Source organism: Strigops habroptila, chromosome 3 (assembly GCF_004027225.2).
Source record: "Strigops habroptila isolate Jane chromosome 3, bStrHab1.2.pri, whole genome shotgun sequence".
Classification (NCBI taxonomy): Eukaryota; Metazoa; Chordata; class Aves; order Psittaciformes; family Psittacidae; genus Strigops; species Strigops habroptila.
The window spans coordinates 74892990-75109087 of NC_044279.2; the positions used below are offsets into that span (position 1 = coordinate 74892990).

General features: G+C 46.3%; 2 protein-coding genes across 16 annotated transcripts in view; both read right to left on the minus strand.

Annotated features, from left to right (window-relative positions):
- MB (myoglobin) overlaps window positions 1-1079 on the minus strand; it is a 1855-nt gene extending 776 nt beyond the window's left edge. Inside the window, exons 1-2 of the mRNA XM_030478025.1 lie at window positions 784-1079; window positions 1-92 (exon numbers count right to left, since the gene is read on the minus strand). The exon at window positions 1-92 is cut by the window's left edge and continues 776 nt beyond it. Of these exons, the coding sequence (XP_030333885.1) occupies window positions 1-92; window positions 784-936 (245 nt within the window). The 5' untranslated portion in view covers window positions 937-1079. The remainder of the gene's footprint in view (window positions 93-783) is intronic.
- A 25248-nt stretch (window positions 1080-26327) lies between these two features.
- On the minus strand, window positions 26328-199673 carry RBFOX2 (RNA binding fox-1 homolog 2). 15 transcript variants are annotated; one of them, XM_030478005.1, is made up of 15 exons: window positions 199218-199673; window positions 162216-162266; window positions 86807-87031; window positions 77064-77210; window positions 63458-63511; window positions 54111-54203; window positions 51289-51349; window positions 48975-49028; window positions 48706-48798; window positions 47457-47589; window positions 42064-42103; window positions 36979-37055; window positions 34620-34708; window positions 33585-33657; window positions 26328-32457 (listed from the first exon to the last, which is right to left on the minus strand). In XM_030478005.1, the coding sequence occupies exons 1-15, from the start codon at window positions 199410-199412 to the stop codon at window positions 32403-32405; spliced, it is 1440 nt and encodes a 479-aa protein (XP_030333865.1). In that variant the 5' UTR covers window positions 199413-199673; the 3' UTR covers window positions 26328-32402. The 15 variants fall into 15 exon arrangements, 14 of the variants coding, with proteins under 14 accessions (XP_030333865.1, XP_030333875.1, XP_030333869.1 ...); XM_030478015.1 differs by lacking the exons at window positions 162216-162266; window positions 199218-199673 and adding exons at window positions 122512-122638; window positions 152314-152338; XR_003990376.1 differs by lacking the exon at window positions 36979-37055 and adding an exon at window positions 39394-39436 and having other exon boundaries at window positions 32282-32457.
- Between the last annotated feature and the right edge of the window lie 16425 nt (window positions 199674-216098).

The window sequence follows — 216098 nt, forward strand, 5'->3', positions numbered from 1 at the left end:
TCCAGGGCCTTCTTCATTGCAGCCTGGGAATCAGCCCCAAAGTCTGCAGCATGTTTTTCGCCAAGGACCTTGATAATGACTTCAGAAATGAACTGTGAGGAAGGAAAGAGAGAGAGAGAAAAGCTGAAGGGACACTCAGGGTCTATTTTCAGAAAAGCCAGACTAAGAAATAGGTTGCAGAGCCTGGAAATACCTCCAAGCTAATTCAGTAGCCCTTCCCACAGTCTCTGGAGAGACAGTGAGGTCTAGCATGCAAGCAGCCTGGGCTGGGCAGAAGAACTGGGCTCTATTCCTAGCTCTGACACTGATCTGCTACATGACCTTGAGTAGACCATGGACCTTCCCACTCTTTGTCTGCCTAATCAATTCAGGCTGAAAATTCATGCCCTGTGTTTGTACACTTGGTTTTGTGGGTCTTGATCTCCAGTGGATCCTCCAGGGCTTACCCTAAAATTGTATGTCCCTGGTATCCAGTCACTGACAGTTCTTACATAATGTAGTTTCTACATGCAGAGCTGCATAGGCTGGTTTATTATTGTCAAGGCTTGGCCAGACCGTGTGTGGTGTTTGGCATGGGAAATCTAAACTTGGATAGTCACATACCATTCACATACCATGAGCCCTTTCCATGTCTCGTCCTGCCTGTACACGGAGACATTGGACTTGAGGGAGGGGTCACTGAAGTCCAACTAGCCATCAGTAAATAAAGGGCAACTCTCACATAGCTATCTTGCACACATTCACTAAACATCAGACAACAAGATTCCCTGCCCTTTGCCATACCTCCAGATATTTGACAGGGATTTTGTGCTTGGTCGCATGGGTTTGAGCCAGGGGCTTCAACTCTGCCTCATGATTACCCTTCTGCTTCAGGATTTTGCCCAGTTGGGTAAGGACAGTAGCTCCATGCTTCTTCAGATCTTCAGAGCCCTTCATCTGATCAGGAGTCTTCAGGCCTTTGAACTTTTCAAAGCGATCCAGGGTCTCAGGGTGGTCCTTAAAGAGTCTGTGAACAAAAGTAGAGGGACTTGTGAGACTTGAGAGACCTTGAGAGAGCTGACATCCAGACCAGAGCAGAGGTCCAGCTGCTCCAGGTTGTTTCAGACAAAGGTGTGATAACCCTCTTCCCTCCCCAAAGAAAGCTCTTACCTAGTCCCTGCTAGTAGAGGTTACTTTAACCTGATAACTGTGACACTTTAGATCCTTTCAAAATTACCACCATTCATAATCACTCCTTTTAGCATGTGTATAAGCCAGGGAAGCATCTGACCCTACTCTGAATTTGGTTTAAGCGTTTTTCATCCTTCCCCTGGTAGGTTGTTCCATAACCTCATGACACTCTGTGCAGAAATTTCCTTTCTATTTTGAACAGACTGCTTTTTATCATTTGCTAATGATATCTTAGGGAGCAGAAGCTCCTGACATACCTCCCTTTGAGTATTTTTCTACTTTAATCCCATCCTCTTACATGTCCTAAACATTATCACCACTGTCTTTTTCCATTCTCTCTGGCTGTGACAGAGACACTGCACTAAACATGTCCAACTAGAGCGACAGAGCATTTTTCTATATATATAGCTCTGCTAACTCTTTGGCACCAGTCCCCTAGGTTATGTCAGCTGTATTAAGATAGAGAGAAGAGCCAAGGTTGGTTGTGGTACTGAGAGGTGAGTTCTTGCATTCGTCTGAAGGAGAAACAAAACCACCTGTCTTCATTGATTTACTGTCGCTGAGCAGCCAATCTCTAGACCCCTGGCTCTCACCAGAACACTCTTCCCAGCCCATCTCTGCAGGAAAAGAGACTTCTAGAGGCTTCTTGTACACACACACACAAAAAAAAAAAAAGGGGAGCAGTCCCCAGCTTCATCTCCCTCACCTGAGCTCATCTGGAGCTCAGGTATTCTTGAACATCAGCTGGATGGGACAGCTTCCTGTGTTCCCACCCTATGACTGCAGACATAGGGAAGTTTGGTTCCTTTCCCATTTTCCCAGCCCCCAGCTCATCCCAGTTGCAAGCAGTGTAGTTTGTCCATCGGGAACTGCAGCACCTCAGAGAGTCCTTGGGAGTAAGTGTGTAATAAGAGCGCAGGGCCTTCAGGCATGTTGGTACCATGCCATGCAGTGTTATACATAGGCACTCTGATCCAAAAGTGGAAATTAAATGAAGAAGGTGGAAGATTGGCTAAAAGACAAGTTAATGTTGTTCCTGATGCTTCCTCCCTGTTGCATTTCCTAGGAGACAGGATGCAGACACCACTGGCAACCAAAATAGTAGGAAATTTCACTCTTCCCTGCCAGAGTTGAGGTGAAAAGGGGATACTGCATGTCCTGATTATTAGGAGCAGTCTAATAATTTGGTGCTAGGAGACATCAGCTCCCTTGCACAAGTTTATTTTCAGGTATTACACCTTCTGATGGGCATAATACAACCAGTTGAAGCACCAGAAAAAGCAGTGTATGTCCTTACAGCCAGAGCCCTACAGCTTACATCTGTGAAGTGGCTCACCCAAGTTACCTGCAGCAGTGTCTGGAGCTCCAGCCCAGGACCTCAGCCATGAAACCAACTTCCCTCTCACAGTACAGTGATTGCACGCTTGCTCTGCGCTTGAGAGGGTGCTGGGACTTGCATCCCATCTAGAACTGGACATTCTTCTTAAGTACGTTGCCATGAGGGCAAGACTCTCCACTGTATGATGCGAGTATAGGTAAAATTACACTAATAAATACCTCAAGGTATTTCTTTATGGAAACACAAGGTGTTCTGTGGCAAAAAGATTGTGTAGAGGAGTGACCAGTCTTTGCTGGTGTTTCATTTCAAAGGATTTCTGTACTCTACCAGGTGCTGAGCACACCACCATCAGCCTTTCCTTTTCTCCTGTATCTTTCCATAACACAGGTTGTGTCCCACCCAGAGAGGTTAAAAAACCTTGCACTTTGGAATGGGATGCAGTTATTTCTAAAAATCTCCCTCTACCATGCCTGGCTATGGCTGAATTGTGTCTGCCAAAGATGATATACTTCCAAGACTCATGAAAATTCTTCCAAGGAGTATTCTTTTGTTTCCTTTAGGAAACATCTAGTTGAATCGTCATTTTCTAAGCATATTCCCAGAATGTGACATCTACCTAAGAAGCTTTTAACAATTCACGTGCAGACACATTCCTAAACTAAGAGCTACTGGGCCTCCCCTGTCTCTCTCCTCCCTCACAAACTCCTTGAAGGAACAAGAAATGATCTGGGTTGGTTTGGTTGGGGAGCACAAAGTCACAGGGAAAGAGGGTGTCATCTATTTATTTAATGCCAAGCTCTTTCCTGCAATACCTGTAAGAAAAATGATACTACCTTTTCAGCTAGAAACTGTGTGGCACTTCCAGAGCCAAAGTAGCCACCTCACAGAGATGAACTGGTGGGAAGGGCTCAGGTTCCTACTACCTCTCCAGCATGCCTGCTCTGGACCGCATGAGGGGAGAGCCATCACACTGCCACCCGGCTGCCCCAGACTCTCCATCCCTTCAAGCTAAACTGGGCCATGATAAAGGAAGTAAATAAAACAGCTCACTGCTTTGGCTCATCTTTGAAAAAGCTTTTCAAAGCTTTTCAGTGGATTCACCTGGTGGTGTGGGCTCCATTAGTCGTGCTTAGGCTAGGAAACCTCCCAAGTGGGTGCTATATCCCCACTGCTCTCCTCAGCACCTGTACCCTTCCAGCACATCATACTGTGCACAGGCTGAGGGGGAGATCTGGAGAGAGTATCCTTTAAGTCTCCATTCCTGCTGGTCTTTAAGGACAGGCTCCAATGCCCACTCAGTGGTGTTTCTCACTGCAGCCCTGAGATCCCTTCCAGATCGCATTTCTGTGACTCACTGTTGGCACCTTGAGTGTTCCCCTCACAGGGAGCCAGGACTGCAGGGACAACATGGGTGCAGGGGTCCTCATGAGCACTCCTGCTCTGACACCAGAATCATGGAGGAGGGAAGCAGGGGAAGGATGTGCCTTGTTTGACACCCAGACCTCAAATTCATCCTCAGGAAGTGGGCAAGTGTTACCACCCAGATTTCTGGCCAAAAAGCAGGATGGGCAGGGCTCTGCCAGGTGAGACTAAGGTGGGGAGAGGGAAACATTCATGTTCTTCACAGTTAATTTTACTGAAATCATAGATGCTGAGAAAATCGACAGAGGTGATTTTCCTTTCCTTCCCTGCCTCCCCATATCCTTGCTGCAGGGCATCTGAAGGCCCAGGACACACAATTTGCTCCAGCATTTCTTGCCATGGTGGTTGGGCAATGACGATCCAAAGCAGAGCTTTGCCAGCAGAGGCAGAGGGAGTTAACAAAGTTTTGAAAGCAGCACTGGTCTGCTCCTGCACCCACAGACGGAGAGACAGAAGCACAGCCACTTAGTACAGTGAGTAATTTTTAGCCAAAAACCATAGCAATGGAAAAAAACACCACCCTACAACAAAGAAAACAAAGCTGGTTGAAACAAACACTGCCAAACATAAGCCTCCATACTGAACATACCCCTTTCTTGGTCTCTCATCAGAAGCTCTCAGCTCTACTCTTAGGACCGAAGCTTCTTGCCTACCTCATTAAGATCTCATGCCCATGGCCAGCAACATCGGACTCCACCTTTCCCCAGATGGCTAGCACCTGCTGCCATTCCTGGTCACTGAGCCCCATGGTTCACTGAAGGCAGGTCCCGAGTGCTCCCCGCAGCCGTTTGCCTTTCCCCACAGCGTGTCTGGAGAGCTCACCCGTGGGATTTATAGCCCCTGCTCACAGACCTACACCTGTCAGTCGTCAGCTGGACGTCTTGCTCTCTTTCAGGCTTGTCTAACCTAATCAGCCTCCCTATTTTTTTCTAGGAAACTATTTTGGGTCAGGTGCTATTGTGGGTGCCACTGATGGCATAATTTCTGCTTTTCGTATTGGACTGGCACATGTCCCACTCTAGACAGAAAGGGCACTGCCGAAACACAGTGCCAGGAGCCTGTCCCAGGTTCACAAGGACCCAGAGACAGTGTCAAGCTGTATGGCAGGAGATTCCTGTAGAGCACTGTCATCTGCAAGGCCACCCTACCCCCTCTCCACTAGCCTGCCAAGGGCAAGCAGGAGAAAAGGCCAGGACAGCTGGTAGCATCAGCTCTGTTGCTCCAAGGCCTTTCCTTTTCCCATGCTCATCTCACTCTCCTTTTCCCCTGGGGTAACACATACCATTTACTTACAGAGAAGAGCACAGAGTTAGAAGAGACATGTCCTTAAGAGCTAACCATATTCAAAGCGGCCCTGTCATCTCCCCAGCCTCTGCAGGAGGGAGGAAGTGCATAAAAGCTATATGGGAGCCAGTTACCCACACATGCCAGCTGGGGTCCTTCTGCCTGTTTCTTTGGGGAACACCCCAAAGGATTAGCCGATGGCTAAGCCTGGACATTGGAACCAACAGACATATTGCTGAGCCAGGAGGGTTTGTGGAAGGCCAAAGACACAAGGCCACAGCAGGGCTTCACTCAACACACGCTCAGCCAGCAGTTAAGGTCTCTGGCTACCTCTGTCAACTCAAATATCACTGCTGGGAAGAAAAGCCACCGGCCTGGCAAACAATGTGGGTATGCTTCAGAACATGTCCCAGCCTTTCTCCTCTAGCCCCATCAGAACTGATAATGGCCTGGCACATCAGCAGGGTGATTAGTCCCTTCCAGGGGATGACTGCAGTCAGAGCACAGCCCGATAACAAAGCCCAGCTAGTGCTGCTGTCCTAAAGCACGTACCTACCTCTGGATGTGTCCAAAGGGCACATGCTGCAGGCTTTGGCAGGTGGGAAATGTCAACTGAGCGCTGAAGACACTTGGTCTTGGGGCCCAGGAGAAGAACATGCGACCCCACTGTCCCTAACAGTGCTGCAGGACCTGAGGTGCATCACTACCTCTGCACCCATCCACTCTTCAATGTTGGAACAGTCTCCCTGCCCCAGCCCTGCAAGGGGAAAGAAGTGCCATATACAAAGGGAAACGGGCAGCGAGGAGGATGGAGGCACACAGCCACCATCCCCTCAGAAACACACAAGTTTAAAGGGAATAGTCTGAGTAAGAAGTGTGGCATTAGCCAAATGGAGGTGTCAGCTGGTATCCAAGCCTAGAGGTAAGGAACTTCGGCCATTACATGTTGCAAGACTCTGTCAGAGCCAACCTGCAAACCTCCCCTTCTCTTTTCTCTACGCAGTAGTTTGCTTAAATCCAAAAAGCCACATCCTAAACATTTCAATGCCAAGATTTCATTCTGATTTACCTGCGCAAACTCAAGGTCACACCAATTACCCAAACTAAGCTAAACAGATGGAAGAGAGCTCATTCCTCATGTTGTTCTCCTCAGCACAGGGCTGAGATGGGAGAGATCACATACCTGCAGCCTCCCTCTTCAAGTACTTACAGCAGTAGACAAGCATTAGCACCATCCCAGGCTCGGCCTTGGGTAGGATCCTGAATACTGACCTTACTGTTTTACACGCGTTTCAGACTTGACAGAAATGTGCTCCTGGTACACAAGAGGCTGCTGCTTATGCACCGAGCTCTGTCATATTCCCCAAGCTGAAACTACTCAGTTGCCATAATAACTTCATTTGAAGTTGGGTGAGCCTCTGCTCCCTGTAGATTTAACCAGGGTTGGTGAAGCCAACGGTCCTGGTATGGGCATTAGTGTTAAACTGCCAGAAGGTTTAAAAAGAGTATGGGATTCCATATTGCTTTTTTTTTTTCTTGAAGTGAAGTAATAATAAAATGAAATCATAAGCTCTTCTCCCTACAGCTTAAGTAAATAGTCTACAGAAATACTAAAACCTTTATGGCACACCAAACTGAGCCTCAACCCTGCAGCGGCGAAAAGGACGTAACATTTTAGTATCTACAGGCCTCTCCTCTCTCCCTCGGGGCAAAATCTATCACTTGCACAATCCTCTCAACAAATGCAAACTGCAGAGAGCCAAGAGATCAGATGCCCCCTTTAAAAAGTGCTGGGTGATTGAATAACCTGTTTCAAACAACCCTGGCCACACCAGTGCCATGCTGGCTCCCATGTGTCTGCACCCACTGCGGAGGCACTCTCGCTAAACGAGCATAAAAGGTACCGTTCATATTTTTGGCCACGTTTTGGGGTGTATCGCAGCGTGATGCGGGCGCTGTCTTTGCCTGGTTGCAAAGCCCCCGGGTGGGCCGGGACCAGCCGGCGCAGGTACCAGCCTAGGGCTCCCCCTGCCCGGGCAGGAGGCGCCGGAGCAGCCCGGCTCCATCGGCCAGGGCTTGCTACCATCTAGTGGCCACGGGCGACAAAGCCACGGGGACTGGAGGGCACGTCCAAGCCCCTACCCGGGATTTGGAGGCTCGGGGAGGTGGCCAACATGTCGCCCTGAAATTTGGGAAGCAGGGAATGACCCTAGGACACGCAAGACTGCAGCGTTCCAGTGCCACAGGGCTCACGCTGCGGTTGGGTGGCAGATGGCAGAACTCTTTGTAAGGGGCTCATTCTCAGTGCGGGGCATAGAGACAGTCTGTTTTCCTCGGCAGCGGGGCCCTGGGGTGGCTGGGCAGCTTTGCTCGCAGCCTTGCAGCAGGTTGGTGGCATGGGGAGGATGCTGCACCTAAACCCCCAGCCTTGAGCACTGGTGGTGGGATTGGGGCAGAGGAAGATCTCGTGGGACAGCAGCACAGCCATAGCAGAGCCTCGGGGTACTCCCAAGAGGAAGGCTGTCCTAGGGGCTTTGTGGTTCTACCCAAAAATGTTACCAAAAGGTGTTTAGGAAAGGACCACCCATCTAATGGGTGCAGCAGGCAGTGGAAGAGCCATTTCTGGCAAACCAGTGGGTACAGTCTCACTTCAGCCTTGCTCCTCCCTCAACAGGCAACAAACCTTTCTACAGGCATTAGTGGATTTAGTCCATGCCACAATCCCACAAATGGAAAAGATGCTTGTTTTCCCCATTTATGAAGGATCAAAGAAGTTCTAAGACTTGCTTGAGCCCACAGACACATCAGTGAAAGAGCAAGGACTGGCTCTTGGGTCTGATTTTAGAAACACCAGCTGTTTGGTGGTTATTAATACGTGGCACAGACACCCAAGCGGAGCAGAGATGCACAATAGGAATCACACACTAGCCGCAGGGACGGACCAGCTCAAAGTCTGTTTGGCCACAGAGAAGAGATAAGTCCAACCAGCCTGTAAAGTGAACATCAGAAAGCACAGCAGTCCCCCGCATTGCCTTGGCAGTTAATTTAGCAAGTCACCAATGATTTCTAGCCCTGTCTACCCTGCAGCCAGACCTGCTGCAAGCAGGGAGATGTATACACAATAGAAAGGCACTAGCAGAAATAATAGGTATTTTTCTTTTCATTTCAAGTAAGTTCATGAAATAAACTTTCCAGCAAGGAGAAGAGAGATGCTCCGAAAAACAGTCAATTTTCCTCAAGAAACAACCCAAACCATCTTATGTACTTACACAACAGAACAGCTCAGAGGGACAGACAGGGGTTCTTTGGCCAAATAACTTCTTTTCTTTTCAGTGAGCCTTTTACCCCACAATACAAGAATTCTGACGGCAGCCAAGGGTCCTGCGGCTGGGAGCGGTGGTGGCGATGGCCCTGGCTCTGCCGTGACCCGGGGTTGTATAAAGCGTGACATGACGTGACGTGACATGACGTGACGTGACATGACGTAAGCGTGGTACATGCCACTCTGCCAGGGGAGTGGTTGGGGGAGGCCGGCGCTCCGAAAAAAGCTGGGAATGTTATTATATAATGGGAACTTACATAATTACCTATTGCATAATGCCAGGGAAAGGGCCCTCCGTAACGCAGCTGTGGTTTCTATGGCATTTAGCTGATAACACAACTGCTTGTCAGAGGTTCATTTGCACTCTGCTTCAGGAGCCTGCAGCTCAGTCCGTGCAGGTGAGACCCTGTGCTCCCAGAAGTGATAGCAGGAGAGGTAAGGGCAATAGTAACAGGATCTTATAGCCATAGCAGGGCAAGAACATTGAGTTTTGTGCAGCTTTGCCGCTGATTTCAGTATTCAGACGATCAGAGGACCGTCACATAAGAGCACTATATGAAGCCGCATGCATTGCACAGCCTCCACTGCTTGTAGGAAACAAGGTGGAGTTGAACTGGTGATAGCAGTGGCCAAATCCACTCCAGGCTCAACTCTTCCCTTCCCCTGGCACTTAAACACTATTCTTAGCAGTGCCTCCAGGCAGGGCTCCCACACACTGATGGATTTCAGCAGCTGAGAGGTGACCCGAGGCAACTGCTTAAAAGGAAGAGGAAGGATTAGGAGGAGATTTCAGCATCAGGACAAGATTTGGGCTGTGAGTTTGCAGTGCTGTGCTATGTACTTATTAGTATCTTGGCATGGATTTCTTCATGGCTCATGCCCTGTGCCATAAAGTCAGAGGTGGCATTACCTTCACTTCAGTGCTCACAGGATCCAGCTTTCAGTGACTATCAGGCAGGCAACTGTATGACTCACTCATTTTCTTTTTCCAGAAGATGGATAGCATAATGCAGGCATAACCCACAGCTCCTGTGCAGTCATCCAGGCATCTTGTGGTGTATGGGACACTGCACAGCACCTGGACAAAATATTTATCTGGGCTAAGCAGGACACTTATTACAGGCCAGTACTTGGCTTCAGTGAGAGAACAAGCAGGAAAGCAGCAGGGCAGTCCAGGACCAGAATATTTAGTCTCTAGTATAGAAGCAGGCTGTTTCTGAGGCTGCATGAGCTCTCTCTGGGGATGCAAACCTCCTCTTAAGGGCTAGGAAATGAGAGTACAAAGGAACTGAAGATTTCTGAGGGAAACTGCGAGTGCAGTTAAAGGAAGGAGGAGTATGATGATTAGAAAACAACAGGCAGATTTTAAAGGCTTGCCCATCCCAGGGGCAAAGGGAGGAGATTCTTTTTTTGGAGGCAAGAACATAGATTATACCCCTGAGACCCTGGATTTTTCTAGGAGTCAGTGGCAAGATATGAAGGAACTGTGGCATACAGCAGTCCCTTCAGGTGGATTAAACTTCATAACACCATAATGGCACACAGGGATTTGTGCACTACTTACTGAAATAATAAAGCAAGAGGGGAATTCCTCCCTCATCCCTCACCACCAACAAAACACTGTAACTAGAGCCTGCCAGGGGACAATGGGAAAAGGGAAGGGCCTTAAAAACACATATGGGCAAAAAAGCCAAGCAATCAGCATCCATTCAGTATGGTGTGCCTGCCTGACACCCTGAACTCTGCAGCTCAGAGCAACACATAGGAAGCTGTAACAGAGATGCTTGCAGTGTGGCTGGGGCTGGGATTTCATGATCAGGTTAGACTGAAATCCAGGCAGCTAGAAGGGGTGTTTATTCCCACACCATGGCTTATGCCAGAGAGGGTCCTCATCACCCTCCTCACGGTGCCTTGGGAGTATGGGTGCAAGGGGCACCTTACAAGGTGCTTTGCCCTGTGAGAGAATGCGGTGTGCTTTGGGCATGGCTGAGTGCTGCTGGAAAGGCATACACGTGCCTGCAAAGGCAGCAACTGCAGCATGTCCAAGACCAGAGCAAGAGCAGCATCAGAGGTGAGAACACTGAGCCACTGTGCAAGTAATCATCTTTTCAGCAGCTCACCCTTCCTTGGGACTCACATGCCCTGAGCTGCTCCTCGAGGAAAGGGAATTAACCTGGTTAATTAGCTGAGGCACAGTGCTCAGCTCAGCTCACGTGTGGGCTCTCAGGCTCCCAAAAAGGGGTGGGAGAGCACATTGCTGCATGGTAAAATTGGGTGATACAGCTGCAAATTGCCTTGCCCAGCCCTGGTGGGCAGGCAAGTAGCCCTCAAGGTGCCAGCACTGGAGACTGTGCATGTTTTTAAGTTGGATTTGGAGGCAATGCCAGCAAGGCCTCCCCCAGCCCATGGTGCTTGTGCAGCTCTTTATGAGGGCTTGAAATGAACTAGATCAAGGAACTGATGTGAGTTTAACGTAACTATATCTATCTTTTGGTGAACTTATTTCGAAGCCAGCTCAGTTCTGCTCTCTGGTTTGTCACACAGTCAGATTCACAGACACTGGCAGAGGGGGAAGGGGAGGCAGAGCTACTTACGTAGGCATTGCTTGTGAAAGAAACACGCATCAAGCCATCCTCCAAAACTCCAGGCAGCACTGTGTAAGCAGTGGCAGAGCACAAACAAATCAGTGTTTCCCTTTGCCTGAGTTTTGTGGGGTGAAAGGCTAGAAACAGGCACACTGTTTTACTCTCCTTGCTTGCAAAGCAGCCCCTCATCCACAGAGCTGCTGCAAGATAAGAGCCCGTGGGGAAGCCAAGATCTACCCCTTGTTTGTACTGCTGTTTACACTTGCCTTTTAATGAGCTCCAGCAGGTTCTTGCTTCCAGCTGCAGTTGGCCCTTTTCAAAGTTCACACTCTCGTTTTGCATTATTGTTCCAATACCAAGCGCTCCCTTAGAGAGGAGAGGGACAACCAGGTCTTTTTCTCTTCTGAGAAGCAGAACCAGTTTAAGCAGTCCTTAATCCAGTAGTGCTTTCTCAGCTCTGCTGGTATTATGCGGAATGGCTGCAGGGAAACTGATCCCTCTGCAAAAAACATGTGGCAAAAAAAAGAGATATTTTCTTCAAGCAGATTAACACTGGATGGCAGTGAGCACCCTCAACACAGTGATGGCGGCCTGGCCCTCTGACCAGGGAGTTTACCACTGAATTTGGGATGGGGTCTCTTTTCTGCATCTTTTCCCCATTATTGTCGTTCTTGCCATTTCATCTCATTTTCACTGCTGTGCTTGCAATCAGGTCTTTTGATTGGTCCACTTTAGCGTCCTGCTGGCAAAGGAATCATAGGCTTGATAATGTCTGCAAGATACAGGCCCCAAAAAACAAATCCTGTAAGATCTTACTTATGTTGAGTCCTGTGGTTGCTTTGGGACTGGTACTAGTACAGCATCCCTGCTAGGTGATCAGCCTGGCTGCCCCTCTCAGCTGAGTTGCATATATGGGTGTCCCAGGCTGAGCACCTTTGGAAAGCTCACCCAAAAGAATCTTGCATACACAGGATCCATGGACAGCTAGAAGCTCATCTAGCCTCTTCCCCCAGTAGCACTAGAGGCAGATGTCCAGGGGATGTGGAAGAAGCAGTCGTACTCCATCACAGCAGCTTGAGGCTAAAGGTCTTCCCAAGGTTATATTTGCATGCTTGTGTTTAACAGCCCAAGGCAGAACTCCCCATGAGTTTATAATTTTTTTACCCTCTTATACATGCTCCCCAAAACATATTTCAGACATGGCTGCAGCCTTACGAGGTCAAACTGTTAAAAACAACCTGCTGACTTGGTGACTCTGCAGCAGATTAACCAACGTGCAAAGACAACAATTTGCTTTCTATCTGCTCACAAATGGCTTCAAGGCATACCCCCCTAAAACCTCAATAAAAAGAAAGCTCTGTTACCCTCAGAGATCTCTGTTCCATGCAGGGCTCCCACCCCTGGCACCTTTTTAACTGTGAGTTCCCCAGACATCATGGCTTTATTTTCTGATCTTCCTCCTTCCGCCAAGTGCTCCAGTGCTGGTGGCTCAGCTGGTTGGATCCAGCTGGTCTGTGGCAGCATCTGCCTGGAAATTGCTTATCTTAGCCTGAGGTCCTTTATTTCCTTCCCTGTCAGCTGCAGCAGAGATCTCACCGCACGTGGTAGCTCTCTGCTCTAAATGAATCCATGCTCCTTCTCAGGGTTTCGTTGTTAATTTTCTGTCATCTGTGAGTTCACAGCAAGGTCCAAATCACACTGGGTTTATTATCCTGCCGAGCAAAAGGCCAGTGTTTATCTGCTGCTCTTGCAGACGTGCAGCTCGTAGAGCTGAGAGGTGCATTGGGCCCCGCAGCAGGACAGACCCGGCCTCATCTATTTATTGGGGCAGAGAGGGTCCAAATCATTGAAAAAAAAAAAAGGCAAGAAAGGGATAACACTGGGACCAGAGATCAAAAAGTCAGGAGACGAAATGGGGCTGCACATAGACCAGAAAAAGCAGGTAGACCTTTTGTGGGAAAAACAAGGTATTACACACGTCCCACCCACTGTGCATAACCTGGGGCTAGAGGGAGTCTTTGGGGTCAGGGGGAAAGTTCAGGTGGAAATTCAGGTGAGAACATGGGCAAGCTTTGGGTTTTTTTGGTTTTTTGAGCACCGTGAGAGGAAAGGAAGCAGGAAAGTGAAGTCCTGGCCAGGCTGTCCTGACAGGAGTGAACATGGGAAGTATTCGATTCAGTATCTCTTCCCTGTTCAGGACTACGCGTCCTGCTTTTGGGTGTTTTGCTTTACTGACAGAGACGTCCAGGTTGGACGGGGCTTGGAGCAACCTGCTCTAGTGGAAGGTGTCCCTGCCCATGGCAGGGGGTTGGAACTGGATGAGCTTTAAGGTCCCTTCCAACCTGAACCATTCTGCTACTCTCATCTGCTGAGTGATGAGCCTCATGCCAGGGGCACTTCAGGTATGAGCTCTGCAGATCAACCCACTCTCTTAACCTAATTCACATGGATATTTAATACAGGAGTTATTATGAACCATCACGTCCAACATCTGATTACAGCGTACAATAAAACCACCAGAGGTTCAAGGCTGCTAGCGGCAGCTACCCGGCACTACACAAAATATAGGGGATTGTCCACAAGAGGGAGAGTTGGTGCCAGTCTCGACAGTGATTTTGTGCAAAAGGCAGTTAGCTGCCTGGCGACTGTAAGAAAGCCGTTCCCCTTGCTTCACTTCCTCCTGCAGAAATGCTTCCTTCTCCTGGAGATTCCCCTTTCCACACTATTTTCCTCCTCCTCTTTTTCCAGATGTCCACTATTTCATCTTTCTGTGGGGTATGCCAAAAGGCCACACCGTACAGGCACTGGATGGGGTGCTATGGGAAAAGGACTGTGATTAAGATGGTTTCTCTGCTCTTGCTGCTGCTCTGCTCCCTTTTTCTCCTCCTTTTGTTGTGCCGTGCTTCAAGAACACCTCCTCCAGTTCCAGCACAAGGACCCCTCCTCTTGCCCAACCCATCACTTGGAGGTGGCATCCCGCACTGGCTCCTCTGGGGAGCCCTGTTAGCCTCCTTGGGCACACATACAAAATACCAACCATTCCTGCTGGGCTCTGTGCTCAGCTTCCACACCCCAGGCTTAAAACAGACTCCACTGGGACACAAGATTTTCAATCCATTTTCAATGGATTGATAGGTTGATAGGTACCAGCAACAAGAGCCTAGAGGTCTCTGAGCTTCTGCAGGACAAAGCTTACAGTGAGGAAGCACTGAAAGACACTGGTGATGTGGAAATTACACAGGATGGGATAAACAGGGAGAGGTGAAGCCAAGAGACCCAATGGCCTAAAGAAGTTCCTTCATACACCCCAATTTTTCTTTGTAGGTCAAGACCTGTGTATGCAGCCACATCCAAAGAGGGTGAGAGCAAGCCCCCAGATCCTGAGATAGCCAACATGAAGTTTCTTGCACCACAGATGATTTTCCAGGGAAAGAAAAGAAGACCAGCAGTAAGCTGATGTGGGAAATTGGGTGTTCTGGAAGTTACCTGTGAGGTTTAGGGTTGGTGGCATTTATCGGGTTCACATGTGGAAGGTGAACATAACATAAACACATATACAACTGACAAAGTGGTGTCAGCTGTATCCAAAGGGAAGCAGAGCAGCAAGTCTTTCTTTCCAAAGCTGTCCCTCCTCAGATGGAGCAGTATTTCCTGCAACTTCCTCTCCATCGGATTTTTTTCCAAATGCTATCATGCTGAAATGTCGATATTTGTCAACATTTTGGGGTCTCAGTTCTTGCAGAATTAGTAGGACAAGTAATCTTTTATCTCACCTCATAGTTCCTTTACATTTGTTTTCCTCCTATTTTCCTTGCCTTTTGATCTTTTCCCTCCATGTGTCTGGTCATGTCTGGAGCTCTGAGTAAATGAGAGTCAGAAAACAAGGCAAAGCACCAGCCCCTCAAACCAATGACCTTCCTCCAGGCCATCCCACCCCAGAGACATGTCCAGCTTCAGCTCATGCCCACAAGCCTGGACAGGTTGGGGACACCACAAGCTGCTCTGGCAGCAGCTGATCTCTTCCCTACATCCCTCCAGTTGTCCTCACATTCACACGGGGAGGAGGCACAGACCAGTGGTCAACCATGTGCAATAGCGGGGAGCACCTGCCAGCTGCAGGTCCACATGCCATTCCCTTGCCATGGTTCATACACCCTGCACTATGCAGCGTTTCCCAGGGGATTAACCTCCGCTGATCTTGCTCTTCCCTTTTCTTCCCTGCTTTTCCCCAGCAGGGTTTTGGTGAGACCTTCTCCACTCTGCAGCCTCTGTGGCTGGAGGTGCTCCTTCATGCTGCTGCAGCTTGAGCACCGGCGGCATTTTCCCTGTGGGATCATCCCAGTAGCTTCACAAACAGCATACCTAAGCCACCGGGTCCAAAAGTTTCCAAGATACATTTTGATGATATTGGCTAAGTGATTTAGCAGAAACTGTAATGAAGCTCATAGCATTCCTGGGGGAGTTTCCTAACCTGAGAGCTTAGAGAAATGTATCCAGAGGAGATCCATACAAACCGCATCACCAGGATCACCACAAAGACCCCAAGCATTGCTCCCAGCACCTTGGCCACCCTCTGGCCACTGTTAGTCTCCAGCTGCCAGAGCTTGTGCCAAGCTGGCTGTGGTGTGGTGGCAGCAGCAGCAACCAGTGATGTTTCTGCAAGCATGGAGGAGAAAATCAGCTCTCCCAGGGAAACAAAGCAGGGGAGCTGCTGGCTCCCTTTGGGGAGAGGGATTTCCAGCATGAGATCAAAGCTGTGGATGCTTCCCCCAAAGCACATTGCGCATGCTGGTATTAATGTTTCAGGCGTTGCATAGAAAACTGCCCCAGAAACAAGCATTGACATGCAAGTGTATGAGCTCCTAAGTCTGAGCCCTGGCCAAGCAGCTCACCACAGTGGTGCCAGCTGGGGCACTGGGCAAGCAGGGCAAGGAGAGCTCTACTGTGTCCAAAGCGAGATGATTTATCAGTGTGCCCACAGGACCTGGCTTGCAGGACACCCGCGCCATTGTGAGAGATGCTGCACATGATGGGGGATGCAAATCTACAGAGAACACTGAGGGAGGAGAGAGAGGTGCCAGCTTTATTGTAAGCCAAAGCCTTAATTGCTCTGCTCCAAATTATAACTCTGGGACTGGGTGAGCTCATGCACCCAGCAAGCCTTTCAGAGCAGCTTATTACCATCCAGTGGGTGCAGAAAAGCACAGCGTGAGGAACCAGCACCTAATCCCAGCTCCTGCAGTCAGTCGGAGCGTCTCGTTCAGCATTACCTACTCCTTTAGGGTAACCCAAGCAGATACAATAAGACAACAGTGTAAACAGCAGCTTAGCAAATAGGACTAACTAACTACTGTAGGCAGCATGTTTTAACTTGGCTTTAGGCATGCTGACAGGAAATAACATAACCAAAAGCCATCAGACATGAAAAGGTGAAGAAGGAAGAGAAGGGCCACCCCCTTGGCAGGGCTGAGACAACAAGGTTATTTACAAAACAGCCAGTAGATATACGTCTTGTTTATACAGGATAAGAAAAATAAAAGCCTCTACTGCTAATACAAAGTTCTCTTTGTATTATGAGCAGGATTATTTAATAATATACAGTTACTTCATGCAGATTAAGATAGAATTAATTAAAGGAAAGGTTGTGCTCTGAGGCGGAGTTCCCCTGGCACTGAATTCAAGTCCACAGGGAAGCTCTCACTTGCAGGCACCCCCAAAATCAAATCCCCAGACTTCAGACCATTTCCCCCAGCAGCTTAGCTGTTGTGTCCTTTGAAGTAAGGCTTTAGGCTTAAATTCAAATCTTTACCCTCCTTTCTTACCTTTAATTTCTCTAGTTTATTATCCATACAGCCACGAATTTCAGAATGCCTTGCCCTTGTTAACATTCAAACCCTCCTCTGATGTGTCTTTGTCACACTGTTCTTCACTGGGCAGCATCTGAAATCCAGAGGCAACTTGCTATTTATACTGAAGTGGTAAAACACTGGCAGAGGTTGCCCAGAGAGGTGGTGGATGCACCATCCCTGGAGACGCTCAAGGCCAGACTGGATGTGGTTCTGGACAACCTGATCTAGATGAAGATGTCCCTGCTCATTGCAGGGAGGTTGGACTAGATGAGCTTTGAAGGTCCCTTCCAAACCAAACTATTCTATGATTCTATGTGCATTGCCAAGAGCCCAGGTTCATGGGGCAGGTACCCACGCTCCTGCCAGGCAGGGCAAGGGAGCCCCCGGTTCTGCAGCGTCAAGCTGGTCGCTTGCTCCCTGCCCTCATGAAAAACCTGGAGGTCAGAGTTAGGAGGATATTAAGGGTTAGAAGGAGACCTGTCTTGGGACCGGAGCCGGGAACAAGGTCTCCTATGAAATGTTTTCATCTGAAAGCAAAATGAAACCATGTAGACCCCTGATACAACACACTGCCAGGATGTCAGGAGGTCTTTAGCTTGCCAGGAACCTAAAAGAAATAATTTCAGCCTGAGTGAGGTTGACATCAAGATTTTTTCTTTCCGCTCCTCTATGAGCTCACCGGTGAAACAGAAGCCATGGTTTTGGCCATCTTGAGAGTGAAATTACAACAGCAGCAAATGCTTTTCAGGTGCCTCAGTGAAGTATGAAACTTGCTCCTTCCTTTCTGTCTTTGCCCATGTGCATGTGCATTTTGAGCCTCTCTCCACCTCTGCGAGAGCCTGAATTTCAGTCCTCTTGCAGCAGGAAAACATCAAGCCATATTTGCCCCAGATCTCCATCATTTTTCTTACCTGCACAGCACACACAGGCCATGCCATGGACCAGGGCACTGTGCCACAGAGATGCCTCCAGCACTGCCACAGCACAGAGGGGCTGCATTGCACCCACACTGGGGGGACCCAGACAGCATCCTTGGGCAGGGCATTGATGGCTCCACAGGTACAAGGAAGGGGAAAAAAGAAACCAATAAACACAAGTGATGCACAATACAACTGCTCACCATCCACCGACCGATACCCAGCCCGACCCAAGCAGCGATCGGTCCCTTCCGGGTAACTCCCCCCAGTTTATATGCTGGGCATGACGTGCTGTGCTATGGAATACCCCTTTGGCTAGTTTGGGTCAGGTGCCCTGGCTGTGCTCCCTCCCAGCTTCTCGTTCCCCTTCTCACTGGCAGAGCATGAGATTGAAAAGTCCTTGATCAGGGTAAGTGCTACTGAGCAACGACTAAAACATCGGTATGTTATCAGCACTGTTCTCAGGCTAAAGCCGAAACACAGCACTGCACCAGCTACTAGGAAGGAGAAAACTTTTATAGCTGAACCCAGGCCAGGAACCAAGAGAGCAGACTTTCACAGTGATAAACCCAAGGGAAAAAAGCAGCAGAGGGATATTTTGTGAAGGCCAAACACATACACACCAGCTTTGCAGAAGTGTTTAGCCTCATATTCCCATCCCGCTGAGGCAGCCTAATGCTGACTTCTCGTTCGTACTTTTTATAAAAATACCCACATTTGAAACAAAACAATCTAATTAAAGAGTAAATATTTAGCTTGAAATGAGCAGGCAGATATTCAAACCCATTTTCTGACATGACAGATGAGCTGAAAGGAGCTGCGCCGTGGGCATTGTGTGCCGTTCAAACCCAATTTAAAAATACATGGCGTGGTAGCAAAAATAGACATGACCCTCAGCACAAACATCACCACACACACACACAGCTCCTGTAAAATGCCACCGGTGATTTGCATGGCAGCTGAACCCGGCGGCAGCGGAATAGCATCACCCACCTTCGTAAGTGCTGCTGTGATAAGCCCATGCAAACACCATTGCAGCACATTCCCGTGGCAGGGCTTGCACAGCTGCCTCAGTTTTGGGACCCCAAAATGGGTCCCAGCCTTTCCTGAAACCCTAAAGGAAATTCCTGTCCCCTTATGCATGTGACCTGACGTCCCACTCTTGGCATGCTGGGAAAACCTGAAATGACTCTGCTGCCTCTGCCACATCTAAATTACTGTGACATGTAAGTGACAGGCAAGAGCCAGAAAATAACATTTTCACCCTTAAACACTGAGGAGCTCATGTCCAAGCGTTCACACCCCAGAGATGCTGAGGAGCATCTGCAGAGACACAGGATGCAGAGATGCAGGAGCAGCAGCAGCAGCACCCCCTCAGCAGCCCCAGCTCCAAGCCCACATGGCATGCCTGGAGATCAATCCAGTCCAAAAGCTTTGGCTCGAACCCCGAAGCAGCCCTCAGTTGCAGCAGAAGGGGTCGGAGGCACAACCCCAGCTTTGGTGAGAGGGGTTGGGAAACAGGAGCTGTAGGGCCACATGCAGGGAAAACCACCTCTGAGTGGCCAGAGCCTGTGCTGGGTACAGGAGCAAAGGGGTATGACCTGGCACGTGTGTGGCTCCACATGGAAACACAGCTACCCGCAAAACCTGATGCAGTCTAGAGATAGATAAGACACATATGAGAGACCTTTTCAAATCCACCTTAGTACCCACATTCCACATGTGGGAAACCAGCAGGGCATTTATGTGGTTGGATACAGAAGGAAAACCCCAAAGGAAGTAGCTCTTGGATGGGAAAGCATAAGCGAGTAAATGACACAATACCACTGAGTTGATACACCCACATCCCAGGGAAGACATTAACTAAGCAACGCAGTGTCAAATCCGCCTTTCTGGTTTTGCTGCCTTGGATCGTCCTGTCTGCTCCAGCCCTGTCGTTCCCGTGGGTCATTCCTTTGGGCGCATTCATGGCACATGGTTTCTCTGACATAGATGGTGAAATGGCAGTGTCTAAAAGCACTCCTGTTTCCCCCAAAGCCTGGAGTGAAATTGAAGCCAGAACCATTTCTGAGCATGAGACTTGGCTCCAGGCATGCTAGGACTTTGTCCCGTGGGGAATGCCTGGCTGCCAGAGGGCAGAAGCGAAGGGTTTGGACAAGATAACTCCTGCTCTGCAACACTCAACACTTGGGACCTGATTATTTGCAAAGCAGAAGAGATTCACCCATTGCTGGTTTTTTCCTCCTGGCAACTCTCACTGTATTTTGGGCACAGATGTTCAGACTCAGTGCTGGTAACTGATCTAGAAACACGTGGCCTCAGGAGACCTATGAAGCTGCAGTAGCAGGGAGGGAATGGAGCAGATGCATGTGGTGAGCAACATCTCCAGGGTTCACCTCAGGGCCCGGCTGTTTTCCAAGACATGCTTTCTGCACACCTCGGCTTGCCGGGATCTCAGCCTTGGCACTGCCCATAGGATGCTCTTCTGTGCCTCTGCGGCCTCTCAGCTATGAAGATCCCCAGTAAGGGGACAGGATCCGACACCAGAGCATCAAGTACCTCACATCTTCCCAAGAGACCCAAGTATAAACCCATCGTGCATCTGCCTGGCTCAAGCTGCTGCCTCGCAGGAACAACCTGGCTCTTGGCTCTGCACCACAGCCACAGCAGACATGCCCCCAGTGCCATCAGCCGCTGGGGGAAGAGGGGTGCTCAGCCAAGGTGTTTCTCACAGCACCACGTCATTTTTGTCAAGGTGTTTCATTTCTAGTGGAGAAGCTTGAGGAAAAGCAGCTGCCAAGGACTTGCAAAGCAGGATGAGAGCACAGCATGGGCAAGGCTCCAGAGCACTCATTTAGTTTTCTTCAAGTGGGTTTATTTCCCACCTGCTAGGGAAGGGGGTTGGTTGCCTTCTCCCAATATGAGAAGCCAGGGGAGGCTGGGAGATAACTCACCCCCAGCCACAACTCACACGCTCCACGTGCTTTTTCTTCCTCCAGATGGGAAACATTTAAACACAAAGAAAAATGGTGAACAAAGCTCCCTGCACACTGAGCAGGGATTCATCACTACCAAGAGAAAATCCCCCTGGTTCCCTGCCATGGGACCTGGTCATGGCCTGCAAGTCACAGTGGGTTTTCTGAGACACCTCCCTGCTGTGGCTGTGAGCACCCCAAGGCTGGGGGCCCTGGATGGTCACCGCTCTCACAAGTGGGGGTTTTGCCCAGTTTTAGCAAGAAGACACTGACTGATGATGAGGAAATGTTTCACCATAGCCCACAGCTCACTGATAGTGGTGGGGACTGTTGACTCACCAGCATTCATGCTGCTCAGCAGGAAGACCCCTGGTACTTACTCATGCTGGTGTTGACAGGCCCTGACTGCATGTTGCAGGTAGTATTTAATAACACTAGCAAGCCTGTGGGAATGGCATGTTTCACCCAACCCTGTGGTTAGTCCAGGTATTTGCTCCTTTCAAGTCAAAGCTATTTGAGAGCCTAGGGCTGAATAGCTGCTTTGCACTCAGTGACCCCAATTGCAGATCTGGGCTCTGCCTGGCCTCCCTGCCACAGCCAGCAGCCCTCTCAACCACAGCAGGACGTGGATCTCAACCAGGGATGAGTTGGCTTCACCATTAGCTGTCATCTCTTTGTCTGCAGGGCTGAGTCTCACCCAGTTAGACCCTGAGCAGTGTGTTAGACTCATCTCTCTGGACCTCTGGCTCAGATGCAGTCATGCCAACAGCACTAGTGGCAAGGGTGGGTCAGTTGTATTCCTACACCATGAGCCCCATTGCTGGTCTGTGGAGGAGAAATCAGCATGTTATCCCCAGGTCACAGCCCTGCAGCAGCTCATTCCTCACCCTCCAAGGCAAGCTCAGCGGTCACCAGCTTTTCCCCAACCCTGCACATTCCATTTTCCTTTCCAAACTTTCTGCTTAGCCCACCATGATGCAGGTATGAAACTTCCTACCACCATTACACGGGATTGTGCCTATTTTCCCTTTTCCTTTCTCTTCCTTTCTCCATAGCCGAGCGGGACATGGGAGCAGGCAGCAAACCCCTGGTGCCTGCCCATGATCACACTGGGGTGCACAGAAAGCCCTCCCAAGCCTCCCATGCTCAGGGCACCAGCATCTGCATCTGCCCTTCACTGGGAGGAGACCTGCCTCCATCCTCAGCGGAAGCACGGGGACAGCAGCAGCATCTCACCAATGTGAGCCACGCAGGGCCAAAAGCAGGAGCTATTTCTGGGGAGCAGCATCTCTTGGAGCAGAGGTGGCAGAAGCGGGGTGCACTGACCAAAGAAGAAAAGCCCCAGTGCGACAAAGGCAAAGGAAGGTTTCCCAGCCTCCCACTGGGGAGAACGGGCAACAACCTCTCAAGAACAGTAGAGAGCTGCAGTGCTCTGAGGCTCCAGATGAGCACAGAGGCTGCTTCAATAGAAGTGTAAACACGCTGGATCTGCTGTTGTTACAGAGCTCCCTGAAATCGGTGATTTCTGAGCGGAGTTCAGCTGGAGAGCGCCGGCGCTATAAAACACAAAGTGACTTTGGGCTTTGATGCTTCCTCCTGACACACAAAAAGGTGATTTGTGATTCAAAGGACAAGGAATTTATCATCAAAAGGAGCTGGGACAGAGCTCAGTGTTTACACATGGAAGAACAAGGGAGGCACTGGGAGCAGATATATTTATACCCATCCATTAATAAAAGAAGCCAAGTCAACCATACCTTAGTGCTAAAGTTAGAGCACAGCGCTCGGCATGTCCTTAAAAAGGCAAGAAAGTTTCCACAAACTGGGACAGCTGCTCCCGGTGCCGGCTCCGTGCATCCCATCCTCGCATGCACAGGGGCTCCCGGCACCGGGAACTGTGGTGGGAAAGGAGCCACATGTGGAGAGGCTTCTCCATGCAAGAAGGCTGACTCCAAGGGTCTGGTCATGGGGTGGTGGCCACTGCACATCAGGAGCCAGACGGCCCCTGCTCCACCTTCAGAGACCTGCAGAAGACAACCACCTCTTCCCATAAGCATAAATCCTCTGGTTTTGATTCCAGCACTCTCCCTGCTTCCCTAGTCACAGGGCTCAGACAAGCCTACAGCTCTGCATGGGAGAAGACATGAGGGCATGCTGGTCACATGGGTGAGGACTTGGTTGGTGGGGCTGTCTCCAACAGCCAGCAGAGGGAAGAGGAGCAGCACCCAAGGGTTGCAGGTTTGGGTTAGGGAAGGGTCAGTGCGAGGCCAGGGGGAACAGAGAGCACCCAGGACAGTCAGTGGCTCATCCCCAGTGAGGTTAGCAATAGGGCTGCCCAGCATGGCTCACTGGAAGCTCCTGGATTAGGATTGGACATTTAGAAAGGCTTCAGAAACAACTGATTGCAGCAAGTCCCTTAGCTCACAGGTCAGGCTGGAGCTGGCTGGCCTTGCCTCCCAAGCACCAGGGCGTGTGGCAACACTGACTGGTAGGAAAGGCCTAGGAAAGTCAGATCTTTGTTCCTTGCTTCTAGAAAGCAATTAGTTGTCCTTCTTGCCAATAAACACACGAGCTCTTGCAGTCATTTCCCTGTTTCCCCTCCCTCTCCCCTCCAGCCCCTGAACCATACTGGGAGCTCTTCGCTGAATTGGTCCCAGCTCACCTGGAGCCGCAGGAGCCAGCACCGGACATGCTATGCTAGAAATGACCACACTTCAGGCAAACTGAGAACAACCACAAAACACAAATCAATTGTGTTTGAATCAATGCTGAATAAGTGCATCACGGTTTTTCTTCTCCACACCCCAGTGAAAACCACCACATGTGACAACCAATCCCAGCTTGTGCAGGGAAGGAAATGGGGATGAGGACAAGCACAGGAGGCTATGGGTCACCTCTCACCTTCCAGGACGTGTTGAAGTTGTTGGCATTCCAGCATGGATTTCACCTCCAAGCTCGTGCTGAAGATGCTACAGTTACATGAACTTAACTGACCTTTGAGCAAGACCTATGCCTCGGGCCTCCAAGGGTCTCTTCCAACCAACATTATTCTATGACTTTGTGATTTCCTGTATAAAAACATAAAGCAAGCATGCAGGTAACTCTCCCTCCCTCTCTTGTCATCCAGAGGGATGCTCAGGCTGCCATCCCCAAGCCCCTATAGTCAGTAACAGACCAGCAGCAAAGTCTGGAGAACAGGTCAGCTTCCCACTGGTGCAGAGCTGCTTCCTGGGCTTCCGGGCTCAAATCTCCTGGAGCAGCTTGTCAGTGCCTGTCTAAGACACAGCCTTAGCAGTCACACTAACCTCACCCTGGAGCTCTTCTGCAAATTGTTTGGATTTATCAATCATTTCAACATGATCCAAATGCTCCCCAGCAAACGTTATCCTTTATTGACTAAGTCCTCACCAAGCCACTGCCAAACACAGCCACGCGGCACAAGGATTCTGGCTCAGCAACCATGTTGGTGGACCTTGGGCTGGCACTGAGCCCTGCGGCCTGGAGCGCACTGCCAGGTTGTTACCAAACCCTCTTCCAAGCTACTTCCCAATGTGACAGTAGGACCCTCACTTGGTATGCACACTGAAATAGGCACTGTGGCTTGCGAGGGGCAATGGGCAGCTCTGACTCATGGGATTTGCCTTATTCATTATAATTACTTACAATTTATAGAAAGGGAATTTATGAAATGAGCAGTGTTAATTTCCTTAGCCAGTTTGCAGTGCATCCAAGGAACCTGCATCCGCTTCCTTTGACCAGCTCTACTTTTGATAAACCCACGTGGAGCAATGCAATGGTCATAGATTCACAGAATGGTCTGGGTTGGAAGGGACCCTAAAGCTCATCCAGCTCCAACCCCCTGCCACAGGCAGGGACACCTTCCACTAGAGCAGGTTGCTCCAAGCCCCTGTGTCCAACCGGGCCTTGAACACTGTCAGGGATGGGGCAGCCACAGCTGCTCTGGGCACCCTGTGCCAGTGTCTCAGCACCCTCACAGGGAAGAACTTCTGCCTAATGTCTCATCTAAATCTACCCCCTTTTAGCTTAAAGCCATTGATCAAAATGCCACAATATTACAACATTTTGAATGACTTTTACTAGTGAATTCGAGGATCAGCCATCTTATGGCTTTGCCTTGAAATGAAGGTAAGCAGGAAGACCTGGAGCACCTATGCTTTGCTTTGGAAGCATGCCTCTGCACTACCCTTCTCCCAGCGCAGCAGAGCTTTGTTTCAAGGCCTCTCCCAGTCTCCTGGATGCAGAATCCCCATACCAGCTCTTCCACAACAATTATTCAGCCCTGATTTCCAGGCATCTAATTTTAGCAGTCACTGCTGAACATCCTCTTGAGTTATTGTTAGAATGAAATGAGGATCATCTGACAGGAACACATTGCAGCTCCTCGGCAAATACCGGGAAGGAATGCTTAAGGAGCTCATGCGCCTTCCTGCATCCTTACCAACAACCCCACTACCCAGGGACCCACCTTATGCCACCCCTTTTGTTCCTGGTACCTTGCATTTCCAAAAGCACCAAAATCCTGTGCTGGCCTCAACTGTACTGGGCATATTTTGCTGTATCATTTCGCTCAGTTACCAGTTTCCATAATTACTTGTAAATTGGCCACAGGGATTTATTATTTATCATTTTTAGGATCATTGCAGCTGAAAGGGCATCTGATTATACGGATATATATTTACATGACCTCTTTTACTTGAGGATCTCTAAGCACTTCGTAGAATATGAATGAATTTCTGCTTGTCTGCAGTGATACTCTTTTTACAGGCAGGACAACAGGGGCCGTCATTAGAAAACATGTCCAAACTCCCAGAGGAAATTTATGCCGAGCACAGGAACACCGGCTTCCAGTTGTGTGTGTTAACTATTAAACCTGCTCTAACACAAGACAGCGGGAGGTTGGCAACACAGGCATTAAAGAAAATGCTGATACCGTAATTTGAAGTGGTTGTCTCTCCTTCAACACCAACAGGTTCAAACACAGATTAGGCTTGGAGAGAGAGAAAAAACTCCAGGCTCCTTATCAGATAGATAGCAAACAAATGGCCCTTTTCTGCTAGTAAGCAGCTACGGGAAAGAACAGCAAGGAAATGTGCTGGTGTACAAACAGACAGGGCAGGGATTTTGCCCTTCATAGAATCACAGAATGGTTTGGGTTGGAAGGGACCTTCAAAGGTCATCTAGTCCAACCCCCTGCAATGAGCAATTTCAACTAGATCAGGTTGCCCAGCACCACATACAGCCTTGAATATCTCCAGGGATGGCGCATCCACCACCTCTCAGGGCAACCTGCTCCAAAGCTTTGCCCTTTATCACTGTTAAGAAGATGCTATCATTCTCATGCTTCACACCAGCTTCCCTTCGTTGCGTTTTACCTGCCAGGGGTGTAAATCAGCGAAGTTCATCCAGATGCATTGAAAAACAGACAACGCATGGGAGCCAGCAGACTGGTGTTTCTCTCTTTTATTTAAAAACAGTGCTTCATTACCATTTGCAAAGGGTTAGGAAGGGTTTCCCCCCTTGCTTAGAGTTTATAAAAGCCAGCAACATGATCAATAATTTATACACATGGATAGTAATACAAAAAAAAGGAATAAAAGCTAAAGATCTAACTACTCCGACCTTCACAATTCCAGCTACTTGATAATAATAGGAATAACCCAATGAATACTGTATGGTCTGAAAGCTACTATACAATATGATACTTAACGAGGGAGGGCGGGAAGTTAGAGGCTGTCACAAAGCCCTGGGATGCAGATACTGCTTCTCCAGAGTCAGCAGGGAAATGGGACCCTGGGCAAGCGGCTCGGGCGTCCTAGGAAATGATCCAGGGGAAGGGAACGCATCCCACTGGGGACACGTCCTGTTCCCCGGCGGTACCTGGCAATGGGAGGTGCTGGGGAGACCGCGTGAAGGGGCAAGTCCGTCGCTGCCATTGGAGGTGCTGCGGCATCTCAGCCTCGCACTGAACGTCTCCAAGTCTCAAGTAGATCAGCCTGTGAGGTCAGTAAAATACTCCACCAGCTCCATATCGCTCTACAGCCCTGGTTCTCATCTGCTATCAGCCCCAGGTTTTAGCTCCAGCTATTTACAAGCGGGATTTATCATATAAAAAAAAAAAAGGAAAAACAAAAAAGGAAAAAAAGAAGAAAAGGAAAAATCCCAAAACCAAATCACATCCCCTGGGGTAAAAGAGGATTATCTCGTCACTTGGTAACGCAGCCAAATCGAGCAGCCGAAACTACAACACGCGCACACACAAAATACTGTGACCAGGAAAAAAAATTAATAGAAAAACATGACCAAAACTGAGACTACTAATGTGGGAGAGGCCCAAATTCTGTAAGGAACTCACTCCTTGGGGAAGCAACAAACCCCTCCAGCAGCAGAGAGCCGGGAAGCTGGCAAGAGATTTACTGACCCACTTCAGAACAAACAAACAAACAAACAAACAAAAAGAAGAGTAAAAAAGAAAATCCATTCCTAAGATGAACCGGCACTTTGCTGACTGCCAGCCAAGTGAATGTGCGGGTGGACGGCTTCAGACACCAGCGATCTCCTGGTGAAATCAGGCAAGGGTTTTGGCTGATGTGTTCTTGCTCTACCACAAGTCAAGAGGCAGCGTGGGAAGCCCCAGAGCCTACTTGCCAAGGGCCCCATTTCACGCTCTGGCTATCAGACTCCTGCTTGCCTTGTTGGCTGGAGTTTTTACTGTAGAAGAGAAGTTTAACCAGGGTTGGAGGGCGGAGAGGGCAATCAGTAAGGTGAGTGTGGAGGGAAGGGGCTTTTCAGACATTAACATCACCAAAAATAGTGTTTTATGCAACAAAGAATCAAGTCTCACTGGTGTATACTACAAAATGCTTGACATTTCCCAAGAGCATGTCAAAATAAAAACACGAAGTTTACATTGGATGTTCATCTTGTTCACTAGGTTGGGGTTTTTTATTCCCCCCCTCCCCCCCCTCCTATTTCAAAACAGTGCAAACAGGTAACACACTTGAAAAATCACCCTTTTGCAGCAAGGACAGCATTGCCCTGACCCTGCCAGGCTGGAGGGCCGCAGGCAGCAGGTTATCTGTGCCCGCTGCTTTCCCTTTGGAGCTAGACTCAGCAAAGGCGCTCCCCAGAGCTGGTGCCTGGGTTTCCCTTTATTGAATTCCTAAGCGCTCCCCAAACCCGTTCTCCACTTGCCTCCTCCTCTGGGGCCGGGATGGGAAGGTACACATAGGGATGGGTGGGAGCTGGGAGGCTTAGCTTTGTATTCCCTGCTGCTGAAGCTCTGGGTGCTGGAACTGAAACCCCAGCAGCCAGCTCTCTTTTGGGGCAAGGAAACAGTTTCATTAACCGTTTCACAACTAGAACTCGAGCCAGCTATTCAGGTAACCCTCCTCAGCTCTTGCTGTGCACTTCACATCCACAAGGTCTCAAAATGGGCGAGAACAGGGGATATACTTTCACTTCACTTCAGGGACGGGGAAGCGAGCTCTAGAGTAGCGACATGACTGCTCCATGATGACCCTTGAGGATGACTGACACAGCCCAGCCCAAAACAAAGGTCTTGGACTCCTGAGCTAGCGCTCCTCTCACTGAGCAAGTCTGCTCTCTCTCGGGCACTGAAACAGTTGAGCCACAGCTATTTTGAAACATGGCTTTGTCTATCTGAACTCATGACACAGGATCCACATAACTGCTTAACCTGGGAAAAGCTGGCTCTAGCAGGCTCATACTGAGCTCCCCGTTGTCTCCAGGTCCCGTCATGGCTTTACTTAGAAAAGCTAACCCACCTACAGCAGTGCAGCCTCCCTAGCATGGGGACAGTGACAACGGTTTGTTAACATGCTGGGCATCAATATAACCTATTCCCAGTAGAGAATATGCTATACGAGTAGAAGTCAACTTTGTACCAGCACAACTGTACCCACAAGGAAAGACAGACCAGCACATTAAATAAATCAACTCTTCAATCCAAAATTTTATCAGTATAATATCATGTGCTGGCCAGACCTATTGCAAGACAGTACAAACAGCAACACTTAAAGAAACATCTTTTCCTCTACGTCAAGAGGAATCCCAGATGCCACCAGACTAGAAGGTGACACACAGCAAGCTATTTGCCAGGCTGCCTGTGCGGTTTCCCTCGGAAAGCCAAGCCCTGCTCTGCGAGGGACCTGTGGCTGCAGACCCATCTCAGGGCAAGCACTAGCTGCCATTGGTCAAATAAGCCAGGGCCCAGTTTAATTCATTAAGTTTAATTCATTAAGTGTAATTAATTTTGCATAGGGAGATATAGGCTTTGTCCTCACTTCTTCAGAAGATGGATATAGCCACGGCTTGGTTACTCTGAATGCATATCAAACCAGTTCATAACACATCTGAGTGAAACCAGAGCTGTTGTTTGCCAAGAGGGAAGAAAGGCTGAAGAGCTCTCCCACCATGGCCCAACACTCACTCAAAATTCCAGCTGACATGCAAGTTTTTGGGAGGTCTGGTGCTCCGGACACCTGGAACCAGTGAGCTCCCTCCAGCCCCCAGCCATGCAAGCATCCTGGCATCCCCTCTGCAGCTCACTGCTGCGAGCAGGAAGCTGGGATATCAGCGAGCTGCCTCAGCAGGCACCTTGCAGCATTAACTATGGAGTCAAGGAGACACGGGCTGGCTAATGCACTGGAGGAGCCTGGCAGGGAGCGACTGGAGCAGGCCGGGCTCGGATACAGGAGGAATCAGGCTGGATGGTCTAGAGCAGGTATTTCTTGGAGATTATACAGCAAGGGACCATGGCCCCGCAAAGGTTGGGCGCTTCTGCACTAAACCCCTCACTCTCCTAATGTACTCAGGTGGGCTGAAGCTGCCATGCATAGACTGCTCAGAGGCAGAAACGGGGCTGGCCTCCCTATGCCCAGAGAGGCCAAGGGGCAGGGAGGGGATTGCAGGCAGCACTGCCAGGGCAGGGGAGGGCACTGGGGCAGTCAGAACCAGCTGAACTGAAAGGTAGGAAAGGGGCAGAGGGATGAGCAACCGCCGGGCTCCGCAAGCTGCAGCCCTCCTGCTCACAGCCTGCTGCACCAGAACTGCCTGCGGGCGAGGGAAGGGACGGCCTCACACAGCCCCTCTGCTCACAGGTAGGTAGAACAAGTCCAGTAGAGACTTCTGCTGCAGAAGTCCCCTGGCTGCCCTGCGGTGGAAACGGCTCCCCTTGAATATGACTACTTCTACCACCAGTCCTCGCTCCCCACTACCCCAACTCAGGCAGTAAAAGCCCCCAGACACCCTGAGTCCCCCTCATTTCCTAGATTTTGTGAAAGCCCCAACACGCTGTTCCCCCCTCCCCATTTTCAAGCTAACTAAAATATTTATATACAAACAACAACAAAATTGTCATAACAGCAACAAACCAAACTTTGGCTTGGGAAAAAAAAAAAAAGTTTAAAAACCAACAATAAAACCAGAAAGAAAACAAACAAACCCAAAAGGTGGCCAACAGGCTGGCAGTTTGGTGTCCCCTTTATCTAGCTATTCCTCCAGAGAATCAATAGCTTCAGGGTCTCTAGCTTAACTAATGGCTTCCCCATTCTTCCCATTTGAGGTGCCTCCTCTCTGCCACACACAGGGAGGACACGTGTATCGCTGGGGAAGAGCAAAGAAACTCATGGTTGTGCGTGGCCGGGCCAGGACACCTCCCTGGGAGCTCTGCCTGTCGACATCGCTTAGTGTTAAATGCAGGAGGTTTCCTATGCTGGTATCAGCGGCGGATGGAGCAGCCGGTGTACAACAGGAGTTGGAAGAGGCTCCACCAACAAACCCACACTCCAGGCAGCCCTTCTGCGGGCAGTGAGCTCACCCCAGCACCCATCGAGGCAGCCTAATCAAACCATGCTTCTGCATTCCTCTGCCATGTGGTTAGAGACCCTGCCTCCGAGCACGGGGTTACCGGGAGCACTCTAGGAGCCAGCAGCTGAGTAGGGAGGTCTGGAGTGAAACAACTCCCCATCACAGCACAGCTCACATGGTCATCCAAAAATGCTGACTTTGAAACACAGCGAAATCACTGTCCATGAGAGCAGAAGGGAGATGGTCTTGGGAGTCGTGGAGCCTTCCGCTCAATAGTCTCTCTGCTTCCAAATCTTCTAATATGTAGTGTCTATACGGACTCAGCAGACCAGGTACACAACTTTCTATGAGAGGCTGGGCAAAACAGGCTCAGGGGCTCCAACGCAACTATGTAAGGGCCTGAAATAGCTCATGGTGGGAAATTCCTATGAATTCAGAGCTTGCACAAACTGCTTCTGCCTCCTCTTAAAACTCCTGACAGAAACAAAACTACTTCAGGATCAAGTTTAGATGTAAAAGACCCTCTTCCCCCACACAAACCCACATGCCTGTCCCTCACCTCAAGCAGCTTATACATTACTTGTGTTTCCTCACTTGTTATTTGAAACAGATTACTTGCAGAGGCGCCTAAGCAGCTCAAGATGAACAGGAGGAGAGACCTTGTACGCTGGACCTCGGTGCATCGGAGCATGGTTCTTCTGCTAGCTTTCTTCCTCTGCAAGGCTGCATGCGCTTCACCTCTGCAAGTTTAACCACTTGCTGTCCACAGCAGAGGTTCTCTGTGTGATGCTGCACTGCATCTGCCACTCCTCGAGGAATGAAGGGGAGGAAAGGGACAGCAAGGGAGAAAGATCTTGAAAAGGAGGAAGGAAAACTAAGGTAATTACAGCCACCAGCAACGGACAACAATCAGCTAGAATATGTGGGGTGTGTGTGGGAAAGATCATCCTCGTCAAAAACTCCTTTCAAAGTCTTGTCCCCTATACAGCAGGTAACAGCCAAAGTCCTTGGGCAGGTTGAGGAAATCTTCTCTTGCCATGTCTAGAATCCTGACACTGCTGAAACTGTCCCAAACCTGTGCGCGTCAGATGGTGATAAAAACAAGGAAAGTCTCTGCATTTCCCCCATTTCCAAATGTAAATGACTATTTCCCACCAGCACTTAGGTCCCAGCCACAGCCATAGAGTGCTTCCTTCTGCAGACCAGAAACACGGCAGGTGGAGACTTCTCCCTCACGTCCTCCTGTCTCACAGGCACCAAGCACCAGACCCAGGGAAGTAACTCTGTCTGCGTGTTCCTGATTAATTGCATGATATCAGTTTCTAACAGCTTTCCTTATCGCTAATTGCCTTTTCCGTGATTGGTAGGATAAGCTATGCACCAACATACAGACACGGAAATGCATTATTTTTACCACAGTTAAAAAAAACCCCAAAAAACAAAAACAAAAACCAGAAAAAGAAAAAAAAAGCACAATCTTTGGAACAAAAGAATTAAAGGCAGAAATTTAAAGGAAAAAAAAAATACATATTCAAAGAACATAGTGAGGTATAAAAAAGTATTTTCTCCTTTGTTTTTTTTTGTTTTGTTTTTGTTTTTCCTCCTCGTCTTGCTATAGAGTTCCTCTACTAGTAAATATTGCAATAGCCAGGCCTCATGAACTGGGGGGGCTGTCCCACTTGCAGGGGGCTCACGTCACTTCAGTAGGGGGCAAATCGGCTGTAGCCACCTCGGTATAAACTCGCCTGTAGAAATTAAGTGAGAGAAGAAGAGGTTATTAGGAGGAGAACTGGGAAGAAATACTCAGGACAGCACCCAAAGGACTAATGGACGTGTCCTGGCACTGACCCGCCACCATCAGCACCTCTAAGAAGCAGGAGAGGAGAACCTTGCCTGCAAAACCAAAGACATGGCTCAGGAGGACGTGCTCATGGCCAGCCAGCTGGAGGTGAAGTTTGGCAAGTCGTGGTCAAAGGGAGTTCAGTACCAGAGAGAGGACTCATGAGTCCTTATCTCTGAGACAGTTGTCTGGGCTGTCTTTGTAGATAGCATGGACCAGGACTTCTAGGATGCTTCACCTCACCTTAAGGTAAAGGTCTAAAATAGACATGATGACTGGTATCCTAGAAGTACCTGCTTTTCTTTCACTGACCCTGAAGAGAATCTACATGATAAGCTGAGGCTCAAACGGAGGTGCTACACTGCAGATATCTATATTTAGATGTCTTTTTCTCTGAACACATTTGTATTCCAGCCTTTGCGACACCACAGATACTGTGCTGGCTAGCAGATGGGCAGGCATGTGTTTTCAGCAAGCTGTTCCACTCCCCTCCAATGCCAGCATACCTCGTTCCCGTTTGTGTGTAACTACTGCTGGCAGGCAGGACACCGCATCCCTCCACTAGTGCAAGAAGGAACCAAGTGGAGCAGCTTTGCTGCTAAACGTCATGAGAACAACTTATTCCCTTGCTTCCTAGAACTGGTATCTCAACATACAACACGAGCCTTTAATCAAAATGGCAAGAAAGGGTGTCTCGCATCTCTAACTATTGCTCATTTTTGCCCTGTATTATCACCTTGATCAATTTCTACTGATTCACCAACAATGTTCTGGCAGCTGGCATTTCTGGTCATTCTTCTACCATCTCCTTGGTAGTAGGTGACATGCAAGACCAAATCATAACTGGTCTCCTACAGCCTGGCTCCTTTCCTAGCGCATACACAGAAACATATGAATGCAGAACAACTGGGAACCCAGCACTGCAACTAAGGACCTCCTCCACCAACACAAAAGATTTCCTGCGTGAAGTGTCATTATCTGATACCCCAAGCTGGAAATGAGAAACTGCACAAGAAAGAAAATCCCACTTACCACAGCGCCAACTCCGTAGCTAGCGGCAGGGGCAAGGGCATGGTAAGGATCTGCTGTGTACACCCTGCCATAACTGAAGAGAGGGAGAAAAGATATATAAAAATAAAAAAAAAGAGAGAAAAAAAAAAAGTCACTTCAGAGGGGCAGAGAAACCAGCTGTCTGACCACAGGCAATGGAGGAAGCAGCATGCCCTTCTACACACATGTATGCATACATGCACACACATGCAGGCAGCCCCTCTTCGAAGAGATCCTATGGGCATGCTGCCATGCATCGTATGAGATGGGCCAGAGAACAGCCTGCAAGGAGGAATGTGGCAGAAGCCATGAGCTCTACCTGTAGGAAAGAGGTCAGCACCTTTGAAATGACAGCCAGTGCATCCCTTACCTCGCGTGATGCAATTTGGGAGAAGAGTGACTGCTGGTGCTAGCGCTACTGGCATGGAAACAGCTGCTAAATGGAAAGCAGTGAGGGGTTCTCCAGAATGAGAAGGGAGTATAAACTTTAATGGTCTCACATGTGCTAGGATTAAAACATGGCCTCACTGCACAGGAGATAAAAAAATCTTAAGGCAAGCACTCTGATGATAATCCTTTGTATCTACACAGAGCAGCACGTTACAGCATCCTAGAGTACTGTATCAGCTGAGTAAATTTTACTTCATGGATTGGGAGAGAAATGCACCCAGTGATTAAACAACCTGCCCAGAGTCACAGAGCAAGGAGCTGGCAAGGCAAGCCAGATCTTTTGACTCTGAGGCTGTAACCACACTGCCTCCTTTGTGCAGAGAATCACAAGGATAGGGAAGAGGCCAGGATTTGTGCCAGCTCACATACACCGGAGGGCAATACTACCCGGGAGCAGAGAGACAAACCGTGCATTCAAATCTTTCATGTTGGGTTGTGCATGCATGTGTGCGAGCGCAAGTAAGACAAAGAAACAGGGAAAGAAGTGGAAGTGCTGTAATGGATCAATGCTCCTTGAATCCCTGACCACAGCAAGCTATTCCCCATGGACACCTCCCCCTTACATACCCATCGCTGTAAGCTGCTGCAGCGGCTGCAGCGGCCGTGGCTGCTGTTGCAGTAGCAGGCTGTGCATATCTGTAGGCTGCGTATCCACCCTGCAGGAGAGAAGAGAACTGACTTTACAGATACCTGTCCACCCACACAGAGCATAAAAAATAAAATTAAAAAAAAAAGTCACACACATCACAAGGAGAGGAAGTGTTTCAAACTGCATCAGCTCCCATGTCATGCCTATCGCAAGCATCACCCATTAGCTCATGTATGCTCCTTTCCTCATAAAGACCAGGGAGACTCTTCCATTACCCCATGTAGCAGAAGGAATAAACTAAATAAAGCAAGCCTGAGCATGGTTATATCCCTGCAGGAAATTAAATTTGGCATGGAGGAGCTGAAAACCAGAAGAGAGCTGAAATCTTGCATGCAACGTCATTTTTATGTCCCCTTCCTCTTACACTGGGGAAATCAGAGGTGGGTACTTCCTGTGAAATGTGTATTTTGGAAAGGGGACCATTCAGAGAATTTCCTGCTCTTTTCCCCCTATCTCTTTTCTTAAGCCTGGGAAGCACAAAAGGCTAGAATTTCATTTGGTCCAGAGACAGGCAGAGAAGCGAAAAAGCAATCAGGAAAAGATGGTCAGAGACGACAGTCCCCGGTGGTCTCAGGGCTGGCAACAAGCAAACTGACAGTGATACCAGCCAGACCGTTCTGCCCTCCCTCCATGTAAGAAGGGAACAGGTCGGGGGAAATTATGCCAGGACAGTCTGTATTGCTACTGCATTTCTGCCCATGCTACACACCTGGAGTTAAGGTCTTCGAAATGCTTACACTGATGGGGCAAGGGCTGCATGGCAGGCAGCAAAGAGGGCTCTGAAGCCCAGGTTAGATTTTTCCTTATTGTACACTTCTAAACACATTCTTGTTAACTGAGGGGGGCATGGTAAATGAACCATGGCTTTGATTTGCTAGAAATACAATGAGCCATAAATAACAACAGAAAATTCCAGTTTGCTTCTGGCTTTTTTTTTTCCCCTCCAATTGACATTTCAGAGTCTGAAGAACCAGAAGGCAGACTTATGCTCTTCACCTTCAGAATCAGCTGAACGCGCCTTTACCACTTCTTCCCCATAGATCTTTTGCATATATTTAACTAAGAGTACAAGATCAGCTCTACTACAGGACGATGTGTTTGCTCAGCAGTGCTCAATTTTGAGCTAGAGAGCTTTGAAATTAGAAGTAATGATTTTAAACTAATTTTGGTTGCTTTTGTGGGGCCTGTGTTAGCCCCACGAAGGCTAACGTGCTATCCAAAATATTGCTGGGGACCCTTTCCTATGCCAGAGGAGAGTGACTTACAGCCTCTTCAATCTTGTAGTTAACAGAAGAAAAGAGTATTACAAATCTACACCTCTGAAACACCACCACGTTGCCTGAAAAAGATGTCATGTTGCCCTTTTAATCTCATCCAGCTGTTTCAATACCTGCATTTGGGGAAGTTTAGCTTGGTTTAGGTGTGCTATCACTGCACCACCATTACTCCCACCTCCTAAACATGACAGAGATGAGAGGAACGAGGTGCAGCCTTAATCCAAATCAAACCTTCATCAACCTCACCAAGTTAAGACACAACTTTGTACTGATGTCATTGTGGTATCCCTTGAAGTTTACCAGCTTCCTGAACTCCTGATGGGGTCTGCTGTCACTTGGGTATGGCATACCAGGCAGTTCTGCCTGGCGCTACCCTCCTGCAGGGTGCCTGGCTTCAGCACACACCCACATTCCCACCCTGCCCCACACTTGCCAGCCACATTTCGGATCAGAAGCCGTTTCAAATGTGCCTAGCCCATGCTCTGAACATGAGAGCAAGATGCAGCTTGAAACCAAAAAGGGTTATCATGTAATTCTCTTTTAACTCATGTCTCTCGTAAAGGAAAACGAAACCAAACCAAACCAAAATGAAAAGAAAAAAAGAAGAAGAAAAGAAAAGAAGGGTTGGAATCAGGTGTGGGAGGGGGAATGGCGTAACATTTATTAATCAAAATTAAAAACTAAGCATGCTGACATCTGGAGCTAGAACAACCAGCAAAGTCACCACGTTCAGACTCATATTGGCTAGTTCTATCCATCCCAGCATTCTCTTGGGACAGCAGTTCGCCCTAGGCTCTACCACAAGCTCAGTGAAGTACACAGCCTCAAGTACTAGAGCGTGCAGCCACAACAACCTGCTATTACGGAAACAGTCAGTCACCACTGGAGTTAACATTCCAACCTTAACGACTCCCGCAGCCTCCCACCCTCGCCCCCCAGAATGGCTCCCACCCTAGCCCTGTCCCACACCACAATGTTAATAATTATAACAAGCAATAACCCATCTGTTATATCAGAGAAGGGAACAGAGACTCCACTGAGAGATTTAGAGCGGGATGTTAACATTTCTTCAGTCAACTGCACAACAAACAAAAAAAACAGGAGAAATAATTCATTGGAGAAATGAAGTTAAGAAATAGCTGACATGTGTATTGCTTTTAAACCATGCACTGACGCAAAACTGAAGCTACTGTTAATTTAAAAAGAAAAAAAATTAAAATCACAGGATAGAGGTACACACGCATGGGCAGACCTGCTCCGTTCAAAGTGGTCTGCAAATTCTACTTGTGTGTACTTCAAATAAAACCAAAAATGGGGATTATAATGGCCATGGTACGTTCCTATCATAGGAGCAATGAGCGTGGACAGCTGGGGGATTTCTGGCACGGGGAGGTATTTAGCATGACCAGCAGGTCCAAATACACCAAAACAGGCTGAAGGAAGGAGGAGGAAAGTTGCGACTGTAACTCGTTATTTCATAAACCCTTCCACCAAACTCTAGGACCAGTACACAGCAAAGGAGCAACTGTGCAGGTTGCCTTACCCAGCTGATGCTCCTGTTCTCCATAACGCAGGACCCACCTATAGTTTCACCAATGTGTCTAAAGACTTGCCCAGCTTGCCCAATGCACCAGTTATTTTCTCTTGGTATTCCTGTCCACATACAACTTTAACTGGTATGCAGAGCTCAACCGTAATCTCACCTACACGGCCCTACCACCTCAAGTGGTTTCTGATGCCACTCACTTTGGGTACTCTAGTAAATATAAACTACAACAGAGTAGAGCATCTTCAGCAAACATGAACAATTTTATTTCCCAATAAAAGAAGAATAATAATGTTTTTAAAAGTTCCTTGCTAGCTGCACCACACTCTTCCAGTGCCACAGCCCAAGGGTAACAGAAGACACCACTGAGTGGCACGGTCCCTGAAAACCATGGCACAGCCATGCAAACTCCCACTCCATCTATTTAAATGAAGTGATTCCACAGGAACAGGTTTACCTATCTAGGTTCAGCTTTTGAAATCTTTAGCCTCATCTTAAAAGAAGTAAATGTGGCTGAGCTTCTCATGAAGATGTTAAGTCAGAGACGTTTCTACCAAAGGGACAGTTTAATCACTGCCTTGACAAGGAAATAGGGGAATTAAGGAAAAGGCTTTTGCATTTTTACCGGGCAGTAACAACCAAAAGGACTTTCTAAATCAAGATCAGTCCTTTCTGGTACAGTCTTTGGATTGCCTGGGGAGCACATGAGAAAGTCAAACACAACCATAAATGTTGCTTATCTTAATTCAGGTTCTCTTTCTCTGGATATCCTGCCTGCTAGACCCCTTTCCTCATGTCAATGTGTAGCACTTGTGCCCATAGGTCTCAAGTGTCAAACAACGGGACTTGCTCATGTATTCACAAAAGCCCAAATTTAAAATGACTCTTCTGTGATGGTATCGTCCTTGGCTCATCAACAAAGCGAGAAAATATATTTTTAAAATTCCTTCTTTAACATTAGATGATAGCTTTCTCAATATTGTCGTATAGTCTCCAGAATAACACAAACAATGGTAAAACAACATATACAGGAAGCTGCAATCACAACTAAAGCAGCATTCCAATTACTGAGCATGTTAATGGAGATAAATGAGCACTTTTAAGACTATACAGTTCGGCTCAAAATAAGTCCATCTTCTCTTCCACTCTTCAGGTCCATATTAGGTGATCAATCCAACGAGAACATGAGGAAACCCAAAACTACAGCTTACTATGTTGGTGTACCCTATGGTATAAGCTTCCCTTTTCTTTTTCCCTTGCTGCCTTAGATGGGTGCAGGAGGTGTATTGCTGGCCCTCTTTACTCCAAAGAGCCTTTATGCACTACGACACAAGCGTTCCCATACACCTGGAGAAATGTGTAACTCACGGTACCAGTTAGATACTCCTGACCACCTGCCAGGTTCAGGCAGTGAGCCCAATTTTAGGATCTTTTATATGTTGTATCTATCTCAAATGCCCTATAACAGAAGTTAAGAAGCAGAAAGGGCGAGAACCATTTCCAGGATTTCTGTATTAGAAGGGTGGCATACGTGCACCAGGAATGAGCATGAATGAATTAAAAGAGGTGACAGGACAATGGTGTCCATTGCAGCAGGTGCTTCTACATGGTAATGGGACAAGCATGACCTTGTTAACCCTTCCATTGAATTTACTTTTTTTGGTTTTTTGAATGAAATGCCACTTGGTGTGAAATCTGGACACACGCCGCCCTGCTACAGCGGGGGCTTGGCTCACGTGTGAGTCTGCGCTGCCCTAAAAAAGCCTCTGTTCCCATCTCTAATGTGGTGCTGGAATGGTTAGTATAATTCAGTTTTTTCCACTGCAATCCACAATCTGATCGGTTGGCAGGTCACACTGGCACTCCTACCTGAGGTATTTTAGCGCTAATGATTGGTTCCTGTAAGACTATTCTATAACAGAACACAGGAAGAGCAGTTCAAAAAAACACAGCTGTGGAAAGAAACAATCATACAAACAGCCCGCGGCGGGGCTCACCAGCCTTTTCTTTCCAGTGGATGCAAGCACGCTTTTCACAGGCAAGAGCAGTCGTCGCACAGGTGGGTTTGTTTGGGTTTCCCCCCCGCCACCCAGATTGACCCCATTGTAGAAGAAATAACTTTTCTTATGAGCCAAAATGAAGCCCTCTGCATCCTGGGGCAGGTTGTTTTATGAAATCAGGTGTCTTGCCAGAGTGGGATGCATCCAACAACAGATGGAATGCCTTCTTCAACAGAAGAAATGGCTAGCAGGATGGTTGCCCCAGGAAAGAAAAAGGAGTGAGGAAGAGGAGGAGGAGGAAAATGAGAAATTGGTGCATAACATGTATGCAGAAAAGCAGCCCAAACTTGGGACACTTGCCCTTCATCTTGCCTATCATTAAACACTCCCTGCCAGCTCAACTCCTTTCCACCCTTCCTTGACACAACCCTACAAAAGACCTGAGGGAACCTCCGTGTAAACTCCCCCTGCCAGTCCTAACTGAAGTACCCTCTGCCATCCCTTCCGCAGTCTGGACAAGCCTTTCACAGCAACCAAAAGGACAGAAGCACTGCAGTGAAAAGCATGACAAGTCAGTGGGGCACAGGGACACTGTAACCTTTCTACCTGTGCCAAGCAAATTGTATGGAAGGGTAACTTCATGTTTGGACTACAGCAACTTTTTCCTCAGCTCCATCAGAGGGTCTGGGCACCAATAACATAGGAAAAAGCACCACCATCTACCTTGATGAGTCCCCTCTTCTATCGTCCTGCTTTCTGACAGTGAGACCAGAGCCAATACAGCAAAGTTGTCAGAAGTCAACCTAATGGTTCTAATTGGACCCAGAGGCTTGGTTTTGTGTTACATGATGCTACTGCACTGCAGCACCAAGTCGTTACCAGGATTCTTCATTACTGAAGTCTCTGTCCTTAAAACATGTTAAATAAGCCTCTCCTCATCTGCCATGGAAGGTTTGAAGAAGCCTTCTCAAAAGAAATCGGGAGCAAGCCTGGCCGGTCCTCCCTTTCAGCGTGACAGCCTCTTATATGCCATACTCTGAAGGAAGAGGCACTAAGCATTGCTCATTTGCTTGCTCACTTGCTGTAGCAAAGTCAGTGGTCTGTAAAGCTGGTGTTTTAGGAGTGAGGTGGGAAAACCCAGAACCCTCTGTAGTCCTTGACACAGTTTTATAAAGGAACACTTGACTGGGCAGATCAATTTTTAAAGGAGTGCGCACATCATAGTATATGTAAGAACAAACAAATGCACCCAGTATCTCTATGCTCAGAGAGCACGTCTTCCAACTGCTGTAACTGTGTCGGGAAAAGGACCTTTACAAGACTTGACCCTCCATATAAGCCAACAAAATTCAAGAGCTAATTCCATCCATTATCTTGAGTCTAACCCCAGGGTTCTCTCTATAAATGTCAGGAGTAGCACCTTCAAAGGAGCAGGGATGTGAAATCCATGCTGACAACTGTGCCACTACCTGCTACACAATTGCCCCCAGCTCCAAAAAGCTATTTCGTAGGATACCACAAAAGGGAACTCTGCTAGAGCTAGGCAGTCCACAAGTTGCGATGGCAGTAGTGGACCTGAACACTTTGGCTTTGAAAGGCATATTCCTACCGTAACTGCTCTGCAACAGCTCCCCATTGGAGGGGAAACTGCTTTTCTCACTGGCCACTCAGAACCCCTCCATCCATGACCCGCCTATGTATATACAGATGCCCTGGAGATCTGCAATACAGACTGGCTGGGTAGAACAAAGACAATGACAGGACAAAGTCTCCCGTGGTATCAGAGCTAATTCCCAGACAGGAGGAGGCTGCTGACTCTTCTAACCGAACATCTCCACATATTTGTACTTTACAATTCCCCAAAGAGGCGAGAGAATCTAGCCTATTTAGGTACCATTTCTACCAGCAAAATGAGATGTCAGTTTTCACTCCAGCATCTCAGTCTCCATTTTTAATCAGTCCCCATGCCTTCCCCAAAGGGATAATCTCTACATCCCAGTGGCACACGAACATTTTTAAACACACAGCTCACTCAGTTTAGTGTGGGCTGCACAAATGAAACCTGAAAGGGCCCCAAGAGGGGAGAGAAAGGGGAGGGCGGAAGGGGGAGAAGGAAAGGGAAGGTCTGAGGCTAAACCAGTCCTGTTATTTTTATATCCGAATTATGTCAACAAAAGAAGTGTTGAGAGAAATTTTAATTTGCTAATCATCTCTCAGGTTGATTAGTACCAGTGTGCATGTGAGGGACAGGACACCCAGTAGACTGACCCTGGCAATGATCAGGAAACCCAAAGGCTTAGGTCTTGCACCCAGGGGCAAGCGCAGTGACAGAGAAGCATGCTTGCATTCCTAAATATATAAATATATATATCCACAAGGAAGAAGAAAATTAAAGTAAATGATATTTAAAAAAAAAAACCAAACCAAACCAAACAAACAAACCAAAAGAAAAGAAATAAAAAAAAGAAATTAAAAAAAAAAAAAAAAAGGCTGGCTTGTCAGGGGTTGGGGACAAGAAGGCTCCGGTGTGTGTACTTACATAGAGGTCAGCACCGTAAAATCCGTCCTGGTAAACCACACTGCAGAAAATCCACACAAAAACAAAAAAACAAAAAACAAAAAACAAAAGAACAGAAAACACATTCCGGTTATTGAGGACGGCAGCATGCACATGCGTTTTACACAGGCAGGTGATGTATGAATCCACAACCTAGGCTTTTGGCAGGAGCAAATCAGCGAGAGAATGTGTGTGCGCACGCACGTAGACGGCTCCAAGTCATCTTCCATGGCATGCAAAGGGGGAAGGGGCGGGCAGAGGGGGAGACAGTATGCGAAGGAGAGAGGGAGGGGAACCACCATCTTGTACAGTAAAAATAGACTCAAAAAGATCTGATGTCCTGAAGAAGAGAAACAAGGGTTTAGAAACCTCCACTCTGCTTATTCTCCTGGAATGATTTTAGTTACCCCCTAAATACATGGAAACATTGGCTTCATGAAGTGGGCTTGTGAAATCGAGGAGCCCCTCAGAAGGCTTCCCGCAGGGGCTGGAGTCACCTATGTCAGAAGCACGTTTCAGAAAGTTGTGTATGATTATGTATTTCGAGCTCCACAGGGCTGCACGACTTTTGTTTCTGACATCCATACATCACCTGCTTTTACCCTGCACATTAGACATGCGATAAGATTTGGCTGATCACACAAGCATGCAAAGTATTATTATTCAGCATCTTAAAGAACCGATGCAACACCTCAGGAAAACAAGTCAATCAATTCTGATCAAAGTAAACACAGAGAAATGTAATTAAAAAGAAAAAACCAAAAATACCCACAATGCATTGCTTTCACAAGCAGAGATAATGAGCTAAAAAGGTTAGGTGACTGGTCCAAGGTCCAAGAATTGAAAGGTGCAGTGGGAATCCCTGGTAGTAACGACCTATTCCATAGCAGAGAGGAGCGACTGGAAGGGTTTCCATGGGATAGTGCTTTTCTGCTTTAAGCCATAGTTTTCTTTCTCTCAGAACTTCAAGCAGGAAGACGGTTAAACCAGAGCCTGGGGTTCCCAAAGAGCCACTCTTACCAGAGCATTTGCTAGCGTAAGACTATGCAGCTCGCTTTGGGGACGGGGGTCGGGGAAGGATGAGGAAGGAAGAGAGGGATGCCCCCCACCCATGTGCTGTTCAGCGTGTGCTTCATACTGAGGAATTTCCTCCTGCTTTGTCCTCTGAATAGCTCCGCACAAACTCGCCCAAGGCATTAGAAAGCATTAGCCCCACCATCTGTGATGTTCATGGATCTGATGTGCATGACTTACCAGTAGCATTAAGGAAAAAGAAGGTATGGAAAACTACCTTTTCTTTTGATTATTATTTTTTACTCATCAGATGGAATGTGAAAAGCTGCCAAGAGCCTGCCACCCTCAGACACCCACCTATTGTAAGGCACGCACACACAAAAAAAGCCCAGCAGATCTTGCCAAAATTCTGCATGCTATTACTAAAAAATAAAATAAAATTAAAAGAAAATCTGTTGCAGTGTTAGCTACTGCTTGAATAATTTAGTCTTGCTGTCTTCCCCAGGAAAAGTACACTCCATTCCCAATGGACAAAGTTACTATGGTCTCCAAGAGCGTTGGGAGCAGGTGTGAAGATAGAGACCCTTGTTAGAGGAAGAGGGGAGCCACTTCAGCAGGGAGAAGCAGGCCATAAGATCATGTTTGTTGAAGCTAAGTTTTTACAACCACATAACAAAGAATTTGGCTCCTGGGGCAGTGACTTACATTGCTGGGTTCTCTATCTAGGACCAGGAGTGTTTTAGCAGTGATACTCCACCTGCTCCTGCAGGAAAGGCAAACGCATGACAGAGGAAGTGACTGTTGGTTTATGAACAGGTTAGCAGTTTGAACAGTTATTCTGAACACAATCAGTTGGATGAATATAAGCATTACCACATTGGATCAGGCCACTATTCCTGTAACTTAGAATACTGTCAGCAAGAGATGCTAGCATCAGTACTCCAGAGAAAACTGAGAGGAACACTAGTAACAGGTAAGACTTCCTGGGTGCAAACCACCAAGCAGACGTGCATCCTCCGTCTCTCCTTCAGTTAGGACTTGACTGCCACCGACTGCGAGGGCTGAAATTTAGCAAGGTTTATTTATATGCTAGAATATCCATATTTGTGATTCTTAATGCTAGCAAAAGCTGAGAGAATTCCTTAATTTGAGAACCACAGAGACCATTCTGGTTATGTAGACTGACCAGAAGCATGAAGCAGCCCAGCAGCTTATCAAATCTCAGTGGCATCTGCAAAAAGCCCACTGGCTGAGCTAAAATACATCCATGAGAAAAAGAAATATGCTGTTTGTAAAGCAGCCATATCATTTAGGTGTAACAACAATTGACTGTGTTGTAAAAGGAACCAAAACCACTCCAAACCCCCAAAGCTCCCTAGTGCCTTACAGCTAGTCTGATTTTTATCTACTTTTGACTTTGAGTTAGTGAATCCTCTACATATTTACACTCTTAGACTAAATTGCTCTTTACTATGGCAAGCCTACTCTTCATATAGGTACTTAATGACCATGAACAAGTCAACACCTAACCTACAGTTTGAGAAATAAAAATGATCAAGGTTATTTAATTTGAGAGTTTTATTGAAGGCAAGTTTTTTTTTCCAGACTGACTGAATTCTTACAGCTTTTGATCTCAAATGCAGTATGTCAGCATCCTTGTTTAGAAAGCATGGCTGCTACAAATCAGGGCAATATTCCAGTACAGGTTTTACTCATGGTAATATATCAGAGGTTATAATGTCTCCTTACTTCTACCGAATGCTGCCTCCGTAGTAAACTGAAGGCTGCATTTGTATTCTGAGGTCAGGCCCAGGTGACTATCTAACATCGTCTCCAACAGTCTGAGCAACTGCTTTCTAAGGCATGAATAGCCTCCCTGGATAAACATCCACGTCCATACATAAGTATGTACATTCCACATAGTCATTATTAAACCTTAGTTTGAGTTACTGAAATAAATGTTAAAACTATTAAGAACGGTATCATTTCTTGCACCTTCCTCTAGGGTATGTAGCACTAGACACTGTCAAAACTTACTCTAACCTGAATGGCCCTCAGGTCTGATCCAGTATGGCAATTCAACGAGCTTTTATTAATCTACATTCTGTATTTTTTTAATTCTGTTAAGCTCTCAAATGCACTGATACCATTAAGTTTTGTAACTTCAACACCGCTGAGGTTTGTGAAAACCAGTTCCTCCTACCGGGTTTGAGTTAACCTGCTGCTAACTTTACTGTCTTCTTCCAAATGACTCATTACATCTTGACCACTCATGTGTTGCTGACTGATTCTATGGGGTCATCTTTCCACTGACCAGGAAGAAAGCAACTGATGCAGGGTAAAGTGTCAGGAATGCGTGCCTGCCCCTGGCTCCATGGAGTCAACAGAACCCACATGGAGCAGTGGTTGTCCTGCAGGCTACCGCAGCATGGAACGGAAGAGCATGTTTTGTATAATTCCACGAGGAATCAAAGTCCTTCTACAAAATATCTGGTAGAGATTCAGACTATGATGACAATAAACACCAGAATTAGTTAATTGCATTCCAGTGCTTGGGACTAGGGACAGTTCTGGGCCATTTGTGCACTTGCCTTTTTTACTGCTGCCCTGCAAATGTTTACTGAATAGGATGCTGCCCACCAAGACGTGAAATCAGTCAGCAGAGTCAGACAAACTCAACATAACGTAAGTAAACGCAGTCATGAGACAGTATTTGGAAGGGATAATCGCTGGAGCCTGGCCCATATTCCAAATGGAAATAAACCTTTTACATGGGGCTCGGGCTGGACAGCCCAGAGCCCCTCCCAGTGCGCCACTCGTGACAGCCTCTTGCTAGGAATGCTCCAGCCATTACTCACAGGGATGAAGAGCACATCCTCCCTCCCCAGTGCAACTATTATACGTTCTGCTAGACGGCAGCACCTAGCTCAGCTTTGCATCTCTGTTTCACTGTGGAGCGCTTCCTAATAACAACGGACTGGGTGATTTTTATAGCAACAGACAAACCGCAGGTCACAGGCTATGGTTAGAGGATATAGAGCATGACCTACGAGCGGTGGCAAAGAGAGGTGGATCTGAAAACCCAGAAGAAACACTCTGTTTAGAAGGCAAATGTGTTCAGACAAGAGGTTTTATTTAAAGTCTTCTGACGAATTAAAACAAACATTGCCAGATTTGCTGGAGAGCAAAGCTAGACAGATCATGACCACTGCAGCTTGCCTCCATGAGCTCTACTTTAAATATGAGAGTGGACTCTGAAAAGAAAGGGCCACAGCAGCTCTCACTACTTAATCTCCTACAGAAGGTTCTGCAAGCTTCTATCCAGCATGTATGAGGCCAGCTCCTTGCACTGATCTGTGTGGCTTCCACCTTCCTTTTTAATAAGGGGTTTGCAATCTATTTTCTTCCCTTTTGGGGCTAGTCTAAAGGAAAAAAGGGCCAGTCCACTTCTCTGTGTTGGAGGATTCATTCCTACTCCTATTCTGTCTGAGAACGTTGCCTGGAAAACATGGCAAGTAAAATCCCAGAGATAGGCAATATGAATAAAGCATCCTCAAAATCAGAAACAAAAAAAGACAGTTCGGAAGGGATTTGCCGATTTATCTGTTGTTACATCACACTTAAACAAAAACCCAACCCAAAACTCATACACAAACCTAGTTCCCTGTACTTTTAAACAGCAGAATACTCTTTTGTAACAGCATCTATTCCACTGCATTACTAGTGAAAAGTCAGAGGGCAAAGAATCTAAGGCCACGCATCCACCATTGCTTCAAACAACAGTTAGAAGAACGCTGCACTTTCGTTCTCCCTATATCCCAAACACTCCCAGATTTAAATTAATGGACTTGATTAATCTTTGTTTTAAACCTTTTTAAACCGTCTCCAACAAAGAAAGCAAATCCATTGTGGGTAACTGGCTCTTCTGTGTCCTACTGCCAGATGGTGAGGCATGAAGGTAATGGATAATATTCCTCATTCCTGGATATGAAAATGCAAATGGAGTGCAAAGAGCAGAACCTTTTCAGAAATTTTAGACCTTCTCTCTTTGTGTCCTTCTCAGCAGCACTATAACATACTGGGTCAATGGATGACGAATACCACATAGAAAAATTGAGGAATTATGAGAAGGAATCCATCAGCACTTTAAGCTGTTGCAAGTATTGAAAATTGTTTCAGCCACGAACTTGACAGAGATAAATTTAGATTTGCCCCCAATGGACGCCATCATGTGCAGAATGCTCTGGCACTAGCAATATCCTGACTCTCACCATCCAGACAATTTTAGTTATTTTTTGGTTAACCGATTAGCTATTCGACACGGTTGTGCAGAGCACTCTGCTCTTGTGACCAGTGCTTACCCTGGGTAGGCAGGGATGGCTGTGGGAGGTACCGCCCGGACTGCCCCATACACTGTCCTTCCTCGGCCCCTCAGGTGGGCTCCCCGAAATGCGGCTGCTGTGGTGGCTGCAGTTGGATAGGGGAAGCCTGGAACTGTAAAGACAGACAAGGTGGAGGTGAAAAGGATCCGAGCTCCCTCCCTAGAGGACAACCGTCTGCTTCAAACAAAGTGACACAATAGCTCTACAGCGGTGGGACATTTTGCATCAATCCTGCAGAGGTGCATGCTTATAACCCAGCAAGCATCCGATACATACTTCCTGCTACACCATGGCCTTTGGGGAAAGAGGGGTTGCAGAGAGGTTTGGCATGCAAGAGGTTAATGCTTTGGCATGCCTCACCCACCACAAACAGGGTACCAATCCCCCCGCCTTTTGACACCGCCATGCAGTCTGGTTAGAGTCTGAGAAGCGCAGAGAGTTACTATCAATATAGCAGGCGGCTCTTCCAAAACTGCAGAGGCTCTTTTAAAGTAATTTGTCAAGAGGCCCTTAAAGTCAACCAACTTACATCAGTCTCTTCCCTCCTTTCCCCTCCCACTCTTTGCCACCCAATCCTCTGTATGTTCATTTTAAAGCCTGAAAGACAAGATAGCCCATATAACAGCAGCAGAAATTTCCCAAAAAGTGCCAGTTTACTGAGAGCCCACCTTCATTTAACAAGCATGACCAGTAACTGGCTCCATGTATAGTGGGGCCTGTTTCATTACGCTTTACACTGGAGTAAACTGGCTCGTGATGAAATGATGTAAAACCTCAGAGGCATCTGCAAACACGTAATAAACAGATACCAAGAGGGAAGGAGTCCCAGGACGCAAACCCAACCCAATGTGCGTCCAGGTGCATGCCACGAGGGGCCCTGCAGACTCGCGGTTTAGCAGCTTGTATAATATGTACTTTAGGGATTTTATCCGTTTGGTTTCTTTGAATTCAAAAAGGGGGAGGAGGGCAAGGGAATGGCCGATTCCTCATACATCCCTTCCCCTTGTTCTGCAGCCTCCTCATCGCTCAGAGACACCCATTCGCCAATAAAGAAACACACTGCAGATGAACAAGTTACAGCACAGTATACTCTGGCTCAAAGTAAACTCATTCCCAGCGTGACCCATCCTTTCAAGTATATATTATACAGACTGGAGAGAAGAAGGGATAACAGGTCATTGTTAACTCAAGCACAGTAACAATATAGGGGCCAATGGGGGCTACTTACTGATTAAAGGAATGTAAGTGTTAATACCCCCCCTTCCTGACAGGGGCACTGCGGCGTCATTGCCCAGCGAGACATCTGCTTGAAAGCTGGACGCTGATTTGATTTTAAAAAGAATTAAAATAAAAAAGAAAAAAAAAAAAGGAAAAAAAAAAGAAAAAAGAAACAACAACAAAATGTAAAAAAGGTTATAAAGAAACAGCAGATTGAGAACATAAACAAACACCACTGCAGTTAAATGGCAGAAGTGGAAGCGTCTACTTAAGCTCTACCTGCATATAACTCAGGGCCGTACACCGCTCCAACCACAGGACTCAACTTCCAACCTGAAACAACAAAGACTGCAGTGAATGCCAAAATCTACACCAAGAGAAGGAGCGGGCAGCGTGGGTAGGGGGAACGGTCTCTTGCATGCGCCCCAGCTTCACATGCACAGCTCTTTCCAATTTCTGCTTCGCCTCAATCCCCCTTGGTGTAGATGGAGGCCAACTGCCTTTTTCTAATGTCAAGTTCTAGGTACAGGTCGCTGTATGGGAGGGAACAGCAAAACATCAGCTGATCCGCAGCACAGCAGAGGCTCCGCTGAGGGAATGCCAACTACCTTATACGCATATTTGCCACGAGCACCATGCGACCCTGCGTTCCCTGCATGAACCTTGCTGCCAGCTCCTCCCTGCTTCCACCAGGAACACTGTACGCCCAAAACCTCTCTAAAGCCACAAGCCCAGACTGTCATCCTGGGCAAGTCAATTTACAGCCTGAAATACTCAAAACACCCTTCTGCCTTATTTGCTAGAGAGCTGCTTAAAATCAACACTGTCTGAATTTCCTCATTAACTGAATTACATGACTACAGTGCAGAAAAGCAATTCGGTCTATTCATCTCACATTTTCTCCTGTCTCTTATTTTAGCATTTCCTGTCTTCTTTATGCTGCTTTTTCAGGTGAAAGCCTTCCCAGAGAATTGATTTTAATATCATCTGGATAACTGGCAAGAATTGCAAGTCATCAACATAAAACCGACAAGAGAATAGTGCTTAAGGAAGTCATCACGGGGGCATAAGGAGGAATACATTTCCAATCAGATATAGAAAGCTATCTGTCCCCCTGCCACCACTTTCTGTAGGGAAGGAGAAGGGATATAAAGCTACCAACATGATCTGCTTCCACAAAGCATTCCTTTCAGGAAAGATCTCAGATGTTCGGCTACCAATCATACAGGTATTTTTATTTAAATAAATCCATACCCTTCCTCTGTCTCTGAGTCCTGATGCACTTACTGCACTTAAACACCTCTAACCAGCCTAGAAACCATACGAACAACTTTGTGAACTGAAGCCCATCAACACCACCCCTTGATCTGCTGGCTCGATGGCAAAATACTCAAATGAGCGGTGGCAATGAGAAGACTGGGATCCACCCTCATGTTTAATAACAGTCGTACAACCACTCGTCAGCATGCCTTAAGCCTGGTCTAATACTAAATACTAGCAACTTTAAAGCTGGCTTTAAACTGCTGACTGCAAAAGCAAAATATTCCTGCCCATTATTGGGGTTTCACAAGTAAGCCAAGTTACTTTACCAGTCATATGCATTTTCAGGACAACATAACATAGCTGAGCAGCCTTTTGCTACAAAATCTCCTGGTTCCTTTCAGACACTGAGACTCAGAATCCCAGACTTTCTGCCTGGCCCTGTTCCCCTGTTTCTGTAACCAAAATAAGATTTATCTGCCAAGAGCCACACAAGAAGTCAGTAGCAGAGCCACAAATAAAACTAATATCCTCTGACTTCAGAGTCTTATGTTGTAATCAGAACTGACTCTTACACTAGCAACTACCTATATATGCAGCTTGCTGCCTTGTTGAAGCCATTTGGGAACATTTTCAGACCAAAAAGAACTTTTCTGCCTGTTTCAGGACAAAGACTTAGATTCAAAATCTCTATCAAAGCTACATTCATGTTCTGTTGGGAGAATAACTTTTTATGCTATATATGCCTATGCAATAAAATTACTGCACAGACAGAACCTACCAAGATACACTTGGTCTTCCTCTATTCAGGTTCACTGGAAAATGGCTGAACACAGGCACAGTCTGTGACAAAAGGGAGCGAACCAGCAGCGCAATTGCCTCCTTTTCCCCGGCTGCTTGGGGATAGCTGCACTTTTACAGTTAGAACCTAAACCGAGATATACCTAATTATGTATCTTAGTTATGCTTCTGCATTCACATTTAGGTATCTACGTGATGGAAGGAGACTCAGGAGTACTGCACATCCCACTGTACAGTATCAGCTTGCAGCAGTGGCAGACAACCCATCGGTCCTTGGCTTCTTTACCCAGCTTGGTCACGTTGGGTGAGTCACTACTGCTCTGTGCCCCCACTTCTCCGTCTGTAAAATGATACTCCTCCATAAATACTTAAGGGTTATGCTGAAGAATAATGCTAGAAATTAGGATTTGTCGGGTTTTGTTGGTTTCTTTTGGGTTTGGGTTCTTTTAGTCCTGAGAAGAGGTCATGACTTTTCCCTTTTGTCTTTCTTCCAACCTTTCAGCTCATCATTAGCACAAACAGCCTCTCTTACCATTTGCGTATGGTGTGACCATCTTCTTATTGGTCATCACTCGTGCAGTGGCGTTGTTAACCTAAAAGTAAGAAACGGGAAGGGGGGAGAGGGAAGGAAGCATAGGGCATTAGGGAAAATGATGGAAAACTCTCAATATACCACACACACACACGCACACACTATATTTCTCTGAGCAAAAAAAAACCAACAACTAATTATTTTAGAAAAATGCAATCTTTAAATTACTTTTAACAGTTGCCATTTAATTATAAAAGTTAAGCTAAACATGGCACTTTAAAATTATGTATTAAACACTAGGCCAGTGAGAGTAAAGTGCAGATCCATCATCACCCTGCCACCCCTTGGCACATGCTTATTTTCAGCTCATTGATCAAAAGGGCAAAACTTTGGAGGTTTTGTCCAGGTTCTGTTCGAGAGGCAGCAGTAATTCCTGCAGCCCAAGGTAGGGGAACTGAACCAGGCGATGCCCTAGCTGAATTGTTTCTCAAGCTCACCATGTGGATTGAGGCCCAGCAGGTTGCTGGCCTGCATGCTTTTTAGATAGAAAAAGGTAGCCTGGAGTCCATCAGCTTTAGATTTGACCTCCCAAGGCTCGAGGAGATTTCTGGAATGCCAGCAAGTGTTTGGATGGTCACCGATTTCCTCCTCCTCGTTTTCAAATCTTTTTTTCCAGATTATTCTTTTCTTGTCACAAATCTCAGAACAAAAAGAAGAAATACATAGCAGCAGACCTGGGTCTTTGTTTTGTTTTGTTTTATTGTGCCCTCCACCCTCTTTACAGAGCTCTGCACAGTTTCAAGCGGTTTGATTGCTCAAGCAAGTGGGGTGTTACCACAGAGATGGTGCTGATAAAGAAAAGATGGACCAGTTTGGAAGCCAAGTTACTGCAGCCCCGTGTCAGACAGCCTCAAAGTTCTTGCAAGGAGGGTGAAGTCCTTCTACAACATCAATAATTTAACAAAACCCATGCCAAATGGGAATTGAGGCCAGTGTGAAGAAGGAATAAAAAGAAGGGATATAAAAACAAAAGCTGCCTCAGGCCCTTGAGACTTATGGATGGTGAGTGTATGCAGGGTGGGGAGTCTGGAGCTACATTTTACTCTCATTTCAGCCCCAAAACAATAGAAACATTACACATTTAAAAAGAAAGAATGGGAAACAACAATGATGAGACTGAGAGCATGCAGTTAAACACACACAGATAAAAGAAAGAAAAAAAAACAAACCACAATTGATTCAGAGGGTGGGGAGGGGAGGAGGGAGGAGATAGGGTCTCAGAGACAATCATTAAGATGGAGCGAGTGCCTGAAATCAGCTGCTACAGCAAAGTGCAACACAAGCACTTAAAGGAAAAAATGCCAGAACCGATCAGAAACCACCAGTCAGCAAAGAGACCAACAGCTGCATTTAACTGAGTAAAGAAATAAACTGGGGAGGGGGGGGGGAAGGAGAGAAAGAAAAAGAGAGAAACAAACAGTAACAGCTACAAACAGGTCTCAGAAAGAGAGAGCAGCAGGAAGAGGGGCAGGGGAGAGAAGAGGAAATGGGTGCATTAATAAAAACCAGCCAAACTGGAGTTCAGTAACTCTGAGTAAGATGTGCAAGGGGAAATCACCATGAAGTCAGTAATCAAACAGCTCAGACTGCTACAAAACAATATGTACATCCAAAGTCCAGGCGGCATTACTCAACAGCATTGAAAATAAAAGGGGGAGAAAGGGGAAGGAGGTGGGTGGGGACAACAAGTCAAATCACATTTCGTAGTGTTAATGTGAGATGGCAGATGGATTTTTTTCTTTCTTAATTTTGTTTTTTTATAATTTTAAGAAAAAATTAAAAAAAAAAAAAAAAGCTTCTTCTCTAGCGCTTTTGTTTCACTTACCGCCAACTCGTACCATCGCCAGCATTGTGTATAGTTACCATGGAAAGAGTGAGTCAAGTGAAGGGCCCTAAACGCTAAACCATCGAAAAGGGAAATAAAAAAAACAAAACAAAAAAAAGGCAAAATATGCAGACATCTTACTCAAAAACGGTGGCTTTTTTTGTTTGTTTTACTATTTCTATTTCTTGTTTTTATTTTATTTATTTTTTTTTTTTTAAAGAAAGAGGGAGAGAGGGAAGACGCCAGTTAGCCTTCAAAACAGTGGAACACCAAAGCGGTCAACACCAGGCATGCCCGATATGTGGTCATGTTGGCCAGCCAACATTAACCCTTCACTCCCCTGCGGTGAGAGCTACAAACTTTGAGGATTAGCTTTCACCGAGCCAACTCTTGATGGTGGGCAGGTCAAGGAACCAACTGTGTGTATATAGCATGGCCCACTTGGGGCTTCTGCCCCGTGTCTCCCCTTCCCTCCCACCATGGGCATCATCTCACACTTGTGTGGAGGAGAACTGGCCTCGGAGGAAAGAGAGGATACTGGCTGGCCCCCTGCTTTCTTTTTTGGACACAGAGTTAGAAGTCAGACAGTACTCTTTCAGTTAGTTTTGTTCAGGCCTGGTAACAGGAAATCGGAGCCTCGCAAACTGAAGCAAAGGAAAAATCAAGACAGCAGAAGGGCAAAAATTTGGAGTGGGTAGGAAAAAAAAAAAAACTTAATAAAAGAAGAAAAGAAAAAAAATACCCAAAAGAACAATAAAAATATTCCATAAGGGGTGTAAACTTTTATACATTTCAGTGCAGGGAGGTGAAGGACACGGACACAAACACACACGCACACACGAGACTGGGATCCAAATGTGAAATAAGTGAGGCAAGACACAAAAAGAAATCAAAAGAATAAATATAAAGAAGAAATTGAATTACTGAAGACATGCACCTCGATTTTACGGCCCTCTACCACGGTGCCGTGTAATTTCTCCCTGGCCCTGTCTGCATCAGCACTATTCTCGAAAGTTACGAACCCGAATCCCTGCATGCAGCGGGAGAAGGGGGGAAAACATGCACATCGTTATATATTGAAATACTGATCTCTAGGTAAATAGAGAAAAAATATCACAGTATGAAATCAACATCAGCACAACTCAGCAATAACCTCCTAGAGTCACATTGTTGGTTCATGCATGTTTCATAAATGAAAGAAATTAAATTCGATAAAATAAAGGAACTGTAATCATAATAAGAAGAGTAATTAAAAAAAAAAAAAAAAGAAAAAAAAGAAAACATAAAAGCAATTGAGGCCAGACCAAAAAGAAGTACAAAGTTACTCGAGACAACGTTTTGGTTTGTTTTGGTTGTTTAAAAACACTAAACCCTGCTCTGACACAGGCAAACTGGTCAAGCCCAAGCTGGGCTTCTCTTCCCTCTGCTAATTAACACACATGCTTTGGAGGACCCACCGCCCACCCCAGACACAGTACAGGACATCAACACTGAGCAGCACTTCGTTCTCTTGAGAAACTGCTACGAGAGCGAGCAGCGATCTGAGTTCACGCCTGGCACCAGGAATTCTGCGAAGCTTTGGGCAAACCAAACACTGAACCTTGCTTTTCCCACCTGTAAAATGGAGACAATAATAATTACCTACCTTAGAAAACTGCTGAGAGGAAGGGCTGTTTGTAAAGCATCCCTTGTAAGCTCTTCGGGGCACAGCTCCTGTCTACTCCTACTTGCCTAGTAACATATGGGGCCCTGGAAGTAAGCAGGGCTTCTAGGTGGCACCATCAAATAAACATTACTTAATGTGAGGATTCAGAGTATCACAATTGTAGTTTGAAAATTTTCCTATCTCTGCATACTGTGTTGGACTTGTGCAAATCCAAACACCTGAATATCAATTATTCAGTAAAGGAAGGTTTTGTCTGACACTGCTGACCCACTGCTACCTCCCTCCCGCCCTGCTACCCATCTTATTTGGCTTTGTTCTGAGATGGCAACCTCTGTGCCATGGGTAGCAGCCTAGTTAGATCATGAAACTGGAGGCAAATTGATGGTGATGTGCCCTGCCTGGAGCAAGCGCAAAGGCTCAAGGACCACTAAAACGTCCCTTTAGTTAGATGAATTTAGGTTTACCGTATCCATGAAGGCACATGCAACACGCCTGTCCTACATGCTCAGGCTGCTGCCAACTCATGCAGTCATGTAACAGAGCAGAGGAAGAGACCATGCTTCTTTCCATGGAGATGGGTGCACTGACATTAAAACAGAGGCAACATGACTGAGCGAATTAGGATTTTAACAAGTAACAAATGGTACGTTACTACAGGCAACTGTGATGAGATATTCTTCGTGCCATTACAGACAGCAGGGCCAAACAAAAGCCTTTGTTGCATTCTGCTTTTAAGGTATCTTAAGCACAGGAGTAACTGGCTCCTGCGGCTTGGTATAAAGCAAATATAGGTTTCATGTATGGAGAGTAATCTCTGCTGGCTACAAAGCCCTCAGGAGCAGGAAGAACAAAGCTTGCATTTGATGCAATGGAAACTCCTGATACTAACTGGAGAGGGAGGGGATGTAAGTGATCTACAGCTATGCCTTGTCAGGGCAATGGTATGCCAGCCTCATGGCCCCCTCCATGCAGCCTGGGGTCGATATGTATGGACTAGACCCCCCCATCTTGATTTCTAAGTACTGCTGGCAACAAGACACAAGCAAGCCATCATTCTTCAAGTGCTTTTTAAAGGTCTTTACAATACTGATCTTACAAAGCCTAAGCCATTTCCACATGCTGGCCTTATCATCCACAGCTAGGTTTCCAGCACAAAACTGTTAACACATTTGTAAAAATGCAAGGGTCTTTCTTTTTTTCCCCCCAAACAGCAATAATAAAAGAACTTAGCCAAGTACTGCAATGTTGAGGTCAACAAGAGCGCTCCTTTGGGCTCCAACCCAATAATATAAAGCTTCAGATAATTTCATTTCTCCAGCTATAAATAAAAAGCTATATAAATAACAAACTGATGCTTTTTTCAGAACAGCATAATTTTTTTTTTTTTCCCTGTTTAAATGATTAAAATTGGAGCTGCAAAAGATAGGAGCTAATAAAACAGCCTAACCGCATATAACTCTTCAAATATGCTGCAGGGAACCAGGGGAGGTGCCGGGGGGTGTAATAGCAAAGCTGATTATGAAGGGATAAGGTATCGTGTCTGCTTCAAAGAACCCCTACAGAGAAAGGCAAGACTGAGAAATAGAGCAACACCTTTCCCTCTGGTTCTATATAATGGGGAAAAAGCATCTTTAAAAGGCTAGGGGAGGAGGGGAGGCGAAGACTGCAACAGGAATCTCTATTTCCCTCTTCTCTTTTTACATTAAAATTTCTGTTTGTTCTAGACATGGCCTGTGGAGACCGGAATGAAAATTTATGTCTTTGGTGATGATGTGAACTGAAAGCTAGAGAGCAGAGGGAAGGTGATTTTTTAGACATCAATCTGTGCAGGCTAGAACCAAACTAAGACTATTTTAATTCATATTTGTTTGCAATTAGTGAAGTCTATACGGGATTTTAAAACCACATTATCATTACGTATCTTTAAATGGAAAGGAGCTTCCAATGTTTTTACTAAATTAACTCAAGTAGGATAAATCCACATGTGAAATAATTAACAATGTGAATTAGAACAGAATTAATCCAATTCTGAACATTGTAAACTGATTACCCCACAATTTTAGTTTTATTGACAGATCAGTCCTTAGCTTGTGCAACTCTCTGAGGGTTTTTTTGTTGAGAACCATTTAATGTCAATGCTGAATTAATGTTTTAAATAGTTGACTATGGCAGCCAGTATTTGTGCCCCCTTGGTTTGTCATCTTAATGCATCCCTTAAACATTCAAATATTCATCAGAAAAAAGGTGAACCATGCTTGACATTTTTGTTATTTCTAAGTTTAAAACCTAGCATTATATATATACACATTGTTTGATGTGGGAGAGAAAAATAGCATATACATATATTTTTAATTCCTTCTCATAGATGACCTGTAAAGAATAGGAATTAATTTGTACTAATACATTTGCAACAAACAATTCTCTGTTTCTCCTCCCAAGGTTGTCTTGCCCTTGAAATAAGAAAGAAAACAAAAAAGAGGTGGCAGATGTCCAGTATTTACTTGCTTAGCTTAGAGCAGGTACTGGTTTGCTCCATTATTAGTAGGTATGGAGCCAGAGGAAGGGAAGATACAATCCTGGGTAAAAAAAGACAAAACACTTAAGGTTTCTAAAATTTAGATTTACAAATAGCTTGGTTTAATAATGCTGTTATAATAACAAGGCTGAAATTTCAACAAATTCCTCTCCACCAGCAACTGCCAGGAACTTCTCCAAGCAGAAAATAAGTTTAAACCTCAGTGTACCCAGAGAACACTAATACCCCAGAAACATTTTAGGACTGGTGAGTAATTTGCAGTGCCAGACTAACCCTTTTTACCCAAAGGTTATTCAAAGGGCCTGAAGAGACCGAGTAACTTGCCACCCTTTTTAGTCTGGCCTCAGACTCTGCAATAAATAACAAGCAACATGATGAGCAGTGAAAATAAAATAATAAATGTATATATATTATATATAGTATTGAATGTTTCCATCTCTGAAGAATGAGAAAGAAAATTTACCATGTAACCGTAAAGGGAGAAAATCAAAAAGCAGACGGTTCTCCTGGTGTGGCCAGAACACAGAAATTAAACAGAAAAAAAAACAACAAAAAAAGAAAATAAAGTAAAATAAAATAAAAAAAGGAAATAAAACCCAAAGGAAAACTAAATAAGGCCCCTTGAAATCCATGCATTGTTAACCCTTCTTTTGTCACAGAGTTTAGACCAGTCACCTCAGCAGCAGCGTCTTTGCCTTGTACCACTGGAGCACGCAGCCAGCAACCGGCCTTGCCATCATCTGCTGCTGTGCTTGGTTTTAACCAGTTTTTTATTTTACTTCTTTTTTTGTTTGTTTGTTTACAATGGAAATAAGGAGGAAAAACACTTTAGGAGCCTGAAAAAATGGCCAAGGAGACAGCAGTTTAGGCTATCTGTTTCCAAGGCATGTGGAAAGAGTAGGAGGGTGTCAGCTACAATCCACCTGAGATGAGCAGGACTGAATGCACCGACAGAGAACACAGCACGAATTCAGACAACATTATTGAAGTTACACGCAATGAACATTTTAAATTGGGGAGGGAATTGGCGTACACCAACCCTGCCACTATTCAGCAGCTCTTCCCGCTCCTCCCTGCTCTGTGCCACACTTCCAGTGCATTCAGGTGCATATGCATAAAGCACCCACCTGAGTATCTGTGCAATCTGGTGAATCAGATGCAGGGATTAATCTGGCTAAACCGCCCAAACATGTACCTTCAAAAAACCCTGCAGGGCTACTTTTACACTGGATCATTTCCTTAGTTCGGCTTGTTGTGTTGCTCCACTGCCAATCCCTCCTGCAAAACCAAGATGGGGGCAGAGGCCAGGAGCAAACAATGGGAGTCTGACCAGCATAGCTGCACAGAGAGAGCTTGGAGCTTCAGAGCAACTCCAGCCAACTTGGGTTAGGGCTTCAACTCAGGCCAGGGGCTTTCACAGCCCCTGTTGTTGTTCCCAGCTGTGCGCTCCTCCTCTCCTCCATCAATCATGGATCTTACTGCGTGGGCTGTGAGTTCAACTAGCTAAACTGGCAGAAGACAAGCTCCTTTCTCTCTCTCTCTCATTGCTGCGCCAGTTTTGGCTAATTTAGCACCCTCAATTCAACTCCCTGCACAGTAAACAAGCACTATTGGGAAGGCACTCCCACGGAGCAGTAAACCAGTTCATACTATCAAGCCATCAACTTCAGCCTTGATTATTCAAGTTTCATAAAACAGTTCAGTGTATGGACTAGTTTAACTCATTTAGTATCACAGAGTTGAAGGCCATAAAACTGTATTTCACTGAGCTAAGATAAAGGGACACAGGTCATGTGTCTTTCATGCCACTGGCATTATAAGGGATTTGGTGACCTGAGAGGCAACACTGGTCGCTTGGTACTTAATTGCTTAAGCCTCTTTGTGTTAATAATGCTATTTGTACTTCTGGTTCAATTCATGACATCTGGACAAAAATTATAAAAATAGAATTAAAATTAAAACAAGACTTTTAATTGATTTTATGTAAACAAGGGGTGGTATCTATTTCACTCAGTGGAAACTTGTGGCTCAGCTCAAAGCACCTAATCCATTCAAAGAAGAAAATAAACAGACATGCAAGCACCAGAGTCTTTAAGGCACAGTTATCAAAACCTAAATTCATATTCTTATCTTAACCTACAGTTAACTGCAAATGTAAAAAAAAACCCCAAACCTTAAGTGTTTCCACACTGCTTTCTGCACAGATTTTAGTTAGTACCTCTTTACTTAGAGAACTCAGCTCACACCACAGATGCAATTTCTTTGTGAAGACACAATGTAAGTTTACTATACAACCTGTTTTCTTAATTAAATCTGAAGCGCTTTTATCATTCTATCACTTCAGTCCCCTGCAAGAACTTGGATATCTGGGTTTCCCAAGTAGAAGGCAGCAAGGGATATAAACTCACACTATCCTGAAACCATGAGCATGCACTCTGCACTGACAGAACCCTTACTGCTTCTATTCAGCCAAGGTTTTGCTGTGTGCTTACGCACTCTTGGTCTCTGATGTCATTGAGGGCACATCTTGGCATGCCACATGGTACACAGCTGATGAGCAAAGAGTGGATTCCCTTCCCCTGCAGCTTTATGAATGCCACAGGGTACTCGTTACACAGGCAGACTGCATTAATTCTGAAATTGTCACTTGTTCAGTTCAGCAACAAACAGTGCAAAACATTGCCATCTAGAGGATGCATCTCCAGTAACAAAAGGAGCAGGAATCCTCTCTCTCTACTTCCTCTGGAGGTGTTTTATTCACGGTTCAGTGAAGTGCCATGTAAGCTACAATCATGAGCAGAATGCTATTTAAAGCATTTTTATGGGTCAGACTAGAATGTAATGGTAAACAGGATAAAAGAAGCAAACAGCTAGTTTCCTGGAAGCAAGCACAAAACCTGAACACATCAAAGGAAGACTGATGTCATTCTATTAAATAAGAATAAACTAAAATGAAATTGAAGGGATGTTTAAAGTTCGTATCTTGTTTCTCATGTGTAGCAAACGACTATCAGTGTGATGTCTACCAGAGACCACATAACCCTACTAAAACAGATTGAATCTGGACAGAAATTAAGTTAAGAAACATGAATCCACATTGCTTTGAGAGGAGAATCAGCAAAACTAATTATTTAACTGCCTCCTACTCTGATGCAATACAGAAAGTCAACAAATAGCATTTCCTAAGCCAAATGCAAGAACCTGAGGTGCAAAGTGGCTGTGATGGACACACGCTGCTCTCTTTTTGGTCACCAAACTTCCGAAACACACATAAATCCCAAGGATGCAGCCAGTTTGATATAGTTCCCCCAGGCTGTCGAATAAAACTGCCTGCTCATCTCAGGTGGATTCAAAAGGAAGGATGCAACCCGCACGCTTCCTCCAGTCCCTCCTACCGACCAGCACTGGAGCGATCCCAGCAGAGTTCTCCTGCCATAGCTCAGCAGGGACAAAGCGCTGCTCAACCCCATTGTACACTGGCTGGGGGCGAACCCAGGGCAGTTTGGGATTTACCACTGTACCTTTTACACAGTTTACAAAACATAATACACAAAACTCTACAACCCTTAGGAACCCAGGGAAGGGAAGGGAGCATTGAGAACACAGCACAAGGCAGGCAGCAGGAGCATCTGCTTTCGGATTCCCAAGAGAGAGGAGGAGAAGAAGAGAGAGAGGTTTCATATCATTAGATTAGAATGGAAACCACAGGGCAGGAAAATGCATTCAGATTGTTTATTTTATTTCCCTAAGGTGGAGGAAGAACCCAAGAGTGAGTGAGTGGCCTCCAGAAAGATCCATTTCCTTTGCTTCACCATCAGATCAAACTATTGCTTTTCCATTATTATGTGAATACCAGGTGCTTCGTGCAGCTACACCCCACTCAAACACTGGGGCCTCCCATTTTCATGCTAAGCAGGAATAATCTTGCATTCTTTTTAAAACAGAAATTATTTTGGGTAGAGAAGGATGCAAAGACACCACAAAATTATTCTTTGGGTGTTTTCTCATTCTGTTCAGATTCTGCCCCATTCCTCTTAGTGGCTATCAGTTTTCCAACTGCTTTTTGCTGTAAGACAATAAAAAAGCAGTAGAAAACTACATGGTCAAGGACTGGAAGAACATCTCTTTGGATCACTTTCTTTTTTCATGTATTTATTAAGGGTTCAGGATAAAATTCATCAGGAATCTTCAGCAATAACTTTTGTTTTAGCTGAAAACCAGAAGCCTTGGGCTCTAACAGCTGCACAAGGTATTTTTCATAGTCATAAATCAAGTCTTCACAGAAAGCCTCCGACGTTAATGTTGCCCAGAAGGGAAAGGGCATCTGTGGGTGTTTTAATATACATGTATGGATGGAAGAGAGAGAGTGAAGTTCATGTGCAGAGAGGAAAGCACCACTCTGGAAAGCACAGAAAGTGGGGGACAAAGGACAGAGCTCACCACTTTGCCAGGCCAGTTACTTTTGTTCTTTCTTTTGCAATTACACCCGAACAAGCAGGGATTTGATAGAGGCCAGAGGCTATTCCCAAAGCCAAACAGAAATGACTAAAATCAAGACTAATTCACAGATAGCTCTGGCCTATAAATATCATAAGAACAGCCGAGAGCAGAATAAATATTTACAAACTCAGCATAGCTGATTGTTTGGGTAAAGCGTATAGATTTTTATCCACATAGGAAAGTAGAACTCTCTAACTAAACCATATAGACATTTACTTGTTCAGACTATCTTATTAAAAAAACCAAAAACTAAAACTAAAATCCACAAACAAAAACACCCACCCAAAAAACATGGTGTGAAGGCACAAACAAGGATGGAAAGGGCTAACCCTCATCCCTTCTGTGTACAAATCAACTGCTTCTGGTTTCAGCTAATACAGACACTGAAGAATTTCAGAATGCATCTTGGGCAACGTGGGTGGAAATTTGCAGAGGGCTCTGAACATGAACATACCCCAGGATATATGTTGAAGCAAAGAGGCCACCTTAAGACTGTGAACCTCAAATCCAAGCGAAAGACATAGACTCTAAACCAAAACTGCTTAGATGAATTGCAACTTCAAAACCTCTTGTGTGCATGCACACATGTGCACACACGTGTGTGGGGCAAGGAGGGAAATTTTGTTTTAATTGAAAATGGGAATCTTAGCATTGATTAAGTCAAGCAGAGTATAGACATGCACTGTGCAAGCTTCCCCCATAGAGCTTTGGCAATGCACCTCGCTCCTGACCTGCAAACTCCCTGCTATTCAGTGCTGAACTCCTGGCAGAGAGAGAATCACATCAATTTGTCATTGTGGTGATCTGGTTACAGTGATGAGAACCAATTGCCAATTAGGACAAAGATCACTGACTCTCTCTGCAGCTGACCTGAGCAACATTTGAAAATCTCATCTCCAGAGAAATAAATTATTACCATTAAGCCTCAACAAAGCCTCCTCTTAACATATCTGTAAGTTGAAAATAGGTGTGTGAATGCAAATTCAGTGGGGAGAGGTCCACACTGGCAGGGCAAGTGGAAATGAGAATGCTTGTATTAAAGCATCAATATCTCAAACATGAAAAGGTCAGTATATCAGAAAGCGCTGGACTAAGTCTGCAAAATAGAGTAAACAAAATCCTTTCACATATGAGATATGACTATTTTTCTACAGAAGTATTTTAATGCAAAAGAAATGTGGTTTGAAGGTTGGGGGGCTTAGGCTTTGTTCTTACAGTCTCCCATCACTCAAAGCTGTTTTACCTTATTCTGCCTTCCCCACAGGGCACCCCATTGCTAGTGCAATGGAATGGGTTGGTATGAAGGCTCAAGAGACTGACTCTCTGTTTGTTCAAAAGGCTGGGGAACCTGATCCCACATTATGGACAGGAGTGCCTAGGAGCATTTGTACATGCTGCCCAGAATGACCATGCTCAGAGTCTGGAGTCAGAGGGAAACAGGAGACAGTCCCCAGAATAGCATTTTCCCTTCCCCCCATCACACTAATTCCTGCTGATCTCTACAGAGTATATTCTCTAGGCAATGAACTGCCTTTTACTCTGCAATCAAAACAAGAGAAGCGAGTACAAAAAGAGGACTTACCTTCGAGCCACGCTCATTAAAGATTATCTCTACATCAAGGATTTTGCCAAATTGCTGCAAAGAGACAAGAGGGGAAAAAAAAGATTTATTTTTGGCAATCCATTTTTCCTACCTTTTGGGGGCTGGCTTAGCGCAAGAAGGGAGGTGAGAATATTTCCATTTCTATCATACAGGCAAAGGCATAAAAATCCCAGTGACATGACCCAGTTCTCTTGGGTTAGGACATGTGGATCCTCTTGGTCACAGACCCCAGGTTTTCTCACAGAAGTCTACAGGAAGAAAAACAATCTCCAGAAGAGTTTTAGGGATTTGAGGTGGCTTTTCTTTCCTCCCTTTTAATCTAAACAATTCTTTCTTCCTTCTTTCTTCTATTTCATCTAAGACATGGTTATAATATTTCATCTCAGACATCTAACAGCATTTTTCAAATGTAATTCAGCTTTTCATCTTCCTCCTGAAAGTGGCTATCACAAAGAGAAACTTGTTTCTCTGGAGGGGATAGTCACATAAGACACCCAAGCTCAGGGATTCCAAACTCTAAATCTTCTTTCCTCCCACCTTCCCTTCACTTCCCAAAACTCAAAGCTTTCAGGATGGCTGATGAGAGATTCAGAAACCATGAAAATGGCCATCTCCCAACAGTTCGCTTTTCAGAAAAAGATCATTCAATTTCAACTCGTGACATACAGCAACCTGATAATAACCTATGCAAATTTATCACGTATGATAGAATTTTGACCTCTGTCTCAGCCTGGAGACCCTGGGGAAAGCAGGACCCCACTACTCTGCTTCCACAACTGGTACCAAAGAGCTCCCTACACAGCACAGAGCAAAAGTGGGAAACGAGAGCTACAAGCTAGAAAGGAGATTTACCACACTCTGTGGAACCATACATGGATCAGATTTGTCCCCTTGGAACATATTTAAGTATTTTTATTGAACTGGCCACATTCAAAACAGTAGCTTATAGGTAAAAGTATCACCAATATTGTATTTCCAAACTGGAGGTCTTCTCTCCAGAAAGACAGGTCTAACGTCTCATTTTCAGTATAATACATACACAGAGCAGTCTTCACCCAAGAGATGCATATTGCACTCAGACAAATGCTGAATCTGAGCATCTTTCCTACCCCATTATTTATGAAAGCTTCCATCAACACGGGTTTGATCTTGCTGCTTGCAGAAGATTTAAAGGTAGTAGCAAATGAAGGAAGGGTCAACAAAAAAAGAAAGGAAAAATGAAGAACACAGACTCTGCGCACTGGGACACTATTTTTTGCCATGGTGCTCTTAGTATTGTATTTGCTTTTTTTTTTTAATTAACATTTCCATCTGGAGTCCAATGGGTATAATGCTCATCTTGTGGGTGCCCTGCTTGAAAGACTTGTGGCCAGATTTGCAAACGTGGGACATTTACAACAGTGAGCCATGAAGGCTGAGGAGAAGTTCTGAATATGTATAGCAATAAAAAGCTATTAAGTCCCTTGAACAAGTATTCCACAACTGCCTGTAAGCAAGCAAAATGCTTCCAACAATTTTAGCTATGGTTTGTCTGCTTCCATTCCCCATTCTTAAAAAGGAGATAGTTGTATTCTTTTACAAATGTTGGTTCACAGATGTTGTTTTTATTGTTCTATTGTTTAAGGACAATACTTGATCTTCTATTCATCCCAAAAACAATCGAATTCACAATATCCTACGTTACACAAAGTTTGAATAATGCTAATGTAAACACGCATCTTCCTTGAAACCTCAACTTCTCAACAGCTTAGGCTTGATCCATGCTGGATCCTCTTTTGACCACTGCTGTGCCAATCACAGCTAAAATACATTTTCTATTTCTATCCCGTGCTTGGTGTGGGCTTCTCTATGAAGGAGATTAGCTGTTGATTGCTTTTTGTTGTCTTTGTTGCATATGGCTTGGGCACTGCCATGAAAGAAATCAGTCATGATTGCTTTCTTGGTAGACTATTTCAGCGCTGTTACACGACAGGGGCTGAACCAATTTAACAGCTCCTGGCTGCTGCAGGGCTGTCCCTGCTCTCTTGTCCTTCCTTGTCTGGTCTCACCAGCTTCCTGAAGCTGGTCCCTGTTTTCATTCTCACCTGCAGGTAAACTGATAGAGCTCACCAATCCTGTGAAAAACTAGCTCAACAAAAGGAATAAATACAAAGTTTTTGATGATTTACTGCTCTGGAGTGGCTCAAAGGGTCAGGCAAGCATTAAGGCTCTGGGAAGCAAAAGGGGATGGAAAGCAGCACACTCTGCCCAAGAGCAGGATCTATCCCTGCCAGATCAGCTCAGCTGCCTAGCCTTGTCACACACACTGAAAAGCCGGGCTCTCAATAAATGCAAATGCCAAAAATATTTTCAGAATCTTCAAAGCCATAAGAAAAAAAATCACCATTTTCTACCTCATTAGAATCATCTTGAAAGAGAACAAACTGTGCAGCTTCTGGTGCACAATTATGCCGTGCCATCTTCCCCTTTCTCCACACCCAGCTGGGCCTGGATCCTCGGGTACTGCTGCCAGCGCTGCCTGCCAGCCCCGCTGGGCTCAGCTCACCGCACAGGGCTCCCACACCAACAGGAAATCCTTGTCTTGTGCGTTCCATGTCTTGTGGCTGACAAAAAGCTGGCAGTAACGCTGAACACAAGTGGTCTGACTTACCACCACGAGAGGTGGCAGGGCTGCCTCCCCGCCCCGCAGATGATGGAGGTACATCATCTCCTAGATGACAGAATTAAGATCACCAAATCCTGAGGCTGCAGCAAGCACAGGCTTGACGTCTACTGCAATGGGCTACATCCACCCATGCAAGCAGCCCCAATCTCTTTTCTACCTAGGAGTTGAGGGTGTTTGAGGAGGCAGGAGGGAAGGATCTGCTTGGGAGAGAAGAAGCAGAGACAACAGGAGCTAACTGCTGAACTGAGGTTTGCTGGGGAGGGGTTTCCTGCCCTACGAAATTCTCTGGAAGAAAGCAGCATGGCCATGAGGCAGGAGGACATGCTCTGGGCTCTTCAAGACTGCTGCAGCCATTGCTGCAGCTGCTCTGACAGCTCCTAACACCATGGCTCTTGTCCTTGCTGCTGCAATGGTTACAGCAGGTCCAGCACTGGAGGCACTTTTGTTCTGGTAGCATGCCAGACTTTTCCTGAAGAATGAAAGCAGGAAAAAAAAAAAGAACTAGTTCATTTTAACAGTTTATATCTCCTTCAAAGCTGAATCTAATTTAGTGGAACATAAAAAGGCACTTTGTTCTCTGATGGTGCTTCGCCTACCAAATGTCAACAACCTACTGCAAACAATGGAAGTTTTAAGAGCTCCTTAGTGAAAGGTCACAATTTTTGTATGGAAAATGCTAGGCCATTTAAATACAAGGGTCAAGGCCAAATGCCCCCATAGTATTTTTTTAAAATCATGTATACAGGCATGTTTGTATTTTCCAGCAGACGGAGGGGCTATCCAAATAAAACAAGACCCATGCTTAGCTCATCCATGAGGACTAATCCTCTAATCTCTAACCCTGAATATATGAATCACTTTGCTCACAGACTTGATTTGTTCACTCAATGATCACCAAGAACTTCTATTTACAACCCTGCACAGCAGCCAGGGAAAAAAATCCTCAGCAGAGTTCACAGCCTCTGAAGAAGGCAGTGCAGGACTACACATCTCAGATGCTCCCCTCCATGACTTAGGAAGGTTACTGTGTGATCAAGAAGCCAGCATCCCCCATCACACGTCAGGTCATGCAAGAAGCCTTCTCCATGAACTCCTCATGCACACGCCATATGATGGATACCCAGACAAACACACAGTTCCAGTCATGCCATGGCACAGCTATAGCATCTTATTTTATCTTAGAGCTCCATTCCCTGGACTGACCTTGTACAAGCTCCTAGTTATTTTTCTGTAAAGCAGGTAAATGAGAATCATCTCCTCTATAATAGTAGCAGGGGCTGTGGGAAATAAGAGTTTTAAGAGGCATAAAGATATTAACACACATCAGCTATGACCAGAACCCAATTTTCTTGCTTGAACATTATGTACCTTATCATAGATGCAAGGGTATTCTGCAAGGAAAGGTATATACATGCTGTGTGTTTCTCTCCACCCAGATGCCATGAAGGCAGCAGATTTTTCCAGCAGAGGCCATAACTACATTACATGTAATAAATTTGAGAGATCTGGCATCAGAGAGCTTTTGCCTTCCAAGACACTGACAGTTTGGTAGGGCCTCTCCTGTATGCTCTGTTCCAGCTGGCCCTGCCTCCTCTCCCTGTCTAGAGCTTTCAAAATCAGCTCCAAAACACGCTAGACAAATAACTTAACCCTAAAGATGCTAACAACAGGGAGTACAAAGCATATTCTTTAGAAATCACAGAACAACTAAAGGTAATGGTGAGATACCATGCAATGACCTCACATCCCTAAAAGAGAGCCCTGTATCTGCAGCGGCTTTGCACTGGCCCTACAAAATTCACTTAGAAATGAGTGAACTATCCAAACCTTGAAGGTGACAAACAGTCCATTCCTAAAGATGGTCAAAATCGCCTTTTCAGGTCCTCACACTTGAGCAAGAGCATTTCATATGCAGGATAGGTCCATGCTGCAGAGAGCATCCTTACCCTAGCTCCCAGCTCCACAGGATATACTTTCAGCTGGGAACATCTGGCATCCATAGTAGTGTGTATTAGCCAGTGCTTACTTATGGCAGCATGGGGTCTGCCAGAGCTATGCTGCTATCAGTATATGAACTTCCTCACCTAAAGCTGGGTCACATCTCTTCAAAATAGCAGGGCCAACCCTACTACAGCCAACCCTCTTCAGCCAAGCTACACCAGTATGCTTTGCTGACAGGAAGATGGAAGCACTGAGGATTTATAAACCAAAGCACTATCATAGTTTACCAACTGAATAGATTGTAAACAAGCACCACCAAGCCCTTATTAGGGTTGACCTGTTGCCCAACAAAACACATGTTTTCTATGAAACCAGACTTTAACAAGAAGCCACACAAAGAGCAAAGATTTCTAATAGGATTTACAGACCACAGCCATCCCAGCAAACAAAGTGACAAGGAACATAGTTTCTCAGTCATTTGTTATCCTCTGACTCACAAATAAAACATTTTCACATGGAACAGTGAGATGGGGGTGAACAGTACCACAGGGTACCGCCCAGAGAACTTCACCACCAGACCAGCTTCCAGGTCTACACTTCCGAGCTCCTTCTTCCTGCCTTATGCCATTCCCAGAGGTATGGCTGCACTGTAACCCAGTACTGCTGCCATGGAAAAGGTACTTGGACCCATGCTCACAAAAGCGACATACACTCAAAACTCAGTTTGAGAGGACTAAGACATGTAGACTAAATCCATAGAAAACCAGGTTATAAAAAGACAACTCCATGTAATTTTACCCAGTCCTTTTATGCAAATAAATCCATCTACAGCACAGCACTGCTTCCTAAACGACATTCAGCCCTGTCTCACTGCAGACTCATATGAAAACCTAAACAAATCTCTCATAAATGTATAATCCATTCACCACTGCCTTCCACCAGATGATCATTGCAGTTTCTATGTCCTGTGGCATAAGCACACAGATTTTTGCAGAGTAAGACAGACAGTATGGTAGCTGCAGCGGCACAAGCACCCCTGTGCAGAACTACTGTGGTCTCCAGCACAGCTGTGCAAAGCAGGATGCTCAAGCAGCACTGAACACACAAGTCCTTTGCAAAAGGTGATTACAGAAAGTGGCCTGATGAAAGACATCAGTATAAACAGCATTGCCTCTTCGAACTCTAACCAATTTCAGCAGCAACAAAATCCTGTCCTGTGACAGGGCTGGAGCATTCTCACTGCAGGAAGAGCTTGGAAACAAGCATCATCACAAAGAGGCCACCTTGTGTCAGAATGTTTGTTATCCAATACTGAAACATAGGACTTGTTACATGTGATGGGTGGGCCAGAACTATTTGGAGATAAAAAAACCTAAAATACATCTTGATATCCAGAAGACAGAATTTTCCTCCTTCGGGTGTCCAATCCACTCAGAAACCAGAGTCCCTTTCATCTACTTTCCTACTGCTGTACTTCAGGCCTCACTGCATCAACACCTGCAGGTCACAGCTTCTTGGTCTATCCTATTACTTACCTACTTACCTCAACACCTAACAAGTAGTTTTCTACCACTGCCAATGCTTGCATATGATGAATTACTTGTGCATTCAAATTTATTTACTGGCAAACACAGACTTAAAATTCTACCAAAATTTTGGTGAGAAAGAGCTGTAGTCTCGCTTGTCATTGCTCTAGCCTCAAACTGCAGGCTTATGGAGGTGTTTTGCACTCTTGACACCAAAATGAAGTTGGATGAGATACTATATCCACCGAGGTATTTTAGGAAGTGCAAAGTGCCAAAATGTTTCCCCAGAGGCCAAGACCTAAAGGCTACAAGAGCTTCCAAAAATATCTGAGCTCACAGAGCTGTCTTGCTTGGGTCATACAAAGCAGTGGTCTACCACAAGCAGACACCATAAAGAATCTTGCAGAAGAGATATGAATTATACTTAGAGAAGGAGAAGGATAACAACATCACCTGCTTTAAAATCCAGTGTTAAAAAAAGAAAAAAAAGCTACCATTATGTCACCTTTAATAAATTATTAATAACTTCATTAACTGAAAGTTATTAAATGTGACAGAATGGTCATCTTAATATAAAACAGCTAGACATTATTACAGCTGTAGCTGGTAACACACAAAACCATTTATCAACTTGGGCTGGTGACGTTCCCCACCAGAAGCAGTTACCAGCCTACAAATAGTAGCCATGGAGTGAACATGTTTTTAAAAAAGCAATGTCTCCATCTGAAGCCAGAGCCTGAGAGAATTCACACCCTGTATGATGCTATCCCACCTTCATCTGCAATTGTCATCAACATAGTCTTTTATTTTTATCTTACACTATCTCCTTCTTTTAAAAAAGTTGAAGATTCTTAAGCGAAAAGCATTTCACCATTTCCTATGAGGAAAGGCTGAGAGAGTTGGCATTGTTCAGCCTCGAGAAGAGAAGACTCTAGGGAAACCTTATTGCAGCCTTTCAGTTCTCAAAAGTGGCCTATAAGAAAGATGGCGAGAGACCGTTGCGATAGGATGAGGGGTGATGGTTTTAAACTACAAGAGGAGATTGAGGCTGGACGCGAGGAAGAAATTTTTACAATGAGGGTGGTGAAACACTGGCACAGGTTGCCCAGAGAGGTGGTGGATGCACCATCCCTGGAGATATGCAAGGCCAGGCTGGATGTGGTTCTTCTGAGCAACCTGATGTAGTTGAAGATGTTCCTGCTCATTGCAACGGGTTGGACCAGATGACCTTTGAAGGTCCTTTCCAATCCAAACTATTCTGTGATTCTAAATTCTGAGAAACATCTATTCTGACTCCTCATACCATTGGCTCTTACAACAGATAAGAAGGATTTAGTGCACAGAACTACCAAACAATCCACTTGGCTTGTCTTTGTGGAGATAATTGATGATTCAGCTTGAGAACAGATGGATTTTCTTCTTGCAGGCAGTCCAACCCAGCATGTGTCTTCCCCAGGAGACTCTGAAGTCCATCTGACTCTGAAGTCCTGAACTGACCAGAGCATCCTAGTGAATTTTATACTGGGAGGAAAACTGCTTTTTGAAGCCTAAGAGGGAAGGACTGAAGCTGTAAGCCATGAGGTACAACCAGAGACACTATCATAGCACAATGTTGAAAGGACCAGAAACATGTTGAGAGAAACATGAACTTATCTTTTGCATACATAGTCCAGTAAGGAAGGGGACAGCAGTTAAGAAGACTGCTACCATCATGCCAGAGTCCTTACACACACTAGCCAACGAACGTCCCTCAGAAACTGGATAACAAGATTTTGAGGAGAGCTGCTAACTTGTTTTTAACACTGATGGCAACTCTTCCACTCCCTGGTAAATTGTTCTATTGTTTAAATTAGCTTAAACGACTAAGATTTTTTCTCTTATTTCAAGGTTAATTGTGTTAAATCTCAGCATCCAACTGGAAAATCTTATTATGACTGTAAACAAGACCTAAACCCTCTATTAGTAGGTATCATCCATGCATAAGCACCTGTACAGAACAGACTTGTCATCTCCCAACCTCTCTTTAATAAGCTGAGTAAATCATGTACCCAACACCTTACACAGTTAAAAAGCCATTCATCTTCAAAGCCCAAGATTATTTTTTTGGTCCTAAACTAATCTCAGAACTGAACAAAATTATGCAGTCACAGTCTTTTTGACTTTGAACATGAGCAAGAACACATCCTTCCTTCAGCCTGATACCCCATCCCCCTTTGCACTGTTGAAGCATCTATCTTCAGTAATCACTAGTACTCTCCCACATCTGTGTTTCCAAAGCAAGCTACAAGTGCACCCCGGTTCCCACATACTCGGTTCTCTGCACTGAGCTGCATCAAACACATTTTTTTGTTGGATTTATCACGAGTTAATCGGCACTTCAAGCCATTCTCTAACAGGAACCTTATCTTTCTCTTTCCTCCTCCTCAAATAGTTTTTTAACTGCAAACCTTACTGGCAAGGTTTTAATAGTACTGTCTCCATGGTTGATACAGATACTGAACAGGACTGTGACTGACACAGACCCTTGGGGAAACCGACACTAGAAACAGTCTTGATCACTGATTTCTCCCCAGTAACTGCAACTTTTTAGTATCTATCATTAAACAGGTTTTTAATCCTTCTGACGTGTTTATTTGAGATATATACTCTTCTTGTTAAAAATTGACATCGGTCACCTGGATGAATTCAATTGGTTGGGCAATGTTCAACTCTATCAGCATCACTTTGTACAATCTTGCCAAAATAGGCAAGACAGTATTTGTCTTGCGAAGATGTAGATTACCTTATACAAAGTCACACTGGACAGATATTAAACAATTTCTTTAGATTCTAATGGTTTTAAAAACTCCCCCAAATTAGCTTTTATCTTGGACCAATATATGGTTAGATAGTTCGTAGGTCTTTGGGTCATCCATTTCAATTTTTACAATGATGAATCCTGGTGGGCAGTGCTCCAGCCTTCTGCAATTCCCCTAGCTTACAAGAATTAGCTAAAAATTAACATTAATGAATAAAAGAGCTCCTTGCTTTGGCTATTATCTTTGGATGTAGCTTATCCAGATCTGTTGGTCTGTAAATATTAGCAAGCGCTCTCATCGCCCTTTGTTATAAATTATATACAAAGCCAGATATGGTACAAATACCACTTTTAAACACAGCAAGATGGGGGATTTTGTTGTTCTTTTTTCTGTTTGGTTTTTGTTTGTTCATTTGTTTTGTTGTTATTTGGGGTGTTTTTTTCCAAGCCACATAACTATTTCCTTATTTTATATTGTACCTACACCTAGATCTTTTCTCTCTGCATATAAAAATTTGATGCCTTCTCCTCTGAACCTGTATCACCACTATCTCCATGATTAGCACATTTCCCTTCCCACCTGCTTCTTTAAGTTTGCAATTTTATTTGCTGCCATTTACATTCTCCTCATCTCCATCCTCCCTCCCTAAAGTGCAGGATACTTTGAGTTTTATTAACACAGTATCAGGGACTGTGGAATCATGTCTTTTTAGCCATCAGTATGATTTTGTTGAATACTTCATAGCTTCCATTAACGCCTCCCTTTTGAAGGTACCTTCCCGGGCAGTTATCCTGCCAATTGTTTAAACTTGAAGAAACAGACTCTTCTAAAGCTCCTTACATTACTGCCTGATGCCATATTCTGTTTGCACAAAGCAAATACAGACAAATAACAATCACTGGTACCTAGGCAACCGTGGGATTTCAGGTCAGCTATTAACTCTTCTTTATCTGCTAGAACAAGGTCAACTATTGATTTATTCCACAGTGGGTGCAGAACTGTGTGCATTAAAAAATGACCTATTCCTTCTAGAAGCTTTCTGGAAGTCGTTTTATTGGCATCATGAAATGTCAAGTAAATATTACCTGTTTTAAGCAGCCTATTTTATTTGCCTCCCTATAAGAAGCATATACATAAGGAAATGCTTGCTCCATTCCTGAGGATATCTCAGGGACCTGTTAGAAACACATAATAGGCGAGAGAGGTGGTTTGAAACACGAATAACTTGAATTTGTCAGGAAATCCTTAAATCTGCAGCTCTCACAAATGGTGAAGGCTTAGAAAGTGTTATGTAACATGCATTTAAGCACACATGGGACAACACGGCTGAAGTCCACCTCTACTCCAGTCTCCGCGAAAGCATTAGCTAGTGTTCTGCGCCCCAGGACTGGGCTGACCTCTTGCATGCTGTTCCATCCTCAGGGGACTTATTTACTCCCTCCCTCCCATCACATTTATTTCTTTCTCCACGGCTTTCCTGTCTACCCAATTCCTCTCTTTGTACAGTAGGTTGGGAAAATCTCTCCAGGCGAGGATTTTGAGTCTCTCAGATATGACGTTGAAGAGATGTGACCTGACACACAGAAGGGAGAGGGAGGAGATGGGGGGAGAGATGTTACAGGCTAGCCACAGCTGAAGACTAAGACAACCATGAGTCCCCTATAGGAGAAAGGGTAGGTTTCAGTGAGTCACCCAAGGGAAAGCATCCTGATCCTAAAAAAGAAATAGGAGCAAGAAGGATTCAGAGAGAAACTCTCTCCTGCTTGAGTTTCTGAGCATGCCGACAGAAGCAGCACTAAGTGAAAAAGGGAGATGTGCAAGAGCCATTGATTAGTTCCTTGGCAAAGTACCAAAGTTTTCTATTACGGGAAAATTGCACATGGGGTTTTTTTTTTGTGACCCAAAAGATGAATGCTCTTCTGGTAGGCACACCTCCCAGCAAACACAGGGCAAGGCGAACTAGCAAAAGGCTTTACAGGGAATATACCATTTACCCACTTAAAATCACATCACTGTGCTGGAACTTGAGATGATGTTTAGAGAAAATCTGAACAAGTAACTTGAGGAACACCAGAAACTAACTCATATACTGTATTCCCCCACCCCTTCTATGTACAACAAATGGCACCATATGGGCCCAAAAGAGAACAGGAAACCTTAATGCGAACAATTAGGCTGCATTTTCCACAAGCCTCTTCTCAAGACAACAGTTCATTCAAATTGCTTGGGTCTCCCCATCTGCAAAGCAGAGGTAAGAGTCACCGGGACAGGGATGTTTTTTCATTTCCATCCATGTCCCCAACACCAGGAGCCCAGGGAAGAACAGCATCAAGGTGAATGAGTGTGAAAGGGGCCAGTCGTCAAGCCAAGCACCAGTCCCAAGGGAAGGGGCAGCAACAACATGGAACAATGTATGTCAGCAATGCAGCTCTCAGGAGAGGGGAGGAGCAGTAGCACAGAGCAGGACGTGCTAAATGCAGATTGTAGCAGGTGGTCCAAGAACTGGCTGTGATTTCAGCAACCGGTTTATCCAAACCGGACGGAACTGCCTATCGCACCGCCCTGCAACAGCAAAAAGCAAGCTAAAAAACACAAAAGCAGAGCAAGAGACTGAAGATTCGGCAGCTGCAGATTGCCAGGAGATGAGTTTCACTCTGAAAACATTCCCAAAGATGTCAAGAGTGTAACAATCTAATCTATGAACAAGACGGAAGCAAACCCAGGCCTCTTGCAACAGAATCATAATTTTGTCTGGGACGTACTTACAGAAGTCATTTAGTGCAACCCCTGCTCAAAACAGGTCTAATGAGACCTGGTTGGCCAGGCTGTGTCCAGTCAAGTCAAATACCTTTAAGGATGGAGGTTCCACAACCTCTCCAGGCAACATATTGCAGTATTTAAACCCCATCACAGTTAAAAAAAAAAAAGAGAAAAATTCCTGGTATCTGATCAAAATTTCCCATGTTCCAACTTGTGTTTGTTGTCTCTCATCTCATCATTACACACAACCAAAAAGAATCTGGCTACATCTGGAGAACATGGCTTTGTCTGGAGAAGAGAAGGCTCAGGAGGGACCTTACTGCTCTCTACAGCTGCCTGAAAGGAGGATGTAGTGAAGTGCGGTCGGTCTCTTCTCCCAAGTAACAAGTGATAGGACAAGAGGAAACGGCCTCAAGCCGGGGGAGGTTTAGACTGGATATTAGGAGTAACTTCTTCACCGAGTGGGTGATCAGGCATTGGAACAGGCTGCCCAGGGCAGTGGTAGAATCACTGGTGGAAGTGTTCAGAAAACCTGTAGATGAGGCCCTCAGTGACATGGTTTAGTGGTCGCCTTGGCAGTCCTGGGGTAAGAGTTGGACTTGATGATCTTGAAAGTCTTTTCCAACCTAGTTGATTCTATAATTCTATCTTTGCTGTACCTTCTCATCAGGTAGTTGCTGAGAAGAAAAAAATCCCCCCTCTACCTTCTCTTCTCAAAGCCGAACAGGCCCAGGTCTCAGACTCCATTCACATGCCTTGTTCTCCAGCCTCCTGACCATCTCAGTGGTGCCCACTAGGCTTACTCTAGTATTTCACTTACATGAAGTGCACTTCTTGCACTGAGGAGCCCCAGCTGGACACAGTACTCCAGATGCAGTCCTAACAGAGCCCAGAGTATGGATGGCCACCTTTGCTGCAAGGGCATGCTGCTGCTTATGTTTGATTTGTTGTCCATCAGGACAACACAGATGGCTCAAGAGATGCAGCAACCGAAACAGGAATACTGCAAAATTTGGAGGAGCAGCTGGCTATGCAGTCAGGTACACACTCAAAGCCGAAGGTAGCAAGAGGAACCTTAGTTTTGGTCTACCCTGACTTGAGTGCTCTGCACTGCATCTTAAGCAGGCAGCAACTGTGAATTTTATAAATAACAAGATATATTTCTGAAGGCTTCAGAATGTGCCATCAACCAAGGATGCTACAATCATATCAACAAGTCAAATATTCCTGATGATGATATATAGATAGATAACTTCACCTGTAGGTTAGGTCATGAAGCATCTAGCTCATTTATCTCTGTTCACAGGGAATGAGTCACCACCTATACTCATGTGAACAAACTCTTCCCCAAAGAGCTTATAAATTGAGAATGATGAATAGCATACAAAGATTAGGGAAGGCAAACTATTTGGTCAGAAGAAATAGAATGTATATCATACACGATGTAAAATACCATCTGACTTGCACTAGCTTTTCCACATGCAATTGCTAGTTGGCCAATTCCTTGCAGCAATTTTTCATCACAGAAGTGGATCATGAGGAAAGACATAAATATTTCAACAAGTTTCTAAGCAACTGAAAAACAGTGCTTTGCAAGGGATATATTAAGTCAATGTTTAATCCTAGCCTTTACTGGGAAATAAGACGAAGTTTCATTTTGTGGTTTGTTTTTTCTTTCCAAACCAATTGTTAGGTTACACTGAACATCTTGATATGAACACCACAGTTACAGATTTATGTGCATTTACCACCTGAAGGAAATGCTAACAGTTGTCACAGTCCCGCAAGTATTTCACAGTGTGCTTCATTTTCCTTCACACAAATAGACCAGCACCACAAGTCCCACCTTTGGGGAAGGAGAATCTGCTATGCCTTAAAAGGTGCTGGTAACTTACCCCAAACATCTGCCGAAGGTCAGGATCTCGAAAGCGGAAGGGAATGTTAGACACATGAAGTCGCTTTGGAGTGGATTTGCTCTCGGTATTCTCACTGCTCTGTGTCTGTGGTTGCTGTCCATCTGTCTGTGCCCCTCCTTCTGTCTGCTGAAATCAGAAAGACAAAAGCGTGAGCATGAATAGAAACCACACAAATTCCTTTCACGTGCTTTGCCTGTCTTTTTTTAGGTATTAGTACTACACTTGCAATTGCGGTATCTTGCACTTGACAATTATTTTGATAAAGCCAGTAACACTTAACAATTGATCTGTTGTTCTTCCCCTCCCTTTCCATGAGTAAACAGTAATGAGATCTCAGCCTCCCTCCACTCGTATCACCTTTTAGCTCAGTAGATTTGCCTTTGGTTTTCTTAAATTGCTTCTCTCTTTTTGCCTGTTCTTCCTCACTTCAGCTGCCACCATATGAAAGCTCTAATGAAGAGGCGGATCTTTCATATCCTGAAGCTGGGAAGTAGTACCGCCACTCTAATCTCATGTGGCAGGATGTTCATGCAATCATCCAAATCCCACAGCTGAAGTGGCAGCTCTTCACTTGGCCAAAACCAGAAATGCATTCCCAGGCAAAATGGCATCTGCTCTGCCAAGCTCCCTTCAGAGAAACACTACCCCAAAAGAAGATCTATAATTAAATGGTAAAATCCACACATGAACACCTTATGGATGTCTTTGATTAACTTTTCTCATACATTTAAAAGTCAGCCCAGGGACAGGAAAGAGTTATTAACCCTGCAGGATTTATAAAAACTCCAAGTGCTACTTTCTGCTACCAATTCCACAGCTAAAACCAGGGAATTTGTTCCAGCATTCCCAAGCACTGACCGGTATGGCAAGGCCAGGTCAAGGGGTGGGACAAGAGGACTTGTGCTCAGGAAAAGTACAGAGGAATAAGGGAGACCAGTGTGCCAGAGCAGAGACCTGACACCCCCACAGAGATGACTGGCAGGGGAGAAGAAAGGAAGAGAGTGTCAGCCACTTGTGTTGGGCTTAGACTAAGTAGGGGTGAAAATTGAGCACAGCACTAAATGTAAAGGTAAGGTCCCTTTTGCAAAATGGCTTGATGAGAAAATGGTATTTTTCACACTTTAGTCAGAAAAAATGACCTCAAAAGGTCAGAGCTACAGAACAAAGTAGACTACAATTTGGTTGTTTTATTGCTCTGTCCCTTTCAGAGAGCACGCATTGACAGGCCAAGGTATTCAAAGAGCACTCACCCACTCACTCTATCTCCCGCTGCTTGCCTCAGCCTCCCAGGAGTCATGCTTTGACCACCTGTGTGATGCACTTTTAAGTGTCATTCATTTCTTTAGATGACAAGCTGACTTCTTTCTCAACCCATCAAGTAGAAAGAAGTTCTACAAGGCGGCGAGGACTGTGTAATTGCTAGAGCCAACGTTTTTTAGGCACCTTCCAGAACACACACAGGCCTTAAAAGTAAAGATTTAAGAGTAGGGGGTTTTTAGCTTGTTTGGGGCTTTTTTGCCCCTTCCCCCTCCCCTGGCTGTTTTAAATACACAATTTGCAAATCAAAGAGGAAAAAAGTCTCGCGGGAGTTGCTCACACTGACTCCCCAACCACTAACTGGGCTTGCTAGATTGCTCTGCACATCACTCAATATACAACACTTCATGAATGCTTCCAAAGAAACATCTCTCCACGGATAAATTAAACTGGCAACATCAGGAGAGCTTCTTCTGGTCAGAAATGCCTCTTACAGGCATGACCTTGAACTTGTATATTGGTTATAAAGCCCTGACAAGAGCAAGCAAACAGCAAGCACTGGGGTCCTGTCACGCTGAGCAAAGCAGTGGCAGCTTTCCATTTTATTTTCATAGGGCTGCACAGGCAGCACAAAACATGGTTGATCTGGTTAATATAAATTAAGCTGTGATAGGAAGGACAAAAATATCACCCTGCGAGTATCTCTACTTCCCAGAGCTGTGCAAGTCTCGGGAGAAGCCTATCAGCATGAAGCATTTTTATCTGGCTAAGACTCACCCATCACTCAAGCATCAAATTCTCAAGAACAACCTCAGAACTTCCATTTGATCATATCTAAAAAGCTGCCTCTCCCTCTTCAAGTTCCCCCTCTTCTCCTATCCTCACCCCTGAGACAAAAATGCATCTCTAAACATACAGAGAGTGCACCCTGGGGGAAGAATCGATGCAGCTGGCCTACGATTAAATCACACCGTGCTATTTGGTGGTTTTATTTTTATGACTCCATCACAGTCCTTTGCTCCTCAGGGCAAATCTGTCCAAGAAGGACAAAACACAGGAGTAGCCTATCCATCATCACAATACGCAACACCTGCAAGTGAGTGCTCCAAAGTAACTCCCCAAAATCATCACCGCTCCCGCTAAAGGGACCTCTACAGTCCATTTCGGAGCTCTGCTAGTGCAATTTGCCAAATCCCATGTTTTCTATGGCTTTGCATGAACTGGCAAAGCGGGCAAACACCCATGCACATAGGTGCATCTTCTGCAGTGTGAATGAGGAATGGCACAGATTCTGAATGGTTATGACAAAAATGGTTCAGTCTTTACATTCAAACATAGGTTGCACAGGACTGCATCCACCAGTTCTACAGGGGAGGGAGCCGGGAGGTCATCTGCACTCCTCTCCCATCCATTTGTTCACAGACAGAGGGCAGAACTCCCTTCTTACCAAGGGTGTGATGTTAGCATGTAGCCGTGGCCTGCTCAGAAACACTCACAGCTGTTCCTGCATATGGCAGAGTGCTGCTGCCGCACAGGAGTCATTTTGCAGCACGTGAGATGTGTACAGTAAGACAAAGGCTTCAAAGAGGAGACACAATAGAAGGAACAGAGGATCTCTGTCCATTCTTACTTTTTGGGGCACACTAAGAGTCCCCGAGTGCTTTTCAGTTTATTATTAAATACCTTCTCTCGCTGGATGCAGTAGCTCCCTCATTTCTATTGTCCATGGCCCTAAGGTAAGATTTGAACTTTCATCCACTATAACATTAGTTCAATGCATTTGTCTACTGCCACTCATTCAGCTACAATGTAAATGAAAGAAAGTCTCCTCAGATCTTGCTTCTTTTCTTCTTTTTCCCCCTATTATAGTTATTCCCTGTCTTAATTCATTAGGAAGGAGATGAAAGGAAGGGCCTGGAGCTTGTTCTCAGGCAGGACATAATGGAGACTGGCAACAGCGTTACCCTGACCAAGCCAGATGATAAAAGCCTGCATTTCAGAGTGCCCACTCCCCACCCTGACTCCTGCCCCACACCAAATTTCAGCTCTTTGCTTCTGGCCTCACATCAACACTTTATAGCAAAGAACCAGCCCTCACCCTTTGCTACAGATAGCAATTTGGCTTGGATGGAAGGGAGCTAATATATGTTCTCTGGGTCTCAATGCCTGTCATCAGGCAACACAGAGATATACTGCGGCTAAGATCCTGTGTTTAGAAGCAGTGTTGGATTCACCTCCTCAGCGCAGCCTGTGTAACATATACTTATGCAGGTGATAATGTCATTCATGCCTGCACACGCAAGCTTTGAGCTCTGCTCAAGGTCACCGAGAAATACATCAGAGCTCAGGACACGTGCAATATGTGCTTCACTTTTAACTGCTTGCTGCCTGTGCCCCTGTGCCAGCTTCTTCCTTACACCCACCAGCAGTAAGGAAACCCTAAGCAAGAAAAGGCAGCATAAAGAGAAGCACGTACGCATGAAAAGGTGAGAAGGACACCCAGCAACATGAAGGTATTCTGAAAGACTTGGGGGCAGCATACAACCACCTTCCCACCTCTCGACCACACTCTTCCATCCTAAAGCAGCTGGTGAACAAGCAATCGCTGAGGATTCCTCCTCGCCAGGAGGGAGGCAGGGGCTCCAGCCCCTCCTGAGCTTCGAGCAGATCTCCATCTGCATGGCCAGACAGGGCTACCTCCCTGACAAGCCAGACAAGCACCAGTGCGACAGGCCAGCACAGGGACTATTAATACCCAAGCACATTCTGTTTCCATCTCCCACTTGCATCCAGAACTGGAACCAATTCAGGTCCAAGTTATAGAAAAGGAAAAAACAACCCCCCGTCCTCTCCCCCAGGAAGCAGGTGGTCCAAAATGCTGTGAATCATAATGAGGAGGTTAAGAGCCATAAATCACTGCAAAGAAAATATTTACAAAACACAAACTGTAACTAATAACTATATTTAAAAGGGGACTTGGGTGGCTTACAAAATCTGGGAGACAGACTGTGCTCACTCCACTGCTTCTAGACCAGTCTTGGATCCAAAAAAACACAAACCCAAAGACCTTATTTGAATCAAGAGCTTCAGGAACTGTGTGGAGACAAGGACTGCAAGCTATGACTGGCAGAAGGCAATCTTCCCACCGCACACGAGAGCACAGACAACGTGGGAAGATCTCTGCAGCTTCTAGGGAAGAACCGGCGTCAAAACAACCCATCACCCACCAATGAACTGATATCTACTGAGCAGGTTTAGTGGAAAAACAAGTGAAGAATTATGCACCAGACACAAACCTCCTCCCCTGCCCCACTACACTCTACCAGAGTAGGAAGTGACACTGTCAATGGAGCAGTGACAGACTAAGATCCATCCAGCCCATTGTCTGCTTTCTGACAGTGGCCAAGTCTGTGGCATCTGCGGAAGAATACAAAACAGGGCAAACATGCAGTTACATCCAGATCAGCCTCCAGCCAACTGAGCCAGTTGATGTCTCAACTTCCAAAGCACCGTATGGACAGGAGTTCCAATGCTAAATTCTTCATTGTATGGAAAAAACAAGAAACAGAAAACTGGTTGGGTTTTTTTTCTTTCACATGTGGCACCTGATTATTTCCTATGTGCACCCTAGTAAGTGAAAACAGGAAAGTTTCCTATTTTATTCCTCATACCATACAATATTATGTGTACTTGTCATATGCCTTCACTCCTGTCAGCTCTTTTTGTAAGTGAAGATTTCATTTCTTCTCATAAAGAACCTGCTACATCCCTTTCATCACCACCACTATCCTTCCCTGTACTACTTCTAGATGTGCTATAACCTTTGAGAGATATGCAGAAGTACCACAGCTGTATACTCTAACATAATGATATTTACTGATTTATTTCCTATTTCTCTTTCAAAATCATTTTTAAATCTGCCTCACTAGACACAAGTCTACAAGTGCTGACAATAATCTGCCTCATACTCAAAATAATAAAATAATCTGCCTCATACTCAAAGCAAATACCTGATGCTAAATGTCAGTTTGCTACCTCAAAATAGCAATTTCCAAGCTGAGGTGGCCAAACAACCAGCAGCTAGCTACTTATTTGAAGCTAATTCTTCCCAGTGTCTACCTGCTCAGCAGTATTGAAAGACAAGAGAGGATATTCATTAAATATACTCTTCACCTGAAATACCTCACATGAGCAATTGCTTTAATTACTAAAGTGATGAAAAATAATTACAGAAGAAAATTCTGCAATCTCAAACTAGGCAAAAAATACCCAAGGGAAAGTAATCATTATAATATCATCCATGTGTTACAAAAGGCAGTTGAGGAGCCCTTGGCGCCATTGGCTCCCTTCTTTCCAAACCCTTGCCAGACGTATGGGGCAAAGCCAGATGACCAAGCAGCTTCCCTGTCTTGCTTCTGAGCATACTATGTAGGGGTCTCCCACCACAGATGTGTCTCCTATAAGGAGTCAGAAAGTCAATATCCCTTTATCATACAGCAGATGAGTTAAATATGTTTCAGTATGGCACATCGAGAAGCTGAGAGACACGATGCTCTGTAATTAAATAATGCTGGATGCTGGTTCATGACAACGTAACACCAAGGCGACAGCACCTGCCATTTTCATGCAAAGTAATTTACATAAACTTATTCCTCTACTTCTATACCTCCAGCTGCATTCCATAATTTATACAGACACACAAATTCTTCCCTCTGACATTAACAAGAGAAATGAGTTGAATAATCAGCTCACAGTATTAAGTGCACTGCATTTACTATCAAGCAAGCTTTTTTAGTTCAGCGGATGATTAATCTTCGCTCCGTGGGTAGAGTACCAGGAGATGCACAGAGCTGACAATTGCTCTCGGCTTCTGGCCATGCACTCCATACGCTCACCTTGCAACAGCAGCATTTGCTGGATCCCTCCAAGAGCTGCTCTAATTCATTAACCCAGCAAAAGAATTGGGCAGCTTTCTGCCAGGTCAGTGAATTAAAGTGGCTCACGTAAGGAATGCCAGAGCCAGTAAATAGGAGCGGGAGTTTGTGCTTAAAGCCAGATCTCTCCTTTCTGACAGCAGCAAATCTTTAGATCGGCTCAGCTGCCAGGGGTACTGCAGCCTCATTAGCATCTCCACTCACAGCTATCTGTGCTGGGTGCCTCCAGTAGGGATAAGCACACTAATGTAAACCAAGAAGGGGGAAGTAACCAGGGGACCCAGCACCATAAGAAGTGAAAACAGAGTGTGTCAACGGCTGAAGAGACAACAGGCTGCAACGGGCAGGCTGAGTAGGCCAAATATGGTCCGGTACCTCAGTCTATTTTTAATCAGGTCTTTCAGCTGTGCTCTGGGACAGTATCAAGAGAAAGGACAGATGCTTGGAGATGAAGACTGGGAGACCCACATGCCAGGCAGGAAACAAAGCCCCACGGATGAGGCTTGATCCTAAAATAAAAAAAGATTCCAAAATACTAAGCTGTTTGTATTACACCACCTACTGTGCCAATTTCTTTTCCATGCCCCTGCTCTGAAAGCTTTGCATGCTTTCCACTACACTCAGATCTCCAGAATCAAGCTCATCCTTAGCTGATGACACCAACCAGTCATTCCCCCTTTGCTCAGGGCTTTTAGACTGCGTAGGAAGGCATGGACTTTGACTCTCAAAGTTTATTTTACTGAAGTTCACTGCTGATGTTTGACCTCATGCTTCCAGACCGTTGTCTATTAACCCTGATACCACCAATCTCAATTCATTCAAACTGACTCCCTCACCAGAATCTGCCAAGTTTCTATGAGAAGGTGCTCCTACACAGTTAGGGACACCGTTACAGACCCCATTACATTGCTGCATGACATCTTGCCAAACAGATCAAGTTCCCTTTCCATGAGGGAACTTTAAGCCACTCCACATTCTCTGCTACTTTTGCATTTATCCTAAAGGCTACCAGCCTGAAAAGCAAGAAAGCCCTGCCCATCTGAGCACACCTTCTGCTATCTTTGCCAACTAGACCAAGCACAGGCCTTGTTCTTAACAGCAAAGAGAGACCTTATCTGTCTGGCTGAAGGAATTTCTGAATCATCCCATGGGAGCACAGGCTTTAACTCAGCAGCTAAAAAATGCACCGGCTGTTCGGTCTGGGGTATCGCCTTCGCACGACAGCAGCTGCGCTTGTCAGTCGCAGTAACGGGAGGGAACGATCATACATTACCCATGATGATTTTTTGCTCTACTGAAGTTAGCACTGTTGTTTGAGCAAGACAACAAAACAGTAAAAGGAAAAGATGCCTTAAAGCACAGCAGTCAAGTCCACATGGACTGAACATGTATGTCCAGTAAGAACAAACCAGCATACGTGATGGACAAAATGCTTGATGTTGACTATAGGTGTTCAAGGTGAAATAACCAAGTTGTTCTGTTGTATTTTAATAGCGCACTTTAGTTTCAGTAACTACTGAGCTTTCCTCCTTCCCCTAGTTCCTACATCACTAATCAATGTACTGAGAACAAGAAAAGTTACAAGCAATTACATCCCAAGGCAGCCCAGAGAACTGAAATTTCATATAGAGGGAGTCCTGGACAGAAAAATAAAGGGACTCGGAAGATCCAGGACCCTGTGCATGTGAAAGTCTGGCATGTGAAAGGCCCCTGCCTGAGGTGCCTTCTCCCTCCCTCTGGATTTCTTCATGTGCCACCATCTGGGATCCTCTGGGTTTGATCAGTCCCAGCCATAGCAGCAGCAACATGCTCATGTGCTCCCATACTCTTTCCCAGCTAGCTACGGCCTGTGAGCCCAACTCCACACGCTCAGCTCGCACATCTCTAACCACATCAAATGGTCAGACCAGACGTGCCCACCTGCTTCCAACAGCCAGTACAAGTGTTATGTGTTACTGAGCCTGTTTCTCGCATAACCCCTGCCAGCCAGGCTCCCTCCGCAGCCTCCTGGCAACACCGCTGCCTCCCAGCAGTCTCCCAGCAACGCTCCCTCCGGCACAGATGGGCTCCCAGTCCCTCCTCGCAGGCTAGCCAGCCTCCCCGAGCACCGCGGGCTCCTCGGAGCCAGCAGCAGCTGATGAAACACAGAGCTCGGCCCTGCAGTGCCACGGAGATGGCTCCTAATATGGAAGAGGAGCAGGAAGATTGGCAAGAACTTACATCCAAGGTCAAGGCTCGCATCATTTCCATTAAAAAGGAACACTCTTAAGCTCTGGGCGAGGATGGGAACAGAAAAAATACACGGGAAAGCCACTGCCCTGTTTCATTCCCTGTTTCCAGCTTTCCCATCCAACTGGCAGTGCTTGAGATAGCTGCTGGAGACAGCAGCCCAAATCTTTCGAATTGAAACTGCACTGGACAACCTGGTACTAAAGTGATGACTTGCATTTCTGCACACTGCACCAGCTCTAAGTTTTATTTCCAGCCTGATCTCTTCTCATCTACATTTGTGTTTGCTGAAGCTTCTTTTACGCACAACCAATGTACTTTACAGGGCTTGCACTCTTTTTCTTCTTCAAGATGCTGAAGTTGCTGCGTTCCCAAGATGAACTCAAAGATATCTTATCAAAGTCATAACCAGCAGTGCCAACCATGCTGCCACTGCCCACTGCAGAAGAGGCATAGATGCACACTGGGAACCATGCACACTTGAGCTGGCACTATCACTTCTTCCAATTGTTGGCACTGAATTCACTCAGTACTTAAAGGGGGGAAAAATAATCTCTATGAGCCAAACACCCAACTACAAGTAAAACTGCAAGCATTAACAGATTAAATCCGCTCCTGAGAACCGAAGGCTCTCGCCATAAGGTTCTTTATTAGGAAGTTAAGTCTTAACAAGTGGCTTAAGGGGTGGATAAAGCTTTTGCTGGGATAATCTGCCAGCATGTTGCCCAGTGCCAGTTCCAGGCCATGGGAAGAAGAAAGCAAAAAACCTAAGAAGGTGAAAATCTTTGTTTGGCAAATAGATGTCCAGTAGCTGAGAGGTCCTCTCCTATCTTTGCCCTCTGAAGCTCCTTGCCATCTTCAGAAAGTCAAAGAAAAGTATTTTTGTACTCTGCTAGCTTCCAGAAAACAAAGACACATTGGGATTACACCTAGATGCATGTGCTCATCCTAATCCTTTGTACCATCAACCTTTCAGAATTTGCCTCCATCACATTCATTTGAACTGTTTGCCAATTAACACAAGGTAATTAACACCTTCGTAAAGGACTGTCTTCAGACAATGCCTCCATGGTAAAAACACCATGATCCCAAGTACTACTGCTCTTTGAAAACACCAATTTACAAGAGAACATGCACAAGAGGAAGGTAGTAGAAGGTCAGAAGCTATGTTTTATTTATAATTCTCTCCTTTTCAAGCCTACCACTGATTTGCTGCGTACTTAAGAAGCAGTCAGCAGCCTAATCAATGGCTGCTTTTCCCCACAGCACTGCTCTCCTGGCTCCTCACCCTTCTGCACTTACTGCAAGAGATCCGTTCTGCGTGCTGGCTGTGTTCGTGCTCTGCTCTCCATGCGGCTGCGTGCTTCCGTAGAGTGTCAGATTGTGCTCGCTGGTCTGGCCTGCATAGTCCTGAGTGTGTGGCACCCCATACTCTGTGGGAATCCCGTTCTGTGGGGGTGGCGGAAATGGGATTGTGGTGAATGGCTGCACCATTGCATCAGGAGTTGCTGCTGGCTCCTGGTTACCCTGAGGAGAAGGGAAAAGGAGAAAGCAGCTTTATACTACAGAAGATAAATCAAACCATCGGCATGAGAAATTACACACGCACACAGGTGTTCATGTGAATATCCCACCCACTGCCACCATCATATTGCACAGTCTGCTATTATCTTCTCTATCAAGAAGAGCACGCCTTGCTCCTCTGAGCCACGACACTGTTTTCTTAATCTTTCTGGGCAACTTTCTCACTACTGGGTGGCACACAAAGAACAAATTACGGGGCTTGCAAATCGCATGCCCCTGTAATCTCACACAAGGCTTTATGCACAGTAAAGCGGTATTATGGAAAGGGAAAAAGGCACTGAAACGTGGGAACAGAGATGGAAACAGACAGAAGAACAGGGTTCTTTAATATCCCTGAAAGTATCATATCTGGGTCCAGCTCCTCCAGCCTGACCCTCATGGTTCTGCTCACAAGCAAGTGCATTGTGTGTTTCAGAGCACACTTCCCTGTTGTGTTACAGTAACAGAAAAGATGAATGCTTTTTAAAAGAGGAATGCTTTTTAAAACCCATCTGTGCAACAGCCCCCTCCTTTGCTCCAGCAGCACCAAATACAGAGCACGGGTGCTCAGAAATATCCCATTTGCTTCTTGCTGGCCATAGAGAAGACACCCAAAGAGCTGTGGGGAACCGAGTCGAGACTGCAAAGCTGGAGCACACTCCCTCCCTCCCAGTCCTGAGCATCACTACCGTCACACAAGGCATTAATTACCCACTCCTCCCCCAGCTTAGGCTATCCCACAGAGACCTCCACACTAGGACAGTGAACTTTTTAGCAGCTTTTAGCACTGCCTTAGATGTAGTTGACACCAACCAGATGACTCAGAAACAGACAACTGACTATGCAAAATATATTACTGAAAGACAATAAAAATGCTACCCCACCACGCCTGCAAACCACCCAAAGCAAACACAAAAGCATGCAGCCGCTGCAGGGATCTCACCAAGGCGGGAACAGGGAGCTGCATCATTCAGCCACCTGGGGCAAAGGAGAACAGCCTTGACATTGAAGCCCAGGCTGCTGCACCGCTCCTACTGCTTCCACTGCCGCAGCAGGGGAAGAGAAAATCCACAGAACAGATTTATGATAGGAGGGCTGTTTGATTTATGTGCGTGTCAACAGACTAATCCTGATTTTAAATTTTGGCTGCTGTTCCAGCCCTGGGTCCTCCGCCACAAAGGCCGGAGGTGCTCAGAGCCGATTCTGACACCAGCACGCTTAAATCAATGGAGAAAAGCGGAGCAGACCTTGTCGCACAGATCGGAAAGGCAGAGTGGGAATTACCAAGCAGCCTGTCAGCAGAGAGTGTGCAGGGGCTGATGGACCTCCAGAGAAGCCGGACAAACCTTTCAGTCCCTTTATCAGCCTACCTGCAGCTTTCCCTTCTGGGCGAAGGAAACAATGATAAATGCAGCACACCTCCAGCTAGCACCGGGTCATCCAGACACTGGCTGAATCCCAAATTTGCTCTGACACTAGTCTATCTGGTCTGCCTCCCTTGGGGGCCACGTGGCCACGTGCTCCCGCAGCTGGGGAGAAGGAGAGGGAAGGGCATTCAATACCACTTAGCAGAGCTGAGCTGCAGCCTTGGCCTGCACCCGAACGGACGGTCTCACTAACCGAAGTCCAGCCCTGCTGCCTGCAGGAACACAGAACTCTGCAGCTTTATCGAAGAAAGAAGAACTGAGGCAAGCACGCCAGCCACAGCCAGCGCTCGGGTCCTTGCACACACTTGCCCCAGGCAGCTGCAGCTCTGCATCGCCTGCTGGCAGCTCTGCAGAGGCTTTCCACACACCCAGCACGTCTCCCGAGAGCAGAACAGGGTGGAGGGGTTCCCCCCCCCGAAAAGGAGGGCAGCTCCGCTAGACCTCTGCGTCTGCTCACTCCTTTGCCATTCTCAGCTTCAAAGCAAGGAGCTTCTGACTCGACCTAAACCATCCCCAAGATCTGCAGGGAGAGGCTGACAAACGGGAGGGAGGAGAGGCTGAATGATGGTTATCCCAAACCAGACATCAGCTACCACATCACTCCCCCACTCAGACTATTTATCCCCTGTCATGTTAGTTCCACTCCGTCCGTGCACTCTTTTGCTTACAGTAGTTAATTATATCCAACTGCCTGTGTACTGCTTAGCATCACGGAATAGAATCATAGAATAGTCTGGGTTGGAAGGGACCCTCAAAGGTCCTCTAGTCCAACACCCCTGCAATGAGCAGAGACACCTTCGACTAGATCAGGTTGCTTCCATACAGTCTATCCTTTCCTTATGTTTAAAATACAAGCTAACTATGAAGCTGATTTTTTTCCAATTTAAATTTAGAAAATTGGTAGGGTAACTCCAGGAAAGATGCAGTAGCAGAAACTATTTCCAGTTTTCTTAGAACAAGTTAGATTTACAAGCGGTGGTACCCCAGATAGGAGGAAGAGAATGCTAATTAGCCACAAACAAAACCTATTCTGCTGTCCTCTCAGCGGTGCAGGGCTGCTCCCCAAAGGACACACTCCAGCGTTTTGTTTCATCTCACTCTTAGACTACTTAAAATGCCAGCCCATCCACCTTATATAATCTTATTTTCAACGTTTTTACCCCTCAGTTAATGCTGTTCCTTCCAGTTTAAATGCATTTCAACCTTTTAAATATTTTCTCTCCCTTCTTCAATTATCTCCAAATGTTTGAAGGATGAAAAATGCTCTCTCTCACTTCTGTTGCTTGTGGCATTTTGATAATACATATTTATTTTGAGCTTAATCACACCTTGCAAGCCAAAATATCTTGGCAACTTTATTACTTCTCTCTGACCTTCCTAAAATTTTCCAATAAGGGATTTCTGGTGCAGAATGAAATGTTTTTAATACCATTGTCACTCCCTCCCAATCACACTAACATGCAAAAATCGTATCTTTTATTACAAATGTAGCCTTAATTTAATGTCTCAGGTTATCTGTAGATCTATCACCATTACGCTTGTTCAGGTTTCATAATCCCATGGAGTATCTCTATCTTGAATTATTTTTCTCATGATATGATGATGTACACATTTCCCATCTGAATTTTTTTTTTTTAATTTTAATTTCCTTTGACGCTTTAGAATTACTTTTTTCTCCTGTTTCCAATAGTGTCTACAGAAAAGGACTCCCGATGAAATCTCTGCAGGTTTCACAGCATACCGATATCCTCCAAACCCAGCGGAGATTCTACCTCCTATGTTATTCTTCCAAATTTCAACATTTACACAACACTTCATATTTTCAAGAACTAACACAGAAAAGAAAAAAAAAATCTCATTTATCCTCAAATACAGAACCTGAACTCCTTTCCCTACTTCTAACCCACCAGGGAAAATCCTGCAGGCAGAGGCATTGCTTTTCCCACTTCTCAGGAGGTACAAAGAACATGGAGAAACACCCCAAACTTCCTGGTAAAGGTACATAGGTAGAAAGAGAGATTCAACTGAAGGTATTTAGCCTATCCAATCTTGACAGCATACCCACTGCACTGCCAGTCTTGCCTGGTTTAGCTCATGAAATTCTCTTAAACATTTACTCAAATGCAACAACAGACCAAGATGGGTATGTCCAAGAGTAGTCACCATCCCCAAACACACACGAGTATGCCACCACAGGACTAGGAAAGCCTGGCTGCAGCTCCCCACAAGAACTATTGCCATCTTCACCTTGTGTGATGGCACAAAACTAATGTTCAGGAGCAGCCAACCACAATGCAGGGTGGCTGGCATCTCCAGGAGGGGAGCTTGAGGGACATTTGGCTGCAGGAATAATTTCAGCACATCCAGGTTAACCAATTCTCTCTGTGAGTTTATGCTGCCATGCACAGACTGTGCTAGCTGCCATCCCATGCTCACCAAAATGGGAAAGCCTGTTCAGTGCAACTGGAACTCAGTGTGATTAACACACACTCCTTTTTTAATAAAAGAAAAAGGAAAATACTTCAGTACAATATATGGCAATCTTTGGTTCAAAAAAACCCAGCAATTCCTATGCTTTCTACTCATTCTGCTGCTCTGCTCCCAACAGAAATCGCTCATCCACATCATTGCTCATCCACATCAGGTAGGAACTCAAAGCAGCTCCCCTCTTGCAAAATGCTGACATCTGATTCATCAGCACCCAAGCCCTCAGGGCACAAAAGGGATACCCGTCTGGGCTTCCCTTTCACGCCAATAGTCTCAGCCCTACAAAGGCCCAGTCATGTCCTTTTCCTTCCTTAAGTCGGGGTTTTGCCTACACAGGTCAGTAAAAACCCATCCCACATTTTGTTTAAAAAGCCACATTAGTTAAACCAGTGAAGAATCCCTAATGGGGACACGCTAAGAGTTTACGCAGCTTTAACTTAATTAACAAGCTCTGTAGCTCCAAGCTAAGCAGAGGAACAGTAAGTAACTGCATGTAGCAGTACCTTGCAGAAGGGTGGAAGCTGGGGACCACATCTCAACAAGGAGCAACGTGGTTCATTCAGCAAACGCGACATAGGATGAATTCTTTCAGCAGACAGCAGGTGGTGATCCAAGATCACGGCAGCGGAGCACCAAGAGGGAACACCAGAAAGGCACACAAAGGTCTCCTACTTCCATAAAGCTGTCAAAGATCAGTCTATTTTGTGAAGGGCTGGTTTTGTTTTGATCATTAGAGAAATGGGTGTAATTACAGGGAGCCTTATAGCAGTGCAGCTCCAGATCCCTTCTGCCACAATATGCAAAAATATTAAAGCATGACCAACCACACAGAAATTAGAATCCTCGTGAAGCTGAACTGGTACAATTTCTGTACAGACATTTCCACGCAAACTGCCACAAGGTCTGTGCTGTTCATAACCCTCCTGCACGTCGTAAGCATCACAGAAAGGTGAAGAGAAATGCTACAGCATGTAAGCATCAAATAATCTCTTATATATGCCTTTCAACTCTGGTAACCCCTAAATGATGCGGACAGATGTGAGTATATGCCTGTTAGTGGAATGGGGTTTCTAATAGGTATGCCTTCACTGAACTCATTTGATGAAACTCGAAGCAACTGACTTTTAGCTAACAGAGGCAATTAACCTGTTTGTGAAGACCAGTGTGTTCCGGGCTACCACTGTTTGCTCTCTGCACTAACCTAATCCCTTTCGTAAACAGCAGAAACATTTGTAGCTCAGACCTGAAGAGCCTGGCATACCCGTTCAACCTGGAGCCACTGCCTGCCCCCAGCTCTGTGCATGAAAGGGATCCTTGTGAGCAAGGGGGATGCAGGGACCACGGCTGTCGCTCCTCTGACCCAGGTCACAGCATGACACACAGGCTTGGCAGAAGAGGCCAAGCACTGCTCCAGGCTATATGCAGACAAGAGAGAAAGGGCCTGCCATACCACACTGCTGCCCAGGAGCAAGAGAATAATAAGGAACATGGGCTGGGGTTTCCCATTCCCCCCCCTTCTCACAGCTGAACACAAATTAAGATTGCTGTTGCAGGCTCCCCTTCCCACCCCTTCCAACACAGCCTCCCCTTCCTTCCAGGGCTCCTCCAGTGGGACTCATGCTCTCAGCCATGGCTCCAGAGGTGCTCTCCATCCCACCTCCAGCTATGCACTCCCGCCTTCTCTCTCCTGCCAGCCACAGTGCTCCATCCACCCTGTACTGAGCCATTTCAGCACATATCCCAGGGAGAAAAACCGACTCGCTTTTTATTGTCAGGTTAGTTTGTTCTCAGTTAAGAGTGCTGAAATGGCTTGGCAAGGACTTGGAGGAGAACCAGAGCCAGAAAGGAGAGGGGGTGGAGAAGCTGGGGAGCGAAGTGCCATGTGCACCAGCACTTGGATGAGCTCAGGCAGTCTCTGATATCCATTAACCCTCTCCCCAGGCAAGCCCACAATTTGCCCTCTGACAATGAATGTATCGGCAAGTAGGTTCTTTGCAAAGGGGAATGGATACAAAGCACCGTGAGGGATGCTCCAAGACCCACCAGGAACCTGAGCATTATCCCTTCCAGAAAATCACAGGCTAGGGCCATTACACAGAGACGAACCCCAACCTACGCTAGTAGCTCTCACAGCAACATGGAATTTAAGCCTTAGTTTTAGAAATTGTGCTTTTGCTCTTTAAGATCATGAGGATACTCAAACACAAGGCAAAGCGATGCTAGGGTGATGAAGTGATGACTAGGGTGATGAAGTGTTAACAGCTTTCCAACTCCCCAGTCATGCCATGAATGATGCCCACGAACATCACACCAGCTCTTAATCCTCAAAAAGTATTAACATTTTCTCCATTATTACAGATTAGCTTCTGAATGTGAAAAGTGGATAAAGTGCCTACGGAAAGGAAGTTTGGAGGTGAAAAGGATATATACAAAGGATATAATCATCTTGCATTCTTCATCTTTGTACAAACCTGTTCTTGGATTCAGAGGGGTATGTGACCCTAACCTGACACCCACAGTCCACACTACAAAGGCATTTGTTCCTCCAGAGAGCAAGACTGGCATGTCTGTCTGTCTGGCGACCCAGACTGATGAAAATCAACGCTCTCTTTCTTGATGTGGGTTGATCATAAAAGCACCTTGAAGAGGATCACAGTAATAAGAGGTTTTGTATTTCTTCTGCACATCTGGCACTTGATCTTCATTTGATCTACGACACATGGCGGTAACAGGAAAGGATAGTGAATTTTGACTCTGCTACCATGGGCACAAGAGCAATTCCTCCCGAATCCTCCCAAAAGCAGTGCTCTGCTTAGAGGTAATTTTTCAAAAGTTTGGTGGAATTTTATGCTAGTTTTGTTAAAACAAAGGGAAGTTTGTATGTATGCATTCTTTTTTTGAAGTCAGATGTAATCAATTTAGGAAAAGCTTTTTGCGCTGCGTTAACTTAAGCCTAAAAAAGCTGACCAGAAAAAGATAAAAAGATGCCTGCACTCAAGTTTGCACCTAGCTAACCATTTAAAGGCATGTTTTCTTTAACTTCCTGGTGCAAGCTTGCACTAGACTATCTAATCTCTCCCTTCCTTCTCCTAGATATATAAAGCAAGGGAAGAACAAGTTATCTTCCAATATACATTCTATCACTCCAGGCTACCAAAAACTGTTCCGTAAAATAAAACAGCTGGCCTTGTTTTTTTTTCTTTTAAATGCATTTAAGAAGTTGGAGAAAAAGATCAAGTCCCTCTTTTGTAGGAAAGGATGAAAGAAAATTATAGTCTTATCTCACTCTGATACACAGGAAGCACTCACTCATCCCCATGCTGTCATTATTTCCAGTAATGGTCAACTTTTTGCTCTAGCCCAATGTACAAATGCAGGCTCTCAGTGCTGGATGGGTACATGCTTAATTAAGAAGCCCCTGGGCAACCTGCAAAGAGGCTTCCTGTTGGATACAGCCAAAGCTTTAGAGTTACGCAACATTAGTAAGGCCCAGAGCCACATCTACTTACCAGCCTGAAGCATACCTTTCAGATTGTACAAAAGCACTGATTTTCTGCTCCCAAAATCTACATTAATCCCCGTTAAAAAGAAAGAGGAGAAAAAACAAGGTTAAATGTTACTGGCACGAAGGCATCCCAACAAACGCTTTCAATCAATTCACGCTCTCTGGGGTTGATTAGAAAGAGAGAATTGTGCTTTAAGAGACGACATCAAGGTCTCAACATCTGTTTCCATTCCATATTAGGAATGAAACTACCTCCAAGAATTATTGGGGAGAAGGGGGTGGGGGTGCAGAACAAAGGAAAAAGTCACCAGGATGGAGACGTCCTCAGCGCCAAAGCCAGCAAGTAAGAGAAGGGCTCAGGCTCAATTTTTCGTTCCAGATCGGTCCTTTAGCACCTACCCTGGCTGTGTTCTTCCCACCTCTGCAGTATTCCAAGTGAATATTTTCCACTTCACATTCACAGTCAAATGTTCTCGGGGAAAAAAAGATTTCCATAAGACGACCAGCTTTCAACGAATCAGCATGAAAATAAAGTCTCAAAATATTACGGATCTAGTCAGGCGTTAATCCATCAGGCACCCAGAGTGGCAGCAGCATCTCCCACAGAAGTGAGATTACTGTTGGGCAAAGAGGGTTAAATTTCTTCTTTTGGACCAGGATTTGAGTGAATCATAGCTGAGAAAGTGTGCTGCAGATGTGGTGCGTGTGTTTAATCCAAGCTAACTACAATTAGCTTTTCAGCGGATTAGCAAACTAATCACACTCACAGTTGCATGATTGCAGATCCTCACACAGGGAGGCAGCAGGAACAGGAGGCCAGTGGTGGGGAAGGAGTGTGATAACTGCTCTTTCAGGAGCAGCCCGTGGTAGCACCAGAGCACTCATGGACATGACTCTAAGATGGCACAGGGGACCTGCCTGTGTTGGTTTTGTGCCTTCCTCCTGACTGCCAACCAGTGGTTCCTGGTGCTGCTCAGTAAAAGAGAGGGCTGCAGAACATGGAAATATAACAGGGAACAAAATCCCACCTCATCCCATGGTAACTCTTGAGCAGGCTGTCAGGATAGCACCACAGCTACTATCACCTCAGCTAATTCTGCAGATTGCTCACTTCACATGGCTTTGTTTCAAGAGAAGACCAGGTCTCCAAGTGACGTACTTCTAAAAACAGTATCTGCTTCTTCAACCCCAATCAGATACCTGAGCTGGGCTGATAAGCAATTTTTCATCCCATGTCCCTGCTCTGCAAATGGACTATCGCCCTGTATCTGCAAGTACATCACCAAATCTCAGTGAGCGTGGAGAGTTATTCCTGCAAGCTCAAGAATTCAAACTGCCTTCCTGAATGTTTAAATCCTCATGAAGCTCACTCAGCCCCTTAGAAGATTCTATCTATTTCAGTCATAGGAATTTTTCAAAGCCCTTACTATGTGACACAGCTATCTGTAATAGACTCTTCCAGATCTCTCTGTATATCCAGTGCTCTTCTAGGATGGATTTTGAAGATCACTTTTGGCAACAGGCTTCCCTGTCCCTCCTCTCCCCTGCTGTGAAGGGAATGAGCTGAAAGCCATAGTGAGCTGTGCAGAGGTGCTGCTCTGAGCTGACTTGGCTCCTGGAGGATGGATAAACCTCAAAGCCCCATCAGGCAGCTTCACTCACACTGGCCCCTTCAATTCCCCTGATTTCAGCGGCCAGCAGGAAAGTCCTCGTGGCTGCCTGCACTAATTCCAGCACCTCACAGGGAAAAAAGCAGCCCTGCCTCCCCTGCCAGCGCAGGAGGAGGAGGAGGAAGGGAGAAAGTGCCGGGAAGCGGAGAGCACATCTGGAATCAATTGGAGAGCGCTGAATGCCTCGGAAAGAACTGCAGAGCTGGCAGAAACCAGAGCGAGGAGCCGTGCGTTCAGACGTGACTATGAAGCAAAGGTGGGGGACGAGACGTATACAGCATACTTAAACACAAAACCAGAGCTCCTCCTGGGACTCTATTTTTTACTGCAAGCAGCTAAATGTCTCAGCCCTGTCACATTTTCACTGCCACTGGCCTGTCACGGGTACAGGCAGAATTCAGTAGGGAAGATTGGGGACGAGATGCACACAGCCCAGCCGAGGCACACGGGACTCATCTGTGACTTGAGTACCAGGACCCAGTGGCTCAGCAATATTATATCGAGCTGCTCTTGGGGCACAGGGCAGAAGTAATCTGACTAGGCACACTCTTGAAAACAGAAATTTGACAGTTTAAAAACTCGGATCTCTTCCCACAGTTATTTTCCGTTCCAGCAATGCATTCTCCTATCTCCCGCTACTCATTTGTTCCAAGAGGAGTTTTCCATTTTGAAGGAAGCCTCCACTATGTGTCCTGGAAAGCAGAGGTTCTGGAAAGGAGCAAAGGGTCATGGAGAAGCAGCTCACCAGTGCGGCAGCCTGGTACAGCGTGACTACAGTTGTTCAGGCATATGAACAACAAGTAGGATGCCAGAAGCATTGCTACTTTGGTACTTGGCCTCAGCCAGATAAAAAATAAGATACATGCTTCCACATATGAATTTTTTAAAGGGAATTAAGAAACTCAAAAGACAATACAAAAGAGCTGCAAAAAATACCACAAAACCGGAAAAAGCCACATGGCTGTACACTGGAAAATGTGAAAAGCCCAATCTATTTTGCTTATAATTAAAAAAAATAAGTTGCAACTGATTATTTTCTGGAAGAGGAAAAAAAAAGTAGGCACTAATGATATTTAATTTAATGAACAAAGGCATCAAGAAAACCAATAGCCAGAAGCTGAGTCTGATAAATTCAGCTCTGGTAAAAGACACCATTTTATTTTGTTTACTGATTTCTAAATGACAGTCATTAAGTCAGCTGCTGAGAAGAACTCGGTCCTTTCCACCTCTTCATGCCTTCATGCTGAAAACATTATGTCATTCAAAACAGAGGTACCTGAGTGAGACATAATGGCCTATAACGCACATGGCCAGAAGAGACGATCTAAAGCCAGATCTGTAGGAAACACCCTGGAAAGCTAAGAGCTGGTGGCAGTCGATGCACATAAATTAAAGCAGATTAAACTAAGCAGCAGACACATTTATAAGTAAAATGACTTCACCTTATGGAGAGGAACAAGCTATTGAGAAGTATAGGTGCAGTTTCATGTACCACCTAATATGATAAACTACCAACTGGCCTAGGAAGCAGTGGCTCTCCTTCCCTCCCCGGCTGTTGTGAGATCTAAGCATGCCACAGCCATAGCCAGAAAATTAATTCAAACAATAGTTCTCTGGTCATAAACTGAACTGTCTCACTTTATATCTGCCTAAGCACGATGCCCAAAGCGGTGAGGAGGCTGAACATATGGCCAGGGCAGAAACACGAGGGGGACTATTCTTCTCGCAGCAGCACATAGTTACGCTACATTAAGCGCAACTCGAAAACGTACCTGAAAGCCGCTTCATCCCAGAACAAGAGGTTACATGGACATTTAGCATATGTTATTGCCACTACCTGCTTCACTTGTGCTTAACTTTTAGGAGTGTCCCCGTGTAAGCCAATATAAAGCTGGTTTATACACAGTGAATTTGTCAAGTATCTCAGGAAAGATTTCCCCTTTGTAATAAAACCCCTTTAAAGCCTCTTACCCCCAGGCCTTCCAGCTAACGTATGTTTACCAAATTCCTGCTGTAACCACAAACCAGCACAGACTTCTCCCCTACACAGGCCACCTGTGGTAGACTTCTCCCCTACACAGCTCCAAGTCAGCAGAGCATTTGACCATCTTTCAGATGGCTCCTCCTGGTCTGGGGGGGCATTAATGCAGCTCCTCCAGCCCCCTCGCTCAGCAGCATCTTTGGGAGCATGCTGTTCTCCCTTGTCACCACCACATCAACGCCTTGGTCACATAAAACGTGCGTGGGTTTAACAGCAGCGATATACTGAATATTCACATTAAACTACTGCATATTACTGGCAGGCCCACTTTTAAACTGCTCTATTTTACTGAAGCTAGATCGATAAACCTTAAAAGCTAAATTGATATAAGAGCATCTCATTTCAGTGGCACGCCTGTCAGCATCTGCAGATCCATTAATACACTACTGCATGAGTTCCCGTGAAATTTACCCCTCCGTAACTCCCAGCAGACCTCCACCTTCCACAGCCAAGTGCATTAAAAGGTCCTTTTTTTAATTCTCCCCCTCCTCGCTCTGTTTGTCTGCTCACACCTACAGAAAGGCAAGAGAACAGGCTACACAAAACTTAAACCCTTTCATCCAGTCGGTCTCCCCTTCTGTACATCCCCTTTCACGCACACAGTGTCAGGCTAAACAAAGCCGCTCGCTCCAGGATACAGGCCTGGAAAAAAAAGCATTAGCATCTGGCAACCAAGAGCAGCACCCCGGCATACGAGCCTGAGAGCAAACACAAGTCTCTGGCACGAAGAGGAAACACCGAGACGTACGCCTCACTGCTCCTGTCAATCTTGCAGTGGGGGAATGCCCGGTTTTGGGGTTAGCTTTTTTTTTAATGTATTTTTATCATATTACCGAAAGGAAATGCCAGGGACTGCTGCAGCCCCTGTCCCTGGAGGCTCTGCTGCTGCCATCAGGCTGTGCTGCCTTTGCAGCGATGAATATTTAAACAGGGCAATAAATATTTCAGAGCACATTCATCCCGATGAGAAGTCTACTAGCGTAAGAGAGAGGAGGCGACCACGCAGGGCCGGGACCGCTCCCTGCTCTGCCCCTCCGGCTCCCACACCGCCTGCCTGCCCTCCTTCCCCCCAGCCCTCACAGGCACCCGAGGGCCTCAAATATTGATGAGCACAGCTCCGGTTACTTTCCAAACAAGCAAAAACACCTTGAAAAGGTAAAAAGGTGCTCTGCTTCCCAGAGAGGTGCAGAACACAGCTATCGCGTGCTGTGCTCCCGCCAGCCTCTGGTTGTTGGGTGTAGTGCTCACACTCGGAGAGAAAATAATTTGCTTTAAGACCCCACGAGGTCTTAAATCTTTTAATACTGCACCTTGGAAGAGCAAAACCCAAGACCAGCAAACCCAAAAGCTGTCCTAGCACCTGGTCAAGTGAGAAAGCTTGTCTCTTCCCCCCACAACTCCCTCCCTCCGTTTCAGCAATGCATTTACTTGGGCATTCCTTGGTTGCTAGCAGCTCTGCTGGGCTCTCTGTGGGATGCTAACAGATGTATGCAACTTGGCCATCACTGGCATAAATAAAATCTGCTACAAGACAGGTTTAGGGCATAACAGAAAATGCAGTCATTTACTCGGCTGTCATCTGCATGTCGTTCACATACTAAGGGCTATTTTGACTTTTATAGTGCTAAAAGCTTGGGGTTTTAAACTAGGACCTTAGCTATGTTCTCACCTATAAAGAAACTTTTCTTTTTAAAAAAGACAATTCCGGGGTAACTAAAATTTTGCACTAAGTTTCAAAGGAAATCAAAATCACGTATAAGACACTTGTTCTGTATCAAATTTACAGGGCCAAAAACCCCATGGCCATGCTCAAAAATGAACTTTCATACCAGCTTCTACTGCGTATCTCACCAGATTCAAAAGATGCAAGATATTTGCTGGTCACACAATAAATGGAGAAGCCTTCAGAAAAGAGTTAAGCCTACTCTGAGTGAAGGGAAGCCAAAAAGATAACCTCACGTACAGCAGCCAAAGGGTTATCCCTAAGTGACAGGCACAAGCGGCCTGTCCTGGCTAACTGAGCTGCACCAGGGCCGCTCCTTTCCAGGTAAAGGCTGTAATTAATAGTATATAAAAAGAGAGGCATCTCTGCCTTTCCTGGTGCCCACATTTTAAAGGATGATGGTAACTAAATCACAATCTCGAAGTGACACATGCTCTCAAAGGTGCCTCTCGGGCTGTACAAGGAGAAGACACTCCTTGTACCTGGATCCTGGCCCAGCTGAAGATACAAGCTGGGCACCAAATGGCTCAGCCCTGTCACAGCTTGGGCACGGCAGGGCGCGTGCAAGGGTATGCGACAACTCAGCAAGGTCTGCAGATGCACAATCTTGGATTAAACTGCTGAATTCCCCTGCAGTCTCATTTCAGCTGCTTTTAAACCTTTGAAGGGGAACAGCTGGGTCTTTGCTAGGCGCAGAAAGGGCCCTGCAGCACATCAAGAGCGAGCTTCCTACCGCAAGCCTCAACTCCTGCTATTTCATCCACGGTCCTCACGGTGAAGGGAAGAGACCAAGGCAGCATCTGAGTGCCGCACAGCCTGCTCGGGATGGCCAGCTTCCTGCTAATGAAATTTTCTCTCATCCCCTTGCTCTATGCCATGAATTGGCTCCAAAGTGAAGTATTGAACTGTCAAACAGCAAAACCACTCTCCAGATAGCATTTCAAGGAAGAGCAGCTGCCTCCTGAATAGGTGGATCAATCACCTGCCGCCTCCCTCTGTCCCTTCTGAGCGAAGGCTCCTGGGAAGAGCAGCAGCCTCTCTGCTTCAAGACTGGCCATCAGCCACACTGCCAAAAAGATGCTGTTTACGTTAAAAACATAAAATAGCAATCACAGCAGTGTAGTTCAGAGAGTGACAACAATCCCGCTGCTTTGCCAGCAGCAAGTCCCAGGATTTTACACCTCTGCTCCTAACCACAACCCAACTATCCTTCCTCTATCGCTAGGACTAAAGGATCCAGTCAGAAGTCAGACCCAACGTGGCCCAAGAAACACCTTGTGCTTTCCTATCCTATTAACACACCTCACATACAGACGAAGAAAAATATTCTGGAAGATGAGCAATTACCTCACCAAGTAATTTAGAGCAGGAGCCACCATTTTGCAGCAGACATCAAAATAATGAGTGCTCCTCTGCTGACTGTGCAGCTCCCTGTTATTCCCATGATGGGCCATGCTATACCCAGCAGCACACTAACATGCAAAAAAACCCAGGCAAGAATGAAAACATAACGTTTGCTACAGTACAAAAAGTGTTGGGAAGAAAAACAACATTTAATCCTGTGGCTCCCAAGGACCTCTCATGACTCAGAAAACAAATGCAAACAGACGAAAAAGTTAATTTGGATCATATCAGCCCCACTGGCACGCAAAGGGCAGAGCAGGCACCCTACAGAGAGGGAGGGAAAGATTTGCCATAGATCAGGTTACTATCACTGACAGCTGACCTAAACCACCACAAGATTTCAGCAGACTCTGCCAGTTCCTCTAATTTTCAAAGGTGCGACCGCCTCCTTAAAGAAATGGGATGTGTGAAGCACATAACACTGTAACTGAGGTCAGGGAGGAAGGAGATCCTGCAGCACAAGTATGTAAGTGGCCAAGATGTTAATCCGCACTGCTTTAGAACAAGCACAATTAACTGATAACAAGAAGAAAGCAGAAGTGAATTGTTCCTTTGAAGACGTAGAAGTTTCAATCTGAAGCAATGAGGACATAAGGGATCAGAGTCATTTCTCATGAGCCTGAAGCTACTGCATGGAACAGACAGAAGGACAATTGCTGTCCTACAAATGGGCTCCTCTGAAACAGATGTCCCTCTGCAACCCAACACACGCCCGGCTTGGGAAGCCAGAGATCCAGCTCGCTGGATGGACTCTACAGAATCATCCCCCAGATGGAACACCACAGCCCACAGACATACTTCATCACCATCAAATCTGAGAAATGTTCTTCAGCACAAGCCCTCAGCACGTGGTTTTAACTTCACCCCATTTGAAGGGATCTGAACTGCCTTGCTCCGCTGGAAGCAAAGGGTAGGCAACACTGAGAAGTTAGAGGACTAGCCAGGAGATGAACACAAAAAGAGACCAGTGGTCTGTAACCCGTTTTTCTGTTCTGGGTGATCCTTTCCAACTTCATCCACCCAGGCTGGTAAAGCTCATCCCGAACTAAGCATTGTGTCCTACTAAATTTTTTGGAAGAGTTAATGTTTGAAGTGTTAATGACAGCATGAGTAGCAGCCCACAGCAGACAATGTATTTATTGTTACATGAAGTCCCTTCGCTTTGTTAGGCCTTCAAAATGCAGTATAATATTCACAGGAAGACTGATACATGCGAAAAAAAATCCTTTAAATCAATCATTTGAGATGAAAATCGCTCTTATAGCTTCCCCTTGCATGTACAGGACAAGAAACCTTTCCAGAATCCCAGAATTCAGCACCACAGGGCACAAGGACCACCTGCGTTTTACATCTAGGGTCAATCTTAGTTGATCACAGAGGGAATGGTTTGAGCAACTGCCTCTATCTGCTTCTGGTGGGTACTGCTAACATCACACCTAATTAACAGGCTCTTCTCCATGTACTTCAGCAAGAGCAGGACCAACACACATGACCTCACATGGGAGCAGAGGAGCAGCTCACGCAGGCACAGTCCCCGCCGGCACAAAGCTGGGACCGACACAGTTGAGGGCAATTCCCAAACCACTTCCCAGCTGGATTGGCTGCAGGAGGCCTGGCCCCACCCTAACACTCTTCTGCTAGGATTGCCAGAATAGTAGCCAGGAGGCTCATCACAGCTCTGCGTTTAAACCGTGTCAATCAAACACGTTCTTTCCTGCCATCAGCTTCCTTTCTCCTAGATTTAGGCCAGAGAGTATCTCAGAGTAATTGTATGGTGACACACAGAGCCTCAGAGCTAACCTAGAGGCCTACTACACTTTTGAAAGCCACTACAATCCTCCATAAATCCCCTAGAAGAATGAAGTTTACCCTCCTTTATGCTCCTCCAAAACATTCAGAAATTCCTATTACTCAGCTCTAGCTATTCTTCTTCTCCGTGTTACAAATAACCCAGCTCAGAGTTTCCTACCCACCCACTAAAAAAAGCCACCGGCTTACTGAATACTTCTGCTTTAAAGCAGAAGTCTGGCCAGGAGATGTGTTCTTGGCCCCATGGCTGAGCTGCCAGGCAGGACCCTGGCCACCCATCAGTCAGGGAGGCTTGGAGCTGGCAGGCATGGGTCTGAACAGAGCAGTCTGCAGCCTCTGGTGCAGCTTTCTCCCAACTTCTGTGCCACACTTGCAGTAACTCCTGCAGCTCACTGTCAAAACCAATGAAAGAGTATTCCTAACAACAACAACAAAAAAGTCCTGAGAAACCACATGGAGATGAAAAAGACAGTAACATCACTGCCTCTCTTACCTCCTCGCAGCAGGGCTTGTTTCAGGGGAGGACCTTCATTTTGTCTATGACCAAAGTTGCCATCAGGCTGCTCAAAGCTACAGTTTCAGACTTGATGGTATACATGGCTCAGGGATCTTTAATCTGATTTAACCCGATTTACTCAGGTGCAACTCATTGAATAAGTCAAGGCATTTAAGAAGTCTTGTTTTCTGATGGAGCACAGAGATCTCCGCAGTACTTTTTCTGCCTTTCTGAATTCCATGTTACTAGGTAAATTAATTCTCACACCCTTGCAGCATTTTGACCAAAAAAAAGCTTTGAAGATCCAGAGTCCCTCGGAAAATTTTTCTTAGGATGAAGGTTTTCAACTTGCTTTGGATGACCTAAATTCTTTCTGCCACCAAGAGGGTCAGTCCCTCCTTGACTACACCTCTTCATCAGTCACACCGTATGCTCACTCGCAGTCTGTCACCCATGTCCCTGTGAAGGACACTTGGAGCAGGGAACTGTCCCAAGTTCTCACCACAGCCTCCAGTCACCACCTTCCCCAGTACTGTTTCTCACCTCGCTACACTCTTTACCACAGATTGGGCCCATCACGCAGCCTGAAGTGACCCAAAAATCCCACCTCCACCCCCAAACCCAAACCAAACTTATATAAGAAGGACACCCATAAGTACTTTTTCTCCCCGTCCCACTGCTTCGAGACAGGAGACAAGCCTCATCCTGGGAAGAAGGGGGAGGCAGACCAGAGAATGGTTTTGCAAAGCAAATGTAACAACAGTAAACAGCTTCATAACATACAAAGAAAAACAAGAGGAGAAGTTAAAGCAAACTAATCCGCATTAAATACCTGAACACCAAGCAAAGCTATCATACCACAATACCTCATAGTCCAACCAACAGTCAACAAATTAACTAATTCACTAATTTCACCAAATTATCACATTCTTCCTCCTCTCCCTCCAGATTCAGGCTGGAAGGATCCTTTCTAAATTAACACAGATTTAAAACTCCACCTGTTGAAACTCTGAAATCCTTCCCCCTGCTGCCCTTTTTATCTCAACCACATTTTACAAAGCAGGAAGGGACATATGCTGGAAAACAAAAGCCTTTCATGCTCCTGCTCCCTAATATTCCTAAGTACTTCGCATAATTGTTCAGTTTGGATAAGCTTTCATATGCTGCAATTGCAGTAAAATAAGAAAAGCTACAAAGAACAACAAATCAAATTAAGGGCTTCACTCTTCATGAAGAGTGAGACAAAGGAGGACTAGTACTATCCAAGAAATCCAAACTCCTCTCCAAGGCATTTTTAAATCAGTCTTTTTAAGTAATTTAAAGCAGGTTTTGCTATTAGGACTGGAGGGAGAGCGTAAGCTTCAGATAAGGAGCCTCTGTGAGACCCGATAGGTGAATGATGGTCTATGCACTGCATAGGTCAAAACTCTGATTATCTAAATCTTGGTTAATCAAAAGCAATTATCTGAAAGTCAAATATGCCCTCCAAGTCAGACAGCTCAGCGAGACCAGGGCTTATAAAGCACACTGAAATCCTAAACTCCACAGGACCACAACTGCAGAGACTATGAATTTTAAGCAGGATAACTGGGAGGACAGTTCAGAGGGTTTCAACCATACTCAAGACTCCCAGCCTGAGGGCAGTCTTCAGAAGCGGCTAGAAGATTACCCTCGCAATTACTCGGACATTTTTGGTGTCTCCATGCACCCTCAGATTACAGGCTACTTGCAGTGCAATTCCAGTTAGGTATTTAGACACTACTCCGAGTGAAAGTCTCCATTACAGGCACGGCTGGTGGAGCCAGGCTGGCTGATACTTCCCATTGTAAGACCCTGTTTTCAGATTATAATTCTGAGAAACTATCCAAACTGATTTATTTTTTCTATTACCTATAATTTATTTCAGACTTGGTAATTTTTTTTCTTTACTTCAGTCATACCAACCCAACCCGAGAAAGAAGCAGGGGGAGTATTTTGTTTATGATTAAGATTGGGGGGGGGGGAGGGGGGGAGAGAACACACACCACCCCACACACTTTGAAAAGCCTACAAGACTTCGTATTTACCAGAATTTGCATTTTGGGAAGCTATACTTAGCAATCATACTAAAAAGCTACCAAAATCTGACCAACATTATAACAAAACTATGGAAAACTACAGTGCCTGTCTTACATATCAACTAAATCTGCTAGTAAAGCCATATATGACGGTCCAAAAAGACCAGAAACAAGACAGAAAGAAAGAAACCTAGTATGCAAAACCTGCCAAAAAGCAAAGAATTAATCCATTTTTTGGATTTATCATGGAAAGAACAAATAGCGATAACAAGCTTTAAGTTAAATTTTATGGAAGACTTGGCAATGCTTAGAAAGGAAAGGACTTGGACTGTTAAGGCTGGCATTGGCATTGCAAATGCTTTTAAGGCAGGTTACTCGCCATCAGAAATAGGTTAGACATAGTTTATTCTAACAGGAAATAAGAGAGGGTGGCTGGCAGTGCCACTTGCACCCCACTTTCTGTGATTTCATGCTCTTGTTTGGGGGACAAACACAGCTTCAGAGGAGACACCAGCCATGTCAGATCCAGGTCTGAAGATCAGTGACAGCAGGGAGGTGACCAATCTCCTGTACTTTGCACCATCCCCTTTGTAGGGATCTAGTAACGTGGAGTAGCAGTTACCCACCTCAAATTAAAAACAAACAAACAAACAAATCTGGAGGTGTAGTGGGAGCAAAGTAAATTGGGACAAGAAGCCTGAGCGCCAACAGGACAGAGTGATGGAGGGGGGAGTAAAGGGATAGATCAGACAAGTTTGACTGTAATAGGAGCAGAAAAGGCAAACTAAATGAGGAATGCAAGGAGTGGGTGGAGAATTAAAAAGGTACATGACAAGGAGACTGTAGTGAGGACAAGGAGGAGGAGGAGAAGCAGGGAAAGAATAAGCAGACCTAAAAATCAGCTGAGAAAGAACTGAAATGATCATGGTAAAGTAGTGTGCCAAAACACAATGCTGCATAACTGAAGAGGAACGGAGTCAGGGTTAGCATGGACATGGACTTGCATAAGAGAAGCTACTGACCAAAGATCATAAGGAGAAACTGAGAGAAAGAAGACCTGTCTATCCATGATGGACAGCAGAAGTGAGACAGGAAAGGTCATGCAGGAATGGAAGTGAGGGGTAAATGTGCCTTAATGTACACTCCCAAAGCCTAAACCAGAGCCTAATCTTATGAAACGTCACCATTCCTCTGCTGTCAGCAAATACACAAAACCAACTAGCAAACACAGATCGAGCTGGCCTGCACAGAAAATGACAGCTAATTACACATTCAGTGTTAAGTGGCAGAGGTCTGTGGGATGCATCTGGGACAGCCAACCCTGCTACTGATACTTGCAGAGGTCATCATGGTGCCACATATACTGGAGCTGATGGAGACGGGTGGAGGGTTGTCTGGTTTTGCTTTCCTTTCTTGTGGAAAAAAATAGCATGTAATCATGTGATTAAAGACCATCATAAACAGACACAGAAAGAAAGAGAACAATTGAAGGTTTCTTTCCCAACTTAAAATACGGAAATGCCCCAGAATTGAAGTGCCTTCCCACTACCATCTTGATAACTCTCAATTCAGTTTGTGAATAGTATTGCTCAATGGACAGTTTTGCAAAGAAAAATAAGAAGTCAGATATTTTAAACAAAGCACGCTGTTGAACAGGCCCAGCATTTGTCCTATTTTCTTTCATATAGGCAAAGCGCACTCTATTCTTGCAAAAAGCTTTCAGTTGAGCATTTATTGCTCTGTGTTCTGCAAACCCTACAGAACCAGCCTATACATCTCCAGCCCCCACTGGTCGCAGGACAACCTCCAAGAGCCCAGCAAAAAACCATCCTGCATAGCACATGATCATAAATAACTCCACAGGAGCACACCACAATACTTCTGGTAGGAAAGCTAACTGATTCCAAGGAACATGTCAGATAGGAAGACTATGTAACTACACGCTTTTAAACAATATTTGAGAGCAGATTGAGGCAAATTAAGCACCTCCTCCCTGGTACCGAGACCTCCAAGGGATGCCTGTTAGTGAATTCTGTGACTCTGCAGCTGGGAGACAAATAGGTTAAGGATCTCACTGCTAAGGGGCGGCTAACTGCACACATCATCTGCTGAAAATATATCTAAACCAGGAACATCCAGCATTTTACCTGAAGCAGTTAAGACCAGAATCCAGGTCTAAAACCCACCAGACTCCCCACTGCAGCCCCCTTTCGCACTGGTGTTAGAATTTCATAGCAGAAGGCTGGTCAATACTAATTAAGTGCAATGGAGCCATCATGAATTAATAACCTGCAGGGAAAAACATTGCTGGTTTTAAGGGCTTCCCAAGCTTCTCAACTTTCAGCATTTTTTGGTAGCTCACTACAACCTTTTCACCAGTCCAGATACTTCACAATAGTTCTTAAAATAACAATAAACCGGCATGTTAAATTTACACAGCCTTGTCACTCAAGTATCACAGCGTGTACCGTGGCAAACTTAGGCATCCTCATTTCTCAATTCCCAGGTACCCAGGGATAGTTACCTAGTCACCTGCAGAAGAAATGCATTAGGGAGCAGTGAGGTTATTTCTAGGACAGGGACTTAAGGAAATGGCACTGCTGTATCAAGTTCCCTTTGACAACACCATCCTGCCTAGGCAACACAGAATGCACAGCTTCTGCCATCCCAAGGCCGCTCCGCAAGCTCAGTTTGCTTCTATTCCAACTCATCCGAAAGCACTCAGCAAAGGTGGTAAAGAGAAAAGGACTTTAAAAGACACTCACCGGGTTCTGACAGGCCCCACTGATTTTTAAGCCCTTAAGAACAAGCCCTTCTCACCCAGCTGTTAAATCTCTAAGCATTACAACTGTTACAGACACAACCCATAGGCCCACCTTGAGCAACCATGTCCTTACACAAGGTAAAGTGAGCCGCAGATCTGCCCTTCAATTCCCAGGGGAGATTCTCCTGGAGAAGTGACTGGCCAGGATTCCTCTCACACAAACCTTTGCTGCTGATATGGTGTGTGCAGCACTAAAACAAAATCCTATGATAAACAGAAGGGAAGCAAAAACTAGGGGACAGGCGTAGGCTCAGAGCCAGGTACCAAAGCAACACAAGGTACCAACCAAGAAAGAGGAAGAGCACAAGTCCGTGGACAGAGAAGAGAGTGATCCTATTCAGACTGCTCACACAAGTTTGCAAGAGTAACACCAAACCGAGGAGCAAAAAGCAAGGACACTCAGCTTGAAAGGAAAAGGAGATGCAAGCCTCAAAGCAATGAAAAGGGACAGGGGAATAGTGGTAGTTCCTGAGAGAAGTCAGAGAGCAAAAAAGAAAGCCTACAACTATGCAGAGAAAATGCTCTTTTTTTAAAAAACTGATTATTTCTTTTAGGGCAGCAGGGGAATCCTGCAGCATCCAGCTTGCCTGGAGGGGAACAGATCCTAAAGCAGACATAAGGGGACGGGAGGCGGGAGGCTGTGCTGGGACTCAGTCTCCCTTGCAGACAGTTCAAACAAAGGAGGACGGTCTCCTATAATGGGATGCATTGTACAATTTTAGCTAGCACAAGGTGCCTGTAGTGACAGGGCTCCCCATCTCCTGTCTTCTACCCCCTCCTGCCCCCCCACAACATGCACCCCCTGCAAGATCCCAACATGGAGCGTAGACAAAGATCCGTTTTATCACACCATTACTGTAACAGGAGGTAGAGAAAGATAGGGAAAGGGAATGAGGCAGAGGAACGAAAAGGAGACAGAGAGGCCTTTAATGAGTCAGCCGCTGCTCTGATTTAAATAAGATCTCCATTTAAGGAGCTCTGCCTTTGGTTTTGTGGGGTTTTTTTCCAATTAAAAAAAATAATCAGTGACTGAGCGAGTAACTTTTGGCTGCACAAGGTTGTCTCACAGCTAGACACGGGGTCTGGGAGGGAAGGGGTTATAGAAGGGGGAAGGGAAAGGGAAGAAAATCTCTGGAAAAAATGAGGCTGCTTGCTGGTTCATTTTAACAAGGACATAAATTAGCCTCAAAGCCACAAACGCCATCACCTCCCCGAGCCTTGGGCAGAGCGTAGCAAGTCAAACACGTGCCAAGATAAACGGCGCTGGCTGGAGCCTCTGAGGGGTGCTGGAGGGGGACACGAGGGGGCATGCTGGCAGGCAGGGCAGCAAAGATGCTTCAGATGGTGCCACAAAATGGAGACTGGTGATCCTACAGCTGCACAAAAGGGGACCTTCAGATGTTCCTGCCTACACCCACATCAAAAGCTGGGAACTCAAGGCAGAAGAGAAGAGGGAAAACAGGGTGCTGCAGTTGGAAAATAGCAGCTCTCCCCAGTCCGACTTAATTACCACAAGCAATCCTTCGTCCTCCTCTTCCGATCTTGGAAGAAGGCCCGCCGGCAGGCAGCAGCCCAGGTGAAAGGCTCCATCGGCGGCAGCAGGGAGGGGAGCAGACAATGGCAGGGGGATTCATTACAAAGGCATACATACATACACACACACACATGCTTGCTTGGCACTGCCGGCTGCCACATGGGCTGGCGGGACTCCTTAAGGAGGCAGCAGCTCCCTTCCCGCTCTCCGAGATGCTCAACACCTTCCCCCTCTCCCAGCCCTGATGGGAAACAGATTCGGAGGAAAACGCCAGCAAGGCACTGGGCTGTCCAAGAAAGGGAGGGCTTTGTGCTCCACGCAAGCCAGCAACCTCACCATGCACCACACAGAGAAAAAGCCTTTTAGCGTATAATTCCCGTCCACCAAAGACTCTCTCTTTTATCTGCAATTAGCACATGATGTACCGGGCCTCGTTTAACACTCATTTTCACTGATTTAGGATTAAGGGGGATAAGACGAGGGTACTTTCTGTTAATGAATCCGAGCTCTTGCTCTCATTAGCAATTTCGCTTTCCTCCTTTTCAAGCATGTTTCTACCTTCCAGCATTTCCCATTTCTTCCCATCACTGTTTCAAGTCTTCCCACCCCACACACCCCCATTTATTTTGTTTTACCAGCCCCACATGCCTATACAGAAGCTGATATCCCCGATTTCCAAGGAAGATGCTCCCTAAAACCCAGCAGAGCACAGACCAGGCAGGCAACGTTCTCTAGAAACTGAACCAAACAGAGCAAAAGCCTGTAGCAATGTTGAATTCATTCAGTGGCAATTACCAGCTTAACATACCAACAGCATTTACTTCTCATAAATGAGACAGAGCCCCAGTGAAATAAGTTCACAGGTTGTGAGTAAGGCCACTCCACTGCTTCACACAGCACTGCGGAATGAGAGTAACACTGCTCTGGATACTGCCCTGGATGTGCCAGGCTCCTCCAGCCTCAAAATCAGCCAAACCAGCGGTGAAGTGCTGCTAAGGACCAGTCTACAAGCCAAATGCTCCCCCTGAAAGCAGCAGCACTATGCTACAGCTAAACTCACCTTCGCTCTCTTCCCCAACTCCACATGAAAGGGCCATCCATAGTTCATGCAGAGACCCCAACTGAGACACGGCCAGAGCTCTCCTCCCCTGCTGGTTACTTTAATATGCATCTTCTTCAGCATCAGCATACAAATAGGTAGCACAAATCCTAAAAAGCTATCCTCGACAGTACATACTTTTAAGACAATCATAACTCAAGGTCAACCAATACTAATGATGCATGGTCTCAGTGCCTCCTTTCCAACGTCAGTAAATTAACAATTTCTGTGGAAGACTAATTTCCCTGAAGTCTATTAGGATGTCCCGAACCTTTAAATGAGTTTATACACCCTCCCCTGTTTCAGCCAGTGCTCCAGCAGGGTCCCATCCTTCCCAGCTCCATACGTCTCCAAATCAATCAGCTTGTGCTTCAGGGTGCTCAGTCCTAGGCATGCACAAACTACACACACTTTTGTACCGGTGACCCAGGCATCTTTCTCACTGCACACATGGAGGTTATGTGGGTAACAGTTGTGGACGATAGCACATTGCAATACACAGCTGTGCAGAACAACTCTCTGGAACGTGCACGTGCCAGCCTGCAGCTTAGGGGCATACACCTCCATCTAACCAGGCACAGGAATACACAAATGGACCCTGACTGCAGAGACATGGCTTTTCAGCATCATTCACTCAACTAAATATAGGTACAGAAAGCCTCAGGAGATTTCTGCGGAGCTCCTCTGTCTCAAAACAGAAAGCCTTGGTCCAGATAAAAAAGGAATCAGCAACGGAATGGACTAAATAGCAGAAGGTGGGGCTTTGGAGCCTGGGAAGATACCTTAAGAGTGGACAGAGACCTATTTTTCAGCCGCTGACAATCAACACAAGATGAGAGACGGAAAGGGTCAAAGCGGGTGTCACTCCTTACAGCAGATTCACTCCGAGCCAGGGACCCACAAAAGCACTGCCCCTCGCAGTGGGACATGCAGGATCTTGGCAGCGGCTAACGGAGGGGGATTCAGCCAGGGCTAAAGAAAGCCAAGATGACAATATGCGCCTAGCCTAAAAACCTGCAAAGCTCTGAAAGAAAACAGGGCTTGTGAAACCCAGATCCGAGGAAAAGTTCCTTCCGAGAGTCCTTCCCTCCACCCCCTTTGGGAATATCCCCCAAAGGTTTCCAGCTCCGCAAGGCACTGCGGGGGCATTATATAATGCCTAACTCCCAAGGATTCCAGCTCTGTGATGCCACTCTCCTCCTCCTCCCCACTTTGCCCCCTCCCTCCGGTGGCAACTTGCAGATGCCAAGCCAAAAAAAAGAGAGAAATATTTAAGAATCCCAAACCTTACGGCAGCCTTAAAAGGCATAAATGTCCGATAAAACCCCGCTGCGAGGCAGGGGAAGCGCGATGGCCCCTGCAGCTGGGTGCGCTCCCAGGAAACGTCAGCCGCTTTCCCTCGGGAAGAGACGGGCAGCCCCACGCCTACAGCTACCTACAAGGGCTTCCCAGCCCTCCCGGTGACCGCAGCCGGATGGAGCAATGCCTAGGAAGACGGTTACCTTCGGGATCGCTTGTTCAAAGCCGGGTTCAACCCGACTCGGGAGCGGGGGCACCCGTACCCCTCACGCACCTCTTCTCCATAGAGGGCACTGCGAGGCTGCTGCGGGCAGGGGGACTGCGGGAACCCCTTCCCCAAAGTGCCCTGCCCGGGTCCCCGGCACGGCGGGGCTCCCTCCCGCCCTAGCACCGGGCTGGGGCGGCGCGGAGCCGCGGTCGCCCCGGGGGAGGCGGCGGGGCAGCCCCGCTGCCGGTCGCTCCGCTCCGCACCGCTCCTCACCGCACCGGACCGGACCCCCCGCTCCCCGCCAGACAAAGCCGGGCAGGCAGCCGCCGCGGCGCGGCACCGGCAGCCCGGCCCGCCCGCTTTACCTTACCTGAGTTACCATTTTCTTTTTCTCCATAAACCAAAATGGGGGAGCCCGGTCGCGGAGGGGAGAAAGAAATAAAGGGGGGGGGGAATAAAATAAAATACTAATAAAACCGTAAAAAGCAGCAGCCCCGTGGAGGCGGGCGGCGGCGGGTGCCTGCGCTGCGCTGCCTCGCCGGCGCGGTGCCCCCCGAGCCCTTTTTCCTCCCTTTCTTCTCCCGTGTTCCTCCCTCTCTTCCCCCTCCCTCCCGGGCGCCGCTCCCCCCGCCACCCCCCCGGCTCGGCCAGATGGCTGCGGGAAGCGCCGCCCCGAATGCCGAAGGTAATTAATGCGAGTCGGGACCGCCCCGCCCCGCCCGCAGCCCCGGCGAGGCGCTCCCCGCCTGCCCGCCGGGAGGGACACCCCGCAACGGGGAGCGAGGGGCTCGGCCGACGCTTCCAGACGCGAGCCGCAAACAAAAGCGAAGGTGGCCCCCGCGCCGCTGCCGGCCCGGCAGGACCGCAGGGCTCGGCCGCACCTACCATCGCCCGCGGCCCGGTGTGGCGGGCAGGCCCCGGCCGCCCGGCCCTCAGCAGGCGGCAGGGAGCATCTCCCGGCAGGAGGATGCTCGGGAGGGAGCTGTCAGTTTGGCACACACCTCCCTCCTGCCACAAAGGGGAGAGAGAACGCGTGGGTTACACGGTGCTGCGTCGGCTGAACCGGAAGCAGTCACAGTGCCAGGATCTGCATTTCTTTCATCATAAAAGCTGGACTCCTTCCCGGCTTTGCTTTTTTTTCCTCCCCCCTCTCCCATTTATCTTCAGTAAGCATCTGGCCCTTAACACCTGAGCACGCCACGGTTGGCCGCGTTTGTTCTCCCGGCGACCCCGCAGAACAGAATAGATACACTGCCACCCCACTTGGCAGGCGGGATCCAAGATGCGCTGAGTGATTTGTCCCAACATCGCACCCGCAGAAACCCACGGAGAGGGCCAAGCGCAGGGCTGGCAATGCCTCAGTTAGACAAGAGGGCTGTGCTGATGCTCCAGCGCTCATGACACAGAGAGAAAACCAGAGGGGCAACATGCCTGAGCTGATGCGTCGCTACTTGACACTTGGTACTCAAGAGACTCCCCACAGGCTTTATCAGCAGAAAAGCCAAATTACGGTGCAGGAACACTTTGCATATGCCTTGGGGTACATGGTCTAGTGTGAGGTGTCCCTGCCCATGGCAGGGCAGTTGGAACTACATGACCTTAAGGTCCTTTCCAACCCAAACCATTCTGTGATTCTATGATTCTGTGTTTCTGTGTGCTCTCCGTCCCATGAATATGCCCAGTTATAATTTACACTGGTTTTGCTTGATGGCTTTCTGCTACCGTGCTGCTCTCCAGGCAGCCTGTGCTGACCCACAGTGCTTTTCAGTTTCCCAATCTCACTCCCTGCCAACTGACCTCTGGCTCCCTCCCTCCCTTCCCCTTTCTCTCCTAATTCAGGAGGCGGTCAGCAGGAACACACAGTCCAGCCCAGCTGACACTCTCGTGGCGAGAAAGCCCAAGCCCAAGACACCAGCAAGCCCTTAACCTCCCACCAACTACAGGTTTACAGGCAGTACTGCAAAACCAGAGAAAGTACTGGATTGTCTGGATTAGTTTTTTTTTTCTCTCCTCCCCTATTACAAACCTGAGATTCTGGAGCACGATTCTGGGTCAAATGTAAATTCCATCTCAAAGCAGCAAAAAACACAGTGACCTCCTTATAGCTTTGCCATGACAAAACACCAGGTTTCAGCAATGTGCATCTCATTCACCAGACCTCTGCAAATCACAGAATGGTTTGGGTTGGAAAGGACCTTAAGATCATCTAGTTCCAGCCCCCCTGCCATGGGCAGGGAGCGACACCTCGCACTGGACCATGTCACCCAAGGCTCTATCCAACCTGGCCCTGAATGCCTGAATGCCCTGCCAGGGATGGAGCATTTACAACTCCCTTGGGCAGCGTGTTCCAGTGCCTCACCACCCTCACAGTAAAGAATTTCTTCCTTAGATCTAACCTGAACTTCGCCTGTTTCAGTTTGAACCCATCACCCCTTGTCTTATCGCTACAGTCCCTGATGAGTCCCTCTCCAGCATCCTTGTAGGCCTCCTTCAGATAAAAGTCACTCAGGACAATCTCCTGACTCTCTCCACTTAAACTAACTACTACGTTCACTCAGTCTCCTCTGTCCCACACGGTGGCACTTCTTGTCCCAGATCTAGGGCTGTAGCACTGACCTTCGAGGCAGAGAGGCAACATGCTACCATCATCTCACCACTGTTAACCAGGATAGCATCATTTCTAATCCATTTTGGCCTTCACCTTAGGAGCCTCTAGAAGTATTTGCCATCAAGAAGAATCTTCCAAGGAAAAAGAGGTGCCTAGCCACATGCTGAACCCTCACTTGCACCACCCAGTTGGTACAACTGCTTTGCTCATGTGCCAGCAGAGTGGGAATTCCCTTCAGTGTGATCTACTGCTGGTCTCTCTCTTTCATCTCCATTGTAGGCCAGAAAGCATCTCCTCCCCCATGCTTGGAATATATCCACCTTTTCTCCCATTTAGTGAAAGATAAGCCCCGATTTCCAATGAGGTGCTGAGGCAACAAGAAACGCAGGTCTGCAGGAGCTCTGATTGCCGCAAAACCAGCTGAAATTAACATCGCATAGAGAGTTTCCAAAGCTTCAAGAATACCATGGAAAACATGACCAGACTTGAGAACATTTAACGTCTTTGTTGTCTTGGGCTCTACTGGAGCCCACAAAGCAACACCTGATAATGAACACGAGTGATAAAATTAATTGGTGAATCTGTGCAACTCATCCTTCCTCGCTGAGGGTTTAGATGTTGTCTCATGGCCAAGAGATGTAAGTTTGGTGGGCCTCCACTTCTCCTACATGCAAATCATGGAACCATGGCCCAATTAAACCACCACCGTTTGCCACCCTCTATGAGGATAACCAAAGACTCAAACCGCAGAACATGCTGCTGAAAGCAACGGAGAAGCAGTAGAGCTGAAGGCTGGAAGCCTGAAGAAGGTACGGCTTAGAGCCATGAGATCATCCCTTCCTACTTACTGCATTTATTCAAACAGCAGCATATTCAGAAGGGCTCTATAGATGCCAATGCTTACGAGTTCTCATGACTTCTCGTGCATCACAGGCACATATGCTTTGAAAGCTCATTACCATGCTGTCGAAGTAGCCTTCTGAAATAACTGTGGGCACATTTAACTAGTCTGCCTCTGCAGTGCCAGGGCACTGCGTATCATCTCTATCATGCCAGGCAAAGCTCATTGCTCCCACCTGAGCACATCTGCGCCGCTTTTATATTCCCTTTTGTTTTCACCTGATGTACGTGATGGTTTTTGGTTAGCTCCTACCATTCAAATCCTAACTGAAAATAAGCTGGAGAAGGATGTTTATGCAGCAGGCGACAGGATGAGGCCACTGAAATCACACTGGTGAGAGCACAGATGAAGAACTAACCTCTAGTTTGACAAAGTGATCTTCATGTACCCAATGTACTAAGCTTTCAAATACTTGTGTTAGTTTAACACTCATAGGACCCATGGAAATGGAGATGAGGAGAGGAGGAGAGGAGAGGAGGACAGGAGGCCAGACCACAAGTACTCTGCTTTAGTGAGTTTCAGGATTTGTTTTCCTTTTTCTTTTGCTATGCCCCTTTGCTGCTAGGGTGGAAAGAAAGCACAGTCTTCGATTTTAACATCCCATTACCTGCATTTCTGTGCTGGCTCAAGTTTAGATGGAGCAAACCTGCCAGCTGGATCAAGGCCAAAGGGAGGGAGAAAAAAGTTTCAAGTGCAAAGAACCAATTTATCAGGAACAAATCTTAACAACCAAAAGACACACTTCTGTTGGTGGATTCTATTCATGTGCGTAATAAAACCCCTGGTACAAGGTAACCTAACAAAACACTCTTTAGTGGCTATCTGATGTATCTCGGGGTAGATAATCTTCAACCGCTAGTCTACGTTTCACGTTTTCTGGATAAATTTGGTGCCTGCGAGGACAAGGAATGCTGACACTGAATAGCCAAGGACTGTTCAGAGAACATCGTCTTTCACTTGGCTCCAAAAGTATTTGAGCCTGACCTATGGCCTCTGGCTTCTCCAGGACTCCACACGCCGGGCCAGCAAATCTCACGTGTGCTCCAAATATAGCCCCCTCCCCCAGCAGTGGCTGCAATACAGGCTTTGCCCTGCCCTGAGCACTGCTCTCAAACCCACCCATCCCTATCGCCCTACACATCCTTGCTGGCCCTCCAAAAGCAAAACGGTGACAAGAGAGACTTTGTCAGAGGTTTTGTGGGTGGTTTCAGAGCTAGGAGGAGGAAAATAGGTGAGGAGCTGCTCTGGGTGGCTCGCCATCCCCGCGGGACAGACTGCAGTCACACGTACAAGTCACATGCGACCGGACAACGCAGTAAGGCATGCAACAACACACTAGTTTGCAGAGCATGGCATTGCTGTCAGGTCAACCCCCTACAAACAAACAAACAAAATGAACAAAAAAGCCAAAAATGCAAACCAAAACACACAGGTCTCAAACGACACAGACTTTGGAGTTAACGTGTCAAATGGTACTGCTCACGTACAGGAGCCTCAAAGCCCTCTGAACCTCTGGGCTGCCTCCAAGCCTCTGGGCTGCCAAGGCCTGGGATGCACCAAGCCAAGGAGCCCAGCACGGAAGCAGTGTCCTTCTGGAGCTTATGTGCCCAAAGAATACACAGAGCAAACACCAAGACTCTGTATCACCACAGTCCTTTTGCTTACCTGGACGACTGGGTATTGGTAATCCATACAATACACACCATACATAGCCAAAGATCCTCCAGCTAAAGGCCAAATGGACACAGGACTGGAAGCTTCAAACCTGAGTCTCCGTCTTTCAGCCTTGTGGGAAGGACTCTGGCAGCCCTGCGCAGTGCTTGGCTCGGGCCTCTGGGGCCACTCAGGTTGACACTAGCTCAGCTGAAAATAAAAAGGAGCTGCCTGGCTCAGCTCAGCTCAGCTCAGCCCCTCTCTTCTGGGATCCAGCGAGGCAGCGCTCAACCATAGGCGGCAGAGGCTCCTAAAATTAGAAATCCCCTACTGAAAATGACCCTGCAAGCCTCGACTGAGGAGCGTCCTGCGACTCCTGGGCAGCAAACGGAGTGACTGCCGGGAAGAGGGGGACACGGGATCTTCGCAGCCACTGCCGCCGGGGATGGGAGGAAGCAGGCAGCATTTAGGATCTGAAAAGAGCATATGTTCTGGGCTCTAGGTGCGTCAGAGGGAACACTCCCAATCCAGGACAGGGAAAAACATATGGGACTCCACTCCTCCCCCACCCTCATACCCTTCTTGCTGTCCTCGGCAGGGACAGGTGCTGGGATTAGCATAGTAAAACCCTTTGGTGCTGGGGAGGGAGGGAGAGAGGAGAAGCCACATTGATATCTCGCGCTGAAGGGATCTCTTTCACGAGGGAGTATGCGCCCGGATCGCTTAACACTCGTTCCTCCCTCCCTCCCTCCACACGAGGCAGGCAGGGACAGCTGCCGGAACCGGCTGGCGGGGGGGAGCCGGGCCCCGGGATGGCCCCCAACACCCCAGCCTTGCACCGACGGGTTGCCCCCCTCAGCTGTTCCAGTCAAACTGGGGGTGGATGGGGGATTAACTCTGCCCCCGGGGACAGTGAGCAGTGGGGAGAAGGGGGCAAGGCTGGGCAGGGCCAGTTGTTGTACCCGTTTTAGGAAGCCTGGCCTCCCCATTCCCAGGCAGGAATCTGCTCCCTGAGCGACGGGGACAGATGGGGAGCTACTCGGGCAGAGGCCTGCAGGCTCACCCCGCCAGCCCTGCGTGCCAGGCGCGCTACCGGACACCCGAGAGCCCGCTGATGGTTCTTAGAAGACACACCATGGCCAGGGGGTGCCGGGGGGGCCCCACCTCCCATAGCAGAGCGCATGAGGTTTCACCCATCACTATACCGAACCACACCAGGCTCCCAAACAGTTAACCAGGTTGGACGGGGCTTGGAGCAACCTCGTCTAGTGGAAGGAGTCCCCGCCCATGGCAGGGGGTTGGAACTGGATGAGCTTTAAGGTCCCTTCCAACCCAAACCATTATATTGATTAACAGCCCAAAACCACAACAGATTCCCACCTTCCTCCAAAGGACAGCAGTGATAAACCCTTTCCCTCCAAGGTTTCAAAAATAAGGATGTTACAGTGATCAGGCCCAAGAAGGGCTATGCGAATTTCCCTTTATCCCCCATTTTAAATCCATACAGTTGAGGTTTCTTTTCATTTTCAGTCTTTAACTTTTTTGTAGTGCTGCTGTGCACCACTAAACAGCTACCTCAGCCTAGCACTGGGGTAGCTGCCTTTCCACCATTACTGATCATTTCCTCCCCCTCCAAAACAGTTAAAACTTAAGATTTATTTTTTCCTTCAAGAGATTAAATATGTGGATGATCTTTTAGTACAATTTGCATCTGCGGCAGTTTGTAATTAAGGTAAGGGGTGCCTAATCCACAGGCCTCTGACCCAGCCAGCCCGGCAGCACAGCCCGGCTCATCCTCTGCTCCCACTGCCCTTTCTTTCCGAGATGCCTGGGGAAAGGACAGCTACGAGCTGGGTGAGTGGTTACAGCAGCTGCCACCCACTCTCATCATCTTTCCTAGGGCCACAGGGCCGCTGCTTCCTTACAAAAGGAGCACGGCCAATTTGGGGACTATAAAGCATGACATTTCTGCATCCAAAAAAAGTTTCTATAGCCATTGTTTCTGTGTGAGGATTTGCAGAGAGAGAGAGAAATTAATTGCCCTTAAATGGGAAAGCAGCTATGCTTCTAGAGCCCTTCACTGCGGAAAAAGGATGAGGCTCCCACAAGGAACTTCCATCTCGTACTGCCTTTGGCCAGTTTATTTTGCCCCAGACCCAAACGGGCTTTCTGGAGCTCGCATTATGCCTCCTCCTCACCTTCAGAGAGCTGTTTGGCCACCTCTCAGCACTCCCCCTGCAAGCCTGGCTTTGGGGCACAGAGAGTATCTGGTTTCCTCTGAACGTCCAATACTTTTATTTTTCCCCTTTCTTTCTGTAACAACATGTTCAAATAGGTGCCTGCCCTTCATTCTTTTGCATAGCTCATTACTATGCACTCAGGCAATTTAGTATCTCCAATAACATCTTTTTATGAAAAGGTATTAATTTAGAAAAAAAAAAAAGTCTTTTCCACAGCCTGTTTTTGATACTCCATATTACTGCCCCAGGTCTTAAAACCAAATCCCTAACTAAGTTAAAAAACCTTACATTTATTTCACAACCCAATTCTTGTCATTTCCAACCGGGCCTCAGGGGAATAAACATTTCCAAATCCTACTGCAGATATCTTACCATCTATAAATAACCAACACACAAGCAAACCAAAACAAGGAGGGGGAGCCAGGAGCATCACCTAAGCTCCTCTGTGTTTTAACTACAGATCCAGATAGAACTGCCATGCTTTAAAGTTTCTGATGCAGATTTAAGTATCCTGTGTTAACCAGCACTAAGATACTTGGGTGACACTTCAGTAACAAAGCATCACAGCTACTGTGTGCAGGAAGTTAAAAAATTAAAATTAAACGACAAAAACTAGTTTTAAAGTTGTATGTGCCAGGATGGATACAGCAGGACTTTACTGACCAGTAATAAACTACTGAATTTTCTGCAAGGCTGGCCATTATGGCTGCTTTACTACTACACACTGACTTGCAACAAATATTAGTCAAATACAGGATGGCGCTGCACTCCATAATTTTATTTGGAGATAAAGGCCCAACTACATTACCATATAACCTGCTATGCACATGCATTTCCAGTAACACAAGTTAGGTAACTGTTATAAAATCATACCCTTGTTCCTGCAAATGCTTACTCATATGAATAAATTTAGAATTACAGAAATATTAAGACTGGAAAAGACCTCCTGACAGAATCAGATCAAATGCTATCATACGTCATCTAATCTTTTTATTATAAATTTATCACGCTACATCTTAGAACTGGGTTTTGCAGCTACACAACCCCAGCCAAAGGCTGCTCTAGAACCGCACTCCCCAGCAGCTGGGATCTGTACTCGCCTCCAGCTTAACGTTATTCCTGAGCGGTTTCTGCTTGTTCTTTTGCCAGTTCTGTCCTCTGGCTTAACCATATTTTCTCTATGTCTTATAATTAACCTTCCTCAAATATCCCCTCTCTACCCATCTAAACCAGCAGCTGTTCCAGTCTTTTGTCGTACAACAGGCTTTGTATTCCCCAACCTCTAGGAGGCCTTTTCCTGCACCTGATCTAGCCTGTGTTCACTTTTTTTTCCCCAAGACATTACTTAGAACAACACTGTTAGCTCCTAACTTGTTTCACAATTTCAGCACCAAACTGCATCCTCTCTGGCCTCATCAGTACTTTCCTCTAAAGCACCACATCAGATACTGTAGGACGCATCTACAGCAAGACACATCATCCTGTTAAGTAAAATGCATGTTAGCAAGTTAAGAAAATTGGTTATCTTAAAAACAGATAGGCTGATATGGCACAACCCTGTTTTGATGGATTTTTGTGGCCTTTTATTGTATTTTTTCATTTATATCCAAACCTTTAATTAATATTTTTGAGTCAGCATACCATTAAAATTGGACTAACAGGTCTATATATACCTAGATCATTTCCCACCACCCATAGGGCTATTATGCTTCCTATTCTCCAAACATATGCTAGCACTCCTGATTTGATAAGATTAAAACTTGTATCAGATGTGCAACTTTATGAACTGGTTCTTTTACTTTCAGGAATAGGTATCACCCTTCCCCAGGCAACCCTGCTCCGCAGCCAAGCGTGCATGAAACTAGGGTCTTTAAAGCATCCAGCGCGGTTGCTTCTATAGCAGGTTCATGCCTGTAACCCATCCTGCCCTTGCTCCCATGGTCAGTTCCACCTTCAACAACAAAGACTTGTTCAATTCTGTGATCACAACAAGAGTATCCTCCATTAACTACCCTACCCCCAACACTAAATGGCCCCACATCTTCTTCCCTTGTCTCTAACTGTATTTTGAGAAACTGTCACACATTTCCTTAGCAACATTTGCAAGGTTTAACTCAGCCTGATTTTTGGCAGTTCTCATTTTATCCCTACTGACTTTAAAGGCACAGCAATCTCTGCTGATAAATTCTCATTTCTAAGTTCTCTTTTGCACCTCTCTCCTTTTGCACCTAACAGCCTTTATAAGGTGATTACAAGGGTTGGAACTAGATGGTCTTTTAGGTCCCTTCCATCCCTAACTGTTCTGTGATTCTATGATCATGCCTATGATAATGAAGTTTCTTCTTACAAGTTTTTTCCCCTTCACGTATATCTTCAAGAATTTGTATCTAAAGTACCTCTAACAAAAAAAAACCAATACCACCAACAAAACCCCCTCCAAACCATACACACACTTCTACCTTCAAGTCTGAGTTTTCAATCCAGTTCACTGACTTCATCAAATATTTTGCTTCATGAATCAAAGCTTGTATCATGATCAACCCATCCAAAGGTGGGGACACGAAGGCTTCCAAGCATCTTGTGTTCCTGTAATAGTCATAGCACCAATAATTCACTCACTGTCTCAACAAAAGGTGGTGATGCTACAGTGACAACATCTTTTGACCCTATTATTATTAGCAGCATTTGTTCTCCAAGCTATACCTGAGAAATTAGTTTCTCATACTAATATTTATATCTCTAGTGGTACTGGGAATAATATCATTTCAGAGCATCAAGTTTGTATCCAAATGCAATCCTATGAGGGATTAGAGCAGACTCACAGTACTCCCTCTGGGACCTCTTTTACCATTCTTCCCCACAGCAATTTTGACCAGAAACAGATCCTGCGTTATCAGTATTGCTCTTCATTTTTCTTTACAGTCTACTGCATACAACACAGCCTATCACCTTTTACATCTACCCTATCTGAACAACACATAATCTTGAATGCATGATAAAGCCATGATTACTATTCTTGCCCATTGATATTATCCCTATAATACCCAGTTTCATGTTCTGCACCAGTAGCTCTGGTTCCTCTACTTGTTATTTGTAATGCCAGGAGCCTGAAAAAAACCCTGATACGTTTGTGCATTTATCGATCACACAGCTCCCAGCTCCCTCAACTAAGAGCATCGCCCATCTAATTACTACTGAATTTTCTTATTCTTTTTATAACACCCAACTTTATTGTTTTCCATCTCTACCTACCCATTGCTTTTTCTGGAGATACTGTTTTACATGCTACCGTAGCAGCATTTACCTAATTTACCTCTTTCTGTCTACTAAGCAAGGCATGGAGATTACACAAGTTTTTCCCAACGTTCTCAAACCCCAGAATTTCGCTTCACATGCACTGCTCTCTTTGATGTCTGTGGACTGAGGAGCTTTTTAGGAAAATGCAAGACCACAGCCCTGGGCTTTGCTTTGCCTGCTTTCCTCAGCCTACTTATAGCAAACATGCCAACTCACAATTACAAGTACAGCTATAAGAACATGATCTAGCCATAGTGTCCCTATGCTTGAAGCGCAGCCATGGTAGTTCTAGGCATTTTCCATGTATATATATATATACACACTTATTTTTATTTTTAATTGCTAAAAGCTGTGGTACTGTGGGGACACAGCAGTACAGCATGGAGTCTGAGATATTTCCATGCTGCACAGTCATTACACCACATTGATCTTTACTAAGGAAATTACACCAACAGTTTCATTTTATAAACTGAATTTATAAAATCTTTAGTATAATTCTCTGTTCTCTAGACAAATTAATCCAAGCCTTATCTAGTTACTCCCACTAAAGAGCTCTTACCTCCGCTGATTCTAACTCTTCATCGCTAGAAGCCTGGCTGATGCTCTTCCTCTCACCCACCAAAAATGGCATCTTTAACAATTAGCCAATCACTACATCTGCTAAACTGGGTCATCAGGGATCTGATGAGCAGCTTACAATATGTCTCTGCTTTTTAAAGACTGATGTAAATGTAGGAAACATGCCAGCAAGCAAGGATGCATTTTCTGGCTGGGTATGTACTGATTTCCATAGCAGCTAAATAGATCAAGCAGCTCAGCCAGCTCGTACCGGTGTTAGACAAACAGCACACGATACCAAGATTACATCTTTAGAGCTGAAAGAGATCCTCATTTTGCACCAAAGCACGTCCCATGTCCTGAGCATGAAGGCGGCTTTCACTCACTCCAGGTGAGAATTTATACTGGAAAGTCATCATTCCTCTACAGGGCTACATTTTCTGGGCTGTATTGCTCGATTGGATTGAATAGGTGTAACATTTTTCAAAGAGGAGCATGATTTTTTCCTTCCCAGTTTTAATATAACCATCGACTAGAAAAATTACATATGGTCTAGTTGTTATTTTGACCCTGAAATCATTAGAGATTCAAGTGGGGGAACATAAATGTAGGCAGAGCATGCACAGGAAAGCTCAATATTCTGAAAGAGCAAGCAGAAGCAAAGATGATGACGAATAGGTGATTGCTTAAATTGTTTTTCCTCACATTTCAGAAACCTGGCAGTTCTACACAGGTGTCCTGATCTCAAGAGCAAGAAGATCTGGTGGTGGATCAGCTGCTACACAGGAGAGCGAATAACTCAGCACTAAGCCAGCGCGTTCTTTGCGAGCGAAGCATGCAAAGCATGCAAATGTTGAAGATCAGGAACAAGATGCATTAAGCAGAAATGGAACCAGCAGTTCTGGGAGGTGTGGAGTAGCAGTAGAAGCAAATGAGAGCATGTTGGATTAGCATAATAAGAACATCACAGGAAAGAATTTGAATGTGTTGGTAAAGCCATAGGAGCCACTGCTTGCCCGAACCCGGTCTGATTAGTTAGTGCAACTGATTCCTCATGTTCATTAGGATTAATGTTACTAGAACACATTAGCACAAATGAAATTACCAAAAATACACTTGGAATCCAAGGAAACTAAACCTAAAATCCTCCTGGCAAAAGGCCTAAGAAGCCCAAAGCTAGAGAAAGCAGCAAATACCAGGTTATATGTAGCAGAGATGATAGCCCCAACACACTGCTTCTGCCAAGGAAATGCCTCAGGAATAAGCTCAGTCACTACACATTCCAGTTTTCATGGATGAAATTCACAATTTGAAGAAAACTTAAGAGAGAAAAATACCAAAGACAATATTTAACAAAATGGAAGCTCTGAAATAGCTCCTGCTCATGTCCTTTCCCCTCAGAGTGCTGGAGATCTCCCTTTTCAATCTTATGCAACACATTCTCCATTCACAAGGCAATTTACTTAAAGCAATGGAATTTGTTTGCATCTGCCCCTACCACTCTAAACACTCCCCAACCAAGCTCTGTAGTCCTGAAACCGATCTAAAGTGGCTTAACAGCTAGGCACCATGCACACTTTAAACTGCGGACATAAGATACCTGCATCCTGTTACCACCCTCAGCTCTTCGCTGCATCATCTACATGTAGCTATTAAATATTAATGGTTTGTCTAGACTGGAAAACTAGCACAGTTTTAAAACACAATTACAAATGCACAGCATAAAAGGACAGGTCAGAATTAAAAATAATTATTTCTTAAGTACCACTTACTTCCAAAGCCTCAACAAACTCTTCTTGCTTTAGGGAAGGACATGGAAAACAGAGGCAGAGCACAGATACCATCTTGATCTGCTAAAGCAGCATATTGCAAGACTTTGTTTTGCTGACAACTGACTTTTTTTGGTTTGTTGAACCTTCTTACAGCCATCGAGTAGAATGGTAGCATTAGCAAACCCCAGAAACCTACAGATCAAAATAGGAGTCATGAAATCACAAGCCTGCATCTTCTTCAACTAGAAACCAAGATTTCTGAGCACCTGATCTATGCATCCATGGCTGTCAAGAGAAACAAAGACTCTTCGTGAAATTGCAGGAGAGTAAAGACTCTTGATCCTGAAGTTAGACCTGTGTAGGCAGAGCCTTCCTGAAGTTGGAAGTACAGATCCTGCCCACACAACTTCAGCTGCTGGATAAGGACCTGAAGTCAGTTCAGGTAAAATTCAAGATTGCCCAGAGTCTGTCTCTGAAAAGGAAAGAAACGTAAGGCAGCAATGAACACTCATCCGAAGTTTGACAAATCCTCTGTCAAAGGACCGTGCTTCCAGAACCGAGGTTTTATGCACGATGCTAGCTAACGAGCTGGCTCCCAGGAAGGCAGCTTCAACAGAACAATAACTCACAAAAATGTAATAGCAATTAAGTTACAAAATAAAGCTGGCAACAGTCTGAAGATACCAGCAGCATATAGAAGACACAGCTTCAACTTCCATTTCTACTCCAACCCATCACTTTACATGCGTTACAAAACAGGTTTGATTATGCTGTCTTGAGGAAACTCCAGCACACCTGAGTATAACATGCGACAGGTCCAAAAGGAGCTTCTAAAAGCAGACAGGCTCCATCGCCTTAATTACCAGAGGCGCAGCATAAAGGGGGAAAGAAAGTATACATAGACTTTCCAGCAAAAAAAAATAAAAATCCATGTGTTGGGCCTGGGCCTCCTTTCAAGAAGAAGTCTAAGTGCTTGGCACAGCTTCAGGAAGAAAATAAGTGTACTTTTGGGCTAAGCCATTTGGCAAAGAAGGTGATCGCAGCACAGCTTTCTTTTGGGACCACTTGTACATGCACTGATCTTGGTAATGGTCCATGTCCGTCAAAGTGCTTTTTGCTGCTACATGAAAAACAAAGGTGTGCAGATGCAGAATTTTAACATCAAAGAAGACAAGGCATTTTCTCTTGGTACTTTAGACATTACATGACAGCCATGCTGCCTTTCTGTGTTACTTTGGGGGCAGTGGAGACAGCAGAAACAAAGAAGAGGTGGAGGCAGTTTTCCTTTGCTACTGAGGCTATTTGCTAGCTCCAGAACCTCAGCCAGAGAAAAGCTTTGCCCATTTTGCCTCTCATACTCCCACTTCGTTCTTCACTTAACAAGCAGCAGCAGTTCAATTAGCTGATCCTAAAGGGGACGACAGGGAGATCTGAGAAAGGAAGACTTGTCTCTTCTGCGAAATACGGCAGTTTAAGCCTAAGCATTTCTCCAGATCTATGCTAAGCCTACAAAAATTAAGGTTAATTCCTTAATTAAAGAACTATCTTCCTAAGAATAAGCATTATTAAAAGTCACCAGATGGTAGTATCAGAGATACTCTCACCAAGTATTTTTAATTGAATGAATCACAAACTAAGGCTGAAGCACATTGTCGATTTTCCCTGTGGTGTAAGTATAGTTACCTCAGCCCACCAGCAAGTCGCTGCGTGGCAGCCGTGGGGCCGACGGTGACGGCATTCCCAGTCTACCCCAGCAAACACTCCTGGCATAAACCACTTTCGCTGAGGGTGTGAGCTAACACGTTTTACCTCACCTCTGCCTGGGGCGAAGGGAGCACATGATCAACTATCGCAGAGCATTTCAGTACATGGCCATGTCTTACTCATCTGGCTGAGCACTTGCTCCCTAACGGAGACGGCTTTGGTATGGATTTTCCTCCCCACCTCGCCTCCCAGCTTATCAAATTGCTTCCACGTGACAAACTAAAATAGAAAAAGGCACTTGTTCCAAGTTAAAGGGTGTCCACACAATAAACTAGTATTGATTTAAATTATGCCTACCTTAGAGTGGTAGGACTTCCCACCTCCACAAACAAAACCAGAATTTGAAGGAAAGGGCTTTTTGGGGCAGCATCTTGTTCTTCTGACACAGGAGCAAAAGCATTCCCTGCCCAACTTGGTTCAACCAGAATAGCAGAGCAGCTACCCACACACTGTAACCATGCATGCAAGAGACAAAACATGTCAAAAATCTTAAACTAAACTCTTAATTGAATGCAAGTAAAAGTGAAATAAACAGGCAGCACAGTCTATGTGAGATAGCTGGGTCTGAGGCTGCATTACTGGCAGGAACTGAGGAATTTGAGATCATCATGCAGGCAGGACCTTTAGCTGCCGCAACAGCAGGTCACCAAATAAATCTCAGGAAATCATTTGGAAACAGATCCAGCACGGCAATATGCAGAATATGACACCTTCAGCATAAATCTGCAAAGACAATTTCATGATAGAAGAATTACATCTGCCCATTAATTTCTGTAGGCCTCAGTTCAAAATCCTGCTCGCCTGCTAAGCTTCAGATGATGAATCCTGCCTTTACCCCATTCCCATTAAAAAAGAAAAAAAATAAAATATATAATCCTAAACTCAGACAGCTCCAAAGAGATTCAAGAACAACATGCCAGAAGTGCTGCAGTTAAGAGTTTGGTGCATTTGCTGAGTGCACAGAAAGGAGCCAGAAATAGCACGCAAAGCCGAGGTTTGGCAAGAACGACACAGTGTGTACCCTGAAAGAGGAAAGTCAAGGCATGCTAAATGAATAGTGACAGCAGCAAGCCATGCTTTGATGTAGGGAGTGACCCCAGGGACTACTCTTGTTGGGGCAGAGGTGCTAGTTATTGCTGTGTCCCTCCTCTGGTGGTTTTAGTGGAGAAGCAGAAGGCTGTGGTAGAGAACAGAAGAGGTATGTTGAGGCTATGCCAGCTCTTGGGCAAGAGGCAGTGTTCACATCACTTTCTGCCTCAGACTAAGACGAAAGTAGTAGAAGGCAGCAAACACCTGGAGTTTGGTTGGTTGGGGGTTTTTGAGACCTGACCATTTCTGAGAAAGCAAGAGTGATCAAAATTCTGGACATCTTTTTATTCTCACATAGAGCCCCAAGATGTGGGCACAGAGGTCTGCTATGGGTATGTAAGCTAACTGCTACCCACTCTTCTCCCCAGGACCCAAGAGGACAGAATAAAGCCTGACATAGCTCAGCCCAAAGCCCTTTCCCCAGGCTTTTTCAATTCCCAACAAGTTCTAAAACAAGCCACAGCAGCTGAAATCCCTGGGCAACAAGAACCAAGCAAGGGCTTTCTCCTGTTGCACCATCTGCATGACCAAGATACCTGCTCGTCAGCAGCCTTCCGTGACCTCTAAAAAAAAATATTCATAGATGTCCATTTTGCCACTATCTGCATCCTCTGTCCCAAAACCAGGAAGCCATAAAGATGGTTTCCTGGCTCCCATGAAAAACCCTATCTCTGTTTTCTGTCATTATCAAGAAATCTCAATGAGAGACTTGGCTCATGTTCTCTGCACATCTCTCCGGTTACTCTGCAGTGGGGCTACTGTCACTTCATGGTAACAAGACTGCTAATGCAAAAATTAACTGCATAACCCCACTGCATTATCGGCTTGGACATCAGCAGCACTCAAACTTCAGCCTCTACGGCTTTAAGGGTTTCTTAGCACGAATTTAAAAGAACCACTTATCTCAGGCTAGAGATTCATGCGTAGGCCAGAGTTAAAGTAGGGCAATACTTTAGCTGCATCTCAAGCTCACATTGTAATGAAGCAAAAGCTGCAACTTCAAGCTCTGAAGGCGCACAGCAGGCACACCTCCTGCAACTGCTCTGAATTAGATAGCTTCTGAGCAACTTGTGTGAATCTTGAAAATCTAATACTGCTCGACAGCCTGCCACTGAACTGCTTTAGCAAGCAGGTTGAGCTGCAGCATTCTCTTTCACATACATTACTGGGTCTTCAGTACGATGCTGGGAATAAGACCCTTTTCTGCAGCACAGGAATGTGGTAGATGCTCAAACCCTGCAGGAAGCAAACTTCAGAATGGCAGATTTCCAAAGGCATCTCTGGGCAAAATGAAGCTAAACTGCCACTGCCAAACTGCCCCAGATTGTCTGCAATAGGACAGGAAAATACATAACTGCCATCAAGATGAAAATGAAGAAATTGACAGCCACATTAACAACAAAATCCTAACCGTGCTTTCTGCACATTCCGTTCCTGACTTACCTTCTTCACAATTATGGGGCATATCTAATAACAGCCCCTAGAAATCCAGCTGTCACATTTTGATAGTTCACTGATTGCCCACACAGATCTAATTACTCGGCCAGTCCACATGCCTAAAACCTCACGTGGACATGGCCATTCCTCAGCCTTGCCCTGCCAGGGGTCTGAAGAATGGAAGCAAGAGCAGCGCTAGGATGATCAGATGTTTTTTGGAGCCAGCAAGGTCGAAGTATAGGGACAAGAAGACAGGAAACAGCTGCTCTAGAGCTCGGAGACAACAGAATGCTTACAAACCTAGAAAAATAATTAAATGAACTAATGAGCCATAGTTGGCAAACGAACCACAGGTCAAGGAAGATACAATTCCTCAGTGTAGGGACAGGTGAAGAAGGGGGGAAGCTCTCCCACGTTGGGGAAGATTGGGACCGAGTTAGCAGCTCCGTCACAGAGCTGTGACAAGGAGGGTAGAGAAAGAGGGACATGTCAAGAGATGAGGCGATTTATTCTGGAGTTTCGGGGCTGGAATAAGCAGCAGCAGGTGAACAAAAGGCAATGTCTGTGGTAGATTCAAACAGGAGACAGAGGTGGGATGGCAATGCCACAGGGTTTGTTTTGTTCTCGGGTTTGTTTGTTTTAAAAGGAAGTTAATAGAAAAACACCAGCAGCTTAAAACGCTCTAAGCATACAGCCTGTCACTCCTCCTGGGTCGTGACAAAACCTCCCGCCCCATAATGAGAAGGGCTTCTTGGGATCCAGCAGCCCTCCGACTCTCCGTCCCCGGCTGGGGGGCGGAGGGGGTTCCCATATCAGCGGCTCAGCAGCACGGAGCTCCCCGCGCTGGCACCGGCCGCCTGCCCAATTCAGACCTGTAATCTCCCTCGACTTTGATTTAATGCAGCAATTACTGGTAATGTGGTTTGAAGGAGATAAATGCCCAGTACAGGGCTGGCTGGCACTGACGCTCATTCCGCTCATGATGCGAGAACAGTTTTAATTAAAATCCCCTTTATGATAAAGGAGCTGCTTGACTGGATGTTTCTGTGCAGCCCTGATACGGAGCCTCCTCCAAAGCGGATTAGAAATCAAAGTTTCCCCCTTCTCGCTACTGGCAACACACAAAAATAGGGAACACAGTCACCATGTCACCCTTCTGCAATTTCCTTAACCCTAGCACTGCTGGGAAAATGCCCACATTTGCTTAAAAGCAATTGCCACCTCTTGTCATAGCTCTGAGTGTTTTCCAAAAAGTAAACACAGGGACTGCTTTAATTAGAATAAACGCATCCAGAGAGCTCAGCCTCCATGATCCAAAACCATTTTCCTCTCTATCTGGTTTAAAAGGGAATCAGCTTGGCCTCTTCTATGACAGATCCATCCCTACAACCTGCATTCTGGCAAGAAGAAAAAATTGGACCCATGGTGCTCTGGCAAGATGGTAGGAAGTCGGGATCTGGCTGAAAGGCTGGAAAAGCAGAAGCTTCTGCTGGGTGAGGCAGAGTGGCACGGACAGGGAGGAGGGAAGGAACAGCACTGCAAGATAAAGGCATAAAATTTGGCAGAGCGGTCAGGATCCCAGCACAGACATGTTCCAGAAATGATCTGTCAGCTCTTGATCGAGTTACAGCAAATGTAGGTGCAATTTTGGGTTGGTTTTCTTCTTTACAGTATAGGAAATACCAGAGATGAATACATTAAGCACAGCTAGTTTCTATTATTGCAAGTGCCAGGAGCAGATTGTCACAGTGAGAAATTGGCCTTGTGCATTACACAGAAAAGGCAGCGCTGGGTTTGGAGGCCTGCAGACAGTGCAATGTGAAGATAAAGAGCCTCAAGTCTGAATGCACATTATTCCTCTCCTTAAGCCCCCGAACACACATAAACATAAAAAGGCTGATGTAAGCAGCTGAATTTCTCCATGACCTTCAGAATCTATCTGTGGACAATGGGACCACCCGAGCCTTGTCCCTGGGAACCTCCTCCCTTTTCAGAGCATTTGCCTCATCACCCTAGACGTGCTCCATATTCCCTGACATCGTCTTCTCCTCCAAAGCCCTCAATGCCAGAGTCAACGGGATTCTGTTCCAAAACCATTTTTCTTTAAAACAAGAAAGCACTTTGAAAGTGGCGGTCATGTTCCATGATTCCCCAACCCCCTCCATGCAGCCCAATACAGATGAAAAAGAAGAAAGATCCTGACAGAACCAGAACGGATTCGGCACAACAGCATGACTAGCTGACCCCATGGGAGCCTGAAGCATCTGGCACCAAAGGCTGATGCGGGTGAAATGGTGACACCAGCCTTCAGGAGCACCTTGCTCCTCAACAGGATGAACAAAGGGTAAAAACACCAGGTCAGAGACAGCAACGTGAAGATTTAATGCGGTTTTGCTGGTCCACAAGGGAGAAAAAAATGAAACCAAAAAAGGCCTGGTATAATTAACAAGATTAAAGGGGGATTTAGGATCAGGACAGAAAAGCAACGGGCCAGATTGATCCTTACAGGATTAAAGCTGGAATCCTACTAAGAGTCCAGTGGTTGAGAGATCAACGCAATGTAATGGGATTAAGTCAACATCAGCTTTTGTTTTTACACAACTGAAGCCCAGCGCCCGTGTTTTACTGCTTCAGATAAGCGTTGGAAAAGTTGACTGGTACCAACAGACGAGCATGCAGGTTGTCTTCCTACAGGGACTTCCCCCTTCAGCCCTCTCACAGAAGACCAATAGGTACTTTCAGAAACAAAGGACAAAAACCCACATGGTTTTGTAACAACTTGTCCAACCCGCCAAGAAAGCTGAGGATTTACCAAAGTCCATGTTCCAGCCAGCTCTACATTAACTGGTATCAAGCGTGATGGGATCACCCCAGGACTGATGGATGGGAAAGCCAGGAGCACAGTCCCAGCTGCATTCAGACATGCTGCCGACGGGCAATTGGATTTTGATATTGTCTCTTGCCGGCGTGGAACAAAGGACGCAGTATAGCGTGCAGAACATATCAGCAAACACATTTAAGACAAATTGTCGCATGTCCCCGTGGCGCAACAATATCCAAGAATTACAAAAGTGAGAAAAGCCTCTTTCGGCATGTTTCATTTGCATTACAGCTGGTGCAACACATGCGGGCCAGCTGCACCTCTATTCCCCTGCCCTGAAGTTTCCAAAGCTTCCCAGTAATTTGAGTTGGAACAGGGGGGAGGGAAAGAGGGAAACGGGACAAGGCATTTGGTTCTGTATAGATATGTGTACCATTTTTAAAGTTTTTATCCCTGTAGGAGAGAAAACCATGCATGTTTAAATGGGAGGGTGTCCATCACCACCCTGCTCGGCTGAAGAGGGAAGGGGTGTTTATTGCATACCCGTTCACAGCAGCTAAGCAGCTGCACTGGAGAGCAATACTCTCCGTGCAAGGAAAAAGCATTAAGACACCTCATATTCCTACTGTACTTGTGAGTCCTAAAGGTGTTTAAAAGCAGCAGTTATGCATACACTATATATACTCCAGCAAAGCTTTTGCTGCAGAAGAATTCTCCAACACTAAAATTCCAAATTGCAGATACCACCCATTTCTTAAAAGATGCCCCAATCAATAGCCTCACCTATGCTGAACATGCTTCTCCTTTTCAGCTGGCTGGATCAAAGTAATCGGCATTCACTGCTCCTCCTCACTGTGCAGAACAGTGAGGAAGCAGCCAAAAATCTCAGTGTAATAAATTGGGGTGAAGCTACTGATGGATCCAGCAGGCCTGCACAGCATTACTGAGATGGTCCTGATGGAGCTACAGACTCCATGTACACTGCCAAATAGGCACTGCCAGCTTCCTAAGAGATGCTTCATCTTTACTCAGGAGGCTTCTCCATTCAAAAAGGTACATACGTCATGGATGCTAGCAGACATCACTGTAGTGATTGAGGGTGGGCTGAAAAAGGAGGCCATTACAACAGAAATGAAGAAGTAAAAAATAGCAGCAGGCAGATCACACTGCACATTTTCTGTTTTCTACCCACATATAGATATTTGAATTTAAGCTTTTTTCTACATTTCAGCTTTGTTTCAATACTACATGCTTTATAAATTATAAAAAAGTACAGAGGAGTGTTCCAGTATTATCCTCTGCCAGCTCCTTAAAGCACGATGAATAATAATCCCCAAGAATATCTAAAAAAACCCTGTCATCTGGTCAAAATATTTTCACTTCATCGCTATCTTATGTCCAAGATTCAATTAGAGCATTGTGTGGGGGACAGCATGTTTCATTTGAAGCTTCACTTGAAGCAGGAGAAAAACTAACTGCCTTTGCCCTGGATTCAGCTACAAACCCAAGAACCATCTGGTAAAAAATCAGCCAGAGCATTGTGCAGGCAGTATATTAGTCATGAGACACAGGACTCTGAGAACAATGAAACCTAAATTTAAGGGACAGACAAGGGAAACTTAATTACTTGTTTAAACTTCTTCACAGCTTTGAGGAATCTTTAACACTTTCAGCAAAAGAATTTAGCCCTGCAGGGCACGGAGCACATCCTCAATTGATTTCTTAATTTTCTTTAAGCCTGTTTCCACTTCAGCATAGAACTATCTGCACTGGTCCATCAGCACAGCCTGCCTCACCAGTGCACGGCCGCAGGATGTGTCATGCAGTCTTTGGTATGGAATACCATCCAGAGCCACGGTACTGCGGATACAGACTGCAGATCCCCCTCCAAACTGAAACTCCCAAAAGAAAACATTCTGTCTGACCCTACAACCTGACTCAAACTCCTACTGTACCGAATAGCCTTCACTGAAGGACAAAGGGATCTCTTCCAGCTAACCACACAAGCCACCCAGTCACACCATGCACACATACACAGTTGATACCCTAGACTGCTTAGAGCTGTAGCAAAAAGGCCATCCAAATTCAGATCACTCAAAAGTCCTTTCCTATACCACTGCTGTAACCTTGGGGGTTAGGACAAGTATATGGTTATGGTGCTGCTGGAATTAAGATTTGCAAATAAGCACCACAGGAAGTGCAGGAAACACAGATGTTCAATCTCAAATTGCTATTATCTGCGCTCTTCCTCAAGCTTTCAGCTGGAAACCAGGAAGGCTGAGATTTATTCTCTCCTTATTCTCTTATGGTTTATCTTCTTCCTTCCAAGATAAACGGTCTGTTTTGGGAAAAACTAACTTAAACAGGACCTAGTCCTGTCAGTCTCCCAAGACTTGGACAGGCTTAGAGCAAACAGGGTCCCCCGCGCTCATTGCTGTTTGGACAGGTGGGAATAGAGCAGTCAGGCAGAAGAACTGCTTGAGAAACTCACGCCAACTCAGCCAGCCTAGACCCCTCTAATTCTCTTGTTTAGACTCACCAGGGAAGGTAATTCCTGAACGTGATGGCAACGTGCTGGGCATGATTTTACCTGGGTTTACATTAATCCAGTGTAGCCTACAGAATAGATCATCCTGATCCTCAATCTCCCTCCTCTGAAGCCGGGACCTTAATTTGAAATGCCTTCTCTTTCTTGAGCTGCTCCAGGCTTTTTGGTCTCAGTAGTGACCTTGACATCTTCCAGGATTACAGGCTTGCAGGAACATAGAACTGGAAAAGATCACCTGGATTATCAACTCATAGTGCTCTAGTAACATAGGCAGTCACATTATATAATCTCTTTTCATAAACCCTTCTTTCTCTGTTTCCCAAATCTCCAAAGCCTGTATAAAACCCTAGATGCAAATAGATGCAAGTCGCTTCGTCACACTAACCCCCCCAGGGAAACACAAATGCAGGCATTCCCAAACCAGCTGTGCAGGGAGCAGCTTGGGTGTGGAAGCAGCCCAGCCATGTTCACAAGGTGCAGCACCAAAGCTAATAACCCTTATCGAGCAGCAGAACTCATTATCTCAGTTGCACTGCTGGACAAACATAACTATATTACTCCTGGATTCAAGCTGCTACGTATGCAGGCCACAGTATGGCACCATGGGGACTTGCAGGGTGGGGAATCAGCTCATGCACTACCAGCTCAGGGATTTTTACATGAGCTCCATTTTATGATTCTCCAGGGCTCTGCTGCTCTGGAGCAAGAATCCAAAATCAGTGTTATATAACCTGAAGTGCCTTTTACCATATTCACAGAAATTCACACCCAGGCATGACCTCTAACATGCATTCAGGAAAACCTTCCTGCAGGCTTAGAGCCACCGTGTCCCACATCTTAACCTCTCTCGGCACTGACCGAGGCTGTGACTGCTGCTCTTCATCCCATCAGAGCTTCAGTTGATGCTTGACATGTTTATTTGCCATTCCTACAAAACAGGTTCCAGCCAAAGACCTACAGGCACAGCCAGAATTCCCCTGCAATAGGTGCCCCAGGCTTGGCACCGGAACAGAGCAGGGAGGCCATTTTCCTTGGACAGCCACTTGCTTTGCTGCTATCAGATGCATGCTTTGAAGGGCACGCCATAATGACCATACTATTCACTGCTGTAGTTACCTCTCATGAAAAAAAAAAACCCCACAACATCCAAACAAATAATAGGAAGACCTGGCGTGAGGGAGAGCACGTTGCTAAGACCCAAATTTGGCAGCAGAGTTGGATTTCCAATCCCTTGGTGGTAAAACTGATGAGCTCGGAGCCTAGGGGAAAAATTATTCCAGTGAATGCAAAGAGAGGCTTTTAAGTGACAAAAAGGCAAGTAAAAGGCAGGTCAGGAAGAAAACCAACAACATAAAAAATGCTTCAAAAAGAGCTTGGCAAGCTTACTGGCACTATTCTTGCTTGTATGGTAATTAGTAGGTCTAGGTAAGATCTTCACTTTCACAGGGCTCTAGAGAAAGAAATCATTTCTAGTTGCAATAGGCAGCCAGGCCTCTCACAAACACTCAGCATGTACTCTGTACATGGCTGCGAGAAATGAGGAAATTATCTATACCCACTATAATCTGAGATCAGAGCGATGAATCCAGTGCTTTCCTACCAGAAGCCTAGCAACAGCATGGACCTCCCCTGCCTTGGTCCCTCCTGCCTTTGATAGTTTCAGCTGTCTTTGAGCACAGGAGAGAAGGATGGTTGATAAATTGCTTGCTAGGGCTGCTGCCCCTTCCTTTCAACCTTTCTTGTAACAACAGACCTCCAACAAGGCAACATTCATACATGCAACTCTCAGAACACATCATGCTCTTTAGAAAATACTTGGAATGAAATGACTCTAGATTGTATCTTATGACTCACAGTACACAAAGATTCATCTGCTCATAAATGAAAAAAAATAGGCTTTCTTATCCAGAAAAGGGTTGAACACTTTTCCCACACTCAAACCACTTTGCTCCTGGCTGTCGCCAGCAGAATGCCTGCCCCTGTGTTGTCAGTACAGACCTCCTCCCGAGCAAAGACCCTCTCACCTTCATAGCCCAAATTACCCCATGGTAACTGCTGACTAGGAGCCCTCTTGAGCAATTCAGGAGTCCACACATCTGCAGGTAAACAGGGATGAGCGAGTGAAGAGACTGAAGTAGTTTTAGATGATCCCTTACGAACAAAAAAAGAACCCCTATACACACCTCCTATACGTTGAAACTCCTCGAGTTTCAACACTGATGATCAGATGTATGCACTCGGTTTTCAACATCAGAAAGACTATCACACCGTCTCTGCTTCAGAAAGACTTTATACAACTGCATCCTACACAATGAAAGTGTTAAGATAAATAGTCTCTCTTGCTATTTATTGGCACAGCTAGTCTGCCACCTTCCCTTCCCTCACAATGCCAAGCATTAGGTCACCACAACAGATACTTCAAGTTTCCCACTCCAGCTCTTCACAGCCCACAATCCCCTGCAGTCTACAAGGCCCTCATTTAAAAGTATCCTGCAACAAGTTTCACCCGAGGGAATACAGTTCAGCGAGCAGGAATGTCAGTCTGAACCAAGGCTACACCACCACTGCGTTTCAGAGACAGCACTATAATCAGGATGGGACTGTGATATTGCAGGTAGCTTGTCCTTTTGGGCTCAGTACTCACACCATACTACAGCTGCAGAGGAAGGTGCATTCTCATTTTATTATTTGTCTGATGTGACAGCATTCAGTATTGCACAATCTCCTCAAGGAAGATAATTCTGTAACATGCACCCTTGGGACACACACACACACATTATGGTTGCTGTGGGAACCTTAATTCTGGATTTCAGGACTTGCATATTTAAAACCTCAAATTTAACATTGCATTAATGGAGCTTCATGCATTGAATTAAGGAATGACTCAGTACAAATCACCATGCACCTACTGAAGTCCTGACGTTCCAAGGACAAGAGGTGCAGGACTGAAAAGACACAGCATGGGGAACAAGGAGGGAAGGGATGGGGGGGGAAGGAGAGGAACCTGTGAGCAGGGAAGCAAGAAACCAGCACAGCCGAGGCACAGCAAACCCCAGACCAAACCAGATCTGTCACTCAGGACTCCTTGTTCTCACTGCTAAAGGTTACGTAGCCCGTCAGGATAAAAAGAGCTTAAAGCAGAAACACAAATGAGCACAGAGGAAAAGGTTCCTGAAAGGACTGAAGAGGGAAAGATTCCCTGAAAGTAATAGGGGAACTTGTACTGAGAAAGGAAAGATTATATCTAGACAGCACAAATTCACTAATTTTTTCAAATTATCATGGCACGATGCCTGCATGATGCCCTTAAAACTCCTTCAGCTACTCAAGCATTTAGCACTTATTTTCCCCGCTCCTCTGAAGATGAACTGCAACGCAAGCACAGCAACAGCGCTGCCCAAAGTTTTGGGCACAGGCAGAAGCAGCAGCCCATGGAGGGATACTGGTGTTGGTGTGCCAGCAAGTGTCCCAAAACTCAACCCTCTCTCTTAAGAATCCAGGACAGCATTTCACCTTTTGGGCCAACGCTGCTCTTTACACACCCTCTGCTTTGTACTACCGTGCCTGTGCACCCCTTGCTGAGGCAACTCTCCCCAGCTCCCACACTCACAAGCCGGCATCCTCCATGCTTCAGCCGGGTAAGGAACATCTCCATTGTTTACTGCTTATCTAAAATCAGCAGCAGCACGGCTAAACTAACTTCTCCTCTTACTCCACCCACCAAACCAAGCACAAATCTTTGCTGAGCCACGGAGCCTGCCCAGCCTTTCTCCCTAAAAGCCGGCATCCCACTTTGGGGTCCCGCATGCCAGGCTGCGGCAAGGGGGAAGAGTGGGGAAGGTGGACGTGCCTGCCAGCGGGGCCAGCTGGAGGAAAGCAAGCAAGTGTGCATACCCCAGCACAGAATCAAGTTACCCTGCAACAAAGATAGTGTGTGTATGTGCAAAGGAGGGAAGTCAAATCCTTCTGCCTGGCTTCCAAAGCTCGCTTTGTTGCTAAAATAAACCAGTGTTTGTTCCTGGGAGTGATGGGAAGCCGGACTCCCAAAGCAGCAGCAGTGAGAGCCTCCACCTTCAGACTTACAGATTTTTTTCGAAGACGCAAAACAAACAAAAACTTGCGAACTGATTACTCTGCACCTCAAGTATCTAAGGTAAGGAACACAACAGCGAACCGCTGATCTCAAGGGTGCCCAGGAGCAGACAGAACTTCACGTAGATGACTAACTGAGCAGCCTAACAGCTGACTGCTCCAGAGGAAATTCCAGTTCTTGCTCAGAGGCTGAAAATATATTTATGCTTTTATGCATGCTTTTACTTTGCTTGCTGGATCTATATAATATTTCACACATGTTTTTCCTGACATTATTTTCCATATTCCACCAGAAACTTGAGTAGCTGCGCCACTTCTGGAAAAACAACCTTGCATCCAACTTCTGTCGAAAAAGCTTCTTCCCCAAAGCCCCAAACTGCAAAACTATCTATTCCCTCCCTGCTCCTCTCTTAAACTTCAGTGACTACAGATGCCTTTCGGCAGCACTCCTCCACTCCCTGGGCTGTCTCTCAGTAACACCAAAATCCCATAAAGCGGAGGCACATGGGAACAACCTTATGCATGGAAAAAAAATAATTAATAAATATAAACAGGTCTCTCAGATGGCAGACAGTGAGCAGCCTTATACCAAAAATTTTGTCTCCAAGGCACCTGCCCAAAACTTCTCTCTCCAGAGGAACTTAGAACCGCAGGAAAAGCCGGCTCAATACCCAGTTAATACTACTTGCTCTAAACATTACTTTTTTACAAGGGAAAACTACAGCCCACTGTGTGTAGAGGCTGCAGAGAGCTAAGCCCAACAGTGAAGGCCGCTCACATTAGTGCAGAGTCCTTCAGCTTTCCACTCCTTATATGTGCAAAGTGTGCAAGCCCTCACACACGCTTCTCTACTCACCCAGAGGTACATCATGTTAGCCTGGGTCCTTCAAACCCAGTGAGGTGATCCGGCAACACAAGAGGCACTTCAGTGAGACTGTCGAGGCCGAGGTTGGTTGAGGGTTTTTTGCGTTTGGTGTTTTGGTGTTTTTTTAAGGAAAAAGAAATATATAGATAATATCCGAATGGCTCAGTTTGAGGCTTAGAAAGCGTCCCGCCTCCTCCTCCACCCCCCTCCTCCAGCTCTGGCTGCTCTGTGCTCTTCTCTCGCACTTAATCTCTCCCTGGGAGTTCCCAGCCCCGTGTGTCTGTACTGGCGTGCACAGCACACACTCTGCATTCGCCTCCAGGGAATTTCTCTCTGTCATTCTGCTTCTAAAAACACAATCTCGGCCTCACAAGATTCTTGCAAGAGGCAGGGATGGGTGGGGTTAGTAATAAATGCAGCCCAGCTCCCCGCGCCCGAGTGTGCTTACTTTAGAAAAGGGATATTTAGATGTGAATGAGGCAAAGCACTGCCCTCCAAGGTCACTGGGGGTGAGGACCATTCCCCCCCCACCGGCTAATTGCTTCTCCCAGAATCATCCTTAGATGCAGGAGCCCTGCATGGTGCTATAGGCAAGTTCTGCACGTCTTCATCTGCCCCATTAGCCAACACCCAAAATTCGGTCACAACTCAGTAGCTGTATTTAATCATTAACCACTGACAGGCACCGAGGAACACAAGTACAGGGATCCTGAAGCTAAGGAGGAAACCTGTGGTGCGCCAGCCACCCCGGAACTCCCGCAGGAGCTCACTGTCAGCGTGAGCTGGGGAAGAGAAGCGCCTCACAGATAAAGGGGTTAATCTGCCTTCGCAGGTGGCTCTGCATGAGTATTTTACAGACTTGCATATATTGCTAAAGGGAAAGCAGCAGCTGGCTCCAGTTCCTCCGAGTGTATCGGGTTCCTGCTTGCCCGGCGGCAGCTTCCCCCCAAGTCTGACGGGGCCAGGCGCCTTCGCAGCCTTGTGCTCCTGTTTCAGGCAGCCCCAGCGTGGGTGCGCTGAGCACAAGACACTCTTGCCCCAGCGCCCTCGACAAGCTCCAGCAAGCCTTTCGCCATGCGAGAGGCTCCTGTCCCATCCCCCATGCCTGTGCCACGGGACAAGTGTCACCTCTCATCTCATTAATCAGTTAAACCGCTCTTCCAAACCAGGAAAACGGGTTCCTCGCCCCCTTCCCTTCCCACCTCAAGATGAAGAATCGACTTCCCTCGCTGGGCTCCAAACGCAACGTTAAAATTGGCCTCCTTTCAAATGGGGGGGGGGGAATATATATAAAATAAAGAAATAAATCATGTTTTCATTGAGGTACCAGTCTCCTTGGAAATGAGTTCTGAAGAAATATTTTTATCTCAGCTAAAGATACAGAAATGGTGCTTTTTCACAGATCAGCTCTACTCCCTTTACTGATAAGATTACACGAGAGCACAATCCAGCGGGCTCGGAGCAAAGCAAGCAGCCATGCGGCCTGCCATGCTCCACCCACAAGTCAAGCCCTATCTCCTCATGGAGCAACAAATGGATGGGCCTCCCGTTGCAGCCAGCGTGGATATTCCAGGCATGCTCCGCGCTCCCTGGGCTCCAGTCACCTTCAGCAAGCCACAACCACACCCCACGCCTCGCTTGTCCCAGGTACAAGCACGAGCACATGAGATGCTGACGGGCTCTAAGGAAATAAATACATGGCTGTCGCTGCAGTCCTGTATGGAAACATAGAGAAAGGACACAGCAGCCACAGGGAAGCGCTCATTAGAGACAGGCAGGATGCTGCTCAGCTTTCCAGCAGCCAGGAAAACCCAAGCCCTGCTGCTCAGGGGAAGGAGCAGGAGCCCTGATCCAGGAAACTCAAGGTTGTTCAACTACAGCATCTTTCAGGCCTCGCATCTGCTCCCACTTTTTGGCACCACGGGTCAGGTCAAGAAGGTAAAAAAGCGATGTTTCTAAAATTCACTTAGAATCACAGAATAGTTTGGGTTGGAAGGGACCTTAAAGATCTTCTAGTTCCAACCCCCTGCCACTTTCACTAGACCAGGTTGCTTAATGCACCAAAACCTATGTTCTACAGTCTCCAAACAGCAAAGCATGTGATCAATAGACCTCTTCTCCAGTGCTCCAAGAGGAGTGAAACAGCATCAGTGCTGACATTTGCACCAGAGTTGGACACTTCAGTTAACGTTTCAGCAGCAGCTATGAGTTCAGGCAGCCTGCAGACTCAGGCAGACACTTCTGCACCAAATAACCTTGAGAGCGTTTTCAGGATTTTCTTCTGATCCCAATAAAAAATTATTTTACTGTCATTTTAATGAAAGCTGAGATTCCTTGTGAGCAGAAGAGAAAGGGAGAAGACACATGAACCAGATTAGGAAACCCAAATAAATCCTACTTTTAGACTTGAAAAAGATGAATGCTTAAAACTAAGCTGAAGAATGACCCAGGCACTCTTTAGGCCACTCCCGCATGGGATTAAAAAGAAACACTTTCAGGCTAAATCTGTTCTCCTTAATTTCAACAACTGAGACTGGTTACAAATCATCCACCAACTCCACAGTTGGGACAGGTCACATTCAACCTCCACAGCAAAACATGACCTATTAACCCTCCTTGAATCATCCAAACACCAGCTCGAATCCATTTGCCACTGTTGGTACTAGGCCACCACCTCTCCGTGGAAGGTATATGGGAAGATTACTGAGAGCAGTAGACTTGTGGTGATGAAATCCCCTCGTCCTCGAGCACTTCTTGATGAACTGCAAGAGCAGGTTTCTCAACGCTCGGTATTCTCAAGCAGTGAGAGGAGTACCCGGACCCGTCAGCAAATGCTGCTGCTGCAGGATGCCTCTAGAGGCACCGCCATTGCAGACAGTACTGGTGGCAGTGGAGTAACCATGTTAGCCTTGGATTATAAGCAAGAAAATTACTTACTTGGCCAATATAATTACTTACTTGGTCAATATAGATGAGCTATCAGGCCTTCTTTAAGCTTTTATTGAGATTATATAGATCTTCAAACTACATTAGCTGGTGTGTAAATGAAGACATATTTTTCTGGAAGATTTATCTGAAGAGAACACAAAATATTCTGTAAGCAGCAAGAGGACAACAGTATGTTAATGAGTCTAATTCCAGGAAAACAAAGACAGACATGACTAAAATGGGCTTCTGAAACAGGTAGCTAGGCTCCTCTGAAAATGCTTTGTCTTAATCCTAACAGCGGTGCTTTACAGGATGTATGTCAGGGAACCTGGAAGGCTGCTGTGTGTGGAAATAAGCATGATCTCTCAGGGATCTTTCCTGTCTCAAAAAGGATTAGAAGCAGACAGAAAAAGATTTTGAAATTAATAATACCAAGCTAAAAGAAAATTGTTCAGAGAGCTGTAGCCTAGTGAAACATTGGTCCCTCTTCTCTGGTGGGAGGCTGTTGTGTAAATCAAAGTGAACGGGGAAGAAAGCGAAGACATTAATGTTTGTTAGAGAGGTAAGGAAGGTCTCAGCAAGTAAAAGAGGAAAGAGAAAAAAGGGAGCAAGTAACCACCTATTTAATATTGTATCAAGGTATTTGGCAAAATAAGAGGCACTGGTAAAACAGAGGGGAAAAAAAAAAAAAAAATCTACCTGCTTCTGTACCAGTATCAAAGGCCTTAATTCCATAAAAGAAGAATTATGTCTGCTTAGCTGTGTACATAAATTCAACCCCCAAAATACTGCTGGTATGGAAGTTTCAAATAAGCCAAATGCTTAAAAAATCACTTACAAAAGGTTCTAGCCTATTTAGGAAAGATCTGAGTGGGCAAACAGGGAATAGGTACAGCACAGTTTCAAACTGATGTTATTGGTTTCTAGCTGATTGTGTCTCAGAGGCGTATGATTTCAAATGCTCGTGGATTAACATTCTAGCAGATAAAGCTCAAGACAGGGTATGAGCTGGTGTGTCTGCCTCACACTGCTGAAATCACATTAGATAGCACGCAGGATGAGTGACTTGCTAAGCACCTCTTCATAACAGAGGAAAAAAACCTATCTGATCACCAGGAATTTCAAACGCAACGACACTCGCACGAGGCATCGGGGGGCTAATGCCAAAGAACACCCTTGAAATTTCCAAATTACAGAAAACAATTTCTTAGTTCAAGAAGTGTTACATTGAAAATGAGCAATTCCATATTAGATTCTATCTTGACATAAAAAAAGCAATCAATTGTAAAAATGGAAATTAGTGGTAGCTTAAGTAAAAATTATTGTGAGAATTGCATTTGGACATATGGAAAGAGAACAGAGATGAAACCAGTGTATCTACAGAAATACTCAGCACTTCAGTGGAACCAGAGGTACCCTGGTATGTTTATCCTGGACAGCCAGATTGCTTGTTGGGCTTCCCTGTCACATCCCACACCTGAACACTTGTATATATTCTAGCGAGTGAAAAAAAAAGAAAAGTTGAGAGAGGGAAATAGAAAGGAAATTAGGAAGGGGGAAAATAAAATTTACCAGGGAATCCTAAAGATAGGAGGCAAAATTCATACCCAGAGGTGGAAGATGATGAGTTTTTCAAAGCTTTTCAAGAATAGCAACCCCAGCAATTGCCTTGACCTGCTACTACAGGGAAAAGTTAGAAACATCCCCAATACTGAAGAAAGAACCAAAGCATTCAGTACGTATTTCTGTTCTATATTTGGAGAAAAGTGAACTGTTGCAGTCTGCGATAACAAAATGCTTTCCATTCCAGCAGTGACTAAGGAAGATGTTCCAACAGCCACCCAACAAACAGTACTGTGGTCCTCTTATCTAGCTTGAGCTTACAAACAGAAGGGATGTAACCAGATAACAAGTAGGTTTTAACCAAACTACAGCTGTGAACATATTCCAGTGAGGACACTCAGGAAAACCAGCAGTCTGCATCAAACTGCATGACCTGTACTTGCAGTTCTAATAAGCCCTACCTACAGCACTAACACTAAATCTGCTGTAAGGCCAAAAGTAAAACTGTGATGCAATGACATCCCCAAATGCAGGTGTTTGCTGGAGCCCATATTATTAAAGCCCTGCTGCTGTTGGCTAAGCTCGGCCAAACAATTATACCTCTGTCAACACTAGAAGGCTGCGTCAGGAAAGCAGTGTTACCAGTGAAGCCACCAATACCAATTTCCGCAGCATCTGAATTTTCCTAGAAGCATCCAGGTTGGAACTCTTCCACTAATGAGAGCTAAAATAACAACCCAATGCTGAGCAAAGCGAAAAGATGAAGTGGGGTCTGATAACAGGAGATTTGCAGAACAAAGATGCAGGTGGAAGGCCTCGGGTAGGGGAGCGCAAATTAAACAGTGCACCTGAATGCATCTGGGAGAGTGTTTGGATACCTGAATGAGAAATACTGACCATAAAAGTATCTACTCCTGATGTTTAATAAGGCTTCCTGGCAACCTCTCTTGTAAAACAAAAACCATAAAAGAGTTTTTAAAAACAGCCTGAACTCTAAGATGAAATTCTTTTATGATTAAGAAGTGCTGTTGAATCTCTGAGTTCCTCTTCACTGTGCAGTTTTCCTTGGCTGAAAAGCAGGAGGGGAGGCTGGGGCAGGCTGACGAGGGAAATCTCATTTCAAACCAAAGGAAAACAGTTGGTCTCACAGCCAAGAGCCAAACCGAGCTTCCACATTTTATGCAGAAGCTAGATTCAGACTGAGGATGAAGACTCAATTGTCCCACCACAATAAACACTTCAAGAACCATCTACAAAAGGTCTGACTGGAGATAGGAAGGGAGACATGGTCTGCGGTGCTCAGAGGAAAGTTTCCCCAACTCAGTGGCTGCTTTCCATGGCTTATCTTCCTCTGGCAGAACATCCCACCAAGAGAACAGGGGAATCAGACTCCTGCTAGCTGTGGGGTTTGGGCATGCCTTGTGTCTTGGCTTTTATTTGGTTTGGTTGGTTGATTTTTGTTTTTGTTTGGTTGGGGGGTTTTTTCCTAAAGAAGATTAGAGATGGGGCTGGGAGCTATCTGGGGAGAGGCACAGAAGGCAGCCCTGGGCACACATGCAGTTCCTATGGAGATAAGAGGATCTTCTTTGAGGTTGGTTTACCCCTTTGGGTGCTGCTGGAGACTACCCCGGTGGCAGGGTACTGCTCATTTGCGAAGCCTCCCTCCACTCAGGATCCTGGCATTATCTCTGATTATCAGAATTTCTGAACCACAAGATAGATTTCCTGTCAGCATCCAAAAGGACTCCAGGAAGCCTCTTTCTGCATTATCCTGTTTGTGAAAGGAAGCACGAATACAAAGTGCATATAATAAATCACCCAGAAAAATACCACAATCCCTTTTAGATGTTCTGCCAAGCAAATAAGCCAAATGTTGGCATATTATAAGGAAAAAAAAGACATTTTGTTATAGAGCAACCCATTTCATTACTGGAAAACTGGATTCCCTATTCTCTGTCCTGCAGGTATGGTTCAGCTACACAGCAAGAGGCTTCTGAGCAGAAATTACTTATTTAAAAGCAAAATATCAAGGGCTAGTTTATCTTCCACAAAAAGCAGAAAGCCTGAAACAATAAAACACCTTGACATGCAAACAAAACCAAGAGTTTTCAGGAACTGTCCTGCTACTGACTTCACACAGTAATTAAAGTCCTTAAATAAACTTCAGAAGGTCTCAATTCACAGGCTTATCTTTCAAGTACATAGGAAAGAAGGAAAAAAAAGAAGAGGGAAAAAAAAAAAGAAAAAGAAAACAACACACAAGGGGGGTACCAAGAAAAGCTTCTTACACTTTCTTTTGGATCTTCCTCTCGTCACAAGCACGGGCAAGAGCACTATTCTGGAAGTCACTGCCAATCCTTCAGGAGAACCCCAATAAGATCAGTAACTAGCAAAAGTACTTTGCTGAAAATGTGCTCCCAGACAAAAATACACTTTTAAATTAAAACTGAGGAACACCCACATCAACAAAACTAAAATGTGAAGCCAGAGAATTCAAAGTTAAACATTCAGGGGCATGCAAACGTTTAGATACAAGGAATTCTTACAACTGCAGTATACTGGTGTAGGCAGTCATCTGCAGAAATGAAATGGTGATGCAACTGCTCCCAGGATATTTTGGGAATGATTTTGGGATGTTCCATGAATTACTCCTGTCAGCTTTACTATGGTGGAACAGGAGTGCAGTTCACAATCCTCCAATATTCTGAAGAAAAGCTAGCAAGCTTAATGTCTGCAGAAGGCAAAGCACCTCTGCAGCTGTGCTGCCACTCCAGGCTTGATCTTCAAGCTGTATCTTCTCCATTCTAGCCACACACTGGATCTAGTCTGAAGTCCATACTGAACTGGCATATAGCAAATATATTTAGATACTTGTAAGAGGGGATCAGAATAACCTCTAACACTGGTATTTAATTATTTTTTTTCAGGTAACTAACAGCTGCCTTAATATCTTCACTAGTAATGTCCAAAGAACAAAATTTGATCTCCCTTCAATTTTTCCATTAAGTAGCACAAAGTATTACACAGCATCAAACTACAGCAAAAGTGTATTTTTAGTGTCAAATCAGGAGTACAATATCCAGTTGAACTGATAAAGGGCAGAAAGTTTTTCTATGCCCTAGACTACTTTGTCAGTCCTAAACAGGGTATTTATTTGGTTGTGGATTTTGAAGAGGAAGTAATAAATAAAAAAAAAATGCAACTCAGCTCCTACATCAACAGTTCATCTCTTTATGGTCCACCAGGGAAGCTATACCAAAGGATGAACTGATGGCATCCAAGTATTAGCCTATTCAAGATGTGAGACTTCAGGTGGAAAGGGAGACACTGCTTCAAATACCTCATCAATGGAGCTACAGCATCGTTACACCTTTTCTTGTCTCCGTGCTTACCATGTGAAGTGCATCAGTCATTCATCAGCACAGCAAATTAAGAAAGGATATGAAGATGAGAGTATTACAGCAGTGGGGACAGGAGAAGACAGGGTGTAGCTCTCTTCACTGGACCACACAGGGGTTTATTAATATGCTGAAACTTTGGCTTAGGCCTGCTGCTGATAAAGGGGAATACTGATAGAGAACAATAGCATTCTGCAGAAAGGGACTCCTCCTGGCTTGTTTGTGCAGAGGAAGGTTAACAATGTTAGCGAGTTATTCAGGAAGTAATGGATACCCTCTTGCCCTGAGCAAATTCCTTTTCAATAACAGTAGTCATTTCCTAGGCAATACAACTATATCAAGGTATAATGGCTACTATATTTACCTACAAGACTCTGTAATGCTGGGATCTAATTTACTACAGCGTAGAATGCAGTTTACAAATCCTGCAATAGTAAAGTTGCCATCAACAGGAATGAAATTCTGCCTACTTGGTCTGAAGGCTGGGTTTTAACATTCCTTTTTAAGAGTATAAAATGCATTCTCTCCAACTTAAAAAGGCTCAAAGACTAATAAAACCCAGAGGTAGACTCAAATACATGTATGAGAGGGAAGGAATCAGCTTAACAAACACTACATTGTGCACATTTTTTTATCCTTATTGTGACAGCTGCTTTATTTCTTTTTTTATTCAAGTAACATTTTTTCATTTGACCCTCTGAGAAGAAAAATACTACCTAGACATTAGCTAGAAGCCTTACGTACCTAATGAAGACAAAATACCTGATTGCCTGAAATATGGCTTCAGCATGAGAAATGGCACAAGTATATAATCAGCAGAGAAGAAAGGAAGGACTCCAGCTAATGAAGAGGTAACACCGATAAACACTGAATGACAGCTCCTGGGAAACAACAAAACTGAATTGCTAAAGACTTTACTGGAACGCAGCATCAACCTGTGATAAGTAACGGTGGGTGGAAAGAGACCAAACATACGTGTCAGGGGACTGCGGATACTGCCATTATGTAATGGTAGTAAGAAAATCCAGGCGAAACTGCCATTAACAGAACTAAAAGCAAAATATTTCAACAGGGCTATTGGCAGTTGTCAAACCACATAAAGGAACAGCAGACTGTTCAAATGTAGAAGTCATTAATAAAGCATAAGACAAGAGGCATAAATAGATATATAGAGGAAGATTTCTAGAGGACAGAAATGCTACTGGAAAAAATCAGTTATAGAATACAATATTCTCAACTTCAATTCACAGTGATCAGCAAAGGTCAGTTGTCAGAAAAGCAATTCTGCTTCTGATCTCATTCTGAGCAAAACAGCCCTTAACCATACCTGTGCCACCACCACCTAGCTGGATTATTCTCATGGCTGCACCAAACAGCTCCCTCCATCTGACTGGTTCCTCAGGGAATTACGAGCATAAGACAATTTAAGACAAGTGTGTGTATGTAAAGGCTAACTGCACTACTTGTATTTTGCTTCATAAGAAAAGATAGTCCATTCTTCAAAGTCTTTTTAGTGTATATATTTAATATGGGACTTGCAAGACGACGTGCAGATAGATACCTACCTGTATCTCTTAACAGGGCATTCTGCCATTCTGCAGATCTCACATGCACTGAGTACAGGAAACACCCTGAGTTTGTAACATGGGACGTCCCAACGAATTCAGATGTATTTCTCGGCACTTGTGTCAATTTATATACTGGAATCTGGAGGATTTTGGCTCTCATAGGAGCAGACCAGCTATATATCTGGTCCTCAACTGCAGTCTGTGGGCTACAAACATACTGTGACACTCCAACACCTTCAGGTGAGCTTGTATTAAGCCTGTTCCACCTTCCCTTCTTTTCCCCAATATCCTACCATGACAAAAATACCCAAACAAAAGAACAAACAAACAACAAAAAAAAAACCAGTACTGTAAATTCAATTTTTATGCCTTTTCTGGCACAATTAGGCTCTTCCTTTAGAGACTGATTGCACTTCCTTACTCTTCCAATCCCTACAACAAATTGAATGAGTAGCAGCTTCCCTCACATTCGGTTTAGATGAGATGAATGGTATGAAGTAACTATAGCCAGTCAACCTGCGCAGTTATTGTGCCCTAGGTCCTATGCAATAAATTCTCATCTGATCTTAATCCAGATTTAAGCTTTGAAGTGTAGCCATACTGTCTGACAACTACTGTACGCACTAGAGAAGCCGCTCACTTTGATAACAAAGCAACCGGCGACAACAACATATTAAATTCCTCCTTGTTCCCAAATTCCCAGAAAGCAACAGTGACCAGAACAATCTTTTTTCATCCTTGTGTGACCTGAAGAATGCATGTTTTCTTTCAGATAAAGGCCTTGCTATGGTTATCTAATGCTAATGTCACTACAAACTGGATTAGAGACGCCCAGAAACCTCAAAATATGTACATGGATAGTCAGCTGTATCCTAATTCTAAGTCTGAAGGAAATCAAATGCTCCAAATTGTGCCTAATGTAGTTAAGTTTGCCCTTTAGGTAGAATAGACCAGTAAGAACATATTACACAATGATTAGATTAATTCTTGAGTGGAATTCAGAGAGCTGTCTCTATCTGTCTATTGTGCCAGTATATTTCAAATTATTTCAGAGACTATCACTCTTCCCGTGCTCTGCTCCACAGCAGCAGCTGCTCATGAAATACAGCAGTTCTCTGTCTGGGGTGAAGTTGGCAGCAAGTGGGGACAACGCTGCTGTCAGAGTTCAGCTCCCAGTTCTGAAATGCCATTCTACTGGAAATACCAAAGAGCCTAAATCCGGCTACATATACCGCGGGATGTAAAATATCTCTATCTCAGCTTTCAGCAGAAAGCTCCGGAGTCTCATGACATTTACTCCTTTGGCCCCTGTCAGTCTTTCTTCAGACGCTGCAAAGGATTGGAGCTAGCTGCCATAAATGGTTGGAAAACAAGATGTTCTCCAAGCACTTGGAATTGAGGAGCACTGTTTTAGCTTAGGGAGACCATGGCAAGGAGCCAGGGTGACAGGTGCCCCAGGAACGAAGATGACTATCAAACTGTGGCCAGCGTTAGCCACCGCTTTCCTCCTGACCTGTAAGAGAGGGCAGCCCATGATCTCCAGGTGTATCAGGAATAACAGATCAGAAAAGGCAAGGATGTGTTTGCTGGCAGCACCTGAAGTCTCTCCTCAATAAGTGAAGGAATTTCATCGGGTTTCATCAGATACAGTTCTCCTGGAAAACCTTTATTAGGCCTGGCAGCAAGCACAGCTCAGTGCTGCTGTGACACCAGAGTGCAGCTCACTGCAATGCACAGGCACCAAAAGAGTTAAAAACGCAGATTCCTGCTAAAACTGCCAAAAGCTACAAACCTTCTCCTGTGTGGGAGGCAGCAGCAACTAAATTCACTCCCCAACAATTGGCTGGCGTGTGGAAAGAGAGGCAGGAAGAGACAGGTCACGGAGGACAGTTTCCCCCCTCCCCAAAGTAAATAGCAGCGCAGCATCTGCTCAGGTTTTCACTTAAAATCAGTGAGACAGTTCTCCTCATTTTATCACCAGCCTCTAGAGACAGCAGCCTCTGACCTTTATCAGGAAGAGCACCCTTGTCCTCTAATCACAGACTTCCTGGAATACGCAATCTAGCCGGCAATTAATACAGAATGGAGAGAAAAAAAACCACAGCTCCACAACATCAAATTACCACTGCAAGGTTTTTAAATACACCTCCCACCAAAATGGCAGAAGAATTCAAGCATGTTCTCACAAGTCGTCTCGCTCCCACTAGCATTATTTAACAGTACTTATTAAAAACATTTTCTCACCTCTTTCCCACCAAAAAACCCTGCCCCCCCCCCCCCCAAGTCTCGTTTTGCGGATGTTGCCTGCAGCAGCATAGCTTCTTGCTGTGAAAGCTTCAACACAGGTGTGCAGAGCGTGACCTGGGCAGAATTACATGTGCCATTTCCACTGGGAAATCTAAGAGACTTATTAAGCCAGGACAGTGACGATTAATCTACTAATGGAATGAATCAAAAGTGTGTTCCTGGCCCTTTCCCTTTCACATCCCAAAGCCTCGGGGGAGCTGAAACCATCTGGCAAATGCCTGCTCCAAGCAACATTTTGCTACTGCTGGAAATACCTCTCCCTTAATATTGAAAAGAATGAAACCATCTTCCATCCACCAGCTATTCTCGGGAGCATCTGCGTAGCTTGCTGAAGTCGTCTGCTTGCATGCAGCATCCTTCCCCAGCCAATGCAGAGCTGCTCACTCACCATGCAGGAGAAGTCAGCAGAACAGAACGCGATCCCATTCATTTACTCAGGGTCCTGCTGAAGCGGCCGGCACGAGCGGATACTCGGTGCAGTGCACACAGGCTGCCCTTCCACAGCAGATCCCAACCGCGAGCAGGCAGAAGCACGCTCCCTGCCCTGCCGAATGCTCTCAGTCCTTTCTTCATGCAAGGGGAGTTGCAGGTAGGGGAGCAAGGAGGTGTTTGTTTATGTTGGTTTAAAAATAAATATATAAATAGATCTCTCTCCTCTAAGCACGCTCGAAATGGAGATCTGGCCAGAGAGCTTAAAGGGAAATCAGGATAGCAAACAGCTCCGAGGTTCATACATGATACATATTATTACTGTGAGACAGAGGGGAAGGACTGACTCAGAGATGCTGAACACCCCGCACCCTTTGAGTAATAAGCAAGCTCAGGAAGAAACAGAGCTATGAGGCAGCTGTCACAAAGAAAGGATCTCTGGCACTTTTAAGAACAGACAGGAGCAGAGGAGCCTTCTATCTTACAATTTAGACCCACTAAAAAAAAAAAAAAAAAAAAGAGAGAAAGGCTCAAAACAACAGCAATCATATAGCTGCAGAATTATGCAGATGGCAACAACTGGCTTTTGACTGTCAGAGAAAAATACCAGTACAGGGCAGGGGAGACAAGGTCCTCCATGCTCAGAGGCAGCACAGAGCATGTTTAGACAAACATCCATCAGGAATTGCCTAACTTGTTATTACAGACTCCTAGAAACAGGAACTCCAGTCCCCTGAATTACCGTTCCAGTGCTTCACTACACTGAATCAGAAAAATGTTGTTTTGCCCCTAACATCCAATTTAAGCCTTCCTTGATGCAAGTTAAACTGCCTTCAATGGACACAGTTAATGATCAATCCCCACCCTCCATCCTTTTCTACTGTTTGTGTTTTTTTAAACGAGGGAACAAGTTCAATATTTTCCTCCTATATCAGGCTCTCTGAACCTCCTTTTCTTGTTCTTCCCTGGACTTTCTCCAGATTATGTCTTTATCTTTCCCAAAGCACCTAGAACTAGGTACAGTGCTCGCTGTGCTGAGCTCTGATGAATAACTGTCTTCTGCAGTTCCTCAACATACCTGGAAATGCATTCCAGGTTTTCAAGATCACAACAAACAGCACCAGCATACTCGGTTTGTTATCTGCTATTACCCCAGATCCTACCTTCAATATTGCTGCTTAGCCAACTGTTCTCCATTTTATATTGCATATACAGTTACTTTGTTAATTCAGCCTGGGTTTGCTTAATTTCAAGTTGTTGGATTTCAGGCCATTTCTGCAATGGACTGTGATCTTTGCCTGGAGAAGAGAAGGCTCAGGGGAGACCTTAAAACAGGCTTCCAATGTTTAAAGGGGGGCTAACAGGAAATGTGGAGAGGAATTTTTTACAAGGGCATGTAGTGATAGGACAAGGGGGAATGGCTTTGAACTGACAGAGTTAGGTCAGACATTAGGCAGAAGTTCTCCCCGTGAGGGTGGTGAGACACTGGCACAGGGTGCCCAGAGAAGCTGTGGCTGCCCCATCCCTGGCAGTGTTCAAGGCCAGGTTGGACGGGGCTTGGAGCAACCTGCTCTAGTGGAAGGTGTCCCTGCCCGTGGCAGGGGGTTGGAACTGGATGAGCTATAAGGTCTCTTCCAACCCAAACAGTTGTATGGTTCTATGATCTTTTTGACATCTAATCCTATTGTCCAAAGGCTGCCCCACCCCTCCACATACATGTATTCAGTGGCTATTTCATTACTGTGATGTCTGATGAATAGTACAGAAGAGCAGAGCAGCCAAGGCAGCCCGCATGAAGACCCCATATCACACACGCAGAGAAAAGCAGGACATAATTACTCCGATATATGGTTTTCTACTGAGATGCTCAGCCCCTTCTTCATTTCACTTTTCATTTGCCTAGTTTATGTAAAGGTCATGCAGGACTAGGTCCAAAGCCAGCAGCTTTCTCCATCTGCCAGGCCTGGTGCCATGTCAGAGGAGAAAATCAAATTGATCTGACGTGATTGCTTCTTAAAAATTAGCAATATATGTCTGTTGTCTTAATTTCCTTTAGTAAAGGATCTGATCATAGGCATCTGATCTTTTTCAGCATCTTGCCAGGTTCTGTAACCACACTGGCCAGTGAGTTATAGTTCTTGGGCTCTCTAGCCTCCTTTTTGGGAGTGAAGGAATAAAAAAACCAAAAGATGGAAGATATGTATTGACATGTTCCATTCACTTACAAGCTGCGATATTTCATGATCTGCAGAACACACACTGGAGACAACTGATCACTCTACAGGCCCGAGGGAGGCCGAATCCTCTTCCCCGTCCCTCCCTACAGCCACGGTCAGAGCCTTAAGGCAGAGGAGGGGACACCCTGGGAGAAGAGGCAGGAGCGGCGGCCGCCCCTCACCGCGCCCCGGGCCTGGCCCCAGCGCCGGCCGGGCGGGGCGGCGAGCGCTGGCCGTGCGCCGGCTGCCCTCTCCTGGCAGCCCGCCGCCAGAGCGGCACCCCGGCCCGGCCCGGGGCTGCCCCGCTCCTCCGCCGCCCTGCTCCGCTTGCTGGTGTTCTGGTTCTTTTTGCTTTGTTTTCCTTCCGTTAAGCAGAATACCCTCGCCTCCGCGATGCCGGAGAAGCAGAGGACCCCAAGCCCCCCTCACCTGAGAGCTTTAAAGCCACTTTGGTTTCGCGTTAGCTGTGCACAGAACAACTTTTTCCCCCCATAAAACAAACCTCATTGCCACAGGATGTTGTAGATGCCGAAGATTTAGATGGGCTCAAACACCATTTGGACAAATTAAGTAAAGAAAAATCTATCACAAGTGACTTTAAAAAAAAAAAAAAATAATCTATGGCCAGGAAATCCCAAAGCCACAGGATTGCTTCAAGAGTATGGAGGAGGGGAAGCATCGCCAAATCTTGGCACTGCTCCCTCTGCTTTAAGTACTTGCTCTTAGACACTAAGTCAGAACACTGGAAGGCAGAGACCTCCTGTCTGATCCAGAACAGCCACTTTCAGATTCTCAGCAGGACAGAACGCCCATCAACAGGCTGTGTGCTCAACACCGCCTGCTTTTGTCCTCCAACTGGTCATTTTACAGACTACTTCAAACACACGTGCCATGCTGTCTAGCACTCATCATCGTTCAGAAGGGGAAATCTAAAGAAGATGCTGTCCCTCTTGCCAAAATAACTGAGAGGCTTGGGAGTGTCCAAGGCTCTTGCAGACATCAGGTAACACTTCAACGGTCAAATAGTACATCACAGGGAGAAAAGTGGTCTCCTGGTCCTCTCGCAAGGATGACTCACATCTCCTCTCTTTAACCCCAAGCAGAGATGAGAAATTGCTTGAATTGGGAGAACTCAAACATGAAAGGAATTTGTATTATTACATCATCCAGCCCATTTCCTGCCAACGCCTTACAACCCCAGAGCTTTAGCAGCACTATTCATCAGCAAGGTAATCGCTACTTCCCTTGAGAAGCTGTTTACAGGACTGAAGGAGCTTATTGTCAGGAAGTCTTCCCACGTATCTCGAGCTAGATGCACTCCTCAACTTCTTCTCACACAACTTTTCTCCACGTGGTTATTTTTTCCTCTCGACACTGAGCAACCATGAGCAAGGCGTGCACTGGTATGGAGCTCGCTGGAGGTGCTTATGAAAGGTATTTACAGTTCTGTAAGGAAATGATTCCCTGCCTTGTATGCAGAGAGGCTAGAAAGGCAGCAGACACAAGGGATAACATAAATAAACATAGGGCCAGAGTGATCTGTTTGCAAGACCCGTGTCAACTGCAAGACACCGTGCTTCCTGTATTATTTAAGGGGTTTGATGGTAGGAAATAAGCTGAGCAGAAAGGAAAGGAGAGATTTGGGGAAACGTGGCCAATATAAGCACAGAGACTTGGTTCAGAATGAAATTTCAGAAAGCAGGTTTATAACAAGCTCAGTTATTTAGTGGTGTAAGAGTTACAGTTTTTTCTAATCACAATTCCTAAGTCTTTCCTGCAGTTTCTTAGAGATGTAGTCTGGCTTGAGAAAACAAGGAACCACTTCTTTGTGCTTCAGCGATCAACCAAATGTCTTACCAAGACAGCTCTGGATTCAGGGGAGAAGTATTGCTACATTAGTCTCCATGGATCTTATCTTTCGTCTTCCAACTCATCCTGATTGATTGAACTTCAGTCTGTAACCACCTCCTCCTTCAATTTTTAGCTAAACATTCTGCTATTTTCCTTCTCAGATATCATGATTTACATTGCTTTTAACTTAACCCTCTCCACTCTCTCAACTCTTTTTTTACCTTCTGAACGTGCTGAGTTATAATCAGTGTCAGATGCAATCCAGTAAAGGATTTCTCAAACTCCCCCCTCCTGCAGTGTTAAATATTTGCCTTTCCATAACACAACTACCCCACATCCTTCACAGCTTAGGTGCTAAATGGTAACCCCCCAGCAGTTATCCCACTGCACACCCTCTGCATGCAGCTGCCTCACAGATGCTTCCCATCTCCTGAGTACGTCGGACATGTTTGCCCAGACCCCATTCTCTACCATGAAGCTTGTTACTTTCTATAGGACATCGCAGTTAGGTCAGTAACAGAATATCCCTTCGGTTCTGTCTAGTATAGAGTGGAAACATTTCACTGCTTGCCTGAAGGGAGGCTGTGGAAGCCAAGAAGCAGTAGATTTGGCAGTCTTAACCCTAGTTCACCTCGTTTTAAACAGAAGGAAAATGTTTAGAAGTTTTCCTCTCATTAGCTTGGTCCCATTCCAAATTCAGGGTTGTTTGCCTTCAAGCAGAGAGGTGCTCCTCAGAAGCACTAGGAACACCAAACCTGGTCTTCTCCATTTTGTTTGGAGAATCTCAGCTGCTTCCTGATCTTTATCCTGGCTATTCACTCAAGAAGTAAGGTGTTAACTTTAAAGCCTTTATAGGCCCTCCCTCTGTCCCTCAGTTCAACCACGTGTATTAAATACACTCTAGTCAAACCAAAAGTGTAAGCAACAACCAAACCAAAAACCCACGAACAACCCTCCTTTCTAGCTCCTGAAAAACTTAACACTTCCACTGCCACTATCTCACAGGTTACCAAGACAGGTAGCACACATACCACAGGGTTTATTTCCATGGTCAGTTACAAAGCAGGAAAACAAATTAAAAACTAGGATGCTTTTCAGGAACAGTAATTACAGATTTAAACTCTTGAGACAGGGAGTCTTTGTTCCAAGACTGACAAAGTAGGGCACTGGAGAGGGAAAGTGTAGCTGGTGCTATCATGGTACAAATAAAAAATAAACAAGTGGCCAAATCATTTTCCTTAAGAAAGTGACTTTTTATTTGTTTTATGACAGGAGTATCTTGGTCTGTTAATACTAAGCCAAGAGAGTTTTGTGGATATCTTAATCCATGCTGCTAATAAAGCTCCCAATATCCCCAAATTCACACTTCATCCATGTGATGGAGAAGAGCAAGATAGGTGAAGGAGCCTCAGACCACACAGAGGAGAGGACAGAGGTTTGCCCCTCTGAACTCTCTGCCGAGATCCCCGCTGCTCACTGCAGAGAGACCACCAGCGGGAGCGGTGCCTCTGTGCAGGCAGCTTCAACAAGAAGGCCGGTGACCTGCGGTCCTGCCTCCCCACAGGAGCTCACACACCCCCTTCACATCTCAGGATGAAGGGCTTCCTTGCCCAGCTCCCCATGTCAGGGGGGACTAGGCAAAGAAAACAAACAGGGGAAAAAAAGCATCAGGGGAGGCTTCCTGTTCTCACAGACTGCCACGGCCGAAGTTCAGTTCACCCAGACCAGCTTGTGGCCCTGGGAGGGGAGTGCACACAGCCACGATGCCACAGCAGATATTCCACAGCAGCAAGAAAGGCCCAGGGGAAGAGGCTGACAATTGGAGAGGATTTAACAGCATTTCACCTTAAGCTTGAACTCGAACCACGGGGACAGTGATAAAGCTGTTCCTAGCAGTTGCCATGGGCACCCACGCTACCCTGGACTGCAGTCTCATCTACATACATGAGAACAACAGGTCAAGCCTGGTGAGTGCTCAGATGGAAAACCAGCCACCGAAATTAAGCTGTTGAAGGAAATGTCACTTGTGATGGGTAACGATGTTTCCACCACATTAGTACCAAGCCAATGGCCTAGTTTGATTTAAGAATTATACTCACACAAGTACAAGCTTTTAAAAGAGGCTTCAAACCAATATCCTAACCCGTTGTGATAGCTGAGGATCACTTTCCATAACAGAAGAGGTGTAATAGCTCTAATATCCTGACCGAGTTCTGGTGTGTGCAATTACCTCTCTCTCCTCCTCTCTTCCTTTCAGCAGCAGCTAAACAAGGTGTTCTTAACCATTTGGCTTCCTGTTGGGGCACAAAATTGCTCTGTGCAGCTGCCAAATTCTGCCATAGAAGTGCCAGTATTCAGCACTCGAACAAATTTCAAATATCATGTCAAATGCATTTGGACATGAAAAGCACTAGAGCAGTATGACATAGGCCTTGGCTTTATATAAAATGAGCTGGCAGAGCTAGCATAGAATAGCCTTCTGGTAGTAGAGTCTTTATTCTTGATGAGTTTGTCTGTATGTAAAAGTTTTATCAGTACAGCTGTACCAGTCATTTTCCATGCTGAGACCAACTCATAGTACCTCAGAGCTGTTTGTCACAGCTTGGGAAATGAAGCAAGGAAGTCTTGGTTCAGTGCATTTTAGGCAGGCGCTCGTGTTACTAAAAAAGAAACACCGTTTTGTTGGCAAGCCCAACAGAGGGATAAAGAACTGAACAGTCCCCAGAGAATAAGCTCTCCTCACCAAAAGACTTGGTTCTCATCTCGCCTAACAGCGCTCCACTAACACTTCCCTTATTTTCCCTTTACTGTTCCTGCCATCAGCCTACCTCTGGGGAAAAAGAGGGGCATGCTGCCATTCCTGCGTGTGCATTAGACGTCCACAGAGCAAACCTTGCATTCTTGAGAACAGTCCCAGAGAGCTCTCCAGCTCCTTACATGGCTGTAACGTAGACCCAGCAGCACACTTCGGCAACAGAAAACCTTCTCTTTTTAGGCAAACATGCAAAGTAATCATTTAGCACATGTGCTCCTCAGGCCCTATCACAAGAAGTCCACTAAGCCAGCACTCTGGCAGGGCAAGTGAGGAACAAGGGGGCTGCACAAAAACCTGAAGCTCTGGGTTATCATAAGGCAATCACACAACAGCAGAATTAAGAGGAAAACAGCCTCAGCACGAACCCCTCTCATTTGCCTCAGTGCTGCTGCCCATGTGTGATGATGACAGAATGCTTAAATATTTGGGAAAGGATACAAAATAAACTTCATACTGTAGACCCAAGCATTCCCAAATGGCCAAAGTGAGGACTGAAACCAATCACAATCACGTATTTTCACTAGCTGGAAGAAAAAAAACCTACGATAATCTGGAACATCTGGGCATGATTTAACCACTAGAGGGTGTAAAAACAGCATAGTGAAAGGTTGGCAGCCAGCAATTAACGGCATTTAGAGCTTGAAGGAGTGAATTAAAAGGATGTACAAAGAAGTGAAGGAGTAGGATGCTATGTAAGGTGAAAGAAAGGGCAAGTTATAGCCACAGAATTTCTAGCAGGACTACTGGGGCTACACAGCCCTAAAAATATAGCTCTGCTTTGCTATTTCTGCTAAGGAAAACATTGTGGTAAAAAGCCCAAGTATTTGCAATAAAGAGCTGCAATGGGAAAGAACAAGACACAGAGATTTACACTCACCAGATGAAATTCAGCTCCTAATCTGAGGAAATCTGACAGAATTGCTCCTACATGTCATAATTACTTTGTTATAAGCTCAAGATCATTACACATATTCCCACACCACTTCCTTCCTCCTTCCTCAGAGCAGAAAGGCAGGTGATGGATCAGCCATTGCTGTCTCTCCTGCACCAGCCCAAGCGTGTGGCAACAGACGACTTCTTTCCCTGCTGCTATCATGTTAGAGGCTCCCGATCAAATTAGCTAAAAGCCTTGAAACCTCATTAGTGAAAACCAGACCTGAATTTAAGCTGCTTCAAGGCCAAAAGCAAGACAGAAGGACAAACACCACAGATGAAGACATTAAGGAAACTGGGGGGGGGGGGGGGGGGGGGGGAGGAAGGGGAGGCCAAAAAAGATTTTTACAAGTATTTGCTAAAATGAAAACACCTAAATTAAATGGAAATCTCCCTAAAGCTACCTGCCATTTGAAATTCATACGCACACTTGCTAATATACATTGCTCCTGTGCTCACCCATACAGAGCCCTCCAAGGCTGCCCAGGCTGTAATTCTCATTTCACACTCTGGCTGTTGTACAGCTTCTCATGCCCATCTCCGCTGATCTGGTGACCTGCCAGCAACAGCAGTTCTGGGCTTTCAAATCAGAAGAGTTATTAAGGGAGGAGGAGGAGGAAACCTGTGAAGCAGGACATACTGGTAGTCACCAAAATGAAACACCTGAAAACACCCCTAAATAGGTAGGTACAGTGAAAGGCAAAAGCTGAAGGCAGATATGAACCGCTTTAACGATCTGGGACTGGCTCTGCCTCCCAGCCTAGCGTATCTTAGCCTGGATAGAGTAGAAACACAACTCTCACAGCATCCCAGTGTGTAATATTTATTCGTGCTAGTTAACAGTTTAATATATCCCAGCAGACATTCTGAATAATTTCCTCCTATGTGGAAACTCATAGACACATTACGAGCACCAAAGATTTGAGCTCTTCGATTGCTGAGGCTGCACTTCGCTGCACTTCCTTCATAAAAACATCTCCTATTAAGTTGTTTCTACATATACCCAGGCCTCATCAAGATATGATGAAAATCACTTTCTTTATATAGCAGTACCTGAGAGTATTGAAGAATTTGATTCTGGTTTTATCTGCTCATTACTGAAATGTGCTGCATTATTGATTTTCCGTGCATATTAATTTCCTGTTACACTGGTTCATACTCTGCTTTGCATTAGCACTGCAGAACACTAAAAAAACCCCTTCATTCTAAGAAGGGAATTTTAATGTGTGGCAGTTGTATCTTACAAGCCATTAAATTTCATTTGTTCCAAAGCATCTCCTCCTTCCGACACACAAATTCATCAACTGGGATTTCTTCTCTAGGAGGCAAGAGAATGCTTACAGATGCAACAAATGAACAGTGTGATTTTTACTGCTGTAGGAGAACATCCTGAATAAGAGCAAGGGGCAGGGGCCCTGCAGGACTTGAAAGGAAGGCAAGACAAATTCACAGATACTAGAAACAACCCAACGGGACGTGTCACTCCCTAACTCCACCAGCAAAGCAGACTCTCAAAAAAACTCAGTGTTGTTTTGCTCCCCAGATGCTGGAAATACAGCAGTAAGTATAAAACAGGGCCAAGCATGCACTGGCACTGAACAGCTACATTCACTAACACTGGGGAGATACAGCGGGAGCTTAGGACAGTGATTTTAAGTTATGACATTTTTAAGAATAAAGAATTTCCTGAGCTGTTGGTAATGTGGATCATGTTTAACCCCTTACCAGGCACATTGCCACATACTGCTGGAGGCCATAAAAAAGATTCAGCTTACCACATATATCTCTGCAAGCATTCCACAATAGAACAAAACAATTTCCACTCCATAACAAGACAGCCAGGAAGCTGTCGGACAAAACACCCATAAATGCACAGAGACGCACACAACATTTACTGCAATCAGACTCTTACTTGATTGTCTCTTGCTGGGTATCCATGATAACCTGAAGTCAGAGGCTCGTTCTGCAAGACAAGAAAACACAGAGTGAATGTAGGGGTTACAAGGAAGAGAAATCAAGGAATTATATGTCTGTCTTAACTCAGCCAAAAACAAGAACCTGCATGAAATGGGGGAAGGATGAGCTAAGATTAAAGCATTCTGCTAACTTCCTATTTCCCATGTAAGCCAATACACCTAAAATTAATTTTCAACTGCATGTGCCAAACTGTGCAGAAGAAAAAGAATAACAGAAAAAAGCCATAAAATAAGCATAAACTAATCCTACCTTACCCTCTGTAATTTCACTTGTGTATAATATTTGTAATTTTCCAAAGAATTCTTATATGCAAACTTCATTTATCATCATGAACATTGAACAAAACAGAACATAAAATTACAGAAACTACCGCCCACCTTGCCCAATCTTGAAGAAACGTTTCCCTAAACACTAGCCATAAAGTGTAATTTTCTCCTTTTCAAAACTATACTAATAGCTTAACATGAACTTAAAAAGCAGTCAGTAAGCCCAAGCAATACGTCGCACGCTCCCAGCAGGAGATCAATCCTCTAGACTTGCTTGTTTCACCTCAGAAGGGTCTCTGAGCCAACACATTTTGTGTTATTGGCAGCCCCATCACACTGTTCTGTGGGGATGTATGAACCTCCAACACTTCTGGAATCTCTCCATGAAATTCCCAGACTTGTCTCTATTTTAGCCGTGCAGTGGGGATTAAGATAACATACTTCACGATACTTCCCAAATGTTTATTTCTGTCTCTTAATTTATTTTCTGTTACTCTCCCTCCAACACTTCCCACTTGAAACAGGGAGAGGGCACTCACACGTGCCCCATGTGTGCATCTGTCTCTCTGGGTGGAGGATAAACTAAACTAGACCAAGGCTGTATCAATTTCACCCTGGTACCCATGCATTCATAAGCAACTCCTGGCAGAATGCTAGGAGGAGGAAAGGCAATAGCTACCCTCCACAATCAGTTAAGTCTGTCCCTATCTGTTGTTATGACTTGTGAGGAGGAACTCCGAAGCCAGCCCTTGCACTTTCTCCAGCAACTCTTGGGGAAGCGGGAGGAGAGAGGCAGGCCAAAGGGGAAGACCCTAACAAAACACAGCAAAACAATTCCGAATTGTCAAAATCAAAGATATTCGAGGCACGAAGCTTACAGAGATGTGTGATCGCTGTCAGCAAGAGTTTCTGTTGAGGTATTTTGGGTTTTGAGCTGGAATATTTGGGTTAAACAGACCAGCTCCTACCAGAGAGGAGTCTTCTGCGCTATACAGGGCCTGTGGTTGCTGGCACAACTTCACAGTTTACACAAGAACACTTCAAATACAACTTCTGCTAAAAAGTAAGGTGCTAATGTTCCAACACAGGCACTAGCAATGCTATTTTAAATTTGCATTCATCCTCCCTCTCTTCCTCTTTACCTCAAACCTGCCCAGGGGATTCTCCATGGAAACTTGCCAGGAAACATCCAGCCTCTCTGGCTCTCACACTAAAGCTGCGGTAGCGTGCACAGTATGAGAGCTTCAAGGACAACAAAACTTCTGGCAGCCAATTTTGGGGGATTAATGGTCATTAATTAGGTTGACCACCCTGTGAGTACATTCTTCCCAAACACTAATAGCCAGCAAGCAGGTAAAGCAGAAAAAATACAGAAAGAGAAGGAAAGACACAGAAGTTGGGAGAAGCAAGTGGAGACTGACAGCTACAGCACCATCCAAAGCTTTGGGGTTTTAACTATGAAATTAAGCACTAAGCAACATCATGATGAAAAGGCAGGCTAGCACTTTTCTCCCCCAATGTAAGTACACATTACAAGTACTGTGATTGTTTCTTCCACACGCTACAGTCTACCAACTTATATCTAAGTGCCATAAATGTTCACCTGGTATCAGGAGATAGTCTTCTTCTGAAAGACCATTCCAGGTACTCTTTTAACAGTACTTGTACATGGCACTTGCAAGGTCAGTAGCTCAGACATGCTCATGTGGCAGTCCGTCTCAACACCTTGGAAAACAAAGATGTCCACACAGAAAATAAGGAATAAATGGAGAAGTTGCCACTACAGAAAACAAGCTGGAACTTATCACGAAGAAAGGAAAAGAAATCGTTATTTTGAGGATGATGTTCTCTGCATCAGGGGCTGTTACCACAGGGCTGTGGCAGAAAAGAGACAAAACAGAACTTTATGGGATTTCCTAAAGTCAAAGAACCTAGATGCCCAAAAACCATGTCTAGAAACAGAATGGTTTCACTGTAGAAGCAAATTGCAAGAGTGAGAAAAGGAAGAGAAAGACAGTTATAGGTATCTGAGAGCAGACCGCTGTATGTGAGAGAAAGAAACAAGAAAGATGTGGAGGAAAAAAACCAAAAACACAAAACCCACAGCTAGCAATTTCCACTTTGTTTTTGGAAGACAAATCCCACAAATCACAGACTAAAAATGTTTGAGGGGTATGGTTGCATCAGAAGGCAAAAGAGGAGGTGAAAGAAGGATAGATGAGGAAAGCTAGAGTTTGGAGAAAGCAGAGGTTAGAAAGAGGGTAGCAGCTGGAGCATTAAGGTCACAAAAAGGCCAAAGATATCTCTGCCTTTCATACAGCAATGCCACCACCAAGTACTGAACTCTTTACAAAATCCCCGCTGTGCGTATCATTGCTCTAATTGAACTTAACTCTCCAAGAGAAGGCAGGAAGCGCCTAGGGAAACCGTCTCTCGCCAATAATCTCCAGTGCTGCCAATTTTACAGGTCACTAATGGTGAATCCAGGGCCTGCTGCATGATTATTCCATACAGAGTTTGCTTTTGTTGAAAACTAAACAGAGCAAGAAGTAAAAGCCTAAAACTCCTGCAACTGGAACAGGACAGTCCAGCAACGTCCAGAGAGAAAACCCCTGTTAGTCAGTGGGTGATCTAAGGCAGCAGAGGCTGGGGATAACAACTCAATCTCCTCCTCTACCTGCACACACACAAAACTAATCTTACAAAATGCAATGAAAAGAGAGAGAGGGTATGTTTGACACAAATACCCTGCCCACAAACATGGAGCGCCCCTGCCCTCAGGCAGCGGCCTGGTGGGAGAGGGAATCCCCAGATAACTCCATCTCTCTTGCAACTCCCTCCTGACAATTACATTTCTCTTTCAATACCAACATGTAACCAGACATTGGTAAAGAAATTGAGTTAGTCAGTGCTAGCCTGCAAAATCAAATCAAACTGACACTGGGATGTTTCATGACTTTGTTTACCACGGAAAGGCATTTCTCAGGTACTTGCAATTTGCTTTAGAGTGGGGAGAAAAAAACCCCTAGAAGCTAATACAGTACATCAGCTTTCTGCAACACATATTGTGATTTTATTCAAACCATACTGATGATCTCACACATGGGCTTCCACACCTCCATAGGATTTGTGAGCATTGTGGTTGCACCCCGGCAACAGTCTCTGTGCCAGCCAACTGGTTTTAACAGGACGAAAGTCACAACTCAGCCAAATCCATGAAGCCTATAACCCCCTCTCTTTCCTTCAAATTTTCCCCCTTTGATTTCCCAGCCTTGCTAACACAAGTTCTTTTTCATTGACATTTGCAATAGTAACGTTTGACACAACTGCAAGCCACGGGTACAAGGTAAACACAGTACAGGCATTTGCAGATGACTGAAGAGGAACAGAGATGCCCCTGCGCTAGCACAGCCAGGCTTTGGGGGTCATTGGGGTTTTTGACACCTCTCAACTTGATAAATTTTAAAAGTTGCTGAATTAGATGCATCTGGAAAACATGAGGAACTGTCAATAAACCAGCACACCACTAAGAAGTGATCAGTTCTGCGGGTGCTATTAACTTATGAAAGGCCACAGAGGACTGGAGTAGAGTCAGTCCTCTGTAGGAAATGTCACAGCTGTAACATAATGGAAGGTCTGAAAGTCCTTCTTAAAAGCAAATTTTGGCTTAAAGAGGCAGTCATTTTCCTTGACCTAACTTGACCCCAGAACAAATTAATTTTACATCACAGACTCGCCACTTTGCCAGACACAACAATTAGAGACGCCTGATTAGCAATTGTTTCTTGACAGCCAAACTAAAGCCCGGAGATTAAAACTCTGCTGGTAGGAACTGTTAGCTTAGTGAGTGCATCCATATTTCCCCAGCCAGAGAATTAATTCCTGCTGCATCCAAGCTTCAACTTTAAGTGTCAAGTCCTTTCAGTTGCAAAGATAACCTCAGAAACATGACCAAGCAATCTCTTTCCTGGATCTGCAGCATTCCCGCTTTCCAGACAATGCTAGAAAAGTGGGAGTGAAGTTAATGCAATTCTTTTGAGTTTCACAACTGCCTCCTAGGTTCTGAGCAACAGCAGCAAAACCGACACAGGAACAGCTCATCTGCCTCTGCTCTGACTGCCCCCAAGAGTTCCTGGCAGCACAGCAGCCCAGTGGCTTGGACAGAAGTGGCGAGGGAGACCCGCAGCTTCGGAAAGCCGGAAACCCCCACACTACACATAGCAGCGACATAAAGGCAACAAGAAATCACTTGTTCCTCCCGAAAGCAAAATGGGATTTTGAAGTGGTGAGATAGCACAAGCTACACATTTACGAGAGACTTGTGCTACACAAAGAGAAGCCACTTTTCCAGAACACAGAGAATAAGATGTTAAAAAACAAAACAACCAACAACGACAAAAAAAGCAAGCTGAACACTGGCAACTAAACTATTAATCTGAAAGTGACAGTCGCGAAAAAGCAAAGCTTGTGAGCCAGACAGAAATCCCAGCACTGTTCGCCACAGCCCAGCCATTTCACCATCTCTTCTGCTTTACTTCTTGCACAGGAGGAAAGGCAGAAAGCCTGTGCTGGCCGAGGGGGGGCTTGAAAAAGGCTTTTCAGTATTTTAACTGTGGCAGAGCACAAATAAAACTGCAAATGCCTTGACCTAACTATTAGTTAGAAAATTGGCAATTCTTCATTAGACCCTTACTTGCACAAATTATTGCATATAAGCAAAAAGGAAGTATCTGTTTCTTTGTCTAAGCGTAGCTGATGCATTCAGTCTGGATTCTCAATTGTGTGTGCCATCTCCCTACTCCAGATTGTCTGTGGATAAAATTAATGGGAAAAGCAGCATGTAAGGGTGAATTACCGATTATTAATGAAAAACTGAACTAAAGTAGTTTTTAAATGGATCTTAATGTCACCCTTCTCCCTCGATAGTTACCCTAATTTGATATATAGCTCTTGCTAATCACTCTGCAGTTCCAATAACTGCATCTATAGCGTGGGACAAATCCCTTCAGCTGTCTTTACTTTCAATTAAACTTGCTTCTCAGCTTTGGCCAGTTTCCAGACACGCAGACGTCATCTAGCAAAGGACTTCCATTTATTTGCTTCCTTGTCAGTGTCCTGAAATCAACAACCTGCACAGTTTTCTGGATGCGAGTAAAAGGAATTACATCTTACTTCTTACCCATCCTTTCATTTTTATTTAAGTTGTGTTTGGGGACTAAAGGCCTGAAATTTTGATAAAAGGCGCCACACCAAGTACGCTGCATGCCACTGCCCTTGATGGCTGGGAAGACTCATGCTGGCCAGCACTGCCCTGGCTTCCCACACCCGCCCAAATCACTAAGGACACTTCCTGAGGGAGGGAAAACCAGAGTTGCTGCTGCCAGCACAGTGCTCCAACCGCATGGGGCATGATGCCGGCAGCTTTCCCCAGGAGAGCAGAAGAGCACCCATGGGCTCCATGCTTCAGGGTGCCTGAAGCCTCCCTGGTGGAGGCTGGGATGCAGGCCCCTCGGGCCCCTCTTCCTTCCTGGAATTCTGGCCCAGTTGCTACAGTGACGGCAGTCTCTGGCCTGCCCTCCCCTCCCCGGGTTTCCCTTTCTCCTAAAAATACCATGTTTTCAGCAGGACCCAGGACAATGCTGGACACATGGGAGACGAGAGCTCCTGGCCAGGACCCCACTGCCTTGCAGGGCTCCCCTGATGGGGTTCCCCGCCTCCAGCCTCACAGCACAAAGGGGTCCCCGCACCAGCCTCAAGGCTTTGCAAGCCCACAGCTCTCCTGAGCTCCACCTCTGTAGCACCCTGCAGCCCCAGGCTGCCCATCACCTGCCTCTGGGCCTGCAGGCCCTTCTCTCCACCATCATTTAAGGGCAGGGACCCGGCCAAGAGGGAGGCCAGGCCTGCCAGAGGCTCCCCGGGCAGGAAGCCCAGTGACACAGTAAAGACAAGAAAGGAAGGTGATGTCAGATTAATAAAAATAGCCTTCTACCCTGACCACAGTTTGAATAGTTTGGGAGCAATTAGCTAGGCAAGCCCATGAGGTGGCCAGCAAGAGAGAACAGGACAACTCAGCGGGAGGCTGCATCCCTGTCGGATAGGGAGCACCCTGGTGAAGCTGTCCAAACGTGTCTGTGCAGTTTTCTGTATTTGAAATACATCTTAACTCTAACCTCCTGGCAACTTCTGTTCTGCAAAACCCTGCATATATTACAGGAATAATAACTGGTTGGTATAGCAGAAGCTGCAGAACAGAATACACACAAATATACATCTGATCAAACCACACAAAGATTTAAACTTTCAAGTCTGTTGTTTACAAATGCACACTCAGGGTTTAAGCTGACAACGTCCATATGAAGTTACAATATGGATGCCTGATTTTGCAGAAAGGGGGAGGACTTTCATACACAGAAATCACTTCCACGGCCAAAACAGAAGAGCTAAAATTGAACTATTTTACAGAGATTTGTTATAAGAAGTAGTAATGGAAGTAGCTTTCTGGAGGTCAGAAGCAGCTTTCCAACCAACAGGGTTTTTCATTTTCCAGACCAGCTAAGGGGTATTTTCAGCTTCTCAAAGACATAAGATTTCACTAATTTAGTGTAATTTAAATGTACAAAACAAAACCATACAGTTTTATTTTGGACTACATATGGCAGCATCCTCATACTGCTCTGGGCATAAAGGAAATACAGCCTGCTTTTGCTGGTCCATGACCTAGGTTGGCAATAATAGACCCAGTGTGAGTTAAAGCCCCTGGGAATACTGTGCGCAGTGTGACATCTATGATCGAGCAAATGCAAGGACACTCTGCATGCACAGAAGTCAACAGCACAGAATATCGATTTCCCTCCTCTTTTACTAGGCAGAAGCATTTTAAAATGGCAGCTCATCTTCACTTCCACTCTTACTCACCAGGACAGGGTTCATAACAAGGCTTTAAAATCCAGCACTGGGGGCATCTTTGGATGCCATAATTGTTATATGGGGCTGAGGAAGCATTTCACATGTTATTTATGCTAAGCCACTCATTACAGGGCAAAATGCTCATGGCGTGAAAAGCCGGCTTGCTCAAACATGACGACTACAAGCTTTCTCAAAGTGAACAGGACTACAGAGTTCTGCCTTAGCAGACGGCTTCATTGCTCCTTCCTTCTCAAAAAACCAGGATGGAGAACATGGAAGAGAACAAGGTGAGGGAGATGACAGACCACAGATCCAGAAGTGAAGTCGGTTTATCACAAGCTTCTTGGCTGATTTTACAGATATTCAGAGGCTGTTGCTCTAAGGCAAAAAAGCAAAGAAGAGTACCCCTAATTTTGAGAAGAAAATTATAGTTGTTATATTACCTGCAGAAGAAAAGGCTGAAACCAATTTGTTAGTTGGGTGTGAAGAGGCTGTGATATAAAATTAAACCTGCCTTGCTTTTAGGGAAATTGGCACACAAAAAAAAAAAGAAAAAAAAAAAAAAAAAAAAGAGATAAAGGCACAACAGCACACAATTCAGACAAAAATCTTCCTGTATACCAAGTGCTGCAGGCAAATAGGTGCGAGAGAAATCTTCTGTGCCCTGGACACGCTGGCCTGATTGCATAAGCTGCCCTAGATAGTCACAGAAATTATTTTCCCAGGTTCGCATTACAAACCAGCTTTCCTTTCCCCAGAGGCATAATTTCTTCAAGCAGTCTAGCCAAATGCAGTTCCGTCTCCAGGGCACTCTAAGTGCCCAAAGCCAGCCTGAGAAAGGATTGAAGCGAGGCGGGCAGCCTGATGGGACAGAGCTGTAATGGCAAGGGGTTAAAAAGCCCGGAGGAGGGAGAGATCACAGGGCTTGGGGCACAGGGTGAAGAAAAGGCAGGCTTCAGGAGTGCCTCGGCAGCCAGGGCTGTTTCCGATTAAGCCTGCAGGATTGTGGAGCTGCACAGGAAGTGCCGGGGGGGCTGGGGGTCTCGCTGCCGCCATCCCAAACACACTAGAAATCTTTGTGTTCCAGCAGCACCATCTGGAAACAGTTAGAGAGAAACAACTCCCAGGCCTTCCCTCCCAAAATAATGAAAAAAGAATAAATCCACTCCTAAGACCACTAAGCCTGGCCTCTTCGTCCCCCTCCTGGAAAGCTCCTCTCCCTGCAAGAGAGGGGAACAAAAGGGTATCTATAAAAGGGAATGAACCCCCCTTGAGCGCTGTGAGGGCGACCTGAACAGCGTGGCAGCTCCCTCTGCTCATGAGGGGCATCCCAAAGTGGCATCATGAGGGACAAAGAAAGACTGAACCCTCTGTCTCTTGGGCAGCACACAGCTTCAGAAGCAGCCCTCATGAAAGAGCACCCAGCGCACTAACTGCACACAGTAAGAACAAGGGGAAAACATGGACGGCCAGTCATTCTGAAGTCAGAATATCCCCAAACGAGAGCTGCACATGTTGAGGGCTCACCCTGAATTTTGGCCCCTTGAAAGCTCTCATTTCTGTGCCATATATCAACATGCGGATGCAAGAGAATCCTCTCCAGCAGAGACGAATATTCTAGACACAGGCAAGAAACTTAATTCCATTCTTAAGAGGACAGAAAGACCATGATACGAAACACATCTTAACGGTGATGCTGCCCTGCTGCCTCAAAGGTATCAAGAGTCAGAAGGGCAACAGAGTCCGATCCAGCCGTTTCCAGCCATCGAAGGGCTCCTTTCAGTAAGGCCTGGGACAGCCCGTTAGTCCCTCAGCGCATGTTCTGGAGACAAAGAGGGTGTCTGTTTCCAAAATGTCATTCACTAGTATTTTAAAAGGGAAAAGGAAAGGTCATGACTGTTGAATTCTACCAGAATAAATCCCTGTGTAACAGTTTATAAGAGAGGTACCCCCCTTGCAAGGGTTGTTATCTCCACAAGGAAGTAAAGCCTGCAGGGTTTTTACCCTTCCCCCCTTGTCTTTACCTTTATTCACCTCTCCCACACACATCAGTATTTTTCAGGGGTTTTCTTCTAATTAGACATCCAAGTGCCACACACTTGCCTACAAAAATGTAGAAACATATCAAAACAAAATCAAAGCTAACCTTTCAACATCCCAATTAAGCAATTACACATGGAAAATAACATGAGTGATTCCTGCTATAAGACAATGCCATTCCACTACAGAACACACACCTTTGCTCTTCTTCTTACACCCAGTCTGTAACTGAGTGCCATCTCTTTATGGGCCACAGACAGTCTGGATGGGCTGTGACCACGTGTTAAGGCAATTCATAAAAATAAGTCTTAAAATAACAGGCTTTCTCAGCCATTAACCAAGGACTCCTTGGAATCTACTTCTGTTACACAAACCTCCTCACTGCTCCTGCAAAGCTAACTATTGCTAAACATTACTGTCCCGAGATGCCAGCATGGTAGCTGTGGTCACACTTCTCTACTGAGTATATGAAAAGAGAGAACTCCTACCTAAGCTACCAGAAACACTCACCCTACACAAGCTGCCAGGTATGGCAGGCTATAGCTATGTCCCAACTAGCCAAATAATTTATGCTGGAGGAATGAAGAATCCCAGTGCAGGCAATGGTCACAGCTAGAAAGGGGTTAAAACAGGGAGGAAAGGAGCACTAATCAAAGAATCTCCTTCCCTCCCAATGCAGGAACATCTCTGTGGAATAGTTTTGAGAGGAGTTTCGGTATGTGCTTTGTTTTGAAATTTTAAGAGAAAGGAAGAAAGACCTGCCCTTCATTTGGAAGGCTGCATCCAAAAACTCAGGAGAGAGATAGGAAGATTCAAAACAAGCCACCACCCAACCCAGCTATGGGATCAAAAGCAGGCATTTACAGTAAGTTACTGTTTCCATTTCGTTGCACACAGAAGCGAGGCAAGCCACTCCAAAGGCACTTCCAAGAAAAACCATGTTACTGTGGAGAGCAAAATTACCCAGCTAAAGAGATATCTCTAAGTGGTCTGAACTCTTCAGTTTGGCCCAGATGTGAGTGCTAGCCCTGCTTTTAAGGGAAAAGTGGTTGCTGCTGCCTGTGTTCTACTCTTGAGGGCCAAGAACCTTATGTATTAATGGAAAAATCACGTGAGAGACTGCCAGCAGTCTCGGACATTGGATATTCTTACACTACTGTACATCCCATGTTTAAATATGGCCATTAACCACAAAAATAAGATTGCAATTAAACAGCAAGAAGTCATAAGAACAGATCATGCCTGTGAAAGGTCAAGACACGTGCCAGGGATCTTTGTGGTGCCTGCAGCATTAAAGCACCAGGCTGCTGCACACCAGGCACTTAGGAGGCTGTGAGACATGGGTATGTCAAACAGGCAGGAGACACAGTTCTCGCCTGCAGCATCCCACAAGCCTGCAATACATTTCTCTCTTTTTACCATTTCTCTCTTTTTACTCTTTTAGGTTTAGTTATAACCCAGAAGTCCTCAAAAAACGCAGACAAGCTCCTGACAGAGCCTCAGTTCCACCCTATTGTCTTTAGGGATAGTCTGAAGCCTCTGGAAAAAAGGACACACACATGATTTCCCCCCCAGGATATCTCCAAACCCCCGGATTGCACATTCCTGACAGCACCACACAAAAGCAAAGCCCCCTCCTTTCCCTGCCTGCAAGACAATGCAATAAACAAGCCACAATACCAGCGGTGGAACTGACCAAAACTAGTTCCTTGCAGATTTGTGCCCTCTGCCCCGCAGCTGCTTCCCGCCCCAGCCTCCCGCAGCTATAACCACAGCCCCCCTCACCATGTCCCCTGCCGTGGTCCCACAGGGCAGAAGGGAGCACACACCCCAGCACAGCCAGACAGTCCATCCGCCTGCCCCATATGGAGTGTGTAATCCACACGCTCTGACTGCCCTGCCCTCTGTGGGCACTTGTCTGCATCTCTTGCCCATCACCACCCCATCACCATTTTCCACAAAGCTTTTCAGAAGGCAATAACATTAAAATTCTAACCATTTTTAAAAGCATTCGAAATTACCACTCGGTTTGGAAGCGTGCATGCGTGGGAAGGGATTGTCACAGCACATTCACCTAAAGCCTGTTTCCTTCACAAGTCTAAAAACCTCCTCTGCATGCAATCCCTGGAGACTTCTTTGCATCCAGAAGTTACAATTCCCTCCCTGAGCCTACAGATGAAATGCAGAACAGAGGAGGCCTAAAAACACTCAGCTCCTGAAATTACAGCATCGTGTATCTTCTTATGTGGCACATTCAGATGAAGGAAACAAAAAAGGGAGCCACCCTCCCACTGAACATGCAAACATCTTAAATTAGGTACAGAGAAACTGGCAGTATAGCGAACTCCTGAAGTGGAGCAGACCAAAGGCACCGTGGCAAAGAGCAGATGAGAGAGCCAGTCAAAGCATCAAACCACGCCAAAGCATCACTTGCCTTTTTTGTTCCATTTCTCAAGGTTTCTTTGTAAATACAGCCAACATTCTTATTCAAAGGTCTAGACAGTTGCAGCCCTATAAATTCAGTTCTACTTGCTCCTTCCTTCTGCAAACAACTGCTGGGCCCAAGTATAAAGAGATTAAAACTGAATGTCCTTGAGCTACACAGTGATACAAACCTTGTAAGAGCATGGTTTTTACAGTCAGGTTAAGCCAACCTCAAAAATCCCACTACCAACAAAGGGAATCGCCCTGTTTTTCCCCTTTTGCTCCCAAGTGTGCATGCCTTCACCTCCTGCATGCGCTGTAGGGATCACAGAAGAACACGGCAAGCCAGATCAGCTTGCTCATCCTCCTGGAAACTAATCCATCAAAAAAAAGCAGGATTAGCTTCATGAATAAAGGTGGGCACTATAGGCCACATAATCCCAAACACCTGTACACAGGAGGGTGCAGGACCACATGGCTGGCATCAGGGAGAAGGCAGGGCTCCTCTTCCAATGAAGACATAGTTTTAGATCAGCTTAAACCAATGATGAAACTGCAACAATGTGAGCTTTGCTGACAAGCCTCCTTCTAGAAACTATCAATCCTCAACATCTATCCTTTCAGGCATCTTTCTTCATCAGGGACTGTAGCGATAGGACAAGGGGTGATGGGTTCAAACTGAAACAGGCGAAGTTCAGGTTAGACAGTTCTAAGTCTAAGTCTAAGGAAGAAGTTCTTTACTGTGAGGGTGGTGAGGCATTGGAACAGGTTGCCCGAAGAAGTTGTGAATGCTCCATCCCTGGCAGTGTTCAAGGCCAGGTTGGACAGAGCCTTGGGAGACATGGTCCAGTGTGAGGTGTCCCTGCCCATGGCAGGGGGTTGGAACTAGATGATCTTAAGGTCCTTTCCAAACCAAACCAGTCTGTGATTCTAATGATCTTTAACACTGCTTTAAGATTCAGAGTTTTTACTCCCTTGAAGAACTGATCATAACATCTCCAATCCTGTATAACCTAACTGGATATGGGTTATGTTTGCTCATAATTCTTTTTTCGTCCCTCAGAGCAGGGAGCAATTCAAGACCACTGCTGCTCTATGAAAAACTGGAGCTGATTGAGTTTTCATGACTGAAGGGATGCTTTAGAGGTAGTAGCCATGAGTATCCAAACCCAAGCTGTCATACTTGACCTGTTAATTATTTACAGAGTTGTGAGAATGCACAAGGGAAAAGGCACTTTTATCAATGAAATCTACCCACACTTGGTAGCTAGTTTTCAGATCAGTAATTGGGGAGGGCCTATAAACACAATGTTAATTTCCCCACCACCACCACTGAATTTGCAAAAACACACACGGACCCCTTCTGTTTTCAGTGCTTTGGATTTGTGACCTCCACAACTTCCAGAAAAAAGCACTCGTCTTCACTACAGGCCCATACACCATTATCACAAAGAGATGTCAAGGATTTGACAGGACCGACTGCAAAGGTACTAGCTGACACTGATTCTGGGGAGGATATGGATGGTAGGATGAGTCATGTAGAAGACTTCACTATTAAGCATGCAAAGAGCATGCAGGTTCTGTCATCAGAGCTATCTGTATTTTAGAAATGTTCCTGGTTCTCAGCTTGGTGCTATGCATTCAAGAGCTTTTCCTAAAGAGGACAGGAAAGAACAAACATCATTTCATTATATTAGTGATACCGCTTAATGCATTACAAGAAAGCACCCAAACTATGACCACAAGAAGACAACTTTGTGTATGTATACAAAATCTACATTTATGCACACATATTAAACATATATAGATATGAACCTGACGAAAACTGAAACATAACGGACCAATAATCAAGTCTTAAGGCACCAACACTACCACCTGCAGTGTATAAATGTCTGTCAAAATGAAGCTTGTAATCATCCCGGGTGAAAAAATGAACCTCCCAAATCCCATCCCATATGAAGACAGCACTGCATCAGTCAGAGTCTGTTGAAAGATAGCACTGGTGCCTGGAGGATTACTTGCAGCTTCAAAGGAGCAGCAGAAAGGAAACAAAAAATAAAAGATGCTGGAATTTCACACACATGCAGCTGCTGCATGGGAAAGCTGTTATCAGCCGCACAGAAAGGCACCGTACAGATTCAGGACAGGAGGGTTGAACACATGCAAATCACAGATTGAATGAGATTGCTTCTCTCCCCCACTGCTTTTCAATCAGATCAGGAGGATGAGGGAAAGAGCCGGAAATCTGCTCCCTTCTGGAAAGAGTCAAAAACCTCCTGGGGGAAGAAAAAAAGAGAGAGGGAAGAAGAACAAGTTTTCCCTGTCTCCCGCTGCCATTACCGAAGCCAAAATGGGCATAAATGAGAAGCTCGAAAACTTAAAATCTCTACTCCACAAAGATAATATGAAACCACACAGTCCCAAACTCTGGCAATGCCAATTCTAGCTCTCTCCTGCATCCCAGAAGCCATGTATTACAATAAGGTTTAGCTTCTCCACTGACTACATGTAGAGCTTGGCATTCATGAGTCCCAGCCCACCAGCTTTTGTGTTTATTTCTGTAGGGGCTGAATGCTTTTACCCACAGCAAAATCACATTTGCAAGCCCTGTGTGCTAATGGGGAAGCGCAGCCACAGACTGTCTCCCAGTTGCTGCATGAACACCACTGCAGGCTTCACACCTTTGCAACTTGTTGTCTCCCTTCCACTCATGCAACTTTAAAAGCAATAGGAGGAAGCTTGTTTCAGACATTTCCCTCTTCTCTGCTGACAGGGAGTACTACACCTCTCTCCATTCCAGCTTGTATGCAGGACAAAACAGACAACTGTACCCTGTTCCCTTCCTTCTAGCCTTTTTGATGCAATAACCAGTCAATGCTCACGGACATATGCAATGATCTAGGCTTTCCTAGGGTTTGTTTTCCTTCCCTCTCCGTTGAATCACTTCAACTCTGCTCTGCTGCTTGCTGCAGAAAAGCCACAGCAAGCAGCATTGCAGCCACCACTTCAGAGGTGACAGGATACACCATTGCTCCAGGTATGAGTCAAAGGAGGGGAAAAAAGGACAGCACATCCTTCCTTCGGGTTGTCCATCACAGTCACACAATGCAAACTGAGGCCTGGGAGATAAGCAGTGACTCTGAAACACTTTGTCTTTGGCTGGGGGGATGACGTTCAGCAGGAAAAGCTTTGCACTGGCCAGCAGAGAGGTGCGCCCCTCCAGCGTCCAGCATTTGCACTGGTGTGAAAGGACTGGGTTTCTCTCTGGAAGATGCTATTTTTTCCAGCATCTGCCAGGCCCTAGGGACCCCTCAGCACTTTATCAAACACTAAAATCCCAGAGGGCTGTAAAAGCACAGGATTTAAATAAAAAAACTAAAAGGCAGCCAGCCCCTGCCACTTTGTACTCCATCACTTACATATCACCTACAGAAATCAGTTTTTGAGGGAAATCAGTGATCACAATTCTGATTATTACTCCTATTTGCTCCTCAGATACAGTAGTTTTTAAATATCAACATGACTATTAAACAAAAATTCAACCCATTGTCAAGGCCGATTTATTCATCAAAAATCACCAGAAGGAGATTCTGGACAAAGAGCACAATACAAAGAAAGAGCTGATTTACATGATCCAATTAGAGGTGAAAAAACACTCACTCCTCTGTGCAGCCAGGAGGAGGACCTGAAACTCCATCCGATCCTGCCAGCCGGGACCACAGAGCACTCTGGTCAAAGGGAGCTTCCCCAGGGACCAGCCACCTGCTGTAATTGCTTAAAAAAGAAAATGTAGAGGAACAAAGCAGAGGATCAACACAATGACGGTGGTACCAAATGTACACCTAGAAGTTCTTGCAGGGAGAAGTAATCATCTCCAAAAGTATAAAATGCGTCTTATAGCTTTTATGAGTGGTGATGATGTGAACAGTAGAGATCTTTCAAACACTTAACAAAAAAATTATTTAGGTTAGCAAGACTAAGATAATAGGCAGATGGGGAATGATTTCCATTAGAACAACAAAGGAAACATTTCCTCTCAGAAAATGTGAAACGTGATGGCTTTTTAGCACAACCACCCCTGAAAACTCAGGATGCGGAAAAGAGAACCTCAAATTGTGTGTAAAAAAAATAAAAATAAGGATGTGGTTTGCAGAGAAATCCACGCCACGAAGATGAAATACAGATAGGGTACAATACCAGATACTGCACATGGAGAGAGAACAGAAAAAGATGAGGACCTGGGAGCCCAGGCAGTCTTCAGCACGGCTGCAAGGCAGAACCAGATATAGACACACAAACCTGCCAACAACCCTTCCAGCAGCAGCAAAAGGGCTGGTGCCCACATACACTGCGGATGGGAAGACTGCAGGGCAACCCAGCCTCACCGCCCTGCCGCTACACAGCTCCCCAGCTCTGAACACACGGGGTGCGGGGTGCCCCTGGGGCTGGTGCAGCAACGAATTCATCACCGGGTGCTGGCAGCGTGCCCAACACGGGAATTCAATAGGAACAGCAGGCCGAGGAGGAGTGAATAATTCAGGCACTCCGCTCGTTTACACGGCATTGAGGAAAGACGAAGCCAGCTCACATTGCCTTCAGCCACTCCATACGCTTACATGTGGGGTCCGAATGGGAAGCCAGTGAGCCGGCAGCACATGGGTGGGAAAGCCCCATGCTACCTGGGAATGCTGCTGGCTTGCCAAACTGTGCCATGTGGCAGGAGCCGGCAACCCCTGCCTGGCCTTGCCACCAGCAGGAGCGGAGAGCCGACCGGCTACACAGCACCGCTTGTTCCCCTCACACACAGCTCCCTGTGTCCTGCCGGGAAGGAAAAGCCACTGGGAGGGTCATGTGCTCTCCATCAGCCTGGCTCCCAAAGCTTAAAGCAGAAGAGGATGAAGGCTCTGCCCTAGGAAAGGCTAATGTTAGATTAGTCTATCAAAAATAGGAAAAGCTGCAGAGGGAGGGGGGAAAAAGGGATAAGGAAAGACAATAAAAAAGTGTTGGGGATATGAAAAATGTCAACCTTCAAAGCGACAGGCTTACTGACTCAACATTGCATCATGCAACAGAGGAAACAGCTTTTGGAAAAAACTGTCTGTGCCCATCAGTAATGTCTGCTGATGACCAGGAGCACACAGAAACACTGGGGAGAGTCTCTGCCCCCGCCATCCAGACTGGGAACAGACACTGATTACAACTCAACACACTCCAGAAACACGATTTATCTTGCCACCACTGGGAATGGGAACACCTCAAGAAAGTATCTCTGAATTTCTTTCCTCCCTTTTCCACAAAATCACATCTAATGCTGAAACTGCTCTGCCAGACCTCCAGTCTCGAGGCCAGAAGAGACTTGGCAGATCAACCTGATGTTCTGGGTGCTCCCATTTTTAAGGTATGCCTTCCCCAGCACATGCTGCAACATGGCAAAAATGCCTCCAGCACATAATGAGCGTGCTCCCTCCTCCTCCAGCCCAGCAGTCTGCTTTGCTCCAGAACCAGGTACCCCACATTATCCCACCAGCCAGAGCAAAAGCATGCTGCATCGGCCAGGGCATGAACAAACAGCAGCTACAGCAGCCGACGGCAAGGCGCAGAGCCTCACCGCATACCAGGCGGCTGCTCACAGCACTGAGTCAGTCAGTCTTCACCATGAGGAGTTCTCCCCATCATTTCTGCCCTCCAGGACTTTCCAACAGTCTGATGTGGGGCTGAGCACTTACAAGTGCCAGCACTGTCCAGCTCATGGACACGCTCAAGCAAACAGCGTGTACAATGGCACTGTACAAGGCAAAGCAGATGGAGGTAGATCAGGTCCACTGTGCTCAGTAGGAGCCCCAGGGGAAAAAAAAGAGGAAAAAAAGGAATGTCTCATTTGCTACCTACTCCTTTTCCTGCACAGGCAGACGGACAGGGCAAGGCATCTTCAGCACAGATGTCTGTCCCATTACAGATCTCCCTGGGGCCTGCCAAGACTTAAGACTGTGGTTCAGCAGACAAAGAATCCCAAACCGAACATGAAGCCCCAAGTAAATCCTCACAAGCCTGGACTCCAGCCGCAGCTTCTTTATCTTCACTGCATCTCTAATGCTTTTAAACATTTTTGTCACTCTGCTGACTGTCACAAAGGTAATTTTTGGAATGTACAAATCTGCACCAAAAAAAAAAAAACCAAAACAAAAAAACCACCCAAACCTGCAGAGAGAAAACCTTAACTATAGTTCAGCTGAACACAAACTTAGTACATGGCATATTTAGATCAAGCCTTTTGACACTTCAGATCATACTGTACCAACACCTGCAAACGAGCAGCTCTTCCCCTGTAAACAGAAGTGGGACGAGAGAGAGGGAGGAGGAGAGTATGAAGTCCCTCTCAGTCTTAAATCTCTCATTCCTTTTAACAAACAGGAATTACTGCACCATTAGATTTAGCAACAGTACTTAAAAACAAATCAGATTTGGCAAGAGGAAAATTAAGCTATTGACTCCTGACATTTGCAACTTCGAGTATATTAGACCAGCTACTCCATTTATATTTAGTACACCAGCAAAGAAAGCAGCAGTCTCCAATTAAACAGACACAGCGTAATCTTTACTGAGGGATCAAACGCACCAGAAACCTTCTCCTTCCTGGTGCCACGGCTCCCTGGGAAGCCAGGCTCGCACAGGCTGCGGAAACTATCCCAGCCGAGTGAGTCACTGCTGCTATCCCAACGGGGCACGATACGGAGGGCAGTTGCAAACAGCTGCTGGGACATCAACCAAAACAGGGAGAGAAATTCAGGCAAGGTCCAGATCTTGCCTGCTCCAAAAGGCAAATGCTTCTTCTCACTTCTCTCTTGGTCTGACCACAAGCATCCTCCCCCAGGCTCTCTGGGTCTGTCTCCCCATCAAAGGGGACTATCATTTTAGCTTCACTGACACGATGATGGACTCCAGAAGCTGGAAAAAACTCATGTGATGTGCCTCTTGCTGGCCAGGGAGGGCCTCCTGTAAGAGCTCCTGTGCAGCAAGGTCTCAGGCCATTTCCTAGCACACGGGAAAAGGAAAGCAGCACAAACTGGAGGGGACAGAGGGCTGTGATTTGGGGGTGCAGGGCTCTGTCAAAAAAGCAGGTTTTGATATCCCTGAATTTTTACAGAAGCAGCAGACTTGCAGCTCTCACGTACCTTCCCCAACTCAAACCTTTCAAGGAATTTGTTTATTTCCTACAGGCTCCTCACTATAAAGTGTTCCTTGTTTTCTCTCACTTTTGCACTGGGCACAAACAGTGCTGGCACTGCTTTGGCACACGCTGTCCAAATTCAGTGAAAAAACATGAAGGATGCAATTTCCCTTCAGCTTTAAACTATGAAAACCATGAAAACAAGATATCTGCCATATGACCAACACAACACCTGCAGATACACAGGCATCTAACACAGGGGTCCGTCATAAAAGGGACCACGTCAGCCTTCTACTGACACAGCAGCACCTGAGAACCAGTGAAGCATCTTGAAACATAACCGACCTCAGTTTTCATAACCAACCCTCCTCACTCCAAGAAAACTGGAGCTATTTCATATCATGACCTTCAACCTACAGGAAACAGCCAAAAGCCGAGAAGGAATATTCAGAGAGAGGAAGCAGCTGGAAAGGGGCCAGATGAGTATCTTCAACGTGTATAAAGTTTTCCATCTCCCCGTTTCGGTTCTTGGCCCAGCTGAGAGTCACTGCGTAGTGCTGCGCTGCACCCAGCTGCAAACAAGAACCTCAACCCCAAGGCTCCCCTTGACAATCAAAGGAAGGGTGGGAATCTCTCAATGAGCGTGCCCAGAAGGTGGAAACACAGCATATTTGGCCAAACCTTATTACAGGGCATCTCCGGCCTTCCTCTCCTCTGCCGCTTGCTCACCGTGACAGACCATCTATCAGTCACACAGCTCATCAGCACGCAGTCAGCCTCCTGTCCCCCCCCGCACACCCCCTCCCCGCACGCTCCCCAGCATGCAGCAGTAATTGCCTTTCCTATTAGCCCACAGCGACAAGAGCTGCCATGGCAACCAGCAATGATTTTAATAAGTTGGGTCTGGTTTCAAGGGCACTACGCGCGTGCCGGCACACGAGGGAAGGAGGGCCCGCCGCCAGCTACAGAGCCAGGGCTGAAAACGTGGTTAATGGGAGAAAACCCACACACCAACACACACGTTTATTCCCCTCCCCTGCAGGATGGGAGGGAAACTGCTCACCTCTCAAGCAGTGCGCATGGGAGAGAAGTCAACAGCTACGTGGTGGCACTAAACATGCAAAGGGCATTCCTTGAGAGAGCTACAGTCGCTGCCCAGGTGACAGAAGTGATGTGCAGCTGCACTCTGGGTACAGTGTGCCATGTCAGTGTACACACTGCTGTAGATCTCTCAGCATGGGAGAGACAGGCATAGCAAGCACTTAACCCCACCTCCCTTCCTGAAGGGTACAGCAGAGGCAACCCAGCTTCTTCAACAGCTTTTCTTTCTACACCACTACCAGAGCCTACTCTCAGGTCATTCCTTGAGTCTCCTGGGCTCCAGAAAGGCAACAGGCAGCTACTGGTTTAAGAAATAAAAAAGGTCAGTATTAAGGAGAAAAGTTTTGCCATTGTTGCTGTGCACACAAACACAGAAAAATCCTGCTGATCTAATGGTTTACTTCAGCCCCTCAGCATCTGGGGTCACCTGTCATGGTCTCAGCTACAAATATATGGAAAAGATATGGAAAGATATGGACCTCTTCAACAGGATCCAGAGGGCCACAAAAATGATCAGAAGGATGGAGCAGCTCTCCTGTGAGGAAAAGCTGACAGAGTTGGGGTTGTTCAGCCTGGAGAAGACTCCGAGGAGACCTTATTGCAGCCTTTCAGTTCTTAAAAGGGGCCTGTAAGAAAGAAGGAGAGAGACTTTATAGCAGGGCCTGTTGCAATGGGACAAAGGGTGATGGTTTTAAATTAAAAGAGGAGAGATTCAGGCTGGATGTGAGGAAAAAATTTTTTACACTGAGAGTGGTAAAACACAGGAGGAGGTTGCCCAGAGAGGTGGTGGATGTACGTGCCAGCCCTGGGGACATTCAAGGCCAGGCTGGATGTGGTTCTGGGCAACCTGATGTAGTTGAAGATGTCCCTGCTTATTGCAGGGGGGTTGGACTAGGTCCCTTCCAACCCAAACTATTCTGTGATCCTACACAAGCACCTCTCCTCCTCCCAAGCACACCCCCAGGCAGGACCTTCCTGGCACATACACCCTTCCAGCATACCACAGCCCCCTCTGACACTCCGACGCCCCAGGCAGCTGCTGGCGCCCTGTGTCCCTTGATCCCAGCACCACAGCACTGAGGCCAGGCCTGCGATACCTCAGGCTAATCCACACATCAGCATAAACTACCCTGGAAGAGGCAGTTGCTGCACACCAAGAGCAAAATTGTGCATTACGGATGAACTACTCCAAAAAGCAGGATCCAAAAGGCACAGTCCCACTCCCTTCTCCGAACAAACAGGGGGTTCGCAAGAGATACCCTCTTTTTAAACATGACCTAGCAGGCAGACAGGCACAACATCCACCGCAGTGGAGGCGGCTGAATTTAGCGATAAACTCCTTCTCTTTGGCATTACTCATTTTCTATGAGATCACAAGAAAAAACTCAAAACCAAAAGGAGAGCGGAGGGAAAGGATCACTTCTTTCCGCAGCTGCTTACCATCAGGTCAGCTTAGCCTCGAGGTAAGGTTTCACACCATGCACCCCAAAACAGTGGCTGTGTCTCCTGTAGACGCACCATGGACACAAGCTCTTGTAGCCCAGAGCAAAGGGGTGTTATCAAATCAGACCAACCTGCACCAGGTGGCCTAACACTGTTTAACCCAGTAGTACTGGTACAACATTTGCAAAGCATAAATTTAATGCTACTTTTTTCTTTTTCTTTTTTCTTTTTCCTCCCCAAAAGCCTTTTGAAGGTTTGGTTTAATCAGCTGCTTGTCATCCACTCATCAGCTGCTACAAATAGACACTTTCTGCTATGCAAACTGCACAAATGTCTGTAAACTCCATGTAAAAAACTTGAAGCAAACAGACAAGAGAAAAGCAAGCATGGCATGGTGAAGCCCAGGTTTCCAAATGGGCTGCAAGGCTAAACCCACGGTATCACCCCAGCCTCACAAGCTACACAGACTCACGGGAGAATTCTGTACAACCTCTTCCACCATACCACCTATTTTGCACAAGCCTAAAGAAAATAAGAAACATCTCTGACAACAGGATGCAGATCCATATATGTATTTAAGTGAATTTTGGTGCTATGGGAAGATGCTGTAGTTAAAATGCTGCAGAGCCTACCTTCTGTTAACACAGCAAGCTGATGCTGTACAAGATGGTAGTGGTATGCAGATCACCATGCATTCCCAACACCCTCCAAGAACCATCCTTAGATGGAATGGGCAGCAATTAAGTGAGGAGGCCACGCAGCTGAAACTAGGGGAAGAAGGATGGCCCACTGAACCCAGTGCTCCAAGAACTCTGCTCCTCCATTGGCAGCCTAGTAGAGCCATTTCATTCCTCCGTGCATTACCTTGCACCACACTTTTCTTCCTAACCTGAGTGCTATGCAACTACATGCATTAGGATTTAAGAAGGGCTCAAACCCATGGTAACGGAGGGTAGGCTAAAGAATACAGGGATATCTAACTGCTAAAAACAACAGATTAAATCTATGAACAGGAACCAAGAGATTTGTTTTGATGCCTGTAATGCTATCCGCCTTGAACAAACTCTGTGGGTACATTAGTCTCTGGCTAGCCCATACATGAAAAAACCCTCACGCTACCTAACTCACTAGAGTGACAGAGCCACACTGGAAGCGGTGGAGGAAAAACACTGCTGGGATCCTTCTCTATTCCCTTCATTCAACACCAGAGCTGTGACTGTGAATCTCTCCCCCAAGCAATAGCACTACTTTATTTTGCTGTACATCCTCCCTTTCCAAGCGGTACGTGAAAATGATGCTCCATCCTTGCCAGATTCATTGCTGCCCAGGGAGTTAAACACAGCAGCAATGAATTGACCAGCCTTGTTAATTTAATTCAGCTAGATGGGAAATCTGTAAACAGAAGCAGAAGCCTTGACAATACTATCAGAGGACTCTAAACACAGCACTGTGTAATTTGCTCTTGGTTATTACTGCTAACCATGCAAGGAAGAAGAAATTTTCCTACCAGACATTTTATATTTTTACTGTTTAAATTCTTCCAACTAAAAAGAAAGTTTCCTAAAGGCAAATTAGGGGTTTTTTTCTACCCTTCATGCATAACATGCTGAATTAGCTTTTGACAAGACACATTTCCAGCAACTCCAACCTGGGGCAAACTTAACATTAGATGGTGGTGAAAGTCTCCCTCAAGTCACCAGGGAAGGCAGCACCACATTGAAATGGAGCAGCCTTTGGGACACGAGTGGTACCATGTCCCATCCTCCTTTCCCACTGCAGTGTCCACAGTACACTTGTTCAAATGCAGCCCATACAAAATTCATTTCTAAATTCAATTTTTTCTAGCAACTTCATGGAAATAGTGGCCTCCATGACGAGCACTATGTGGTAACCATCTATAGATAAGCAGATTGTCCGGAGAATGAAGCTAACATCCAAGTGAAGTTAACCATCCAATAGCCTCAACACCCCAGGGAAATGCATACAAGACAGAAAAATACTTACCTTAGGAATTAAAATTGAGAAGTGACCTATTAAGAAGTTCTCCACTACTTCATGTGGCTGTATTCATCATCAAAATCCTGCCCGGGAAGTCAGAGGCAGAGAAAGCCTTACAATGGTAGGAATTCACCCATGGAAGGGGAACAATGCCACATGTTTACTCCTGCCCAAAGAGCCCAGAGGTTTAGGGACTGTCTTTAAAATCATATTCTGGAAACAAAGGTAAAAATTGCTAATCCCAGAACCAACCAGACAGACCTACAAACCTCTGAACCTTAACTGCAAACTGCCAAGAATTCAGGCATCAAGAAATTGGTGACCTGGAAGAAGAAAGGGCTCAGGAGAATGGACATAAAAATCATACTTCAAACTAACCCTGAGGATCAAGTAAACCATACAAGCCAAACAAAACTCTTGATACTACTGTGTCATCAACGTTTTGTCCACTGCACACCTTTTCCAGAGCATTTGCATCATTTCTTTATCAAGCACCAAATCCAAGAGAAGCAACCCCACATAATACCTTACAATAGATAATACCTTACAATAGATACGGCAGCCCAAGCTCTTTACGCTTAGAGACAAACATAGACCACAGAGTTCATAGAGGAGCTTGCTAATGCCTTGTCAGCAACAGTGATAAAATAGCCGAGACCAGGCATCTTGGAAAACTTTAGTGAACATGAGTCAAACCCCATCTCCTGCTACACCTTCCAAGGGTTGGTCAGGGACAGGCACTACTTCAGGAAGACTGTCACCACGTTCATGCTGTATCCAGCAGGTTCCTCATTCTGAGAGGACAGGACCACTCTCCCCAACTCACCTGCACTCCCCACACTAACAAACACTAAAACCCAACAGAAATATTTTTATCATAGGATGAACAAGACTTAGTGAAGCACTATCCATTCCACATCTATATGTTAAAATACACAGACTTGGCTAGTCTTTTCCCTATATATACAGATACCTCAGATTTTCAGATGCTAACGTGATATAGAAGGAGAACCAGATCACTAAAGGTGAAAAACAGAAACTGGTACAGAAAGGATGGAACAAATACAGAAAGAATAAATTCTGTATCAAATGCTGCACTGCATAGCAAGCCAATCTCCATATCGAACTCCAAAAGAGCTGCCAAACCCTGCCCCATGAAGCTACCAAGACTGTGAGCTACTTCTATGGTAAATGCCTGCAGTAATCATGAGTTCCAAAAATGAAACAAACGCCAAGCTCAAAAAAAAAATTAAAAAAAAAAAAAACCCCAATGCAAAAACTGTCTTCCTGTTTTCACTGGAAAGGTCATGCCTATTTAAGGAAACCTTCCCAAGCAACATGGACATGCTCCATCTACATCCATCAACTAACAGCCCAGAGTTAAGCGTAATCACTCATCAAAGAATTCCTAGTCCTTAAAGGAATCGTGGTCCAAGCTGTAAATCCAACCCGTGCTCCTCCTGGTATGCAAAGCAGTCAGGAATACCTGATACCACTCAGGATGAAAACATTAACTCACTGATCAGCAGAGGAGTAATCCTTATTCACCCCTTCCAGCACTGAATAATAGGAGGAGAACACACACACAAAAAGTCTCACAGCACCTCCATCTATTATAATCAACACCTTCTCCATGGGATACACCCATCCCCAGGAGAACCTATATAATGGTCACAGCTGAAAGGGACAGGCTCAGATATGTTCCCAATCCCATAGGCAAAGAAGTTTCAGGACAGAACATGAAGCATCAAGAATTCTTAATGGCGCTAATTTGTGATTTATCAACAGGGAAAAGTTATTTTTCCGAATCTGCAGTACATGGCACTGGCTGCATGATGCTCTTGTTGAAAGAAGACAGAAGAGATCAGGCAAGATGGTAAAACACAGCAATTCTTTTCTGGAAGAGGCACACAAAAAACACCTCAGACTCGATTACAAGCATCATTTCAATTTCCTGCCATAGACGCATGCAGACATATATACATACACACATATATATATACACACACACGCATACCAGATACTTGGTCAGACAACATATACTCAAATCCTAGTCTCAGTCTCATTCACCACATTCAAGTCCATCACAACAGCCCGGTTCTTGGCCAAGACTACCTCACAGGTCAGAAGTGGGCACAGGAAGAAGGGATGGACAGATGGTATGCTGGTTTTGTCTGCGATTGAGTTCATTTTCTTCATAGTAGCTGGTATGCGGCTATGTTTGAGATTTATGCTGCAAACAGTGTTGATAGCAGAGATATTTTAGCTACTGCTTAGCAGTGCTTACACAGAATCAAGGCCTTTTCTGCTCCTCACAACACCCCACCAGTGAGCAGGCTGGGGGTGCATGGCAAGTTGGGAGGGGACGCAGCAGGGACAGCTGACCCCAACTGATCCAAGGGGTATTCCATACCATATGGCATCATGCTCAGTGTATAAAACTGGGGGAAGAAGGAAAAAGGGACATTTGGAGTGATGGCATTTGTCTTCCCAAGTAACCGTTGTGGATGATGAAGCCCTGCTGTCCTGGAGATGGCTGAGCACCTGCCTGCCAATGGGCAATAGTGATTTAACTCCTTATTTTGCTTTTCTTGCATGCATGGCTTTCACTTTACCTATTAAACTGTCTCTATCTCAACCCAAAAGTCTTTCCACTTTTACTCTTCTGAATCTCTCCCCCACCCCACTGGGGGAAGAAGAGGGTGTCTGAGTGAGCGAGCAGCTCTGTGGTGCTTCATTGTTGGCTGGGGTAAACACAACAGATGGAAACACTAGAAAGAGGTAAGTCCCAGCGTAACCCTCTTTATTTGAAAATCAAAATCCACAGGTGGTCCATTTCCTTTTAATTCCCCTTCTGTGAAGCTTTCTCCAGCCCATAGGTGACATTCAGCCACCACACAGACAGCACTGCTCACAAATGCCACTGTCACCTTCTGCTGACTCATCCCACCCTGGCAAGCCATGGCCTTGCCTCCACTGTTTGCAACTGTGACCTCTCAGCCCAGGTCTCACAACACAAGGCCTTTGGCATGCAGACCACCACTCTTAGGGAAATCTGACCAGCCCAAGAAGCCAGAAGTTTCCAAGAAGCACTTAGGTATAAAGGTCATTTAGAGAAAAAGCTTTTAGATCCCGCTGGTGACACTAGCAGATGCCAGGTCTCCACTGGATTCATGTGAGCACTTGGGAGGCCTCCAGACTCGTCTCCTCCCCTTGTTTCAAGGCAACAAGAGTTCCTAGAACACACACAGAGGCACAAAGGTGGCACTGCCAGGTTGGTGTTTATCTCCTCCTGGGAAAAAGCAGTGGAATGGATTGTTTTATCCTTCCCTACAGCTTTATACTACTTCCAATGTTGTGGTCTGACACTCCTGGCAACAAGATAGCGCATCCAGTCCAACATCATTGTCTTCTTGTCCAGGACTCTGCAGATGGCAGAGCCCCAGCCGTACAGCACATTTCTGGTCCCCCCCCTCTTCTCAGTGCTGTACTCAGCTGAGAACAGAACCAAACCAAACACGCATGCAGCAGCAATAAAAAGCAGGCAGTGATGGGATGCATCAGGGACCCATTCTTCAAAAAAAGGAATGAGATACTAAGCCCATGATCACCCAAGTACTTTTCCCCAAGAATCCCAAGTAGCGGGAATGTTTTGCAGCCCAGATGTGTCACAAACCTTCCGCAGCAAAACATGCCTTAGCTTGCCTCCCTCTCCTCCCCACTATCCCCACAAGTGCCCATGCCCTGTGTCCCGAGGAAGGAGGAGAGTGGCCCATCCCCACATCGCCAGCACAGGGAGCAAGTTGTGAACCAGGTCCTGCCTTTCCTGTCTACACAGCAGTTTTCTGCTTGCTAGCAGACAGAAACATGCTTGTAACTCAAGAGACAAGGTAGCTACCTTCTCTCCTAAAATAGCATCTCAATTGCAAAAGTCAAGACTGTGGATTAAAGACACCAGTTACAGCCACCCATGCAACTTCCACCCTGTTTCCTCATGTGCAGGGATGAGGCTTACATGCTGTACCTTCCCTGGCTCCCACTTCCTTGAAGCCTAGGAAGCGCTGCATTATGAGCAGGAAAAACAGCTGCAGAAACCAAAAGGTACATGGTTTTCTCATTAAAGACAAGCAATATCGCCTATAGTTAAAAAGTCAGATTTCAAACTTCATCTTCCAAGTGAAGTTTTGCTATGATGGTGACCAAGTTACCTAATTCAAATTTTTTCCACTGTTTTTTAAGATGAAGACAACATCACTTTACATTCACCCAGCATCACATACTTAATGATCAGCCTGTGGAAGTGGTAGGTATTCATATATACAGTAAACGTTGTAGAGAGCTGCAGATCAAGGATTTAAACATCACCAAAATCCCAGCAGCTACAATACAAAATACAAATCAATCAGGTTGCAAGTGTCAATCAGATTTTTGCAAGACTAGTCTTATTACCAGCACCTCAATTCCCCATTTCTACAGTAAGAGACAATATACCTTTTCTACCTCTCAGGAAAACAGCAAAAATAAGATCATTATTATCTGTGAAGCACTCACACTACACTGGTAAGTACTGTAGAAACGACCATTAAAAATTAATAGTTTTGTATTCAGTGCAAGGTTTAGACTATCTGCAGTAAATTCAGTTTGGGGTGACACATGAGATAAAAAGGAAGAAATGAAATATTGAATAGCACTCAGCCCAAAGCCTGACCTCACACCCATTTTACCTGATAACCAAGCTCCTGAGAGATATAATAGCACCACAGTGAGCATTATCCATTTGATGCACTTATGGAGATGAAGTCATCTCTAAAAATGTAAAATGTACAACCACATTATTAAGACCTCATACGGTGCCTTCTTGTCACATCTTCCTGCTGGGCACTCGCTGGGTCTGAGCTCCGGCCACCACCACGCTGGACGTACCACGTATTAAATCTCCCTTGGCTGCAGCCTGCTGCTGCACTGGTTCTCACTCTGGCACGTTCTCCATCTCATCACCCCTGTGCATTGAGGAGACAGCACACAGCAGCTTCAGACCACCTAGGACAAACACCAACTCCCACAGCATCACCGTAGCATAATACACCCCTTCCTAAAACTGAGGCATTAAAGGCATTCTTCATCTTCACACACTTCAACTTCCACTCCTGGACAAATCAAGACGCAGGACAGACAGAAGCTTCAGAAGTCAACTGACTTCTCCTGCAGGCTGCCCAAGATCTCAGCAAACCAGCACAAGTGATGTGTATTCTTTACTGCTTCACGTTTCCTCCACGATCCAGATCATCCCTGAGGCCAACATCACACAAACCCTTGCTTCCTGCTCTTGTACATCCCACCAGCCCCAGGACATCTGCCCATACAACACTGACAGCTTCCACCTCCTTCAGTATTGCCCCACAGTTCAATCTGCTGTGGCAACACCACAGGAAGTCTGGGTTTCCTCCCCTGAACAAGCCCTTGAATCTCCCCATGCTGCGTGCCTGGTCCTGCTCATAGGACTAGATGCAGCATCACTTAAGAAGAGTGGTCTTTAATCCTAGGAACCACCCCACGTCACCCTAAATCTGAGTTTTGAGAGGAACTGGTGCCTACAGGCAAGGAGAAGCACCTACAAAACATACTCCATCCTGGTCCAGCTTTGCTCCAAGGCTACACAGGGCTTTTAACATGAAGGATAAGGATGGATAAGGATAAGAGGCCTCTGATGAACCTCTCCAGGACAAGAGAGTACAAAGGGTAATGTAGAAGCTTTTTAATGCACACACTTCCTCTCATTTCTTCTTCCCACAAAAAGGAAGCAAAGCCACAGAACAGAATAAAAACCAAAAAGATGGGCAGAGATGGCTCAGAAGCACCATCTCACAGCAGCTGCTCAGAGCACCAGGGTCTCAGGGAGAAGGCACCCAGCCCTGCAGCAGGGCAGAGCCAGCCTCCCCCAGCTTTGCCTGCTCAGGGAGGGCAGGCTGGAGGAAAGGTGACCTTCCCATCCCTCCCCGGGTAAGGGAACGGCAACCGCAGGCAGTAAATTATAGGTCCAGGATCCCATCTACAGCCTCTCCTCAGCCCACGCAGAACTAAATCAAGGCTTTAAAGTGATGCCTTGGGGGGAATCTCTTCCCAGGCATCACCCCCAATGGTGACAACCACCCCAAGTGTCTGCAAGAATCTCCTACTGAAATAGCAGGGGGAAAGCTGTGCAGAAAGCCTCAGCTAGAAGAGCACACTCTAGTCCCTTGAAGAAACCTGAGCAGGATCCAGATCCCAGGGCCTCAAAGGCCTCTGGGGAGAATATTTTCATATTTGCCACACACAGAAATGCCACATAAGGTTGTTTCTTTAGCCTCTCTATTAAAGAAAATTTAGCTACATACAGCCAGAGGGTAAAAAGTGCTTTTTAACACGTTGGGGTTTCACCCCCCCTTAAATGGTGCAGGTTATTCCCCATGTCTATGCTAATACTTGCATTATTACCAGGGCAATTATGAGCAGATAAAACCCCAGAAAGTCATACAAAAAAAAGTAACAATTGCTTATAGACCACACTCTTTGAAGCAAAGCATCCAATCTTCCTGCACAACAAACTCTCCCAGACAAACACAAGCAACAGCCCCGGGAACACACAGCCACTTCAAAAACATGCCAGACCGAATCCAACTGACCCATCCAAGAGATGCAAGTAAAAGATCTCATGCCCTCTTTTCTAATCAGTATGAATCACAAGTACACCCTCCCCACACTCCACAGGTTAGGAGGTGGCAACGGTATAGATTGTTGGACACCAACGTCGCACCAACTGAGCTGGCAGAAACTGCCAGTTTCCATCTCTACCCAAACCGATGCTGGATCCAGCTCAAGTTCAGCTGTCGCCCCTCACTGAATAAGGGGGCTTCTGCATACAACCCTTCTGACGTCCCTCTGATCATTTAGGGCCACAAAAATGATCAGAAGGATGGAGCAGCTCTCCTATGAGGAAAGGCTGAGAGAGTCAGGGTTGTTCAGCCTGGAGAAGACTCCAGGGACATCTTATTACAGCCTTTCACTTCTTAAAAGGGACCTGTAAGAAAGAAGGAGAGAGACTTTATAGCAGGGCGTGTTGCAACAGGACGAGGGGTAATGGTTTTAAACTACAAGAGGAGAGATTCAGGCTGGATGTGAGGAAAAAATCTTCACAATGAAGGCGGTAAAACACTGGCACAGGTTGCCCAGAGGTGGTGGACGCCCCATCCCTGGGGACATTCAGGGCCAGGCTGGATGTGGTTCTGGGCAACCTGATGTAGTTGAAGATGTCCCTGTCCATTGCAGTGAGCATCCCATTTCCTTCATCCCAGCAAGAGAACTGCAAGGGGTGGTTTTGATAGATGCTGTATGTACGCATGACAAGCCAAACAAGAGGGAGACCAGAACAACTCACAAGCCTCTCCCCAGACACCCTGGAAAACCTCAAGAAATGAAAACACAGGTTAGAAACTTCAACCTACAACAGGCCCTTCTCAGCAAAGCCCAGCAAACAGCAAAGCTTTCCTGCAGGAAAGGTGCCCCGGCGCGGTTTGGTGGGACAGCTCGGCCCTGACAAGGAGCACTGCAGGTCAGGACGGTGGCACAGGTCTGGTGAAGACCGTTTCATACAGCCCCCGGCATCACTGGTCTTGGCTCCCACGAACATCTCAAATTCAACCTGGAATAAAGGAGTGCACTCAGGAAAGTGAAGCGGAGGGAGGAGGAAGCATGCTGGGGAAAATACACACCTTTCAAAGTAGCATTTTCCCAAATTTAGAGAAGATTGTTGGCAAAATTAAATTTACTAGAGAGCAAAGGGAGTTAAGGCCCAAAAAGCAGTGAAGCAGCTCTAATCCCTAAACATTGGGAGTATCTCATGACAGCTACACTCCAGCGTCCATTCAGTACCTCTGTAAAAATGTAGATCAACAGAGTGCTTCAATGAACTGGAACTCGTTACCTCTAATTGCTTCTCTCACTTCTCTTCTAGATGTTCCCCTGATGCCTCAAGCCACTGCATTTCAAAAGCAGACACACAAAAGGTCAAGTAATATCCGAGATGGGCAAATTAAATAAAGAGGTTTCCAGCTGACCAAAACACCTGCCCTCCTCTTTTGCTTCGTATGAAAACTAAGGTTTTCCCCACACCATGAGGCAAGTCAGCAGCATGGGGCAAGAGGTTTTGAAACACCTTCAACCAATGTGACCGCTAACATTTTCCAAAGGGGCAGAGGTTCCTGTGCAGCAAACCAAAGGCTGTTAGCCACAGGCTTTATTTTTCCAAGCTAACAGGGTCTGTCCTTCAGCAGCAGTCTCCAGGGCACCATGGACCACACACAGAATCCAGTTCAGGCCTGTCTCAACTTCAGTTTGGCTTCCCTACTGCTAGTGCAAGAGAAGCAGTTTATTTTACTGCTGCCCCCTTTGCATCTCCTGTGTTCTGGTACTCCTGATGCCACCAGCCTCACCGTAGCAGAGCTGCTGAAAGCCCTCAGCACAGCCACAATAAAGCATGAAGCAACACAGCTGTTAAACCTTGAGTGACCAGCTCTTCTTTGAGACAGTCTTGAAAAGAGAGGTGTGAACCCCCCGATGCAAAAGGGCAAGGTGGGAACCCTGCTTGCTAGGTCAGGGGGACAAAAAGCTGAAGAGGGTATTTCACAGGACATGCCTGGGAGAGAGGTGTGCTGCTCTGAACTCACCTAGGTGGGTAACCTTTTCAAAATGCGAGGCAGAGCGCAGGCTTTCTGCAAAATGCCAGCGCGCTCATGTTTCTAAATGGGAATTCTGAAAAGGAAAAATAAAAAGCATATGTCTGCACACACGCAGAAGGAAACGATCTCCAGTAGAGCCAGCCCTCTGTTTGGCTTCCAACCTCGCAACCTCGGCCATCACCTTCAAACACAAACCTCTGAAATCCAAAGAGAAATACCAACAGAGCCTGGAGGGGTACAAAAGCATCCAGAACACTTTACTTGGGTTTTCCGTTCCCCTGAATACGGGAAGAAAAGAGGCAACATTAAAGTGCTCTCAACATCTCTAAAATGCCAACTTTCAGTCTGTTTGCCAAATGCTTTCTTTGAACTGGAGATTTCTAAGTCTTCCCAGACTGTGTCAGGTCTAACTCAGGACACTAAAATATTTTACAAAAACCCACAAAGGATAAAAGCAAACACAGAAATAACAACAAACTTAAAGGTGATTCATTATGTCTCATCACATCAGCACAGCCTGTCCAAACAGCATCCCAGGAAACCTCATCCTGGACCCAAGGCAGGGGTCAGATTCTAAAAATTAGAACATCCTTTCTTTTCTAGAATATATTGTATCCCCTGTATTGCTCTGCATCTCTTTATAAGATGGCCATGCCATAAATAATAAGAGGGATGAAAAAGCTAACCTGATTACATGGCTTTCCTACAATTTACTGGAACTAAATGTTCTCTTCTGTAAGATTTAAAAACACAGATTTCCACTGGGTCCTCTAAAGCACAAAAGCTGTTATTCACTGTCCCCCTCTAAATTACAGTTCCAGTCAGCCTCTTACTTGTAAAACCCAAACCTGTCTTTGGAAATTATCAGCAGACTGATTTCTTGCCCTCCACAAAGGGGCCACAGTTTGAATGAGGACACTGGTTGTCACGAAGCACCAGCAACATCCCCGCTCTCCCTTTCGGTGGCACGCTGCTGTTCAAGGTTCCCAGCCTCCATGCTGCAAGGAATTAAGCTGGTAGAAGGTATTACGGAACATCTTCTGGTTTGTGGTAGGAAGAGAAGCCACAGAATTTCTTGCGGAGCAAAAACTTATTGTCTATTACATCATTATTCAGTCACAGGGGACTGATCTCAACACCACTAGTCATCTTTACAAACCCTATGCAGACATGCCTGAATCACACACGAAGTCACCACTCCTCGCCACCTGTAGAAGTTTAGGTGGACTGGGTAGGGCATAGGCCACGAGTCATTCATGCACACAAGGCATTCATGAAGGAGGAACAAGGATCAGCTCTGTTCACACCTCATATCGAATTCCAACCACATATTACCCCTAGGTATAATTTTAATTCACTAACCAGCCTAGAGCCCCATTAAAAAGTTAAATCAACATTCAGCTTGGGGCTGAATGAGGAGTTGATTAAATCATTCAACCCCATGCAAAGAAACTGGAAGATATTTTAATAACTTTCTCCAGCAGTGGAAGCTGGCTGGTAGACCTCTAGCACCTCGATGGAGAAGACAAACACGGCACCCTGGAATTACACCCTTGTCTGCAGCTCCAAAGAGAAAGAAGGGACACTTCCCATCTAGCCATAACATTTCTCGTCTTTCGTCATGCAAAGAACAGAGGAGGAGAAAGATTATTGCAAGGGTACTTTCTCTTCCACCTGTGAAGCAGTCAACCTCTTCTGACAAACAGCAAATATAGCCGCACCAACAACTGCATTTCAGTGCAGTTTCACAAGTGACTTAATCCAATATAACTTTCCTTTTTTCCTTCCCTCTGTTAGGTACTATTTTTACCCAGATCAGCAAGCTGATCCAAATGATTCAACTCATGAAAGCCAGCAAACAGAAAGCAAGCTAGTATTTATACAGTTAAAAAGCAGCAGTACCTTTGGGGCCCTTCACTTCCAAAGCTTACAAACATATCCAAATACTTCCAGGAGACATTCCTGGCCAGTGGCGTTTGATTTTTGCCACTTATGGACCAGAGGAACTAAAATGCAGCAGTTTGTGCTGGACCTTTTCCTCCCACACCACGATTAACTGAAATATGGCCCAGAAGCAGATAGCAACCATGATCCGATTTGTCCCAATCCCATCTCAAGCAGCTTTACACCACCCTCCTAACAAGATCAGCACTGGCCAAACACCATTTATCCGGCCTGATCAAAGATGGATTAGATAATGAAACCCTAACTGCATAAGCTGTCTGAGCATGCTGGCCTGAGACAGCAGAAAACAAGAAGCCCAGTAAATTTAAGGCCTATTTTAAGCTTTAGTGCACACTTTACGCCAAGTTCTTATTAACTAGTTACTATCTCATCTTCCTGTAGGCTAGTTTTTATATTTCATATTAATAGACAATAAAAAGCTATTAGTTTTACCAGTGCAATAGTAATTTCTATAGTTAAATGATTTACTTCTACATCATATTCATAAACTGAAACATTGGTAGGTAGGGGTTATGCAAGGAAGAAATTGTGACAAGCGTGGCACCCGGGATTTCTCATTATCAGCCCAGAGACACGAGGTCACCAAGTTTACACAGCAACAGCCTGTGGCTCTGGAACAGGAAGTAGAAAATTGACAGGATCTGCAGGAAAAACAAGGTACGACAGTTGCTGGTGTTATTTCCAGCTTCCAGAAAGACGCTGGTCTTTCTAGGGAGGAAAAAAAAAAAATCAAATAATAGGTTCTTTATTCCTCTTCTAAGCATTATGTACAGTTAAATAGAGTTTAATAAAAGAACCCGTTAATTCTAAAATAAGATACTTGAAAAGAACACACTATTTGAACAGAAATCTTCCTGAAAGGCAATCTTATGTTTTGACTTTTAGATAAAAAGATATCAACTTCCCAAACATTAGAGAACATTTTTCCTAGGTCTGATATGATTTGTAAGTTCAGCTTCAAATTTAGTATTTCTTGCTTACAACCACGAGAAGACTCTCCAAATAAATAAATCACACTCTTTAACAGTAAAAAAAGTCAAGGGAAACTTCTGGCCATAACAGTATGTGTGTGTGCATATATACATATATATGTTTATTTTCATTTTTTATATTGAAAAGATTGAAAAGTCTTTTCTATATAGGTAACACATGGAAAGATTAAAATGACGACAATACCAAATAACTACAATACGCAGGTCCTCATCTGAAGAATAGTAACACTGACTCTAAACACAGCCTTAAAACTAGACTCTACTAGTTGCACTCCTCCACCGTTTGCCGGTGTTTGACACAGAAACAAAACCCAACTTTCCACTAAGATCCACAATTAATCCCTGCCACAGTTACCATCAGTATTACACACTGCTGTGCACAGACACTGTTGTACTGCAATTTTAGTATCTTGTACTATTCATTGAGCAGATAACACAAGCTTTCCTCGATGCAAATATACAGGGAAGCCCTTCATGTATACAGAAATTACACTCATTTGTAATTAAAAAAAAAAAAAAAGGAAATTTTCAGACTGCTTTGTTAAACCAGTTCAAATCCCTTCCTGAGCAATTTTAAGTTGATTTACCACTGGTTTACATCAACACCAACCAGTTTAACCAACAACTGCAGGTAAACTGGTGCATCTGTAGCTACGCAGGACCTGTGTCTCAGTTCAACTCCAAAGAGCTGGAAGAATTTCATGTCACCACGTTCATGCACTCATTCACAATTCCTAGCAAGACGCAACGTATAAGCACTACTCCTTCAAGGCTGAGCATCTTTCTCTTGCAATTATACATGTTGTCTGAGTCACACTTGACACCTACGTGTGGGAGAAGATACTACTTCAAGGAATAAAAGAGCACCGTGCAGTTTCCCCTGGCCCTTGCGGGAGCACGAGCAGCAGCACTGGGGTGTGAAGCTCCAGCCTGTATACAGCTCACACCACCATACCAGGGAAAAGTGATGTTGTGAGGTGGAGGGACCACCACGGAAGGCTGAACATCAAACAGAACCACAAACAAACCCCTCCTGCTGCAAGCTATTTCAAAAATAATAACAAAAGAGAAACTTGAGCGTGCAAACTGGGGACAGCCTGGGAAATAAAAAGGGAAGATTGTTGGTCAGCATTTGGTGTCTAGATAAGAAGCATGCTGGAGAGGATGCTCCCCTTAGAAACTATCCGCAACGTTCACCAACCCAAGAGAAGGAGAAAGAGAAACAAGCTCAGGTGAACCAACCACGCTGTTTCCACAGAGCTCCAATATACTCCTCACAAGAAACACAGAAGCAAAACAGGCCAGCACAATGGCCATAACAAAACGACCCTGCACAACACCCAGACAAAGGAAAGCAGAAATCCCTCGGCAGCATCACCCCACAAACACAAAAGCGAACGCACCTGGGAAGAGCAATGTTTTGGGGACGACCAAGACGTGCTGGCAGGAGACGGCGGGAACGCAAGATCCTGCTGGCAGCCCTGGGCCGAGCGGGAAGGCGCCGGCCCGACGCCCCGCGGCCCCCTTCCCCTTCCCGAGCAGCACCTGAGATTTCTCCCCGTGGTTTACGCGACCCGAGGCGGGGCGGGTCAACCCCCGCCGACCCACAGCCCTGCCGGTGCCGGTGCCCGTGCCCAGCGGCACTACCCGCGGCCTCCCAAGGGTCCCCGGCGGTGCCCGGAGCGCCGGACCCAGCGGCGGCTCCCCGAGGGCCGCCCCACGTGCTGGGCTGCGCCCCGGGAACCGGGGACCCGCGGGGAGCAGACCCGGTGCCAGCGGCGACGGAAAGGGCCGCACGGCCGTCAGCAACGCGCGGGATCCCGCAAAGCGAAATTAAACGCGACCCAGCCTCCCGGCTCCCGCCGAGCTCCGGTGCGGGAGAGCCGGCGAGGGCCCGCCCGGCCCGGCCGTGCCCGCTACCTGCATGCCGCCGCCGTCGGCCTCCGCCTCCGTCCGCAGCCGCTTGCTGTGGCCGCCCTCGGCGCCGTCCCCACCGGGCATGGGCTGCTCCAGCTCTGGCTCCCGCTTCACGCCGCGGGCGGCCCCCGCGCCGCCGCCGGCCAGGAGCTGCGGCTGTGGCTGCTGCTGCTGCGGGGGCTGGCCGCCCTCCGCCATCCGCGCCGCCGGAGCCCCGGCCGCCCCCCGCCGCGATCGCCCCGCTCTGTCACCGCGACGCCCGGCGCTGCCGGAGGAGAAGCCGGGAGGGGAGCAGGAGGGCGAGCCCCACGCCTCGACTACACCAACGGGCGCAGCGGGCTCCGGCCCACCGGAGCGCCTCGGTCACGGGCTCGGCAGCGGCTGGGGAGGGGCCGAAGCCCCTCGGCAATCTCCGGAAACGCCGGCCGGGCCGCCGGAGCCGCACGACCCCCGCTCGGCAACCTTCGGCGGGCGGGGCGGGGGCGGGGCGGGGGCGGGGCTCGGTGAGGGGCGGGACCACCGCGGGGCAGAGGCCGCCCGTTGCCGCCGCCGCCGCCGTGAGGCGCACGGGGCGGCGGGAAATGGCCGCCTGCCCGCCCGCCCCTCCCGCCGCGCCCCGAGCCCGCCGCAGGCGGCGTCCGCCCAGCCCCGCGCCCGGGCTGAGCCGGGAGCGCGGCTCTGGGAGCGGCTGCGGGGGGAGGTGGGTGAAGGCGGCCTCGTCATCGCCTGCCCCCGACGGCGGCTGGCTGCGGCGGGGCCGGGCCGGAGGCCCCTGGGTTTGGGGCGTCTTTGTGGTGGACCGTGGCTGGGGCAGGAGTCCCCTCAGGCACGGCCTGTCCCCGCCCGCTGGAGTAGGGCTGCCTGCCAGGGGCTGCCTGTGGGGAGTGGTGCTCAGCTGGGGGCGGCCTGGAGTGAGGGGCAACGAACCGATCCCCCGCTTCGGGAGCATCCAGATTAGAATCATAGAATTGTAGAATCAACCAGGTTGGAAAAGACCTTTAAGATCGTCAAGTCCAACCTTTACCCCAGCACTGCCAAGGCCACCACTAAATGATGTCACTGAGGGCTTTGTCGACACGGTTTGTGAGCACTTCCAGGGACGGTGACTCCACCACTGCCCTGGGCAGCGTGTGCCAATGCCTGACCACCCTTTGGGTGAAGAAATGTTCCTAATATCCAACCTAAACCTCTCCTGGCGCAGCTTGAGGCCATTTCCTCTTGTCCTATCGCTTGTTACTTGGGAAGAGAGGCCAGATAGGGATGACTTCCAGGGATGTGCTGCCCAACTCAGTACCTGATGCTACTACCCCTGCTCAGCGCAGCCTCACATCACTCGTGGCACACGTGCTTTCTGGCCTTTTTCAGGCTTCCTCATGGCTGTTCTGGGCATCTCACCCCAGGGCTCATCTCACAGCCCCACTTTGCATCTGATTTCTCAAGAAAGGGGCTGGTCTGCTTTCCCATTCCTGACAGCCTCCATGGGGTTTTATATATAACTCTTCATTTATTCTGCAGATGACTTCCAACCAGATGGAGACGCTGATATTCAAAAACCTGAAGCCTGCTCATTAGCCCTTTTGTATGACTTTACATTTTTGATATTGAGAAACAAATTTGGGATCCTCAACAGAAATGTGAAGTTGATTTTACTACATGGCTGCTGTCTGGTAGCACCAGGGATGATGTCTGCTCTAGAATGACGAACGCACAGGCAGACTGTACCTTCCTGAAAGTAGTCTGGAAGCCATCACAGCTTGGTGGAGAACTAACCAGCAGATCATAATACAAATCTGCAGTTGGCTTTATTATGGGATGGGAATCACACTCTTCCTCCTCCTGCAAATCCTTTGGAGAAAAAGGAGAAAACCAGGAATAGAGGTGGCCATTGTGAGCCAGCGCACATAGGAGGAAGCCCTTGACCTCTATCACCATGTGTAATGAAGCCTGCGGACCAGTTTGGTTATCTTGGTGTGTCTATACATCTGCTGATCTTCATGAAATGATAGACACTTTGGGTTTGAGTGACAGTTACAATACACTGTTCCAGTCTTTCCTTACACCACATTTTTCCTGATCCAAAAATAGTTTTCAAGGCCACGTTAAAAGCTATTTTAAGTGGTATGTTTTGTGCTGAGGTGCCAGTTTGTCTCCTCCAGTGACGGGGAAAATCTCTTTTCTCAAAATGACTACAAATCCCCATGGAGTGGCAGGCACCCAGAGGACAATTACATGCAGCTTTTGTCTGCTCGCCCACCAAGGGTAAACACATGTCTCATTTGTCTTGACTGGGTTTGATAAAATGAGCCAGACTGTCAAACAACATTGAAGGAACATGTTCAGTCCACTCACTCTTAACTTCAAGAGAAGCTGAGATTCTTGTGACTAGGATGCTACTCATTCAGAGAAAAGCAGCGTTTCTGTATTTGTCTTCCTTCTAATTTTAATGAGGTGTTCTAGATGAAGGGTGCAGGTTACGATACTGCCCATAAGGCACTGCAGAAGGCTTCAACCTGAAGACAAGTTAGGAGTAAACACTTTGGAGACAAATCTGTGTGTGCACTTGGAAGCGCTCCTCTCCCTGTGACTTAGGCATCCGTATGATACTGCCTTTGAGGAATATCAGAAGAAGGAGTTGCTCTACAGTGCCCAGTCTCTGTTTTTCTCTCCATCTTCCTCTAATCCTATTTCCACCATCTCCTGCCTTGTAGGTGCCAAAGCTGCTGCCACTTCCCCCTTGCGTCCTGTGCTCACAGCGGTGCCCGGGAGAGCTGGTGGTGCTGTAGGCAGGTCCCTCAGCGAGACGTTTTCACTGGTTGTGGTCTGCAGCCTGCCAGTGGAGCACCGCAGGGCACCCTCCGTGATGGTGCAGGTGAACAGAGCCGAGGCAGGGCACTGCGCCCTCCCTGCCACACTGACCTCTGGGTGCCGCTGCCATGCTCCATGCTGCTGTTTGCTTTCTGTCCTCACTGCCATGGTATTTCATATTTTTATTTCTCTAGCTCTTTCCATTTCGCCTTAAAAAAAGATTAATGAATTAATCTTCACAGCATGCTTGTGGGATAGGTATTATCTCACTTAACAGATGGGATATGAAGCATTCCTTAAGTCACAAAAAAAGCTTTTGAGCTGGGACTACAATCTTAATCCATTGATTTCCTTTCACGCAACCCAGCTGCCTTTTAGGTATTTGTATGTGACATCTGAGACACACTAAACAGACAGCTGACTCCTCTATTAACCCTACCACTGCTGCACAGGGCCCTTGCCAAAGGCTCCTGCACGCCATGGTTTTATGGGCAAGTTTGCAGAGCGCTCACCAGTGCTTTGTCTTTGACAGCTCAGTGAGAGGCAACTAGAAGAAACATTATCCTTCCAGAGAGTTCTCAGAAGAATATATGAAGAATATATCTTTCTGAACAGATTCATATAATTTTAGAGTAAAACTGGGGGGGTTCGCTCTTCCTGAAGGACACCACACCCTCTGAAGGGATTCCTTGAAGGAACATGCGCTGGTGCTCCCACTGGGCTGGAGATCAGGTGGCATCAGGACACTGGCTGTGAAATGTCTATGCAAGCACAAAGAGCTGGGTCCTACAACATGCTCAGATGGAGCAGAGGCAATGACTCATGCGGGTTCTAAGGCACAGACATGAATATGAGGTACAACCTCAGCTATTAGTCTTTGACCTGAAGGCACAGAAATCATTAAAAGGCAGTTCAGAGCAAATCCCTCCTTTCCACTACCACAACTGAGAACGGTTTCTTGCTCTTGCCATCATCTACACGCAGTGTCTCATCCTGCTGACCAGCTCCCTCTTGCCCTCGCAGCCCCCTGCAGCTTTGCCCCTCTCCTTCCCGGTGGATTTGGTCTCTGCTAAGATGGGTCAGGGGAGGTTTAGTGGCTTGCCCAACCCTGCTCGTTCCTGCTGTTTCTACCCTGCCAGCCAAGCTCCTGGAGCCAGACACTTTTCCTCCCGACAGCAGTACTCCCACAGGTAATGAAGTGCCGCCAAGGTAAAGTTTCAGCCTGTACTTTGGTCCTGGTTTCGCAGGAAGTGGCGATGGAGCTTTCCGTAGCAACGAGCGTGAGTAAATGTTTCTCCTTGCTTATCTCAGGCCAGCCCTTTGCTACGAAATTTTATGAACAGGAGCTGCCTTTCCTTGTCACCGATTAGCACACAGCCAAAAATACATAACCTATGTCAACGAAATCCAAAGACTTTGTCACCTGACTTACACAGCCTGCCGGAAGGATGCCAGTCCCCAGGCGGTGGCAGGAGGCCAGTATCGACCTGTCACTGACGCAGGGGTGCTGGCAGCAGTCTGCCAGTCAGTGGGTCAACACCCACAGTGTACCCGCTCTTTTCCCAGTGCCGCCTCTTGCAATGGGAGCACTTGGCTTCAGCAAACACCACTGAGCACCTCGGTGCCCCGGCAAAGCAGCAATGTCAACAGCTGGGAATCAAACAGAGAGCTCAGACCGAAACTTTCCTGATCCATTTTCCTGCTGGCTTCAAACATCACTGCAGCGCGTTTATCATTGCCTAATGCTGCTTCGTCTGTGGTTCTGTGGGGTGTACAAAAGTTGTGCTGTTTCAGGTATACCGGTGCTGCTGAAGCAGCACAACACCTGCAGTGCAGATGCAGTTATCTGCATATATGCAGTTAGCATAAAAATGCCGTCTGCCTGCACTGCTTTATGCCTGGAAAGATGGGGAATAATATGAAATTCTAATGTGAATGGGCCTCCCACTATATCCCCAAAAGGTGTAATAAGAAACTGTGAAGAGCATGTCTGGGAAACAAAAGGACTTTTGCTTTCCTGTTCAGAGAGTGGGGCAGACCGGTTCAAGGTAATCAGTGTGAGCCTTCGAGCTACCTGCAGGGAGTGCATAGGGATGCAGACCAGAAGAAAATAAAACATTGGCTCTCTCCCTCCTTCTGGGTGCCAGAGATCAAGAAGCAGGGAAATACCTGACATTTATTCCCCTCGTCTGCCTATCGTGAGTGCATCAAAGGTTGTTGGAGGCTGGAGTCTACGTCAACAGGCCAGCAGTGACGGTTGTTGATGCAGTCGTTCGGTAGCCTTGCTGGAGCCACAGCCCGTGCATAAATGCATCCCTGGCTGTGTCTCCGAAGTTCCTCAGGGCTGTGCAACCCTCTCCTCTTCAGACACAAGTCTGCAGCATGGCCATGACATTATTATTCAGCCTACATGGGCACACAGATAAACAGACGGTACGAATCATTATTTGCAACTGCTTATTTCCAAATAGGCTGGAGGCTGCGCAGCTCGAGAAGGGCAAATGCCCTGCCGAAGGCAGCGTTCATTCCTGGTGTAATAGGCAGACAGAGGGAAGGACAAAGCAAAACACCCACTGTGGTGGCTGGGCACATCACAGGAACAGAGCGGATGTTATCATGTAACTCCTGTTCATTTCCGTGAAGCACCCTGTTTATCAGAGCCCCTTAGCTACAACTCGATTTACTCCATGGCTGATCTATGGAGTCAAGGCTGGTTCTTCCTCCCTAATCGGTTTATTGAAAAGCATCTGAATGTCATCGTTATAAACAAAATGCCAAACTAAGATGGTCCTTAGCACGACTCAACTAGCAAGAGGAGCCATCTCCCAGGGCAGAGAATAGCTTGCAGATATTTTCTACAGCAATCCCTGTATCACCTTTCAGTCCTGCGACTGATGCAGGGATAAAGAAAGGGTGTGCGGTTGAAGCCGGCCCACACCCTGATGTTTCCCAGCTGTTCAAGCCTTCCCTCGAGACGGCTGCCATCTGTGCAAATTACAACAGCATGAATTATGCCTCGGGATCCAAGCCACAGGAGTGTTTCCAGGATTGCTCCAGCTTTCTGCTATTCCAAACATTTTGCAGGTCCCTCCTCTTCTGCTGCTAAAGCTTTAGCTCTTTGTGTCCTCTGCGCTCGCGGAGTTTTCCAGTTCCATTCCTTGTATTTTCCTCAGTCTCAACTTTCAACTGAAACTTCCACGTGTCCAGTCGCACTCACTCAACTTTCCAGATCACAACACATGCATTATAGATGACTCCACCTGCTGGCTGTTCAGTAGCCCAGCATTCGTATCAGAGGGACTAATACAAATATGATCCAAAAATCGTGCCCTTAGGTTGTGAGTTTGCCACAAAACTTTGTTTTCCTTTGCACAGCAAGTGTTATGTGAGTTTATAACATTGAACCAATAGGCACTTCCAATGTGATTTTACCCTTTCACAGTGCTATTTTTTGCTGATACAGCACACATTTCAAATAAGATTTGAAAACATACTTTTTTTTTTAATGTGATTTCTCCTCTCTAGAAATAGTTACTGCCTCTTTGGCTTCAGACCCAAATTGGGAACTGGCAGTAAAGCACAATAAATACTCTACATATGAGCCAAGAGGTTATTTTCAAGTTAAGCAAACCCCAGTTTGTAAAGAATATCCCCCCGTACGTGCTACATCTGCATAAATACTTAGAGCTCACATAAAAACCTGATGCATGCACAAACATGGAGCCAGCTGGGTCAAGAGAACTGACTCTGTGAGAGTGCGAAGAAATCCTTGTCTTGTGATTCAGCGTGACATTTAAGCACTCGCTTAACTTTAAGCTTGTGAAATATCATTGCAATCAATGAAGTTATTGACATGCTTCTGGACGAGGCTGGGCTGAATCAGGGCTGTGCCTTGCGTGTGTGGCCAGAGCGCGTGTGCAAGCTGCAGGCAGGGGAAGCTGCCTGCATCTGTCTCGGAACACGTCCGTCTCTTTTATCTCCAAGAAAATGAAATTATTTCAAACGCAATTTGCGGCCCCCACTGAAAAAATAAAAAAGGCCAACCCTCTCTCCCAGGATCATCCAAAATCCAGACACACATAATCTACTGCAGGAAATATAAATGCCTAATGCAATTTTATAGGCGACCGGAGGGTGCCAAGTTTGCTAGCCCACACAATAGGTTGCAGATTTCTGTGTGGAAAGGGAAAAAAGCGGGGGGGGGGGGGGGGGGGATGGACTTCATCTCTTCTCGGTGCTCCTCAGACCTTGGGAACTTCAGCTGTGGCTGCTGGCAAGAAGGGGCCACTAATCCCGCAGTCTGTAGCAATCAGAAACACAGCCATATTTAGTCATGTTTTCCAGCCCCTTCTCCTATTCCTGCCTGTTCAACAGCTGTTTGGAAGGCGAGCAGGGCTACAAATTCAAACCAAAACAAAACAGTACCAGCCCATGCAGAATTCAGATGGGGATATCCATGGCTATGCGAAGCTGATGATAAAACCATGGTGGAAATCCCTGCCTGGGTGACACTGGAGCTGGCCGGGGACACCAGCCCTGCGCCATATGGTCTGGCTGACCCAGAAATGGGCTGTATGACTCAGGATTACCACCGCCGTGCTGGTCCCACTCCCTCCAGAGGCTTGCCTCTGACTTTATTAATACCACTTTTCTTCACACAAGTTGCACTCAGGTGGAGTTGAGGTGGTTTGAGTAACGTGGGTTAAATATGGAGCGGGGAAATTGCCATAGTCTCCCAAGTATGTGCTATAAATTCAGGCAATTTAGGGCGGAGGAGAAAGCTGGAAGCAATCTGAGCCTATTCTTCAGCAGTGGGAATGCACAGGTAGGGCACCTAAATAAATGTAATTGCGGTACCAGGCTGTAACCATGTCATTCTAGAGGAATCACTTTAGTTTTCGCTCCCAGATTCACTTACACTGATTTTTAAAGACACAGCATCTTTTTCTCCCCTCGATTCCCATTCTCCAGCCATCAGCCTGCTAGCATACCTCAGCTGCACATCCCTTATCCTAATACGCTTACCAAACAGACTTTGTATTTGACTTCAACACTGAATTTCCTCAGTTTGCAGTACATATTTAGAGGTTAATTGCAATATTCATGTGATGGACTTTACCCTGGACCCACATTCTGCTTAATGCAAACTTCCATACATGTATCTGTTTACACCTACATATAAACTTATATGTACACATCTGCATACACACAAACACCCACATGCACACATGGAAGGGTTTAAGAAAACCTCAGCACTGCTCTTTTCTACTCCTTCACGGTCTGCTTCATGCACACAGGCTGCTCACCCCTCACTGGTGCCTCTCCCAGGGCCCTGATCTCCTCCAGCTGCCCATCCCACCTGGAAGGGAATGCCCTGCCCTCCCACCCCAGGCATGGTGCCCCATGCTGGATCCCAAGGGTGCCCCTGGGCTCCTGCTCTTAGATGGTCACTGGGGATTTGGGGGCACATCCTTGACTTGCACCCTCCTGTGCAGCTCCAGCTCCCCACTGGCCTGGACTGGTGGGATCTCAAGGCTGGATGTGTGGTTGTTTTGGGGGGGGGTCTGCCCCCACAGCAATTTCTTCACCGGCATCCCTGCGTCTGCTCCAGCGGGCCGGCCCCTTGGAGGCTGCTTTCCCCCCTGCTCCCCTCAGCCCTCTGCTTTTGTCATTTTTCTTTTCTTCCCCTTTCCTGCAGCAGGAACTTTCCCTTGGGAGCCATTAGTAGGGGAAGGGAGATGAGGAGAAACAAGAGCAAGAGGTTCAGATCGCGAACAGGCACGAACTCACCCTTCCACTGCCAAATCCTCTTTGAAAGCTCCAGAGCTACTGGGAGTGTGACCTGCGTCTGCTCAGCCCTCTTCTTTCCCAGCAGCCACCAAGGTCACTGCAGCATACCCAAAATCCCCCCACAGCATACCCAAAATCCCTGCTTGTGCTGCCCATGGCCATCATGCGTCACCAAGCCCAGAGCCCTGCTAGCAGAGACATCACGCCAGGTAATCCCTTTCATAAATTGCTCGAGCTCCAACTAAAACCACTGTTAAAGCTGCTTTCAGCTCCTCTACTTCTGCAGGGCAGCTGCTTTAGCATTAGTTTATAGGAAAGCTCTCTGTTTAATATGAAGCTATTACCAAGCTGCTGCTTGGTTTTGAAGAAGATCACCTCATGCTATCAGCTCTGTGCTGTGGTGAAATACAAGCTTAGGTGTCATGGCACCGAACCAGTTCAGAAACAGGCCAAAAAAAGTTATCAGCTGAAATAGAATCATAGAATCAACCAGGTTGGAAAAGACCTTTAAGACCATCAAGTCCAACCTTTACCCCAGCACTGCCAAGGCCACCACTAAATCATGTCACTGAGGGCCTCATCTACACGGGTTGTGAACACTTCCAGGGACGGTGATTCCCCATTCCCTGGGCAGCCTGTTCCAATGCATGACCACCCTCTCTGTTAAGAAATTGTTCCTAATATTCAACCTAAACCTCCCCTGGTGCAGCTTGAGGCCGTTTCCTCTTGTTCTGTCACTTGTTACTTGGGAGAAGAGACCAACCTCACCTCACTCCATCCTCCTTTCAGGCAGTTGTAGAGACCAATAAGGTCTCCCCTGACCCTTCTCTTCTCCAGACTAAACCCCAGTTCCCTCAGCCGTTCCTCATCACACTTGTGCTCCAGACCCTTCACCAGCTCCATTTCCCTTTTCTGGACCCGCTCCAGCACCTCAATGTGTTTCTTGCAGTGAGGGGCCCAGAACTGAACACAGGATTCGAGGTGCAGCCTCACCAGTGCCCAGTACAGGGGGACGATCACTGCCCTGGCCCTGCTGCCACACTGGTGCTGATACAGGCCAGGATGCTGTTGTCCTTCTTGGCTTCCTGGGCACAAGCTGCTCATGTTCAGCTCTGTCAACCAGCACCCTGGGTCCTCTTCCATGAGCAGTTTCCAGCCACTCTTCTCCAAGCCTGTAGCATTGCGTGGGCTTATTGTGGCCCAAGTGCAGGACCCAGCACTGAGCCTTGTTGAACCTCAAAACCACTGGCCCCAGCCCATGGATCCAGCCTGTCCAGATCCCTCTGCAGAGCCTTCCTATCCTTCAACAGATCAACACTCCCTCCCAACTTGGTGTCATCTGCAAATTTACTGAGGGTGCCCTCAATCCCTTCATCCAGATCATCAATGAAGATATTAAACAACGCTGGCCCTAACACCGAGCCCTGAGGGACACCACTAGTGACTGGTTGCCAACTAGATGTGACACGATTTACCACCATTCTTTGGGCTTGGCCATCCAGTTCTTTACCCAGTGAAGAATACACTTGCCCAGGCCCTAAACTTCCCCCCTGTGCTTTCATACTCAGGCTAGCTGAGCAGTCAGGGATCCGCAACCCTCAGAAACGAGCCCCTGCTGCAGCGTGCAGCTGGCAATCACATTTTATCTCAGCTCAGACAAAATCCTTCTGCACTTCCTCCGTGCCGCCGAGCACAGCACGCCTGCCCAGGAGAGCGGGTTGTAATCAAGCTCAGCAGGGCTCATAATCAACACAGGTAAGTACACATGACGTCTTGCTGTGCCTCGGAAATAAATAAAGCAAATTCTTTTCGCTTGCCGTATCGTTGATAATTCCTCCCCTTCCTCCAGCTTTCGACCCATGAGAAGTTTCCCCAACTGAAACCATTCTTCATGAGTTTTCTGAGACACTTCGTATTTAAGCGCATCCCAGTCCATCAGTCACAGCCGGTATTCAACAGCCATAACTTCCACATCGTCCCCTAGGGCTGACATTTAGCAGTAGGACCCCACCAGATCCACATGTCCCCCCAAGTTTTACCTGGCAGCGTCTGCGTAAGCCAATGCGCAGGCGCGGACACTGGTGTGAGCATTCACTAAAGGCAGGTTTTGTATCTTCACCACTGGCCTCTCTCCCATCAATGTTTGTCTCTCTTTTTTTCTTCTGCAGAGGACAGAAGCTCCCATTGCAGAGCAGGAATTGCCATAAGCGCTCCTTATTCATGTTGTGCTGTGACTGGCTCTGGCATCAAAGCATTCGCTGGGTAGGTCAGAGGAGAGAGAAGAGGAGAAAAAAAAAAGGAAAAGATAAAGGGGGAAAAAAAAGATAAGAGAAAATACAGTAAATATTTTATCTATTCACCACTCAGCAAAATGAGAAAGCAGCAGCATCAAAACCACATGAGAGCAGTCATTATCCTGGTGCAGTAGCAGCCCAGATTAGCAAGAAGGGCCATGCTGGTTGCAGCCAAGGGGGAGAAAAGGCAGCACCAGAAAGCTAAGCAGGTAAAGGGAACAAATTATGTCAGACCAAAATGTTCCTGTCTGTGCAGCCCATCACTGCTGCTTGGTTTGCTCTCTTCTGGAGACTTAAACATGATGGGTTCGTCCTGCTCTGTGCACTGATGGGTCCCCACTTCCAGCCATGCGAGGTCTGGTAGGTCTGGGAATGGGGTGGCTGTGATCATCCCTGGTGAAGGTACTGGGGTGGATACTTTACCCCCAGCCTGAACAGAGCCTAAGCACTTCATTTTCAGTAGTGGTAGGGGGATTGATGGTAGGGGTGGTCAGGCATTGGAATAGGCTGCCCAGGGAACGGTGGAATCACCGTCCCTGAAAGTATTCACAAACCACGAAGTTGAGGCCCTCAGTGACATGGGTTAGTGTGGAGTTGGCAGTGCTCGGGTAATGGTTGGACTTGATGATCTTAAAGGTCTTTTCCAACCTGGTTGATTCTATGATTCCCTGCCCGCATAGGGGCCCCGTTGAGCAGGCAGGAAGGTTGCTGGGACCAGGTGGAGGGTTGGTGGGGAGTCTCTAACCTGTGCTGGATGAAATGGAGTGCAGGAGGGAGCAGTGGGGTATTCTGGCTGGCCCCATGGTGGGTGAACATCCTACCAACCTTCCAGAATTGACAAGAAGCGCTCTCTGCCTTGGTGGGACGGGGCTGTTGGAAGCTCAACTTGAGCCAAGACAAAGCGCATGAGCAGGGCACAAACACAGCCCATGGGGCTGTCAGTACTGGGGGGACCTGGCCAGGCACCCGGCCACGTGGCAGACCTCAGCCCCGCACTTTGCCTGCCGCAGGGAATACCGGAGAGCATGGCTGAAGCTTCATCAAACCCTTTGCAGTGCATATGCCTGACCCTGCAAGAGCCAGGCAGGAGGTCTCCCTGCCTCCGAAATACACCTGCCCCAGAGACACCGCACCTGGGAAGCTGGTCCACAGCCAAGAGGTGCCCCGTGGGCTCCTCTGCAGCACAGCCACGGCCGGGAGGAGAGCAATGGCCTTTCCAGCCCCGGCTCTTCCCACTGCCATGGTGTCTGCTGCAGGGTGTTTCCTTCCTCTGCCCCAGCGGTCAGGAAAGGCTTTGTTCCATGGGGGAAGCCAGAGTCGGCTGCCTGCAGGTTGCCAATGGAGAAACGGGTCTGGCAAGCCTCCCACCAGCATCCCCCAGCCACCTCCCAACTTCAGGGCATCCTCTCTGCCTGGAAATATGGATTATTTTTCCTAGGACATGAAGGAGCCCAGCTCACGCTTTTCATTTGGTATGAACATCCCGTGACAGTTTATTTTAGTCATCTCGCTGCTTTTAATAGTTCATGGCAGTGTCATGAGGCAGCTTCTCCTGCTGGGTGAGCTGTAGGTGCTGCAGCCCTATGGGGAGCTGGCATCCTGCAGCACTGTGCACAGACATCCTGGGGGGATGCTGAGGGAAGAGTTTGGGACACTGCTCAGTTACGTCTGAGACAGCAGAGCAGGGAATGGCTTCTTTGGCCACTCAAGGGACCAAGAACTAGAAAGGTTCCTTTGGAGAGAGGCTATTCCCAGATGATCCTGCACAATAATCCTGGATGCAGCTCCACCCGTGCTGTTCCCCATGTCCGTGCAGTGGGTACTCACCTCCTCTCGCCATCGCATACCTCTTAGTTCTCAGGTTAAGAGAGAGGAGCCACAGAGAAGCTGCAATTGGGTCTCCCTCCATGGTTTCCTTCCTAACCCTTATTCATCCACTGCCCAAAGCAAAGAAGTCAGGTCTCTTCATGGGAACATGGTGCCAGGCTGTGCTCATCCTCAGTGTCCCCACAGTGCCACACCGGGGCCGCAGGCTATGCCCTGCAAGAGGAGGACCAGCCCTGCAGGCCATGCTGCACATGGCACCACATCCTTGGCCACCAGAGCACCCTGGTGAAGGAGAGGGGCTGTGGTGCAGATAAACGCCCTTCAGCTGCACAGCGAGTAAACATGGGCAGCACAAACCCGGCACCTTTCCGCGTGTGGGATCCCACCACAGCTTCTCAGCTCTAGATCCTCGCTGGAGCATAAGCCGTGTCCTCGAAGTCGCCTCCCAGGTGAGTGAGAAATGGTGAGCCAGGCTTCAAGCAGAAGCTGACCAAGGGCTTTACCTGTGCCTTACCCACAAGGACACATTGGGGTGAGGCAGCTGGGTGCCTCGTGCTTCCGAAAACGATGAGCTGGCTTCCTGCAAGCTGTGTGACACGCAGTTCCATCCGCAGCAGGAAGGACCAAAAGCCTGCACAGCAAAATTGACGTTACCTCATTCAAACCTGCTTTGGCTGTGCCCACACCTCTGCTGCAAAGCCTGCTGCGGTTCCCAACAACATCATCAGCGCTTCTAATGCAAGCAGAGAGCCCTGCCTGGGGCTGGAGCGGGTCTCTCCTCCAGAGGCGAGCTCCTCACCCCTGCACCGGCTGCAGACGAGGCTTTGGGAGGCAGAAACAGGGTCTGACAGAGCCAGCTCCAGCCCAAGATGAATTTGGCAGCATGGGCACAGTGCACGCAGCCCCCATGCCCCTCTCAGCAGGGGGGAAGTGCTGAGAAGGAAACGAAACAAGCTTTCAACACATGCCCGCTGGCCATGGGGAGGCTGCAGCCATCCAGCAACCTGCAGGGATGGGGAGTTTTGCCAAGGGTCCTCTCAAGCCCCAGGGACAGCACGGGATTGAGAGAAGGGTTCTGGGAGGGAAGAGCCTGGGCCAGGAGGAAGGACGCTTCCCTTGTTGCTGCACTGGGAGCGCTCAGTGCCAGGAGTTTGGGGGAGGAAAAGTGAAAGGTGGGCTCAGCTCTGGTGTGATGCTGTTTCTTTATAAGGCAACACAGGGAAATGTTTCCCTGGATACAGCAGGAATGAAGAGCAGGAAGCAAATTTCCTTGATCACATCTCCAAAGGGTTGAGTTTTTTCCCTCTTTTTTTCCTCCTTTAAGCATCACTTCACCCATAGGGCTGGTGTGGGCTGCCCTGCGGCACTGGTGTTTGGTTCAGCATCTTGCTGCCACCACCAGTCCCTCCACCAGCACTTTGTCTCCAGTGAAGCTTTTTCTGGCCACAGAGTCCCACTTTAGCCTTTACATGAGGTCAGGGATTTGAGTGATGGCTCCTCTTGTAAAAACGAGCCCAAGGAAGCAATGCATTTATCCTGAGCGATACACTCTGCCATAACAGCCTCTTCCATGAGGTTCTGCACAATTTCCATCAAAAGCCAATTAAGGCTGTAGTGGCTGGAGCCACCCACAGGATCATTCCAGATTAATTAGCAGCATGCAACCACATTATGAGTAACACGGCATTGCGAGGCCAGCCACTCCATCACCATCAGTTCTCCATTTCCTCCCTCGTCCTTCCTGAGGGCCGGAATGCTGAGCAATAGTGAAACCTCTGGGGCAAACCTCTCCTGTCCCACACATTTCTGCAGCCTGCCTCCAATGCTCCTCATGCACAACCAAGTCAGACCCAGTCCAAAGCGACTGTACTTTTACCTAAGCAACTCCTGAATTCTTTCTCTGCACATTTCCCCTGAACCGAAAGCACCAGAGGCCAGTCCTCCCCGGTCAGGGTGAGGGAGCTGGCTTGAGAGGGGGCTCCAGCACCTCTCACATGCCAGACCATCATCGCTTGAGGCATTTCCTTTTCCTCTTGCTGCACTGCTGCTCAGCTGCGTGTTTTGCTCAGCCACGCCAGCTCAAACTGGTAGCGAGGATGGGAGTCACAAATTTAGGACTGGGTCTGTTGGGTTTTTTTCTCCTTTTCCTTCTGCTTTTGCTCCTATTGCTGAAGCATAAGAGGAAGGGGAAATGAGGCCCATATAGACAGTGAAATTATCTACTAGCATTAGCTGTCTGTCCTGGAACTGGGAACACCATCTCCCAGCTGTGCTTGGAGACAGGGTTCAAAGGACATGCCCCCAGCAAAGTTCAGATCCAGGCTCTTCAGGCAAGGCGAAGCAGCTGGAATCTCGCACGTAGGGCTGGGACGAAGCCTCTCTGGAACAGGCTGAGCAGCTCTCAGGAGTGCGTTTCCAGATGAACCACATCACCGGCCAGGACCGGGCACCCTCCCAGCCTCAGAGCTTCCCCCGACACCAACCTCCATGAACTAGGCTGTGCACCCACATGGATGGATGCTCCCGGACAGCACAGGCCAGCGATTAAGGCTTTAAATGCCCCAGGACCTGTTGCTTGCTGATCTCTAGTTGCGCTGCAGCAGCTGCATTTTAGTGTCAGACCACTCAAACCACTGCTCTGGGGCCTCCCTCACCCTCTAGGCAGGAAGGCTGCAGTTTGCCGCTATAGCTCCCATCCTCCCATGCCTGTCCCTGAAGCATCCCAGCTCCGCAGCCGTTTAATCTGCAGCCTCAGCTTAGGCAAAGTGATTCTCCATTTACACTAAGTGCTACTTGAGACAATTTAGGGAGGAAATGGAAGAGGGCTAAATCCTAACCCTGGCAGCTCAGTGCTGCTCTCCCCGGGCTCTAATGGCCACCACCTTCAATCTGCCCTGGGGCAGGAACAAGCAGCTTGCTGTGGAGGAAGGCTCTTTGCAGCAAGACCAGATGCTGCAGGTCCAGTGATTTACCTTCATCCCTCCGCGGCTGTGACAGGGCTGTTGGCTCTGCCCCTCAGTTCTGCTGCTACAACAACCTACAAGGGCCACGCTGGACCCTGCATCAATTACTGGGGTTTTCTAGCCAAGTTGGTTGTATTGGATGATCTAGTTTATGGATCCTTTGTGCCAGCACATCGGTCTGGGGCAGGGACAGGAATGTTTGAAGTTAACTTTGGCACTGTCACTTCCATCTTCTGAAACTATATCAATGTGTGCCCTCTCATTCAGGCCCCTCCAATGCCTGCCAGGATCAGCCCCGAGGTTGGATGGTGCAGGCCACAAATAGGACTCCAGCATCAGCTTCCAGAACAAGTCTCTTGTAAGGCCCGTGGATCAGGTCCCAGTTCAATTTCTGTTCCACTCCTAATTGTTACAGCATTTGTGACCACTCACCTGCTCAGACCATCCTCAGAACCTCAGGAAAACCCGCGTGAGGCACTGAGCAGCTCTGGAGAGCCACAGAAGGGTGACCAACCTGGAGCCGTGAGAACTTGCTAGCTCAAGGTTGCACTCTGCAAAGTGGAAAATGTGTGAGAAGCCAATTTTGGCCTTTCCTCCTGGAAGCACAAAGAGGTGGAAAGTTGAAGTACTGTGCCAGTGGAAAAAAAGATGAATCTCTTTCCACCTTGCACAGGAGAGCAGCATCCAAGCAGAACCTGGCTCATGAGCAGCAACACAAAGGACACAAAAAGCAGCCTGAGCTTAAGAGGGTCAGCATGCCACCAGCACACTGGTGTTAGGGCAGTTCTGCTCTGCACCACAGCAGTGCCCGGCCAGCTGGTGTTATTGAAGATGATCCTATGACAGGAAAGCAGCTTTATCATCATCTAAAAGGCTGTTCACAGAGATAACCCTTCGTGTTTCTGCAGAACGCCATGGACTTGCTCATGCGACTACACATGAATCCTTGTGCCTCCTCCTCCTGCGCAGCCCAACCCACCTTTTATGTTGTAACTTCTACCAACACTTGAGCTTCTTAACAAGAAGACTTTTCCCCATCCCAACATTTGTTTAGACAGAAATCTCACCCTTTGGAGCTGGAGATGTCTGCTCCCCAAGGAGGAGCCAACTGTGAGCTGAGCCCTCCCTGCCCACCATTTGCCAGCCAAAGAGATGAGGGTAGTTACCAGGTGCTGGTGCCACAGGTCCACATCCCTCCTGTGTTG

Excerpts from the sequence above, each read along its gene's own strand:
- RBFOX2 (XM_030478005.1), bottom strand. The coding sequence starts at position 199,412 with ATGGCGGAGGGCGGCCAGCCCCCGCAGCAGCAGCAGCCACAGCCGCAG. Across the intron at positions 47,590-48,705 it reads CACTTACATTCCTTTAATCA|TTCCAGGCTTCCCCTATCCA; the intron begins GTAAGTAGCCCC and ends CTGTCTTTACAG. Across the intron at positions 37,056-42,063 it reads TTTACGGTGCTGACCTCTAT|TTGACTGAAGAAATGTTAAC; the intron begins GTAAGTACACAC and ends TTTGTTGTGCAG.